General features: G+C 44.2%; 1 protein-coding gene across 1 annotated transcript; it reads right to left on the bottom strand.

Moving 5' to 3' along the window:
* Positions 1-15,931: 15,931 nt before the first annotated feature.
* On the bottom strand, positions 15,932-218,727 carry LOC140725762 (rho guanine nucleotide exchange factor 26-like). The gene is made up of 15 exons (XM_073041639.1): positions 218,289-218,727; positions 206,014-206,813; positions 192,046-192,094; positions 179,392-179,543; positions 138,424-138,480; positions 118,061-118,221; positions 86,480-86,632; positions 84,679-84,808; positions 79,119-79,193; positions 69,517-69,606; positions 44,879-45,033; positions 31,645-31,854; positions 20,664-20,734; positions 18,200-18,304; positions 15,932-16,643 (listed from the first exon to the last, which is right to left on the bottom strand). Exons 2-15 carry the CDS (start codon positions 206,704-206,706, stop codon positions 16,501-16,503), a joined length of 2,244 nt encoding a protein of 747 aa, XP_072897740.1. The 5' UTR covers positions 206,707-206,813; positions 218,289-218,727; the 3' UTR covers positions 15,932-16,500.
* Positions 218,728-236,297: the final 17,570 nt, after the last annotated feature.

Genomic DNA, 236,297 nt, shown 5'->3' with positions numbered 1-236,297 from the left:
AAAAGGAAATCAGAATGGGGAGAACGTTCAAATGTCAGGGGTGCAGGGTGACTTAGGAGTCCTCGTGCAAGAATCCCAGAAGGTTAATTTTCAGGTTGCGTCCATGGTAAAGAAGGCAAATGCAGTGTTGGCATTTATTTCAAGGGGAATAGAGTATAAAAGCAAGGAGATAATGCTCAGCCTTTATAAGACACTAGTCAGGCCACGTGGAGTATTGTCAACAGTTTTGGGTCCCATATCTCAAAGGATGTGTTGTCATTGGAGAGAGTCAGGACATCAAAGGATATGGGGAGAAGGCAGGTGTATGGGGTTGAGTGGGATCCGGAATTAGCCATGTTGGAATGGTGGAGCAGACTCAATGCGTTAAATGGCCTAATTCTATTCCTATGTCTTCATGTAATCGTGTCTCAAATGATCAGACTTGAAGGGATTGGTGGGCGTTTTGAGGAGTGGAGTGGCAGTTCTTTCGTTCTTGTAAACAAGAAATACAAAATGTTCTGTTACCTTTTAATTGCTAGATCTAAAAACACTAAATGAGGCAAACTTTTTATTGCTAATCGAAGCGTAGTGAAACATGCCATTTGCGTCAATGACCAACACAGTCCAAGGATGTGCTGGGGGCAGCTCACAAGTGTTATCACACGAGTATGCCCACAACCTCCTAACCATAATCTGAACATTTTTGGAATATGGGAGGAAACGAGTACCCAGAGGAAACCCATTGCCAGTCGGAGTTCAAGAAGAGAGCTGCAACAACACCTGTAAATGTACAGCAGGCCAGTAACTATTAAGGAGGGATAGGATGAAATCAGTTGTCACTGTGAAACCCATTTATACTACTGCTGAGAATGGAGTGCTAAGACTTTATAAGGCCCTATTTATAGGAAGGAGGTGCTGACATTGGAGCGGGTCCAGAGGAAGTTCACGAGTGATCCTGGGAATGAAAGAGTTAACATTCAAGAGCAGCTGATGGTTCTGGCTCGAAACTCCCTGGAGTTTAGAAGAAAGGGGGTGATGGGACCTCATTGAAACCTACTGATAATTGAAAGACCTAGAGTGAGTGTAGAGAAGACGTTTCCTATGGTGGGACAGCCTAGGACCAGAAGTCACCGCTTGGAACAGAGATGAGGAATTTCTTTAGCCAGAGAGTGGTGAATCTTTGGAATTCATTGCCACAGACAGCTGCGAAAGTAGTCACCCGGTATATTTAAAGCAGAGGTTTGATAGTTTCTTGAGAAGGCAGGAGGATGGGGTTGAGAGGGATATTAAATCAGTCGTGCTGGAATGGTGGAGCTGACTGGATGGGCCGAATGGCCTAATTCTCCTCCTATATGTTAAGGCCTAATTTCAGATTTTTACATTTTCCCTAGATTCTGGTTGCACTGTGAATTCTGCCTCCTTATTCCTCTCTGCATATTTATTTATGATGTGTTAGAATTCATGCTGCAGTTTGAGAAGAAAAGGCTAAAATCAGATATATCGGTCTTACAGTGGAGTAAAGAGAATTACAGAGGCATGAGAGGCGAGCTGGTCAAAATTGATTGGAAGGAGACATGAACAGGAATGACAGCAGAATAGCAATGACTGGTGCTTCTGGGGGAAACTTGGAAGGCGTAGGAAAGATGCATCCCAAAGATGAAGAAGTATCCTAATGGGAGGGGATGAAATAACTGGCTGACAAGGGAAGTCAAAGATAGCACAAAAGCAAAAGAGAGGCCATAAAATATAGAAAAAAATGGTGTGAAGTTAGAGGATTAGGAAGCTTTTAAAAACCAACAGAAGGCATCTGAAAAAGCCATAAAGAAAAAGATGAAATATGAAGGTAAGCAAGCTATTAATATTAAAGAGGATACAAAAAGTTGTTTCAAATATATAAAGATTAAGAGAGACGATAGTGGATATCAGACAGCTGGAAAATTACACTGGAGAGTCAGTAATGCGGGACAAAGAAATGGAGGACAAACTTAATAAGTAATTTATGTTGGTTTTTGCTATGAAAGACACTAGTAGAATTCCAAAAATGTGAGTGTGTTACAAGATAGTGAGTGTAGTTGCTATTACTAAAGAGAAGGAATCAGAATTATAATCATCAGCATGTGTCATGAAATGTGTTAGCTTAGCAGCAGCAGTACAATGCAATACATAATAATGAATCAGTGAATAAATAAATACATATTGGAGATTAAAAATCGTGCAAAAACAGAAATAATATATATTTTAAAAGTGAGGTAGTGTTTCACAGGTTCAATGTCCATTTAGGAATTGGATGGCAGAGGGGAAGAAGCTGTCCCTGAATCGTTCAGTGTGTGCCTTCAAGCTTTTGTACCTCTTACCTTATTGTAACAGTGAGAAAAGGGCATGCCCTGGGTGCTGGGAGTCCTTAATAATGGACATTGCCTTTCTGAGACACCGCTTCTTGAAGATGTCCTGGGTACTTTGTAGGCTAGCACCTAAGATGGAGCTGACTAGATTTATGATCCACTGCATTTTTCTTTCGGTCCTGTGCAGTAGCCCCCCGCCCTCCCCCGATACCAGACAGTGATGCAGCCTGTCAGAATGCTCTCCATGGTACATCTATAGAAGTTTTTGAGTGTATTTGTTGACATACCAAATCTCTCCAAACTCCTAATGAAGTATAACCACTGTCCTGCCTTCTTTATATTTGCATCGATATGTTGGGACTATGTTAGGTCCTCAGATATCTTGACACCCAGGAACTGACCTGGCAATGATAACTGATGAAGACAGGAGAGGTTCCGGAGGATTGGAGGGTTGCAGATGTTGTTCCCTTATGCAAGAAAGGGAGTAGAGATAGCCCAGGAAATTATAGACCAGTGAGTCTTACCTCAGTGGTTGGTAAGTTGATGGAGAAAATCCTGAGAGGCAGGATTTATGAATGTTTGGAGAGGCAGAATAAGATTAGGAATAGTCAGCATGGCTTTGTCGAGGGCAGGCCATGCCTTACGAGCCTGATTGAACCTTTTGAGGATGTGACTAAACACATTGATGAAGGTAGAGCAGTAGATGTAGTGTATATGGATTTCAGCAAGGCATTTGATAAGGTACCCCATGCAAGGCTTATTGAGAAAGTAAGGTATGGGATCCAATGGGATATTGCTTTGTGGATCCAGAACTAGCTTGCCAACAGACGGCAATGAGCAGTTGTAGATGGGTCATATTCTGCATGGAGTTCAGTGACCAGTGGTGTGCCTCAGGGATCTGTTCTGGGACCCCTACTCTTCGTGATTTTTATAAATGACCTGGATGAGGAAGTGGAGAGATGGGTTGGTAAATTTGCTGATGACACAGTGGTTGGGTGTATTGTGGATAGAGTGGAGAGCTGTCAGGCTAAAGCAAGACATTGATGAGATGCAAGACCGGGCTGAGAAGTGGCAGATGGAGTTCAACCCAGATAAGGGTGAGGTGGTTAATTTTGGTAGGTCAAATATGATGGCAGAATATAGTATTAATGCTAAAACTCTTGGCAGTGTGGAGGATCAGATGGATTGTGGGGTCCGAGTCCACAGGACTCTCAAAGCTCCTACGTAGGTTCACTCTGTGGTTAAGAAGACATATGGTGCATTGGCCTTCATCAATCGTGGGATTGAGTTTAGGAGCCGAGAGGTAATGTTGCAGTTACGTAGGACCCTGGTCAGACCCCACATGGAGTACTGTGAGTTTTAGTTGCCTCACTACAGGAAGGATGTGGAAACCATAGAAAGGGTGCAGAGGAGATACAAGGAGATACATGCCTTATGAGAATAGGTTGAGTGAACTCGGCCTTTTCTCCTTGGAGCGATGGAAGATGAGATGTGACCTGATAGAGATGTATAAGATGTTGAGAGGCATTGATCGTGTGGATAGTTGGAGGCTTTTTCCCAGGGCCGAAATGGCTAATATGAGAGGGCACAGTTTTAAGATGCTTGGAAGTAGGTACACTGGAGATGTTATGGGTAAGTTTTTTAAGCAGAGAGAGGTGAGTGCGTGGAATGGGCTGCCGGCAGCGGTGGTAGAGACGGATACAATAGGGTTTTTTAAGAGACTCCTGGATGGATACATGGAGCTTAGGAAAATAGAGGGCTATTGGTAAACCTAGGTAGTTCTAAGGTAAGGACATGGTCAGCACAGCTTTGTGGGCCGAAGGGTCTGTATTGTGCTGTGGGTTTTCTATGTTTCTATGTAACTTAAAACTACTCATTCTCCACTTCTGATCCCTCTATGAGGATTGGTATGTATTCTTTCGTCTTAGCCTTCCTGAAGTCTACAATCAGCTCTTTCGTCTTACTGACATTGAGTACAAGGTTGTTGTTGTGATACCACTCCACTGGTTGGTATATCTCACTCCTGTACACCCTCTCATCTCCATCTGAGATTCTACCAACAACGGTTGTGTAGGGCTCTCAGTACCAGTAATTGTGGTGTTAACTGTTCAGGCTAACAAAATGGCTTCTCTGTATTGCTATAATGGAATGGCTTCTCTGTAATGCTGTAATGGGTTTCTGTATCTGGAATGTTTGGGTTATGACTGCAAATAAGGGGGGGAACTAACCAATGGAGAATTGTTACGCTATCTTGTATGTGGGAGTTTGCGGTCTCTTTCGGGAGGTGAGTGAGGAGGACGGACGTGTGAGGAGCGGACAGCGGTTCCAAGGTGGTGGATACTGGACGTCGGCGGTTCGGACGGTGGCCGAAGGCTCGGAAGGTCGTTGTGGATGGAACCGGAGGCGTGAGCTCCAAGGTATTAAAATATTATGTGCACAAGTTGTAATTATTTACTCACTTTTGGTGCATTGTCTGGTATTTGTGTTGCGAGAGAGTACTGGGGGGCATTACACCGTATTTACACCGAAGTACCGCACTACTGGCGGGGCGACGGCGGTTCACCCTAGGCGAACGGGGGTAAACTGGGGGCACGGATGCTACAGTTGTATCATCAGCAAATTTATACATGGTATTTGAGCTATGCTTAGCCACACAGTCATGGGTATAGAGAGAGTAGACCAGTGGGCTAAGCACACACCCCTGAGGTACACCAGTGTTGTTTGGCAGCGAGGAGGAGATATTATCACTAATACACATGGATTGTGGTCTTCTGGTGAGAAAATCGAGGATCCAATTGCAGAGGGAGGTACAGAGACCCAGGTTCTGTAACTTCTCAATCAGGATTGTGGGAATGATGTTATTAAATGCTGAGCTATAGTGGATGAACAGCATCCTGACGTAGGTGTTTGTGTTGTCCAAGTGGTCTATGGCTGTGTGGAGAGCCATTGAGATTGCATCTGTCTTTGACCTATTGTGTGATAGGCAAATTGCAATGGGTCCAGGTCCTTGCTGAGGCAGGAGTTCAGTCTATTCATGACCAAACTCTCAAAGCATTTCATCACTGTAGCTGTGAGTGCTACCGGGTTAATGGCAGTAGTCATTAAGGGAGCTAATTATTCTTCTTAGGCACTGGTATAGTTGTTGCCTTTTTAAAACAAGTGGGAACTTCTGCCTGGAGCAGTGAGAGGTTGAAAATGTCCTTGAATACTAGTTTTCAGAGTCTTACCATGTACTCCGTCGATATCTTCCGCCTTACGAGGGTTCACCCTCTTTAAAGACAGCCTTACATCAGCTCCAAAACAGAGATCACAGGGTCACTGAGTGCGGCAGGGATCTTCACAGCTGCAGTTATTTTCTCCCTTTCAAAGCGGGCATAGGAGGCGTTGAGTTCGTCTGTTAGTGACTTCCATTCACGCTGTTGGGTTTCGCTCTGTAGGAAGTAATGTCTTGTAGACTCTGCCAGAATTGTTGTACATCCGATGTTGCCTCCAACTTTGTTTGAAATTGCCACTTCGCCCCTGAAATTGCCCTCTGCAGATCATACCTGGTTATCCGGTACAGACCTGGGTCACCAGCCTTGAATGCCACAGATCTAGCCTTCAGCAGACGATGTACCTCCTGGTTCATCCACGGCTTTTGGTTTGGGAAGGTACAGCAAGTCTCTGTGGGCACACACTCATCCACACAGGTTCTAATGAAGGTTGGGAAACTGAAACATCCGAGTATAAATAAATCACCTGGACCAGATGGACCACTGCCCAGGATTCTGTAAGAGGTAACTGAAGAGATCTGTGGAAGCATTAGTAATGATCTTTCAAGAATCACTGGATTGAAAAATTGCAAATGTCAAAGCTTCATTTATTATGTCCATATCCAAAATGCAGAAAAGTTGGGTAACATTCTCCGAACACAGTGACAGCCTCTCCCCTCTCTGGTAGCAGAGTGATCCCACAATTGATCAAAAGGCAGGCAGTCAGCGCTCATCCTCTACGTTCACCTCGATGTTTCAGTCTCCCTCGCTTAATCGGCAAACAATGGAAACATTAATCAGCAAGATGGAGTCAAATGTCGGCTCGTTGGTCTCCTCGCTACGAGGCTCGCACTCGCTTCCTCTGCCTCCTGGAACCCTCTCAGAGACTGCAGAGCGCTGGAGCACCCATACGATCTCCAAACTGCAAATCACGGGCTCTAACAGTTCCAGAATCACATTCAAGATGAAAAACAGACATGAAAACCTTAAAATAAGTGATATAAATGGTTTCACGGTCTATCCAGAGGATGTTGACCGTACGCAGGCACCTTCTTGACCAGAAGTCAAGATTCCTTTTGTCACTCCACTCTGAGAAGGGAGGGAGACAGAGTGAAGGAAATTTAGTGGTTGGAAGGATTTTAGAGTCTATTATTAAGGATGAGGTTTGGAACAGCCGAGACAGAAGGCAGATCTTAAAGGAGTTTATAAGATTATAACAGGCATAGATAGAGTCGACAGTATTTGCTTCCCAGGGTTGAAATGTCTAATACCAGAGAACAGGCATTTAAGGTGAGGGGGAAATTTCAAAGGAAGTGTGAGGAGCGAGTTTTTTTTTTACACTGAGTGTTGTGGGTGCCAGGAATGTGCTGTCTGGGGTGATGATAGATAAATACATTTAGTATTCTTAAGAAACATTTAGATTGGCACATTAATGTGAGGAAAATGAAAAGATATGGATATTGTGAAGAAATAAGCAATTAGTTTAATTAGTCATTAACTCATTTGTGTCATCTTCATTGTGGGCTTGTTCCTGTGTTCATGGTCAGATCAGCCATGATCTTATTGAATGGCGGAGCAGGATCGACAGGCCAGATTGCCTAGTCCTGCTCCTATTCCTTGTGTTCTTATGTACTGTTCTATATGAGAATAAACGGGAAGGGACGTCAACGAGCGAGGGACTGCGACAGACAATTTTATGACCCATAGTCAGACACGTTAGCCATTGCGCCACTGGCCCACTAGATGGCAGGAGTACTGCACGTATGAAGTACAAACATTCAAACAACTGGCCAATTTATTCCTGATTAGAACATTGATCCAAAACCAAATAGGATAAAATACTGTGTGATACAAAGCTGATAGCCTGGTGAGAATGTAACAATGCAATATAATGGAGGGTGACTCAGATACATGCAGGCAAAATATATCAGAGCACGCAGCACAAATGCCGGAGGAACTCAGCAGGCCAGCCAGCATCCATGGAGAAAAGTACAGTCAATGTTTTGGGCCGAGACCCTGGCCTGCTGAGTTCCTCCAGCATTTTCTCTGTGTGTTGCTTGCTTGGATTTCCAGCATTTGAAGATTTTCTCTTGTTTGTGATAGATCAGACCAATATAGCTTCTTTCCTGGGACATGCTCTCCTTACCATCAGCTTGCTAAACAGTTCCTGAACGCTACCTCATTATCGCTTTTTGCACTCTTTATTGATATTTCTAATTTGTAGTGATTTTATGTCTTTTTATGGTACTGCTTCTGCAAAACAACAAAGTTCATGTCTTCTGTCAGTGATAATGAATCTGATTCTTAAAGCGGTGTTGGGACTGCTTCTTTGTGTGCTGTACGTCAGTGATTTAGATGATGAAACAGGTGGCTTTGTTGCTAAGTTTGCAGATGATTTGAAGATTGGTGGAGGGGCAGGTAGTATTGGGGAAACAGGCTGCAGAAGGACTTAAAACAGATTAGGAGAATGGGCAAGAAAGTGGCAAATGAAATACAATTTTGGAAAACATATGGTCATACACTTCGGTAGTGGAAATAAACGTGCAGACTATTTTCAAACGGTGAGAAAATCCAAAAATCCGAGGTGCAAAGGAGCTTGGGAATCCTTGTGCAGAACTTGAAGGTTGAGTCGGTGGTGAGGAAGGCAAATACAATGCTAGCATTCATTTCAAGGAGTCTAGAATACAAGAGAAGGGATGTGATGCTGAGTCTTTATAAGGCACTGGTGAGGCCTCACCTTGAGTACTGAGAACAGTTTTGGTCTCCTCGTCTAAGAAAAAATGTGCTGGCATTGGGGAGGGTTCAGAAGGGGTTCACAAGGATGATTCCAGGAATGGAATCCTGGAGATGATCATACAAAGAATGTTTGATAGTTCTGGGTCTGTACTCGCTGAAATTTAGAAGGATGAGGGGGATTTCATTGAAACCTTTCAAATGTTGAAAGGCCTAGACAGAGTAGATTTGGATAGGATGTTTCCCATGGTGGGGGAGTCTAGCACAAGAGGGCACAGCCTCAGGATAGAGGGAGCATCCATTTAAAACAGAGTTGTGGAGAAATTCCTTTAAACAGAGGATGTGAATTTGTAGAATTTATTACCACAGGCAGCTTTGGAGACCAGGTCACTGGGTGTATTTAAAGCGGAGATAGGTAGGTTCTTAATTGGACACCGCATCAAGGTTACAGTGCGAAGTCCGGGGAGTGGGGCTGAGGGGGGGGAAAGGATCGAATGGCAGAGCAAACTCGATGGGCCAAAAGGCCTAATTCTGCTCCTATGTCTTATGGTCCTCTTGAAGCTAGTGAGCAGCTTCAAGTTTCTGAGTGCCGACATTTCAGAAGATATTTGAAACCTGTCGAGTACTGAAAGGCTGGGTAGAGTGGATATGGAGAGGATGTTTCCTGTAGTCGGGGAGTTTAGGACCAGAGGGCACAGCCTTAGAATATAAGGATATCCCTTTAAAACAGAGATATAAGGAGGAGTTTCTTTAGCTAGATCATGGTGAATCTGTGGAATTCATCACCACAGATGGCTGTGGAGGCCAAGTCACTGGGTATATTTAAAGCAGAGGCTGATGGGTTCTTGATTAGTTAGGGTGTCATGTCATATGTGACAGGGAGAAGGCAGGAGAATGGAGCTGGAAGAGCTAATATATCAGTCATGATTGAATGTGGAGTAGAGTTAATGGGCCAAATGGCCTGATTCTCCTCCTACGTCTTCTGGAACCCACAAGCTTCTGTACCACTGAGGTAACCTTTCCACTAGTCTAGGGCTGGGACCTAATGAATGCAATGTATAGGAAGATTAGGGTTCAATTGCATTCGCTGACTGTAAGGAGTTTGTATGTTCTCACCATGATCACGTGGGTGTCCTCTGGGTGCTCCAGATCCCTCCCACATTCCAAAGGTGCATGGGTTATGGTTAGCAAGTTGTGAGCATGTAACTTTGAGTTACATCTTCTTCCAGGTGTTTCATGTAATTTATGAAAATTTTTTCATAAACAAAGACTGACAAACTAATGTGTAAAAGACAAGCTGCAAATAAAAAGAATACAGAGAACGTGAGTTATGAAGAGGCCTTGGAATGAGTCTCTAGATCGTAGGATCAACTTGAAGTTGAGATGAGTGAAGTTATCCACACTGGTTCAGGAGCCCAGTGCTTGTAGGGTAATTACTATTCCTGAACATGGTGGTGTGGGACCTAAGGCTCCTGTCCCTCCTGCCTGATGGTAATAGAGAGAAGAGAACTTGGACTGGATGGTGGGTGTCCTTGATAATGGATTCTGCTTTCTTCTCATACTCCATTGAAGTGTGCTCAATGGTGGGGAGGGCTTTTCCTGTGATGGTCAGACAGGTGGTGCTACCTGTAATGGTGATATGCCAAATCTTTGCAAACCTCGAACGCAGGTGTTGCCTTCTTTGTGATGGCACTTACACGGTGATCCCAGAACAGAACTTGTGATGCATTAATCGCTAGGAAGTTAAAGTTGCCGACTGTCTCCAGTTCTGTTACCCTAACAAGGTCTGGCTTGGTGGACTTCTGACTTCTTCTCCCTGTGGTCAATAATTAGCCACTTGGTTTTGTTGACATTGAGTGTGAAGTTATTATTGCACCACCCAACTAGATTTTCAGTCTCCCTCCTGTATGTCAATTTGTCTCCACCTTTGATTTGGTCTGTAACAGTGGTGTCATCAGCAAACTTGAATGTGGCGTTGGAGCTGTGCGTAGCCTGACAGTCCTAAGTATAAAGCAAGTAGAGCCGAGTGCTAAGCACACAGCCTTGTGGTGCGCCCATGCTGATGCCGATTGTGGAGATTATTGCCTTATTGGTCTGCAAATGGGGAAATTGAGGATCCAGTTGCACAGGTTGGAACCAAAGCCCAAATCTTGAAGCTTATTGATAAATCTTTATCTTCGATGCAGTATTTTCCCGAAAGAATTAACCTGCAGGTATTGCTGATCACCTGTTTTCTGAGTAAATTAATTTTCTTTTTTTAATTTTAGAAATACAGCGGTGTCCAATGAGCATGGCCCATCCAATTACACCAGTTGTGACTAATTAACCTACCATCCTGTACATTTTTGGAATGTGGGAGGAAACCAGAGTACATGGAGGAAACCCCACTGCCATGGGGAGAACGTACCGAGTCCTTACAGGCAGTGGCAGGTTTTGAGCTCCAGTTGCTGAGGCCGTAATAATGTTATGGTAACCCCTAGGAATCGTGCCGCCCATTCGTCTGGGATACATTAATGAGTCAAACTGTTGCTCCCATCTCCACTGGGCTGTCAATATCTATTCAATTGATAGTATTCAGCAGAGCTGGAACTTAGTGTATTTTTGTTTAATAATCACTTTTGTTGGTATTGCTCCATAATTCTTCTTGAGACGTTTGTGGTGAACATCCTCCTGATGAAGATGCCCCCACGGTGTGAACTGCAGGATGCTGGACCCAGTGACAGCACAGCACAGGAAGGCAGCGGCTATACTTCATTAGGAGTGTGAAGAGACCTGAAATGTCATCAAAGGTTCTTGCAAATTTCTACAGGTATAAAACATTCTAACTGGTTGCATTACCTTCTGGTGTGGAGGGTCACTGCACAACATCGGGGAAAAAACTGCAGAAAGTTGGAAACTTGCCCAGTTCCATCATGGGCACTGGTCTCCCCATCATTGAGGGCATCTTCAAAATGTGATGGCTGCAAAAGTTGGCATCTGTCATTAAGGACCACTATTACCCAGAACATGCCCTCTTCTCATTGCTACCGTCAATGAACAGGTACAGCAGCATGAAGAGACACACTTAGAACATTTTAGAAAACAGCTTCTTCCCGTCTGCCATCAGATTTCTGAATGGACAATGAACCCATGTACACCACCTCACTTTTTTTCACTCTCTTTTTGCTTTACTGATTTGATTTTTTCACATGTATATTTCTTATTGTAACTTACAGCTTTTTATTCTTATATTGCAATAAACTGCTGTCCCAAAACAACATATTTCACAATGCATGCCGGTGATATTAAGCCTGATTCTGATTGTCCCTTCTGTCTGCACCTAGTACAGACAGAACCTTCGGCCCATGTTGGCCATGCTGGTCTCAATTCCCTGCATTAGGTTTAAGTTTGCCACTCTCTACTGTCTGCATGGAGTTTGTACGTTCTCCGCATGGGCTTTCTTCGAGTGCTTTGGCTTCCTCCACGTTCTAAAAACCTATGGGTTAGTAGTTAATTGGGTTCATTGGGCCAGAAGAGCCTGTTTCTGTGCTGTATCTCTAAATGCATAAATCCTTCCAAACCCACCCCACCCCTATCCAAGTGTCTCTTAAATACTACTGTACCTGTCTCAAGCACTTCCTCGAAAATATCAGCACTCTGTGGAAAACGTTGCCTCTCAGTTCACCTTTAAATCTTACTTTTTCACTCTAAACCTAGATACACCAGTTCAGACTCCCCTTCCCTGGGGAAGGAACTAGAACATGGAACAGTACAGCACAGGAACAGGCCATTCAGCCCACAATGTTGTCCCAAACCAGCTAAAATGAAAATCAAAAACACTGATTCCTCCTACCTACACTGCATCCCTATCCCTCCATCTTCTTTACACCCATGTGCATATCTAAACGTCTCTTAATAGCCTCCAATGTATTTGCCTCCACCATAATACGAGGCAGCGCATTCCAGGCACCCACGACACTCGTAAAAAACCTGCTCCCCACATCCACTCTGAAGCTGCCCACTCTCACCAGTGCATGCCAATGGGGCATTCCAAGCCTGGGAAACAGATACTTCCTGTCTGCGCCTCTCATGATCTTAGACTTCGCTCAGATCTCTGCTCAGCCGCTCCAGAGAAAACAACCCAAGTTTATCCAGCCTCTCATGTTAGCATATGTGCTCTAAACTTCTGCACCCTCTCCAAACCTTCAACATCCTTCCTATAGTGGGGCGACCAGAACTGTATGCAATACTCCAGATGTGGCCTAACCAGAGTTACATAGAAAACCTACAGCACAATACAGGTCCTTCAGCCCACAAAGCTGTGCCGAACATGTTCCTACCTTAGAATTACCTAGGCTTACCCATAGCCCTATATTTTTCTAAGCTCCGTGTCACCATCTTAAGATCCCTATCGTTTCCGCCTCCACCACTACCGGCGGCAGCCCATTCCAAGCACTCACCACTCTCTGCGTAAAAATATGCCCTCTCGTGCTAGCCATTTCAGCCCTGGGAAAAAGCCTCTGACTATCCACACGATGAATGCCTCTCATTATCTTGTAACCTCTAATCCTCCATTGCTCTGGCCATTTCAAATGAGCAGCCATAGCAATCAGGAATTGCATAGCCATGAATGGCCCAGCAAAGTCAATATGTACTCTTTACCAATGTGATGATAGCCACTCCCATGGGTGTAACACTGCCTGGGTTGCATTTTGAACTTTTTTGGCATCCCAAACAGCTTTTGGCCAAGTCTTCAATCTATTTATCTATTCCCGGCACCATACATAGCTCCAGGTGAGAATCTTCTTCTTGTCTGTGACACTCTCTGCAGACTTTTCCTTGGAACCAACAGTCATTTGCATCATGGGAGGATTTGTCATATTCAGAACATTTTTGGCTGCTTGCACCATTCAGGAACAATTTGTGCATTTCAACTTCTACCCTTTTCTGTAGTTCTGCTGTATGCTTTGCTACAGTATTGCAATGGACAATGTCCGTTGTAAGGTTCAGTCTCTTCCGGAGAGTAGCCTCTTTTGAGTACTTTGTCTATGTCAAAGTCTGTCCTTTAATGCATCAGAAAGTCCATCTCTAAAGTCATAGTACTGGGAAAGTTTGTGCAGTTCTGTAATGTATTCAGGCATACTCTCATCTTTTGACTCGTTCCTTTTGTAAAATCCAAATCTCTCAGTTATTGCCAGTGGTTAAAGTGATTTTTAAAAATTGTAACAATTTCATCAAACGTCTTGCTTGTTGGCTTTTCAGGAGTTACTAGGTTGCATAAGAGAGTGTACATTCTTGGGCCCATTAAGCTAAGAAGTGTTGGGGCTTTCTTTAGTTCTTCCATGTTGTTTGCATTCCAATACAGTTGCACCCTCTCAATATATGACTCCCAGCACTATTAGTGCTATCAAATTTGCCATCTTTCCCAACTGAAGCCATAGCCACATTATTTTCACTTTAAATACAGCACTTCTTTCACTGTTACTATGCTGTACTCACGCATTGGTTAGCATCTGTGATGGCTTTCTTGTGTGGTTTAACTCTCAGTTTCGTCCTGTATCTGACAGCGCAGTTCATGATATTTTCTGACATTCAGGTTCGTACTCGTCACCTGTTTCATGTGTCTGTGCCCAACTATAGGTAGTCCCCGAGTTACGAACATCCGATTTACAGACAACTCATACTTACGGACCAAGGAAGGAGAACACCTTCCGCCATTTTAAGTCATTGCCGTTGACACTGTGTTGAGTGTGTAATTTTGTATTTGACTTAAATTTTTCTTAGCAAAATTCACCCTGACCCCGCCACCCCCCCCCCCCCCCCCACCATTCCGGTCGGATGGTGGAGCCATGAGATCAGTGCCTGGCTCGAGAACGGAGGTTTCCGAATTCGATCCTGTGACAGACCACTCCCGTGCCGGGTTGATGTCAAGCTTGCAACTCGACATCATAAAAAAAAAACTGCCACCTCCAGTTTAAATTCCCACGGGGAATATTGTGGAGGATTGAATACCCAAACCCAGCACAGCCCCCACTTGTCCCATTTAACCTGTCTCAGCACGGTGGAGTTTAGGACCCGGGGAATTCAGTGCTGTGGTCCTTAGGACAAAGTGGACCTTGGGAGCTGGCGCAGCTCGGGACCCGCCGCCCGAAGTGTTTCTGTTCCATTGATGGGAAGTGAACGCAATTGAAAATAAAGTGGAAATAATGCGTTTGGAAAGAGGTGAAACGTCATCAGTCATTGGAAAAGCGTTAGGCTACAGTCGGTCAATGATCAGAACAATTTTAAAGGATAAAGTGAGAATAGGAAAGGCCCTGCCCCGATGAAAGCTACAGTTATTACTAAGCAATGCAGTGGTTTAATTATTGGAATACATGCGTTTCTTAAGTGTTTTATATGCATAGAAAGGTAAAATATATACTATATACTAAGACAAACGTTTGACTGACGCTAAGTAATACTGGATGTACCCGTTGCGACTTGCGTACAAATCCGACTTAAAGACGGACTCAGAAACGGAAGTCGTTCATAACCCCGGGACTGCCTGTACATATATATTAAATAAAATCACGCACGTGGGAGATAGCTTTAATTAACATATTCACATTGCAGTGAGAGAGAGAACAATGTGCATGCGTAGATAACAGCGCAAGCACAGACTTCCTCAATACGTAATGATGGCAGGGGTCATTGCTATAAAAGAAATAGATCCATATATTACAGATCCCACTCAATATTTCACCTTCACACGACCTGTGACTTCTAGTTCTAGTCTCACTCAACATGAGGAGAAAAAGCCTGTTTGCATTCACCCTATCTACTCCTCTAATTTTTCTGTATATCTCTATAAGATCCCCCCTCCTCATTCTCCTACATGACAGGGAATAAAACACTAACCTGTTGAACCTTTCCCTATAATTTGGGTCCTCAAGTCCCAGCAACATCCTTGTAAATTTCCCCTGCACTCTTTCATATCTTTCCTTTGGATAGGGGACCAGAACTGCACACAATACTCAAAAGTTCAGCCTCACCAATACAACTTCAGCAAAACATCCCGACTCCTGTACTTACTGCTCTGATTTTATGAAGGCCAACTCGGTGAATCTGTAGAATTCATTGCCACAGACAGCTGAGCAGGGCAAGTCACTGGAGGTTGATAGGTTCGTGATTAGTCAGGGTGTCAAAGGTTACAGAGGTAACACAAGAAAATGGGGTTGAAAGGGATAATAAATGGAGCAGACTTGATGAGCCAAGTGGCCTAATTCTGCTCCAATTTCTTACGGTCATAGGTGCCAGAAGTGCCCTCTATATAACCCTACTACCTGTGATGACACTTACAAGAGACTATAGATTTATATTCCCATGTCATTATCGTTCTGCTGCACTCCTCAGTGCCCTGACATTCACTGTGTATGTCGCAATGAAGGACCTCGGCCTGAAACGTCGACCGTTTGTTCCCCTGCACAGAGGCTGCCTGACTCGCAGAGGTGTGCCAGCAATGCTGTCGTGTGTTACTGTGCAAGAATACCCTGGCTTGGCCTCCCGAATGGTGGAAGATGTGGAGATGACGGCAACTCTGTGTAATCTGACAGAAAAGTGGAGAAATCGTCACTGAGTTGCGTGAGACACCTTCACTCTTCGTTATACTTTTCTATAATAAACTGCATTTTATTCAGTGCAATACAATCACATTAAACATTACCACAGACCAGCTCATAGTCAGTGGTTTCCATAACTCTGAATATTTAATCAAAGATTCAGCAGCGAAACCTTAACTTAAAAGACGTGTTATTTGCATGATCTTGCCTGTTTCTACATTTCAATGAACACAGCTAAGCTCTGGGTCTGCTGCTGTGCCTCCTATGCGAGGGGTACCCTTTCACAATTGTTCTCCTTCATAGAACAAGGTCACCCGACACTCATGGTTCATCTCAAAAGAAATGACTCCCAGGGGTCCCGAGTCCAACATCGGGCGAGGCAGCGTTCCAGGGATCTCCTCGATCACGATTTATTTACACGATCCCTTGCCGCCCCCACCTCGCCCTTTTTCAGCAGTGTGGCTGCCAAGCGTTCCAGCGGGTGGCTTAACTCCCAGGAGGTCTGCAGCAGACCCCATGCAAGGCGGTGGGTGGGGGGGGAGGTGTTCCTCCTCGCTGACGGTAGGATGCCCAACCTTTCCTCCAGCCCAGGCCCGCTCGCTCTGGCTCTCCCATTGTCTAGACGTGTGTTTCCAGTCCCAGCAGCCGCCCCATACGCTGCATGTTCTTGCTGATGGTGGCCTGACATGTGATGACCTTGGCACAGTCCATAGGAAACCAACCAATCTCACTGTCTCGCAGTCGCTCCCCTTCGCACCAACCTGCAAAGTGAAGTTGTACATTAGTCATACAGCACCACAGCACAGAAACAGGCCCTTCAGTCCATGCTGACCTGAAAGAGCACTAAACACAGAAAGAGGCCCTTCAACCCATCTAGTCCATGCCAAACTGATAGAGAGCACTAAATGTAGAAACAGGCCCTTCAGTCCATCTGGGCCATGCTGAACCAATGACTCATAGAGCACTAAACGCAGGAAGAGCCTTTCTGTCCATCCAGGTCATACCAAACTGATAGAGTCATAGTGCATGAAATGTAGAAACAGGCCCTTCGACCGATGTAATCCAAGCTGACCTGGTAAGAGTCAGAGAGGCTTTTCTGTCCATCCAGCTCAAGCTGACTTCAAAACCATGCAGCACTACAGCACAGAAACTGTCCCTACGGCCCATCTAGTTTGTACCGACCAAATGTTTTGCCTATTCCCGTCTACCTGCACCAATCATATCACTCCAAACCCCTGCCATCCCTGTACTTACCTTCCTTAAGCGTTACAACTGAACCAGTATCTGCCACTTCTGCTGACAGCTCGGTCCATGCTCTCATCACCCTCTGAGAGAAGTTGTTCATCCTCAAACTCCCCTTAAAATATTTCACTTTTTATGCATAATCTATGACCTGTTTTCACCCACCCTGAGGGGGTAAAGTCTGCATGTATTAAACCCCTCAATATTTTACACTTATAAGACCTGCCCTTCATTCTCCTACACCCTAGGAGATGAAGAAATAATCTATTCTACCTTTCCTTATAACTTTGGTCTTAAGTCCTCAAGTACTGGCAACATCTGTGTTAATTTTGACTGTACTCTTTTCAATTTTATTGATATCTTTCCTGTAATACCCTCCAGTCAGTCTTCTCCCTTGGATGGAGACTTGCCCTCCCTTCAAGTTGAGTTCCACCCGCACGCAGGTTGAATCAGTAGTAAGGAAGGTGAATGTAATGTTAGCATTCATTTTGAGAGGACTAGAACTAAAAGTAAGGACGTGATGCTGAGGCTTTATAAGGCACTGGTCAGACTGCACTTAAAGTATTGTGAGCAGTTTTGGGCCCCATATCTAAGAAGGGATGTGCTTGCATTGGAGAGGATCCAGAAAAAGTTCATGAGAATGATCCCAGGAATGAAAGGGTCAACGTATTTTGGTTTTGGGCCTATACTCTCTGGAGTTTAGAAGAATGAGGGGTAATCTCATTGAAGCATATTGAATACTGGAAGGTCTGATAAAGTGGATGTGGAGAGAATGCTTCCTATAATGGCTGAGTATAGGATCAGAGGGCACAACCTCAGAGTAGAAAGTTGCCCCTTTAGAACAGCGACATAGAGGAATTTCTTGAGCCAGAGGATGGTGAATCTGTAGAATTCATTGCCACAGACACTGTGGAGACCAAGTCACTGGGTATAGTTAAAGTGCATGTTGATAGTTTCTTAATTAGTTGGAAGGCAGGAGAATGTGGTCGAGAGGGAAAATAAATCAATCATAATGGAATGGCTGAAAAGACCCGATGGACCAAATGGCCTAATTCTGCTGCTATGTGGTACTCACCATCCTCTAAACTCTGGTACAGTAACACCACATCGGCCACCTGGAGGGACAGCTCGTCAGGCTGCTTGGCTGGGTAGGTCCTGGTGATCTCCACCTGCGTCAGAGCTGTTGGGGAGAGACGGAATGAGAAAACAAGGTGAGATGCTTTGTATGAAGAATTCAAGAGTAGACAAGAGTCATTCAGCTTACACTGGCTCTCGCTGAGGACCTACCCTGGGCCCGACTTATGCATTCACAAAGGAGGTACAACAGTGGCTATTGAGTTTGAGGAGGTTTGGTACGTCACCAAAGGCTGTTGCAAATTTATACAGATATAGCATGGGGAGCATTCTAACTGGCTGCATCACTGCCCGGTTTGGGAGAGGGCTACTGCACAGGTTTGGAAAAAGCTGCAGAAAGTTGTAAACTCAGCCAGCTCCATCATGGGCACTAGCCTTCCCAGCATCGAAGACATCTGCAAAAGATGATGTGTCAAAAAGGCAGTGTCCATCATTAAGGACCCCAACACGCAGGACATGCTCTCTTCTTGTTGCCACCATCAGGGAGGAGGTACAGGAGCCCGAAGACACACACTTAACACTTTAGGAACAGCTTCCACCTCTGCACCATCAGATTTCTGAATGGACAATGAACCAATGCAGGAACACTACCTCAGTATTTTCGCTCTCTTTTGCACTGTTTATTTAATTATATTATTGGAGTTTGTAGTATTGTATTGAACTACACTGCTGCCACAAAACAGCAAATTTCATAACACGTCAAGGATATTAAACGTGATTCTGATACTGAGATCTCAGCTAGGAAAGAGTGCACAGTTCTGGCTTCCTTGCGGAAGATCTGCAGAAAGACGTGATGCAATTAGTAAGAAGTATTGATCCCAGGGATGGTACGTTGGCAGGGAGGATTGAGCAAACTGCTGAGTATGCTGCAGGGACAAATGACAACACACCAACAACCAGCACCCAGATTTATAAATACAAGTAGGATTGAGCCGTTCATGTTTACTCGTCAAAGAGCTAAACACCATGAAAATAGGCCATTTGGCCCACATCATCCAGGCTGACCTACTTGTGTTGTCTCATTAGCTCCCATTTGGTCTATAACCCTCCAAACCAGGGGTTCCCAACCCGGAGTCCATGGACCCCTCAGTCAATGGTAAGGCTCCATGGCATAAACAAGGTTGGGAACCCGAGCTCTAAACCCTTCCTCTCCACGTAGCTGTCTAAATGTCACTATTTGTCTGAATTGTAACCGCCTCTACCACTTCCTCCAGCAACTCGTTCCATAGTCCCACCAACTCCTGTGAGAAAATGTCGCCTCTTTCATCTCCTTTAAATCTTTCCGTCCTCACCTTAAATCGATGCCCGCTAGTTTCAGACTTCTGGGAGGTCCACCTTTGGTTGGGGTCACCCACGAATGCTTCTTTCCCGGCTGTGTACGTGATACGCAAGCCAGGGCAGCGCGATACGCAGAGCAAGCTGTGCCCCATGTAGCAGGCTCCTCCTCTCCACACAGTTGATGAATCCAAAGGAATGCTGAGATGGATACAATTTACCCAGGAGTTGCCAGTCAGCATTCCTGTCAGTAGAAACGATTCTGCCAGGCTGAGGAGCTAAGCCACGCGTGAAGTCCAGGAGCTGGACTTGCTTGTCACGCATGCTATTGGAAGCATTCAATAGGTACTGGGAGCTTGTCCCCATTACCACCCCCGGCTATAACAACCTTAATGTATCCCAGGAAGAAAGACTGTGACTATTCACTGTGACCACTTTGTTTGATTCACCTGTTCATTAATACGCTCTGTTCTACACCCAGGCTCTGTAACTCACCTACACCTATGGGTCGGCCAAAGTACGTGCTGTAATACTCTGTGACTCTAGACACTAGAGGTGATTCGCATTGTCCAGTTAACCTACTGACCATTAGAATCAGGGTTATTATAAGCGACATAGAACATTACAGCACAGTACAGGCACTCTGGCCCACAATGTTGTGCCAATCTTCTAACCAATGTGGGAAGGAAGTGTTAGGTTCTAACGCTTCCCTCCTACAGAACCCTCCATCCTGACAGTCATTCGAATACTGTACTCCGAAGGTATCTGCCTCTACCATTGCCTCCAGCACAGTATCCCATGCATTCACCATTCTCTGACAGAAGGGACCATTGTGAAATGCTACTGTGTGTGTGTGTGGGGGGGGGGGGGGGGAGAAAGTGCGTGTGCGCGTGTGGAAGGAAGAGGAAGAGGCGAGTGAGTGAGGAGTGTGAGAGGGTAACTGCGTGAGATGGAGGCAGAGCTGTAGTTCACCTTGGAGGCCATTTGGTGGCAGTGCGTTTTCGCCAATCGCCGCCTGACTACTCCCCGGGTACACAACGCTGGCCAGTCCCTTGAATATCGCCGTCCAATCCCCCACCCACCCCCACTAATTCCCATGCTCCGACCCAGCCCACACCCTGACCACTCACTTGTCCTGTCTGGGTGTTGCCTCTCGGCGCCGCTCTGCCCCAGGGCCGTCAGCCAGCGAGCGCGGTCACTCCTGCAGAGAGACAACCATATTAAATTGCATTCTCACCCCAGTGGCTCTCGGTATCTGCAACCTCCGCCCCCTCCACCCCTGCGACGGACACTTTCTCGAAGTTAGGTGACTTTGGACCAGCGCCGCAGAGTAAATCCGCTCCCTCCACCCCATGCCCACTTCAACTACCTTCCCGTTTCCTCTCTGCTCCTGACTACACAACGCTGGCCAGCCCCTGAAATAAACTTTTGTTCCATCTGAATGTCACGGTCCTTTTACATACATCGCGGACTACGAATCAGGAGTGGCTGGGTACTGGAGTGTGGAACCATTAAAAGCGAATTGGATGGAAAGAATGTTGCGGGGATATTGGGATGAGATAGTTCAGTTAGCCGAGTGTGTATTGGCAACTGCGTTTGCATTTTACAGCATCTGCTGTGCAACATTCGGGACTGTGAATGTTGCTGTGTAAACAACGTCTTGCTAAGAACACACGCAAAATGCTGGGGCGGTCAGGCAACTTTCCACAGAGCATCCTTCATCATTCTGTGCGTGTTACTCTTGGATTTCCAGCATCTGCAGAATCTCTTGTGTTCCTGCCTTGCGGAGAGCAGTGCAGATAAATCATTACATCAGTATTTGTTGGCACGCAAACACCTTCCCCTTTCCGCCTTGTTTGACGTACAAACAGATTGAACAAAAGTGCCGCGGGCAGCAGGGATGAAATGTTAAACCCTCGCAGTTTACAGTAGCTTTTAATGAAAGACTGGTTACACCACACGAAAATTGGGGAATGCAGTACCATCAGCTCACTCGCCAAAATCGCGGCCACAGTACACGCGATACAAAGCAGACACACATTGATCCATGTTAGTGAATCACTCAAACACAACCATCTACAGGTGAATGACACACATCCATTGAGCATACACGGACACATCACACACACGCACGCATGCATAACACCCACATTTACACATATAGACAAATCCATTGAGACTTACAGTGTATCACTGTTCCCTCTAAGCCGTGCGGGTGTGCGGCGCACGGTGCCTGAAATGCTCCCCCGCACGTACCCTTTGTTGCTGGAATTTTTTTTCATATACAAACTATGACAAAAGTATTCCTTCATAAATATCACAGCAGTATGTGATTTCAAATCTGTCATTTCTCAGAAAGACTGGTTCAGTTAAGACATCTCTCTCTCCCACGCACACACTTTTAGACAAATCCATTGGCCTCCTGTATCTAAGAAAGTGGCCACTGAGTGTACATCCATGGTCTTCTGATGCTTTTCTGCACACCACTGGTGTAACATGTGGTTATCTGAGTTACTGTCGCCTTCCTGTCAGCTTGAAGCAATCAGGCCATTCTCCATACTTCTCTCATTAGCAAGACATTTTTACCCACAGAACTACTGCTCACTGTATGGTTTTTTTTGTTTTTTGCACCATTCTCTGCAAACTCCAGACTGTTGTGTGTGAAAATCCCAGGAGATCAGCCTTCTTTGGAGATATCAAACCACCCTGTCTGGCAACAACATGGTCAAAGTCACTTAGATCACATCTTTTCCCCATTCTGATGTTTGGTCTGACTACAACTGAACCTTTTGTGTCATAATGTATGCTGGCAATATCGGACCCAAGTATCGGGAAAAAAAGACTCTGATGTAGAGGCAGTGACCAAAGTTTAGTCATGATATTTATAAATGAACATCAGCGGCTCGTATGAGTGACACTGCGAGATGTAACATTTTCAAAACACCAGAAATCAATGTTTGCCACATTGACACACACAAAATGCTGGAGGAACTCAGCTGGCCAGGCAGCATCTACGCAAAAGAGCACAGTCGATGTTTTGGGCTGAGACCCTTCATCAGGACTGGAGAAAAAAAAAGATGGAACATTGACATAACATTCTCTGAACTATGATCCTGCGATTAGCGCTAATTGGGCATCTTAAGTAATTCAAGAAACACAGCTCCCCCCACAGGCCCAAAGGGATCATTACAGCATCCCCCTCCCTGGGCCATTAGGTGCCACAGAGCATTGGGCTCTGAGGATTTTGGAGCAGCTGGACGGGTTAATCGTTGTTTAACTACAGTTGGTGATTGTTTAGATTTCCTTGTGTTTTTTTATCAAGCAACTTGATTTTTGTAATGCAGTCTCCTGGTGCTTTCTGTTCAAACTTGTGAAGTTTATTTTGATAGGCTCGAAGATTCCGTTTTACTTTTATTATCTAAACAGATGCCAGTTTAGTGCTAATCGCAGAATGTTACATCTTGTGGTGTTGCTTGGCCGAGCCACAGGTGCTGTGTTGGAATTATTACGAATAAACTTTGGAGTCTAATAAAAACACAAAATGCTGGCAGAACTCAGCAGGCCAGAGGGCATCTATGGGAGGAGGTAGTGACAACGTTTCGAGCCGAAACCCTTCATCAGGAGTCAAACCTCCTCCCACAGATGCTGTCTGGCCTGCTGAGTTCTGCCAGCATTTTGTGTTTTTATTTATTTCCAGCATCTGCAGATTCACTCGTGTAAACTTTGGAGTCTGTCTTTTCTCTGCGCGTGGGTTCCAACATTGCGGGCATACATCATGACATCTTGACCATGTCTGCATACTTTTATGCACTGAGTTGCTGCCACGTGATTGGCTGATTAGATATTTGCATTAACGAGCAGGTGCACACCGGTGTATCTGATGAAGTGGCCACTGAATGTCTATCACGCACACTTACATGGACACACCAACCGAGACACATATCACACACACACACACACACAGTAGACACAACCAACAGGATATATATCACATACACACTTACTTGGACACACCAACCGAGACACATATCACACACACACACACACACACACACACACACACACACACTAGACACAACCAACAGGATATATATCACATACACCACATACACACTTACTTGACACACATGATGAGATATCACAACACCTCACATAGACAGACCCACTGAGGCACATACATTTAGACAAATCCATTGAGACATATATCACATATAATGGTATTGAGATCTCTCTCACACACACACACACACACAGAGAAAACATCACAAATACACACACATACATGGATGCACCACTGAGACATATCTCAGACACACACACTGAGATATATCCATATCCATTACGATATATATCAAACACACAATGATATAGGTGCACCACACAACCTTACATTCAGCCAGTATGGGAACCCTTTGCTCTGCTACAAGAGGTTCAAAGTTCAAAGTAAATTTTTTATCAGATTAAATACAGTATATGTCACCATATTCTATCACGAGCTTCATTTTCTTGCGGGCATTCACAGTCAATACAAAGAAACACGAAAGAATCAATGAAAAACCACGCACAAAGATGGAGAGACAACCAAAAGGCAACGAACTGTGCAAATGCAAAAAGATAACATAATAATAATAATTAATAAATAAGCAATAAATGTTGAGAACATGAGTCGTAAAGCACATGAAAGTTCTGTGATTCAGACTGAATAAACTAGAAAGCCAGTTGTGAAGCTGGGGATTATACCCTAAAGCTGCTGGAAGTTTTATTTCAGATGAACTGCCACGGCCGTGAACTGTTTCTCATCCCTGGACGATCACAGGAGATTCACCAAGCAGTGTCACTGAGCAATCCGTCACAATTCATCAAGAGTAAAGAGCTGCAGGCTTCACTCACAGACCGTTCATTAATCACTGGCAGCCTTGATACACGGAACTTTTATTTATTACTTATTTTATTTAGAGATGCAATCGGAACAGGTCTTTCCAGCCCGGTGAGCTGCACTGCCCAGTGACCCACCTATTTAACCCTAGCCTGATCACAGGACAATTTACAATTAAGTAACTGGCACGTCTTTGGACTGTGGGAAGAACCAGAGCACCCGGAGGAAGCCCACGCAGGTCACGGGGAGAACGGAGAGACAGCACCAGGATTGACCTCTGAACTCCTGACACCCAAAGCTAAAATAGCATCGCGCTATTGCTATGTTACCGTGATGGCCTGGTAGCAGAGCGGGTAGTATAGCTGGTTAGTCGTAAGATCAGGAATAAATTGTTCCAACCCTTCAAGCTGTTTTCACTCATCCTGTCACTTAACCAGTGATTTGCATTTACATGTTACCTTTCATCTTTGACCCCTAAGAGGACCGCAACCCCGATTTATAGGGTTTGGAGGCTTGTGTGCCTCAATAACCTGGAGAACTCTGCTGGCTGGAGTCAGGGTCTTGTGTTTTGGTAGGGTCATCCATGCCAGTCAGGTCAAAGGTTAAAGGTCAGACTAAGAGTGATCCATCAGTCCTGCAAGTTCACGGTTCAGCTCAGGGTTCACAACTCTGACAGTTGTGAGAGACAGTAATGAAGAATCCTTCTACATCTGTGTGTGAGACTGAGCACCCTGAACCACAATAGAGAAGATGTCCAGGATCAGACAGAGATACAGCGCCTTCACTGCTGCCCTAGGCACCAGCAGCGTAATGGGCAAGTAAGTTTCATCCTTGTGAAAGTCCCAGCAAATCAATTACTTCAGCGTCAACCCTATTGCGTCAGAGGGAAAAATCTTTACCCTAGTTACAAACAGCAGCATTGCAAAAAGCCCTAATGACGCGTGGTGTTGATTGGTGGTGGGTGACATGGTAGCCCAATCATTTCATGGTAACATCAAATACCGATTGTAGTTTGATGCCCGTTGCTGCCCGTAAGGAGTTTGTGCGCTCTCCCCATGACCTCCGGGTGCTCTGGTTTCCTCCCACATTCCAAAGACATACAGCTTGAGGTTATCGATCTGCGGGCGCCAGAAGTGTGACAACACTGTGGGCTGCCCCAGCACAATCCTCGGGCTATGCTGGTTGTTGATGCAAAATGACACATTTCACTGTTATGTTTCGATGTGACAAATAAAAGGTCATCTGTAAACCTGAGCGACAAACATTGGCCACAGCGTAGGCCTGCTCCTGCCTGGGGCCTCCGTGTAATGTCCCATCCAGAAAACCGCATCGCCAATCACTGTGCGCCCTCAGTACTGCACGGTGGCCAAGACTGAGAGGTTCAGTTACAGGGAATTAAACAAATAACTCCACCTCAGATGGTCTCAAGCCCAGCTGCAGAAGGAGGAGGGTTGGCACGAGGCTAGCAACCCCATCCTGTAAAAGGCCAGAGCTACAGAAACATCAGCAGAAGGTCCAGAGATCTCATTCCTGGGAGATACCCGGTGATAACTAGTCTGGGACATAGGCTGTTGGCAGCCTGAGTAAGGGTGATGGGCTCAACTAACACCTGGTCCCTTAACACCAGCTCCATAGCAAAGAAAGCCCAGCAGCGTCTCTACTTTTTGCGAAGGCTGAGGAAAATCCATCTCCCACCCCGCACCCCCACCATCCTCATCACATTCTACAGGGGTTGTATTGAGAGCATCCTGAGCAGCTGCATCACTGCCTGGTTCGGGAATTGCACCATCTCGGATCGCAAGATCTTGCAGCGGATAGTGAGATCAGCTGAGAAGATCATCAGGGTCTCTCTTCCTGCCATCACGGACATTTATACTACACGCTGCATCCGCAAAGGAAACAGCATTATGAAGGACCCCACACACCCCTCATACAATCTCTTCTCCCTCCTGCTGTCTGGGAAAAGGCTCCGAAGCATTCGGGCTCTCACAACCAGACTATATAACAGTTTCTTCCCCCAAGCTATCAGACTCCTCAATACCCGAAGCCTGGACTGACACCGTGCTCTACTGTCCTGTTTATTATTTATTGTAATGCCTGCACTGTTTTTGTGCACTTTATGCAGTCTAGTGTAGGTCTGTAGTCTAGTGTAGCTTTCTCTGTGTTCTTTTTAATTATGTAGTTCAGTCTAGTTTTTTGTACTGTGTCATGTAACACCATGGTCCTTAAAAATGTCTCATTTTTACTATGCACTGTAGCAGCAGTTATGGTCGAAATGACAATAAAAGTTGATGACTTAATTAATTAAACAAATGCTCTGATACCCTGTTAAAAGTTCATCTGACTCACTAACCTCCTTCATGGAGCATACAGCTCGAGGACAGGCTGGTGCTGATAGCAAATTAAATAAACTTGTAATCAAATGCCCATCTAAACTAATCCCATCTGTCTACACAGTGTCCATATCTCTCCATATCTGTTGGAGTTTTTCGAGGATGTAACCAGGAAGTTAGACGGGGGAGATCCAGTGGATGTAGTGTACCTCGATTTTCAGAAGGCATTTGATAAGGTCCCACATAGGAAATTGGTGGGTAAAATCAAAGCTCAGGGCATCGGAGGGAAGACATTGACATGGGTAGAAAACTGGTTGGCAGATAGAAAGCAAAGGGTAGCGGTGAATGGGTGTTTCTCGGAATGGCAGGTGGTGACTAGTGGGGTGCCACAGGGCTCGGTATTGGGACCATAGCTGTTTACCATTTACGTCAACGATTTGGATGAAGGCATTGAAAATAACATCAGCAAATTTGCTGATGATACTAAGCTGAGTGGCAGTGTGACATGTGATGAGGATGTTAGGAGAATTCAGGGTGACTTGGATAGGCTGGGTGAGTGGGCAGATACTTGGCAGATGACGTTTAATGTGAATAAGTGTGAGGTTATCCACTTTGGGAGTAAGAACAGGAAGGCAGATTATTATCTGAACGGTGTAGAGTTAGGTAAGGGAGAAATACAAAGAGATCTAGGAGTCCTTGTTCATCAGTCACTGAAGGTGAATGAGCAAGTGCAGCAGGCAGTGAAGAAGGCTAATGGAATGTTGGCCTTTATTACAAAGGGAATTGAGTACAAGAGCAAGGAAATCCTCTTGCATTTGTACAGAGCCCTGGTGAGACCACACCTGGAGTATTGTGTACAGTTTTGGTCTCCAGGGTTAAGGAAGGACATCCTGGCTGTAGAGGAAGTGCAGCGTAGATTCACGAGGTTAATTCTTGGGAGGTCTGGACTGTCTTACGCAGAGAGGTTAGAGAGACTGGGCTTGTTCACGCTGGAATTAAGGAGATTGAGAGGGGATCTGATTGAAACATATAAGATTATTAAGGGATTGGACAAGATAGAGGCAGGAAATATGTTCCAGATGCTGGGAGAGTCCAGTACCAGAGGGCATGGTTTGAGAATAAGGGGTAGGTCATTTAGGACAGAGTTAAGGAAGAACTTCTTCTCCCAGAGAGTTGTGGGGGTCTGGAATGCATTGCCTCGGAAGGTAGTGGAGGCCAATTCTCTGGATGCTTTCAAGAAGGAGCTAGATAGGTATCTTATGGATAGGGGAATCAAGGGATATGGGGACAAGGCAGGAACCGGGTATTGATAGTAGATGATCAGCCATGATCTCAAAATGGCGGTGCAGGCTCGAGGGGCTGAATGGTCTACTTCTGCACCTATTGTCTATTGTCATTCTCTGCATATTCATCTGCCTAACTCACGATGAAGGACCTTAAATTTTACAGCTACTTTTTACATGTACATTGACCCCTCGGAAACACAGTGAAATGGCGTTGTTTGTGTCAATGACCAACACAGTCTGAGGATGTGCCACAGGGCAGTCATCCAGTGTCACCCTGCTTCCAGTACCGACATAACATGTCCACAACTTAGTAATCCTTACTAAACACCTTTGGAATGTGAGAGGAAACCCGCGTGGTCTTGGGGAGAATGCGCAGACCCCTTACAGTCAGCAGTGGGAATTGAACCCTAATCGCTGGTGCTGTAAGGCAGTATGCTAACCGCTACACTAGATCATCTTAAATGTCAAGGCACCTGCTTTCACCTTGCAAACAACTTGGCTTCCCACTGTAGGGCCGACTCAGAGGCCTCAGTGCTGAGAACATTGGTGTGGAACGTGCTTGGCCTTTCTGTGAACAGGAGGATGTAGTAACATTGGGGACTCCAGGTACCACAGACTGCTCAACACAAGGTCATATCAATTGGAATTAACTTGCGACCTCACCAGCAAGCACGAAGAAAAGTTCAGTCCTGAACTCGAGTGTTGGCTGTGTGGAGTTTACCTGTGTTCTGTCGGTGTTCTCCCTGCGATAGGTGAGTTTCTTCTGGGTGCTCCAGTTTCATAGAACATTACACCACAGTCCATCTCCTTCAGCCCAAGATGTTGTGCTGACCTTTTAATCTACTCCAAGATCAATCTAACCCTTCTCTCCTGCACCACTTTCCAATTTTTCATTCATCCATATGTCTATCTAAAAGTCTCTTAATTGCCCCTAAGGCATCTGCCTCTACAACCACACCTGATAATGTGTTCCACTTACCCACTACTCTATGTGAAAAACCTTTGTCTGACATTCCACCTTATACTTCCCTCCAGTCACTTTCAATTATGCCATCTTGTATTAGCCATTTCTCCCTTGGGTGAAAGGAGCTGGCTGTCCAATGCCTCTTAGTGTCTCATACACCTCTAGCAGGTCACCTCTCATCCTCCTCCTCCCCAAAGAGAAAGGCTCTAGCTTGCTCGATCTATTCTCATATGACGTGCTCTCTAATCCAGCCGGCATCCTGGTAAATCTCGTCTGCACCTTTTACAAAACTTTTGCATCCTTCCTATAATGAGGCATTCAGAAGTGAACACACTTCCCAGATGAAGTGCTTGTTAATCAGTCACTGTAAGTTGCCTCGAGTGTGCAGGTAAGTGGTAGAGGACGGGAGGAATGAATGGGAATGTGAGTTAGTGTAGGAGTAACGTAAACATGTGCCTGGTGGTTAGCAGTGTCTCGATGGGCTGAAGAACCTGGCTCTGAGCTTTTCCTCTCCAACTAAGATCCACAACATTAGTGGTTAAAAGAATTATGTACCAGGTGCAAAGTCAATTTATTATCAAAGCACACCTATGTCACAATCTACAACCATGAGACTGGGAACTGACAATGAATCTGTCACTAAATACATTCAGTAAGTGACATTGGTGTCACTACCCATGGCCACCTACCCGCCTTTTCCTCATAGCCCCCAATTCCCCAACCTGTACCGTATCTGCCCACCTGTACCGTAAGGCAAAAAGATCATATGAAACAGGAGGAGAATTAGACTAATTGGCCAATTGAGACTGCTCCGCCATTCCATCATGACTGATATATTAACTCCCTCAGCCCAACTCTCCTGCCTTCTCCCTGTAACCTTTGATACCCTTACTAATCAGGAACCTATCAACCCCAACTTTAAATATACCCAATGGCCTGACCTCCATAACTGTTGGTGGCAATGAATTCCACTGATTCACCACCCTTTGGTGAAAGAAATTCCTCCTCTTCTCTCTTCTAAAGGGATGTCCTTGTATTCGGAGGATGTGCCTTCTGGTCCTAGACTCCCCCACTACAGCAAACATCCTCCCAATGTCCACAATATCTAGGCTTTTCAATATTTGATAGGTTTCAATGAAAATACGAACTCCATTTGCCCACATTAGGCCCATCCATGGGTGCTACAGTAGCATAGCAGTTAGCACAATGTTATTACAACTCAGGCCATATGATGTTTGGAGTTTAATCCTCACAGTTTTATATACTTCCATCAAATCTACTCTCAACTTTCTACATTCTAAGGAATAAAGTCCAAACCTATTCAATCTTTCCTTATAACTCAGGTCTTCCAAACTCAGAAACATTCTTGTACTCTTTCAACCTTACTTGCATCTTCCCTGCAGCTAAGTGACCAAAACGGCACACAATACTCCAAATTAGGCCTCTCCAAGATATGGGTCTATAAAATCATGAGGGCCATAGATGAGGTGCATGGTCACAGTATTTTTATCAAGGGTCGGGGAGTCTAAAGCGAGAGGGTATGCATTTAAGGTGAGAGGAGAAAGAGTCAAAGGGGACCTTATTCAGAGAGGACAAGGGTGATGGAGTGTAGGGAAGGAGCTGCCCCAGGAAGTGGCAGAGGTCATACAATTACGACATTAAAATCACTTGGACAGGTATATGAACAGAAAAGGTTTAGAGGAGGGGTTCCCAACCTTTGTTATTCTACGGACCCCTGCCATTAACTGAGGGGTCCATGGACCCCAGGTTAGGAACCTCTGGTTTCGAGGGATATGGGCAAAGGGGGCATGCTCAGGAAGCCTCCGAGAACTCCACGGCTGATCATATGGCAAGTGGATGAACGTAGATCGTGATGAACTGAGGAGTGCACTAAAGGGGTTTCTCCTGTTAAACCAAACAATCCTCACTGTTACAGGCAGCCGTCCAGATCACCCTGTGCCTGACTACCATCACCAAAGACCCAAAGCAAAGCAAGGGCAGTTGTGAGAATGACCAAGACCATTAGTCTTAGAGGCCTGAGAACAGGGGACCTGCCTGACCTGTTGAGTTGCTCCAGCATTTTGTGTGTGTGGCTCTGGACTTCAGGCATCTGCAAAATCTCTTGTGTTTACCATTAGGTTTAGATGGACTAGGTTTGTGGCAGCACGGTAGTGTAGTGGTTAGAGCAATCACTCTATAGTGCCAGCTGTAAGATTGGGGTACGATTCCAGCGCTTGTCTGTAAGGAGTTCATACGTACTCCCTGTGACTATGTGGGTTTCCTCCTGGTGATCTGGTTTCCTCCCACATTCCAAATACGTACAGTTAGACTATAATATTATAAGACCATGAGACATAGGAGCAGAATTAGACCATTCAGTCCATGGCTCGCTTATTATCCCTCTCAACCCCATCCTCCTTCCTTCTCCCTATAACCTTTGATATCCTGACTAATCAAGAACGCTTGGTTAGTAAGTTGGCATCAAAAGCATGGCGATACTTGCAGGCTGCCAGCACGACCCTCACTGATTTGATTAGAAGCATATTGATGTAATTCACTGCATGCTTCAATGTGCACATGACAAATAAAGCTAACCTTTTAATCGCCGGGTTTCGAGGGGAGGGGGAGAATTCCCGAACAAAATGTACTCACGGCGAATCCGCCCCAAACACCATCACCACCTTGTCGCCGGCGTGGTTGCCGAGCATGGTGAGCTGGAAGAGGTAGCTGACGGAGGACTGCCGGGAGTACAGCATGCCGGACGCCGTCTTCATGGGCGACAGATTCAGTTCGTCCGCTTCACAAGGTTCCACCTGCAGTTGACTTCTCATGGCGTAGTCAGTCACAACGTAGCTCTCCTCACTGAAAAGACAGAAGATATTTTTTAAAGAGAAAAAATGATTTGCTTTATTAGTCATTTGTGCATCAAAATAGAGTGAAATGTGTCTATAAAACCATAAGACCATCAGATATAGGAACAGAATTAGGCCATTTGGCTCAAGTTTGTTCTGCCATTTCAGCATGCCTGATCCATTTTTTTCCTCAATCCTATTCTCCTACTTTTTCCCCATAACCTTCGATGCCCTTACTAAGCAAGAACCTATCAACCTCAGCTTTAAACATACCCAAAGACTTGGCCTCCACAGCCAGCTTGTGGAGATGAATTTCACAGGTTCACCACTCTCTGGTTAAAGAAATTCCTCATTTCCATTCTAAAAGTATGCCCCTCTATTCTGAGGCTGTGCCTTCTAGTCTTAGACTCCCCAAAATTGGAAACATCCTCTTCACATCCACTTTATCCATGCCTTTCGATATTCGATAGGTTTCACTGAAGTTACCCCTCATTCGCCTGAATTGCACTGAGTAGAGGCCAAGAGCCATCAAGTGCTCCTAACACGACAAGCCTTTCAATCCCCAAATCATTTTCATAAACCGTCTTAAAACATTCCTGGATAAGGAGCCCAAAGCTGCTCACAATACTCCATGTGAGGCCTCACCAGTGCATTTTAAAGCCTCAACATTATATCCTTGTTTTTACATTCTAGTCCTCTTGAAATCAATGCTAACATTGCATTTGCCTTCCTCACCACCGACTCAATCAGCAAATTAACCTTTAGGGAATTCTACAGGAGGATTCCTAAGTCCCTTTGCACCTCGGATTTTTGAATTTTCTCTCCATTTAGTAAATAATCTAAGCTTTTATTTCTGCTACGAATTACATGACCATGCACTTCCCAACACCGTATTCCATTCCTTGCCCATTCTCCCAATCTGTGTAAACCCGTCTATATCCTCTCTGCTTCCTCAAAGCTACCTACTGGTGTTTGTGTCAGGTTTATGGGCATGATCCCGGCATCGAAAGGGTTAATATGCGAGGAGCCTTTGATGACTCTAGTGCTTACTCGCCGGAAGTTTGAAGAATGAGGGGAATCTCATTGAAACCTATTGAATATTGAAATGCCTAGACAGAGTAGATGTGGGGAGGATATCTCCTATAGTGGGGGAGTTTCAGACCAGAGAGCACGACTTCTTAAACCCCTGTATTGTATCTGTCTCTACTAACTTTGGCAAGCTTGTCTTTGTTAGTCAAGGCAATGAGGTCAAGAGTCAGAAAGTTACGTTAAGCACAGCTGGAGCACTGTTACCAATTCTGGTCGCACCATTTGTAGAAGGATGTGGAGGTCATGGAAAGGGTGCAGGTTACTAGGATGCTACATGGACTGCAGGGCATGCATCATGAGGAGAGGGTGGACAATCTTGGATCATTTGCTTTGAAACAGCAGAGTTTAAGGAGGGACTTGACAGATGCATATAAAATTATGAGAGACATATAGAGTAGACAGTTAGTGGTCACATATCTAATATTAGAGGTAAAACTGGATAGGTTAGGACTTTATTCTTTGGATTGTAGAAGATTGAGAGGAGATTTGATAAATGCATACAAAATTAGATATGTAGAGTACAGCAAATGGAAGCAGACTTTTTCCACTGAGGTTGGGTAGGATTACAACTAGAGGTCATGGGTTAGAAGATAATGGGAAAGTAGAAAGAAGATGTGTGGGGCAATTTTTTTTTTACAATGGTGGTTGTCTGGAAGGCAGTGCCGGGGAGGCAGATAGATGTGTTTAAGAGAAGTTTGGGGTACAAATGTGATTACATACATATATTGTTGTTGTTTTCCAACTTTGAGATGTGTTGGGCAGCAACCTTGCTGCTTCTTTAGAATTTTCGTCTTTTTTTTTTTACGAGGCCGAGTCCCTAGCTCAACACTGATTGCAACCCAGACAGAAAGCGTGCAAGGAACCAGCTGAATTTGAACCTGTAGCCACTCACCTCGATTCTACACCGCCACTGGCCGGCTATATTACATATATATTATTGACTATAAAGTTTACTTTGGACTTGGAGCATGTGTAGTTGTAGTGGACAGCGAGGAAGCCTATCATGGCAGGCAGAGTGATCTCCACCAGCCGGAAAAAACGGGCTCAGAATGACAAGTATGAGGTGTTGCACTTTGATAGGACCAGCCAGAGTCCGTCTTACACAGTGAACGGTAGGGCACTGAGGAGTGTGGTCGAACAAAGGGATCTGGGAATATGGGTCTATAGTTCATTGAAAGTGGTGTCACTTTCCAATATGCCATATTATCCAAGGTCAGATGAAAGTTCAACTGCACAATAGCCACCTGTTGCCTCTTTCCCATTCTATAAGTTACAGCTTAAAAAATGAACATTAATGGACTAGAGAAGCCTTTTAAATATTCATGTTGACCTTGCCTAAACCTATTATTATTTTCCAAGAATCACTCCACCACTACCTTAATAACAGACCACAGGCCAGTTTGTTGGAGGTACAGGTAGGACTGAGGAAACAGAGAGGCTGCAGAATGACTTGGACAGATTGGGAGAATGGGCAAAGAAGTGACAGATGGAATATAGTGTAGTGAAGTGTATGGTCATGCACTTTGGTTGAAGGAATAAACGTTTAGATTATTTTCTAAAGGGGAAGCAAATTCAAAAATAAGACAAGTAAAACAACTTGTGCAGGATTCCCGACAAGCTAACGTGCAGGTTGAGTCAGCGGAAAGGAAGGCAAATGTAATGTTAGCATTCGTTTCAAGAGGATGAGAATATTAATTCAAGGATGTATTGCTGAGCCTTAGTAAGACCATACATGGGGTATTGTGAGGAGTTTTTAATCACTTATGTGCTGGCATTGGAGAGGGTCCAGAGGAGGTTCTCAAGAAAGATTCCAGGAATAAAAGGGTTAACATATGAGGAGCATTTGATGGCTCTAGACCCATACTTGCTGGAATTTAGAAGAATGGGAGTTACCTCGTTGAAACTTATAAAATATTGAAAGGCTTCGATAGAGTGGATGTGGAGAGGATGTTTTCTATTGTGGCAGAGTCTAGGACCAGAAGGCACAGCCTCAGAGTGAAAGGACGTCCCTTTAGAACGGGGGTGAGGAGAAATTACTTTAGCAAGTGTGGTGAATTTGTGGAATTCATTGCCAAATACAGCTCTGGAGGCCAAGTCATTGGATATATTTGGGATTACCGGGAGAGGCAGGAGAATGGGATTGAGAGGATTAGTAGATCCACCTTGATAGAATGGCAGAACAGACTCATTGGGCCAAATGACCTAGCTCAGCTCCTATATTTCAGTCTTATAGACTGACATCAGAGTAAGGCAGCTTCCTTACCACTGATGTGAGAGTTACCAATCTGTCGTTAGCTGGTGCCTCTCTTCTTAAATAATAGAGATACATTTGCTGGCGTACCATCCACAGGAACCTTGTCAGCTGCACTTGGCAATCTGTATTTGAACTAGCATTTTAAGTTTTCATCCCAAAGTTTCATAGATGTAACCTACCCACACCCCCACCCCTGAGTCAAAGAATTCCAGGTTTAGTAAATACACACTTGCTGAAAAAACATTCTTCCTCAAATCGTCTCTAAATCTCTGACCCCTTACCTTAAACCTTTAACTTCTGTGAAGAAAGAAAGCTTCTTGGCCTGTGTATACTATATCTATATGCCACATAATTTCACGTTGGCGTTTAGGGAAGGGCCATATAACATTATGGAATGTGCCATTTGCGTTAATAACCAACACAGTCCGAGGATGGGCTGGGGGCAGCCTGCAATTGATGCCAGCCTCCAGCACCAACACAGCACGCCCATAACATACTAACCTTAACCCACCAGCAACCAGTACTTGCCTTTGTACCATAGAACATTACAACACGGAAACAGGCCTTTTGGCCCTTCTTGGCTGTACCGAACCATTTTTCTGCCTAGTCCCATTGACCTGCTCCCAGACCATATCCCTCCATACCCCTCTCATTCATGTACCTGTCCAAGTTATTCTTAAATGTTAAAAGTGAGCCTACATTTACCACTTCATCTGGCAGCTCATTCCACACTCCCACCACTCTCTGTGTGAAGAAGACCCCCGAATGTTCGCTTTAAACTTTTCCCCCTTCACCCTTAACCCATGACCTCTGGTTGTTTTTTCCCCTAACCTCAGTGGAAAAAGCCTGCTTGCATTCACTGTATCTATACCCATCATAATTTTATATACCTCTATCAAATCACCCCTCATTCTCCTACGCTCCAGGGAATAAAGTCCTAACCTATTCAACCTTTCTCTGTAACTCAGTTTCTCAAGTCCCGGCAACATCCTTGTAAACCTTCCCTGCACTCTTTCAACCTCATTAATATCCTTCCTGTAATTCGGAGACCAAATTATTGGTGTGTATTTCATCTTTTTTCATTTGCTCCACACCAAACGAATGTGTGTCAAAGGAATCCGATCAGCTGCATGGAGACTTGTGAGTTATAGGCAGCTGTCAGAGAAGACAATGCCTCCACGGGATTAGCACCAACAGCCACCTTCTGTTGGAATGTTCTTTGGCAAGGTGGTATGGAGAAAGATATGTAAATTTCTGTCTGGGACTGTTCCCAAGGAGGTACGTGAAGATCAATACCTACTGTCACTGGGAAGCAGGTACAGGAGCCTTAGATCCTACACCACCAGGTTCAGGAGCAGTTACTACCCCTCAACCATCAGGCGCCTGAACCAGAGGGAATAACTTCACTCACCTATGCGCTAAACTGATTCCACAATTTTCAAGGACTCTACAACTCACGTTCTCAGTTAATCAATTAAATTATTCATGTATCTACCGATTTATTTATCATTTTTTGTCTTCTTTTGCACATTGGTTGCTTGTCAGTCTGTCTGTGTGTAGTTTTTCATTGATATTGTTGTATTTCTTTGTATCTACTGTGACTGCCTGCAAGGAAATGAACGGCAGGGTAGTATACAGCAACACATACGTGCCATGGTAATAGATTTACTTTGAACAGTCTTTGAAATAGCAATAAGACAAGCCCCGTGGTTTGTCTCAGCTAACTGAGGAGCTGATGGTTGACTTTAGGAAGAGGAAGGTGGCGAGCATGTGCCAGCCTACATCGGGGATTGGCAGGGAATGAATCAGCAGCTTTAACATATTGGATTAAAAAGAATGAAAGGCAGGCTTTCACAGTATCTTAGTACATGTGACAATAATAAACCACATACCAATAACCATCCTGGGGCCAGCACATCATTCTAAGTGTTCATAGTGTTATAGAGTACGTAAACCAGGCCCTTCAGCCCATCTATCCATGCTGACCAAGGTGTTCTTCACAGTCTACTCACATTTGGCCCAGAGCCTCCAAACCCCTCGTATGCATGTACATGCCCAATTTTTTTTAAAAACACACACACACACACACACGCACGCACGCACGCACGCACGCACGCACACACACACACATGCACGCACAAAATGTTGGAGGAACTCAGCAGGCCAGGCAGCAACTATGAAAAAGAGTAAGCAGTCAACGTTTCGGGCCGAGATCGATTTCCAGTGTCTGCAGATTTTCTCATGCTTGTGGCTTTTAAAAGTTGTTATTGTACCTGCCTCAACCAGTTCCACTGGCAGCTCATTCCACACATAGCTTAGTTCATTCCACATACAAACCTCCCGCCCTAAGATAAAATCACATCACGATTTCCTGACTCTCCCCTTTCACCTTAAACCCATGTCCTCTAATTCATGTTCCCTGGGCCTGGGAAAAGGCTCAGTCCATTCTCTCTATGTATGAGTGCGCTGACCCATAAATACAACCATAAGGAAGGAGCACCAGTGTCTTGACTTGCTTGGAAGATTAAGGAAGTTCAGCTTTATCACCAAAAAATTTCTACAGATATATTGTTGAGAATATCTTGACTAGTTGCATCACGGTCTGGTATGGAAATTCAAAATGCACAGGAAGGTAAGAATCTGCAGAGAGTAATGACTTTGCGCAATACATCACAGGCACATCCCTCCCCACTGTCAGTAGTATCTAGAGTAGGTACTAACTCAAGGAGGTAGCATCTACCATCAAAGATTGCCACCATCTGGGCCATGCCATCTTCTCACAGCTCCCATTGGGCAGGAGGTACAGAAGCCTGAAGTCCCACACCAGTAGACCAAAGAACAGCTACTTCCCTTTCAACATCCTGTGGTTAAGAAGGCATACGGTGCATTGGCCTTCATCAATCATGGGACTGAGTTTAAGAGCTGACAGGTAATATTACAGCTTTATATGACCCTGGTCAGACCCCACTTGGAGTACTGTGCTCAGTTCTGGTCGCCTCACTACAGGAAGGATGTGGAAATCATAGAAAGGATGCAGAGGAGATTTACACCAATGTTACCTGGATTGCAGAGCATGCCTTATGAGAATAGGTTCAGTGAACTTGGCCTTTTCTCCTTGGAGCGACAGAGGATGAGAGGTGACCTGATAGAGGTGTACAAGTAATGAGAGGCATTGATCGAGTGGACAGTCAGAGGCTTTTTCCCAGGGCTGAAATGGCCAGCATGAGAGGGCACAGTTTTAAGGTGCTTGGAAGTAGGTACAGATGAGATGTCAGGGGTAAGTTTTTTACGCAGAGTGGTGAGTGCGTGGAATGGGCTGCCGGCGGTAGTGGTGGAGGCGGATACGATAGGGTCTTTTAAGAGACTCCTGGATGGATACATGGAGTTTAGTAAAATAGAGGGCTATGGGTAAGCCTAGGTAGTTCTAAGGTAAGGACATGTTTGGCACAGTTTTGTGGGCCAGAGGGCCTGTATCAAGCTGTATGTTTTCTATGTTTCTAAGTGTCTATTTGGTTCCTGAACTCACCATCACAATCCTAATCACTAACTCAGCACAGCAACAGCATAACCACTTTGCAATAAGTGGATTTTCCTTTTGTTTAAATTGTGTTTTTCTTTTTAAAATTATGCATAATTTATGTGCAATTTATACTCTTGCTGCAGATGCTGCTTCTTTGAGCCTGAGATACCGCTCCAAGTGAAGTTTTTCACTTGTACACGTGACAATGGAACTCTTTTTTTTCACTTTGTTGACTTTGGAAAGCTGTTCTTCAACAAGCTGCTCATAGCTGAATGTTGATTATGGAGCTACATACCACGGCATGTACTTAACCATTTCAAGAGGCCTAGAATATAAAAGTAAGGATGTAGTGCTATGGCTTTATAAGGCATTGGTCAGACTGCACGGAATATTGTGAGCAGTTTTGGGCCCCCTTTCTAAGAAAGGATCTGCTGGCATTGGAGAGGTTCCAGAGGGGGTTCATGAGAATGATCCTGGGAATGAGAGGGTTAATGTACGAGGAGGATTTGATGGCTCTGGGCCTGTACTCTCTGGAGATTAGAAGAATGACGGGGATCTATTTGAAATCTATTGAATATTAAAACGTCTAGAAGACTCCACGTTTTAGTAGACGTGGAGAGGATGTTTCCGATAATGTGGACCAGAGGACACAGACTTAGAGTACAAGGATGTCCCTTTAGAACAGAGATGAGGAGGAATTTCAAGAGGAGAAACTGTAGAATTGATTGCCGCAGATGCCTGTGGAGGCCAAGTCATTGGGTGTATTTGTTACTCAGCATGTCAAAGGTTCCGGGAAGAAGGCAGGAGAATCAGGTTGAGAGCGATAATAAGTCAGCCACGGCCGAATGGCATAATGGCCTGATTCTGAAACCTACGTTTTATGGTCTTATTCTGGTCCAACGTCTATCCTACACAAAGCAGCTGGGAAGGAGGCTGATGTATAATGACCCCAAAAATACAATCCTTACAAGAGAAGTGTCTGTCAGCTGCCTGCTCCCAACAGTACTCAGTATACAGACAAAATAGTTCATTAGTTGGAAGTTGCACAAGGTGTTACCTGCATTCAATAAATATCGGGCAACAGCAGGGAAATAAGATCCTTCTGACCCTGCACACTGCCAAGAGTCTTGCCATTAATACTACATTCTGCCATCATATTTGACCTACAAAAATGAACCACTTCACACTTATCTGGGTTGAACTCCATCTGCTACTTCTCAGCTCAGTTTTGCATCCTATGTCCCACTATAAACTTTGATAGCCCTCCACACTATCCACAACACCCCCAACATTTGTGTCATCAGTGAATTTACTAAACCGTCCCTGCACTTCTTCATCCAGGTCATTTATAAAAATCACGAAGTGTAGGGGTCCCAGAGCAGATCCCTGAGGCACTGGTGACCCACCTCCATACAGAATATGACCCGTCTACAAGCACTCTTTGCCTTCTGTGGGCAAGCCAGTTCTGGATCCACAAAGCAATGTCCCCTTGGATCCCATGCCTCCTTACTTTTTCAATAAGCCTCGCATGGGGTACCTTGTCAAATGCCTTGCTGAAATCCGTATACACTACATCTACTGCTCTTCCTTCATCAATGTGTTTAGTCACATCCTCAAAAAATTCAATCAGGCTCGTAAGGCACGACCTGCCTTTGACAAGGCCATGCTGACTATTCCTAATCATATTATACCTTTCCAAATGTTCATAAATCCTGCCTCTCAGGATCTTCTCCATCAGCTTACTGACCACTGAAGTAAGACTCACTGGTCTATAATTTTTGGGCTATGTCTACTCCCTTTCTTGAACAAGGGAACAACATCCGCAACCCTCCAATCCCCCGGAACCTCTCCCGTCCCCAAAGATCATCGTCAGAGGCTCAGCTATCTAAGTTTCTCAGCCATCATCAAAGTAAGTATATGTCACCAAATATGACACCAAGATTTATTTCCTTGCAGGCATTCTCAATGGAAACACTACAATAGTATCAATGTAAAACTACAAAGACTGACAAATTGTGCAAATACAAAAACAAGTTATAGGAATAAATAAGTAAATATTGCTGAGAAAGTGAGTTGTAGAGTCCTTGAAAGTGTGCCCATACACTGTGCTTAGTCATCAGTTCAAAGTTGTGGTGAGTGAAGATATCCACGCTGGTTCTAGAACTTGATCATTGAAGAACATACAGTAACAGCGACCAGGGTTCAATTCCTGCCACAGATTGTAAGGAGTTTGTACTGTACATTCTCCCCATGACCATGTGGGTTTCCTGTGGGTGCCATGGTTTCCTCCCACAGTCCAAAAACATACTGTTTGATGGGTTAATTGGTCTTTGTAAATTGTCCTGTATTAGGCTAGAGTTAAATTGGGAGTTGCTGGTTTGTGCGGCCTGAAGGCCAAAAGGGCCTATTCCAGGCCAGAGAATTTAGCAATAAAAATAAATAAACAAACAAATAACTTGGTCCAAAATACCGCTGCATTTTGGGTACTTGCTGTTCAGTATAAACATGATAGTCTGAAGAACCAGTTTCTGTGTGTTACATCATAATTTTTTTTTACAAGAGTCCAAGTAGGTTCTTAAGTGCCGTTATAGCCAGGAGATAAGATCCCATTAACCAATGGAGTGCGTCTCAAACAGCCTCTGACAACCAAGTCCTGTGGCTTTTCTGATAAGCCGGATGGAACTGTTTCTACTGACGGGAGAAGCAGCAAAGGCGAGTTACCTGGGCCATTGCTTTGTGCAGATGTGGCTTGTCAGCCAGGATGGGCAGCTCGTCTAGGGGAAGGAAAACCCTGATCTCAAACCCCTGCTGCCTTGCGGCTATACTCACTCACGGGGAAGGCTTCGAGTGTAAACCCTGAGGGAAAAATCTAGCGCTGGAGTCCCGAAAGCAACCCTATGTTGCATTGAACACTGACTGGCAACTCCTGCGATGCCACTGCAAACAAACTGTAGTGGTCTCTGCCGTTCTGTTGGATTCATCGGCTGTGTGGAGAGGAGGAGCCCATTGCATGAGCAACAGCTTGCTCCCCATATCGTGCTGTCCTGGCTTGTGTATCATGTAGACATCTAGCACGTAAAATCCGTGTTCAAATCCGACCAATGGAAGGCCTCAGATGCCAAGCAGGGTCGTAATTTATCAAAGGAGTGACAAGCCTACCTATGCAGCAAAAAGAACGTCAGTTCTTCATCAGTAAAGTGAGGATAACGCAAGTGTTGTTATAAACAGTCTAACATTTAGCACAGCCCGCAAGTGACAGATTGGAAATCTGTTTGTCATAGATATTTCGTCAGAGATTGAACTCAGCCATACATTTTTAAGTTTAATCACTGGAAAGTTACAGCAGCTTGTCTAAGGTCACCGGATGTAAACAAACAAAAGATTATTCCTTCATTAAATCTTCAACCATAAATCTGCTCTAGCACATGGAAAACTCACAAGAGAAAGTAAAGAATCTGGGCAAATCCAGTTTCCTGGAGAATCAAGGATCTCTGGAACATTTTGAACCAGAATAGGTTGTTGAAAGAACAGAAGCCTCATATCACTTGCTAGTATCAATGCATCAGACACCCAGCGACACCATAGAGGAAGTGGCCTGCAGATGAATGTTTGTTCAGCACTGACATTCCAAATCTGGCAAGTCCAGGGATAGAAAGCCCAATAGGTTGAAGACTGAAATTGGTGAGATGTGGAGGTAGAGGCCCAGAGGCTGAGTCCAGGCCAGGCCAGGGACTGGAGGTTAGAGACTCATTGTCTGTGAATCTGGAAGTCCAGAGCAGACAGTAGGCCTGGAAGTGGCCTGCTCTGGTCTGGGAGTGGAGTGAGGGTATGGGTGGGTAGGAGAGTGGGAAAGGGATTTGTTCTGCTATCGTTGTCTTGTTTTGTTGCTATTGGTGTTGTTCAGCTGAACATTGTGGGCATGCCTTGATGGCATCGGAACGTTTGGTGACACCTGCCGTCTGCCCCGTGTTGGTTGCTAATGCAATTGACATATTTCACTAGATGTACAGATGCAGATGTGAATCTGCATCACCTTCACAAAAAGGCGACTCAGCCCCAGACTCCCTACTCGTTTCATGAACGCCCTGCTTCTACGTAGCCAACATGAACCTAGCGCAAAATAATAGGGCGTTTATATCACTTTGCAAGAACACCACTAGTTTCTGATCAATGACCACAATCAACCACCACGGCCCAGAATAGTACAGCACATAAATGGCCCTTCAGCCCATCACATCCATACTGAGCCAGAGGTCGACAGGTTCTTGTTTATTCAGGGCATGAAGGGATTTGGGGAGAAGGCAGGAGATTGGGGCTGAGATGAAAACTGGATCAGGCGGAGCAGACTCCATGGGCCAAATGGCCTATTTCTGTTCCTATACCTTATGGTCTTATTTTAAGAGGCCATGTCCTTGCTGATGGATGCTACCCTCTTGAGGCACCATCTCTCAGAGGGGTACTTGCTGGAGGGGAGGGTTGTGCCCGTGCTGGAGCTGGCTGAGTCTACAGACTGCACATCTTTATGATGCAGGAGGAAATCAGACCCTGGACCCTGCATACTTCATGCACGTGCTCTTTACAAACCGATCTACCTCTGCCATTTCTCACTCCCTCAGCTGCTGTGTTTGCAACAGCTCCAGACTCCAGCACACAAACGACAAACAAGAGCAGGAACCCCAGACCTCATCACTGTCACTGGACACATCTGGTTCTGATCAGCTCTGGATCCACAGCCCATCGCTGCCACAAGGAGTCAGCCAACATCACAAAATTCCCCTTACACCGGCTTGGCTTTATAAATCTCACGTGTCAGAAAGCCCCTCCGGACTTCTTGAATTTTCTGTCCTCCTCTCTTCGCACGATTCCTGACAGTGGCAAAGGAAGTAAACAATTCCCAAAGAATCCTCAGCTGATTTGTTCCTCATGTTCTGAACACAAGTGTTCATGGGACTTCTTCCTGCCTTTGAGAAACATTTCTGGGAAGTCAGTGCCCTTGCTTCATGGAGGAAACTAAACTTCAAGGAATTAGCTAGGCTGCCGGTCTGCTTCAAGGCGCGGAATCAGATTATGATCTGCTTAAAGCGATCTCTCAGTGGCCTGGAGATCTGACAGGACCAAACTGGACATAGGCTCAGGAAGCGAGGAGCTGTTCTACTGCACTCCAGGGCCTGGTTCCGTGCCGTGTTTCTCTACGGCTCTATGACGCCGCCAGGCCTCAGGGAACGGTTGAATAGGTTAGGACTTCATTCTCTGGAGTGCAGGACAATGAAGGGAGGTCATATATAGGTTAACAAAATTATGAGGGATACAGATAGGGTGGATTCATATGCTGGCTTTTTCCCCTCAGACTGGATGAGACTAGAACTAGAGGTCATAGGCTAAAGGTGAAAGGTGAAAGACTTAAGGGGGAACCTATCTCAGAGAGTAGCGTGAGTATGGAGTGAACTGCTGGAGAAAAGTGGTGGACGTGGGTTCAACTGTAACATCTAAAAGAAGTTTGGATAGGTCTGTGGATGGGAGGGGTACGGCAGACTATGGTCAGTATGCAGGTAGATGGGACGAGGCAGAAGGTCAGGTTGGCATGGACTATATGGGCCAAAGGGTCTTTTTCTGTATTGTATCATTCTACAGTCAGTGGCCAGTTTATCAGGTACACCTGTTTATCTTCTTGTTAAAGCAAATACCTAGTCAGTCAAATAGGTGGCAGAAACTTATTACATAAACAGAATGAGGATATGGTCAAGAGGTTCATTTGTTGTTCAGACCAAACTTCAGAATTGGTCAGGAATGTGATCTGAGTGACTTGGATTGAGGAAAGATTATTGGTGCCAAATGGGGTGGTTTGAGTATCTCAGACGCTGTTGATTTCCTGGGATTTTCACACACAACTCTCTAGAGCTTACAGAGAATGATGTGAAAAACAAAAACAACATCTAGTGAGCTGCAGTTCTGTGGACAAAAATTCCTTGTTAACGAGGGAAGTCAGGGAAGAATGGGCGGACTGGTTCAAGCTGACAGTAACTCAAACACTCAGAGGGTTTCGTTTAATACTGCATCTGAAAGAGTGCAGTATTCCCTCAGTACTTCACTGGTCTAAACTTTATCTTCACGATGTTAAGGCTAGACACAAGCTTCAGTGAGAAGGGGAGAGATGGAGAGGTGTTGACTCACCTTTTCTTCTTAGTCACAATCAGGACATCATTGAACAGGAAGAAGTAGACCTGCTGTCTGGATGTGCGTTTGGAAAAGATTCCCGTGTCCTCGACAAAGCCAATCAGCTCGCCCCTCTTACACAGCCAGCGGGATGAGGAGACCAGAGGGAATGGCTGTGGAGAGAAAATACCAGACTGTCAGGAGGCAAGGGGGAGGGTAGCCGCTAATGCACGCATTTGGCTCAGAACTGAGCTGTTGATAGGTGGAGAAAGTTGGCCTTTACCCCAGAGTATTGTGTTGGCCACCTGCTGAAACTCACTCCCAGTGACTTTTATAGAAAATGCTGGAGGAACAAACAGTCAAAAATATTATTCATCAGGACTTGCCCTTCCCCACCTTCTTATTCTGGCTTCTTCCCCTTCCTTTCCAGTCCGGATAAGGGGTCTCAGTCCTAAACATTGACCGCTTATTCATTTCCATAGATGCTGCCTGACCTGCTGAGTTCCTCCAGCATTTTCTATGTATTACTCTGAACTTCCAGCATCTGTGGAACTTCTTGTGTTTATGATCCCAGTGGCTTTAACCTGTTCCAGTACTGGGAGGGTCCTGCAGCGTGGGATGAATGCTGAGACAACTGTTTATTGCAAATAACCAAACAAGATGAACAGAAACAGAAGTGGTGGAAATACCCGGCAGCTCTGGCAGAGGAACAGTCTACATGCTGAGGGAGAAGAATAGTGAGGTCATGGATTGTCGGGTGGTGTAGTGGTTAGTACAATGCCTTACCGTTCCAGTGACCCAGGTTCAATTCCTGCTGCTGCCTGTAAGCAGTTCTCCCCGTGACCGCATGGGTTTCCTCCGGGTGCTCTGGTTTCCTCCCACAGTCCAAAAACGCGCTGGTTGGTAGGTTAATTGGTCTTTGTAAATTGTCCCATGATTAGGCTAGGGTTAAGTTGGGGGCTGCTGTGCAGCGAGGCTCAAAGGGTCGGGAGGGCCCGCACCACACAGTATCTCAATAAAAAAAATAAAATGGACTGTATCCAGATTAGGGATGAGGAAGTGCAAGCGGTCTCAGGGTGAGTTAGGGTGGTCAATGATGAAGTGTTCACTCAGTGGGAGCTACCGCAGAAACTGCATGCCTCTCACCGACATATCTGAAATAGCTTCAGCCATGGGTGAGTTGCCCGAGGACTAGAGGACAGCTAATGTTGTTCCGTTCTTCAAGAGCAGCTCTAAGAGTAAGCTGGGAAATCATAGGCTAGTGGGCCTGATGTCAGTAGTGGGTAAATTACTGCAAGGTATTCTAAGGAACAGAGTATGTGTGTATTTGGATGGACAGGGAGCATCTACATGGCTTTGCATATGGTAGCTCATGTCTAATTAATCTTTGAGAGTTTTTGGAGAAGGTTACTATGAAAGTTGATATTCTGCCTTCACTTTTCATCATACTTCCGTGATGTATTAATGTGTGGAATGATGGATGACAAACAAATGTTTTTCACTGTATCTCGGTACATGTGACTAGTGCAGCCAGAGATGTTGCCTGGCCTGCTGAGTGTTTCCACAATTTTCTATTTTTAATCTCAGATTTCTAGCGTCAGCAGTTTTTAATATTTCTTAGTTTTAAAAATTTTGTGATGATTCAGCAGAGCTTTTCAGTAGCCTCTTCCCATTGCGCAGGCTAAATGTGCAGTTATCCACACCGTGGCCACTTTATCAGGTACACCTGGATACCTGCTAGTTAATGCAAATATCTAATCAGCCAGTCATGTAGCAGTAACTCAATGCATTAAAGCATGCAGACATGGTCAAGTGGTCCAGTTGTTGTTCAGACCAAACATCAGAATGAAGAAATGTGATCTAAGTGACTTTGACCGTGGAATAATTGTTGGTGCCAGACAGGGTGGTTTGAGTATTTCAGAAGCTGCTGATCTCCTGGGATATTTTACGTACACAGTCTCTAGAGTTTACAAAGAATTGTGTGAAAAACATAAAAAACATCCAGTGAGTGGCAGGTCTGTGGGCAAAAAATAAATTGTTAATGAGACATGTCAGAGGAGCAACACACAAAAAATGCTGGAGAAACTCAGCAGGCCAGGCAGCATCTAGGGAAAGAGTGCAGTCAACGTTTCGGTCCTGCTTAAGGGTTTCAGCCTGAAACATCGACTGTACTCTTTTCCATAGATGCTGCCTGGCCTGCTGAGTTCCTCCAGCATTTTGTGTGTGTTGCTCAGATTTCCAGCACCGGCAGATTTTCTCATTTTATGTCAGAGGAGAATGGCTAGACTGGTTCAGGCTGACTTGGAGGGCAACAGTAACTGAAACAACCATGCATTACAACAGCGGTGTGCAGAAGATCATCCCTGAGCGTGCAACATGTTGAACCTGGACGTAGATGGGCTGCAGCACCAGAAGACCATGAACATACACTCATTGGCCACTTTATTAGGTACACGAGATAGATAACAAAGTGGCCACTGAGTGTATGTAGAACTACAGACAGCAAAGTCTCAAGCCATTTGACGCATGTTCAAACCAATAATATCAGAGGCAACAAGGTTGGACCCACAGAGAACACAGAATGGGACAAGACAGGATCAGGCCCCTTTGGCCCATGATGTGCCAGTGATTGTGCTAATTTCAACTGCGCATCTGTCTGCAATTGTTTCTCTTCCCTCTGTCCTCTGCCTCTTCATATGACTGGCTAAAACAGTGCTATATTTGCTTCCACAGAGAAAATTTATTATCAAAGTAAATAAATGTCACCATATGCTACCTTGAGATTCATTTCTTGCAGATGTTCACAGTAGAACAAAGGAGTACAATGAGTCAAAGTAATCCACACAAAAAGTCTGATAAACTACCAAAGTGCAGAAGGTAAACTTGCAAATACATACGTACATATATACAAATACACACAAACACACGCACATATCTACATACATAATTAATTAATTAATACATGCTGGGAACATGAGTTGTAGAGTTCTTGAGTCCATTAGTGTGGTGGTGAGTGAAGTTATCCTCACAGGTTCAGGAGCCGAATGGTTGGAGAGTAATGACAGCTCCTGAACCTGGTGGTGTGGGACCTGAGGCTCCAGTAGTTCCTTTGTGATGTTAGCAGCAAGAAGAGAGCATGGCCTGAACGGGGAGGGACAATGATGATGGATGCTGTTTTCTTGTGTTTGTAGATGAGCTCGATGGTGGGGGAGGCTTTTCCCATGACAGACTTGGCTGTAACCACCACTTTTTGTGGGCTTTCCCATTCCTGGGCATTGGTGAATACATTTACGCTGAACTTTGAACCATCTCCCTTTGTTGGGCATGCAGGCATTTATCACTCTTGCGGTAAAGAAAACTTTCAAATCTCCCCCTCTTAAAGCTGTCACCTCTAATATTTAACATTTCCACTGTGGCGGCAGACGATCAACCATACCATGAGGCAAGAGGTACAGAAGCCTGAAGTCCCACACCACCAGTTTCAGGAACAGTTACTTTCCTATAACCATCAGGTTCGTGAACTGACTCTAAGAACCTTAACTGTATCTCAGCAACGTAAAGCTAAGGACCACTTGTGCACAACCACGGCTCTGTCTTTGATTGGGTAGCACACCAGATAGCACAACACTATCACAGCTTGGGGAGTAGAGAGTTCAGAATTCAGTTCCAGTCTGTCTGTAAGGATTTTGTACATTCTCCTGATGCCTGTGTGGATTTCCTCCACGTGCTCCGGTTCCTTCCCACAGTCCAAAGATACACCCGTTAGTAGGATAATTAGTCATTGTAAATTGTCCTGTGATTAGGTTAGGGTAAATAGGTGGGTTGCCGAGCAGTCTGGCTCGTTGGACCAGAAGAGCCTGTTCTGCACGGCATCTCTAAATAAATAAATACATAAAATTTTTTCCTGTCTGAGTCACCATATGTACAGACACTTGTGTGTCTAGCTTCACTCTATGGACACACAATCAATCTATATATGTAAGCTATATTATGTGGACCAAAGACAAGAAGATCTGCAGATGCTGGAAATCCAAGTAACACACACAAGATGCTGGAGGAACTCGGCAGGCCAGGCAGAACTCATGGAAAAGAGTAAACCGTCGACAGTTCAGGCCAAGACCCCCCATTAGGACTGGCCTTGATGAAGGGTCTCAGTCTGAAACGTCGACTGTTTTTCTTTTCTGAAGAAAAAGCACTCAAGAAGGCAGTGAAAGTGTGGAACGAGCTGTCAGTGGAAGTGGTGGACACGGGTTTGATTTCAACATTTAAGAGAAATTTGGATAGGTACAAGGATGGGAGGGTACAGAGGTCAGATTGATAGTTTGGAATAGATTGGATAGGCTGAGGGCCTGATTCTGCGCCGTAGTGTTCTGTAATTCTATGATTTAAGTAGTTACACCATTCTTCCTTGTTCATTATTTTTCTCTCTAGGATTAGAGGAATCACTACCTGGTCAGCCTTGCTCTCCACCCTACCACAGGTATTCCGTTCCCACCACTCTAAAATTTAAACCATGCTTGTCTTTTCACTCTTCCATTTCTGGTGGAAGGATCAGTGAGGTGAAATACTGACTCTGTTTCAGTTGCCACAGTCTCTGCCCGAGCCTTTCTTGCATAATAAACACAAGAGACTCTGCAGGTGCTAATAATTTGGTCACACACACACCCACGCCCGCCCACCCGCCTGCCTGCCTACCTACCTACCTACCAGAATTCAGCAGGTCTGGCAGCATCGATGTCGAGGTTTTGAGCCCAGACCCTTCTTCATCACTGGAAAGTCAGGGGAAAGGTACCAGAGTAAAAATTTGGGAGAGGGGAAGGACGATAGCTAGAGGTGATAGGTGATGCCAGACAGGTGGGGGAGTGGCAATGAAGTGAGAAGCTGGAAGCAAAGGGCTGGAGAAGATGGAATCTGACAGGAGAGGAGAGTGCATCATGGAAGAGAGGGAAGGAGGAGGGACACCAGGGGACGGTGATAGGCAGATGAAGAGAGAGGTAAGAGACCAGAGCAGGGAATGAAAGAAGAGGGGAGGCGGAGGGAAAAGATCACCAGAAGGAGAAATTGATATCCATGTCATCCGGTTGGTGAATGTGTGTTGCTCCTCCACCCTGAGGGTGGCCTCATCATGGCAAAAGGAAGCCATGGACCAACAAGTCAGAATGGCAGTGGGAATAGGAATTAAAATGGCAGGAACCCAGAAATTCTGCTTTTGGTGGATGGACATCCTGTATTATCTGCTTTTGCTTCATAACTCCCTGCATCTGCAGTATTTTATCTCTCATTTCCATTTTCAAATTATTCATTAACTATATCTGTAAGAAGGAATGTGGTAATACAGGGAAATAACATGTCCTGTAGATTGCTAATTAATGTCTGGTACTTCTGCAACAAGATACAATTCAATTAAATGTGGCAGGATGTTTAAAAGATTCTCATTATTAGTGGGCAGAGACAAGATAATGGTGATAAAACTCTTCCGGCCTTGTTACTGTGATGTACATGCCTGATAATTAATTGGTAACAGAACTTTCTTTCAAGAATTTATTCCTGGGATATTTTATTTTTATTTATTCAGAGATACAGCACAGTAAGACATAGGTGTAGAATTAGGCCATTCAGTCCATCGAAACTGCTCCGCCATTCCATCATGGCTGATTTATTATCCTCAACTCCATTCTCCTGCTTTTTCCCCCATAAACTTTGAAGCCCCGACTAACCAAGATTCTACCACCCTCCACTGTAAATGTACCCAATCACTTGGCCTCCACAGCTGTCCACAGATTCACTGTCCTCTTGCTAAAGAAGCTCCTTCTCACCTCTGTTAAATAGGCATCCTCTATTCTGAGACTGTGCCCTTTGGTCCTAGACTCCCCCACTATAGGAAACATCCTCTCCCCTTCCACTCTACCTCAACCTTTCAGAAAAGAAGCAGTCCCAACACCGACCCCAGCGGAACATCACTAGTCACTGGCAGCTAACCAGAAAAAGACTCCTTTAAGCCCGCTGTTTGCCTCCTGTCAGTTAGACAATATTCTATCCAGGCCAGTATCTTTCTTGTAATACCATGGGCTCTTACCTTATTAAACAGCCTCATGTACGGCACCTTGTCTCCTTCTGAAAATCCAAGTTATGAACATGCACTGACATGCCTTTATCGATCTTGCCTGTTATTTCTTCAAAGAATTCCATGTGCCTCTAAGTACCCTAAATCCTCATCTGTAGTAATGGATTCCAGCATCTTACCAACCAATGAAGTCAGGCTAACTAGCCTATAATTTACATTCTTCTGCCTCCCTCCCTTCTTAAAGAGTGGAGTGACATTTGCAGTTTTCCAGTCCTCTAGAACCATTCCAGAACCTGATTCCTGAAAGATCACGGGTAATGGCTCCACAATCTCTTCAGTTCCCTCTTTCAGATCCTTGGGGTGTAGTCCACCTGGACCAGGAGACTTATCTACCTTCAGATCGTTCAGCTTCACAAGCAGCTTCTCCTTAGTAACAGCAATTGCACTCACTTCTGTCCCCTGACCCACTTGAATTTCCGGCATACCGCTAGTCCCTTCCATAGTGAAGACTGGTGCAAAACACTTATTGTGTCCGCCATTCCTTTTCTCACCCCCCCCCCCACCCCCCACTCCATTACCAGCTCTCCAACATCATTTTCCAGTAGTCTGAATTGAATTATAGAATTGAAAATACACGTGGACTAAGATGTTAACTGTCCTGTGCTATCATCAGTTGATCTGCCACCTGTCTTCAGGAGTTTCGGCCCGCTTATGATCAAGACTCCCTCGAGGTGGTGGGCCAGCAGTGCTAAAGCATCACCTCCCACTGATGAGCTTAACAACTTGGCATCTGCCTCTATCAGAGATGTTGGTCGCTTCCATCCAACAGATAGTCTACTCTTCAGGTGTCTATGCAGCTACTGAAGAGCTTACAAAAGATAGATACACTGTCCGACTATCTGCTCCTCTGGACGTACTTAGTCCACACCCATGATGATCCTGCCTCTACTGCCTCAGCTGCAGCCTTGCTGGTTGGCTGAAGAAAGTATGCTTGATCGTGGGCCTGCGCTGTACACCCTTGATTTAGAGCCTTATTTCACAAATGCTAAACCAAACCTGTACTTTCCAACATTATAAATCATATCGCCCATCACTCCCAACTTTCTCTTGCCTCTCTTTTACTTTTTTATATATCTGAGAAAACTTTTGGCATCCTCTTTTATATTATCGGTTAGATCGCCGTCATATTTAATCTTTTCACTCCTTATGGAATTTTACTTACCTTCTGCTACTTTTTAAAACCTTCCCAATCCTCTAACTTGCCACTAATATTTGGTCTATGCTATGCCCTTCCATTTGCTTTTATACTCTTTGACAGCCACGGTTGCCTCATCTTCCCTTTAGAATCTTCATCTTCATCATTGGGATATATCTATCCTCTGCCTTCCAAATTGCTTCCAGAAATTCCAGCCATTGTTGTTTAGTGGTCATCCCTGCTAGTGTTCCCTTTCAATCAACTTTGGCCAGCTCCTCTCTCATGCCTCTGTAATTCCCTTTACTCCACAGTATACTGATACATCTGACTTTATCTTTTACCTCTCAAACTACATGGTGAATTCTATCATATTATGAATACTGCCTCCTCAGGCTTCCTTTACCTTAAGCTAAACTGGTTCATTACATAACACCCAGAAATGTATTTTCCCTTTTGTGCTCAACCATGAACTTTTCTAAAAAGCCATCTAGTTGCCATTCTACAAAATCCGTATCTTGGGATCCAGCACCACCCTGATTTTCTTAATCTCCGTGCATATTGAAATCATCCATGACTATTGTAACATTACCGTTTTTAAATGCCTTTTCTATCTCCCGTTGTAATTTGTAGCCCACATCCCGATACCGTTCAGAAGCCTGTACATAGTTCCTATCAGAATCCTTTTACTCTTAATGTTTTTTATCTCTACCAATATGACTCTGCATCTTCTGATCCTATGTCACCACCTTCTAAAAAATTTCATTTCATTTTTTACCAATCAAAGCCACTCCACCCCATCTGCCTACCTGCTTGTTCTTTCGACACAATGTGTATTCATGGATTTTAAGCTCCCAATTATGATCTTTTTTCTGCCACAACTCAGAGATGGCCACAATGTCATACCTGCCAATCTCTTACTTTGCTACAAGATCATCTACCTTACTCCATTCACCGCATGCATTCAGATACAACACCTTTAGTCCTAAATTCTTCACCCATTTTGATTTTGTCCTTCAACTCAACTCACTAACTGCAATTTTGCCCTGTCATCTGTCGGTCCTTCCTCACTGTCTCACTACACACACGCATTGACTTGTATACCAAATGTCCCGTTCTCAGCTTTATCACTCCTGTTCCTATCCTCCGCCAAATTAGTTTTAACCCTCCCCAAAAGCTCTAGCAAGAATATTGGTTCCCCTCAAGTTCAGGTGTGAGCTGTTCTTTTAACAGATCATACCTTCCACAGCAGAGATGGCAATGGTCCAGAAATCTGAAACTCTGAATCCTGCACTAGTTCCTTAGCCACACGTACACCTGCCAAATTGCTACTGTGGCCCTTCTCTTCTGAACCACAGAGCCAGAGACTTGGTCGTAATGGCTTCGCCCTGGTAGGTTGCCCCACCACCCCCCTCCAACGTCATCCAAAGCAGCTGGAGGGGTACTTCAAGAAAGTGGCTTCCATCAGAAGGACCATGTGATATAGGAGCAAAATTAGGCCACTTAGCCCATCAATTCCCCTCTGCCTTTCCATCATGGCTGATTTATTATTCCTTTTAAACTAGAAGTTCAGAGGCTTGTCAATCACCGAGAAACTCCCCCAATCCACGTCTTCTCAACAAAATCTCTGTGGCTTAGACATACTGGCCCGAGTCTGACCCAGCACCAAATTAGATGTACCCTGGTGTCTCGACTGAATGAATGACTCCCCGTTCACTCAGTTAGATATTAAGACTGAATGAAACCAACAGTTCCAGCACAATTTTCCCTTCTGTAAAAGTCTGAAGTCATTCTCATAACATGAAGCAATACTTGGGAGCAAGGCACCCTCTGAATGAAGAGTTTTCAATTAGTCTTTGATACAGTGTCAAGAATGTGGCCATTTCAATGGGAGGTGGAACATGAACTCATTGCTCTTTTCCTTTTCTGGACTGCCAGAGAGCATAACTTGGATACAGAGCAGCTTCTGACCTAGTGACATCTCGAGGTCCAGAGAAAGGCTCCATTGTAATGCAAGGACTATCAGTGGATGTCTATACCATTTCAGCTCAGCGTTGAGTGAACTTGGAGACACCCTCTCTCTCTCTCTGACTTTGGTATAACTGGCTGAGGATCAGAAAACATCAACACCAGGTTCTGTATTCTGGGAATCACCGTGCCTCATTAGATTCTGCACCACAGTCCAACCAGTTGGAGATATGCATACCCCCGCGATTGGGAAGACACATTCAGTGGCTACTTTATTAGGTATTTCCTGTACCTATTGAAGGGGCCAGTAAGTGCATGTTCGTGGTCTTCTGCTGCTGTAGCCCACCCGCTTCAAGGTTCAATGTGTTGCATGTTCAGAGATGCTCTTTTGCACACCACTGTTGAAACCTGACGTTATTTGAGTTACTGTCACCTTCCTGTCAGCTTCAGCCATTCTTGCAATTCTCCACTAACCTCTCTCACGTCATTCATTGTATGTTTTTGCTTGTTTCTTGCACAATTTTCTGTAAACTCTAGATAGTGTTGTGTGTGTGAAAATTCCAGGAGATCAGCAACTGGAAATTTTGACCACGTCTGGGTACTTTAATACACTGGGTTGCTGCCATATGATTGGCTGATTAATTATTTGATTAATGAGCAGGTGTACAGGTGTACCTAATAAAGTGCATGCCTTGGACTGCAGTTCGGAAAATGCAATATGCGCAATGTTAACAAAGACGTTCCTCAGTTAGGGCATTTAGATGTAGGGACATTATGTTGCTGTTACACAAGGCGGTGAGGTTACATTTGGAATATTCTGTTCAGTTTTGGTCACCCCGCTTCATGAAAGATGCCATGAATTTGGAAAGATTGCGGAAAAGACTTTTGAGGATGTTGCCAGAACTCAAGGTACTGAGTTATAGTGAGACGTTGAGCAGGATATTACTTTATTCCTTGCGGAGTAAGAGACTGAGGGGTGATCTTGACAAGGACTTAGGTTAGATGTAGACATAGTGGACCAAAGAGCCTATTTCAGTGTTGTGTGACTCTGTGGTTCCATGGAAGAAGTTATGCAATGAGGAGATGGCAGGTTGCTTTGAAAGATAAGATGAACTTATATTGTGCCAATAACAACTTCAAGCTCTCAAAGCATCATTAAGGACCCCCATCACCAGGATATGCCCTTTTTTCATTGCTACCATCAAAGGGGAGGTACAAGAGCCTGAAGACACACACTCAATGTTTCAGGAACAGTTTCTCCCACTCCACCATCAATGAACACTACCTCACTATTTTTTTGCTTGCTTTTTACACGACTTTCTTAACCCAATGTTTAAATATTCTGTATTCCTTACTGCAATTTATAGCTCTTTTATTCTGTATTGCAATGTACTGCAGCTACAGAGCAACAAATTAGTGACATACACCAGTGATATTGAACCTAGTTCTGACCTGGATTCAGATTCTTTTCCAACACAGTTCACAGCCGCGGTGTGTGGTTTTACATGTGGCAACTGCTGTAAAAAAATCTAGCTCTTCTTGAGTACAGCCAACTGGACAAACCACATTGGCAATGACCCTGCCATCTGTGTCTGTGATTTGGGTTGAGAATAACTAGCAAAAATACAACAAGGAGAGAAGAAAAACAGATTACAGAATCAAGGGGCAATGTTAGATATTCTGATTGACACCCCAGTCCTGCAAAGCATGCAGATACGATCAAGGGTTTTAGCTGCACAGACCAAACATCAGAATGGGAGAGATTTGTGACTTTGACCATGGAATCATTGTTGATGCCAGATGTGGTGGTTTGAGTATCGCAGAAAGTGCTGAGCTTCTGGGACTTTCACACACAGCAGTCTCTCCAACTTACAGAGAGTGGTGTGAGAAACAGATAGCATGCAGTTCTGTGGGTGAAAGCATCTTCTTAACAAGAGTGGTCAGAGGAGAATGGTCACACTGTTTCAAGCTGACAGGAAGGCGACCGAAACCACACATTACAAGTGTGTGCAGAACACTGCTGAATGCACAAAACATTGTGGATGGGCTACAACAGCTGGAGGCCATGTACGTGGACTCAGTGGCCACTTAAATAGGTACAGGAAGAACCCAATAAAGTAGCCACTGAGCGTAGAACAGTACAGCACAGGAACAAACCATTCAATAGCTGTGTCATACTGACTGAAACTAAATCTCCACTGCCCACACATGATCTGCAATCCCTCCATTCCCTGCAATCATGTACCTGTCTAAATGCCTCTTCGATGCCGCTTTCGTATCTGTTTCCACCACTACCCATGGCAGTCACTTATGGGCACCTTCTACTCAGTGTAAAAAATGGCAACAATGATATAAATTTATTCCTTTTGAGTAGCCTCCAAAATAATGGCATGATTATTGATTTTATCTTCCGATAACTCAGCCCCATATTCTCCACTCTGGCCTCATTCCTCTTCCCACCTGCTTATCACCCCCACCCCCAGTTCTCTTCTCCTTCTCTTTCTCCTTTGGTCCACTCTCCTCTCCTATCAGATTCTTTTCTCTCTTCCTCACCAACTCTTTACCTTTTCTACCCACTTGGCTTCACCTATCACTTTATTATGATTATGATGGCGCTAAACGACGACTCCTGTGCTTGCATCTTCGGAAACAGCTCTATTTCCATCTTCAGTATCTCTTTTGTTTCCTTTTCAGGGTTCTTTTGAAGACCCTGACCTGGAGTTACTCTCTGACTTTGGGACTTTGCAGGAGTGGGACGACCGGCCGCTTTTTGATATCCCAAGGAGACAGCCTAAAAGACTACCATGACTTCAGATGGCTGGATTTTCATGCCTCTGGAGATGTGCTGGTTCTGGGCAGGAGAACACGGGATGTTGGGAACAGTGGGTCAGCTGCGGGGGGTTGATGGCCTGGAGAACTGTGCCTTTCCACGGATGACTCTTTGGGCACAGAGCTTGGAAAAAGCGACACAACAGACTTTTTTAACATCATAAATCAGCCAGTTATTGCTATGTATCCCCTCTCGCTGTGAAACGGGGACACCTCTTTTTCCCTTATTAGGGGGAGAGGGAGCCTGTGGTATGTCGAATTACCGGGTGAGTAGTCTTTGGGGTACTGCAAGTCTGTGTCTTTATTGATGCTTTGCTGCACACTTGAGTGCTCAGTGGAGGGGGCTGATGCTTTTCTGCTGGTGGGGGTGGGGAGCTGTGGAGGGTCTTTAGGGTTCTAATGTTTAACTGTCATTCATTCTTCGGGGCACTCCCCTGTTGCAAAGAAAAAGAATTTCAGGATGTATATTGTATACATTTCTCCGACATTAAATGTACCTATCGAAACCTAGCTATCCTCCTTCCCCTCCCCTTACCTTTTTATCCTGGCATTTTCCCTTCCCTTCTGGTCCTGAAGAAGTGCCTCAGCCTGAAATGACGACTGTTTATTCATTTCCGTAGACGCTGCCTGACTTGCTGAGTTCCTCCAACATTTTCTGTGTGTTGCTTTGGACTTCCAGCATCTGCACAATATCTTGTGTTTACTCTTTCAAGCTTTTCGGTATCTTTTCTGCATGCAATACTCCAAATTATACCTCAAAACAACATCCAAACTCCTGTACCTAACGCCCTGATTTTTGAAGGCCAATATTTCAAGAGTGCTCTTTTTGACCTTATCTACCTGTGGTGTCCCTTTCAAGGAATTATAGATTTGTATTCCCAGAGCCCTTTGTACTACCACACTCCTCAGTGCCCTACCATTCATTGTGTAAGTCCTATCCTGGTTTGTCCTCCCATAGTTCAACACCTCACACTTCAAAGTTCAAGGTTCAAATTTATTATCAAAGTATATACACCACATACAACCTTGAGATTCTTTCTTTCCCAAACAGCTTTTCTTGGTAGCGGGTTTAGATTTTTTTTGCATAATAAAATTATTACTTTTCAATATTATAATTCAATTTAATTTACATGAATATGGGGTAATGAGACAATAGGTGTGATTCATATATATTGTAATTGATATATGATATACATCCTCCTGTACTCTGTATCCTTCTTTGTAAGAAATCAATAAAAATATTGAAAAAGAAAAAAAGAGATTCATCTCCTTACATGCACCCACATAAGAAAAGGGAACACGATAGAATCCATGAAAAACCACACATAACAAAGACCAACATACACTCAGTGTACAAGTAAACATCTTAGGATTCCAGCCTGAAACAGGTATTTCCTGTGGTATTCCTCGAGGACTTGAGGCCTGTTGCATTTCCTTTGTCCGCTGGTAAAATCATGATGTCTGGGTTTCGCTGGAGTGCCTGGAGGGCCAGTGTTATGAGCCCAGCCCCCTCCTTTGTGAGAATCGCCAGAGCCCTAATGAAGGGGGGGGGGGAGGGGTCAATGACCCAAGAGAAGAGAGAGATACGTGCGGTGTCCCTCGTTTCACGGCGAGGCAAAAGCTGGCGACTGTGGTCATTGTCTCGTGGAGACACCTTTGTGAATTGGGAACTGTACTACGTGTATACCCTCAGGGCAACGTGGGTGGAGAGACGGAGAGAGATTGCATCATCCCAACCTGATTGACATCTGAGACCCCGTGAGTTCAGATAAAAGAGGGGTTGTAAAGACGGCCCCCCAGACGCACCAGAAGACACGCTAGAAATCCTGTGACAGCGTTTAATAGTGACAGCCGGTGGGGGGGTTCGTGTGCATCTTTTCCTTGCCTGGGATTGGCGACCTCACCACGAAAGAACGGCTTTAGCTACCGGAGAGGCCACAAGTGGACGGCCACCCCCCAACGAGACTCCGACGGATCGAACTCCTAAAGGTTGGAAAAAACCCGCCGGGTAACTGTTTCATTCAATCTCTCTCTCTTTCTAACAAAAGTGCACCACCGCGACACCCCAGAAGACGGCAGCTGGTAGAACTGCAGTGAACGCAAGAGACTTTTAGATATACAGCGTACAATATATACCTTACCCCTAGACAACAATAGAGCTTATTTCTTATTGATTATTACTATACCTGCGCTTTAGATTGAGTATTGACGACGTATGTTATCTGAATGTTTGTATTAACCTTACTTTTGTGCCCCTTTATAAATAAAAACGTTTGAAAATGGTACCATCAGACTTCAGCGGACCTCTCTATCTTTGCTGGTAAGTGATCCAGTTACGGGATACATAACACCAGTCACTCTTTTTTTGTAACCTTCGGTTGAGGGCCATGCACACCTCTATCCTTACCTCCTCTGCAGTATCTGGTGGTAGCTTTTGGATCGCTTACTCTACTCCGTCAATGTAGTCCGTATAAGTCTGGGGACCGGAATGAAGGATAGCCCCTTGGCGAGGACTGATCTAGTCGCCTCATCGATGCTTTACCCAGGTTGATTGATGTCAGTGCTTTCTGGGTCCAATTTGTTTGGATGGCTGCACGTTGCTTGGATAGTTTGTTGAATTTCCCGAGCTGCCTCACAGTGTTCCTTTGTGAGAATAAGCAAGTAAATAAATACCACTGAGAAGCTGAGCTGTGGAGTCTCTGAAAGTGAGTCCACAGGCTGCAGTCAGTTCAGTGCTGAGGTGAGTGAAGCTGGACAACAGCTGCTCCCGAACCCGGTGGCACGGGACCCAAGACTCCGGCACTTCCATCCCGATGGCCGTAGCGGGAAGAGAGGGAGGCAGCTCATACGCAGTAGACGTTGCCGAACACCTGCTTATTTTCTGCTCTTCAAGCCTCTGCTTTAATATCGCTCATCGCTTCAATCAGTGCGGGATCGTTTATCGCTCTTGGGTCTCCATGCGGCATCTGTACCCAGTGATGGCGCCCCAGCTTTAGCAGCAGTCGTAAGAGTCAAGTTCACCTAATCTTTCATGAGATTGTAAAACTGCTAGCTCATATGGATGACTAAAATTTACATTTCTTAAAGAGAGATTACAGGCTGTGGATTGCCGTGGTCGTGGTTCAGAAGTATATCTAGTTGATACAGATGTAGTAGTTTCCAGGGCCACCTGCAAAACTTTACTGTATATTGGCAACACCATCTTTCCACAGCACCTTGTCTGCATTATCACTACCTTATTTTTGATCTCTTGTCTACCAAAAGCAATTGGGAAGATAAAACCTCACTTATTTTCAAGATAGAAATCCACAGGGCTTCTGGACAATGTGCGTGCACTGAAATGCTTCACTGCCAAAGCTATTCAACTGTACAGTACAGGCAAAAGTACGCATGCCATGAATCTGACTCCAATCTCCTTATCCACAGATCCCACCCACTCACTTCCCACGACTGGAAGTTCCCTGGTTGCAGACTGACACAGGTCACTGTTGTCAAGAGAAACAGCCAGCAACATTCACTGCCCCACCAGTCCATCTCCTGCTACACACAACTGAAGCAATCCTTCCATTTGCTGGCACTGAATGCCCAAGTTGGTGTGCTTTTTCATTGACATTATTATTCTATTCTGGATTTATTGAGTATGCCCAGAAGTAAATGAACCTCAGGGTTGTATATGCACTTTGATAATAACTTTACTTGAACTTTTGATGGCATGCAAAACAAAACTGTTAACTGTATCTAGGTACGTGTGACAATGATAAACCAATTTACCAATGTCCAATCTATCAGTCCATTTTGCTCTATCTTTCTATGTCTCCACCTTTCAATATATAAATTAGTCAATGTAAGTACATGAGAATTACAGCCAAACATAATATTCTGGGAAGTGTTTCGGACAAAACTCCTAAAGAATGCTGGAAATCATATGACATAAATGTTACAAGAAAACAACTTACTCGCAGCATGCAGTCGAACCAAATGATGAATCATAATTTCTCAATCAATCCCAGTCTGTCCCTGCTGGCATCAGCCCTAGCCATCTGGCAGTCAGTGAGCCTGTGACATTCACAACACAGTGCCAAGCTGTTGCTAAGTGAGAAGCTGACTGAAGAGCCAAGGATCAGAGGAACCAAGAATGAAGCAGGAGAGAGGAAAATTATCAATGCATTGCAGTTGTGGCTCAGCTGGTAGCAGGGTAAGGACCTCCTCAGCATTCCACACACTGACAAAGAGCGCTGACACAAGGAAGCAGCGTCCACCATCCAGGCCATGCTCTCTTCTCACTGCTACCACTGGAAGGAGGTACAGGACAGGTTCACAAACAGTTTAATCATCAAGCTCCTGAACTCCTAGACTGGATAACTTCACTTACCTCAACTCTCTTCCAAAACCTATTGACTCACTTTTAAGGACTTTACAACTCGTGTTCTCAATTCATTCTTTCTATCTATCTTTCTGTCTATCTATCTGACTGTCTGTACTTACAGTATGTCTTCTTTTGGACATTGTTTGTCAGTCTTTGTGAATAGTTTTTCATTGATTCTATTGTGTTTCTTTACTATGAATATGCACAAGAAAATGAATCTCAGAATAGTAGGTGTGTAGCATCCATTAGTCTAGTGAGACCATGGATCTGCGTCCTCTCCGGGGTGCAGGCCTGGGCAAGGTTGTATGGAAGACCAGCAGTTGCCCATGCAGCGAGTCTCCCCTCTCCACACCACCGATGTTGTGAAAGGGAAGGGCAAGGGCCGATACAGCTTGGTACCCGTGTTGTCGCAGGAGTTGCCAGAACAAGATTGAAGACAACGTCGGACTGCCTTAGGGACTCCAGCTCCGGATTTGTCCTCAGGGTTTACTCCCGAAGCCTTTCCCATGAGTGGGTATGGCTGCAAGGCAGCGGAGGTTTGAAATCAGAGTTTTTCCTCTCTTAGATGGACTGCCTTCAAAGGCTGACGAGCTCCATCTACCTGAAGCACTGGTTTTAAGGAGCCAGGACCCGCCTTCGCCCCTTCTCTTGTCAGTAGAAACAGTTTCGCCGGGCTTAGAGGCTACGCCACATGAGAAGGCCAGGAGTTGGACTTGGTTGTCAGAGGCTATTTGAGGAGCATGCCGTGAGGAGCACTTTTTGGTAGTGGGAGCTTGTCATGGTTACATATACGTACTTTTATAATAAATTTACTTTGAACTTTGAATGCTTGCCTCTGAGAGAGGGCAGTGTGAACCCACTCCTGTGTCCTGGCAAAAGCACTGCAGGCAATCTAGATGAGTGCTGCATTGTCGGAATGGCCTTTTTCCGAACGGTGTTCAAGTTAATGACATTGCAAGCCCCTTCAATTTTTTTTAAATGACAAATTCTCATTGAAAATCATTAATATTAATTGGTTGGCCGTGAATTTCAATGCTCTTAGCACAAACTTTCTGTATATGATGTTACGTACCCGCAACTGGGTCACTTACCAGCGAAGATAGGGAGGTCTGTTGAAGTCTGATGGTACTATTTTTAACAGTATTTATTGATAAAAATACACAAAAATAATATCAATGCAAACATACATATAATATACGTCGTCAAAACTAAATCTAAAAGCGCGGGTATAATAATAATCAATAAGAAATAACTCTATCGTTGTCTAGGGGATAATGTATTGTCCGATGGAAATATAAAAGTCACTCAAGTTCATTCAAGCTGCAGCTTTTGGTTGGAGAGAAAGACGGATTAAAACTTGCCCATTCCTTTTATGATGTCAATCCTTTGAGAGTCGTTGGGGGCTGATTTCCCCTTTGTGGTTAGCTAAAGCCGGGCTTCTGTGGTAAAGGCCCACCAATTCCGAGGCAAATGGAAAAGGACGCACGTGGGCTTTTCCACCGGCTTTCGCTATTACGCTGTTACAGGAGTTCTAGCATTTCTTCTGGTGCGTCTGAAGGGGCTGTTCCCCAGACCCTCTTTTATCCTGACTCACAGGGTCTCAGATGTCAATCAGGTTGGGACGATGCAATCCCTCCACCAACCTCCCCCTCGGTTCATTGCCTGGGAGCTTCAATGAATCGTACAGTATTCAATACACAATCCCGTCTCCAAAAGACAATGACCTGTTTCGTGACTTTGTATCGCTGGGGCCAGGACATTTTAAACGTCTCTCTCTCATTTCCTGGGTCTCCTGACCTGACTTAATAACAATCTTGCGATTCTCAAAAAGGAGGGGGGGGGAAGCACAGACGTAACAATAAACAGACTACTGTGCACTCCAGTTTCACAACATCAAAGGGGGGCATGAAACAGAAGACACAAGAGATTCTGCAGATGCTGCAAATCTGGAGCATCAGGTGCAAAATGTTGGAGGAACTCAGCAGATCAGGCAGCATCTATGGAGGGGAACAGCCGAGCACAGAGGACCTGTGCTAATCCAACTGGCTGGACTGTTTACCGACATCTTTAACCTGTCAATTCTGCAGTCCGAGTTACCCACCTGCTTCAAGTAGGCTTCAATCATACCGGTGCCCTGGAAGAATGTGATAAGCTGCCCCAATGACTATCATCCAGTTGCACTTATATCCACTGTGATGAAGTGCTTTGAGTGGCTGGCAATGAAATACATCAACTCCTGAGAAGAAACCTGGATTGGCTCCAATTTGCCTACCGTCACAACAGGTTCACAGCAGATGCCATATTATTGGATCTCCGCTTAACCCTGGAACATCTGAACAGTGAAGATGCATTCATCAGGATGCTCTTCATTGACCACAGCTCTGCATTCAATACTATCGTAACCTCAAAACTAATCAAATTCTGGTAAGCTAGCAGCATGCTCGGATACAGCAGCCTCTCAGGGGCCAACCAAAGGCGGTACTTTTCTTTTTTAAGTGTCTTCTTTACGATCACAAGACAGTGATGGACTCCGAGAACTTCAGATACTGCAGGTCTACAGCATTCGTAAGCTGCTCGCTGGCGGAGGAGCTGGACTTGGGGGAGACCGTGTTGCTGCATGTTACGGGAAGGCATTGAAGGCATCAAAGTTGGTGCACAAAGGCGGCGTGCAGTGTAACCACGGGTGATTGTCTTGGATGTTTCTCTTGCAATCGCATTACCCTGTTGGACACTGATATGGTAAGATGCCGCAGGCCAGTTTCTCTTCTTTGGTGGCACGAGAGACAGCAGGGGAGCTGCGCAGTTTCAGTGGTTAAGCACACTAGGCCTCAAGTTGTGGGCTTGCCTGCTGCTGCAGTCCAGGAGATGAGACGCCGGTGGTAGTGTAGTGTGGCGTTCGTGCTCTGTTGGGGGCTGGCCCCTCCTGTCAGTGCTGCCCTCCGGTGTTTGAATCGTGGAATGACAGGCTGGACTGCATGCTTGTATTTGTCCGCAGACTGCTGGGAACAGCAACATCAATTTGAGGGGCATGTAACTCAGGGACTTGGGCTATAGATACAGCTGTGCACTCACTGCATTGAATGCGCTGTGTGCCTTGTGCTGTGTACATTTTGCACCTTGGCCCCAGAGGAACACTGTTTGCTTTGGCTGTATTCATGCATGGTTGAATGATAATTAAACTTGAATTTGAAGCTCCAAGACCTCAGCCTCCATACCTCCTTGTGCAACTGCATCCTCGACTTCCTCACTTGCAGACCCCAGTTGATAGAGAATCTCCTCCGCAACCACCATCACCACAGGAGCACCACAAGGCTGTGCGTCTAGTCCCCTTCTTCACTCACTTTACACTTATGACTGCGATGCTAAGTACAGCTCTAATGTCATACTTAAGTTTGTTGATGATACCACTGTTGTTGGCCAAATCAAAGGTGTTTTCAAATCAGCATGCTGAAGGGAGATTGAAAATTTTGTTGAATGGTGCCACAACAACAACCTCTTACTCAAAGTCAGCAAAGCTAAAGGCTGATTATTATCGACAGGAGGAGGAGACTGGAGGCTCATGAGCCAGTGCTCATTGTGAGGCAGGAGGTGGAGGGTCAGTAGGTTTAAAATCCCTGGTATTATCATTTCCGAGGGTCTGTTCTGGAACCAGCATGTAACTGCCGTTAGAAAGAAGGAACGGCAGCACCTCTACTTTCTTAGAAGTTTGCACAGATTCCGCATGTCATCTAAAACTTCGACAAACTTCTAAAGATGCACAGTAGAGATTATTCTGACTGGCTGAATCACAGCCTGGCAAGGAAACATCAAAGTCCATGAACCAAAAAGCCTACAAAAAGTAGAGGATACAATCCCGTCCATCACAGGAAAAGACCTCCTCACCATTGAGCACATCTACAAGGAGCACTGCCGCAAGAAAGCAGCAGTCGTCATCAAGGACCCCACCATCCAGGCCATGCTCTCTTCTCATTGTTGCCATCGGGAAGGAGGTACAGGAACCTTAGGTCCCACACCACCAGGTTCAGGAACAGTCTAACCTTTAGGCTCCTGACCAGTGTGGATAACTTCACTCACCACAATGCTGAACTGACACTGCAACTCACGTTTTCAATATTTACGTTTTTATTTGTGCATTTGTAGTTTGTCTTCTTTTGTGCATTGGTTGTTTGTCAGTCTTTGTGCGCATTTCTTCACCGATTCCATCGTATTCCTTTGTGATTGTAAATGCCCGCAAGAAAATGAGCCTCAGAGTTGTTGATTTGGCAGGGGAATGGGAAACTGAGTGGTAGATGTGTGGATGAGGTAGTTGGTATACAAGCCGAGACTGTCAGGAAGGACTGGCAGATGACAGGGCAAAACTGCAGTCAGTGGAATGACTTGCAGTGTAACATGGGACAAAATGAATACAGGACTGAAAGTGAATATGGTGACATATATGTACTTCGAAAGTAAATTCACTTTGAACCTTGATCTCGTTTTTCTAACCTGGGGAGTATAGGGAGATGTTGTTAATTCCTCCTTCATGGAAAGTCTCTCCATCCCAGCATCAAGCTGCTGAATCTTTGTTGGATCATAAGCTTATCCCTCCTGAGGTAATCAGATCTGTGCACAAGATTCAGTTCTGGTCCCACGAATGTTCTATATCAGTGCAATAATATCCTCTTTCTCTTCTAACAAAGGCCAGTATATAATTTGCCTTCCTGATTACTCACTATACCTGCAAATTAACTTTCAGCGATTCATTCATGTACAATGACACCCAACACCAGTTCATTTAAATCCCTTATTGTTGAATAAACTCTGCTGACCCACGACTGTGCTGCAACACACAGCTCGAACCATATCATCAAGTTTGCCGATGACACGACCATGGTGGGTCTCATCAGCAAGAACAATGAGTCAGCTTACAGAGAGGAGGTGCAGCGGCTAACGGACTGGTGCAGAGCCAACAACCTGTCTGTTAATGTGAACAAAACAAAAGAGATGGTTGTTGACTTCAAGAGGGCACGGAGCGAACACTCCCCGCTGAACATCGACGGTTCCTCGGTAGAGATCGTAAAGAGCACCAAATTTCTTGGTGTTCACCTGACGGAGAATCTCACCTGGTCCCTCAACACCAGCTCCATAGCAAAGAAAGCCCAGCAGCGTCTCTACTTTTTGCCGAGGCTGAGGAAAGTCCATCTCCCACCCCCATCCTCATCACATTCTACAGGGGTTGTATTGAGAGCATCCTGAGAAACTGCATCACAGCCTGGCTCAGAAATTGCACCATCTCAGATCGCAAGACCCTGCAGCGGATAGTGAGATCAGCTGAGAAGATCATCGGGGTCTCTCTTCCTGCCATCACGGACATTTACAATACACGCTGCTTCCGCAAAGGAAACAGCATTATGAAGGACCCCATGCACCCCTCATACAATCTCTTCTCCCTCCTGCCGTCTGGGAAAAGGCTCTGAAGCATTCGGGCTCTCACGACCAGACTATATAACAGTTTCTTCCCCCAAGCTATCAGACTCCTCAATACCCGAAGCCTGGACTGACACCGTGCTCTACTGTCCTGTTTATTATTTATTGTAATGCTTGCACTGTTTTTATGCACTTTATGCAGTCCAGTGTAGGTCTGTAGTCTAGTGTAGCTTTCTCTGTGTTCTTTTTAACTTATGTAGTTCAGTCTAGTTTTTTGTACTGTGTCATGTAACACCATGGTCCTGAAAAATATCTCATTTTTACTATGCACTGTAGCAGCAGTTATGGTCGAAATGACAATAAAAGTTGACTTGACTTGAAATACTCCATCTTTTTATGTTCTTCTACTAAAGACATTATTTTCTTCCTTTTGGGCACCCCCTTGGGATTCAGGAAGCTGCTTCCAGAGAGGAGGATTTTGTTTATAAACCGAAAAATGGACAATTATCATTTGATATGGTAACCAAACCTCTAAGCATTGTATCAAATGATATCCAAAGCACACAAGGCTGGCAAGAAAACAACAATTAGTGAAAGTGGGGAGCGATAGAGAAGAAATTAGTTCCGCCCCTTGTAGGAACCAGTGTGTGCACACGTATCAGATTTTTAACTTGATATTATGGAATTGCCAGTGGGGAGAGCAATTGAATGGATGTTTGAGGTTGATGGCTTTTGAACCTGCTTCGATGAAGAACATTAACTCTGTTCCTCTCCCCACGGACACTCAGCAGCCTCGCTACTTCCATTTTATGGATCATAGTTCTCATTACCAGATTGAGGCCAGAAAACACAGGAGCAGAATTAGGCCATTCAGCCCATTGAATCTGTTCTGCCATTCCATCATGGCTAACTTAATCCCTTTCCCATTCTCCTGCCTTCTCCACATACCCTTTGATGCCCTAACCAAAAACCTATCAACCAATCAGAGAATTATTTCTTTGGTGCTGTCCAATACTTATCCACCAATTAGTATTATTGGATGCAGATTATGTGATAAATAACACATGAGGTGCATAGATACAATGAATGCCCCCCAGTCCTTGTGTGACTGCCAACTAATGAACTATTTCCTCAAAACATGCAAAATGCTGAAGGAAATCAGCAGGCCAGGCAGTATCTATGGAAAAAAGTACAGTCGATGTTTCACGCTGAAACCCTTCAGCAGGACTAAAGAGAAAAAGGTGAGTAGATTTAAATTTGGGGGAGGGGAGAGAGAAACACGAGGTAATAGGTAAAACCAGAAGGAGGGGGGGATGAAGTGAAGAGCTGAGAAGTTGATTGGTTGAAGACTTGCAGAGTTGGAGAAGGCGAGGATAGAAGGCCTTGGAAAAAAGAAAAGGGAGAGGAAGGCAATGGGCAGGCAAGGAGATAAGGTGAGAGAGGGAAAAGGAGGTGGGGAATGGTGAAGGAGGTGGGGAATGGTGAAGGAGAGTGGGGTCCATCACTGGAAGTTCAGTGTTGAATTCTGTGTTAGAGAAGGCAGCTGACAGACACTTCGCTTGTACATTCTGTGTATTTGATATTCAAAATGGGGGGGGGGGGGGTCATTATACAGCGACCTTCTTCCCAACTCCTTTATGTAGTCCAGGCATTAGAAGCAGAGTTAGGCCATTCGACCCATCAATAACTGCCCTGCCATTCGATTGTGGCTGATTTATTACCACTCTCAACTCCATTCTCTTACCTTCTTCCCATAACCTTTGATACCCGTACGAACAAAGAACCTATTGACCTCTACTTTAAATATACCCAATGACTTGGCCTCCACAGCCGTCTGTGACAATCAGTTCCACAGATCCACCACCTTCTGGCTAAATAGATTCCTCCTCATCTCTGTTCTAAAGGGACATCCCGCTATTCTGAAACTGAGCCCTCTCCACATCCACTCTTTCTCGCCCTCTCGATATTCGATAGGGTTAAATGAAAACCCCATTCTCTTTGACATCCTGTACGAATCAAGAACCTATCAACCTCTGTTTTAAATATAACTCATCTTTATAAATTGTTTGCTCGTGTGTAGGGGTTCCACGGCTGGGCATTCACAAGGGCACCGAGGTAGCGCAGTGGTTAGAGATGCCATTACGGCGCAGGGCGCCAGAGTCTGGCATTCAATTCCAGTGCCGTCTGTAAGGAGTTTGTTTGTTCTCCCTGGGACCTCATGGATGCTCCAGTTTTTCCCAGAGTCCACAGACGTTCCAGTTAGTAGGTTAGTTGCTCATTGTAAATTTTCCTGTGGTTAAATAGGGGGATTGCTGGGCAGTGTAGCTCGCTGTGCTGAAAGGGCCTGTTCCAATTGTATCTCTAAATAGAATAAATAAATTACTAAAACACTCTTTTATGTTCACCTATTACACAGAGTGATACAGTTTCAGTGAATGGGGTTAGTTTAAAGAAATGCATTCCAAACCTCCCCACATTCTGGACACCCTGATTCCAGCTGCATACCCCGGCCACAGCCGGGAGCCTGGATCCCAGCCGCCCTCTGTACCCCATGGTGCTTGCAAACCACATCTGCCACCCACTCCTCCCCACCCTTCAGCTCATATTCCAGGTTAATAACCCTGGGTCAAGCAGGATTTGCAAATAATGGGATTCCAGATGACTGGAATTCGTTTACTGGCCAATGTAAAAGACAAACGGGCCAACCGCTCCAAAAGAGGAGCTGGAATCCCCTGGCCCAGCCGTAACTGACAGGGGGGATGTCTGCTGATAGAAGGCAGCAGGTGTGATAGGACAGACCTCCGCACTCGGGTATGAGGTAAAACGGGTACCTTGATTCTGAAATCCAGTTGGGTGTTAATGGTGTACATCATCTCTGTCCGCTCCATCCGCCGTGCTCCTTCATTGCACTGTCGCACCAGCTAACACAAAGCACAGGGCAAGAGATCGATTACTTATATTGTGCCTGAAGAACCTCCACACTGAAATTCATCTAGGACAGCGCTGGCCCACCAGCCCATGATATTGTGCTGACCTGTGTAATCCTACGTAGACCATAACCCTCTACTTTTCTTTCATTCATGGGCTGATGTAACAGTCGCTTAAATGCCCCTAATGTATCTGCCTCTGCCACCACCCTGGCAGGGTGTTCCAAGCACCCACCACTCTCTTGTGTAAAAAAAACTACCTCTGACATCTCTTCCACCATCTGATCAACACCTTCACCCCTAACCCACTCCACCACAACCCCCACTACCACTGCTTTATCATTTCCTGTCAGAGTCACCTTACGTACAGACACTCTGCGCCCAGCATCACCTCATGGACGTATAATCAATCTCTGTGTATAAACTATCTTATGTGTTGCTTTAAATTAGAGTCATAGAAAAGTACAGCACGCAAACAGGCCCTTTGGTCCATGCAGTCCGAGCCAACCATAACCCGCACCCCCCACCCCAACCATCCATGTACCAATCCAAACTTCTCTTAAGTGCTGAAATCGAGCTTGCATGGACCGCTTGTGCTGGCAGCTCATTCCACACTCTCACGACCCTCTGAGTGAAGTTTTCCATCATGTTCCCCTTAAACATTTTACCTTTCACCTTTAACCCATGACCTCAGGTTGTAGTCCCATCTTTCCTGTAGGTAGGTGACCAAAACTGCACACAATACTCCAGAGTAGGCCTCACAACCATCTTATACAACTTCAACATAACATCCATCTGCTGTACTCACTTCGATTTATGAAGGCCAACATGCCAAAAGCTTTCTTTACGACCCTATCTACCTGGAGCTTGCGTCAACCTGTATTGGATAGCTTAGATCAAAAGACCAAGTGTATCTTCATCATTGATACTGATTGGCAGGAAATGAAGTTGAGGTCATAGAATTCTAGAGAATTGATTGGTGAATTGGCTTGTTATGTCACGTATACCGATGTACAGTGAAAATCTTGTCTTGCACACTTCATACAGATCAAATCATTACAGAGCATTAAGCTGGAACAAATTTGGGCAGCACAGTAGTGTAGTGGTTAGCGCACTGATTTACAGTATTCTATTTTGACCAACAAATCATAACTAACACTACAGGAGATTTTCAGCTCAAATTGGAAATAATGAAGATCCCTCTCTATAACACATAAGAGTGCAAAATTAGCATGGTCACGTTTCTGGAGGAGAGGTCAGTAGTTAGGGGCTGAAGATTTAAGGTCAAAGGATTATAGGACAGCTCAGAAGAAAAATTACTCAAATTATTCTGAGGGTCTGTTTCTCATCAAAAAAAAACCACAGCCTGACCAGCACTTGAATAGCTTCCAGGTTATGTAACAAGAGCTGGAAAGTACATATCAGTAAATTGGTTTGTTATTCTCATAAGGTGCAGTGGAAAATGTGTCTTGAATATTGTTCATACAGATCAGTTCATTACAACTCTGCATGGAGGTAGTACAAGGGAAAACAGTAACAGAATGCATATTAAAGTGCAGTAAGAGGCCATTGGACCCATCTGGTCTGTGCCAATCCTTTTCTCTCTACAGACACTACCTGACCTGATCTGATCCTTGTGTGTGAGAGAGTGAGAGAGAGAGGAGTGAGAGAGAGAGGAGTGAGAGAGAGAGGAGTGAGAGAGAGAGGAGTGAGAGAGAGAGAGAGAGTGAGAGAGAGAGAGAGAGGAGAGAGAGAGGAGTGAGAGAGAGAGAGAGAGAGAGGAGTGAGAGAGAGAGAGGAGTGAGAGAGAGAGAGGAGTGAGAGAGAGAGAGGAGAGAGAGAGAGGAGTGAGAGAGAGAGAGGAGTGAGAGAGAGAGAGAGGAGTGAGAGAGAGAGAGAGGAGTGAGAGAGAGAGGAGTGAGAGAGAGAGAGGAGTGAGAGAGAGAGAGGAGTGAGAGAGAGAGAGGAGTGAGAGGAGGAGAGAGGAGTGAGAGGAGGAGAGAGGAGTGAGAGAGAGAGAGGAGTGAGAGAGAGAGAGGAGTGAGAGAGAGAGAGGAGTGAGAGAGAGAGAGGAGTGAGAGAGAGAGAGGAGTGAGAGAGAGAGAGGAGTGAGAGAGAGAGAGAGAGAGGAGTGAGAGAGAGAGAGGAGTGAGAGAGAGAGAGAGGAGTGAGAGAGAGAGAGAGGAGTGAGAGAGAGAGAGGAGTGAGAGAGAGAGAGAGGAGTGAGAGAGAGAGAGAGGAGTGAGAGAGAGAGAGGAGTGAGAGAGAGAGAGGAGTGAGAGAGAGAGAGGAGTGAGAGTGAGTGAGAGTGAGTGAGAGAGTGAGATTTCCAGCATCTGCCGTATCTCTTGTGTTACTAGTCTTGGTCCAGCTCCTGGTCCATACACTATTGGCCAAGCTTCTTCAATGTACCCACCAATGTCCTGTTCAAATATTGTGTAGATATCCCTTCACAGCCGTTTTTAACTGTGAGTTCCACATTTTCCCCCTCCTCTCTGCCACTACCTCTGGGAGAAAATACCTTTGCTCATCTGCTCTCTAATCCTTCTCCTAATTACTTAATCTCCAGTTTCCACCATCCTTCCTATTACTTTCTCTGGACCCTCTCATAACTTTATGTACAGCTCACCTCTGCCATACAAAAGTCTGACTAACAGTAGCTCACCCATAACACCATAAGACGTAGGAGTGGAATTGGGCCATTTAGCCCATCAACTCTGATCTACAATTTCATTATGGCTGATCATTTCCCTCTCAACCCCATTCATCTGCCTTCTCCCCTTAACCTTCCACATCCTGACTAATCAATGACCTGTCGGCTTCCGCCTCAAATACATCTAGTGCCCTGGCCTCCACAGCCGCCTGTGGCAACAAATTCCACAGGTTCACCACCTTCTGGTTAAAGAAATTCCTCCTCATCACCATTCTAAATGGAGATTCCTCTATTCTGAGGCTGTGCTCTCTGGTCCTAGACTCCCCCACTACAGATAGATAGATAGATAGATAGATAGATAGATAGATAGATAGATAGATAGATAGATAGATAGATAGATAGATAGATAGATAGATAGATAGATAGATAGATAGATAGATAGATAGATAGATAGATAGATAGATAGATAGATAGATAGATAGATAGATAGATAGATAGATAGATAGATAGATAGATAGATAGATAGATAGATAGATAGATAGATAGATAGATAGATAGATAGATAGATAGATAGATACTTTATTCATCCCCATGGGGAAATTCAACTTTTTTTCCAATGTCCCATACACTTGTTGTAGCAAAACTAATAACATACAATACTTAACTCAGTAAAAAATATGATATGCATCTAAATCACTATCTCAAAAAGCATTAATAATAGCTTTTAAAAAGTTCTTAAGTCCTGGCGGTAGAATTTTAAAGCCTAATGGCATTGGGGAGTATTGACCTCTTCATCCTGTCTGAGGAGCATTGCATCGATGGTAACCTGTCGCTGAAACTGCTTCTCTGTCTCTGGATGGTGCTATGTAGAGGATGTTCGGAGTTATCCATAATTGACCGTAGCCTACTCAGCGCCCTTCGCTCAGCTACCGATGTTAAACTCTCCAGTACTTTGCCCACGACAGAGCCCGCCTTCCTTACCAGCTTATTAAGACGTGAGGCGTCCCTCTTCTTAATGCTTCCTCCCCAACACGCCACCACAAAGAAGAGGGCGCTCTCCACAACTGACCTATAGAACATCTTCAGCATCTCACTACAGACATTGAATGACACCAACCTTCTTAGGAAGTACAGTCGACTCTGTGCCTTCCTGCACAAGGCATCTGTGTTGGCAGTCCAGTCTAGCTTCTCGTCTAACTGTACTCCCAGATACTTGTAGGTCTTAACCTGCTCCACACATTCTCCATTAATGATCACTGGCTCCATATGAGGCCTAGATCTCCTAAAGTCCACCACCATCTCCTTGGTCTTGGTGATATTGAGACGCAGGTAGTTTGAGTTGCACCATATCACAAAGTCCTGTATCAGTTTCCTATACTCCTCCTCCTGTCCACTCCTGACACACCCCACTATGGCCGTGTCATCAGCGAACTTCTGCACATGGCAGGACTCCGAGTTATATTGGAAGTCTGATGTGTACAGGGTGAACAGGACCGGAGAGAGTACGGTTCCCTGCGGCGCCCCTGTGCTGCTGACCACCGTGTCAGACCTACAGTCTCCCAACCGCACATACTGAGGTCTATCTGTCAAGTAGTCCACTATCCAATCCACCATGTGAGAGTCTACTCCCATCTCCGTTAGTTTGTGCCTTAAGATCTTGGGCTGGAAACATCCTCTCCACATCCACTCTATCTAGGCCTTTCAATATTCGATGGGTTTCAGTGAGATCCCCCCCTCATCAAATTCACAACTACTGAAACATTTGAAATGGGGAATAAAGAATAAGTGCATGAGAAAAAAGAAAGGAATACTACTACAAAATAGGCACATGGATGTGTATCTTCCACCTATCCCCTTCCAGCTTCTCACTTCACTCGCCTCCCCCACTCACCCGACTTCACCTACCAGCTTGCTCTCCTCCCCCTTCCCCTCACCTTCTAATTCTGCCTTCAAAACCCCTTCCTTTCCAGACCTGATTAGAAGTCTCGGCCCGCTATTTATTTCCTTCCATAGATGCTGCCTGACCTGCTGAGTTCTTCCAGCACTTTGTGTGCGCTGCTCTGGGTTTCCAGCATCTGAAGAATCCCTGGTGCCTGCCTGCACTGCACTTTCTCTGTGACTGTGACTCTACATTCAGCATTCCATAATTGCTTTTCCTTTTGGACCACCTCAATGTATTAATGATGGGAATGACTGCTCTGAATGGCATGCAAAACAGAATGTCTCATACACATGACAATACTAAACCAGTTTACCAATCCCCGATTAAATTCTGGAATTTTGTTGAGTTGGAAGTAGAGGAGTGAGGAGATTATGTAGGAGTAGGTCATTTAGACCCTGATATCCAATCTGGATTTGAAACCGAGAATATTTTAAAATCTAGGAGTCTATGCAGGATGGAACAGGGAGTTCTGCAAGTGAGACCTAGTTGGCAAAAATTACAGTGGATGTAAGAGGAGAGTGTTCTGGAATAGGCAAGCCTTTTGATGAGCCCTTGCTGAACAGGTAGAACTTGTGCGGGGTGGTTGACGCAAAGCATTAGCAATCTCCCTCCTTCTCCATCCTTTCTCTCATAACTCTCTCTCTTCCTACCCCACCCCTCTCTATCTCTCTCGCTCTCTCACCATTCTCTTCCCTTCCTCACCCTCCTCCCCCTTTCTCTCTCCCCATTTCCCCCTTTCTCTTTCACTCCCTCTTTCCCTTCCTCTCTATCTCTTTCTGTTCAACCTCCCTTCTCCCCACTTTCTCTTTCCCTCCATCCTTTCCCCCTCTGTCTCTGTCTCTCCATTTCTCTCTCTCTCTATATATATATATATATCTCCCTTCTTTCTCTTTCCCTCTTTCTGGCTCCATCCCTCCCTTGCCCTAAGATGGTTCCGATAAGTGTTGACGTTTTGTGCACAGCTCGAATGGGAATCATCAAACGTTTTCATTCAGTATTACTACAGCTGAAATCCACAATCACAGCCATGGGTACTTCAGTAAGTTGCCTCATTAAAAAATTTTTAAAAATCAATTGATACTCAACATCGATGGACTCTGGGTGGTAGAGATGGTTGCAAGTGCATTTTCCCTTTAAGAAAAAGGATGTAGGGATGGTATGCTGATATACAGATACAACTGAAACACAAGAGCTTTAGACACCTCCCTCATCGAGGTATCAACAGGGAATGGCTGAGCAGCTTCAAGTTCCTGGTTGTCAACATCTCTGAAGATCTATCCTGGGCCGAACCCTGACGCAATTACAAAGAAGAGGCACAGCTATATTTCGTTAGAAATTTGAGGAGACTTGGTATGTCACCAAAGACACTGGCAAATGTCCACAGATGTATCATGGAGAGCATTCTAACCGGTTGTATCACTGTCTGGTTTGGAGGAGCCACTGCACAGGATTGGAAAAAGCTGCAGAAAGTTGAAAACTTAGCCAGCCCCATCACAGGTACTAGTCACCCCAAAATCCAGGGACATCTTCAAAAGTGATGCCTCAAAGAAACGGCATCCATCATTAAGGGCTCCCATCTCCCAAGATGTGCCCTCTTCCCATTCCTACCATCAAGGAGGAGGTACAGGAGCATGAAGACACACACGCTCAATGTTTCAGGAACAGCTTCTGACTCTCCATCATCAATCGAGAATGAATCCATGAACACTATCTCGCTTTTTTCCTCTGTTTTATTTTTTTTATATCTACTTCTTACTGCAATTTATATTGCAATAGACGGCAATGTATAATTTTTTATTATTATGTATTGAAATGTACTGCGACACAAGGAAACAAATTTCATGACTACAGGATACAACAGGGTCTTTTAAGAGCCTCTTAGATAGGTACATGGAGCATAGAAAAATAGAGGGCTATGCACTAGGGAAATTCTAGGCAGTTTCTAGTGTATGTTACATGCTCGGTACAACATTGTGGGCCGAAGGGCCTGTAATGTGCTGTAAATTTCTATGTTCTATGCTCTGTGCCAGTCATATTAAACCTGATGTTTTCACTTTCTCTTTCTCTCTCTTTAAATGCTGCCTGACTTGCTGAGGATTTCCAGCATTGCTTGTTTGTCAGCCAATTTCACCTGACCTGCATCTCAAGTTCAAAAACACTGGTCTGTCCCACTCTGAATGCTGCTCGACCTGTACCACCACATTGAGAGCTAAATTTGGAACCAGTGTAAAGATAACTGATTCCATAAAGAAAGAATCAAAAAGCAATAATGATGTCACCATATTGCTATGTGACGCACCCACACCGTGATCTCTTCCAAATGGCAATGTTAGCGTTCATTTTGAGAGGAGCACAGTATAAAGGAAAGATGTAATGCCTTATAGGGCATTGGTCAGACCACACTTGCAATACTGAGAGCAACCTTAGGACCCATGTCCAAGACAAGGTGTGCTGGCATTGGAGTGGGTCCAGAGGAAGTTCACTAGAATGATACCAGAAATGACAGGGTTAAAATATGAGGAGAATTTGATGGCTCTGGGCCTGTACTTGCTGACGTTTAGAAGAATGAGGGTGGATCTCATCGAAACCTATCAAATATTTTAAAGCTTAGATAGAGCGGACATGGGAAGTATGTTTCCTTTAGTGGAGGTGTTCAGGATACAGCCTCACCTTTAAAACAGAGATGACGAGGAACTTTTCAAGTCAGAGGATGGTGAATCTGTGAATTCATTGCTACAGTTGGCTGGGGAGGACAAGTCACTGGTTATATTTAAAGTGGAGGTTGATAATTTTTGATTAGTAATGGCATCAATGGTTACAGGAAGAAGGCAGGAGAACGGGGCTGAGAGGAATAATAGTCAGCCGTGATGAACAAACTCAGTGGGATGACTGGCCTAGTTCTGCTCTGATGTTTTATTGTCTTCACATTGCTTGATCATCTTGAAATCATCCCTGCAATTCCACCGGGAGTTGAAGGGATCTAACGATCCTGCCTCTGTGTGCGGAATGATTCCCCTGTGGAATCCAACCAGCTCTTTGAATCGATGCCGTAGCCGTTGCCCCTGTGATTGGCTGAAGCTCATGAGGACATTAGAGTGAACAGACACCTCCATAGTTTCTACTCAGGCCCTTCCCAGATGATTTGCTTCCACTCTGGTTCCACGGGATCCAAGCGGCTGGCGTGGGACAGTGCAGTTTCCTTTCCAGACGGGCACGTCGGTGGGAGGGTCTTGTCTGCTGCATGGAACCATGCTTCTCAGCACTAGTATTCATTCCCCACTTTGAATAATCCTGGGTCAGAAATCACCCGGAATTCCCTGGGAATGTTGCAATTCCCCAAGGAGATTTTGGAATCTGACCACCTGGTAATCTCCTCACTCAACAGAAGCTCCGAATGGAATGTATCAGGAATGTGAACCATCTGCTCACTGGATCACTCAGACACTGACACTTCCACAGATGATGAAGGAATCCTCCCACCACCCCAGTCATTCTTTCTGCTCCCCCCTCCTCTGCACAGGAGATTCAAAAACTTGAGAAAACATTTTACCAGGTACAAGGCCAACTTCTATCCCACTGTAGTCAAGCTCCTGAACGACCCTCTTCCCCAACAAAGTGAGCTTCGGATTTCTCAGCTGATCTTGTCTTTGACCGAGTACCTTACTTGTCTATGTATCGTGTACTCCCTCAAGTTCAAAGTTCAAATAAATTTATTATCAATGTATGTTACCATATACAACTGACATTCATATATGTCACTATATACAATCCTGAGGTACATATATGTCACCATATGCAGCCCTGAGATACACTTTTGTAGATATTCACAGTAAGAAATTCAATAGGATCTATGAAAAACTACAAGACTGACAAGCAACCAATGTGCAAGTGAAAATGCGTCCATAGGTTGTAGAATCAGTTCAGATTTGAGGTTATCCGGGCTGGTTCAGGAGCCTGATGGTTGAGTGTAATAACTGTTCCTGAACTTGGTGGTGGGGGACCTAAAGCTCTTGTACAATCCACCTGATATCAGCAGCGAGAAGAGAGCATGTCCTGGATGCTGGAGGTCTGTAACTGTTACAATATATTCTACATTTTTTTAAATTACAATTTACAGCCATGGCCAATAAAGCTCACTAACCCCCTAGCTTCCTCAGGAGGCTAAAGAAATCTGGCATGTCCCCTTATTCTAGCTCAAAGCACTGAGTAATGATTTGATCTGTATAAGCAGTTATCAAGACCAGTTTTTTTTTACTATATCTTGGTATACACATCAATACTAATTCTGAACTCCACACAGTCAGCAGCAGAGATCAGCAAGCAGCCGGTATAATCAAAGACCCCACCGACCCCAGACATCCTTTGTTCTTGCTCTCGCATTGGGCAGAAGATACAAAATCCTGAAAACACGCATCACCAGGCTCAAGGACAACTTCTACCCCACTGTTCTAAGACCATTAGACAGTAAACACTAAACAGATTCTTGACCTCACAATCTACCTCATTATAATCTTGCACTTTAATGTTTACCCGCACTGCTATACGTTATTCTGCATTGTTATTACGAACTCCGTGAACTGTATGTTCTATGTAATGAATTGATTTGTATGAACAGTATGAAAAGCAGGTTTTTCACTGCACCTCAATCCGTGTGGCAATAATATACCAATACCATATGTTTCTTTACCTCCTTAACATATGTAATTTCAAATACACTGTTGCCTAAATACAATTTTTCATTCAGTCAGTGAAGAGTAAATGAGTGCAGTGGAAGGAGCAGCTAACATACTCCTTTCAGAAGACAAAAATAACACGTATCAGTTGGAAATACTTTCCCTTGAGGTAGGTGGGAAGATGCTATCTTGAGACAACCATGTTGGGGACTCTCCATGAAGCAGTAATGTTGCTCACCTTGCTAACGGACTGCAATGCTTTCTTGGCACATTCATATTCAGGCGAGTCCTTTGGAGTTTTCTGGCAAATGGTCTGTGAAGAAAAGATCAAGGTATAAAACCCATTCCATTGCTGAAAATTAGTGCAATTCAGAAGTCATATTTTATTCCAATGCAGCAAATGAATACGCTGGACAACAACGATTTTGTTTCCTGAATACTTTTGGGCATATCTTATGGATTTTGGGCTGCTGATTATGAAAATCACCGTTAAGTTTCCCTATCATGCACCATTTGTTTGAAATTGCCTGTATTTGTTATTTCACTTCATAATTCAAGTCAGAATAACTGATGCCAAGATTAAGGAAGACACTTTTGTTGTTCCACAAATCAAACAGGTCATCAACGACAGGCAATTCAAAGAACTTCTAGCGGGACCGCAGAAAATCACATGGAAGGCATTCAAGAATGTTACTGAAAATTTTCTTGGAAACTGCTGGGTACCAAACTACATGCAGCTAGTTGACAACATGCGTCAAGCATACAAAACCATGAAGTGCAACATGTCACTAAAGATTTATTTTCTGCATGCCCATTTCGACATCTTCTTTGCTGCAAACCTTTGCACAGTCAGAGACGAGCATGGAGAAAGATTTCACCCGGGCGCTGTGGTCTTGGAGAAGTGGTATGAGGGCAACTGGAATCTACCAATGCTGGCTGATTATTGCTGGATACTTTCAGGAGAAGCCTCAGACACTGAGTACAAATGACAATCATCAACAGTACATTTTTACCTTAGTTGAACTATTACAAAGCGTCAGGGCCATTACGCATCGGGACACATTATATTCAATAAAAGTCAACGTCGTGTTATTCCAAATTCCTATGTGATACAATAGGCTGAAATTTTATTTGCGTTCAGCTTCAAGTGACATAGATTCCTGGAAGCAACACGTTAGAAAAAATTTGTTGTCCAGTGATACGGGCCGTGATAAACATTCAGTCATAAAGAACGGCAACACAGAAATAGGCCCCTTAACCTATCTAGTCCATTCACCTACACCCAGAGCAGAGCCCTCCATACCACTTTCATCCATGTATCTATCATAATCTTCTCTAAAATGTAATCAGCATCTACCACTTACTCAAGGCTCCCCATTGCTGAAGGTCGATCATGGATGTTGCATCCTAGCTGTCTACATGATATGCACGCCAGGGCAGTACAATATGGAGAGCAAGCTGTTGCCCATGTGGGAAGCTCCCCCTCTCCATACAGCGGATGAACCCAAAGCAACAGCAGAGACCGATACAATCTGGCTCCAGCAGTGCCACAGGAGTTCACAGTCCGCATTGAACTCAATTCAGGACTGCCTTAGGGGACTCCAGCTCTCAATAATTCCTCGGGGTTTACTCCCGAAGACTTCCTCATGAGTGGATATAGCCACAAGGCAGTAGAGGTTTGAGATCAGAGTTTTCCTTCTTCTAGATGAGCTGCCAGTCACAGCTGACAAGCCCATCTACCAAAGTGACTGGTTTTAAGGCACCAGTAACCCGCCTTTGCTCTTCTCCTGTCAGTAGAAATGATTCCACCGGGCTTAACAGCTCAGCCACATGTGAAGGCCAGGAACTATACTCAGTTGTCAGAGGCTATTTGAGACACACGTCTTTGGGAGCATTTAATACGTAGTGGGAGCTTATCCCCACTGTCACCTCTGGCTCTGACGTTAAAAAGCCTACCACTTTCACTGGTAGCTCATTCCATACCTCTGGGTGCAAAAATTTCCATTCAGAACCCCCGTAAATATTTCACCATAAGTTCTAGTCTCACCCAACCTGAGGGGGAAAAAATCCTATGTGTATTCACCATATCTATATCCTTCATAACTTCATGTGCCTCTAATGTTTTTCTTGCATTATAGGCACAAAAGATTCTCCTGATGCTGGAAATCCATAGCAACCCACACAAAATGCTGGTGGAACTCAGCAATCAGGCAGCATCGATGGAAATGAATAAACAGCTGATGTTTTGGGCGAAGACCCTTCATCGGTACTTGGAAAAAAGGGTGAATAAGAAGGCTGGGGACTAGAGAAGGATAAGCTAATAGGTGGTAGGTGGAGCTAACTGGTTGGGGGAGGGGGCATGAAGTAAGAAGCCGGGTGATGATCAGTGGAGAAGGCAAAGGACTGGAGAAGATGGAATCTGAAAAGAGAGGAGAGTGGACCATGGCAGACATGGAAAGGGGAGGGCACTGGGAGAAGTTATGAGGAGTATAGATAGGGTGAATGGGGTAGGTCTGGTCTAGTGGTGCAATAGCTAGTCTAGTAATTCGTCTGGGCCAGTGGTGCAGTAACTGGTCAGTGATTGGTCTGGTCTAGTGGTGCAGTAACTGGTCAGTGATTGGTCTGGTCTAGTGGTGCAGTAACTGGTCAGTGATTGGTCTGGTCTAGTGGTGCAGTAACTGGTCAGTGATTGGTCTGGTCTAGTGGTGCAGTAACTGGTCAGTGATTGGTCTGGTCTAGTGGTGCAGTAACTGGTCAGTGATTGGTCTGGTCTAGTGATGCAGTAACTGTCTAGCAATTGAGAGAAATGCAACCACAGTATCTCTGGAATTTAAATTTGGTAAATCACTGAGAATTTATTGCAAAACACACACAAACATTGTTGGGACTTGAGAACCTGAGTTGCAACAAGAAGTAGAATAGGTAGGACTTTATCCCCTGGGCCACAGGAAAATGAGGGGAGCTATACAAAATTATGAGGGGCGAATGTGAGCAGGCATTGGGTGAGACCAGAACTAGAGGTCACAGACTTAGAATAAAAGGTGAAATATTTAAGGGGCTACGTCTTCACTTAAATGGTTTTTCAGCATCCAGGCAGTTCTTTATCACAGAACAGTCTCGATGTTCTGAAATCTAATCAAGTTCACTCATGGAGTCCAATGGGGTGCTGCCTCTGCCTTGTCTGTTGGAGCTTTAGAGAGGGTGCAGAGAAGATTTACCAGCATGCTGCCTGGACTAGACAGCATGTCTTATGAATAGGTTGAGTGAACTAGGGCTTTTCTCTTTGTAGCGAACAGGAATGAGAGACAACTTGATAGAGTGGATAGCCAAAGACTTTTTCCCAGGGTGGAAGTGGCGAATATGAGGGGGCATAAGTTTAAGGTGACTGGAGGAAGGTGTAGAGGAGGTGTCAGGGTTAAGTTTTTTTTTGACACAGAGAGTGGAGGGTGCGCAGTTTGAGGCAGATACATTAGGGGCATTTAAGAAACTCTTAGAAAGGGACATGGATGACAGAAAAATGGAGGGCTATATGGAAGGAAGGGTTAGATTAATCTTGTAGTGGGTTAAAAATTCAGCACAACATTGTGGGCCAAAGGGGAAGTACTGTGCTGAAATGTTCTATGTTGGGTCAGGATGTAATTCCTCATGTACTGAAGGCCATTGGCTCTTAACCTTAGTAAACCAAATTCAAGGGAAGTAAGTACCCCACACATGGAAACACAAGAGGTGGATGCTGCAATCCAGAGCAAGAAACAATCTGCTGGAGGAACTCAGTGGATCAGGCAGCATCTGATGGCCCTGATGGAGACATTCAACCCAAAAGTATGACAATTCCTTTCCTCCCACAGACAATGCTCGACCCGATGAGTTCCTCCGGTTTAGTCTTTAATGCCTCACATACGTCATGCCCTATATTGTGACGGCCCTATCATTTTATTTCCCTGATTGCACTTGAACACTACATCATGCATTGTTTCCATTGTCTGTTTTAAATAATACTTTTTATAAGATTTGTACTTTTTAAACAAACTCATGTATTTTTCACACTCACTGGCAGAAAGTGGTATAGCAGCTAAACTAACGGTTTATAACCCGACTTATTTTTCATTGGCTAAGTATTCGCACATTACCCATGTGATGTAATTGTTTTAATTATGTAGCCTATTAACTAATTTATCTCTAAGGAATTTCTCTTACCTATAAAAATGATAAATTTTTCAGAAGTGCCATTTTTTGTTACATCGCTTAGCATCATTTCCCAGCTCTTTATTTTTTACTATTATTTGTATGTTTGTTTGTACTCTAAAATAAACTGAAGTCTTGGAATTAAAACCAGTCAACATCTTTGACTCCCAGAAGAATCCTAAGGTTCAGAAATTAAACAGAGATCAAACAACTTCCTTGATGTCATTGTGTTGGGCATGATCTGCTTGGATTGTAAGCAAGACTATATCTCAGTACATGTGACAATAATAAACCAATACCAAAGCTGATACATACTGGAAATTAAATCTGAAGCATTAGTGGGGCACATGGCCCTTCTGAAAGACAATTACAGTGTAGAATTCATACGACCATAAGATATATAAGTGGAGTTAGGCCACTTGGCCCATTGATAATGCTCCATCATTTGACCATGGTTGATTTATTTTCACTCTCAACTCCATTCTCTTGCATTCTCTCTGTAATCTTTGATACATTTCCTAAGCATAAACCTATCAAACTCTGCTTTAAATAAACCCCTAGTGACTAGGCTTCCACAGCCATCTGTGGCAATGAATTCCCCAGATTCACCACCCTGACTAAAGGAATGACTCCTCACCTCTGTTCTAAAAGGATGTCCTCGTAATCTGAGGCTGTGTCCTCTGGCGCTAGAATTTCCCACCGTTAGAAAAATCCTTTCCACGTCCACTCTTTCTAGCCTTTTCACTGCTCAGTAGTTTTTAATGAGATCCCTCCCCATTCTTCTAAACTCCAGCAAGTACAGGCCTAGAATTATCAGACACTCCTCATTCATTAACCCCTTCATTCTCGTAAACCTCCTGAGAACCATCTCTAATGCCAGCACATCCGTTCACAGATATGGGGCTCAAAGCTGCTCAAAATATATGTTAACTGGATTTTAATTTATTTACTTACAGATACAGCACAGAACAGACCCTTCCAGCCCAATGAGCTGTACCACCCAGCAACCCACCTATTTAATTAATTAATTTAATCTAATTATTTAGAGCTACATCATGGAACAGACCCTTCCGGCCCATTGAGGTGCTCCACCCAGCAACCCACCTGTTTAATTAATCAATTTAATTATTTAATCATTTATGGTTTTATATTGCTATATTTCTTCACTATTCTTGGTTGGTGCAGCTGTAACGAAAGCCAATTTCCCTCGGGATCAATAAAGTACGTCTGTCTGTCTGCTTTTTAGAGCTATATCGTGGAACAGACTTTCAGTCCCAATGAGGTGCTCCACCCAGCTACCAACCCATTTAACACCAGCCTAATGACAGGACAATTTCCAATGACCAATTAACTAACAAACAGGTACATCTGTGGACTGAGGGAAGAAACCGGAGCAGCTGGCAGAAACCCAAGTGGTTCATGGGCAAAATGTACAAACTCCTTACAGAGAGTGCTGGACCTGAACTCGGAGCTCCGAAAGGCCCCCGAGGTGTAATAGGGTCGCGCTAACTCCAATGCTACCATGGCGCCCACTTTTAAATGAAATTATATGTCTTGCTGTAGACTCGCTCCCTCCCCCAGTTCATGAAGGGAATAGTTGATGCATTTCTTACATCCATCAGGAGAGGTAATCGAGTGACCCGTTGCATCGGCAGAATGAGGAACGAGATCATGGGCAGGTTCCGGCACTCGGGCTGGGCTTCAATCTTCATCAGGATCTCTTTGAAGTTAGGATTTGTATTTCTGTTGGTGCAAAGCAAGAAAGCGGTGACAACCAAGAGGTGAACAGATGGTGAACTTCATAGCATCAGCAAGAAACTAAGTTTCAGATTAGAACTTTCCTGCCAATTTAAATTTACAAAAAAAATCACTATTTATTTTCCTGTTGGGCTTTGGCTTCATGTGTCATTCTAGGCTCATTTGCATCATATACCATCTGCTGAGCCACACTCTTTAGGTATTAGCCTACATCACAACCAAGGCTGCTAATATGAACAGAAGAGATTCTGCAGATGGTTGAAATCCAGAGTAACACCCACACAAAATGCTGGAGGAACTCAGCAGGTCAGGCAGTGACTACGGAGAGGAATAAACAGTCCATGTTTCGGGCCAAGACCCTTCATCGGTATAGAAAGGAAGGGGGCAGAATCCAAAATAAAAAGGTGGGGGAATGGAAGGAGTACAGACTGCCAGGTGATTGGTGAGACCAGGTGAGTGAGAAGGTGGGTGGGTGGGTGGGAGTGGGAGGATGAGGTGAGAAGCTGGGAGGTGATAGCAGGAAGGAAATAAAGGGCTGAAAAAGAAAAAAAAATCTGATAGGAGAGTGGATTTTGAGTGAAAGGGAATGGGGAACGAACCAGAGAGAGGTGATGGGCAGGTGAAAACAGAAGGAATAAAAGGGGTGCCAGAGTGGGGAATGGGAAAAGAAGGAAGGGGAGGGGGAAAATTACCAGATGATTAGAAAGATCATTGTACTTTATACTTTTATACTGAGATATAGTCTTGCTTACAATCCGAGCAGATCATGCCCAACATAAAAGATCAGACTGGAGGCTGCCCAATTGAACATGAGGCTTTATAAAGCACTACTGAGGCCTCACTTCAGGTATTGTGAGGAGTTTAAGGCACCTTATCAATGAAAGGATGTGCTGACATTGGAGAGGGTTCAAAGGAGGTTCACAAAAATTATTCCAGTATTGATTCCCCATTTAGAATGGAGATGAGGAGAAATTACTTTAGCCAGAGTGTGGTAAATCTGTGGAATTTGTTGCCACAGGCAGCTGTGGAGGCCAAATCATTGGGTATGTTTACAGCAGAGGTCAATAGATTCTTGATTTGTCAGGGCGTGAAGGGATACAGGGAGAAGGCAAGAAACTGGGGCTGAGAGGGAAAATAGATCAGCCGTGACGAAATTACAGAGTGGACGTGATGGGCAGAATGGCCTAATTCTGTTCCTATATCTTATGGTATGATGGTCTTGCTCCTCCAAGCTGAGAATGGCCTCATTATGGTAGTGGAGGAAGTCATGTACCGACAAGGAGGTAATGGGCAGATGAGGAGAGGAGTAAGAGTGATTCCAGAATGGGGAATGGGAAAAAACAGGAGAAGGTGGGTGGGGGGGGGGGGGGGGGGGGGGGGGGAGAAATGATGAGCAATGCATTCCAGCAGAGCCTTTCACACCCTCTTTACAGAATGGCTCACATTCAATGACAGACAGTTGTTAAAGCATATTCATTGTAAGATTGCCAGCAGCACCATGCTATATGCAGCAAAATCAAATGAGCAGCAGGTTTACAAAGTCCAAACAATCCTTTTGAGTTAGCTGCTGTATAAGGAATGGTCTCTCCCTCTCTCTCCTGCATAAGGAAATATGATACAATAAGTAACTCTCGGCCAGCACCATCACACACTCACAGGAGCTTCTGAAGTGTCCGCTGCTGATAAACTTCGTTTGAGCAGTATGTCACATAGGGTTCGAAGGTGGAAACAGCGTGCTTCTCCACGATGTCACTGATGTCAGAAATCACCGCGTCCTGCTGATGCCTGGCCTCAAGCTCCTTGAAGAACCTGTCAGAGACACAACCGAGAGTATTCAATGACTTTCCACACCTCAGTGAGCAGTCGTTTCTCCCTGTTTATCTCCCAGTTGGACCCTATTCAATCAGAGCCCTCAAATTTTCCCTCCCCCGTGATCAATCTCAATGAGACAACTGCTGGATTATTGATTTACTAATAACGTTACAGGACTTTGGTACAATGGACAGAACAGGGACTGAACTCCCACTGGATACAGGAGGTACTTAATAAAGTGGCCACGGAGCGTAGAAATAGAAATTAAGTTTTATAAAACGTTGGTGAGGCCTAATTTGGAGTATTGTGTGCATTTCTGGTCAACCACCTACAGGAAAGACGTCAATAAGATTGAAAGAATGCAGGGAATGTTTACAGGGATATTGTCTGGACTTGGGGACGTGAGTTATAAGAAAAAGTTGAATAAGTGAGGAACTTATTCCCTGGTGATGTTTGATACAGGAATACAAAGCATACAAAATTATGAGCAGTAAATTACTGCAGCATAAACGCAATAAGGCCTTTTCAACTGAGGTTGGTGAGACCTGAACTAGAGGTCAAGGGTTAAGGGTGAAAGGTGACATGTTTAAGGGGAACATGAGGGGGGTCTTTTTCACTCAGAGGGTGGTGAGAGTGTGGAACCAGCTGCCAGTGGAAGTGGTGGATGCTGGTTTGACTTCAATATTTAAAAGAAATTTGGATAGGTACATGGATGGAGAGGTATGGAGGACTAAGGTCCCAGTGTGGGTTGATAGGACGAGGCTGATTAATAGTTCAGCACAGAATAAATGGGCCTAAGGGCCTGTTTAGGTGCTGTGTTGGTCTACAACTCTAAATAGAATAGTAAGAGAAATAGAAAGAGAAACAGAAAATGGAATAACAGAATGAAAACAAAAGAGAAATAGACTGACAGAGAGATGGGCTAGGAATATGCAGTTATTTTCAGCTGTCGGCTGTCCCTGTTGATCAAGGTAGACTACACCCTCTTTGGAACACATTCCAGTCATACGAAGATGTATTAATCATACCCAAGAGATGGTTGTGGAACATAACATGATCCGATTCCAAGTGAAAGGCATTGTTTTCATGGAAGTCCAAGAGAAAGAGAAGAGCTGCCACTTGAGCCAAGTGCTCCCACAGAAAGGAGGATTATGTCTCAACAGTTGAGTAATGTTTCCGTGAGGGAAGAGACTGGAGCACGGACAGCTCACTAATGTAAAACTGAATGTTATCAGTGCTAGATATAGTAAAATAAAGCACAGCAGTAGCAGGCCAAGTGTTGCCAGTAGGGACAGCAACCGAGTGAATATTTGAGGCTGTTGGCTTTTGAACCCACGTTGTTGGAACCACTGACTTGAAACATTAACTGATTCTCTCCCTGTGGATCCACACTGGCCTCACTGCATCTATTATTTAATCACAATTCTCATTGGCAGTTTTAAACCATCAGCCCATCGAGTCTGCTCCACCATTCCATCATGGCTGATTTGTTATCGCTTTCAACCCCATTCTCTTTCTTTCTCCCCATAACCTCTGACACCCCGACTAATTAACCTTTCAAAATCTACTTTAAATATACCCAATGATTTGGCCTCTACAGATATCTGTGGCAATGAATTCCACACATTCACCAGCCTCTGGCTAAAGAAAATCCTCCTCATCTCTGTTCTGAAGGGATGTCTTCTATTCTAAGGCTGTGTCTTCTGGTCCTAGACCCTCCCATTAATGGAAACGTCCACTTCACGTCCAGTCGATAGGCTTTCAACTTGATTTAGACTTATTGTTTTAATGACCAGGAATGGAAAAGTCTAAGGAAAATGCCAGATGCAATCCAGTCCATCACAGATAAAGCTCCCTCCACCGCCACGATGGAGCACATTGACATGGAGCACTGCCAGAAGAAAGCAGCATTCATCAAGAAGGACCCTCACTATCCCCTCCTGACTAGCAGAGTTTCTCAAGCAAATTGTTTATTGCTTCCCATTCCAGTATCTGCTATTGCTTATGTCTCCCTAACTTTTGGACCTGTTCTGGTATGTCTGGGCAGCACGCTGGTGCAGCAGTTAATGCAATGCTTTACAGACCAGGCGATCAGGGTTCAATCCCCACCGCTGTCTGTAAGGAGTTTGTACACTTTGTCTGTGACTGTGTGGATTTCGACCAGGTGCTCTGTTTCCTCCCAAATTACAAAGGCAGATTGTTAGCATTAGGCCACTGTTCTCTTCTCTCTACAACCACAACTGTGTGGCTGGCACAGCTCAAACACCATCAGTAAATTTGCCAATGACACTATTCATCGAGGGATCCGCAGTGGAAAAGATGAGCAGTTTCAAACACCTGGGTGTCAACTTCTCTGAAGCTCTATCCTGGGTCCAACAATTGATGCAATTATAAACACCATAAGACCATAAGCTATAGGAGCAGAAATAGGCCAATTGGCCCATCGTGTCTGCTCCGCCATTCCGTCATGGCTGATCCAATTTCCCACTCAGCCCCAGTCTCCTGCCTTCTCCCATATTCCTTCATATCCCTGACCAATCAAGGATCTATCAAACTCTGCCCTAAATATACATAATGACTTAGCCTTCACAGCTGCCTGTGGCAAAGAATTCCACAGATTCACCACTCTCTGGCTAAAGAAATTCCTCCTCATCTCTGTTATAAAAGGACACCTGTCTATTCTGAGGCTGTGTCCTCTGGTCTTACATTCTCCCACCATAGGAAACATCCTCTTTACATCCACTCTATCAATGACTTACACCATTTAATAGGTTTCAATGAGGTCAGCCCTCATTCTTCTGAATTCTACTGAATATAGACCCAGAGCATCAAATGCTCTTCATGGGACAAGCAGTTTAATCCTGGAATCATTTTCATGAACCTCTTTTGAACCCTCTCCAGTTTCAGCATATCCTTTCTAAGACAAGGGGCCCAAATCTGCTCACAATACACCAAGTGCTTCATAAAGTCTCAACATTACATCCTTACTTTTATATTCCAGTCCTCTTGAAATGAATGCTAACATTGTATTTGCCATCATCACTACAGACTCAACCAGCAAATTAGCCTTTAGGGGATCCTGCACCAAGGGCTCCCACATCCTTTTGCACCTCAGTTTTTTTTGTATTTTCTCCCCCTTTAGAAATTATCAACCCTTTCATTTTAATTCAAGGAGGAGGGGCAGCAAGGAGAGTTGACAGACAGGTGAGGAGAAGCGAAGAGTTAAGAGAGGAGCCAGAATGGGGATGGGAAAAGAGGGAAGGGGGTGGATGAAAATTATCAGGAGTTACAGAAATCAATGTCCATGTCATCAGTTTGCGGTCTACCCAGACAAAATATAATGTGTTCCTCCTCCACGCTGAGAGTGGCTGCATCACGACAATAGAGGAGGAAATGTACCAGCAGATCAGAATGGAATGGGGACAGGAATTAAAATGGTCGGCACCCTGCTTAATGCGGAGGCCGTTTTGTGTGTGTTGCTCTGGATTTCCAGCTCCTGCAGAATCTCTTGTGTTTTTGTTCTATTTGAGTTAAAATTCTGTATAATTTCTGCTTATGTTTTCTTTGTGAATGCTAATCCTCCGATGTTATGTGCCTATGATACTGCAGTAAGCAGGCTTTGTATTACACCTGTATTTGCATTACATGTACTTGGGCTTATGACCATAAACAGGCTTCCTTGGTGCGTTATGATTGAAAGAATATAACAGCAGCTCTCTCAAGCAACAGTCATAAAATGCTGCAGGATCTCAGCAGGTCAGGCAGCATCTATGGAAATGAACAGACAGTCGACATTTCAGGACAAGACCCTTCTTCAGGTCTGAGGACGAGGCCATGCACGACCCCCCCCCCCCCCCCCCCACTCTGACCTTCTAACTCTTCTCACCTGGCTACTACTTCCTACTGCATCCCCTCCTCCTTGCCTTTCTTCTACGGTGCACTCTCCTCTCCTTCCTCTCCAGCCCTTGACCTTTCCACCTACCTGGCTTCACCTACCACCTCCCACCTAGCCTCCTTCCCGTGCCCCCACCTTTTTATTCTTGCAGTTTCCCCCTTTTTTCTCAGTCCTGAAGAAGGGACTCAGCCCAAGCCATTGACTATCTATCAATTTCTATAGAATCTGCCTAACCTGCTGAGTTCTTCCAGCATTTTGTGTGAGTTGCTTTGGATTTCTAGCATCTGCAGAATTTCTTGTGTTTATCTTACACAACACTTTTCATTGTTCCTGTGATATGATTTACATTCCCTACCCACAGCACACCCACCCTCCTCTCCCCCCCACCCACTAAACCAACTGTCAAAACAAGACATCAGTTGCCTCTGAGGTGATGTGTTTCATTGTAACGCTAACAAGGTAACCCTTGGAACATGCTTGTAATAATTGGGACTCTCAGCACTTCCTCGGCATTGTGGAAAACATCCACCGCTCCAAAACAAAAGAACTGTGATGTAGTCACATAATTATTCTATTTTAACTTTCACACCCAATGTAATCAAAGTTCAAAGTAAATGTCATTATCAAAGTACATACAGGAGGGGTGATTGATAAGTTTGTGGCCTGAGGTAGAAGGAGTCAATTTTTGAAAACCTAGCACATTTATTTTTGAACATAGCCCCCTCCTACATTTACACACTTAGTCCAGCGGTAATGGAGCATATGGATCTTGGACCTCCAGAAAGTGTCCACAGACGGGTGATTGATAAGTTGTGGCCTAAGGTAGAAGGAGATAAGTTATACAGCTCTCGTTACATGCACATGCAGTTCAACTCTTTGAGTGATAATGCAGAAAGTTTGAAGTTAATAACTCATCTCCATCTACCTTAGGCCACGAATTTATCAATCACCCCGATGAGTTATTAATTTCAAACTTCCTACATAATCAAAGAGTTGAGCTGCATGTGCATGTAATGAGAGCTGTATAACTCATCTCCTTCTACCTTAGGGCACAACATATCAATCACCCATCTGTGGACACTTTCTGGAGGTCCAAGATCCATATGCTCCACGACTAAGTGTGTAAATGTAGGAGGGGACCATGTTGAAAAATAAATGTGCTAGGTTTTCGAAAATTGACTCCTTCTACCTTAGGCCACAAACTTATCAATCACCCCTCATATGTCACCATAAACAATCCTGAGATTCATTTTCTTGTGGGCATACTCAACAAATCTACAGAATAGTAACTAATACAGAATCAATGAAAGACCACCCAACTAGGGCATTCAACCAGTGTGCAGAAGACCACAAACTTTGCAAATCGAAAAAGAAAGAAATAATAATCAATAAATAAATAGGCAATAATCATCAAGAACATGAGGTGAAGAGTGCTTGAAAGTGAGTCCATTGGTTGTGTGAACATATCAATGATGGGGCAAGTGAAGTTGGGTGAAGTTATCCCCTTTGAGGGGTATTAACTGTTCCTGAACCTGGTGGTGTGAGGCCTGAGTCTCCTGTACCTTCTTCCCAATGGCAACAGAGAGAAGAGAACACATCCTGCGTGGTGGGGGTCCTTGAGCGTAATGGTGGGGAGGGTTTTACTCGTGATGGACTGGGCTGTATCCACTACTTATTGTAGGATACAATCCCCAATAAAATCCTTAGGACCTGCAAGGTTTCGAAGCAGGGTTTCAACGTCAAAAATTTCTTTCCTTCCACTGATGCTACTCAATCCGCTGAGTGAGGTTTAGAAAACTCTCGTCGGGGGACAGCACTGAAAGGGTGAGCAGCTTCAAGCTCCCGGGTGTCAGCAACATCTCAGACGATCTATCCTTGGCACAACGAGTGATGGCATTACAAAGAAGGCTCACTGCCAGCTGTACTTCATTGGGAGCTTGAGGAGAATTGGGAAGTCACAGATGTAGTGTGGCGAGCATTCTGACTGGCTGCATCACTCTCTCATTTGGAGGCTGCACTGCACAGGATTGGGAAAAAAACTGCGGAGGGTTGCAAACTCAGCCACCTTCATCGTGGGCACTGGCCTCCCCAGCATCCAGACACCTTCAAAAGGTGATGCCTCAAAAAGACAACATCCATCATTAAGGACTCCTATCATCTGGACCTGGCGTCTTCTCATTGCTACCATTAAAGGGGAGGTACAGGAGCCTGAAGACACACACTCAGTGTTTTAGAACAGCTTCCTCCCCTCCGCCATCAGATTTCTGAATGGACAATGAACCCATGAACACTACCTCACTATTATTTTGCTCTCTTTTTGCACTCATTATTTAATTTAATTATACAAGTTCTTCTTCTTCTTGCACCCTTAACTCCTGGTGGAGTCATCGGGGCACTGTCACGACAAGCTTTGTCACGGTTGTGTGCCAGGGCCTGGGTCACTGCAAGTGTTTTCCCTGTCCATTCTTTAATATTGTCCGTCCATCTTTTCCTTGATTTGCCTGCCCCTCTTTTCCCCTCCACAGTTCCCTGTAGAATGGTCTCTGCATGGCCACTGGATCTTGTTACGTGGCCGTACCATTTCAGCTTTCTTTTCTTCACCGTTGTGAGAAGGTCTTCATGGGGACCAACGTGGAGCTGAATGGTCCTGCGGACCTGCTCGTTTGTGATGTGGTCCAAGTAGGAGATGCCCAAGATGTTGCAATAGCGTCTCATTTCCAATGCCTGTATCTTCCTCTGTAGCTCTGCTGTGAGAGTCCATGTCTCACATACGTACAGGAAGATGGAGAATACCAATGCGTGCAGGAGTTATACAAGTTATAGTGGTTTTAATAATTTATATAATTTACAGTGCTTTTATTATGTATTGCAATGTGCTGCTGCCACACCAGGCACGTGTGAAGGCCAAGAGCTGGACAGAGGCTATTTGAGACGCATGCTATTTGGAGCATTTAATAGTTAGTGGGAGCTTATCCCCACTAACACTCACAGCTGTAACAACTTAAGGAACCTATTAATTTGTACCCCTACATCATCATGCATATGTTTTCATACATTACACACACAGTAACAGGTGCATATGACAAAAGTCACTAACCCAATTTATAATACTGGCTGACTTGCATTTAAGGTGAGAGGTTAAGCTTTCAAGAGGATGTGTGGGGCAAGTATTTTATACAAAGAGAGGTGGATATCTGAAATGGACTGCCAGGGGCCGAGATGGAAGCAGTTATGATACTGGTGAACGAGAGGTTTTTTGATAGAGTCACGAGTATGTTTGGAATGAAAGGGTATTAAAACAAAAAGATCACCCTATCTAAAAAGTTTCTTGCCCCAAGCAGTTAATCTGAATAACCAATCTAGTTAGCTCCCCCCACCACCCCACTCTGCCAGTTACCTCAGTGAATGCAGTGCGGTAAACCACTTTTGATAATGCTGTTTGCATTGTAAATACATGCCAATATTTAAGTAGTTATGCACATTTTAACCTATGTCCATACTTCTAACTTGATTTTATATCATTATTCTTTATAATTGTTGAATTTTTGTTGCATGAAATGCCAACCCATCACAGCAAATTTCTAATATATGTTACTGTACACTCAGTGACTTCTTTATTAGTTAACTCATAAGATACAGGAGCAGAATTAGGCTATCCTGTACCTAATAAAGTGGCCACGGAATGTATATCTCACAGAGACGGGAAAGGCTGGGACTGTTCTCCTTCCGGCCACGACGGCTGGCACCAGTTTAATAGTGTTGGGAATTTCCATGGAAAGGAATTTAATTCTGAAGGAGGGAGACAATGATTGTGATTCAAAACTGTCAGTGTGAAGGGTCATATATCTCTCTACTGGGAATGTGTGCTTTGAGCCTGTTGTCAACTTAAAATGCCTTTCCCACCCATCTGGCTTCACCTATCATCTTCTAGCTTGTCCTCTTTCCCCTCCCCCCACTTTTTTATTCCAGACCCGATGAAGGCTCCCAGCCCAAAGTGTCAACAGTTGATTTATTTTCTGTAGATGCTGCCTGACCTGCTGAGTTCCTCCAGCGTTTTGTGTGTGCTGCTCTGGATTGCCAGCATCTGCAGGGTCTCTTGTGTTTGTGTCAACGTAAGATGTGAGTCATTCCTTTCCCACAGTGCACCCTTTCAGTCAATGTTCCTGTGTGAGGCAGCATCGGACTTCTGGTGCAAAGTGCAGGTTGATTCTGTGCTGGAATCCCGCCTGCAGCAGCCACCTGTTACGTTGCTGAAAGGTTTGCTACAACAGAGCACTTGTGAACTTGGCAAAGGGCCAATGCCGCTCACAAGGCGCTTTGGTTGCAGGATTAACTCCTTGTGGGTCAGAACTTCTCCCGAGTCTGAGTGGCTATTTCACGTGTCTGCCTGTGAGAGGGCAAATTAAGGTTATACCTGACCTGCAGTACTGCGCATTCCTGGACCTCCTGAGTAGCTCAGCAGTAGGGGGCGCCACCTCTCACCTCCAGAGACACGGGTCCAATCCTGACCACCGGTGCTGTCCCGGTGGAGTTTTCCCGTTCCCCCTATGACCGACTGGGATTCCTTACAGTGATCAGTTTTATTTATTTATTTATTTAGAGAAACTGCGTGGGCAGGCACTTCTGGTCCAATGAGCTATGCCACCCAGCAACCCACCTAGTTAACAGTAGTCTATTCACAGGGCAATTTACAATGACCAATTGACCTACTAACCAGTACGTCGTTGAACCACAGGAGGAAGCCAGGAGCATGCACAGGAAACCCAAGTGATCATGCGAAGGACATACAAACTTCTTACAGATGCTGTCAGAATTGCATTCTACACTCTGTCGCCCCGAGCTGTAATGGTGGTGTGCTAACCACAATGCTACTGTGGCACCCAATGTTTCCTCCTTTCCTCCCTACATCCCAAAGACGTGTAGGCTGGTAGACCACCGTGTCGTATGACGTAGTGATCATGGTCTTACTATGTCCATGACTGCTCTGGGAAAATATTTCTACAGAAGTGGTTTTGCTGTTGCCTTCTGCTGGGCCGTGTCTTTACAAGTCAGGTGACCCCAGCCATTATCAACACTCTTCAGGGATTGTCTGCCTGGCGTCAGTGGTTGCATAACTTGTGACATGCACCATGGGTTCATGTGACCTTGATTTGGAAGGGTTGTGGCTAAGCAGGTGTTGCACCTTGCCCAAGTGTGGCCTGCAGGTTAGCAGAGGGAAGGACCATCTTAGTAGAGAAGTATCTCCACCTCACCACCCAAACTGTAAATATACCCAGAGTATGCAGCCAGCTAAATAAACACAGGTAAGTTGGGTGATCACTGAGAATTGCCCATAATCACTCAGGGAGCAGCAGAAATTGGGGAGAGTTGGTAGGAATTTGGTGAAAGTAAAATGTGCTTAGCGAGGGCACAGGAGCAGTTTATACCAGTGCATATCTATGGGCTGTTGTTCTTCATTGCCATGACAACTACAAAAATAAGCGGTACTGTATAAGCTTCATGTACATACATGAAGGGCCCACCCTGGGAAAAATCTCACGGCTAATGTAATGCTCTTTCTGTAGAAGCAGTGTTTGGGTTATGGTTAGGGATAACAGGTGCTTTGGAATGTGAGCCATCCCATCAGGGGAGCGGGTTCTTGTGTTGCGTGCCTGACACCACCGGTGTGAGACTTAGTCTTCTGTTCACCGGCAGACAAAGAAATAAGATGCTGGAGAGAACCAGTCATAGGGTTCGACCCGGTGGGGGACTGTGATTCAATGCAGCAAGGTGCCAAGGTCTACTGAGGATCGGTGAGTATGACCTTTGGAAGAGTTGAGCTCCAACTTGACTATTTGATTCTAATGTTTTTTTTCTTTCTCTTGTTTACTAACCCTCTCTTTCAATTAAGATCCATAAATATAATTCCTTTAGTCGTAATGCAGTGTGCTATTATCTCTTGGCATTGAGTTGGAACAGGGTAGCAAATTACACGGTATCCACACAGACCGGGGTTTGCGGTGGGAGAGCCGCCTCAATCTCACGGGTTTGGCAGGACTGCAGTGTGTATTCCTTAGACATATACAGCCAAGGAAACCAGGGGGGTTTCAGAGAGAATGCAGTTGCCGAGAAAGTCTAGTGAAGGCAGACAATAAATCATAAGGGTCCTGTGGAGGCAGATTGGGAGATCAGATCTTTATTGTATAAGGAGCCAATTCAAAGTTCAAACTACATTTATTATCGAAGTATGCATACAATATACAACCTTGAGATTTGTCAAGTGTCTTATAACACCAGAACAGAAGCTGTCCTTGAGCCTGATGGTACGTGTTCATGAGCATTTGTACCTTCTGCTCAACGGAAGAGGGCAGAAGAGAGAATGTCCGGAGTAGGAGGGGGTCCTTAATTATGTTGGCTGCTTCTGTGATCATAACTGGCTCTGAGACTGAATATACTCTGTGATATTTAAGCATGAAGATTAATGCTGCCTCTGTCCAGTGTTTCTGATATATGTGTGGTACCCCTTCTCTGGGCAAAGACAATACTGATCGCTCTTCATTACTGAAAGAGCCAGTGAATGCATCATTCAGCCCTCTTGACCGGCGGACAAGACACATATTCTACTGCAGTATCAATGCCTGACTGGAATGTATATGCCTGGATTCTGCAGAGGACAGTACATGCATTGTTGAGAGACTGCACTAAATGCCCAAACTCTTTCTGAGAGGCTGCCGCCGACCTCTCTGGGGACAATCGTCCTCTCGTGAAACAAGTGAGAATCCTGACAGTGACAGGGAGAGCACGGTGTTCGCAGTACAATAAATCATACAGAAAATCAATTCAGGAGTAAACAGCTTGACAAGCCCGTTCAAACTTGCATCTCCACATCCCGATAGCCCATGAAGACTGGATGAAGGAGGGGAGATACAAACATAGGTGGAGGGGCAGGTAGTATTGAGGAAGCAGGGAGTCTGCAGAAGGACTTAAAACAGATTGGGGAATGGGCAATGAAGTAACAGATGGAATAATGTCTAGGGAAGTGCATGGCCATGCACTTTGGTAGAAGGAATAACGATATGGCCTATTTTCTAAATGGGAAAAAAATTCAAAATTCAGAGGTGCAAAGGGACTTGGCAGCCCTCGTCCAAGATTCTGTAAAGGTTAACTTGCAGATTGAGTCGGTGGTAAGGAAGGCAGATGCAATGTTAGCATTCATTTCGAGAGGACTAGAATACAAAAGCAGGGTGTAATGCTGAGGCTTTATAAGGCGTTGGTCAGATCGCATGGAGTATTGTGAGCAGCTTTTGAGTCCCTTATCTAAGAAAAGCTGTTCTGGCACTGGAGAGGGTGCAGAAGAGTTGAAAGGGTTCACAAGAAGGATCCCAGGAACATAAGAGTTAAAATATGAAAAGTGTTTGATGACTTTGGACCTGTACTTGCTGGAGTTGAGAAGAATGAAGGGGGGAATCTCATTGAAACATATCGAATATTGAAAAGCCTAGATAGAGTGGATGTGAGGAGGATGTTTTCTATAGTGGGGGAGTGTAGGGCCAGAGTGCACAGCCACAGTGAAGAGGAATATGCCTTTAGAACAGATAGGAGGGGAGATTTCTATAGCCAGAGGGTGGTGCATCTGTGGACTTCATTGCCACAGATGGCTGTGAAGGCCAAGTCATTGAGTATATTTAAAGCAGAGGTTGATGGGTTCTTGATTAGTAAGGGCATCAAGGTAATGGGGAGAAGGCAGGAGAATGGGTTTCAGAGGGGGAAGTAAGCAGAGCAGACTCAATGAACTGAAAGCACTATGCATTATGGGTGGGGTTGAAAAATTGTCGGTTTCTCTCTCCATAGGCGCTCCCTGATCTGCTGAGAGTTTCCACCAATTTGCAACGTTTATTTCAGAATTCTGGCGTCTGCAGCTATGTTGCTTTTCAGAGTACAGGTTGTCCCCAAAGTTCAAAGAAAATTATTATCGAAGTATATAAATGTCACTATATACAATCCTGAAATTCATTATTTGTAATATTTACAATAAATACAAGAAGCACAACTGAAGACAAACAACCAATGTACTAAAGACCAGAAATCATGCAAACACAAAAAGAAAATCAAGAGAACTGTACATTAGATTTTGGTTAATTGGGCCACCGGTTAATTGGGGCAACTGCTTACTTGGGACAACTCTTACAGAACAAAAATTAATCAGGAAAACAGCCGGGATTCCCTTTGTTTATTTGGGTCACAAGGCTATGTAATTGGGACAGGGGACTGTTACTGAACAGTTTCTAACCAGCATCAGTCACTTGCACTCAGTGGCCATTAGTTCCTACAGTGTACTTAGAGCAAACAGGTCTTAAACAGCGTCAGTTGTGTATGTTTGTGTTCAAAATGCAGTTAGAAAATTCAGAACTGCTTTTTTACTGTGGTTTCAGACATTCAGGCTTGGAAATGCCAGAAATGGACGGCAGTGAACACAAAATGATTTTGCTACTTCAACAAGTGAGGAACTATGAAGAACTGGGTACAGCTTCTTCCATCAGGCTGTGAAACTAAAGAATAATCTGCCACCACTGATGTCTCATCACCGGGACGGTGACCTGTTTATTGTACAGTCGGCCCTCCTTATCCGCGGATTCCGCATGCGCGAATTCAACCAACCGCGAATCGCGAAAACCGGAAGTGCTCTTCCAGCACTTGTTGTTCGAGTATGTACAGACTTTTTTTTTCTTGTCATTATTCCCTAAGCAATGCAGCATAACAACCATTTTACATAGCATTTACATTGTATTAGGTATTATAAGTAATCTAGAGATGATTTAAAGTATACGGGAGGATGTGCGTGGGTTATCGTGCATCGGAATCGAAAAAAAATTGGAAGTTCTCTTACTAAGTAAGTCGGAACAGGTACATCCGGTATTATTTAGCGTCAGTTAGTCAAACATTTGTCTTAGTATATAGTATATATTTTACCTTTCTAAGCATATAAAACACTTAAGAACATATGTTTCAGCGCCGGGCTCAGGAACCAAAGTTCTCGGGACTCAGGACAGTTCATTCCCTAGTGCGCTCTCCACCGTGCCGGGTTGATGTGGAGGATCAAAAACTCAAAACCCCAAAACCTAATAATTAAACCACTGCGTTGCTTAGTAATAATTGTAGCTTTCATCAGGGCAAAGCCTTTCTCACTTTATCCTTTAAAATTGTTCCGATCGTTGACCGACCTAGCCTAAAGCTTTTCCAATGACCGATGGCATTTCACCTCTTTCCGATCGTTTTATTATTTCCACTTTATTTTCAATCATGATCATAATTATTTTCGTGAACAGAAACACTGCGCATTCAGAGCTCTGGCACCGGGTCCTAATGTCCACCGCATTGACGCAGGTTAAATAAGGTCTGGGGTTCCGCTGGGTCCTAAGGTCCACCAGATTCAGACAGGTTGAATAATGGACTTGAGCATCCACGAATTTTGGTATCCGCGAGAGGTCCCAGAACCAATCCCCCGCAGATAAGGAGGGCTGACTGTATCATGTACTGTCCATTGATTACCGTTTAACTGCACATTACATGCATTTGATTTATATTTTATTAACTTGCCTGTGACTTATATTTTATTAATTTGTTGCCTTCCTATCAGCTTGAACCTGTCTGGCCACCCTCCTCTGACCTCGCTCATAAACAAGGCATTTTTGCTCACTAAAACTCTGGTTAGGCCACAGGCTGAGTATTGCGTTAAGTTCTGGTCACCTCATTATAGGAAGGATGTGGAAATTTTAGGGAGATTTACCAGGATGCTGCTTGGATTAGAGAGCCTGTCCTACGAGGAGAGGTTTAGTGAGTCGAGTGAAGGAGAATGAGAGGTGAATGATGAAGGTGTACTAGACGCTAAGAGACATTGACTGCCAGAGACTTTTTCACAGAGTGTTGGTGGCTAATAACAAGGTATATTTTTAAGGCAAGTACAGGAAAATATAGAGGGGTGTCAGAAAAAGGTTTTCTACACAGAGTGATAAGTGATGAATCATTGCCACTAATTGCAATGGAGGCCAAGTAACTTGAAAGCAGAGTTTGACAGGTTCTTGATTAGTAAAGGTATCAAAGGTTGCAAGAAGGCAGAAGAATTGGGATCAGAGAGAAAAATAATGTCTAATAGCGGAGCAGAGTCAATAGGCCAAATGGCTTAATTCTGCTCCTATGATTTACGGTCTTATAAACACAGAATTTTTTTAAAACTACTCAGTTTTTAAGACCTATCTGGTTCACTGATGTGTTTTGTTGAGGGAATTCCTACCCTGTGTAAATATCCCGACATGTACAATCAATATCTCAATCCAAGTGTAACTAGATAAGGATATTAATGCTAAATTATTCCACTGTCGAAGATGAATAAATTCATGTCAAGTTTGCCTCGTGTACAAGTTCAGCGAAGTCGAGGTACAATGAAAAAGTTGCTTGGAACAACACCACAGGCACATAGGTTCTGACAACACACAGAATTTATATTTAAAGTAAATTATACAAGACAGTGAAGAGAAAAGATTGTGCAACACAAGGCTATGAAGTTCAGGAAGTTAATTATGTAGACACAAGAGATTCTGCAGATGATGGAAATCCAGAGTACCACACACAAAATTCTGGAGGAACTCAGTAGGTCAGGCAGCAGCTATAGAGAGGAACAAAGAGGCTGAGACCCTTCATCAGGACAGCTGAAGTCAAGTGCACATGAGGCTGATTGATCACATAGTGAATTGATTGGGCTTCTTACACGCAAAAGGCACTCTCGTTTTGTGCGGGCTTTCAAGCATGCATATTTCCATTTTGGCGAATCCGGTTTGTTGCTCACGCACTGTAAGTTGCACAGCATTTACTGTGGCTAACGCGTCTCAGTAAAAATGCTTAATCCTCCAGCTCCATCGTCGTTCTAGCTCCACACAATACCCTCTCAATCTTATATTCACAGTCAATGTGTTCTATTACATTCCTTCAAACCTTAAATTGTTGCTGCTCATGTAGTCCTCTGGGGTGGTACACAGCTACAATAATTGCGGGGTTTCCACACCCAACCCAGCTCCTCCCTCTCCAGTTAAAGAACCTATACTCTGGACCTTCACTACGAAGCCCCTGTAGCAGCTCGCCCACACTTCAGTGCGTCCCTCAGCACATACTCCTGCAGTCTGGAATGTGCCAGCTGGCATTTCATTCCTCCTGTATGCATTGGCAGACCAACAAGTTTCGGGCAGATCAAAGGGGGTCTTTCACCGAGTTGATGATTGGCCAGCAAGTAAGTGTGTGTGTGTGTGTGTGTGTGTGTGTGTGTGTGTGTGTGTGTGTGTGTGTGTGTGTGTGTGTGTGTGTGTGTGTGTGTGTGTGTGTGTGTGTGTGTGTGTGTGTGTGTGTGTGTGTGTGTGTGTGTGTGTGTGTGTGTGTGTGTGTGTGTGTGTGTGTGTGTGTGTGTGTGTGTTCGTGTCCCTGGGAACAGCCTGTAGATCAGCGAGTCCTCTGCCACAAAGCTGCTAGTGATGAACTGTGACACAGACCCTCGCATGTTTCTCCACACCCTCTTCGCAAATCTACAGCCCACAACAAAGAGCTGAGGGACCATCTCGTCCCCATTATAGTCATCCTGTGGGCAGGGTACAGTGGGAGTGAGGAGGCTCCGAGCATGCAGGAAGAATCTGACTGCGAGGGACCCTCTCACCGCTGGCTAGGCAAGGTCTTGGTGCCTGGTGATGAGGCATTCTGCCAGTCTGCTCAGGGGGGGTGACCACACTGTGTCCATTGAGTCCTACTCCTGCAGTGTCGGAATTATCAAATGCTACGTGTGTTATGAAGGAGCGGTGAGCTGGGGGTAGGGAATGGGATGACCGGAGAGGGCAGGAATGCACAGCTGGCCACATCTGTCAACGGCAGTGTGGCTATTGATAACTTCCAGCTGTTTCCTGCCATGTCTAACTAGTATTACTACATGCAATTTCTATCCCCAAAACCCCAGGACTTCCTTCTCACTCATCGACTTTGTATTGAAGAATTTTTGCAAACTGAGTTAAATAGTAACATGGGACATTGTGCAACCCAGCATTAGGTACAACTTGCTTATCATGTTCATTTCTGCTTTTAGGACACAACTATCGGTAGCAAAGGATATATAGTATAACCACAAGAGAGTCTGCAGACGCTGGAAATCCTGAACAACACACATAAAATAAATAAAACCGGAGAATGCTGGAAACACCTCAGCAAGTCAAGCAGCATCTGCAGAGAGGCAGTCAGTTAATATTTGAGGTCGGTGCCCTTTCTCCAGAAAGAACATTACAGTGCATATAAAAATACTAAAACCCGAAAGCTCTTAACATCACGCTCAAGGACAGCATCTATGAACAGTGCTCTTGTACGATAAGATGGCCTTCGGAAGAACGCGGTCAACGAGATTCAGTCCTGGTAAAGGGCCCTGACCTGAAACGTCAACCGTCTCTCTTCCTCCACAGATGCTGCCTGAGCAGCCGGCTTCCTCCTTCTGGTATTGGTAATGGTTTATTATTGATAGAGTGAAAAGCTGGCTGTGCATGCTGTTCATACAGATCACATCATGCACAGTGCATTGGGGTAGAACAAGGGAAAACAATAACAACACAGAATAAAGTGTAAAATCTACCGACAGAAAGGTGGAGTGCAGGTAAACAACGTAGTGTAAAATCATAACCAGGTAGATTGTGAGGCCGAGCGTCCTGGAGCAGAAATGGTAAATACCAGGGAGCATAATTTTAAAGTGATTGGAAGTAAGTATCAGGGTATGTCAGAGATAGGATCATAACGAGGTAGATTGAGCAGCCAAGAGGCCATCTTATCGTACAAGAGCACTGTTCATAGATGCTGTCCTTGAGCGTGGTGTTAAGAGCTTTCAGGCTTTAGTATCATCTGCCCAGTGGAAGAGAACGTCCAGTGTTGATCTGGTCTTTGATTATTCTGTCTGTTTTTGCAAAAAGTGTCACCATTGTAAGGTTAAGATCCTTCAACAGACCACTCTGCCAATACACATAATGCACAAGTGTGTGAGGTTACCCAATACTAAATGGTGGGACTCTTTTTCGAACGGTGAGAGAATGGGAGATGCTGAGATCAAAGGGACTGAGGTACCCGTGTACACAATTGACTGATAAGACTGATAACATTAACACTGATTCACATCCCACAGACACTGCCCAACTTGCTGAACATTTCCAGCACTTTGTTACATTAGACCATTACACCATAAAATATAGGAGAAATTAGGCCATTTGGCCCATCTAGTCTGCTCCACCATTTCATCATGGCTGATCCATTTTCTCTCTCAGGCCCAATCTCCTGCCTGTATCCTATCATGACCTGACTATCAAGAATCTATCAACCTCTGCCTTAAATGTACCCAATGACATGGTCTCCACAGCAGCCCGTAGCAACGAATTCCACAGATCCACCACCCTCAGTAATTCTGCCAGTAAACCGAACAATCATCATCACTGTTAATTCTAGCTTCCTTAATCTCAGCCATTTTGGATCTGAACTCACTTCCCCAGTTTATTAGCTCATTAGTTGAGTTACTATTGAAATAACTCAGACACGGTGCCAGTAATTCCCACAATTTTAATCACATGAGCCGCTCAGTCTTTTGATCTGGTGCTGGAATCCCCTGAGCTGTTTCACCCAATCTGATTAAAAATGTTGATATTAAGCTTTTATAACATAGTTATACAGTGCTACATTCCCACTTTCCTGAGGCATTTGAACATAATCAAAGTATAATAAACTCATTTTAATTTTCCCGCAGGGATGAGAACTCTGCCCTGTCCCTTTTAAAGGTGCACCGCCTCTTTAATTGGGCTCTCCCATCTGCCCTACGTGTACACAGTAGTTTGCAGTGTTATGAATGTTGTGCAGTAACCCTGCTGTTTTAGTCCTTGGGTCAGGCTGCCTTGATTAGAGAACAAACTGTTACATCAACAACAGCAATTTTCCTTCTACCTTTAACACAATAAAATGACAAGTCACATTAGGGCAGATGCACAAAGCTTGACAGAAGGCAGGAAGTTCTCTCTTCTTCACGGGGCACTTGTTTTCACTTTGGGCCCGAAGGCCGAATTCTGCTCCAATGTCTCATGGTCTTATCGGAGGTTGACAGGTTCTTGATTAGTAAGGGAGTCACAGATTATGGGGAGAAGGCAGGAGAATAGAGTTGAGAGGGAAAATCAATCAGCCATGATGGAATGGTGGAGCAGAATCAATGGGCCGAATGGCCTGCCAGCCACAGTCTGCTAACCTGACAAGGACTCTCAGTATTTCTGTCCACTTTTTTGTTCTCAATCCGTATCTGTACGCTACCCTTAGTTGCGTGTGCACTAACATTGTTTACCACCTATCCTGGATTTTGTCGACAGCCAGCTAAAAGGTCCAAATACCTGTACAAATTCAGGTTTCGTTTCATCTGATGGTACGACAAACATTCCTCCAGACCACAATGCACCCACACAACATACATCACGCAACACATAAACCACAATATTATACTATAAAAAGTTAATGACATATAATTCAAGGCGCAGGAGGTAACATGCATGTAGACCACATCCAGCGATTCCCTGGAGAGTTTTTCAATGAGGCACAACCTAGCAGGATTCCTGAACATTAATCTATCCTGATTTTCCTTTCATAAATCAGCTATGATTCTGTTCAACTACTGCTTTCAGAGTTGGAAACAGTTGACCAGGAATGAGACACAGAATCACAGTCTGAGTTCCTCCAGAGTTTTGTATGTGTTACTCTGGAATCACAGTCTGAAGCTTATCTGAGAGACAACAATGACAAGAGCCTTTGAGTTTATTTGCAGACTATTACTGGGAGAGATAACGAAGTGAAAGGTCAAAAGCTACAAAGTGAATTCTACATCACGTTAATGATTATAGAAAAGTCTATAGCGATACCGCTGCTGAGGAATGCAATTTTTAATAAATTTAAATCAAACAAATGAGAACAAAAGAATGCTTTAAAATGGAGATGACAAATCAGAACTGTATTATCACTGATATAAGCTCGGCGGCCACATTATTAGGTACACCTGAACATTTGCTCATTAAAGTAAGTATCTAATCAGCCAATCGTGTGGTAGCAACTCAATGCATAAAAGCATGCAGACAGAGTCAAGAGGTTCAATTGTTGTTCAGACCAAACATAAGAATGGGGAAGAAATGTGAACTAAGTGGCTTTAATTGTGGAATGAGTATTGGTGCCAGATGGGGTGGTTTGAGTATCTCAGAAATGCTGATCTCCTGGGACTTTTGCACACAATAGTCTCTAGAGTTTATAGAGAATAGTATAAAACAAACAAAAAAATATAATCAACAGCAGATCTGTGGTGAAAATTACTTTGTTGATGAGTGAGGGCAGAGGAGAATGGCCAGACTGGTTGAAGCTGACAGACAGGAAGGTGACAGTAACTCAAATAACCACAGGGCACGACAGTGGTGTGCAGAAGAGCATCTCTGAATGCACAACATCAAACCCTGAAGTGGACGGGCCACAGCAGCTGAAGACCAAGAATGTACACTCAGTGGCCACTTTATTAGGTACAGGAGGTACTTCACTAAGTGGCCAGTGAGCACATGTCATGAAATTTGTTGTTTGCAGCAGCACAGTGGGAGACATAAAAATCATTCATCCATGATCATACAGAAATACATGATGGATATAGACCCTGCGGCCCAATGAATCCATACTGACCATGACACCCAGCTGGCCCATCCCAATTTCCAGTGTTCTACCCATGTCCCTTATAGCCCTGCCCTTATTTCAAGATCCAAAATTGTTTCATGTCAATTACCGTACACAAGTGTAAAGGTCCAGATCTAATGCAGCACAAAAAGAAAACACAATAAAATAAAGAACACAATAATAAAAATAAAAATCACAATGAATATAAATACAAAAGAAAGATTTTACACCTCTGTGTGTGTGTGCGTGTGTATACACACACACACACACATAAAGTGACACTCAGTATACAAGGTGACTGACAGGAAATGATAAAGTAGTGGTGGTAGGATGGGTCAGTGGGTGGAGATGTTGATCAGCCTCACTGTTGGCGATGGTGACTGCAGCTACCAATCAAAGTGCTGTTTAAAATGATACTATTATATCTGCATTGACCACGTGCTCTGGCAGCTCGTTCCATATTCTCACCGCCCTTCAGGACCCTTTTAAACTTCTCCCCTCTCATCCTAAATCTATGCCCCCTAGTTTTTAGCTCTACTACTCTGGGGAAAAAGACTGTTACCTTATCTCTGCCACTCACAACTTCTATAACCTGTTTAAGGTCGCCTCTCATTCTCCTACCTCCTAAGGTACAAAGACTTAGCCTGTCCAACCTGTCCCTAACACTCAGGCCCTTTGGCACCAGATTGTGAGGTGACACTTGCGGGCTGCCCTCAGCACACCCTCGACTGCGTTGGTTGTTGACACAAATGACACATTCACTGTATATTGCGAAGAACACATAACAAATAAACAAATCTCTAGTCCTGGCCACATCCTCATAAATCCTTTCTGCACATATAAATTATACTGCATAAACAACGGTACTTGCAGGTCAAAAACACAAGGGATTTTGCAGATGTTGGAGATCTGAAGCAACACACACAAAATGCTGGAGGAACTCAGCAGGTATGGAAAGGAATAAACAGTCGATGTTTTGGACCGAGACCCTTCATCAGGACTTTGCAATCACCATTATGTTGGGATACAAGTAATCAATATATGAAATCTCTCAAAGTACTTTATTTTCTGTGTGCTTATTATTATAAAGATTATTTTCCAAGCTACCAGTGACATCCAAATAGTCACAAAAATTTCCACGAGTTACAATAACAATATATAAAAAAGAAGTGTGAAAGAGGGATAGTGAATTAATGTTCTTGGGTTTCTTTGGTTAATTTATTGAGGAAGAGTGCATAATAAGCCCTGCTGCCCCTTTGAGCCACACCACCAAGCAACCTTTCATTTAATCCAAGCCTAGTCACGGGACAATTTACAATGACCAATTAACCTACCAACCAGCATGTCTTGGGTCTGTGGGAGGAAACCAGAGCACCCAGAGGAAACCCATGCAGCCACAGGGGGAATGTATAAATTTCTTACAAATAGGGGCAGGAATTGAGCCCGGGTCGCCGGTACCATAAAACATTGCACTAAACACTACCCTACCGTACATGGACCATTTAGAAATCTGGAGGTGGAAGGGAACAAGCTGTACCTAAAACACTGAGTGTGTGTTCAAACTCCTATACCTCCTCCTCGATCGTAGTAATAAGAAAGAGGCGATTCCCCGGATGGTGAGGGTCCTCCATGATAGAAGCAGGCTTTCTGAGACACCACCTCTTGCAGGTGTCCTTGAGTTAGTGCCTGTGATGGAACTGGTTGGGTCTATAACCCCATGCAACATGCACAAAAATGCTGGAGGAACTCAGCAGGTCAGGCAGCATCTATGGAGGGGAATAAACAGTGGATATTTTGGGCCGAGACTATTCTTTACGACTGAAAGGAAGGGGGAAGAAGTCAGGACAAGAAGATGAGGCGGGTTCAAGCTAATAGCTTGAAGGTAATAGGTGAAGCCAGGTGGGTGGGGAGTGGTAAATGAAGTAAAAGCTGGGAACTGTTAAATGGAAAAGGTTAATGGCTAGAGATGGAGGAGAGAATGGACTGTGGGGAAAAATGGCAGGAAGAAGGGCACCAAGGGGATGTGATAGGCAGGTGTGGAGAAGTGGTAAGAGGGAAGCATATGTACAAGAAGAATTGAAGAAGAGGTAAGGGAAAGATGGTAAAATTACTGGAAGTTAGAGTTAGAGAAATTGACATTTATGCCATCAGACAGGAGGATACCCAGCCAGAATATGAGGAGTTGGTGCTCCAACCCGAGAGTGGCCTCATCGTGGCAGGAGGGAAGGGCACGGACTGACATGTTGCAACAGGAATGGGGATAGAAAATTAAATGGTTGGCCACCAAGAAACCCTGCTGTTTGCGGATGGAGTGAAGGAGCCCCAACCATCTACAGATTCTTTCAATTCTCTGCATTGGAGTTGATAAAGTCTATAGAAACCCAGATCAATAAATGGAGGTGATAAAGAACATTTATCACTTCCATTTGAGAGTCCAGAACAAACATGGAGACAGGAATGAAACAGGGCAGTTCATTGAATGGTGGAGTCAGAAAGTACAAGAGCGCTGAAAGAGCAAAACTCCTGCCAAAGATCTACTAGGTATTCATAATTTGATGCTGGGCTCACTGATGAAGATCTGCTTGGGATTCACAATGTGATGCTGGGCTCACTGGTGAAGATCTGCTTGGGATTCACAATGTGATGCTGGGCTCACTGATGAAGATCTGCTTGGGATTCACAATGTGATGCTGGGCTCACTGGTGAAGATCTGCTTGGGATTCACAATGTGATGCTGGGCTCACTGGCGAAGCCTACATTTATTAGTAGTTATTAATTGTCCTCGAGGCAGTGGTGATGAGTGATCTTATCCATGAGACATAGGAGCAGAATTAGGCCATTCAGTCTGCTTCACCATTCCATCATGGCTGATGTATTATACCCCTCAACCCCCTCCCGCCTCCCAACCTCCCAAAACCTCCTGACTCCCTTACTAATCAAGAAGCTATCAACCACCACTTTAAATACGCACAATGACTTGCTGTCCACAGACGTCTGTGGCAATGAATTGCACAGATTCGCAACCTCCGGCTCAAATTCCTCCTCATCTCTGTTCTAAAGGGACATCCCTCTATTCTGAGGCTGTGCCCTCTGGACCTAGACTCCCTCACAAGAGGAAACATCTTCTTCACGTCCACTCTATCCAGGCCTCTCAATATTCGATAGGTTTCAGTGAGATCCTCCCCTCATTTTTCCAAGTGGCCAGCAAGTACAGAGCCAGAGCCATCAAAAGCTCCTCATATATCCTTTCACTCCCAGGATCATTCGTGTGAACTTCCAACACCAGCACAGCATTTCTTTGTAAAGGGTCCCAAGACTGCTCACAATGCTCAGTATGGTCTGAACCCTGCTTACATTTGAAAACTTCAAATCTGAGGTTGACTGGAATTTGCTACGGAGAACAACTGCTTAAGGTTACACTCCTTTCCTATGACTTACTTTTGTTAAACTTGAAAATTAGCAAAGGGAGAGGGATGGCAGCCAAGATCCCCACACCACAAGTTTCAGGAACAGTTAATACCCTTCAACCAACAGGCTCCTGAGCCAGCTTGGATAACTTCACTCACCTCAACACTGAACTGATTCCACAACCTCTCAACTCACTTTCAGGGAGTCTAAATGTGTTTTTTAAATTAATCAACAATTTTTTTTATTATATTTGCGTGGTTTGTCATTTTTCTGTTTGTCTTTGTGTGTCACTTTTCATTGATACTATTGTGTTCCTTTGCATTTACTGTGAATGTCAGCAGGAAAATGAACATATACTCATGTACTTTGATGATAAATTTACTTTGAACTTTGAAGATTCCAAATGAGCTATGATTTAATTGAATGGCTAAACAAGAAGGATTGAATTGCTGTTCATTGGAAAAGTATTTAATTTTGGAAAAGATGTACAGTTGCTGTCCATTCTGTCAATGATTTACTGTAAGATATTTTTTTCCCTGATCATATTGGCCCTACAATCCATCCTCAAAACAGCTGCATGAGCAGGGAGTGACAAATTTTGAAGTTAGTTGGAAGCTGGATTTTAAAGGGGCTCTTGATAGAATGGAATCTAGCCCAGTCCTGAAGAAGGGTCTCGGTCCAAAATGTCAATGATTAGTTTATTTCCATTGATGCTGCCTGACCTGCTGAGCTCCTCCAGCTTTCTGTCTGTGTTGCCCTGGATGGAATAATTTCCTTCTTTATGCTACTGGAGATAGAACCCTTTCTTTCCCACAGTAATCATTTAGGATATATCTGACGGCCTCACTCCCATTCATTCCCCACGACCACAAGAACGAGTACAAGAGGAACATTGTAATCAAGGCCATTCACATCAGCGAGACTGCCAGGGGATTATTGATGAGGGCAACGAGCAGATAGTAAACAAACAAATGCTTGGCTCTGTTCCCAGACTGAGGTAATGTTGAACAATCACTTAAAGTTACCTTCTTGTATTTAATAAAGCCTTTCAGAATCAGAATTGGGTTCAATAGCACTGGCAAATATCATGAAATTTGTTGTTTTGCAATACATAATTAAATTAATTAATTAGTACAGAAAGACTGTGGAGGGAAGTAAGCTGTTTCTGAAACATTCAGTGTGAGTCTTCAGGCTTCTGTACCTCCTCCCTGATGATAGCAATGAAAAGCCAGCATACCCTGGGTAACAGGGTTCCTTAAGGACAGATGCTGCTTTATTGAAGCATTGTCTTTTGAAGATGTCCTCGATGTTGGGAAGGCTATGCCCATGATGGAGCTGGCTGAGTTTACAACTTTCAGCAGCTTTTTCCAATCCTGTGTAGTGGCCCCTCCATAACAAACAATGATGCAACCAGTTAGAATGCTCTCCACAGTACATCTGGTGTATGTTGTGAAATTTGTTGTTTTGTGGCAACAGTTCATTGCAATACATAATAATATTAAAAAACTATAAATTACAATAGGAAACAAATAGGGAAAAACGAAATATGTAGTGCAAAACAAAATTTAAAAAAATAGTGAGGTAGTGTACATTGGTTCTTTGCCCGTTCAGAAATCTGATAGCAGAGGGGAAGAAACTGACAGGTTGAGTATTTGTCTTCATGCTCCCGTATGTCCTCAATGACAACAGGACACTAGTGTCTAGTTATTATTAAGAATTAGTTCACTGATTAATATTGTTCTTTCTTCAATTTTATTTTCTTTTGATAAGCTGCTGCTCTTTCCTTACTCAAAGTACACATATGTAACCATATACTACCCTGAGATGTGTTTCCTCGCTGGCGTTCAGAGTAAATAACAATAATAATAAATAAATAATACATATTGAGTCTAAGAGTCGTAGAGTCTTTGAAGGTGAGTCCATAGGCTGTGAAATCAGTTCCGTATTGACATGAGTGAAGTTATACCCTTCGGTTCAGGAGTCTGATTGTTTAAGGATAACTGTTCCTGAGCCTGGTTGTGTGGATCTGGAGGCTCCTGAACCTCCTGCTTGATAGCACCAGCGAGAAGAGAACACGCCCTGGATGGTGGGTAGGTGGGGGTTGTTCCTGATAATCAATGCTGCTTTCCTGTGGCAGTGCTCTTTGTACTCTATGTGATGTGAGGCAGTAAAGAGAACACAGGCAGCCTACAGTCACTGGGTGCATGTACTGATAGGAACCAAATCAAGAAGCCATTCAGCCCTTCAAGCTTGTCCCACCTTTCAACAGGAGCGTGGTTGACCCAACATCCCATTTTCCCATAAACCCTTCGTTCCAAATCTATCCATCTCCAACCAGGCTTGTGCATCTGCCTCTCTGAGAGGTTCTGTCTTTCCTAGAATGCTGAAAGAAATACTGGAGTGCAGGAGAATGGGGGGGGGTGATCTTATAAAAAGACGAAGCATCACAGATAAGGTAGTCTGTTTCCCAGGGGTGGGGCAGAAGACTTTACAGCACCATCGTCGACCCGTGTTCAATTCCCAAAGCTGTCTCTAAGTTTGTACGTTCTCCCTGTGACCACGTGGGCTTTCTCTGGGTGCTCCGGTTACCTCCCAAAGTACAAAGACATGTAAGTCGGTAAGGGTTAATAGATTATGGGCAAGCTGTGTTGGCACCAGATGCATGGCGACACTTTGAAATGACTGCAGCATATCCTCAGAAAGCACTTGTTGATGCAAAATGAGGCATTTCACTCGATGTTCTGATGTACACATGGCAATCTTTAAATCTTTATTTTTACCAAGATAAGGTTTAAGGTGAGAGGAGAGAGACAGGGACCGGAGGGTTTTCACCCAGACAGTGGTCAGCATATGGAACAAGCTGCCAGGGGAAGTGATTGAGGCAGATACTATGACAACATCTAAAAGACAGGCACAGGGATAGGCGAGATTTACAGCAAGTGTTCCAAACCTTTTTTATGCCATAAAGTCTTACCATCTATGGCATCACCCAAGAGGCCTGTGGACCCCAGGCTGGGAACCCCTGGTTTCAAGAGACATGAGCCAAACAAGGGCAAATGCAATCAGCATAGCTGGGAGTCCTGGTCAGCTTGGACTAATTGGGCTGAAGGACCTATTTCTGTGCTGCATTGCTCTAGGAATTACTTATCCTCCAGGCCAGTGTAAAAACTATCTTGTGAAGCCAGTCACACAAGATGCTGGAGGAAATCAACAGGTCAGGCAGCATCAAGCCTTCCGGGTTCTCCAGCGCTTTCTGTGTGCTACTCAAGATTTCCAGCATCTGCAGAGTCTCTTCTGTCTGTTAGAACATGGAACAGTACAGCCCAGGAGCAGGCCTTCGGCCCACAATGATGTGCTGAACCAGTTAAATTAGTAATCAAATGGCCAACTAAACTAACCTCTTCTGGTTTCACGATGTCCATATCCTTCCATTTCCCTCACATTGAAGTGCCTATCTAAACGTCTATTAAAAGTCTACGTCTCTAACGTATGTACTGTATGTCTACTACCACCCCTGGCAGCACATTCCAGGAACCCACCAATCTCTGTGTAAAATACTCGCCCTTTACATCTCTCTGTGTAAAATACTCGCCCTTTACATCTCCTTTGAACTTACCTCTCTCACCTTAAATGCATGCTCTCTGGTATCGGACAATTCATCAGCATCATTATCATTATGTGCCATGTCGTAGGACATAGACGATCATGATCTTTTGACCATGATTGTTCTGGGCAAATTTTTCTACAGAAGCGGTTTAACATTGCTTCTTCTGGGCAGTGACCTCAGCCATTATAAATACTCTTCAGAGATTGTCTGGTGGTGGCAGTGGTCGTATAAACAGGTCTTGTGATACGCACCAGTTGCTCATACGACTGTCTACAACCTGCTCCCATGGGTTCACATGATCCTGATCAAGGAGCTATGCAGCTGCTACACCTTGGCCAAGGGTGACCTGCAGGGGAGCAGAGGGAAGGAGCGCCCTACACCTCCTTTGGTAAAGACGTATCTACATCTCACCACACTAGACATTTCAACTCTGGTAATAAGATATTGTCTGTCTACTGTATTGTCAAGCAAGCCTTGGCCATCTGCCCTAGGATCTTTGTGTAAAGGTTGCTGTTAACTGACAATCCCTCTGCTGGCCCTTGGGATAATCTGGCTGCAAATGAAAGGGGTAAATAAATTCTATTGTAAGCACACTGCTCTCTAGAACAAGTATAATAGTTTTCTGCACAAAGCAATATGAAGGAACATTCTGAAAAGAAGTTTTTAAAGATAAAGCACAAAAACTTCACTTGTGACATGTACATCGAAGCATATCGTGACACGAGTCATCTGTATCAATGATGAGCCTAGTCCGAGATGTGCTGGCAGTAGTCCATAAGTGTGGCCCCGCTTCCAGCGCAAATGTAGCATGCCCACAACTAACTCGTATGTCTTTTAGAATGTGGGAGGAAACCAGAGCACCTGGAGGAAATCCATGCAGTCACAGGTAAAACATACAAACTACTTACAGAGTGCAGTGGGAATTGAACACTGGTCACGCTAACTGCTTCGCGACCATGCCACCCAATTAAAATTAAGATACTTTTCATATGGATCGCGTCATACAGTTGTACAGCACAGCAGCACAGAAACAGGCCGTATGGCCCATCTAGTTCACTCCAAACTATAGGTCCAATGGAAAATTGGAAGAGTCACCACATAAGTGGCAGGAAGAGCTCACATCCTGATGCAGGTTCCTGGACTGAAACTTTGACCATCCCTTCACCTCCATGGATGCTGCATGACCTGCTGAGTTTTTCCAAAGCTTATTAACAGCAGCCTCCCCTCTTGTGGATTCTGTCTGTACTTCTCAATACCTCAGTAAAATAGCCCAAAGAATCAAATACCCAACCCACCCCGGAGCTTCTCTCTTTCCCCCTCTTTCACCAGGCAGAAGGTACAAAACCTTTAAGCAAGTACCAGAAGACATAAGATATAGGTGCAGAATTAGGCCACTTGGCCTCTCGAGTCTGCTCCGTCATTTCATCATGGCTGATCCAGTTCCCTCTCAATACCATTCTCCTACCTTCTCCCCATAACCCTTCATGCCCTAACTAATCAAGAACCTATCAACCTCTGCCTTAAATATACCCAATGACTTGGCTCCACAGCCACATGTGGCAGAGAATTTCACAGAGTCACCACTCTCTGGTTAAAGAAATTCTCCTCATCTCCATTCTAGATGGACGTCCCACAATTCTGAGGCTGTGTCCCCTGCTCTTAGACTCCTCCACCATGGGAAACATCCTCTCCACATCCATCCTATAGAGGCCTCTCAACATTAGACAGCTTTCAATGAGATCTTCCCAACAGGCTCATGGACAGCTGTCAAAAGACTATTAAATAGACCCCTTGTAATCTCATAATCTAACTCATTATGATCTGGCACCTTACTGTTCACCTGAACTGCACTTTCTCTAGCTGTTAAACTTTATACAGTTTTATATTGCTCTACCTCAATGCACTGTGTAATGGTCTGACCTGTTTGAACAGTGTGCAAGACAAACTGTTCACCATATCTCAGTACATGTGACACCAATAAATCATTTCCAATCTTGTTCCAGATTCCAGCAAAGGCAGCTTGGCAAATCTCCAAGAAACAGAAGGACACACAAAAGGTGTTACCACCATCTTTTTAGCAGCAATTTTTTTTCGTGGACAGTCCATAAACTCTTGAATGGATCTCTTCTCTGCACTCTGCTCAGTAACTGTAACATTACACTCAGTGACCACCTTACTAGGTGCACATGTACTCCTAATCAGCCAATCACGTGGCAGCAACTCAATTCATAAACACGTGGACAACAGGTTCTGTTGTTGTTCAGACCAAACATCAGAATGGGGGAGAAATGAGATCTAAGTGACTTTGACCGTGGAATGATTGTTGGTGCCAAGTGGGGTGGTTTGAGTATCTCAGAAACTGCTGATAGGATTTTCACACACACATTCTCTAGAGTTTACAGAGAATAGTGCAAAAACATCCAGTGAGTGGCAGTTCTCTGTGTGAAAATGCCTTGTTAATGAGAGAGGTCAGAGGTGAATGGACAGACTGGTTCAAGCTGACAGTAACTCAAATAACCACACGTTATAACTGTGATGTGCAGAAGAGTATCTCTGAATATACAACATGTCAAAACTTGAAGTGGAAGTTGCAGAAGACCACAAACATATACTCCTATAAAGTGGCCATTAAGTGTCTATTCCATGTATTCTGTTTTAGGAGTTTCAGGAGATTTGCTATGTCACCAAAGACTCTTACAAATCACTATAGATGTGTGGAGGAGAGGATTCTGACTGGTTGCACCCTAGCCAGCTCCAAGAGTTCACAGCGGGTTGTAAACTCAGACAGCTCTATCAGGGGCAGAATCATCTGCAGCTTAATGTGAAAAAGACTAAGGAGCTGGTGGTGAACCTGAGGAGGGCTAAGGCACCGGTGACCCCGGATTCCATCCAAGGGGTCAGTGTGGACATGGTGGAGGATTACAAATACCTGGGGATACGAATTGACAATAAACTGGACTGGTCAAAGAACACTGAGGCTGTCTACAAGAAGGGGCAGAGCTGTCTCTATTTCCTGAAGAGACTGAGGTCCTTTAACATCTGCCGGACGATGCTGAGGATGTTCTACCAGTCTGTGGTGGCCAGTGCTATCATGTTTGCTGTTGTGTGCTGGGGCAGCAGGCTGAGGGTAGCAGACACTAACAGAATCAACAAACTCATTCGTAAGGCCAGTGATGTTGTGGGGGTGGAACTGGACTCTCTGACGGTGGAGTCTGAAAAGAGGATGCTGTCCAAGTTGCTTGCCATCTTGGACAATGACTCCCGTCCACTCCATAATGTACTGGTTAGGCACAGGAGTACATTCAGCCAGAGACTCATTCCACCAAGATGTAACACTGAGCGTCATAGGAAGTAATTCCTACCTGTGGCCATCAAACTTTACAACTCCTCCCTCGGAGTGTCAGACACCCTGAGCCAATAGGCTGGTCCTGGACTTATTTCCACTTGGCATGATTAACTTATTATTGTCTAATTATTTCTGTTTTTATATTGCTATATTTCTTCACTATTCTTGGTGCAGCTGTAATGAAACTCAATTTCCCTCGGGATCAATAAAGTATGTCTGTCTGTCTGTCACCATCGAAGATATCTGCAAAAGGCAGAGCCTCAAGAAGACAGCATCCAGCACTAAGGACCCTCACAATCTGGAATGTGCCATCTTCTCATCACAATACCGAAGAGGTACAGGAGCCCGAAGACACACACTAGGTGATTCTGAAACCGCAGCCATCAAATGAAATCATGAAAGTAATTTCTTTATTTGCACTTTAATCTTTGTAAATTACAGTAATTTCATACCTTTGCTCTGTACTACTGCCAAGAGCAGAGATAAGTGAAATTGAAATCGAAATTGAAATATCTTTATTGTCATTGCATAGTACAATTTGTCATGCACCGATACAGTGAAAATGAGTTTGCAACTCTCGTACTCAATGCTATTAAACAACAAACAAGGAGGAATCTCTTTAGCCAGAGGAGGAAGTCCAACGGACATTCACGAGAACAATCCAGGGAATGAAATGGTTAAGTAATGAGAAGCATTTGATGAGTCTGGGCCTTTGTAGGAGTTTAGAAGAATGAGGGGAGATCTCAATGTAACCTATCGAATATTGAAAGGTCTAGATAGAGTGGATATGGAGAAGATATTTCCTATAGTGGGGGTATCTAGGACCAGAGGGCACAGCCTCAGTGTAGAGGGATGTCCATTTGGAACAGAGATGAGGTGGAATTTCTTTAGCCAGAGGGTGATGAATCTGTGGAATTTATTCCCCCAGACATCTATGGAGGCCAAGTCACCGTGTATATTTAAAGCAGAGGTTAATAAATTCTTGATTAGATAGGACATAAAAAGTTACAGGGAGAAGGCACGAGAATGGGATTCAGAGGGATAGTAAATTAGCCATAATGGAATGGTGGAGCAGATTTGATGGGCTGAATGGCATAAATCTGCTCCTCTGTCTTATGGTCTTCAAAGGACAAATTTCACACCAGTGATAATAAAATCTGTTTCTGATCTGTTCCCTACCCTTTGTGCCACTCTGATGTACATGTTTTGAAATGATCCTTATGGGTGGCCTGCAGAACTCAGCTTTTTACTGTATCTCACCACGTTATCACAATAAACCAATTACTGACATTGACCCAGTTTTACCACAAATGTTTCCACCCGGTGCAGTTCAACAGGGATTCCAACATCAGTTACACAGATGTACAACAGAAGACAACTTCCTCGAGAAGGAAGGGTGTCACCAAACAGAAGCCACTGAGGAAGGGGACTATGGAAAGTGCAACTCACTTGCTGCTGGACTTGTGCACGTCGACGATGTTAGAAAACAGGTGGTGCCTCTCGGTCTTGGTCATGGTTAAGTTCAGCGCTTCTGAATTCTTAAACATCCGGATTAGGATCTCCAGGCTCAGCATGTAGGAGTGCTCCGATGATATCACTTCAAAAATAGCCTGTGGATAAAGAGAGGGTGTCCAGTTCAGAGGGAGGAAGTCAGGAAACAGAGGAGGACATTCAGTCCAGTTAGTTTGTCCTGCTGCCCAATGAGATGGTGTCTGTGGCCTGACTCCTTTCCACATAATCTATTACAAAACTTGTGTAACAAAAGTCAATATACATCATCCATTTCTGCTGATACTGCTCTCCAGTATTCGCTCCCTGGAAACAAACTGGATTACTTCTGTCTGCAACTGACTCAGCATGAGATGAGGAACTGCTGAGGCCTTATTTTACAGAGACATGGCTCCAGGACAACATCCCATGCCCCATCAACCTTCAGACCAGGCCACTCAGGGACTTGTGATACTAACTGGTGACTGTATGTGCTATCATCACTATATGTGTTGTGTGTGAATCTATGTACTGTGTTTTCCACACTGGCCCCAGAGGAACAATGTTTCATTTAGCTGTATACATTTGTACCATTGCATCACAATCAACTTGAATTTGAATTAAGTTAATAGAGCAGTACAGGTGCTTTGGCCCACAATGCTGGGCCAACCTTTAACCCACTCCAAGATCAATCTATCCCTTCCATTCCAAATAGACCTCCTTTTTCATCCATGTGTTTAAGAATCTATTAAATGCCCCTAATGTATCTGTCTCTACCACTACACACAGCAGTGTGTTCCACACACCCACCTCTCTCTGTGTAAAATATCTACCTCTGCTATGCTCCCTAATCATTCCTCCAATCACTTTAAAGTTATGCCCACTTGTATGCCCCAGGAAAAATGCTCACCATATCCTCATAAACAATGCTCTCTAATTCAGACATCATCCTGGTAAATCTACCCTAATGTTGATGAATAAGCTCTGGGGAGATTATTTTGGCCTCTTGTGTGCTGCCACCAGTACATCGATTGGAATATGTTGGTTGTTAATGCAAAAAACATGATACATTTCACTGTATATTTCGATGCTATGCTGTACACACTGTGCAACAGTCTTAGGTGTATATATGTATGTAGGCCTCCGTTAGTCTTGATAGACCATGGATTTGCACCTTGAAAAGTTTCCAGGGCACAAGCCTGGGCAAGGTTTTTTTTTTAATGGAAGACCAGAAGTTGCCCAAGCTGCAAGTCTCCCCTCTCCACGCCACCGATGTTGTCCAAGGGAAGGGCATGAGGACCCATACAGCTTGGCACCGGTGTCGTCGCAGAGCAATGTGTGGTTAAGTGCCTTGCTCAAGGACACACACGCAGCCTCAGTTTTTGTCAACGTGGAGTGGAGACTGTATTTGTCAACATGGAGTGGAGAGCATGGTTTATGAGGATATGGTGAGCGAGCTGGGGTTTTTCTCTTTGGAGCAAAGGAGGATGAGAGGTGACGTGCTAGAGATGTCCAAGATGATAAGAGGCATAGATCAAGTGGACAATCAGCACCTTTTTTTCCTGGGGCATACAAGTGGGCATAACTTTAAACTGATTGGAGGAATGATTAGGGAGCATGGCAGAGGTAGATATTTTACACTGAGAGAGCTGGGTGCGCGGGTGTGTTGTAATTCAGGCAGAAGAAAAGGATGTTGGGAGTGGTGAGGGTGGAGGACTGCAGGAGGCGTTTGGGACAGGTGGCAGAGATGGAGTGCCAGAGGCAGGGGTATGGTACAAATACAGACACACAGAGCCCTGAGACAGCAGGTAAGGTCATTTGATTCCAAACAATTGGTTTATAGATCATTACAGAATGTCTCTCGTTGCTTCCCAACCCCTCCCCTCTCTCTTCCCCCCTTTCCCAACCATGATTCCCCTCTCCCTGCCCCAACTCTCAGTCCACAATAGAGTCCCATATCAGAATCAGGATTATCATCACTCACATATGTCATGAATTTTTTTTGCAGCAGTAGTACAGTGTAATTCACAAAATTACTACAATATTGTGGAAAAGTCTTAGGCACCCTAGCTACACATGTGCCTAAGGTTTTTTGCACAGTACTAAATATGTGACAAATAAAGCCAATCTTTATGTATTAAGTATCAGTTATTGAAGGCCCTTTGAACATTCTAGCATTGTCAGTGGCTAGAAGTATCTCCCTCAACTTCAGTCCCAGCTCCAATTTTTCACCACCATAACTGATCTCACTCTGGCTACCTGCACTGCACTCTGTTGCTGTTGAAACTTTTTTCCAGCTATGTTCTACCTCAATGTCTAATGATCTGATCTGGATGAACAGATAGGGGATCTTCTTCACTCTGAGGGTGGAGAGAGTGTGGAACAAGCTGCCAGTGCAAGTAGTGGATGCATGTTCGATTTAAACGTTTAAGAGAAGCTTGGATATGCACATTGATGGGAGGAGTGTGAAGGACTGTGATCCAGGTGTAGGTCGATTGGACTAGGGAGGTTATTGGCTTGGTACAGACTAGATGGGCCGAAGGGCCTGTTTCTGTGCTATGGCTTTTCACTGTATCTCAGCACATGTGACAATAATAAACCAATTCCAATTCTCCTACCTCCAGGCTCACCAACCAAATGGAACTGAACACAGAGCGAAATAATTCTCCTTTAATATGTGACAATTATAAACCTGTTTGGATTCCAATTTAACACCTAGTCCAAGAATCAATTCCCTAAAGATAATGATGAGAAATTGTGCCAGAACATTGATCACAGTCGGACAATTGGCAGCAGCAAGTAAATCCTTGAACGATACTTTTTCAGTAAAGGCATATACCAGCCCGGGGGTGGGGTGGGGGGGGGGGGGGAGTCCCAAGTTACATATGGAAATCCAACTTTATGCAAATTCTCTCATATATTTTTAAAGATTTTTCAACTTTGTAATAATAATAATGTATGAATGAATATAAAACATACATGTATCTGGGTATCAACAAAGAAAATAGATCATAGTGTGATAAAGTGAAAATTTTGACAGAATTTACTTCAAGGCTTAAGAAAATCTGCTAAACTGAGCTCAATAGCAAAAATATAACAAAGGCAATAAACAATTTCGCTACACTGTTATTAACATATTTTTGGCACAATATCTTGGTCTGAAACCAATGTGGAAAATTTACAAAGAAAAATAAGAACTGAAATAACAAATTTTAGAAAGCACCTTACGCACTCGAACATTAACACTACCTAGGACAGAAAGAGGAAGAAGAATAATAGACATCAAAAGATTACACAATAATCAGATAAAACTTTTGAGGATATATTTTCATCAACAAAACAGGATTCAGCAGTCCATGCAAACATATACAATTCTGATAAGTACGGACCACTAAACTTAAATGAAAGCACAACCCAGAAAAAGGAATAAATTACCACAATTGAAGAAAAAATTAACCAACAGAAGAGCATGACCCTCCATGGAAGACATCCCCACGATCTGAGCAGACTAGATATCGACAGGGAAGTGTCGAACCCCTGGGCTCAGACTTGGAGACTTCTTCCCAGAAACAGTGGTATTCATTGTGGCAATACAGGACCCGGTGGTTAACACAAAAAAAAATTATCAGAAATACAAAAATAAAAGACCGACAAATTCAAGATGATGAGTGCAGAAAATGCCAAAAGAAACCAGAAGCAATCCAACACCTTACAGGATCCTGCAGCAGTTTAACTCAATCTGATTACAATCAAGAGGCAAACATCATTCACCAAAAGCTTGCTTTAGAATACAAACACATAAAAGAAACCATACCTTAATCTAGATACAAGTCTAATCCAGTTTTAGAGTCAGAGTCCTACAAATTATATTACAACTGATCCGTAATTACAGAAAGGACAACCCATGATAACTTACTCGATATAACAATACAGGATAAGCAAGCAAGAACAACGTACTTAACAGATATAGCCATCTCAAAAACACATGACATATAGAAGTCAGTAAGTGAAAACACCAAAAATTTGCAGAATTAAATAGAAAGACTATGGAACATGAACAGGGTATACATTGTCCCAATAGTAATGTCTAAAACTGGTGTCATCCCACAGTCAGGGCACAATAGCATAAAAGAATTGGACCTACACAGTAATATCTATGTAAATTTTCAGAAGGCCACAATACTAAACACCACTAGAATCATCGGGAAGTTCAGAGCAATTGAGAAATGAGTGTGTTTGGCTATGACCGTACCTTAGGTATTACCAACCTGGGCTGAGAAAAAAATAAAAATAGTAGTATGAAAAGTTCCCTAGTAGTCATGAATAACTAGAAACAGGACAAATAAATTAGTTTCATAGCACATTGAACATTACAGCACAGTACAGACATTTCGGCCCATAATGTTATGATGACCTTTTAACCTACTCCATGATCAATTTAACCCTTCCCACCTACATAGCCAATTACCCTCCATTTTTCTCTTATCTATGTGCCTATCTCTTAAATGTCCCTAATGTTTCAGCCTCCACCACCCACCATTCTCTGTGTAAAAACCTACCTCTGACATCATCCCAAAACATTCCTGCAATTACCTCAAAAAAATCCTCTGGTATTAGTCATTTCCACCCTGGGAAAAAGCAGCTGGCTGTCCAGTTTGAAATCAACCATTCTTGCTAGATTCCCCTCCCACCTCACTTTTTCTATTACCTCAGTCACTGCACTGTAAACACTTCAAACCACTTTTCATAATGCCGTTCACATTGTGAACACATGCTGGTTTAATGTATTAATGCATATTTTATTCCATATCTGCAGTTTAACCTCTGTTTATTTTTTTACATAATTGTTGAAGGATGTTTTTTTGTTGCCTGTCACGACACTGCACCACAGCAAATTTCTAATGCATGTCAGCACTTCTGACCAATAAAGATGAACCTTCACCCTTGAGTAATAGGGTGATTTTCAATTAAGGTGCTTGGAGTCATAGGTTCATACATCATACATACAGGCAAACTGGTCCATGCCAATCTAAGATGGTCCCATTTGTCTTTCCGTCCAAACACCTTCTAAATGTTTTTAATGTACCCACCTCAACCACTTCCTCAGGTAAGTTGCCCCTCAGGTTCAAATCTCTCCCCTCTCATCTAAACACTGTGCCTTTGATACTCTGACCCTGGGAAACAGGTGGTCTCACCCTATCTATGGCCCTCATGATTTTACACCCATCGATAAGACCACCACTCATTCTGCTACACTCTAAGGAATAAAGTCCCAGCCTGCTCAACGTCTCTCCACAACTCAGACCCTCAGTCATCCTCTTAAATCTTTTCTGCTTAATGGCATCTTTGCTATCTCAGGTTAAATGCCAACAGCTAGTCCTGGGGTTGATACTGAAGATCAAAGGTTGGTTGGAAGTCCAGAATTAGAGGCCGATTGCCTGGGACAACGTGTCTGAATTCCTCTGGAAAGTCAGAAGCCCATTATCTGTGAATCCAGAAGAAGTTTGGAGTTTGGAGGGGCTGGAGACCCAAAGGTCTGATCTGGGCTTGGAGGACTGTCCATGTATGTGAATGAGTTGTTGTTCAAAAAGGGCTTGTTTTTGCTGCTTGTGTTATGTGCTGTTCTGCTGAACATTGTGGGCAAGCTAGGTTGGCACCTGAACCTGTGACAACACTTGCAGTCTGTCCCCAGCACATCTTCAGGTTGTGTTGGTTGTTAACTCAAGTGACCCACTGCACTGCATGCTTTGATGTACATGTGACAAATAAATAAATCTGAATCTAAGTCACAACTGAACACTATTTCAAGTTCAGTTTAGCAGTCATTTGTACAAATGCAACATCGTAGCATGTTGTTAGCACAACTTTATTATTCAGTACAGGAGGTACCTAATAAAGTGGCCACTGAGCGTACAGTGAAATTGTCCCAATATCATTCAGCATTAGGCTTTCTTGTGCTTTTCCATACACGATTATAACATCACTGATTAAGTATATAGATAGTGTAAATTACGGAGATTTCTTTTTAATAACGAGTTCCTAAAAGCTATCCAGGTTCTTCTCACCGGGCTGCTGAGAGCAGAGTGGTTGCAAAAGTAGTGCAAGATTGAAAGCACTTCTGGGATTTTTCCCTTTAATAACTGTAGTCTAAATAAAGGTGAATTTGATCCTTGGTTCAGAACCATAAACCATTCTGTCCAAAGAAATCTGTGGCCAACAGGAAGACAATTCTGCTTTGATGAATGGTTTCCATCACAAAATTATAACAAAATGTCAATGTGAATTATAGGGTTCTTATTATTCATAGACGGCTGCCGCAAGAAAAACAGACAATCTTTTCTTCATCATAAAGAAGGCGCACCAACAGCGATACTTCATTAGAAGTTTGATGGAGATTTAGTATGTCACCGAAGGCTCTAGCAAATTTCTACAGCTGTACCGTGAAGAGCATTCTGACTGACGTCATCACCGCCTGTCCTGGAGGTGCCAATGATGCTAAGAGTTGTAAACTCAGCCAGCTCCATCGTGGACACAAACCTCCCCAACATTGAGGATATCTTCAAAAGATGGTGCCTCCAGAAAGCTACATCCATCATTAAGGACTTTCACTGCATGCATGCTCTCTACTCATTACTACCAACAAGGAGGAGGTAAAGGAGCCTGAAGACCTACACTCAATGTTTTAGATACAGGTTCTTATCCTCAGCCAGAGTTCTGAATTGTCCATGATCCTCACTATTTTGCTCTCCTTATGCTCTAATTATTTATCTTTTATATATTTTTATTGTAAATTATAGTATTTTTGATACCTTGCACTGTACTGCTACCACAAAACAAAAAATTCCATGACATATGCCAGTGATAACAAACCTGATTCTGACTCCTATTTTCTATTCCAGGATCCATTATGAGGGATCCCCCACCACACAGCACATGCTCTCTTCTCACTGCTGCCACCCGGACGAAGGTACAGAAGACTCAGGGCTCACACCACCCGGTTCAGGAACAGTTATTACCCCTCAACCATCAGGCTCCTGAACCAAAGGGGATAACAACTTTACATACTCCATCATTGAAATGTTCCCACAACTTATGGACTCATTTTCAAGAACTCTTCATCTCATGTTCTCAATTTTTACTGCTTATTTATTTATTATTATTAACTCTTTTTTTTGCATTTGCACAGTTTGCTGTCTTTTTCACAATGGTTGAATGCTGAAGTTGCTACTGTCATCAGGAAGAACGTAAAGTCTTTCATTAATTCTATTATGGTTATTATTCTATATTGGATTTATTGAGTATGTGCACAAGAAAATAAATCCTAGGGTTGTATATGGTGACATATATGTACTTCGATAATAAATTTACATTGACCTTGTCGAGATGTTTGCAGTGAGCTGCCTTCTTGTACTGCTGTCGATTATGACCTGCCTTAGCAAAAACTGTTTAAGGTAGGTTCCAAAGGTTCCTGGAATGGTACTCATCCAAGCAAACAGAGAGAATTCCATCACCATCAACCTGGAGTTGAATCCCATGTCAGTCTGGAGGCGAGGCCTGGAGATCAAAGGCAAATCCCATTAATGGGGAGTTCTGGGCTTGATATCCTGAGGTCAAAGTCTAGGAATCAGCGAGTCCAGAGGTCAAGGATTGAACATCAAAACCCTTGGGTTGGTGTGTCCAGAGGTCAGATGTCTGTGAGTTTGTAAGTCTGGGCCAGAGACTGGAGGATGAAGGCTCAATGTCTACAAGTCCATGTGTCCGAGGCCAAAGTCTGGTGCTTGGAGGCCAGGAGGTGTCCTGTCCTGGGGGGAGGTTGGAGACCTTTCTTGTGTGCGCGAATAGGGCTTGTATTATTCTTTTGTTTTGTTGTTGTCTTGATGCTATTTTTGTTGTTTGTACTATTCTGCTGAACACTATAGGCAAGCTACGTTGACACCACAATGTGTGATGATACTTGTGAACTGGACCCAGCACATCCTGAGGTTGTGTTGGCTATTAATGCAATTGACGCATTTCACTGTATGTGCCAATGTACATGTGAAAAATATATGATCCTGAACATGAATCTGAATCTGATAGATTCCTTACTGATGTCAGGAATGACTTACGGATGTCAGGATTTGAGTCGTTTCTGCAGATACCTAATCACAGAGTGATTGGGTCATTAAATGCAAAAGCAGGCTCTTTGGCCACTGAATCCGCACTACATCAAGGACACATTTACACAAAGAAATGATCTAGTCAGAGTGCCATACAGCACAGAAACATAGAACAGTATAGCACAATTCAGGCCCTTTGAACCCATCATATTAGGCCAACCCTTAAACCAACCCTAAGATCAATCTAACACTTCCCTCCCACATAGCCCTCCATTTTTCAGTCATGTGCCTATCTAAATATCTCTTAAATATCCCTAATGTACCTGCCTCTACTACCATGCATTCGCCACTCTCTGTGTGAAAAACTACTTCTGACATCCCCTACTTCCCTGCAATCACCTTAAAAGTATGTCCTTTTGTACTGAAAAAGTCTCTGGCTGTCCACTCTTTCTCTTCCTTTTATTATCTTATACAACTCTATCATGTCATCTCTCATCCTCCTTCACTTCAAAGGGAAAAGCCCCAGCTCACTCATCTCTTTATTCCAGACAGCACCTTGGTAAATCTTCTCTGCACCCTCTCTAAGGCTTCTATATCCTTATTACAATGAAGCAACCAGAACTCCAAGTGTGGTCTAACCAGGATTATATAGAGCTTCAAAAAATAAAGATACTTTGTCCCACTGTGTCTATGTCAACCACCATGCACTGATCTACACTAATCCCATTTCATTCTCCACACATTCCCGTTGACTTCCAGCTCATTCGACCACCCAGCTGTACATCTTTGAGATGTGTTTGGGGGGGGGGGGGGGTGAACCCACGTGGTCACTGGAGAGCATGCATACTCCACATGGGTAGGACTTGTGGTTAGAATTGAAACCTAGTCTCTGGAATTGAGTGGAAAATACTCTACTGTACAATGTCTAAATTTTCAAGGGTGGGCTTGGTTGACACAAGCTTAGAACCACCCTCACTAGGAATTCTCCAATCATGGGAAATATTTCAACCTCTCAACCCAGAAGGGTATGTGTTTGAACGAGTTAAGCAAAAGGGTAGTACATTTGTACACACATCCATTCAGAGGTAAGTAGGTAGGTGTGTGTGTGTGTGTGTGTGTGTGTGTGTGTGTGTGTGTGTGTGTGTGTGTGTGTGTGTGTGTGTGTGTGTGTGTGTGTGTGTGTGTGTGTGTGTGTGTGTGTGTGTGTGTGTGTGTGTGTGTGTGTACGCTCACACGCAGCCCCTTATCTCTAAGGACTTCACAGATCCCTTCCTGTTTAATCTCTTGTTTGCTTGTTATGTACCATGTTATAGGATGTTGGCAGTCACAGTCTTTCCATGACCATGATTATTCTTTGCAAATTTTTCTACAGAAGTGGTCTTCTTCTGGGCGGTGTCTTTACAAGATGGATGACCCCAGTCATCATCGGTACTCTTCAGACATTGTCTGCCTGGCATCAGTGGTCACATAACCAGAATTTGTGATAGGCACCAGCTGTTCATACAACCACCTGCCATCTGCTCACATGGCTTCACGTGACCCGGATCCGGGAGAGGTGAGGGGGGTTGTTAAGTAGGTGCTATGCTTTGTCCAAGATTGACTGCAGGCTAGCAGAGGGAAGGAGCACCTCACACCTCATTTGGTAACGACGTATCTCCAACCTGCCACCCTGTAATTTCATTCAAAAGAAAATCTGCAGATACTGGAAAGCTGAGCAACACACACAAAATGTTGGAGGAACTCAGCAAGCTAGGCAGCATCTAGGAAAAGAGTACAGATGACATTTCAGGTTGAAACCCATCGACAGGACTGGCAAAGGGTTTTGGCTTAAAACATCGACTATACTCTTTTCCTAGATGCTGTCTGGCCTGCTGAGTTCCTCCAGCACTTTGTGTGTGTGTGTTACCCTGTAATCTCAGATAGCTACGCAATAACTGTCCCTCAGAGAAGTTGGATACCAACTGACTGGAGGTCATGTAACTAGTTTACATGAGAGAATCTCGTTCATTATTTCAATTGTACAATGTACTGTGTATGTTAATCAAAATGGCTTCTTTGGATTGTTAAGAATAGGAATGCTTCTTTGTATGATAAGTGCTTTCTCTCACAGTTGTTTAGCTTTAGACTTGCTGATATTGGGATTGTATTCATTTGTTAACCAATGCGGAATGTTATTTTGTCTTGTGAGGCTGGGAGCTTGGGGGTTTTCGCAGTCTTTTCAGGGGAGTCGGGAAGAAGACGCCGAGGAAGGTGGACGTGCGCTGCGCTGCTTGGTTGAGAACCGGGGTGGACCCAGGTGCGAGGACGTGGAGGTCGGAGGAAAGTGACGAGGGGTTGAATGGTTCGATGGTTGAGCTCCAACGATGTGCACTAAACTGACTGAACTTTGATAAGTTGGCGCCTTTTACTTTATTTTCTTTTCCTTCATATATACTGTATTGCGTAGTACTCTCTTAGTTTTAGTAAAATCTTTAAAGTGTATTCCATAACGGTATTTGGCGTGAGTTTGATATGGTGTGTGTGCGCGCGGCATAAACTTGATTCTCACAGCACCTGCGTGTACGGGAAGTGGGGTTGGTGAGTGGCTGGATCTCCTTTTCCCCTAGACATATACCAGCCTGTTGGGTAAGTGTTACACTATTAATCAGACAAATCACTCCATCGATTCTACACTGCTGCCCACAGAATTGAGAAAGAGCTATCTATCAATCTTTTCCACATCTAGACTGGGTGAGAATAACCCACATAGCCTCTAAACTACAACACTCCATGGATGGACAAACCTGGAGCAACACTTACAACATGTGGAGGAACTCAGCAGGTTGGGCAGCATCTATGAAAAGGAATAAAGAATTGATGTTTCAGGCTGAGACCCTTCATCAGGATTGGAAAGAAGGGGGAAGTAGGTGGGGGAAATGGAAGAAGTACAAACTATAGGGTGATAGGTGAAGCCAGCTGAGGGGGAAGGTAGATGGTTGGGGGGAGGGAGAATGAATTGAGAAGTTGGGAGATTTTAGGTGGAAAAGCTAAAGGGGAAAAGGGGAAAGAGAAGAAGGAAACTGTTAGGAGAGGAGAGGGAAGCAGGGGAGAAAGGGAAGAAGGAGGGGAACCAGAATGAGGTGTTAGGCAGGTGAGGAGAAAAGAGGTAAGAAGGGAGCCAGAATGGGGCATGGAAGAATAGAGCAGAGGGAAGAGGTAGAAATTACCAGGAGTTAGAGAAATCAATGTTCATGCCATCAAGTTGGAGGCTAACCAGATGGAATATGAGGTGTTGCTCCTCCCACCTCACAATGGCCTCATTGTGACATGAGAGAAGGCCATGGACCAACATGTAAGGATGGGAATGGGGATTGGAATTAAAATGGTTGGCCACCGGGAAATCCTGTGGACGAAGCGAAGGTGCTCAGCAAAGCAGTCCCCCAATCTACGATGAGTGTCACCAAGGCGGAGAAGGATGCACGGGGAGCTCCAGATAGAATAAATTTGAATTGTTTTGTCTGGAATGGCAGAGTCTGAGCCAAGATCTTTTTAAAAGTTTTATAAGCTTATGAGAGGCATAGATAGAGAGTCACACTCTTTATCCTAGGGTAGAAATATCCAGTACTAGAGGACATGCATTTAAGGTGAGAGGGGGAAGTTTAAAGGAGATGTGCAAGGTAAGTTATTTTTAAATGGCTGCTGGGAAGAGGTAATATAGTGGCATTTAAGAGACTGTTGTATAACAGCACACTTATACAGTATATTACTTCGATGGCAACTGCTCAGCCTGAAACCACAAGAAACAGCAGAAAGCTGTATGGACACAGCTCAGCATATTGCGAGAACCAGTCATCCCTCCATGGAGTCTTTGTGTCTCTTGGTAGGGCAACCAACATAGTCAGAGATCACGTACAAACAAGCTGGATGAACTCAGCTGAGTTCATCCAACTTGTTTGTACGTGTTGCTTTGACCACAGTATCTGCAGTGTACTTTGTGTTTAATAGTCAAAGATCTCACCCATTCCAGCTATTCTCTCTCTCTCTCTTTCCCGCACCCACCTTCAGGCACAGGATGCAAAAGCCTGAAAGCATGCACCACCAGGTTCAAGGACAACTTCTGGCCCACTGTTATTGAATTAATAATGGTCCCTAGTACAATAAGAATAGACTCTTAACCTCACAATCTGCTTTTCATGGCCTTGCACCTTATTGTCTGCCTACCCTGCACTTTCTCTGTAACTGACTTATAATGCTTTATTCTACATTCTTTTATTGCTCTTTGTCTGCAGCACCTCAATTCTCTGATGCGATGTATGGATGGCATGCAAGACAAAGTTTTTCACACACAAAATGCTGGAGGAACTCAGCAGGTCAGGCAGCATCTATGGAGATGAATAAACAGTCAACATTTTGGTAAAGATGAACTCTTGATCTCTGAACTTACTTTGTTGTAACTATTTCTCCTTATTTATCAGTTCACCTGTACCTCTTCCACCTATCACCACCCCCACCCTGCCACCATCCATCTCACCTGGCTTCACTCATCACCTGTCAGCACATCTTCCCCTTCCCCTGCCCCCTTCCTTTCTAGTCGTGATGAAGCATCTCACCCCAAAATGTCGATTTCTTATTCCTCCCCAAAGATGCTGCCTCACCTGCTGAGTTCCTCCAACATTTGTGTGTGTTACTTTGAATTTCCAGCATCTACAGAATCTCTTGTGATTTAAGTTTTTCACTTAACCTTGGTACATGTGATAATAACAAATCAGCTTACATGAATATCCAGGGAGCGGAGGATTGTGGATCACACACAAAGGCACAAAAGATTTAGTTTGATTTGGCATCGTGTTCAGAAGAGGTTTCATGGGCTGAAGGGCTGGATATCAGAGATTCAAAGTTCTTTGTTTTGTCTTGAGCATGGTACAATCAGTGCACAGCCTGTCTCCAATTCTGAATACCAAAACGTTACTTCTAAAAAGAAATCTATCTAATCTACATTTAGATAAATCAATTGTAATTGCATCCAGCCTCTCCCACAGGAGACTGCTCCTTGGCTCGGCTGCTTGCTCAATGAAATACTGTTTCTACAAGTGGTTATGAAGGTACTTCTCCTCCAGGGCGGGCTGCTTCCTCTGCATGTACTGCACTGAGCGAAGCAAAACTTCTAGTCGTGTCTGACACTACACAGTGCTTTCAGGCTTGAGTCATGCCAGCCGTTTTGCCCCTTCTGCAGATATGGGTGGAACGGTGGCGGAGAGGATAGAGCGCTCATCCAATCACCAATCGGGGTTCAATTCTCACCGCTGTCTGTAAGGAGTTTGTATGTTTTCCCTGCGACTGCATGGGTTTCCTCCAACATCCCACGTTTGATGACTCTGGGCCCGTACTCACAAGGGGGAGTCTCACTGGAACCTACTGACTATTGAAAGATCTAGGTATAGTGGACATGGAAAGGATCTTTCCAATAATGGGGAGTCTACACCCAGAAGGCACAGCCTCTGAATACAGAGATGAGGAGGTATTTCTTCAGACAGATGGTAGTGAATCTGTGGAATTCATTGCCACAGACAGCTGTGGAGGCCAAGTCATTGGGTATATCTGGAGCAAGGGTTGATAGGTTCTTGGTTAGTAAGAATGTCAATGGTTACAGGGAAAAGGCAGGAGAATGGGATTGATTAGCTCAATAAATCAGCCATGATGGAATGGCAGAGTAAACTCAATGAGCTGACTGCCTAATTCTTCTGCTGTATCTTATGGACTTATGGGTTAAGGTTAAGGTGTGTAAGTTGTGGGCATGGTATGGACATATGAGTTTAGGTTAAGGTTTGCAAGTGTGGGTATGGTATGGACGTATGGGTTTAGGTTAGAGTTGTAAGTGTGAGTATGGTATGTTGAGTTTCTCCAGCACATCCTCAGACTTCAATGCTTATCAAAGGATTTCACAATATGTTTCAATGTACATGTGACAAATAAAGCTAATCTTTAATCCTTAACCATATGTTGGGACCCACGTAAGACTAAAAAGAACTGGAGAAACTCAAAAGGGCAAGCAGCATCTGTTGAGAGATATGGACAGCCAACACTTCAGGCTGAGGCCCATCATCTGGATGAAGTGGAGATAATCTGGATAATGAAGTGAGGGTAAGAGCTGGCAGGTAGATCTGGATGAGAAGGAGTAATGGGGTGATAAGTGTTGTGTTTTCAATATTTCATTAATAGTTGAGTAATATTGTAACTATTTTGTTTGACTAAGCATTTTTGTTTACATAATTTCTATTTATTTATTTATTGTGACACAAGCAGAATAGATCCTTCCAGCCCTTTTGTAATTGCATCAATATGTTGGGCCCAGGATACATCCTCAGCAATGCTGACATCCAGGAATTTGAAACTGCTCACCCTTTCCACTTCTGACCCCTCGGTGAGGGCTCGTATGTATTCCCTGGACTTCCATTTTCTGGTCCACAATCAAATCCTTGGTCTTACATGAGTGCAAGGTCACTCATGTAAGACCAATGTGAGTGAGTGACACCACTCAGCCAACTGATCTACCTTGCTCCTGTATGCCTCCTTGACACCATCTGAAATTCTGCAAACGATAGTGTCCTTGGCAAATTTATAGATGGTGTTTAAGTTGTGGCCAGACACAAAATAGTGGGTGCAGAGAGAGTAGAGTAGTGGGCTAAGCATGCATCCTTGAGGTGTGCTGGTGTTGACTGTCAGCAAGGAGGAGATGTTACGTCCGATTTGTAGTATGTTATCTCCCAGTGAGGAAATCAAGGGTCCAGTTGCAGAGGGAAGTAAGAAACCCTGGTTTCGGAGCTTTATTTTATTAGAACTGTGGGTATGATTGTGTTGAACACTGAGCTGTAGTCAAAAAAAACAGCAGCCTTAAGCAGGTATTACTGTTGTGCAGGAGATCCAACACTGAGTGGATGGCCAGTCAGATTGCATCTGCTATAAACCTGTTGTGGCAATAGGCAAATTGCAGTGAGTTGTTTAGACAAAAGTTGATTCTAGTCAACCTGAAGAGTCGTACCATCTGGGCCTGACTCCTTGCAAGAATTCAGCCTCTTGAAAGATGTTCTGAGTCAGAGATCACAGGGTCATGAGATGACACAGGGATTCGTACATGTGTAGTTTGATTCTCCCTTTCAAAGTGTGTATAAAAGGTGCTGAGCTCATCTGGGTGTGAAGCATCACGGCCATTCATGACGTTAGATTTCACTTTGTAAAAAGTAATGGTCTGTAAACTCTGCCACAGTTGACAAGCATCCAATCCTTCTCTAACTTCAACTGGAAGTGTTGATACACTCTTAAAACAGCCTTCCATAGGTCGTACCTGGTCTTCTTGTCTTGTTCTGGATCATGGTCTTAAATGCCACAGAAATAACCCTGAGCAGGCTACAAATCTCCTGGGTAATTCATGGCATCTGGTTTGGGTATGTCCAGTACGTCCCTCATCCACATAGGTCATGATGAAGTCGGTGACAATGGTGGCATATTAATTCAGATTCAAAGATGAATCTCTGAATATTGTCCAGTCTACCTATTCAACGCAGTCCTCTGATGTCCCTCTGCTTCTCTTGACTATACTTTCTTGGTCTTCACCGCTGGTGCTGCTGTCTTTAGCCTCTGCCTAGAAGTCCAGCCGGGTGATCATACTTTCCAAAGTGTGAGCGGGGGATGGTTAATGGTTGCGTAACAGAGGTCAAGTGAGTTGGCTCCTCTGGTTCCACAGGTGATATGTTGTTCATAGACTTCTTCAAGCTGGCCTGGTTGAAATCTCCCACAATGATAGGGAAGGTATTAGGGTGTACTGCTTTGTGACTGGTGTCTACAGAGTTTTGCTCCTCCAGTGCCTACCTGACGTTGGCCTGAGGTGGAATGTACACCACTACCAGAATGATGGTGGTAAACTCCCTCACATTTAGATGACATTTGACTACTTTCTGTTCCAAGTCAGGTGAGCAGGATTGAGACAGAATGCCATGTTTATGCACCACGATGAATCAATCATAAAGCATACTCACCTTTAAGGACAGAGCCGTGCTGTCTTTGTGGAGAATGGTAAATCCATTGGGCTGTGGTGCTGTGTCCGAAATTGCTGGTGTGAGCCGGGATTTCCAAAAAGTGGAGTACACAGCAGTCCCTAATGTCCTTCTGGTACAGGAATCTTGCTCTGGGGTCTTCAACTTTATATTCTAGAAACTGTACATTCAACAGTAGATAGTCGGGAGTGGAAGTCTAAGGTATGTGATGTCCCCACTTCCACTTTCTTAAAGGGGAACTACACATGCAGTCCAAGTCTGTCATCTGAGGTTCATTGACTTCGAGTATCGATAGATTTTTTTAAAACATCTTAAAGCGACATTGCTTACTGAAGTGCCCATGGCTGTGAAAGTGGATTTTATCTGTTGTAGACCTAAATAAGAATCTCCAACATCTGAAAGCGATTTTAAACATCGTAAAGCGATGCTGCTTACTGAAGTGCCCGTGGTTGTAACTGTGGATTTCATCTGTTGTAGTCCTAAATGGGAATGTGCAGTATAATGATTCCCATCGGAGCTGTATGCAGATCCGACACTTCACGGCACCATTTTACCGGGCAAGAAACCATCTTACTGGGTTATTTTTATCACGTGAATCAGTGAGAAGCTTGTCCTACAGGTCATTACATAGTGCATTGGTCAAACAATAACCATGCAGAATAAAGTGTAAGACCTTCTGAAAGCGTGCAGTGCAGATAAACAATAAAATCAGAATCATAGAAAACCCTACAGCACAACACAGGCCCTTCAGCCCACAATGCTGTGCTGAACATGTACTTAGCGAGACAGAACTAGCTTCTGAACCAGAGAGGATAACTTCACTTGCCCCCACCAGAGTCTATGGACTCACTATCAAGGTCTCATGTTCTCGGTATTTATTACTTATTTATGCATTATGACGATTTCTTTTTTCTTTTCGATTCACACAGTTTGTTGTCTTTTGCACATTGGTTGTTTGTTGGGTGCAGTCTTTCATTGATTCTATTATGGTTCATGGATTTATTGAGTATGCCTGCAAGAGAATGAATCTCAGAAAGGTATATGGTGACATATATGAACCTTGATGATAAATTCACTTTGAACTTTGTGAGGCCAGAGTCCATCTTAGCATAACCAGTATATAGTCCGATATAAAGTTCAAAGTACATTCAAACAGCATGTGTTATCAAAGTATGTATATTTACAGCAGCCACAAAACAAAGAAACCCACTAGAACCCAGTAAAAAAAAGACCATCAAACACCCAGTGTGCAGAAAAAAAACAAACTATGCAAGCAATAAAAATAAGCAAATAACATTCACAACTGAAGCTCATGTAAGTGAGTCCACAGCCATGAAGCCAGTCAGAGCCGATCTAGGAGCCCATTAGTTGCAGGCCACAGCTTCAGTTCAGCACAAAGACGAGTCAACCTGATGCTTCAAAATGTTCTCGGGCCCGGGACCCGCTGCCTTGATTTGGCCCGGCGATTGAATAAATCAAACCTCGGCTTGTTCTTTGCTCTCGATCTCGGGCCTCGCTGCTTCAACTGACTCTGCCTTGCCTCAGATTTGCCTCTCTGAATTGGCTCCAAGTCCACTCCAGCAACCAAACATTGGCTCGTTCCCCACTCTTGGGCGCTGCCACTGAAAAGCAGCATCCATCATCAAGGACCCCTACCATTCAAGTCATGCTGTCTTCTCACTGCTGCCACAAAGAAGGAGATATAGAAGCCTCGAGACCCACACCACCAGGGTCAAGAACCCTTAATCCTTTGGCTCTTGAACCAGAGTGGATAACTTCACTCACACCCCAACACTGAAAGGATTCCACAACCTACGGACTTTACAACTCACGTTCTTGATATTTATTGCTTACTTATTTATTATCATTATTAATTTTTTTCTTTATTAGATTTGCACAGATTGTTGTCTTTTGCACATTGGTTATTTGTCTTTCTTTGTTGTGTCCCATTTTTAATTATTCTATTGTGTTCCTTCCTTTTTTCCATGATTCTATTGTGTTATTTTCTGTGAATGCCCACAAGAAAATGAATCTCATGACTGTATAAGATGACATATATGTACTTTGATAATAAATTTATGTTGAACTTTGATCCCTTCATTGGAGAAAGATGTTTCTTCTAAAATTCCTCATAGGATTTCCTGGTGAACATCTGAAGTTAATACTGATTAAAGTACAGATTAAATTAATCTGAATCTAGTTTAAGTGTGCTTATCTTATTGCTGTTTTCATCAAGTATTTCCAGTCTGCCCATCACATCTCCTCGGTAAACACTAAAGCAAAATAACAAATTGCTAATATAAGAATCATAGAACATTACAGCACAGAAACAGGCCTTTTGGCCATTCTTGGCTGTGCCGAACCATTTTTCTGCCTAGTCTCATTGATCTGCACCTGGACCATATCCCTCCATACACCTCTCATCCATGTACCTGTCTAAGATTTTCTTAAATGTTAAAAGTGAGCCCACATTTACCACTTCATCTGGCAGCTCATTCCACACTCCCATCACTCTCTGTGTGAGGAAGCCCCCCCCCCCCCCACAATGTTCCCTTTAAACTTTTCCCCTTTCACCCTTAACTCATGTCCTCTGGTTTTTTTCTCCCCTAGCCTCAGTGGAAAAAGCCTGCTTGCATTCACTCTATCTATACCCATCATAATTTTATACACCTCTATCAAATCTCCCCTCATTCTTCTACGCTTCAGGGAATAAAGTCCTAACCTATTCAACCTTTCTCTGTAACTCAGTTTCTCAAGTCCTGGCAACATCCTTGTAAACCTTCTCTGCACTCTTTCAACCTTATTAATATCCTTCCTGTACTTCAGTAACCAAAACTGCACACAATACTCCAAATTCAGCCTCACCAATGCCTTAAACAACCTCACCACTACATTTCAACTCATTTATTCAATACTTTGATTTATAAAGGGGGGACATAATTTTATGGTAATTAGAGGAAAGTATGGGGGGGTGACAAAGGTAGGTTCTGTTTTACACAGAATGAAGAGTGCTGGTAGATACAGATACATTAGGGGAATTTAGATTAGCATGTGGTTGAAAGAAAAATGGAGGACTGTGTGGGAGGGAAGAGATTGATCTTACAGTGGGTTAAAACGTCGGCACAACATTGTGGACCAAAGGGCCTGAACTGGGCTGTAATGCTCAAAGTTCTAGGTTCTACATTATGTTCTATTCCTGTCGTACAAAGTACATTTTTTTTCAGAAGTATGTATAGTATATAGAACCTTCAGATTCGTCTTCTTGCAGGCAGCCACAAAACAAAGAAACACAATAGAACCCGTTGAAAACCCCCACACAACAAAGACCTTCAAACACCCAATGTATGTAAAAAAGAACAAATTATGCGAACAACAAAAAAAACAAAATAACACACAGAACATGAACTGCAGAATCCCTGAATGTGAGCATTAATCTAACTACTTCTTAATGGCCCCATTCTCATCCCTACCTCGTATTTATTTTATAACAACTCCATTTTATTTCATACTTCCAGCATAGTTCACTTCTGGATTCATTAAGCATTTTACTACGCATTTCACAATTATGTTTTATGTTCATTGGTATATTAATTTTATTATATGTCTTTATCATCCTATCTTTTATTTTTGCTCTCCCTTGATACCATTGTAGTATCTCTAATCAGGGACTCTCTACATTTATGATCATCCTTATTTCTTTATTCCTCCTTGGGGCCTCAGGACCATTCATTATGTTTGTTCTTTGTTCATTTAATTTAGTTTCGAGATACAGCATGACAACTGGCCCTTCTGCCCACGAAGCTCATGCTGTCTGATCACACCCACGTGACCAATTAACCCTTGCATCATTGGAATGTTAGAGGAAACCCACATGGCCACAAAGAAATGTACAATTTTATTTTACAGACAGCAGCAGGAATAGAACCTGCGTCACTGTCACTAACGGCTTTACTCTAATCCCAATGCTGCCATGCTGCCTTTTAGCAGAATGATTCTCCTGTACACCAGTTCTAATGTTTTCCATGATTGTCCATTTCATCTTTCTGATTCACTGCCTTAATATCAGCTTTTCTCCATTCTATTAGCCTGGTTTTCATAACCTTTAGATCTCCATCTTAATATATACTATTTTGTGATTGTTATTGCCTTGATGCTCCATGTGAGAGGCAACTATTAACCAAAGAGTAAAATGTACCTCTTGTCGTTTCCTCTCTTCTTGGCTGACGGTCTGTAAAATCCCACTCTTCCTCACCTGAAAGACAAGTGTTTCAAGGGTTATTTCCAAATATTGTATTAGTCATAGAGTCACAGAGCATTGCAGCACAGAAACCGGCCCATCAGCCCAACTAGTCCATGCCAAAATATTATTCAGCCTTGTCCCATCAATCTGCACTAGGTCTATAGTCCTCCATACCCCTTCCAACCATATACTTACCCAAATTTCTCTTAAATGTTGAAATCAAGCCAGCATCCAACTCTTCCACTGGCAGCTCATTCCACACTCTCACCACCCTCAGAGTGAAGAATATCCCCCTCACGTGCCCCTTAAACAGTTCACCTTTCACCCTTCATCCATGACCTCTAGGTCTAGTCTCACCCAACTTCAATGGAAAAAGCCTGCTTGTGTTTATCCTCATAAATTTGTATACCTCTATGAAATCTCCTCTCATTCTCCTACACTCCCACAAATAAAGTCCTAAGCTATTTAATCTTTCCCTATAAGTTCTCAAATTCCAGCAACACACTTATAAATTTTCTCTGCACTCTTTCTATCTTTTTGGTATCATTCCTGCAGATAGATGACCAGAACTTTGCACAATACCCCTTGCCAATATCTTACAGAACTTCAACAAAACATCCCAACTTTTGTATTCAATACTTTGATGTATACTTCAATACTTGTATTCAATACTTTTTTGTATTCAATACTTTTGGCCAATGTGCCAAAAGCTCTCTTTACAATCCTATCTACCTGTGATGCCACTTTCAATTTTCTGAACAATACCTTTAGAAAGTTAAGCACTTCCCACATTATCTGTGTTAATAATAGGGACAGGAGTTGACGACAACATGATTTTTAGGGTAGAAGCAAATTAAATCTTAGCAAAGTTTTGTGCGGCAGCATTCCAGGCAATGAAGCTCCAGATCAAAGGATTTCTGCCAACAAAAGAGTGATAAACCTATCAATCTGGCTATCATTGGAAAGGAGGTACAGGAGCCTGAAGACTCACTCTCTAAGTTTTAGCAATAACTTCTTCACTCCACCATCAAATTTTTGAATGACCTTCACCAGCACCATCTTTGTATTGCTTTGGATTTCCAGCATCTGCAGAACCTCTTATGTCCAGTTTAGTGATTTAGAACATGGAACTTAGGCGGGTACCCGAGGACTAGGCCCTTTGGTTCACAATAGGTATGGTCTATTAATTAAAATAGTAATTAAATACTGGTTACTAAGCTAGTTCCTTCTGCCTTCTCAACATCCATACATCTCCATACCCTGCACATTCATATGTCTAACAGCCTCTTAAATGCTTCTATTGTATCTGACACCCCAGGCAGCACATTTGAGGCATCCACCACCATCTGTGTAAATAACTTGTGTAAACTGTGTAAACACTTCCTTTAAGTTTATATACAATGTATCCCCTCTAGTAGTAGACATTTTAGCCCTGAGAAGATGATGACAGCTATCCTCACTCAGTAGATACCTATACTATATTATCAACACTACACCTCCTGAACCTAATGAGTAGGCCACTCGGTATATATTCGTGGTCTCTGCTGCTGTAGCCCATCCATTTCAAGGTTCGGCGTGTTGTGCATTCAGAGATGTTCTTCTGCACATCACTGTTGCAATGTGTGGTTATTTGACCATCCCATCAGCTTGAACCATTCTGCCATTCTCCTCTGCCCTCTCTCATTAACCCACAGAACTGCCGCTCACTGGATGTTTTTTGTTTCTCACACCATTCTCTGTAAACTCTAGAGAATGTTTCTGAGATACTCAAACCACCCGTCTGGCACCAACAATCATTCGGCGGTCAAAGTCACTTAGATCACATTTCTTCCCCTTTCTGATGTTTGGTCTGAACAACAACTGAACCTCTTGACCGTGTCTACATGCTTTGATACATAGAGTTGCTGTGACATGATTGGCTGATTAGATATTTGCATTAATGAGCAGGTGTTACTGAATAAAGTGGACATTGAGTGCATCTATGCCAGTATTATAAATTTCTATCCAATCTTCCCTTGGCCTCCAACACTCCAGAGGAAAAAATACCCTAGCTTGCACAATTTCTTCTTATAGCACACAACTTTGAATCCAGACAGCATCCTGGTAAAGCTCTCTTGCATCCCCTCAAGGGCATGAGCTCAGAACAGAAGGACATCCATTCAGGGCAGAGGTGAGGGGGGAATTTCCTCAGACAAGAGAGTAGTGAATCAGCAGAATTCATTGCCACAGGTGGCTGTGCAGGCCAAATCACTTGGTATATTTAAGGCAGACGTTGATAAGATTCTTGACTAGTCAGGGTATGAAAAATTATGGGGGAAAAACTGAAGAATGGAGTTGAGAGGGAAATGGATCAGCTAGGATGAAATGGCAGTGCAGGCTCAACGGGCCAAATGGCCTAATTCTGCTCCTATGTCTTATGGTCATTATACCCTTCCTATAATTGGTGATCAGAACTGAATACAATAGTCCAGAAGTGGCTTAACCAGAGTTTTATAAAGCTGAAACATAACTTCCTGAATTTGAACTCAGTACCTCAACAAATTAGAGCAAGCATGCCTTGTGCCTTCTTTCCCACCTTATCAACTTGTGTGGCCACTCTCAGGGAGCTATGGACTTGGATCCGAAGATCCACATGTAGCTGGAGCATACAGCACAGTACATGGCCTTCAACCTACGACATTCTGCTGACCTTTGAAACACTCCAAGATCAATTTAATGCTTCTGCCCCACATAACCCTCCATTTTGCTTTCATCCAAGTGCCTATTTAAGAGTCTCTTAAATGTCTAATGAATTTGGATCTATCAACCACCACCCCCCCCCCCCACAGCAGCATGTTCCATGCACCCACCACTCTGTGCAAAAAAAACCTATATCTGACATCTCCCCGATACTTTCCTCCAATCACCTTAAAATTAAGCCCTTTCATTTTAGCTATTTCTGCCTTGGGAAAAAGGCACTGGCTGTCCAGTCTATCTATGCCTCCTATCTTCTTATACTCCTCCAAAAACTGTCCTGTATATATCATGTAATTCTACTTTAGGTAGAACAGAGAACAGTACAGAATAGCAACAGGCCCTTTGGCCCGTAATGTTGTGCTGAATCTATTGGCAAACTAAACTGATCCGTCTGCCTACACAGATGTCCATATCCTTCCATTTTTCCCACATCTATGCCTCTTAATGGTCCCCAATCTAAACTAATCCCTTCTGCTGACACAAATGTCCGTATTCTTCCATTTTCTCCACATTCATGTGCCTATTCAAACATCTCCAATGCTTGCCTTGACCACTACTTCAGGCAGTGCATCCCAGTCACCTACAACTCTCTATGTAAAAAAAAGCTTGCCCCTTACAACTCCTTTAAGATGACCTCCTCTCACAGTAAATGTATGCCCTATAGAATGTGACAGGTTGTAAATGCATGTCTGCCAAAGGAGCTGTAAGGTACTCATTCACTCCGTCAGTCTGCAGGTCACCCTTGGGCAAAGTGTAGTCTCTGCTTTACCCCTGATCAGGGTCATGTGAAACCATGGGAGCATGTGGAGGATGGTCGTATGAGCAGCTGGTGCATATCACACGTCCTGGTTATGCGACCACTGACGCCAGGAAGACAATCTCTGAAGAGTATTGATAATGGCTGGGGTCACCCGTCTTGTAAAGACACTGTCCAGAAAAAGGCAATGGCAAAGCACCTCTGCAGAAAAATTTGCCAACAATAATGGTCATAAGACCATGATCACCCACGTCATGCGATATGACGTATGATGATGATAACATGATACTATTAGACTTTTCAACCCTGGGAACAATATATTATCTGTCTCCTCTCATAACCTTATAAACCTCCATCACCGCTTCAGAGAAAACAAACCAAGTTTGTCCAGACTCTTGGTATAGCACATCATCTAATCCTGGCAACATCCCAGTAAACCTCTTCTACACCCTTTCCAAAGCCTCGACGTCATTGCTATAATGGGACGACCACAATAGTATGCAATACTTCAGCTGTGGCCTAACAAGACCTTTGTAAAGCTGCAATATCACTATAAACTTTATGTTTATAGTACTGTTGGATTATTAATACATTTTATTTGAATTTTTGTTCAAAGTTACACTCTAGAAATTTTTCCAGAGCTTAATACTTTGATATGACACTGTTGAGACATCTGTCACCGCTTATTCTTCGGGATATCTTCCTGCATAAGGAGGGGTGCATGTGTTCCATTCTGAGGATTTATTTCCTCAGGTTACAGTTTAAATTTCAAAGGTCCCTACTTGATTTGGTTGCTATGTACTGAACTAGGCAGACAGAACAAAATAAATCCCTGGTTTGACAACGTCCATGCTGAGGTGATATGCACTTGGCTGCAACTCCACAGGGAAAGGAATGGGAAAAATTCTGGCACTCTGCTCCTGCTATTTCACAATATTGAGGAACTTACAGGGATTACTTGTTATAGCAGGCCGTCTTGAGATGACCAAATTAAGCAATAATTTATATTTACACAATGTCTTTCATCTTCATACATTTGCAGTGTTACCATAGTGTCATAGAAAAGTACATCGCAGAAACATGCCCTTCAGCCCATCTAGTTCATGCCAAACCATTTAAACTGCCCACTCACAATGGAAGTGATCTAAAGAAGTCCAGAGAAGATAGATCCACTAAAATATTTTCATATGTTAAGGGACAGCAGAGTTAGCATAATGCATTTACAGCATCAGCGACCTGGGTTCAATTCCTGCAGCTATCTGTAAGTTCTCCCCAAGACCACGTGGGTTTCTTCTGGTGCTCCGGTTTCCTCCCAAATCCCAAAGTTGTATGGGTTAGTAGATTAAGTGGCCGCATAGATGTAATTGGGCGTTGTGGGCTTACTGGAAGGGCCTGTTTCCGTGCTGTATCTCTAAATAAATAAGAAAAATAAATAAAGTTGCAGAGGTAGATAACTGGAGAATAAAGTTCACATGTCAGCTGATCTGTGTTCAACAAACTCCAGTCTAGAAATGGCCAGATTGCTCTATTTCTGATATGGGGGGGTAGGGGGGGGGGGAGATAAATACTTACTGAGAGACCAGAGAATTTCCCTCTGCTCCTTCTCAAGGTACTTGTATTGGAGGTTTGGACAGTGCCTCAGTTTTTGATAAATGCAAGATCAGCTTTATTTATCACAAGTACATCGAAACATGCAGTGAAATGTGTCATTTGCGACAGTGACCAACATTGTCGGAGGACGTGCTGGTGGTAGCCCGCTAGTGTTGTTAATAAAGCACGCCCTCAACTCTCTAACCCAAGCCCTAACCGTATGTGTAGGAGGAAACCGGAGCACCCGGAGGAAACCCACACATTCATGGGGAGAATGGACAAACTCCTTGCAGACGGCAACAGAAATTGAACCCAAATCTTACAGTGTTGCACCAACTGATATGCTACATATTTAGTTAGTGACCGGAGAGTTTCTTTCTGCTTCTTCTGAAGGTAGCCCAATGGGAAGTGTGATGTTTGGCTCAGTGAACTGTCTCCCTGCTCTTGTATCAGAGGCAAGAACTTAACTAATACACTCTGCAGAAGGTACGGGGGAAGAGGCTGTACAACCCCTCAAGCCTATCCTGTCTTTCAGCATGTGACTAATTAATCAGCACCTGTCCTTAAACATAAGAAACAGTATCAGGAGTAGGCTATTGGGCCCATCAAGCCTGTTCTGCCATTCAATAAGATCATGGCTGACTTGGTCATGAACTCCACGCCACCTACCTTCTTTTTCCCCAGAACCCTTAATCCTGCAGCTATGCAAAAATCTATCTGATTGCGTCTTAAATATATTTAATGAGGTAGCCTCTAATGCTTCCCTGGGCAGAGAATTCCCCAGATTCACTACTCTTTGGGAAAAGCAGTTTCTCCTTATTGCTGCCCTAACTCTACTCCCCTGCCCCTACCTTATCTATCCCTTTCGTAATTGAATATCTTTCTATAAGATCCCCTCTCATTCTTCTGAATTCCAGGGAGCAGAGTCCCAAGCGACTCAATCTCTCCTCATTCAAAAGTTTAAAGTTCAAAGTTAATTTATTGTCAAAGTACATACAGAAATGTGCAAAAGTCTTACGCACACATATATAGCTAGGGTGTCTAAGACATTTGCACAGTACAAATTTGTCAACGTGGAATGAAGAGCGGGTTTGTAAATCTAGCGGGAGCAAAGGATGTTGGGAATGGCGAGGGCGGAGTACTGCCAGAGGGGTGTGGGACAGGTGGCAGAGAAGGAGTGCCAGGGGGTGCCAGAAGGAGATGCACCCAGCCCTGAGACACCAAGCTAAGTCACTTGATTTCAAACAATTAGTTTACTGGCCATTACAGAATGTCTCTCTGGTGGTTCCCACTCCCTCCCCTCTTCTTTCCCCTTTTCCAACCACGACTCCCTTCTCCCTTCCCCTTCCCACTCTCAGTCCACAATAAAGAAACCAAATCAGGTTTATCATCACACGTCATGAGATTTGGTTTTATTTTTGTGGCAGCAGTACGGTGCAATACATAAAGTTACTACAGTGCTGTGCAAAAGTCTTTGGCATCATCACTATCTATATGTGCCTGATACTTTTTGCACAGCACTGTACCTATCACCATATACTACCCTGAGATCCATTTCTTTCAGACATTCACATTATCTATAAAGAAACACAATGGAATCAATGAAAAACCACACACAAAGACAGACAACCAAACAGCAAAAAAACAAAAAATCATGTTAAAACAAAAAGATTAAAAATATATAATAATAAATATCGAGAGCATGAGTTGTAGAGTTCTTGAAAGTGAATCCATTGGTTGTGGAATCAGTTCAGCATTGTAGTGAGTGAAATTATCCACTCTGGTTCAGGAGCCTGATGGTAAAAGGGTAGTAACTGTTTCTGAACATGGTGGTGTGGGATCTAAGGTTCCTGTATTTCCTTCCTGGTGGCAGCAGTGAGAAGAGAGCATGGACTGATTTGAAGGGGTCCCTAATGATGGACACTAACCCTTTCATGGGCTAATCCCCTCATTTTCTCTCCAGACTGGTGAATCTCCTGCGTACCATCTCCAAAACAAGCTTACCTTTCCTCAAGTAACAAGATGAGAACTGCATGCATTTCTCCAGATGTGGACTCAACAGGATCCTGTACAGATGCTTCGTAACATCTCTGCTTTTAAATTCAATCTCTCTGTCAATGAAGGTCAACATTACATCTTGAAAACTTGAAAAGTTTTTCATTACACCTTGAAAGGCTTGAAAACAAACCTTTCCCGATTCACGCACAAGCACTCACAAGTCCCACTGCACAACAGCTTGCTGCAATCTTTCACCATTTAATTAACATCCAGTTCACAAAGTGTCAGGGAATCACTGATGGTTTGTGCTGACTGAAAAATAGTTCCCCACTCCAATCTGATCTAGCAGCAGGTCACAGATCTTCAAGCACACGGATAAATTTGTTGAGGTCCTCTACACATACCGCCCCTTTAAACAATCTCCCGTGAATACCCACAAGAAAATGAATCTCAGGATTGTACTTTGATAGTACATTTACTTGAACTTTGAATCAGCGAAGTTCAACATTCACAGTATGTAAAACATGTACAACCCTGAGATTCATCTTCGTGTAGGCACCCGCTAAAAAAGAAACAGAACAGAATCCACGAGAAACCACACACAACCAAGAGGGAAAAAAAGAACAAAATCATGCAAATAATTAAAGTGAACATTTGCCACAGTGTCCCCAAAGGTGAGTCTACAGGCCGCGGAACCAGTTCAGCGCTGAGGTGAGTGAAGCTGGTCCAGGAACCCAATGGCTACAGAGTAACAGCTGCTCCCAAACCTGGCAGTGTGAGACCCAGGACTCCTGAACCCTCCACCGGAAGATAGCAGCAAGAAGAAAGGGAGACAGGTCATTCTTTGGGTGAAACTAATCTTGTGCATTTACTTTAACATTGTCAATCACAGTTAGTTTGGACAAGCTGGGTCAAAGAGCCTGTGACCATGATGTACGACTTTCTATTCTATTCTGTTAATGTATGCCCCTGTTTATTAGAGATTCCTATTTAGACCGCAGGAAAATAAGACATAGGAAAAGAATTAGGTCATTCAGCTTATCAAGTCTGCTTCACCATTTCATCATGGCTGATCCAATTTCCTCTCAGTGCCAATCTCCTGCCTTCTCGCCATATTCCCTCATACCCTGACCAATCAAGGATCTATCAATCTCTGTCTTAAATATACATACAGAGGGGAGACGGTTAAGGAATAGGAAACATAAAGTTCTATCCTAATAGAGCTATAGAGCACATAAAGTGGCCCTTCAGCCCATCTAGTAAATGCCAAAATATTATTCTTCCTAGTCCCAACAACTTGCACCCGGACCACAGCGCTCCATGCAATTCCCATCCATGCACTTATCCAAGCTTCTCTTAAATGTTGCAATCAAACCTCTTCTTCCTCTCCTTCCTTAGGAGTTTGTTATAGATGTGACATGACATCTTAAACTTTAACAAACTTCCATAGATGAGTAGAGGAGAGTACATTGACTGGCTGCATCATAGACTGGAATGGAAACATCAAAGCCCTTGAATGGAAAATCCTTTAAAACTTGGTGGATACTGCCCAGTCCATCATGGGTAAAGCCCTCCTCACCACTGAGCATATCTACACAGAGTGCAGGGTCCCCCACCACCCAACACAGCTCGCTTCTGGCTGCTACCATCAGGAAGAAGATACAGGAGTCTCAGGACTCAATCCACCAGGTTCAGGAAGAGTTATTACCCCTCAACCATCAGGTTCTTGAACCAAAGAAGATAACTTCACTCAAGCCCCATCTTTGAAATATTCTCACAAGCTATGGACACACTTACAAGTCTTCATCTCATGATCTCAATACTTACTATTCTTTTTTTTTATTATTTCTATAATTTTGTATTTGCAGTTTGTTGTCCTTTGCACACTGGTTGAACAACCAAATTAGTATGGTCTTTCATTGCCTGTGCTATGGTTATTATTCAACGGATTTATTGAGTATGCCCACAAGACATTAACCTCAGGATTGTACTTGGTGACATATCCAGTTCTATGCAAAAGTCTTAGGCACATATATATCAAGCTTAAGGTTATATTAGGCTCGATATATGAGAGTGTGAAGGGGGCAAGGAGAGGGCATTATGATTGGGGAAAAGGGAAGAGAGAGGGGAGCAAGCAGAAAGCACCAGTGAAACATTCTGTAATGATAAACCAAGTGTTTCAAATCAAATGCCTGGTGACTCAAGGCTGGGTGGGTCTGCACCCACGCCAACCCCCATCGCTGGCATTCTTTCTCTGCCACCTGTCCCGCACCTCTCCAGTGGCGCTCCACCCTCACCATTTCCAACAACCTTTGCTCCCGCCAGATTTACAAATTCACTCTCCATTCCCCATGGACAAATACAATATTATGCAACAGTCTTGAGCACCCTAGCTATATATACATGTCTAAGAACTTTGCAGAGTACTGTACATACTTTGATAATAAATTTATATTGAAATTTGACTTTGAACATCCACCACTTCAGCTGGCAACTCGTTGCACACTCGCTGTCTCCCGAGCACACGAGCAGGAGGTTGGTGTTGGGCGGGGACCTGTCACTGATAGCAAGCTGAGATATCCACACAAAACAGCTTACTCTAGTTGAACCAGGTAACATAGCTGTGAATGTGTCATTAACTAGGATCACAGAGAGCTCGGGAGAACTCATCCAGAAAGATTAAGAAAAACACTTGCAGCCAGCAATAACAGATTTGGCCGTCTCATGAGAAGATTTGCCAGTGTCCTGGAGTTACATCTGCCCCAGGGAATCTGAGGCAATCCCACTGGCCTGACTGGGAAGAATGTGTGGAATGTCAGAACGCTGTTACACACTGCAGCCGTTAAGAGTCAGTGTGCACTCTCCAAAATGTTTCCTGTGCAGTCATTAGCAGTGGTGGGTGATCCTCATTGAGAAACCAATGTCCCATTCATTCAACAGCCACAGGACGTGGAATAGTACAGCGCACTACAGGAACTTCCACCCATGATGTTTTTCCAACCTTTTAAGCTACTCCGAGAACAGTCTAACCCTTACTTCCACATAACTCTCCTTTTTTTTGATCAAAGTGCCATTTTAAGAGTTTCCGAGCGTATCTGCCTCTACTGCATCCCCAGCACAGAATTCAACAAACCCACCACACTCTATGTAAAAAAAACTACTCTGATACCCACTCTATACCTTCTTCTAATCACCTTAAAATTATGCTCCCATGTAGTGGCCATTTCTGCCCTGGGGGAAAAAAGTCTCTGACTGTCCACTCGATCTATGCCTCTTGTCATCTAATACATCTCCATTGTCAACTCTCATCCTCCTCGGTCCAAAGAGTAAAGCTCTAGCTCCCTCAACCTATCCTCAAAAGATATGCTCTCCAATTCAGGCAGCACCTGATAAATCTCTTCATCCTCTCTAAAGTCAGAATCAGAATCACAATCAGATTTAGGTTTAATATCACTGACTAATGTCATGAAAATGGTTTCATTGCACCAGTACACTGCAATGCATAATAATAAAAAATACAAATTACAATAAGAAATATAAATCAAAAATAGGTAATGCAAAAAGAGAGCAAAAAAATTAAATAGTGAGGTAGTGAATATGGATTTATTGCCCATTCAAATGGCAGAGGGGAAGAAGCTGTTTCTGAAACATTGAGTGTGTGTCCTCAGGCTCCCTGAACTCCTCCTCATTGGTAACAATGAAGAAAGGGCATGCCCAGACCATAAGATATAGGAGCGGAAGCAGGCCATTTGGCCCATTGAATCTTCCCTGTCATTCAATCATGGGCTAATCCAATTCTTCCAGTCATCCCCACTCCCCTGCCTTCTCTCTATACCCTTTGATGCCCTGGCATGTCCTGGGTGATGGAGTTTCTTTATGATGGATGTCACCTTTTTGAAGCATAGCCTTTTGAAGATGTCCTCAATGCTGGAGAAGCTGGTGCCCATAATGGTGCTGGCTGAGCTTGCAGCCTCCTGCAGCATTTTCCAATCCTGTGCAGTGGCCCCTCCATACTAGACAGTGAAGCAACTAGTGAGAATGCTCTCCACAGTGCATCTCTAGAAATTTCGGAGAGAGTTTGGTTGCATACCAAGTCTTCTCAAGCTCCTAATAAAATATAGTCATTATTGTGCCCTCTTTGTAATTACAGCAATATATTGAGCCCAGGAGAGATCTTCAGAGATGTTGACATCCACGAACTTGAAATTGCTCACCCTTTCCACTGCTGATCCCTCGATGAGAACTGTCGTGTGTTCCCTCGACTTCCTCTTCCTGAAGTCCACAGTCAATCCCCTGGTCTCCCTGATGTTGAGTGCAAGGTTGTTGTTGCAACATCATTCAACCAGCTGATCTATCACACTCCTCCATGCCTCCTTATCACCATCTGAAATTCTGTCAACAATAGCTGTGTCTTTGGGAAATTTACAATTGGTGTTTTAACTGCGCCAAGCCACACAGAGAGAATAGAGCAGTGGGTTAAGTACACATTCTTGATGTGTGCCAGTGTTGACGTCCTTCCTGTTGACCAGAACTGAATACTCCAAATGTGGTCAAACCATCGTTTTATAGAGCTGCAACATTACCTCATGGCTCTTGAAGACCAACACACCATATGTTTTCTTAATCACCCTATTAACTTGTGCAGCAGCTTTGAGGGTTCACAGTGAATTTATTATTGAAGTATACATATGTCACTATATACAACCTTGAGATTAATTTTCTTGTGGGCATACTCAATAATTCCAATAACCATAATAGAACCAATGAAAGACTGCACCAACAGGGTGTACAACCAGTGTGCAAAAGACAACAAACTGTGCAAATACAAGAAGAAAGAAATAATAACAGTAAATATATAAGCATTAAATATCAAGAGCATGAGAAAAAGATTCCTTGACAGTGAGTTGTGGGAACAGTTCAATGATGGGGGCAAGTGAAGTTGAATGAAGTTCATCGCTTTAGTTCAAGCACCTGATAGCTGAGGGGCAATAACTGTTCCTGAACCTGGTGGTGTGTGCCCTGAGGCTCCTGTACCTTCTTCCTGATGGCAGTAGTGAGAAGAGAGCATGTCCTAGGTGGTGCTGTCCCTGATGATGGATGCTGTTTTCCTGTGACAATGCTCTGTGTAGATGTGCTCAATGGTCGGCAGGCCTTTACCCGTGATGGACTGGGTCATATCCACTACTTATTGAAGAATTTTCTGTTCCAGGGCATTGATATCTCCATACCAGGCTGTAATGCAGCCAATCAATATACTCTCCACCACACATCTATAGAAGTTTGTCAAAGTTTTAGAGATCCCACTGCTCCTCAACACTGCTAAGAATCCTGCAATTAACTATGTACTCTGCCTTTAGGTTGGACCTAGAAAGTACATCACCCACCCCCAACGTGTTTCAAATTCATGCTCGGTCTTTCATTCCACTCTCTGGGCTGCACTTTCATGTCACTCTAAGGGAGAAAGAGCTTCTGTCTAGATAATGGGGAAATAAAATTACATGTCACAGCAGGTTGCCATGCCAACTGAGCCATTGCGCTTTCTGAGAGCAAGCTAGCCTATTAGTCTCACGCTCCTTGGTACCTCCCCGCAAACCCACAATTATTCCCACTTGGAAATTTATGCAATTCCCAGCTGGATGTGCCTATTGAAACTGCTCCCACCAACCCAGCCCCTACCTAATAACAACTCATCTGTGTTATCTCCTTGTCTGCATGTGATGACACAGGTAGACAGGGTGGTCAAGAACGCTTTTGGCTTGCTGGCCTATCCCAGTCAGGTCATTGAGTGTAATAGATAGCAGGTCACGTCGCAGTTGTACAAGATGTTGGTGAGGCCACATTTGGTATATTATCTTCAGTTCTGGACATTTTGTGATCACGAAGGTACTATCAAGTTGGAACGAGTGCAGATGGTTTTCATGACGTTGTTACTGAGAATCCAGGGCCTGAAGAGAAGTTAACTAGGTTGGGACTTTATTCATTGTTTCCTACGGAATTAAGCTGTCATTTTAAAGGGGTGTATAAAATCGCGTGAGGCATATGGTCAATGCACACAACCTTTCTCTAAGGGTAGCTTCAACCTCCGAATAGATGGATGTCCCTTTTGAATAGAGATGAGGAGAAAACTCTTTAGCCAGAGGGAGGTGAATGTGTGGAATTCATTGCCATAGAGCGCTGTGGAGACCAAGTCATTGGATATATTTAAAGTAGAGATTGACAGGTTTGTAATTAGTAAAGACATCAAAGTGTATGGGGAGAAGGCAGGAGAATGAGGTTGAGAGGGATAATAAATCAGCCATGATGGAATAGCAGAGCAGACTCGATGGACTGAATGGCCTAATACTGCTCCATCTTATTACTACATGACTCAGGGAATCTACTCTGTGCTGAACTATGAATCTGTCTAGTCCCATCCTTCCCACAGGTTCTTCTCTCTGCTAAGAAGTTGGTTGTGGTTTAGTGGGAGGTACTGTTGCATAACTTCCAGGACATCCCAAGGCACTTTACAGTCTTTAAAAATATATTAGGAAGTGTGGTGGCCATTTCTGCACAGCAAGCTCCCATAATTCCACAGTAATAAAAAGCTGAGCAGCTGAGGAGGATTAAACGATGGCCACGCCATTGGGAATAATTCCAATGATTTTCTGCCCAATGGTGTCACAATATCCACTTTGTAGGCTACCCCAGGCATATCCAATAGGGCAACACTGCCCTTTTAGCCCAAATCCTGCAGGCTGTGCCTTGGTTAGTAAGACACTCAACTCTGAGCCAGAAGACTTTTGGATTTGAGATGTTTGTGAAGATGGTGCTGGACTGTGGTAACTCATTACAAATTGCTCTCCGCAGATCTGTTCATTGTTCCTAATACAGTGCTTGGTGTAACTAATTGATCAGTATGGACAGTACACAAGACAAGTTTTTCACTGTAATTGGTACATATCAAAATTACAAACCAATTTAGTTTAATTTAAATAAAGATTAGCCTTATTTGTCACACGTACATTGAAATATGTGTTGTCTGTGTCACAACCAGCACAGTCCGAAGATGTGCTGGGGCAGCCCACAAGTGTCGTCATGTTTTCAGCACCAACATAAGAAATAGCAGCAGAATAAAGCCATTCGAGTCTGATCCGCGATTTCCCTCTAAATCCCGGTTTCCTGCCTTCTCCCTGTAACCTTTCACAGATTCACCATCGTCTGGCTAAACTTTAATCTCTTCTTACACAATTTATGCTCCACTCATTTAAAATATGGATTGATCGACATGTAAGAAACAGAAGCGAGAGGTCGTTCTATCCACTGTACCTTTCCCAACATTCAGTCCACCTTGGCTGATTGCAGACACCGAATCTATTTCCTTTGATTCCTTTATTTTTCAGAAATCCACTAAAATCCATCTCAAATCTACACTCTGTGGCCACTTTATTAAGTACACCTGCTGTTAATGCAAATATCAAATTGCCCAATCTTGTGGCAGCAATTCAAAGCATAAGAGCAGACAGGCATGGTCGGGAGTTTCAGTTGTTCAGATGGGGAAGAGATGTAAACCAAGTGACTTCGACCCAGTGGTTTGACTATCTCAGAAACTACTCATCCTAGGGTTTTTCACAGGCAACCAACCGTCTCTAGAGTTTTCTAAGAATGGTGTGAGAAACAACAAACATTCAGTGATTGGTAGTTCTGTGGGTGAGAATACCTTGTCAATGAGAGGTCACGGGAGAAAGGCTGGCTGGACTGGTTCAATCTAACAGGGAGGTGACGGTAACTCAAATAACCACACTTTACAACAGTGTGTGCAGAAGAACATCTCTGAATGCGCAATACATGGAAGCTTGAAGTGGATGGGCTACAGCAGCAGAAGACCATGAACACACACCCAGCGGACCGGCAGGTACCTAATAGAGTGGCCACTGAGCGTCGGTAGCAACTTAGTTTCTCTAGCCCTCTGAGATTCGAAAATCAACACTGGGTAAAAAATCCCTTCTCAATTCTGGCCTGAATGGCTAATCTGCTACATTCAGAACTCCTGAAAATGTTGTGCTGGTCGTTAGCCTGAGTGCAGCGAGACTGGAAAACCGGACCCTTCTCTGCTTTTACCTTACTGAAGGCAGGGCGTCAACTCTTTGCCGCCTTTGCCTTTCACAGCCCCATCGCGACAGTTACTGTAGAAGATTAATGAGGCGACTTCTGTGTTTAGTAGATCGGGGATGAATGATCTGAACCTCCTCCCCCCCCCCACACCCCGCATTTAATTTACTTTCTATCAATACTGTCCGTGCACATCAGGAAAAAAAACACCAGAGGATATTTAAAATCCTTACCTTCTTTGCTGCCCTCATTTCCAACAGTGGTGGAACTGATAGCCAGACTACCTGTCAGGGCAAGACGCGTTGAGAAGATGCATGGGGATGGACGGGATGCCTGTCTAGCCTTCCCCGCTGTACGTGTTCAGTCCGCTTCTAACTCCAGCTCTCACACAGACGCCCGTAGCTCCCGACTGAACCGTCCGCACCGCAGTTTACCGGCCTTTTCTTTTAATCTCCCTCTCTCCCGGAGACGAGAGAAAAATCACAACTAACCTCCAGCCTTCGCGGTAACCTTCAGAAAATCCCGGGGCAGCTGAATGTTTGGCGCAATTAAATGAAGGCCCAACTCTCCCTGCCTACCGACCCACACACTTGCCAAGAATTCTCCACTCTGTTCCAAGCACATTAAACATTATGTGAGTGGTTGATTGTTACTTTATCCATTAGCATCTCATTGCTGTCGCGTAAGCCGCATAAATATGTTTATATTGACATATTGACACGGGCTCCTGATAGGCACACTAGGAAACGTCGTGAAGAACCAGGAGACTCTTGTGTCAGTTCAACCTCTGTTTAATCTCCTAGTATTACTATATGTTACAGAAAGAGCTGCAATTCCTCAAAGCTCACCTCCTCCCGGTTGTCATGGCTACCGCAAAGCCCGCTCACATATGGCTGCCAACTCCCGGCCGAGAGCGAAGACACAGGAATAGTTTATATTTAAAACAAGTGCGTTCAATTGATATGCGCCCTCGTATAGTAAGTTTTGCTAGTGTGGTCGTTAAGTTACTGGGATCAGCATCTGCAGCTTCAGACCACTCACACAGAGGAATGTGTTTAAGCAATGGCTGGGAAAATTCAAATTCAAGTAATGAAGTTAACAAAAGAGACCAGTGTGGTGGTGACAGTGGCATGCACAACTGCAGGAGGAACTCAGCAAGTCAGGCAGCGTCAAGGTCGGGAATAAACAAGCACAATAAACAATTCTGCAGATGCTGGAAATCCAGAGCAGCACACGCTCTAAATGCTGGAGGAACTCAGCAGATCAGGCAGCATCTATGGAAAATATTAAACAGCCGAGGTTTTGGGCAGAGACCCTTCTTCAGGACTGAGAGGGAAGGGGGAAGATGCCTGAAGTAAACAGAGAGGGGAGGGGGAAGTGGCGGCTGGAAGGTGATAGATGAAGCCAGGTGGGTGGGGAAAGGCAAGGGGTGGAGAAGAATCTGATAGGAGAGCAGAGTGGGCGATAGGAGAAAGGGATGGAGGAGGTGACCCAGAGGGAGGTGAGAAGAAGGTAAAGCTCAGAGTGGGGAACAGAGGAAAGAGGGGAGGCGAATTTTGTTTACAGAATGGAGAAATCTATATTCATACCATCAGGTTGGAGGGTACCTAGTTAGAATATAAGGTGTTGCTCCTCCACCCTGAAGGGGGCCTCACCTTGGCACAAGAGGATGCCATAGACCAGCACGAGATACAATAAATGACCCCAGCAGATGCTAGAAGTTTATTGCAACACACACAAAATGCTGGAGGAATTCAGCAGGTCAGGCAGCATCTATAGAGAGCAATAGTCAGGATTTTGTGCTGAGATCTTTCATCAGGACTGGAAAGGAAGGATTCAGAAGCCAGAATGAGGAGGAGGAGTAGAAGCTAACAGGTGCTGGGTTAAAGCAGGTGAAGGGGGGAAGGTGGGTGAGGGAGGAGGGAACGAAGTCAGAATCTGAGAGGTGATTGGTGGAAAAAGGGGAAGGGCTGTAGGTGAGTGGCGAGTGTGAGAAATTGGTGGGAATGGCAGGAGAACCTAACAGGATTAGTGTAACCAACTGGGTTCATGTTGAGCACAGACTCTTTGGGCTGTTTCTGTGTTGTTTGACTATATGCCAGCTTGTGGGATTTTGCACTACTCATCTGCTGCACTTCTTAAAAAAGACGTTGCTGGGTTATGAACTGCTGACTTACAGACCACCTCCACATTCAAACAAGCTGCCATAATACTCTTAAATTCAAAAGTCTGAATCAGAATCAGATTTATTATCACTGACATACTGTATGCGGTGAAATTTGCCACAAATAGTAAAGTAAATAAATATTGCAAAAAGAGTCAAAATTACTGGGGCAGTGTTTGTGGGTTGGCTCAGTGTCCATTTAGAAATCTGATGGCAAAGGCAAAGGAGATGTTCCTAAACTGTTGAGTGTGTGTCTTCAAGCTTCTGTACCTCCTCTCTGATGGTAATAAGAAGAGAGCACATCCTGAGTGATGGGGGTCATTAATGATGAATGCAGCCATTTTGTTGCGTCACCTTTTGATGACATTCTCGAAGCCGGGGAGGCTAAAACCCATGATGAGGTTACAACCCTTTGCGGCTTTTTCCAATCCTGTGCAGTGGTCCCTCCACAGCAGATAGAATGTTCTCCAAAGTCATCATTATTATGAGGCAGGTCATATGATGTAGGCAATCATCGTTTATGACTGTAATTGTTATTGGAAAATTTTCTACAGAAGTGTCTTGCCATTGCCTTCATCTGAGCAGTGTCTTTACAAGGTGGGTTACTCTAGCCATTATCAATACTCTTCAGAGATTATCTGCCTGGCATCAGTGATCTCATAACCAGGACTTGTGATATGCACCAGCTGCTCGTACAGCCATCCTCCACCTGCTCCCATGGTTTCAGGTGACCCTGATCGGGGGTCTAAGCAGGTGCTGCACCTTGCCCAAGGGTGACCCGCTGATGTGCCTTCTTCATAATTGCATCAATTCTGACGTACAGTACATACACACCTTTGCCCTCGCCTCAGGCCCCGACATCCTGACCTTTTCAGTTTGGTCCAGCACCTAAATCGATGTCCAAACTTCCGGTTCAATCACCTCGATACGCTCTGGGGCCTGGTCCCCACCGCCTTGACCGGCCTTTACCCAACGTTTGCGATTCGGCCCTGTGCTTAAATCTCCGTCTAAGCATTGAGTTCAATCATCCCGATCTGCTCTGGTGACCAGACTTCACTGCCTTGATTCAGCCTGAAACTGACCTTTTGAATGCAGCCCTGCGCTTATGTCTCCATCCAAACATTTGAGTTCACTCCAATTAGTACACTCTGTGCCTGGACCTCCGCCGCCTCGATTGAGCCTTCATCACGGCGTTTAAATCAATCAAACCTCAGGTCTTCCTCCCTCTTGGTGACATGCCTGTCACCTCACCTTGTCTTGGTTCTGTCACACTGAACTGCCTTCAGATCCAAAGGGAAGTTACAGACTATTACTTGTGATGATCATTTGCCAGGAATAGTGTGATTAACAAAGTATTTAATTGTTTTAAAAACACAAAATGCTGGCAGAACTCAGCAGGCCAGACAGCATCTATGGGAGGAGGTAGTGACAACATTTCGGGCCGAAACCCTTCATCAGGAGGGTTTAATTTTTTCATTAATTAATTGTTTTCCTGGTTTTATCAGTCACCAGCCGGCAGTCTCCGAGGTTCACTAGTGCCACCTTAAATCAGAAGTGATGAAGGGGCCCAGCCTGAAATATCGACTTCCCAATTCCCTCCATAGATGTTGCTGAGTTCCTCCAGCTTTTTGTACGAGCAAGGTTCCAGATTTCCAGCATCCGCAGGATTGCTTCTCTCTCTCATTAGTTACCTTAATTGTTCTTTCTTATCATTCTTATCTGTTTTTGATGCCATTCACTTTGATATCATCCATTACAAGGCATCTGACCCCAAGGATAGTGAGGACTGCAGAGAGAGTCGTCCTTCTTCCACGTGGAGTCATGTGAGGCTCCCCCACTCCCTCCCCATTCCAACCAATTTTTACAGGAGCACTGTCAAAGAGTGCCCTGGCCAGCTGCGTCACAGTCTGGTACGGGAATTGCAAGGCATCTGAGCATAAGACACTACAAAAGATTGTGAAGGCTGCTGAGAGGATTGTCAGGGTCTCTTTTCCACCCATCCGAGATTCTATCACGAGTGCGGTGTACACAAGGCACTTAGCACTGTCAATGATCCCTCCTATCCATCCAACAATAGTTTTGACCCACTACCATCAAGTAGGAGATACTGCAGCATTAGGGCAAGGACTGTCGGGATGTTGTTCCCCCAGGCCGTGAGACTACTGAACCCCCTGCCTCCACCCAGGTCTCAACATGCATGATGCAGCAGTAGTGTTATACTGTTTACCTTTTAAACTTGCGTCGTAAATGCACCCTTATATTGTTAAATTATTTGTAGTAATATTACTTTTGTGTCAATTTTGTGTGTTATGCACCTTGGTCCGGAGGAACAAGTTCAAGTTTATTGTCATTAGACTGTACATGTATACAGCCAAACAAATCAACGTTTCTCCGGACCATGGTGAACCCATAAAACATAAATCACGCACAGCACATAAACCGAAATATTACCATAAATAAGTTAATAAAATATAATTCAAAATGCATGCAGCATGGGTAAACAATAACAGTACAGTAAACAGCTCTCTGTCCTAGTGACGAGACCTCGGTGGTGGCAGGGTATTCATTAGTCTCACAGCCTGAGGAAAGAAGCAGTCTGGCAGTCCTAGCCCTGATGCTCCTGTACCCTTCTCCTGAGAAAATTTGTTTCATTTGACAGTATACATGAATATGATTGAATGACAATAAAGATAAGATCAAACTTGAACACCGCAAAGGTACGGTTACTGTAACAAATGATTTTTGCATATTTTCAGACAAAAAAAACCTTTCAGACATTTGTAAACAGAACCCGTGACCCAAAACCTGTATTACAAGGTCATTCATGAGGAAACCTGCAGATGCTGGAAATTCAAACAACACACGGCAGGCCAGGCAGCATCGATAGGGAGAAGCACTGTCGACGTTTCGGGCCGAGCCCCTTCGTCAGGAAGGTCATTCAAATGTTCTGCATTGGTTATGAAGCACTGTAGCTCTGAGTGGCACCATACACCACTGTAATGATGAGCGTGCGGGGAGAGGAGGGCAGGGGAATGGATCAGCCATGATGAAACGGCAGAGTTGGCTCAACTGGCCAACTCGGCCTAATTCTGCTCCTATACCTTATGACCTTTAGAAATGTAAAAGTGTTCATTGAAGAGACCTGGCCACAAAACACACACTACAAACGTAACAGTGCAATTTTTCTTCTTGATTTTCTTTCCCAGGAGACAGACCTCTGCCAATCAAGCTAAACGAAAAATCTGGTCAGCGCAGCAGAAACCACCATTCCACAATCACAGCAAAAGCACCAGGTATTTATCCATCACCTTTTAAACCCATTAAACACCCCAAGAAGCAGTGCCACTTTGAGAATGGCATGGGAGGAGGTATCAAGACATAAAGATTGTGCAGAAAACAACTTAGAAATGGAGACAGTGGTAGAGTGGTTTATCTTAATTATATTTTATTTAGAGATACAGCACGGTAACATTTAACCTTGACCCAATCACAGGACAATTTATAATGACCAATTAACATACTAACTGGTATTTCTTTGGAATGTGGAAGAAACTGCAGCACCTGGAGGAAACCCACACGTTCACAGAGGAAATGTACAACCTCCTTACAGACAGCATCACAATTGAACTCTGATCTGCAGTGCCCCACGCTGTAGTCGTGTCAGGCTGACCGCTGCGCTACAGTGACACACCAGATGCATCAAGAAAAGGAATTGTAATGTTGCATCACATTTACACTGTGGAGCTGCCGCTCACAGCTCCGGTGACCCAGGATCAGTCCTGACCTTGGGCACTGCCTGTATGGAGTTCGCATGTTCTCCCCGTCCTCTGGATTTTCTGTTCCCTAGAGGATTCAGTTTCCTCCAGGTGCTCCGAGTTCCTCCCACAACCTTGACACGCAGGTGGATAAGTTAAATCATGCTCTAAATTGTCATTCATGTGGTCGAGACATAGAATTTGTGGAGAGGCGATGGAAACGTGGGTGGAACATAATGGGTTAAGGGAGTATTAGTACAGATGTAAACCTCATGATTCATAGAGTCATAGAGATACAGCTTGTGTTTGGCAAACAGGTACCAGAATCAGATATAGGTTTATTAAAATTAATTTAATAATTGGATCTATGCCTCCATTTCGATGAGAAGAAGCAGAGATTGAGTGCACAGCCAGAGACTTTTTTCCCGGATGGAAATGGCTAATATGAGGGGGCATAAATTAAAGGTGATTGGAGGAAAGTCTAAGGGGGATTTCAGAGAATGGTGGGTGTGCGGTACACCCTGCCAGGGACGGTGGTGGAGGCGGATGTATTAGGGCCATTTAGTGGCACATGGATGATAGAAAAATGGAGGGCGACATCAGAGGGAAGCTACATCTTGGAGTAGGTTAAAAGGTCAGCAGAACATTGTGGGCTGAAGGGCCTGTAATGTTCTATATTCTATGAAATTGGTTGCTTTCTACAGCATCACAGTGCATCCATCTCACTATCTCTTTGACCTCCTACTGACAGGCAGTATAAGATCAACGACTGTTAGGCTCAGTACCAGCTCCTGCCCCCAGGCTGTGGTAAACACCCAGCTACCACTCAGTACACACGATTTAAAACTGCACCAGTAGCATTACGCTGTTGCATATTTAACTACATTGCACTTTCTATCAACTTGTACATCTACAGAATATATATTTTTATTGGTTAATATTATTTTATATAATAATATAAAATGTGAACATCTGGGCTAAACCAGGTGAGGACAGCCTCATACACTGGCAAGATAGTGACATGCCTGTCCAAGCGTGCGGTCAGCTCCCGCGGACTGGTTGGATGAGATCTACAGTGAAATCTAACGGCCCGGAAGGCGGTACTGCGACCCACCGTGGAGAGCGAAGGCCATGACGAGACACAGAAGACTTCGTGGTCATCCACTGTAACCAAGGAAGTCCCTAGTCTGCCAGCTTAGGACACTTGTAGATACGACCAGACGGGGACTTCCGAGATTGAGGGAGTGGAACCACCCCCGTGCAACCACTTTAAAACCTCTCCCGTCCAGGTTTCCTGTCATTGTCGGACATGATGGACAACCACCTACCAAGTGCACTCTGTTTCACAGTTGGTCCCAGCGGAATGTTGTTTCGTTTAGCTGTATATATGTGTACAGTAACTGACTCAAAATTAAACAAACTATTTGATGAAAAGAGGTATACACTGAATGGCTAGCTGGAGACTTACTCCCGAGGTGAAAATGGCTAGTACGAGGTGTATAATTTAAAAGTGATTCAAGGAGTGCCTTGGGGGGGGTGGGTGGTGGATGACATAGGTAGTTTTGTTTTTAAACACAGAGAGTAGTGGGCTCCCTGTCAGGGATGGTAGTAGACACTGGGGACATATAAGTGACTCTTGGATAGGCACATGGGTGAAAAAAAATGCCGGTGGGGGGGGTGGAATCTGTGAGAGGAAAAGGTTAGACTGATCTTAGAGTAGGTTAAATCCCCTTTAGACTTTCCTCCTGTCACCTTTAATCTATGTCCGCCCCGTATTAGCCATTTCCATCCGGGAAAAAGTCTCTGGCTGTCCACTCAATCTCTGCCTCTTGTCATCAAAATGGAGGCGTGATCCAATTAATCAAATTAATTTTAATAAACCTGATTCTGATCCCTGTTGGCCAAACACAAGCTGTACCTCTATGACTCTTATCAATTGCGAGGTTTACATTTGTACTAACACTACCTTTAACACAACATTACGGACTGAAGGGCGCATATTGTGTGAAGCGTTCTATGTTTGATATTTGTTGTCAAGTGGCAGCACCACAATGCATAACATAAAAATTCCTAAAAGCTACCAGAATAAATAGAGAGAGCAAAAGAGGAATATCGAGGTGGTGTTCATGAACCATTCAGAAATCTGATGGCAGAGGGGGAGGTGCAGCACCTAAAACATTAAGTGTGTATTTTCAGGCTCCTCTACAAGTTCAAGTCTGTTGTCATTCCAACCATACGCATGTATACCTGCAAACAAATGAATGTTCCTCCAGTCCAAGGTGCAAACACAGTACGTATAACTCACAAACAGCGCATAAATAAATATTACTGGAAATAATTTAACAAATAGTACCATGCAGTTATGACACAAGAAGCTACTCTCCCCTTGGCATTATGTGGGCTGCAAAGAAACGGGCCATCAGGGCCGTCACAGAGGCTGCTGAGCGAGACTCCAGATTGCGATGGATCAAGAGGCGTGATCTGCGGATGAGTGCAACTGGGACGCAAGCCAGGGACTGACCAACCCTGGCAGGCTCACCTGGGAGAGAGTGGCTAATGTTGGAAGACCCGAAACACCCAGGTTACATTGCTGATGATGTGCCCCAGCGCATCCGCAGGATGTATCTCGGCATCGTGCTACTGGCACTTCATGGACCACCTCCCCAACATTAGTAATGTGAAGAAAGCATAACCCAGACGGTGAGGGTCCTTAGTAATGGATGTGCCTTCCTGTGACATCTCCTCATGAGAGCTCTCTCACAGCTCCTGTCAACCTCGGATTGATTCTGAACTCCAGCACTATCTGTGGAGAGCTTTGGCCCAGAATCTCTTGTTTCCTTCTACATTCCAGAGACGTGCTAATTGATTAATTTATTGATTGATTGTTTGATTGTGATAAAGCACAGAATAGTCTGATTTAACCCTAGCCTAATCACAGGACAATTTACAATGCCCAATTAACCTACCAACCAGTCCATTGTTGGACTGTGGGGAAAAAACCAGAGCGCTAAATGGCTTCTGGAAGCTGCCACTAATACAGATGGGTAGCAGAGAATCTCTGAGGACTTCCAGCATCTGCAGATTTTTCCTTGTTTGTGGAAGGATCTCCCTCTACAGATTCTGCTCGGCCCACTGAGGTCCTCTGGAATTTAGTTGAATGGGAAGGAGCTTGAGGGCTGGCATTGACTTGATGGACTGAAAGAGCTCCTATGCAACAAGAAAGAATGAATATGAATCTCCTTTCAGCTGAAGACCCTGCAACCAGGTTAGATTGTTGTGCAGTTGCGAGGAAGTGTTAAGACCATGAGACATCAGAGCAGAATTAGGCCATTCATTGCCTAAGATTCATGGCCATTCATTCTCAGAGAATTGAGCAAAATTGCTAAACTGAGAAGGATCGACTAGTTTTGAAGCTCCTTGGCATCTTACCACCTACCGGGGCAGCACAGTAGCTTAATGGTTAGTGTAACACTTTGTACCACCAGCGATCACCGATCAGGGTTCAAACCCTGTGCTTTCTAAAAAGATTTTGTGCATTCTCCCCCAACCGCGAGAGTTTCCTCTGGGTGCTCCCACGTTCTAAAGACATACAATCTGGGGGTTAGTGAGTTGGAGACATGCTATATTGTCATCGAAGGCTTGGCAACTTTGTGGGCTGCCCAGCACAATCCTCGTTGATTTGATTTGATGCAAAATGACAGGTTTCACTGTATGTTTCAATGTACAGCACTGTGCAAAAGTCTTAAGTATATATACAGAGCAAGGATGTCTAAGATTTCTTGCACAGTACTGTACATGTGTCAACGCGGAGCGGAAAGCGAGTTTGTAAATTTGGCAGGAGCAAAGGATGTTAGGAACGGTCAGGGTGGAGCGCAGCAGGAAGGGTGTGGGACAGGTGGTAGAGAAGGAATGCCAGGGGTGCAGAGAAACTCAAGATGCTCCTCCATCCTGAACAAAAAGACACAACAGCGCCTTTATTTCCTGTGGAGCATCAGGAAAGCTCACCTTTGTCCCAGGATACTGACGGACTTTTACCGCTGTACCATTGAGAGCAGACTCATCAACTGCATCTCAGTGTGGTATGGCAATTGTCCTGTATCGGACCGCAAAGCACTCCAGCGTGTGGTGAAAACTGCCCAGCGGATTAACGGCACCCAATTACCCACCATTGAGAACATCTACCATAAACATAGAACAGCACAGCACATTACAGGCCCTTCGGCCCACAATGTTGTGCTGACCCTCAAACCCTGCCTCCCATATAACCCCCACCTTAAATTCCTCCATATACCTGTCTAATAGTCTCTTAAACTTCACTAGTGTATCTGCCTCCACCACTAACTCAGGCAGTACATTCCACGCACCAACCACTCTGAGTGAAAAACCTTCCTCTAATATCCCCCTTGAACTTCCCTCCCCTTACCTTAAAGCCATGTCCTCTTGTACTGAGCAGTGGTGCCCTGGGGAAGAGGCGCTGGCTGTCCACTCTGTCTATTCCTCTTAATATCTTGTACACCTCTATCATGTCTCCTCTCATCCTCCTTCTCTCCAAAGAATAAAGCCCTAGCTCCCTTAATCTCTGATCATAATCCATACTCTCTAAACCAGGCAGCATCCTGGTAAATCTCCTCTGTTTGAAATGTTGTCTGGGCAGGGCAAAAAGCATTATCAAGGATGCATCTCACCCTAACCATAGACTTTTTACTCTCCTCCCATCCAGTAGGAACTATAGGAGCCTCCGCTCCCATACCAGCAGGCACAGAAAGAGCTTTTTCCCTGAGGCTGTGACCCTGCTGAAACTCACATCACAGAGCTAAGCAGTACTGCACCCATATCGTACTGTCTCAGTACTTTTATATTTGTGTGCTGTAGCACTTACTTCTTATTCACATTTGTTTTGTAAATAACACTATTCTTTGCATGTCTGAATAGATGCTAAATGCATTTCATTTGGCTTTGTATCTGTACTCAGCACAATAACAATAAATTTGAATCTAATCTAATCTACACACCCAGCCCTGAGACACCAGGCAAGGTCATTTGATTCCAAACAATTGGTTGATTGATCATTACAGAATGTCTCTCTGATGCTTCCCACTCCTCCCCTCTCCCTTCCCCTTTTCCCAACCATGATTCCCCTCTCCCTGCCCACTTCCCACTCTCACTCCACAATGGAGACCCATATCAGAATCAGGTTTACCATCACTCACATATGCACATTATTTCAATATTGTCTTTTAAAGTAAAATTGGATAGGTATACGGACAGGAAAGGAATGGAGGGTTATGGGCTGAGTGCAGGTCGGTGGGACTAGGTGGGAGTAAGCGTTCGGCACGGACTAGAAGGGCCGAGATGGCCTGTTTCCGTGCTGTAATTGTTATACGGTTATATCATGAATTTTGCTTTATTTATGGCAACCATACAATGTAATGAATAACATTACTACAGCACTGTGAAAATTTTTACACAATAGTGTAAAAATGACAAATAAAGCTAATCTTTATGATCCTTAATCTTTTCAGTTAATCTTCAAACTGTGTTTGGGATACAGGGAATTTACAACTACTCCGAATTTCTGAATGGACAATGAACACGTATCATATACCAGTGATATTAAACCTGGTTCTGATTCCCAGGGACAGCATGTTGGGCATGAATGAATCTCCAATAGCAGGCACATTAACACGGTCATAAAAAGCAAGGAAAGTACAAAGGGCAGGAAGTGGATGTGAACTGATTGCCATCTAAGTACAATTGGCACGTTAGCAACAATGGGTGTCAATGAATAATTCATTCAAGGTCGGAAATAGGTAGTAGAAAAGGAAGATCGGACCCTCAAAATCAGCTTGTCATTTAAGCTGATCTGACGATACAAACTCCTGATTTGGAAGTAGAATTAGGCCATTTGGCCAATAAACTCTGCTACAGCATTCAATTATAAGACCATAAAATATAGGAGCAGAATTAGGCCATTTGGTCCATCGAGTCTGCTTCACCATTCCATCATGGCTGATCCAATTTTCCTCTCAGCTCCAATCTCCTGCCATCTCCCCGTATCTCTTAATGCCCTGGCCAATCAAGAACTATCAACCTCTGCCTTAAATGTACGCAAAGACTTAGCCTCCACAGCTGCCTATGGTAAAGAATTTCACAGATTCACCACTCTCTGGCTAAAGAAATTCCTCATCTCCATTCTAAAAGGACAACTCTCTATTCTAAAGCAGTATCCTCTGGTCTTAGAATCTCCCACCATAGGAAACATCCTCTCCACATCCACTCTATCAAGGCCTTTCACCATTCGATAGGTTTCAACAAGGTCACCTCTCATTCTTCTGAATTCCAATGAATATAGGCCCAATGCCATCAGATGCTCTTCATATGACAAACTATTCAATCCTGAATGATTTGTGAATTTCCAATAAATCCCTCTTATCGAGAGATAAGAGGCCCAAACCTGTTCACAATACTCTGAGTGAGGCCTCGCCAGTGCTTTCCAAAGTCTCAACATTACATCCTTGCTTTTATATTCTAGTCCTCTTGAAATGAATGCTAACATCGTACCTGCCTTCCCCACCACAGACACAACCTACAAATTAACCTTTAGGGAAACCTGCACAAAGACTCCTAAGTTCCATGGCATCTCAGTTTTTTGCATTTTTTATCCATTTAGAAAACAGTCAACCCTTTTATTTATTCTACCAATGTGCATGACCATACACTTCCTGACACCATATTCCATCCACAATTTCTTTGCCCATTCTCCTAATCCGTCTGTAGCCAATCTACTTTCTCAGAACTACCTGCCCCTCCACCTATTTTCATATCACCTGCAAACTTTGCAACAAAGCCATCAACTCCATCATCCAAATTACTGACATAATAATTTGTGATCACGGGACCGTCACAACAGGAGGAGGAGCGAGGTTCTCGGGAGGGCGCTGAGTGCTGGGAAGCAGCTGAGGAGCTGAGGTGAGTGTGCTTTAAAATGAGCGCGGAGGACAACTGAAGGGTTAAACAGAGTGTTGATTAGTTGATTAGAGGGAGTGAGTACTGGAGATAATTGGCAGGGACAAATAAAAAGAGGGGTAACTGAAGAGGAGTGGCCAGTGTGTGAGTTGCTCAGGGTAGGAGTGGAGCTTTGAGGCTTTGGCTCGAGAGGCTTCAGCAAGCAGAGGCTGGGGACGAGCTTGCTCCCAATGAAGTAAAGCTGGTTAAGTTCCTTTAATTAATTTAATTAACAGGAGTTGGTAATGGAGGCAGCAGTTAGGGCAGTCGAGTGCTCCGTTTGCAGTAGGTGGGAAGTCAGGGCGAGCACAATTGTCTCTGATGACTACACCTGTAAAAGGTGCATCCAGCTGCAGCTCCTGACATTCCGAGTTAGGGAACTGGAGCTGGATGAACTTCAGATCATTCATGAGGCAGAGGCAGAAATGGACAGGAGTTTCAGGGAGACAGTTACCCTAAAAGTCAGGAGGCAGGTAGCTGGGTGACTGTCAGGAGAGCGAAGGGGAATAGACAGAATGAGCACAGCACCCCTGTGCCTGTTCCCATCAACAATAAGTATACCGTTTTGGATACTATTGGTGGGAACGACCTACCAGGGACAAGTTGTAGTGGTCGTGTCTCTGGCACTGAGACTGGACCCTCAGCTCAGAAAGGAAGGAGGGAAAAGAGGAGAGTAGTAGTGATAGGAGATTTGATAGTTAGGGGATCAGTTAAGAGGTTCTGTGGGAGAGATCGAGAATCCCAGATGGTCTGTTGCCTCCCTGGTGTCAGGGTCCCCGATATCTCCGATTGAGCTCACGGTATTCTCAGGAGGGAGGGTGAGTAGCCAAATGTCGTGATCCTTGTAGGGACTAATGATGTGGATAGGAAGGAGGAGGAGGTCCTGCAAAGAGCTTAGTGAGTTAAGTGCAAAGTTGAATCTCAGGATTGCTACCGTGCCATGTGCCAGTGAGGCTAGAAATAGGAAGATAATGCAGCTAAATACGTGGCTAAGGAGATGGTGCAGGAGGGAGGGCTTCATGTTTCTGGACAATTGGGCTTTGTTCCAGGGAAAGTGGGACCTGTTCCAACGGGACGATTTGCACCTGAACTGGAGGGGGACTAACATCCTTTTGGGTAGATTTGCTAGTGCTGCTCTGGGAGTTTTAAACTAGATTTGCAGGGGGAAGGGAACCAAAGTGTTAAAGCTGACAGTGAGGTGAAATAGGATAAAGGTCGTGTGACGACTGCACGTAGAGACAGAAATCAAAGGTTTGTACATGATAGAAATGTTCTCAGGTGCATCTATTTCAATGCAAGGAGTATTGTAGGTAAGGCAGGTGAGTTTAGGGCGTGGATTGGCACGTGGGATTACAACATTATTGCTATTAGTGAGACTTGGTTGCAGGAGGGGCAGGACTGGCAGCTTCATGTTCCGAGGTTCCATTGTTTCAGACGTGATAGGGGGGAGGGATGATAGGGGGAGGAGTAGCACTGGTCAGGGAAAATATCACAGCAGTGTGTAGACAGGATAGCCCAGAGGGCTTGTCTACAGAGGCCATATGAATGGAGCTGTGGAACGGGAAAGGTGTGACCACACTAACAGGGTTGCATTACAGACCGCCCAATAGTCAGAGAGATTTGGAGGAGAAAATCTGTAGAGAGATAGCAGACCGATGCAAGGAACAGAAAGTTGTAATAGTAGGGGATTTTAACTTTCCACATATTGACTGGGACTCCCACACTGTGAAAGGGCTCGATGGCTTGGAGTTTGTCAAATGTGTTCAGGAAAGTTTTCTAAATCGATATATAGAAGTACCAACGAGAGAGGATGCAATACTTGGTCTCCTATTAGGGAACCAGACAGGTCAGGTGACAGAAGTATGTGTAGGGGAACATTTTGGGTCCAGTGACCATAATGTCACTAGTTTCAAGGATAGGGCTGGTCCTCGAGTTGAGGATCTAAATTGGAGAAGGGCCACTTTTGTGGAAATGAGAAAGGACCTGGGAAGAGTGGATTGGGATAAGTTGTTTTCTGGCAAGGATGTGTTCAGTAAGTGGAAGGCCTTCAAAGGCGAAATTTTGAGAGTGCAGAGTTTGCATGTTCCTGCCAGGATTAAAGGCAAAGTTAACAGGCATAGGGAACTTTAGTTATCAAGGGATAATGGCGATCCAGTTAAGAAAAAGAAAGAGGTGTACAGCAGGTATAGCCAACAAGGAACAAATGAGGTACTTGAAGAGTATAGAAAATGTAAGAAAACACTAAAGAAGGAAATCAGGAAGGCAAAAAGAAGACATGAGGTTGCTTTGGCAGATAATGTGAAGGTAAACCCAAAGGGCTTCTACAAGTATATTAAAAGGATAGTAAGGGACAAAATTGGTCCTCTCGAAGATCAGAGTGGTCGTCTATGTGTGGAGCTTCATGAGATGGGGAGATCTTAAACGGTTTTTTGCATCTGTATTTACTGAAGAAACTGGCATAGTGTATATGGATGGATGGGAAACAAGCAGTAGTGTCATAGAACATATAGAGATTAAAGAGGAGGAGGTGCTTGCTGCCTTAGAGCAAATAAGTGATTTGACTTGACTAAAGGTAGATAAATCCCCAAGGCCTGACATGATACTTCATTGGACCTTGAGTGAGACTCATGTAGAAATTGCAGGGGCCCTGGCAGAAATATTTAATATGTTCTTAGCCATGGGTGCGGTGCCGGAGGACTGGAGGCTAGTTCATGTTGTTCTGTTGTTTAAAAAAGGCTCTGAAAGTAAACCAGGTAATTACAGGCCAGTGAGCCTGACATCAGCAGTAGATAAATTATTGGAAGGTGTTCTGAGAGATTGGATATACAAGTATTTGGATAGCCAAGGGTTGATTAAGGATAGTCAGCAAGGCTTTGTGTGTGGTAGATTGTGTTTACTGAATCCTGTAGAGTTTTTCGAGGAGGTTACCAAGAAAGTAGATAAAGGAAAAGCCATGGATGCTTTCTACATGGACTTTAGTAAGGCCTTTGACAAGGTCCCACACGAGAGGTTAGTTCAGAAGGTTCAGACACTAGGTATCCACAGAGAGGTTGTAAACTGGATTCGAAATTGGCTGTGTGGGAGAAGACAGAGTGGTAGTGGATGATCGCTTCTCAGACTGGAGGCCTGTGTGTGGAGAGTGGAGGCCTCAGACTGTGGTGTGCCTCAGGGATCTGTGCTGGGACCATTGCTGTTTGTTGTCTATATCAATGATCTAGATGATAATGTGGAAAATTGGATCAGCAAGTTTACTGATGACACTAAGATTGGAGGCGTTGTGAACAGTGAGGAAGGCTTTCAAAACTTTCAGAGGGATCTGGATCGACTGGAAAAATGGGCCAGAAAATGGCAGATGGAATTTAATGCAGACAAGTGTGAGGTGTTGCATTTTGGAAGGACAAATCAAGGTAGGAAATAACAGTAAATGGTAGGGCACTGAGGAGTGCAGAGGAATAAAGGGATCTGGGAGTTCAGATACATAATTCCCTGAAAGTGGTGTCATAGGTAGACAGATTTGTAAAGGCGGCTTTTGGCATCCTGGCATTCATAAATCAAAATATTGAGTATAGGAATTGGGATGTTATGGTGAGGTTGTATAAGACATCGGTGAGGCCAAATTTGGAATATTGTGTGCAGTTCTGGTCACCTAACTATAGGAAGGATACCAGTAAGATTGAAAGAGTGCAGAGAAGATTTACTAGGATGTTGCCGGGTCTTCAGGAGTTGAGTTACAGGGAAAGATTGAACAGGTTAGGACTTTATTCCTTGGAGCATAGAAGAATGAGGGGAGATTTGATTGAGGTTTACAAAATTATGAGGGGTATGGAAAGAGTAAATGCGAGTAGGTGCTTTGCACTTAGATTAGGAGAGATAAATACAAGAGGACATGGCTTTAGGGTGAAAGAGGAAAGGTTTAGGGGGAACTTCACTCAGAGTGGTGGGAGTGTGGAATGAGCTGCCATCTGACGTGGTAAATGCAGGATCACTCTTAAGTTTTAACAATAAATTGGATAGATACATGGACGGAAGAGTTCTGGAGGGTTATGGACTGGGTGCAGGTCAATGGGACTAGCAGAATAAAGTTTCAGCAGACTAGAAGGGCCGAATAGCCTGTTTTCTGTTCTAATGTAAAAATACAATCTCAACATAGACCCCTGTGGAAGACCACTAGTCACCGGCAGCCAATCAGAAAAGACTCCCTTTATTCCCACTCTTTGCCTCCTGCCAATCATCCACTGCTTTATCCACTCTAGAATCTTTCCTGTAATACCATGGGCTTGTAGCTTGTCAAGCAATATCATGAGTGACACCTTGTTAAAGGCCTTCTGAAAATGCAAGTAGACATCCAATTCTCCTTTGTCAATCCTGCTTGTTATTTCTTGAAAGAATTTCAACAGATCTGTCAGGAAAGATTTTCCCTTGAGGAAACCATGCCGACTTTGAGGCTTATTTTTCATGTCTCCAAGTACCCTGAGTCCACATCCTTAATAATCAACTCCAATATCTTCCCAACCAATGAAGTCAGATTAACTAGCCTATAGTTTCCTTTCTTTGGCCTCCCTCCTTTCTTGAAGACTAGAGTGGCATTTGCAATTTTCTAGCTTTCTGGAACCATTCTAGGTTCCTGTCAGGAGCAGGGATCCAATCGCAGACTCAGTACCGTGCACACAGTGATATTGAGTAGCAAATCCCGAGGTGGAAACAAAGTCAGCATCAAAATTCAAGCAGAGATCAAAACATCCAGAGAAATCCAAAAACCAGAATCATGAAACATGCAGTCGATATTCAGATTGACAAAGTACAGATACAAATGCTGGAAAGGCTCAGGAAAATTCACTGGCACACTCTGGTAACAAACAGATGAAAACACAGGACTGAAATACACTGAACAATAAACATATAGGTGGAGCACAATGAGACACAGGTGGCAGCAATACAGGTAATAATGAGAAGCAGATGAGAAACTCAGTAATACAGGGGCCGGAGTAGAGCAGGAGTGGGGACAGGAGCACATGGCAATACAAAACCACAGACTGACAGCTAGGGGGAAGCACACAGAGTTCCACTGGAGGTACTGACAGATCCAGAGATTCTTGAAATATCATTACTAATGCCTCCATGTTCTCCTTAGACACCTCTTTTAGAACCCTGGGGTGTACACCATCTGGTCCAGGTGACTTATCTACCTTCAGACCTTTCATTTTCCCAAGAACTTTCTCTCTAGTCATGGTAACTTCACACACTTCATGCCATCTGACAACCAGAACTTCTACCATATTGCTAATGTCTTCCACAGTAAAGACTGATGCAAAATACTTACTCAGTTCATCTGCCAATTTGTTGCCCCCCCCCACTACTACCACTCCAGCATCATTTTCCAGCAAGTTGATATCCACTCTTGCCTCTCCTTTATACTTTACGTATCTGATAAAAACTTTTGGTATCCTGTTTAATGTTATTGGCTAGCTTACTTTTGTAATCCATGTTTACTTTAATTACTTTTTTAGTTGTGTTAAGCTCATTTTTGAAAGCTTTCAAATCCTCTAACTTCCCACTAATCTGTTTTATTATCTGCCCTCTCATTGGTATTTACGGTGGCATTTACAGTGGCTTTGACTTCTCTTGTTAGCCACAGTTGTGTTATTTTTCCTTTAGAATACTTCTTCCTCTGTGGGATATATACATCCTGTGCCTTTCGAATTATTTCTAGAAATTCCAGCCATTGCTGCTCTGCCATCAACCCTGCCAGTGTTCTTTTCCATCAATTCTGGCCAAGTCCTCTCACATGCCTCTGTATTTCCCTTTACTCCACTGTGTGTGGTCTTTGCTCTAATATCCTTTGAAAGGATATTATTGCAACAAGTTTTTATTCTACTGTGAATGCCTACAAGAAAATGAATCTCAGGATAGTATAAGGTGAAGTGTATGTACTTTGCTAACAATGTCTGCACATTCCAGACGTGGGGTGGAAATACGTCTCTACCAAATGAAGTGTAAAGTGCTCTTTCTCGCCACTAGCCTGCAGGCCACCCTTGGGCAAGGTGTAGCACCTGCTTAGCCCCCAGTTCAGGGACTTGTGAAGCCATTCCATGTCCTCTCCTATCGGAGTTAAATTTGTATTTCCATTGGGACCTAGAGTACAGCAATTCTTTATCGGACCATAAAATACAGGACAGAATTAAATCTTTTGGCCCTTTGAATCTGCTCCACCACTACATCATGGCTGATCTAATTCCCCCTCAGCTACAACCTCCTGGGAGGGAAATGGATACATCATGATCCACATATGTACTACTCTATACTGCTGCCACAAAACAACAATTTCATGCCATGCTGTATGTCAGTGGTAATAAAACAGATTCTGACTCCTTCTTTCGCCCTTTACATCTTCCACCTATCACCTCCCAGCTTTTCACATCTTCCCCCCCTCCCCACCCACCAATCCACCTTCCCCCTCACCTGTCATCACCTGCCAGTCTGTACTCCTCCCACTCCCACCACCTTCTTATGCTGACTTCTGCCCCCTTGCGTTCCAGTCCTGATGATGGGTCTCAGACTAAAACGTTCAGTCTATTCCCCTCCAAAAATACTGCCTGCCTGCTGACTTTCTCCAGCATCTTGAGTGTTGCTGTACATCCAAATAGGCTCTCATATTCCTAAATTCATAAGTACAACCTAATTGCATATACTCATTCCCACAAACAACAGAACAAGTTTCCTCTCTCTCTACTTTTAGTCAGTACCCTTTCTGATCAACCTTTCATAAGAAAGTCTTCATTACAAAACTGGAGAGGTGTGGTTTAAAGTTCAAAGCAAATTTATTTTCAAAGTACAAATATGTTATCTTGTGATTCTTACTGAGAAGGCCATATCAACTGATTTTTGTGTATTTTCTTGGCCTGGGTGAGGCTAATGGTACAGCACAATACAGGCCCTTTGGCCCACAATGTAATGTGGTCTCTCTGAATCATTTAGTCCTCCAATGGATTTGCAGACAGTATTACTGCATCACTGCAAGGCACTTGAAGATTTATTAACTTTGTCTTTACACCCAGTGGCCAATTTATTAAATACACCTGCATACCTGCTCATTAATGCAAATATCTTATCAGCCAATCATGTGGCAGCAACTCAATGCATAAAAGCATGCAGACTTGGTGAAGGATTCAGTTAATCATAAACATGAGAAGTCTGCAGATGCTGGAAATCCAGAGCAATACACACAAAATGCTGGAGGAACTCAAAGTCAGACAGCATCTATGGAAATGAATAAACAGTTGACATTTCTAGCCAGGACTCTTTTTCAGGACTGGAAAGGAAGGGGAGGGAAAGGTGGATAGCTAGAAGGTGATAGGTGAAGCCAGGTGGGGGGGGGGGAAAGATAAAGGGCTGGAGAGGAAGGAATCTGATAGGAGAGGAGAGTGGACCATAGGAGAAAGGGAAGGAGGAGGGGTACAAATGGGAGCTGATAGGCTAGTGAGAAGTAGGAAGAGGCCAGAGTGGGCAATAGAAGAGGGGAAGGGAGGTATTTTTTTAAAAATAGTAAGGATGAATTTACATTCAAGCCATCAGATTGGAAACTACCCAGAGGGAATACAAGGGGTTGCTCCTCAACCCTAAGGGTGGCCTGCTCTTGGCACAAGAGGAGGCAATGGACCAATATGCTGGAATGGGAATTAAGTTGTCTAGCCACCACAAAGTTCTGCATTTGGCAGATGGAGCGGAAATGCTTGACGAAGCATTCCCCTAATTTGCAAGGGGTCTCACCAGTGTAGAGGAGGCTGCATTGGGAGCACTGGATCCAATAGGCAACCCCAACAGATTCACAGGTAAAGTGTTGACTCACCTGGAAGGACCGTTAGGGGCCCTGAATGGTGGTGAGGGCGGAGGTGAATGGGCGGGTGTAGCACTTCAGCCACTTGGGAGTGAAAAGTGCCAGGAGGGAGATTAGTGGGACAAATGAATCATGGAGAGACATATCCCTGCGGAGACTGGGGGAAGGTAAAGATATGTTTTGTGGTGGGACCCATTCGGACATGACAGAAGTTGTGGAAAATGATGAGCTAGATGCAGTGGATCATGGGATGGTGGGTAAGGGCAAGAGGAAGTCTATCACTGATAAGGCAGCGGGAAGATGGGGTGAGCGCGGATGTTCATAGAACATAGAATAGTATAGCACATTACAGACCCTTCGGCCCACAATGTTGTGCCGACCCTCAAACCCTGCCTCCCAGTGGAATTGAGGAGTCAGAGGTGAGGACAGCCTCAATGGAGGAGGAAGGGAAACCCTGTTCTTTGAAGAAGAAGAAGATCTCTGATTCCCTGGAAAGGAAGGCCACCTCCTGGGAATAGATGCAGTGGAGACAAAGGAACTGAGAAAAGAGAATAGCATTTTTACAAGAGACAGGTTGGGAAGAGGTATGGGTCAAGATAACCATGGGAATCAGTAGGATTATAAAAGATATCTATTGATAGTTTGTGTTCAGCAATGGGTTGGTCGTCAATTTGCTGAGACTACATATGGGTGGGGGAGTAACACCTTGTATTCTATCTATGTAGCCTCCAACCTGATGGCATTAATATCAATTTCTCCTTTCAGTTTAAAATAAAACCCTCCCCTCTTCTTTTATTCCCCACTCTGGCCTCTTGGCTCTTCTCATCTGCCTATCACCTCCCCTCTCCTTTCCCTTTCTTCACTCGTTTCCTGTCAGATTCCTCCTTCTCCAGCCCTTTCTTTACCTTTCCCACCCACTTGGCTTCACCTATTACCTTCCAGCTCTCCTGCTTCCCCTTCCCCCACCTTTTTGTTCAGGTGTCTTCCCCCTTCCAGTCCTGCAGAAGGTTCTCAGCCCAAAACATTGACTGCTAATTCGTTTCTGTAGATACTGCCTGACCTGCTGAGTTCCTCCATCATTTTGTGTGTGCTGCAAGAGGTTCATTTGTTGATCAGTCCAAACATCAGACTGAGGAAGAAATGTGATCCAAGTGACTTTGACTGTGGAATGATTGTTGATGCAAGACAGGATGGCTGAGTGTCTCAGAAACTGCTGATCTCCTGGGATTTTCAAGCACAACAGTCTCAAGATTTTACAGAGAACAGTGCGGAAAATCAAAAAAACAGTGAGTGGCAGACTGTGAATGAAAATGCCTTGTTAATGAGAGGTGAGAGGAGAATGGACAGCTTGGTTCAAGCTGACAGGAAGGCAACAATAACTCAAATAATCCTGTGTTACTACAGTGTGTGCAGAAGAGCATCTCTGAACGCACAGAACGACGATCCTTGAAGTAGATGGGCTACAGATGCAGAGGACCATGAACATATACCCAGTGGCCACTTTATTAGGTGCAGGAGGCACATAATAAAGTGGCCACTGATTGTGTTTCCCATTCCTTCAGGAAAACAGCCAATATAATCAGGGGCACTTCCCACTCCAATCATTCTCCCTTTTCCCACTCTTCCATCGGGCAAAAGCTTGGGAACACCCACCTCTAGGTTTTGGGCAGCACGGTAGTGGTTAGCACAATACTTTACTATACAGGCGAGCGGGGTTCAATTCCCACCACTGCCTGTAAGGAGTTTGGATTATTCTCCCCTTGACCGTATGGGTTTCCTCCGGGTGCTCCGGTATCTTCCTTCAGGCCAAAGGCGTACCAGTTGGTAGGTTAATTGGTAATTGTAAATTGTCTCATGATCAGGCTAGGATTAAACTGGGGATTACTGGGCAGAGCAGCTCAAAGGGCCAGAAAGGTCTAGTTCACACTGTATGTCAATAAATAAATCAAGAACATCTTCAATCCTGTTGAAGGATTATATTGAAAGGAGTTCTCATATGCTATAGATCAAAGTTCAAAAGAGGTTTATTCTCAAGGTACCTATATGTCACCATATATATTATCATGTACTTGCAGGCATTTATAGTAGAACAGAAAAATGCAATAGAATCAATGAAAATTACAGTGGTTGCCAAACAATCAACGTGCAAAATCAAGACATGGTTAAATGAATAAATAATTAATACTGAGAACATGAGCTCATAGGTTGTGGAACCAGTTCAGAGTTGAGGTGAGTGAAGTTACCCACGCTGGTTCTAGAGGTGAACCCTGGATCCCCCAATCAATCTCAACACAGCCTTTGCAATTGGTCAACCTGCATTGCGCTTTCTCTAACTGTAATAGTATATTCTGCATGCAGTTTTCAGTTTAAAGATTAAAGGTTTTTAAATTTAGGTTTATTTGTCACAAGTATATCAAAAGATACAGTGAAATGCGTTGTTTTATTCAAATCCTACACAGTCTAAGAACATGCTGGGGGCACTTGCAAGCGTCACGATCCCTCCAGCGCCAATATAGCATGCCCACAACTCACTAACCCTAACACATCCACCCTCGGAAACTGGAGCACCCGAAGGAAACGCACACAGTCCTGGTTTACTACCTGGATGTGCTTATAGAAGGAATGTTCCGCTTGGATGGCATGTAACAACTCCTCACCCTATCTCAGTACTTGGGACAATAACTGAGCAATTAGCAATTCCAACTGGATGCACAGCTCACAGATAGAGAATAATCCAAGACCACTCTCCATGACAGCCTGAGGATTTGAAACCAAACCTTATCTTTCCAATTCAGGAAGGGAAGGAGAGTGAACATCAGACACTCCACACTGGGGATTGGAAATGGTGAAGCTTAGTAGTGTCACATTCCTGGGTGTTCACATATCAGATGACCTGCCATGGGTCCAGCACATAGATGCAATCAGGTTAAAGAGGTCTACTTTCCGACCGGCACAACATTTCACTTGCCCCCCAATGAACTGTTCCTACAACCTATGGACTCACTTTCAAGGTTTCTTTATTTCATGTTCACGATGTTTATTGCTTATTTATTACTAATATTTCTTTCTTTTTGTACTTGCACAGTTTGTCATCTTCTGTGTACTGGTTAAATGCCCAATTTGGTGCTGTCTTTCATTGATTCTATTATGGTTTCTATTTATTATAAATTTATTGAGGATGCCCGCAAGTAAACGAATCTCAGTGTTGTTTATGGTGTCATATATGTACCCTGTTAACAAATTTACTTTGAGCTTTGAGATTCAACATGGCACCGATGACACTAACAGACTTCTGTAGTTGTAATTTTGAGAGTTACCGACAGGTTCCATCACAGTCTGGTTCGGCAATTTCAAGCTGAAGTGATGCAGGAGGTTTGCGAGGAGTAGTGGATTCAGCCATTCCACTCAACGACTACAGGAGAAGCTGCTCCAAGGCAGCAACATTCATCATCTGAGATGCCCACCTTTTCCCAGCTGCCATCAGGCAGCAACTAGCGACCCCTGAAGTCCCACCCCACCAGGTACAGTTATACTTTTACTTGGTTCTTGAACCAACCAGCACAACCCTTATCCCTTCCTCAGTACAGCAACACCATGACGACTTTCAGCATTTTGCACAACTGGGAATTGAACCCCGCGCAGTGGCACTGTAAAGCGTCATGGTAACTGCTACTCCACCGTGATGCCCCAGTATCTGATTAGGACGTGCTTGTGATGCTGATGCAAGTCAGCTTTCCACTGCACTTGTGCACCTGACAATAAACTTAACTTTGACTTTGCAGGTCGGCAAATTAACTGGCCATTGCAAATTGCTCCTGCTGCACAGGTGAAGGGTGGAATCTGGAAAGAGTTAACAAGAATGTGGAGTGAATAAAAACAGTGTCAGTGTAAATGGCCGGTTAATGGTTAACTCGGGGCTCAATGGGCCAAAGGGCCTCTTTCCATAATGTATCTTTCTGAGTTTAAGGAAGGCACAAGCGAAATTTATTTATTTCTTGAGATGCAGGGTGGAACAGGCCCTTCTGCCCCTTCAAGCTGTGCTGCCTAGCAACCTCCCCAATTTAACTCTAGCCTAATCATGGGACAATTTATAATAACCAATCTACCTACCAACGGTAGGTGTTTGGACTGTGGGAAGAAACCGGAGCACCAGGAGGAAACCCACGTGGTCACGGGGAGAACGAACAAACTCCTTACAAGATAGTAGCGGGAATTGAACCTGTGTCACTAGTATTGAAATGCTTTGTGCTAACCACTACGTGCTGACACGAGGGGCATAGAGAAGGTGAATTGTTGGGTAGGAGAGTCTAAAACTAAATGGCACAGAAGGGGAAAATTTAAAGGGAAACTGAGGGCCAAAATTTTCCACACAGAGGGTGGTTGGTTATATGCCAGAAGTTCAAAGTTCAAGGTAAATACATTATTAAATTTTGGATATTTGCCATGTACTACATTGAGATTCATTTTCTGCAGCCACTTACAGGGAAATAAATAAACACAATAGACTCTATAAAGGTTTTGTGACTGCCTGCAGGGAGACAAATCTCAAGTTGTATAATGTATACAAACTTTGATAATAAATGTACTTTGAACTTTGAAAAACTATAATCAAAGACTGACAAACAACCAATGTGCAAAAAGATGACAAACTGTGCAAATATATTAAAAATACTGAGAACATGATTTGCAAGAGTTCTTGAAAATGAGTCTGCAGGTTGTAGAATCTGTGTGGAGTCATGTTGAGTGAAGTTACCCTCACCAGTTCAAAAGCCTGATGGTTGTAAAGTGATGATTGTTCCTGAACCTGTGGGACCCAAGGGGTAGAGGCGGGTACACGTGCAAATGTTGAAAAAACCTCTGAAATGATATGATATGGACCAAGCACACAGGCAAATGCAACTAATTTGGTCAGCACTAATGAGATGGGCCAAAGGGCTTATTTTTGCTCTAGGACTCTGGCATTCACAGCAATGCGGAGTTAGTTTAATCCTCCTACCACAGAGAGTTGGCTCCAGGAAGAGCGAATTGGCTTAAACTGCACAACAATCTTCTCCTCCGACTGGACATTTTGATCCAAATCTTCATCCGAGTCCCCGTTATTCAGAGTCAGTGCCTTCTCCTTATAGTTCTGATATAGAACCGCATTTTCTGCAATCAAATCAAAGGGTATTTAGAAGACAGAATGACATGCACTTGGACTGCAACTTTTAACAGATTCAACACTTCAGGTCAAGTCAAGTTTATGCCATTTAACTATAAAGGGCACTATACCGCCAAATGAGACGACGTTTCTCTGAGCCAGGGTGTAAAGCACAGTAGTACACATAACACCTATGTAGCACACAATAACTTTGGAAAGTAAGAATTACACATTAGATACAGTAAAGGGCATAAATTAAATATTGTTAAGATACAATACAAATTATCCGGTGACACTTCAAAAGTGATGGGGCAGAGAATTCAGAAGCCTAATGATCTGAGGGAAGGAGATATTTCCCATCCAGACCGTTCCTGTCTTTATGCATCTGAATCTACAGCCTGATGGTAGAAAGGTGCACAAACTTCACACGTGTCTATGCATGCTAGCTCAACGTTATTACGGCTCGGGTGTTCCAGAAAATGGAGTACAATTCCAACGCCATCTCTAAGAAGTTTGTACATCCTCTCCAAGACTGCGTGAGCTTCCACTGGGTGCACTGGTTTCCTCCCACAGTCCACAAACATACGAGTTACTAAGTTAACTGCTCATTGCAATTTGTCCTGTATTGAGGCTAGCGTTAAGCAGCTGGGCTGCTGAGCGGTACAGCTCATTGCGGCAGAGGGGCCTGTTCCCACGCTGAATCTCTAAATAAAACAAATAAAATTTTCCGAAAAGCAATCAGGGATGCAGGGTGGTAAGCTCCATAGCCCATCTGCACAGTTATTTAGCCCCCTATTCCCATCAACATGATAAAGACTTGTTAATTGTTTTGTCAGAGATGTTACTGGAATGAAAAATTGTTGACCAAGAAAAAGCTTTCCTACAGTCCAAATGTCCAACACACTTCACCCTATTTCCACTATTCGGCCACAAGCTCTGCCTTCCTTTTGTATAAGATTCTATTCTCCTCATGACAGGTCTTAGTCTGAAACATTGACTGCTTATTCCCCTGTACAGATGCTGCCTGACCTGTTGAAACATCGGCTGTTTATTCCCCTGTACCGGGGTTGCCTGACCTGTTGAAACATCGACTGCTTATTCCCCTGTACAGACGCTGCCTGACCTGTTGAAACATCGACTGCTTATTCCCCTGTACAGACGCTGCCTGACCTGCTGAAACATTGACTGCTTATTCCCCTGTACAGAGGCTGCCTGACCTGCTGAAACACCGACTGCTTATTCCCCTGTACAGAGGCTGCCTGACCTGCTGAAACACCGACTGCTTATTCCCCTGTACAGAGGCTGCCTGACCTGCTGAAACATCGACTGCTTATTCCCCTGTACAGAGGCTGCCTGACCTGCTGTGTTTATTTATTTATTGAGGGCCCTCCCGGCCCCTCAAATCACGCTGCCCAGCAACCCCCCGATTTATCCTAGCCTAATCGCAGGACAATTTATAACGACACATCAACCTAACAACCAGTTCAGCTTTGGACTGTGGGAGGAAACGGAAGCACCTGGGGAAATCCACAGGATCAGGGGAAGAACGTACAAACTCCTTCCAGGCAGGGGCGGGAACTGAATCCGTGTCAGCTGCACTGTAAAACATTGTGGTAACCACCACGGCACTGTGCTGCTCCATCTGTGTGTGTTACTCGTGATTTCCAGCATCAGCAGGACGTCTTGTGTTTACGATCTGCAGCACTTTGTCATCTGCCAGTCCCTGTCACTTTTACCACTCGCCCTCCCCATCTGCCCATCACCTACTGCTTGCTAGCTCATTTCACCTCTTCCCCACGACCTGTTTTTTAATTGACCATCTCCCCTCTGTCTTACAGTCTGAATAAACCGCATCGATCCAAAAACATCGACTCTCCACTTCCCCCCTCCCCAAAGATGCTGTCTGACCTGCTGAGTTCCTCCAGCATCTTGTGCGTGGCGTGGCTCCAGACTCCGTCCGGTATCTGCGATGCCTTGTGTCAGCAAGGTGAGTGACCCTGCCCCACTTCAACGCAGACCACCAAGAGTTTACTGTACCTCCCATTCAGAGGGCAAACCGACCCTTGGCTTACTGATCCTAGCTAAAAGATGACATCTCTGCTAGCACAGTGTTCCGTCAATACTGTATTGGACTGTCAGCCAAGTTTACGTTCACAGGTCTCTGGAGCTGATAATTCAGTGGTGAGTATGCTACCTCGCTTAACATGAGTTCCACTCCTCCTTCCGCTGGGACGCCCCGACATCCAGAATTTCACAAGTGGAAAAAAAAGGTTAAAAAAAGACTTTGCGCACCCAGGAACGTTAGGACTAGCAATGTTCAGTTGTCATTTCCACAGTCTGTTGAAACTGATTCCTTGTGAACTCATTTAAATTAAAGAAGGTTTAGCGCCATGGCAACACTCAGGCAGCTCTCCTGGCCTAGGGCTGCCAACTCGGAGTGAATAAATCAGAGAGATCTCCTCACGTGATCACTTTATTCAATTAGATGCCCCCCAACCCCCACCTCCTGGACTGCCCTCCCCATTACTTTCCCAGTGCCAACCTTTTAACTTCTTTTCAGCTTTAGGAAAGTCTTCATTAATCAAATTATCACTCTCACATAATTCTTCTTGTTCTCTCCACCCCGCCCCATCTATACATCTACAACTAATGAACAGAGAAGTTCCAAGGAAATTCTACGTTTCACAATTTACTCTAATATCATCAAACATAGAACAAAGTAAATTTGTTATCAAAGTTTATATCCAGAATTTCGCCATATACTACACCGAGACTGATCCTAACAGATATTCACAGTCAATACAAAGAAACAAATGAAAAACTACACACAAAGATGGACAAGTAAGCAATGTGCAAAGGGCGACAAACTGCACAAATACAAAAATAAATAACAATAATGAATAAATAAGTAATAAATAATATTGAGAAAATGAGTTGCAGAGTCCTTGAGAGTGAGCCCATAGGCTGTGGAATCAGTTCCGTACCGAGGTGAGTGAAGTTTTCCACATGGGTTCAGGAGCCTAATGGTTAAAGGGTAATAACTATTTCTGAAACTGGTGGTGTGGGACTTGAGGCTCCTCTACTTTCTTAGGGGATTGAAACCTATCAAATATTGAAAGGCAGTGCAGATCAGATGGACTGAATGACCTAATTTTGTTCTTATGTCTCTTGGTGTTGGTGTGGAAAGATTTGAAAGGAACCTGAGAGACAACTTCTTCACGTGGAAGGTGGAAGCTCGCTGAAAATGTGGTTTCAGAAAATAACAAGAACAATTTTCAAGAGAGTGGACGTTTTGGGCTGAGACCCTTCTTTTCCAGACCTCCTGAAAGGTCAACTGTTTATTCCCCTCTACAGATGCTGCCTGACTTGCTGAGTTCCTCCAGCATTTTGTGTGTGTTGCTCAAGATTTCCAGCACCTGCAGAATCTCTTGCATTTATCATTCAAAGGGCAATTTGATACATACATGGATTGGAAAGTTGTAAGAGGGCAATGAACAAAATGCAAGCAAATGGGACCAGTTTAGTGAGAACAGTGGTCAGTGTAGATGAGTTGGACCAATTAACATTTTTCCACGCTGTATTACACTATGATTATAAACCTTGCCAGATCTGCTGATCATCAGTATCTCTCTTCTGAGATATTTATCAGGTGCTCTGCATTAACAGGGCCCTAGGCATTGTTAAAGATCCCTCTATTCATCCAACAATCTCTTTCACCTCCTACCATTAGGCAGGAGGTACTACAGCATTAAGACAAGAAGAGTTAAAATGGGAAACAGCTTCTTCCTGCCACTGCCCAGGTCTCATCATATACAATGTGCTAGTCGCATAATACTGTTAATTTTTTAACTTGTGTCATAAATACACCTTATTATTTGTTACTTTATTTGAGGTAATATTACTTTGTGTGTTGCGAGTGAGTTATACCTACCATGTTGTGTTCCTTAGCTCCGAGGAACATTGTTTTGCTTGCTGGTAGACATGGTTGAATGACAATAATCTTGAACTTGAACGAGTGAAGAATTATGAAGCTGAGGTAGAGAGATCAAGGAAGGTTGTTAACACAGACTATGGCTTGGCTCCCAGATGACGGGAGTGTATTGGTTTTTGTCAAGCCATTAGTCAAGACTCTCTATAGCTCATGTAATGACCATTGGCCAAGGGAAGAGACATTAGCCAAGAACTTTACTACAGGGGATCACTGACTCAGCACAACCCTCCAACCAGTGAAGACATCTTCACACTGCAGTGCTTCACGAATCTGGTGAGATGAAGGTAGTTTACCTAATGCAACAAGTTGATATGATCTGACCAAACAGATTCAATGATAGATTTCAAATACATGACTCTCAGTGGCCACTTTATTAAGTACAGCTGCTCATCACTGCAAATATCTAATCAGCCAACCACGTGGCAACAACTCAATGCATAAAAGCATGCAGACATGGTCAAGAGGTTCAGTTGTCGTCCAGACCAAACATCAGAATGGGGAAGAAATATGATCTAAGTGACTCTGACCATGAAATGATTGCTGTTGCCAGACAGGGTCTGAGTATCTCAGAAACTGCTGATCTCCCGGGATTTTCACAAGTCTCTAGAGTTCACAGAGGAATGAGCAAAGAACAAAAATAAAAACAGCAAGCAACAGTTCTGTGGGCAAAAACTCCTTGTTAATGAGAGAAGTCAGAGGAGAATGCTGGAAGGGTTCAAGCTGACAGGAAGGTAACAGTAACTCAAATAACCACGTGCTTTAACATTGTGCGTTCAGAGATGATCTTCTGCGCACCGATGTGTCAAACCTTGAAGTGGATTGCCTACTGCAGAAGAAGACCATAGACATACACTCAGAGGCCTCTTTATCAGGGACATGAGGTACCTCCTTTTCTGTATTTGGAAAACCACGGCCTAATTAAGGATTGCCAGCATGGTTCTGTGAGGGGAGAGCTGTGTCTTAGTAACTTGATTGATTTTTTTTGATGTGGTGATGTGAGTGATTGACAAAGCTGAGAATGTTGCCTACATAGATTTTAGTATAGACAAGGACCCTCACGGATAGCTCATCAAGGTTAATATATATGGAATCAATGGTGAGCTGGCTGTTTGGATTCAAAATGGCTTGCCCATGGAAGACAGAAGGTGGTGGTCGAAGAGACTTGTTCTAGCTGGAGGTCAGAGGTTAATGATGTTCCACGGGGGATCTGTACTGGGCACTCATTGTTTGTGATGTACATAAATGACCTGGGTAAAGAGGTAGATGGGTGAGTTCATAAGTTTAAAGATGACACAAAGATTGGTGGTGGTGTGGATAGGGTAGATGACTGACTGGCAAAGATCACAGGAGGATATAGATCAGCCACAGATATGGGCAGAGAAATGGCAGATGGAGTCTAACCTGGACAAAGGTGAAGTTTTGCACCTTGGTAAGTCAAGTGTAAAAAGGCAGAACACTTTTAACAGCAAAACCCTTAACAGTGCTGATGAGCAGAGGGATCTTAGGATCTAAGTTCATAGCTCCCTGAAAGTGGCTACACAGGTTGATAGGGTGGTTAAGAAGGCATATGGCAAGCTTGCCTTTATTAGTCGAGGCACTGAGTTCAAAAGTCAGGAAGTTAGGTTGCAGTTTTATAAAACTCTAAGGCTGCTTCTGGATTCTTGCATACTTTTCTGGTCGCTCCATTAAAGGAAAGATGTTGAGGCTCTGCAGATGGTGCAAGCATGCTGCCTGGTTTGAGGGAATGTGCTATAAAGAGAGGTTAGACAAACCTGGGTTGCTTTCTCTTGAGCGACGGGGGCTCTGATAGTTACAAAAATTAAGAGAGGCATAGACAAATTAGACAGACAGTATCTTTCTTCCTAGAGTTGAACTGTCTAAAACCAGAGGGCATGTTATTAAGATGAAAGGAGGTAATTTCAAAGTCAATGTGAAGGGCAAGTTTTTTTTTCCACACAGAGTGTTGTGGGTGCTTGGAATGTGCTGCCTGGGGCAGTAGAAGGGGCAAATATATTATGAACAATTAAGATCTGTTTAGATAGGCACATGAATGTGAGGAAAATTGAAGGATTTAATTTACTTGGCCATTTGATTATTAATTTAATTGTTTGACACAGCATTGTGGGCGGGAATGCCTGTTCCTGTGTGGCAATGCTCTAGGTTGTTCTGTGAATGTTACTAAATGAATAATACCAAGAATATGAGTCGTAAAGTCCTTGAAAAATGTATTAATTATCGAAAGGGAGTGGGACTAGTTAAATTCAAAAGGAGACGGCAGATTAAAGGTGGACCGTTTTAGATGTGTCACTGCAGGAGGGATTAAAGGAGGCGTGGTGGCGTTACTAGTCAGAGAAAGTGCCACAGCAGTGCTCTGTCAGGACAGACTGGAGAACTCATTTAGTGAAGTGTTATGGGTGGAACTGAAATTTTAAAAAAAAGGTATGACCACGTTAGTGGGGCTAGATTACAGACCACCCAAAAATCTGCCAGAATTACAGGAACAAATTTGTAAAGTGAGCACAGAATGCTGCAAGAAACATAAGGCTGTTATAAGGAGGTTATTTTCACTTTCCACGTATTGACTGGCAAACCCATACTGTAAAAGGATCACATAGGATAGACTTTGTCAAATACGTTAAGGAAAGTTTCCTTCATCAGTAAGTAGAAGTCCCAATGACAGAATGTACAATACTGGATCTGCTTTTTGGGAATGAGACAGGGCAGGTGACTGAAGTTTGTGTAGGATCACTTTGTACCCAGTGATCACAATACAATTAGTTTCAAAGTAGGCAAAAAGGTAGGTCTGGTCCGCGGGCTGAGATTCCAAATTGGCGAAAAAGCAATTTTGATGGTATCAGTAATGATCTGCCAAGTGTGGATCGGGTCAGGCTGCTTTCTGGCAAAGGTAAGTGGGAGGCCTTCAAAGATGAAATTTTGACAGTACAAAGCTTGTATGCATCGGTCAGAATAAAAGGTAAAGATAACAAGCGTAAGGAACTTTGGTTTTCAAGAGATGTTGAGGCACAAGTTCAGAGAGAAAAAGAAGGAGGTGCATAGCAGGTACGTCCAAACGAGGCGCTCATGGAGTATAAGAAATGCAAAAGAACACTTAAAATAGAAATCAGGAGGGCTAAACGAAGGCATAAAGTTGCGCTAGCAGACAAGGTGAGGGAAAATCCCAAGGGATTCTATGGATATTTTAAGAGCAAAAAGATTGTAAGGGACAAAATTGTTCCTCTAGAAGACCAGAATGGTAATCCATGTGTGGAGCCAAATAGATGGGCGAGGTCTTAAATAATTTTTTGAATCTGTAGTTACTCAGGAGACAGACACAGAGTCTACAGAAGTGAGGCAAAGTGGCATCAACCTCATTGATTCTGTACAGATTACAGAGGAGGAGGTGTTTGCTATCCTGAGGCTAATCAGGTTAGATAAATCCCCAGGACCTGACAAGCTGTTCCCTCAGACCCTATGGGAGGAGGCAAGTACAGAAATTGCCAGGGACATGGCAGAGATATTTAAATCTTCCTTAGTGACAGAAGAGGTACCAGAGGATTGGAGGATATCTAATGTTGTCCCGCGGTTTAAAAAATACTCTAATTTGGAGTATGGTGTACAGTTTCGATCACCTACCTACAGGAAAGGTGTAAATGAGGTTCAAAGAGTACAGAGAAAATTTACAAGGATGTTGCCAGGTCTGGAGGACCTGAGTTATAGGGAAAGATTGAATTAGGTTAGCACTTTATTCTTTGGAACAAAGAAGATTGAGAGGTGATTTGTTAGAAGTATACAAAACTATGAGGGTTAAAGACAGGTAAATGCAAGCAAGCTTTTTCCACTGAGGTTGGGTGGGACTACAACCAGAGGTCATGGGTTAAGGGTGACAGATGAAAAGTTCAAGGGGAACATAAGGGGAAACTTCTTCACTCAGAGGGCCATAAGAGTGTGGAATGAGCTGCCAGTGCAAGTGGTGTATCCAAGCTCGATTTCAATGTTTAAACGAAGTTTGGATGGTAGGGGTATTGCAGGTTGATGGGAGTAGGTAGTTTAAATGGTTTTGGCATGGATTAGATGGACTGAAGGGCCTGTTTCTGTGCTGTCCCTCTCTACGATTCTATGACTGAATCATTTTTAATTCTCCTGTGAACAAAAAGAGGGCAACAAAAGGAGACTGAATCATCAGCAGTAACAAAGGGTGTCATTGTAAGAGGAACCATTCACTTTAAAACCTGCATTGATCAAATGATAAGGAACAAATTGATACTAGCTGCTAACATTGGATGTGTGCCCTGTGCATATATGTCAGTTCATCATCGCTGAATTTCCTGTGTGAGTTATACTGAAGAGAACACAGAGTACCTGATTCTTGGACCTGACACAGGTAGTCAATAGTTAGTGAGACGTACAAATTAATGGGTTTCTGCCTTGGAGACTGAAGGTGCCACCATTAAAAGGGTCACTGGCTCCAATATAAACAAGAGCCTGTTCATACATATTGTTTGCAAAAGAAGGTAATGCTATTACATTTTAAAACTGAAATGCACAAGATCGCAAGAGGCTGCAGAGGGTTGTTCAAGTTTGTTGTCATTACAATCTTATGTATGTATACCACCAAACAAAACAATGTTCCTCCAGACCAAGGCAACACACACAAAATACTGGAGGAACTGAGCAAGTCAGGCAGCATCGATGGAAATGAGTAGTCAATGTTTTGGGACGACACCCTTCTTCAGTACTCCAGACCACAACACAGTACACACAGCAAGCTCCATCACGGGCACAACACTAACCACCACCGACGACATCTTCAAGAGGCAGTGTCTCAAGATAGGGGTCGCCCATCATGTAGAGACACTGGCCAGAGGACAGTGGCAAACCACTTCTGTAGAAAAATTTGCCAAAAACAATCAACGTGAAAAGACCATAATCACCCATGCCATACGTCATGGCACATAATGAACAAATATTTGCAATGTTTCTTTCGGTATCTTCATCCAACTGGATCATGAATCTGTTTCCATCATACTGATGCTGTCGTTATACGCTCCTATGGCCCTCTTCAGCCACGATGGAATGGCTGACTCGATAAGGTAAGCGGCGTAATTCTGCTCCTATGCCTTACCTTCTTATCAGATTCAGTTTATTGTCATTTAGAAACCACAAATACAATGCAGTTAAAATATGAGACAACATTCCTCCAGAATGATATCACAAAAGCATATGACAAAACAGACTACACCAGAAAATCCACATAATGTTTGGCAATCCCCAATCCAGAGTCCGGAGAGGCTGCTGCGTATTAATATCATGCTACCATCTTAGCGCGTTCCCCGGAAAGGAGCTCCAAAGCCAAAAACTAAAGCTACAAGACCTGCACAAAACCACATTGTTACTACAGTGCAAACAATAGCATAATTGATAAAAAATAAACAGACTATGTGCACAGTAAAAATAGTCCAAAGATGTTAAAGGACTATAAGTTCAAAAGAAATCACCACACAGTTTCCACAAGTCCCCAGGGTCCCGACAGACTCGCCATCCCACGCTGGCGGCAGAAGGGAATATCCCTGCTATGGACTTCCATGATGCCGCCCGACAGCCTCGCAGACGCAGCACACAATGAAAGCTCCATCGAACCCAGCCTCGCAGACGCAGCACACACAGAAAGCAACCTGACCGCAGCGGACTCCGAGTCCGTCGAACCTCCGAGCCGACGACCATCCCCTCCGGCACAGCTTCTCCAAGCACCATCCTCTGCTGAGCGTATTAAGACGGCCCCGCCAACGGCCATCAGCAATGCGATCCCGAGGACTGGGGGCCTGTTGTTCCCAGCAGAGACCTGGACCTCACCGCACATTATAGCCACATTATTAACACTTAGCCACATCCCACGGGCTCACTTTCAAGGACACTTAATCTCATGTTTCGCAATAATTATTGTTGTTATTTCTTTTTGTATTCAGACCATTTGATGTCCTTTAGTACCCAAATTAGTGTGGTCTTTCATCGATCTGTTACACTTAATAATCTATAGCTTTATTGCACATGCCCACAAGAAAACAAATCTCAGGGTTGTAAGACCATAAGACATAGAAGCAGAAGTAGGCCATTCGGCCCCTCAAGTCTGTTCTGCCATTCAATCCTCACTCCCCTGCTTTCACCCCATACCCTTTGATGCCCTGACTAATCAAGAACCTATCCATCTCTGCCTTAAATACACCCAATGACTCGGCCTCCACAGCCGCTCGTGGCAACAAATTCCACAGATTTACCGCCCTCTGACTAAAGTAATTTCTCCGCATCTCAGTTCTGAAAGACGTCCTTCAATCCTGAAGTCGTGTCCTAATAAATTTGCATACAACTAATACATTTGGAATGGTATTTTTTGGAGTTTAGATGAGGGGTAATCAAAGTTCAAAGTAAAATTTATATCATATTGAAACATACATAATAAAGTCATAAAAGGACAAGACAGGTAGATGCTGAGAATGTTTCACTGTCTCGAATGAGGGGGTAGAGTTGCAAGATAAGTGGGTAGTCATTTTAGATGTAGACGTGCTTGAATTTCATTCGCAGAGGGGCGAATTTCTGGAAATTTCTACCTCACTCTACATAGTGACATAAATATACCTTGATAACAAAATTACTTTGAACCCTACTGGCCTTCTAAGGATTAAAAGGAACAAGCATTTATTGAGTACATACCTCTGTGGACGTCCCAAAATACTTAGCTTTGCTCACAGATGTAACATGGGTTGTCAAGTTCAAAGGTTCATTTTAATATCAGAGAATGTATACAGTGAACAACCTGAAATTCTTTCTCTTCACAGGCATCCACGAAACAAGAAACCCCATAGAATGAATGACAGAAACATTAAAATGCCGAAGCCTCCCCGCGCCCTCCCCTTGCACAAACAGCATCGACCCAACCCCCCCCCACATGCACTAGCAGAAGCACTGACCCCCCCCCCACTCCACAACTATGCATGCAACAGCTGGAGTGCCCCAAAGAGACCTTGATCCACAGTTCATCAAAAACTATGGTCTCAGACAGGTTCTCTCTCTCTGTCGAGGGAGAGGGAGGTCATTCCTACAATGAGACCAGCAACTATCTGCTCCGATGTTACATTCTTCCCTTATTACAGAGCACAAAAGTTAATTCTGGGATGGCACAGTAACAGAGAATTTAGTGCAATCACTCTACATTGCCAGTGATCACCGATCGGGGTTCAATTCCCGCTGCTGTCTGTACCTTCTCCCATTGACCGTGTGGGTTTCCCCCAGCCGCTCCACTTTCCTCCCACATTCCAAGGATGTTCAGACTGGTGTTAGTATATGACAGGCATGCTATGTTAGTCCCGGAAGTGTGGCAGCACTTGCTCAGCACAATCCTCACTGATTTAATTTGATGCAAATGACGTATTGCGCTGTATGCTTCAATGTGCGCACAACAAATAAAGGTAATCTTTGTAAGTTCCCGTGACTCCAAAGCAATAATTGTTGCTATAGCGTGAGATTATATGATCGTAAGAGATAGGATCAAAATTTAGGCCATCTGGCCCATCAATCCTTCTTGAGTGAGAGCAAATACTCTTCACCCTCTGATCATAAGGGCAAATTTCTACGATCATAATGTTCTTCTGAGAGAGCAGCAGCTGAACATGTCTTCTGAAGGATACTACCCCTGATACTACAACTCTCCCTCAGCACTGCAGTAGTGCATCAGCTCAGCTATGTTGCCTGAACAGTCAGCATTTACTCAGTTAACAATCATTAACCAACTCTCCTCAATTCCTGCCGTGAGGAATCGGGCCCTGTTAATCAGGCATACAAAAGGAGGGAGTGCCAATCCAAAGTAAATTTATTATCAAAGTATGTACATGTCACCATATACTAGCTGGAAGTTCATTTTCTCGCAGGCATTCACAGTAGAACTAAGAAGTACAATAGAATCATTGAAAAACTACACACAAAGACTGACAAGCAACCAATGTGCAAAAGAAGAGACAAACTGTGCAAATACAGATATAGATCAGTTAATACTGGCAACATGAGTTGTAGGATCCTTGAAAGTTGAAAGGTTGTGGAATCAGTTTGATGTTAAGGTGAGAGAAGTTATCCACGTTGGTTCAGGAGCCTGATGATTGAAAGGTAGTACTTGTTCCTGAAGCTGGTGATGTGGGACCTAAAGGCTCCTGTACCTCCTGCTTGATGGCAATAAGAAGAAGAAAGTGTGAGCGCTTACGTGGCACTGGTGTGTCCACAAATGACACACTCAGATCTTTGGGATTGGATCCAAATGGTGATACAAGGATGAGTGCTTTCTGCAGGATTGCAAGAACAACGTGCAAAGATTGACTGGTTTAAGTGCTGGGAGGGCGAATCACTGAAGTATCTCAATGATCAAAGTAGATACCAAAGTACAGTATGTATATGTCACCATATACAACCCTCAGATTCATTTCCCAGCCGGCACTCACAGCACCAATGAAGAACCACACACAAAGACTGACAATTACCTTTTCCGTCGAATGGCCCCTGGATCGTCAGTTGCTTCTTTTCTTGTTCCTTTCCACAAAAGGAGAGAAAAAGATGGTTAGTATTTAGGATCGATGATAGTTTACTCCACTACACAGGGTAATGGAAATGGTTTAATACTATCACAGTGGAAAGCCTGCCTTGCATACTGTTTATATGAATCATATCGTTACATTGTGCATTGAGGCAGAACAAGGCAAAACACTACTAATGCAGAATAAAGTGCAAGAGCCAGACAGAGCCACTGAAACAGGCCAATCTGCCCATCTAGTCCATAGCAAACTATTAATCTGCCCAGTCCTATCGACCTGCATCTCAAGCCTCCATACCGCTCCCATCCATGTACCTATACAAACTTCCCCAAAATGTTTAAATCAACCCTGCATCCACCACTTCTGCTGTTATTCCACACTCTCACCACCCTCTGAGTGAAGACGTTCCCCAATGTTGCCCTTAAACATTTCACCTTTCACCCTTAACCCATGAACTCTAGCTCTAGTCTCGCCCAACCTCTATCAAATCTCTCCTTATTCTCCTATGTTCTAGGGAATAAATTCCTAACCTATTCAAACTTCCCCAATAACTTAGGTTCTTTAGTCCTGGCAGCATCCTTGTAAATTTTCTCTATATTCTCTCAGTCTTATTGACATCTTTCCTGTTGGTTGGTGACCAGGAAGTGCTGTACAGGATAGATTGCAAGGTTAATTTTATCTTACTAGAGAACCATTTACGGAGAGGAAGCTTCTGAAACGAAGAAGGAAGCCCCGACCACTGCCAGAGATGAAGGACCTTCATTGCTGCCCTAAACACCAACGGCGTATCAGGCAGTGATAATAAATAATAATAAGGGAGCCATTTAATAGGCTTATAAAATGGGGTCAAAACTGTCCTTCAGCCTGGTCTTACGTCCTTTCAGGCTTTTGTATCTTCTGCCCGATGGGAGAGAGGAGAAGAGAGAATGCCTGGGGTTGGTGGAGTCTTTGATTTTGCTGGCTGCTCTCAGACAGAAAGAAGTTTATACAGAATCCATAGAGAGGAGGCTGGTTCTTGGGTTGTGCTAAGTTGTGCCCAAACTATCTTCAGTTTCTAGCAGTCATGGGCAAAGTAGGTGCTATGCCAAACTGTGATGCACCTGGACCGGGTGCTTTCTATGGTGCATTAGTTAGGGTTGATGGGGACATGATGAATTTCTTTAGCCTCCTGAGGAAGTATTTGAGTTGGTGAGTATTCTTGGTCATTCCATCAATGTGGTGGGACAAGGACAGAAATCTGGTGATGTTCACTCACTTCTAGGAACTTGAAGCTCACCGTTAATGAGAAAGGTACACATTGGAGTCAGAAATGCTCTCAGAGGGTCAATGGAAATGCTGCACTTATTGAACGGAGAAAATGAACAAAGAGCAGAGTGCACTAGAAAATGTAGCAGTGTGGATCACTTCACTGAACTGATTCCACAAGCAAGTAACTCACTTTCAAAGACTTGACAACGCATTCTCAATATTTATTATTTATTGTTATTATGGGTTTTTTTTCCTTTTTGTATTTGCACAATTTGTTGCCTTTTGCATGTCGGTCGTTTTTGTCTGTGTGTGCAGTTTTTCATCGATTCTATTGTGTATTTATTGCAAATGCCCACAAGAAGATTAATCTCAGTATATTTGATATGTATGTACTTTGACGATAAATTTACTTTGAATTTTGAAGATTTCCATTTGCATAAGAACATTCTCATCCAAGAGAATGCCTAAGCAATTCACAGCAGTGAAGCACTTTGTGTGGTCACTGTTTCAATATAGAAAAAGTCAGGGCCGATTTGAGCACAGTGAGCTCCCAGGAAGAGTAATGTGATCATGGCCAGAGGACAGGCAGGAGATGCGCGCTCTGTGATAACAACAGGGCAGGAGAGCGGGGAACAGGCGACTTCTCCCACGACATCCTTTATATCAGGGAGTGCAAAGCTTGTTTTACAGCCCAAATTGCTTCCAAGGCTGCTCACAGAAAACACGCTTTGTGTTAATGAAACAAACCCCATTATTTAGGCTGCTCCAGACACCGCCCTTCACTGTTCCACTTGCCAAACCAGCACCGACATCACACAGTTCTGTCCCCAGTACTGTACGCCAGTGTTCTACAGAATCAGATTTAATATCACCAGCATATGTGGTTAAATTTGTTGTTTTCCAGCAGTACAGTAACAGATACTAAAAATTAAGTATATATAAAATAATAAATAAAATAAGTAGTGCAAAAGGAGAGGAAAAAATGCTGAGGAAGTGTCCATTCAGATGGTGGAAGACAAGGAGCTGTTTCTGAAACATTAACAAGAGAAAATCTGCAGATGCGGGAAATCCAAGCTGAAGGGTCTCGGCCCGAAACATTGGCTACTCTTTTCTCACGGATGCTGCCTGACCTGCTGAGTTCGTCCAGCGTTGTGTACATATTCTTTGATCCACAGCATCTGCAGTTGTATTTTTGTGCGTTGATACCCGGGAACTTGAATCTGCTCACCCTTTCCAATTCCGATCCCTCAATGAGGACTGGTGTACACTCCCTCGAATTCCTCTTCATGAAGTTCACAATCAATTCTTTGGTCTTACTGATGTTGAGTGCAAGGTTGTTGTTGTGACACCACCGATCTATCTTACTCCGTACGTCTCCTCATCACCATTTAAAATTCTTCCATCAATAGTATCAACAAATTTATAGATAGTGTTTGAGCTGTGCCTTGTTGTTGTTGTTCGTCCTTCGGAGTTGAAGACGGCCACGACTTCTGTGCCTAGATATACAGTCATGGGTGTAGAGAGAGTACAGCAGTGGGCTATGCACATATCCTTGAGGTGCACCAGTGTTGATAGTCAGCAAGGAGGAGACGATAATTCCGATTTGCACAGATTGTGGTCTCGCAGTGCAAAAGTCAAGTAGCCAGTTGCAGAGGAAGGTACAGAAGCCCAGGTTCTGGAACCTGTTGATAAGAACTGAGGTTATGGTTGTGTTGTACGCTGGGCCGTAATCAATAAACAGCAGCCAGAGATAAATATTACCATTAACCAGTTGATCCAAGGCCGAGTGGAGAGCCAGCGAGATTGCGTTTCCATCTATTTTGAACATGACCTGATCCCATCACTACTGTACCCCAGTGTTATACAGTGACAGACCCGTCCCCACCAGTACTGTACCCGTGTTATACAGTGACAGACCCTCCCCACCGGTACTGTACCCCAGTGTTATACAGTGACAGACTCATCCCCACTGGCACTTTACCCTAGTGTGATACCATAACAGACCACTCCCCACCGATACTGTGCCCCATTGTTATACAGTGACAGACCCTTACCCACTGGTACCGTACCCCGGTGTTATACAGTGACAGACCCATCCCCACCGGTACTGTACCCGTGTTATACAGTGACAGACCCTCCCCACCGGTACTGTACCCCAGTGTTATACAGTGACAGACCCTTACCCACTGGTACCGTACCCCGGTGTTATACAGTGACAGACCCATCCCCACCGGTACTGTACCCGTGTTATACAGTGACAGACCCTCCCCACCGGTACTGTACCCCATTGTTATACAGTGACAGACCCTCCCCACCAGTACTGTACCCCAGTGTTATACAGTGACAGACCCTTACCCACTGGTACCGTACCCCGGTGTTATACAGTGACAGACCCATCCCCACCGGTACTGTACCCGTGTTATACAGTGACAGACCCATCCCCACCGGTACTGTACCCGTGTTATACAGTGACAGACCCTCCCCACCGGTACTGTACCCCGGTGTTATACAGTGACAGACCCTCCCCACCGGTACTGTACCCCATTGTTATACAGTGACAGACCCTTACCCACTGGTACCATACCCCAGTGTTATACTTTTATAGACCCATCCACACCGGTACTGTACCCTAGTGTGATACTGTAACAGACCACACCCCCCACCAGTACTAAACCCCAGTGTTATACAGTGACAGACCCATCCCCACCAGTACTATATCTGTGTAATACAGTGACAGAGCTATCCCTAGAGGGTTGTACCCCATGGTATAGAGAGAGAGTACACAGTGTAACAGTAAGGTACAGTACTAGTCTGTCACTTATCCCAGTCTTAAACATGGACAGGCCCATCCCCACCGATACTGTACCCCAGTGTTATACAGCGATAGACCTGCCCCACCAGTACTGTACCCGTGTTATACAGCGATAGACCCTCCCCACCAGTACTGTACCACAGTGTTATACAGCAATAGACCCTTCCCACCAGTACTGTACCCTGGTGTTATACAGTGACAGAGCTGTCCCACCAGTACTGTACCTGTGTTATACAGTGACAGAGCTGTCCCACCAGTACTGTACCTGTGTTATACAGCGATAGACCCTCCCCACTAGTACTGTACCCGTGTTATACAGTGACAGAGCTGTCCCACCAGTACAGTACCTGTGTTATATAGTGACAGACCCTTCCCTACCGGTACTGTACCCCAGTATTATACAGTGACAGACCCATCCCCACCGGTACTGACCCGTGTTATACAGTCACAGACCCTCCCCACCGGTACTGACCCGTGTTATACAGTGACAGAGCTGGCCCACCAGTACAGTACCCGTATTATACAGTGACAGAGCTGTCCCACCAGTACAGTACCTGTGTTATACAGCGACAGACCCTTCCCTACCGGTACTGTACCCCAGTATTATACAGTGACAGCTGTCCCCAGAGGGCTGTACCCTGTGTTATACAGAGAAAGTACACAATTTTAACAGTGAGGTACAATACTTGTCCGTCACTGTACCCCAGTGTTATACACTGACAGACCCATCCCCACTGGTACAGTACTGCAGTGTTATACAGAAAGAGTACACTGTATAACAGTGAGGCACAATACTAGTCTGTCACAGTATCCCAGTGGACAGAGTTCTCCCCACCGATCTACTACCCAGGTTAAACAGCGGTGTTCCTATTTGGAATTAATCTGGAATATTGGAGAACATAATTATGGATCGATTTAAAATGAGAATCAGCTTTCAGGGAATAAAACCTGTTCACCATTCTCCTCCAACAAATAAACTGAGTCTACTGAAACCAGCCATTGGGTCACCCCACTGAAACCAGGCAGGTGAAGACAATAGAACAATGGCCTTGTTAAGTGGTGGCTTTTGAAATCTTCAGAATGAGGTCAGGGAAGGTATCAGGTGGCCATTGCCTGGATTCACACATTGTTAAAGGGACATCCCTATTACTTAATGCTCAGTTCAACGCTGCTCTGTTTTGTTCCTTACTGTTCTGGCTGGTTGCATATTAAGGGAATCATCTGTTAACTCTGGACAAAAGGGATCTGCCCCACCATTCCATCATGGCTGATTTATTATCCCTCTCAACCCCTTCTCTCTGTAAGCTTTGATGCCCTGATTGATTCAGAACCTATCAACCTTTGCCATAAAAAATACCGAATGACCTGGCCTGTGCAACCATCTGAGACAATTAATTCCACAGCTTCACCACCCTCTGGCTAAAGAAATAGCTCCTCATCTCTGTCCCAAATGGACGTCCCTCTACTCTGAGGGAGTGCCTTCTGTTCCTAGGCTCACCCACTACAGGAAATATCCTCTCCATATCTACTTTATTTCAACATTCGATAGGTTTCAATGAGATAAATCTTCCTCCTCCCCCATTTGTCTAAACGCTCACAAGTACCGACCCAGAGCCATCAAATGCTCCTCATATGTTAATCCTTTTATTCCTGCAACCATTCTCGTGAATTTCCTCTGGACCATCTCCAAAGGGTATGTTTTGAGCATCTATACTAGAGGCTCTTCGACCAGTTTTTCCTATTGATTATTCAAAACGGTTCAGCTATTTGGGATATGCTACCATTGTAAATATGTAATCTTTCAGTTACCGAATTATATTCAAAGTGTTAAAGCAGGTGAATATAGCCAATGAAACTAGTCGATTATTTATTGTTATCTTTGTTTTTGCAAGTCCGGTTTCTGTCCCCTTCCTTTCCAGTTCTGATGAAGGATCTCGGCCCGAAGCGTTGACTGCTTATTCCCCTCGGTAGATGCTGGCCGACCGGCTGAGTTCCCCCAGCATTTTCTGTGTAGCGCTATTCCTCTTTTGCAAAGTTTAGCTTCTGTCACTTACAGAAATTTGTATGCCTTTCCATATACTGCTGCCACAAAACTCATTCCACAATGTACATCAGTAATAATATAGCTGATCCTTGCAACGTGGGGTTCCCCTGAACATCTACTGAGTGAATAAGACTTTTATATTTCCCAGCTATAGCTTCTGTGTGGTTCAGTTTAATCACAACAGACCCCGGATTAATACAGTGACAGACCCATCCTCACTGGGCCTGTACTCCAGTGCTATCCAGTAACAGACCAGTCCCCACCGGTACTGTACCCCAGTGTAAAACAGTGACAGACCCGTCACCACCGGTACTGTACCCCATTGTTATATAGTGACATATCTGTCCCCACCGGTACTATACCCCAGTGCTATACAGAAACAGACTCACCTCCATTGGTACTGTACCCCAGTGTTATACTGTGACAGACCTGCCCCCACTAATACTATACCTACGTTATACAGTGACAGACTTGATCTGTGCTATTGTATCCCAGTGAGACAAAAATAAAACAAAAACTTAATAAACTTTTTTGATGGTTTCTGTAAGACCGATCATCCATTTTTGTGTTACACTTGGCATTTAGTACCACATACATATTGAAATTCACTTCCACCTGATGTCAATGCAATCTAGCTTCTGAAAATACTGGTATACATCTGTTTCTATATACTGATTAAAGTTGGTAAAACAGGAGGATTTTACCCTGGGTTTAACTATATCTGTAAAGTGTAATTAGAAATAAAGAAATTATTTTCATAAGAATAGAACAGCACATTACAGGCCCTTCAGCCCACCATGCTGTGCTGACTTTACAATCTACTCTATCTGACCCTTCCCTCCCCCACAGCCCTCCATTTTATGTAGGATATAGCATAAATTTACATAGAACAGAAGCTACAGAAACTGATAATCTCTATATCCAACCTCTGAAAAATGCAACCATGTCAAAATTTACAAGTATTTCTGACTCAGAACTCTAAAATTTTGACAAAGAGTAAACAGTTTACAGTCAGCCCTCCTTATCCGCGGGGGATTGGTTCTGGGACCCCCCCCCCCCCCCCCGCGGATACCAAAATTCACGGATGCCTTATTTAACATGTATCAGAGCGGTGGTCTTTAGGACCCAGTGGAACCCCAGACTTTATTTAACATGTCTCCGTGCGGAGGACATTAGGACCTGGCTCTGAATCCGCAGTGTTTCTGTTCACGAAAATAATCACGACCGGGATTGAAAATAAGGTGGAAGTAATAACGTGATTGGAAAGAGGTGAAACGCCATCGGTCATTGGAAAAGCGTTAGGCTACAGTCGGTCAACGATCGGAACAATTTTAATGGAGAATGTGAAAGGTACTGCCCCAATAAAAGCTACAATTCTTACTAAGCAACGCAGTGGTTAAATTATTGAAATACGTATGTTTCTTAAGTGTTTTATATGCATAGAAAGGTAAAATATGTACTAATACTAAGAAAAACGTTTGACTGACGCTAAATAATACCGGATGTACCTGTTCCGACTTCAAATCCGACTTAAAGACGGACTCAGGAATGGAACTCATTCATAACCCAGGGACTGCCTGTACTTTTAAGTCATTTCTAGATTATTTATAATACCTAATACAATGTAAATGCTATGTAAATAGTTGTTATACTGTATTGTTTAGGGAATAATGACAAGAAAAAATAGTCTGTACATGCTCAAGCAACGAGTGCTGAAGAGAGAACTTCCAGGTTTTCCCCATCCGCGGTTGGTTGAATCCGCGCATACGGAATACGCGAACAAGGAGGGCCGACTGTACTTGCTAAATTGACCCTGCCCCTACCACACTTTTTAGCAACTCTTAACAGTGTTTTTCTGTTAGATAAATTATTAACACATCCCCTGAAGTTGGAGATTTCCAGATGTCTTTAAAATTGCGGCTGTCAAACCCTCACCGAAAAAGCGAAACTTTGATAGAAAGGTACCAGCCTTTATTAAATCTTCCCTTGCTGAGCAAGATTCTTAAGAAGTTCATTTTCAACCAACCCAACAACTATCTGAATAACAATATTTTACAAAAGTTTTACAAAGGTTTTAGAGCATGCCACGGCATGGAGTTGCCCCTTACCAAAATTGTTGGCGAATTTGGGCTCAGCAATGAAGCCAACAGAGTCTTAGTTGCAATTCCCTTAGATATGAGTGCTGCCTTGAACACAATTGATCATAACATTCTCCTAGATCGCCTTGAGAACTGTGTTGGCCTCTCTGGGAGTGCCCTTCAATGGTTTCAACCTGATGGAATGAACACCAATTTCTTGAGCTTCTGGTAATGCTCCACCCCCCCACCCACCAGCCTCCTTCACTATTCCCCTTTCCCTCTCTCACCTTATTTCCTAACCTGCTCATCACCTCCCTCAGGTGCGCCTTCCCCTTTCCTTTCTTCCATGATCTCTGTCCTCTCCCATCAGATTCCACCTTCTCCAGCCCTGTATCTCTTTCACCATTCAACTTCCCAGCTCTTTACTTCACTCCCTCCCCCCTCCCAGCTTCACTTATCACCTTGAGTTTTTTCCTCCCCACCTTCTAACTCTGACTCCTCATCTTTTTTCCCTCCAGTCCTGCTGAAGAGTCTCGGCCCGAAATGTCGACCATACTCTTTTCCATTGATGTGGCCTGGCCTGCTGAATTCCTCCAGCATTACTTCGACTTTCAGCATCTGCAGATTTTCTTTTGGTTGCTAAATGGTGTTGCTCATATATCTGAGACAGAATTTTTTTGTCTCAGTTGGAGACTGAGGTACAAAGTAGCTTTTGGTGTTGCTCAGGGAAGCTGTCTTGGTCCCCTACTTGTCCCTTTGTACCTGCTCCCCTTAGGAGACATCATTAGAGAACATAAACTTGATTTCCAGCACTATGCAGATGACACACAATTATACATCTCCATTGAACCTGATGGTGATAACACCATCGTCTCTGACTTTCGATCTGACTACAATAAACAAATTGACGAACAATGCTTTCATAAAACTAAATGAAGATGAAACTGAAATACATTTAGTTGGTCCCAAAGCCAAAGACACAAATCTCTTGATAAACTTGGCTTCCCTTGTAAAATCAGAAGTAACTAGCCCAAATTTTACCCCTGTCAATTGTTTTACCCTTGATTCACATTAAATTTTAAATCCCACATAAAGAAAGTGACCAGAGCAACACCCATTTGCACAGTACTGTAGGTGACAAATAAAGCCAACCTTTATCCTCTCTTATCTTTTCAACCCACGGGCTCTGCTAATTGTGGCCTCTTCACTGCTTCTGACTACTTTCTGTCCGGATTGAAGAGGGTAGATTCTTCTCTTTTGGATTGCACAAAGGCTGCCTCTATCAATACCCCTTTGCAAAGGGCACAGTGGAAAATGTGGCGAAATCAAGGGTTTCTCGCATTGGAGATGAAGGGGAATAAAGGGGTGATGGCTCAGGAAGAATTCTGGGAGCTAATTCTCTCTTGCAGAGTGCCTGTTTCAAGCATGCTCAGTTTTAAGCTCTCCACTGGGCAAAGTGCCAGAGAAGAGGTGGAGTGGAGAGGGTGAACTTTACTAGCTTACGTGGTTCCTTCAGCTCACAAAAGCAGGATGCCCATTTTAACTTTCTGCTGGGGTGGGCGGGGGGGGGGGGGGTGGTGAGGAGGAGATTAAGAGTTTGGAAATGAAAAAAAGCAGACACAAGGAAATAATGGCAAAAAGAGAAAGCTGGGAAGAAAGATATCTCATTTATTTTCTATCCCCACATTCATTTGTGTGATCACTCAAATTGAGTATGATGTTCTCCTAAGTAGTTGTTCCCCTATTGGTGAATGCTTCTGTGTGACTTTGTTTAACTTGGCAGGACTGATGATTGAGCAGCCACCACAGATTGGGGTCAGGGTCCAATGGTATGGAATGCAAGACGACTGGGGACCCTTCACAGTTATAGCCTTCCTCCACCTTCACTGCCACTGTGATGTTTCAGCATCTTCTACCAGATTGTTGAGGTCTTGGTTGGATCACGCTTTGCCTGGAACCTCCCCCTTGACCTTACCAACACAGATCTCAAGATCTCAGGAACTCACAAGCCTCTCCACCATGACAAGGTGACAATCCTCAGAGAAGCCATGTTCAGTAATCCCACGTTTTCTCCAGCGACAGTCAAATTTAAAGTTCTCTCCCTCGTTTCATGACTCTCAAAACTCTCAATTTCAAGAGTTTGAAACTCAATTTTGAAACTCTCAGTTTTCAAAACTCTCTTCCCCACTTTCTACCTCTAATCTCCACCATCCCAATCATCCTCAGAGTGATCTGAAATGCTTCAATCCTGACCAACTGATCACTTGAGAACTTTCCCACTGATGTCCACATCTTTAGCTTCCAAGCCATGGAATCCCCCCCTTAATATCTGTCACTCTATTTGTCAGTTCTTCTTTAAGAGACCCCTTAAAAGTATCGACACCAAGCTTTTGTGGGTAATATAACATTTTATGGTGCCAGCTGTAAGAGTGGGTTTAATTCCTACCGATTACTGTAAATAGTTTGCACGTTTCTCCCCATGATTGCGTGGGCTTGCTCTGACTACTCAGGTTTTTCCCCACATAGTAATGATGTACAGGCTAGGATCAGCCAGTTATTGCCATGATAAGTTGGCGCTGGAAGCCCTGCGATACTTATAGACAATAGACAATAGGTGCAGAAGTAGACCATTTGGCCCTTCGCGCCTGCACCGCCATTTTGAGATCATGGCTGATCATCTACTATCAATACCCGGTTCCTGCCTTGTCCCCATATCCCTTGATTTCCCTATCCATAAGATACCTATCTAGCTCCTTCTTGTGGGCAGTCACCAGCACATCCCAAGTGTATTGGTCATTGGCACATTTCATTTTATGTTTCGGAATCAGAATCAGATTTAAAATCACCAGCATATGTCATTAAATCTGTTAAATTTATATATATTAAACTGTTAGATTAAAAAGTAGTGCAAAACCAGACATAATAAAAGTGAGGTAGTGTTCATGAGTTCGATGTCCATTTAGGAATCGGATGGCAGAGGAGGAGATGCCGTTCCTGAATCGCTGAATGTGTGCCTTGAAGTTTCTAACTCCTACCTGCTGGTAACAATGAGAAGAGGGCATGTCCTGGGCAATGGGGGAATCCTTAATCATGGATGCTGCCTTTCTGAGGTGCTGCTCCTTGAAGATGTCTTGGACACTATGGAGTTGACCAAGTTTACAACTTTCTGTTGCTCCTTTTGTTCCTGTACATAGTCCCCCACCCCGCCATACCAGACTGTGATGCATCCTGTCAGAATGGTCTCCATTGTACCTCTGTAGAAGTTTGAGGTCTTAAGTGACAAACCAAATTTCCTCAAACTCCTAATGAAATTTGGTGTTATCTTGCCTTCTTTATAGCTGCATCAATATGTTGCACCAGGTTAGATCCACAGAGATCTTGATGCTCAGGAAATTGAAATCACTCACTCTCTCCGGTTCTGATCGCTCTATGACAGGGGTGTCAAACTCATTTTAGGTCACGGGCCGGATTGAGCAAAATGCAGCTTCATGCGGGCCGGATCGGTCCGACGCGTGCGAACGCAGCTTTCGTTGCCTCCGTTTTTTCAGCCTGCTCTCATGTGTCTCAGTCTCTGCTATAACTACAAAGTGTTTCACTTTACAAATTCCGTTTCTTATGAAGAAGACTGCCGAGCAAGACTGCCGAATAAACACTAAAAACCCTGAAAACCTGGTACCTGAATAAACTCAGCATTAGCCATATCATATGCCATAGGCGCTTCGATTACTGGGGCCAGCTTTAATAGTAATTAGATATTATCTCGCGGGCCAAAGATAATTCCACCGCGGGCCGGATTTGGCCCGCGGGCCTTGAGTTTGACATATATGCTCTAAGAGGATTGGTTCATGTTCTCTCAATCTAACCCTTTCTGAAGTCCACAATCAGCTTTTTGGTTTTACTGACTTTGAGTGCAAGGTTGTTGCTGCGACACCACTCAACTAGCTTCAATGTTCACGTAACAGATAATTCTCATCTTTATTTCCTTTTGTTCACCTTTCTTTGTTATGCTCCTTCCAAAGCATCCGAGAACATCTTTCTCTTTTAAAGAAGCAATGAAGATTTGGAGGTCAACGCAGCCTGCCCTGGGCTTGGAGGACCATCTGTATGTGTTGTTGGAGGAGTGGAAATCAGGCTCAGGGGTTCCCTACCTGGGGTCCATTGATCCCTCGGTTAATGATACTGGCACAAAAAAGGTTGGGAACCCTGGTTTAGCTATTGTTGCATGGTGTATGTTGGCTGCAGGTGGTTCTGCTGGGCATTTTGGGTACGCTACATTGGCACCAGCATGTGTGGCAAAACTTGCTGACTGTCTCCAGCACATCATCAGATTGTGTTGGTCGTTAACATTGTTGATTCCACAGCATGTTTCAATGTACGTGTGATTGATAAATAAATAAAATCTAATGATGGGCTGCCTTTTCACGTGGTGAGGGGCACTGAGGGATGGAGTCATGTGGAGGATGGAGGTGATGAGCATTGGAGACAAAGGTCTGAGAGTAATGGAGCCAAACACAAAATCCTGGAGGAACTCAGATCAGGCAGCATCTATGGAAGGAAATGGACAGCCTATGTTTCAGGTGGATACCCTTCACCTAGTACAGATGGAGGGTCTCAACCCAAAATGTCCACCACCCCTTCCTCCACAGATGCTGCCTGACCTGCAGAGTTCCTCCAGCATCCAGTCTTTTACTCACCATTCCAGCATCTTCAGCCCCGTGTGGTGATCTCTTTGTTTATGTAACTTTCCACAGGCAAAATCCTTTTGCCTGCAGTCAGATTTTCAATTGACTGTCTCCTGACTGAAATTTTCCATTGAATGGCACCAATAGGGGCTGTGGACCCACTTCAGCTCCATCAGGAGTACAACTGCTTCCCCTCCCACCATTGGGGACATCTTCAAAACACAGTGTTCGAAAAGGCAACACCCATCTCGAAGGCTCCTCCCCATCGGGGACCTGCCCTCTTTTCATGACTACCATCAGGGATGAGGTTACAGGAGCCTGAAGACACACACTCGGTATGTTAGGAATAGATTCTTCCCCTCTGCCAGATTTCTGAATGGTCCATGCATCCATGACCACTACTATATTTTTTTTTATTTTAACTTACAGAAATGTTTATGTCTTTCACTGCAAAACGGCCACCAAACAACAAATTTCTCTAGATAACGTCAGTGATAACAAACCTAATTCTGATCCTGAACAACCTTTTCGGAAGCTGCCAAGGTAGTCGCAGAGGCAGAGGCAAAAACATTAGGGACAAGGTTCTGAGAGACATAGGTAGAATGGACAGCCAAAGACCTTTGTTACATGGCAGAAATGGCTAATGCAATGAGGCATAATTTTAAGGTGATTGGAGGTCATTGTACAGGGGATGTTAGAGTTAGCTGAGTGTGCTATGTTCCTGCAATGCCCAGCCAGAGGTGGTGGTAGTTGCACATACATTAGGGACTCTTCAGTAACCACGAGGATGAAATAAAAATGGAGGGGAACGTGGGAGGGAATTGATCTTAGCATAGGTTAAATGGTCAGCATAACATTGTGGGCTGAATGGCCTGTACTGTGTTCTTCCATGTTCTATATGTAACTTGTATATACACTAAATACTGTATTTACACAACTTCACATTTCACTAAATGAAGGCAAATGAATGATTTCCAGATTTTCACAACCTATTATTACCATTAAACCAAGAAAAAATGTATCATTAATTCATTGTCTCAAACAAGAAATTACCTTCACTTTGCCCAACGAGGAGAATTTCTCCTTGTCCTCGACCACTGTCCTGAGGTTGTGTTGGGACCTCTGGTTGTTCGCCTTCACGTTCGATGCGTTGTCGAAATGAATGCCACTACCCACCGCCCTTCTGTATGAGGTGGACCTCAGGCCACGACAGAGCTGTCCAGGACTGTCCGGCTCGGGGTCAGTGTCTCCGTCCAAGTCCAGTTTGGGCACCAGAGGAGCACTGGGCGTCTCCAGCATACTCTGCACTCTCCGGTTTCTGGCACTGAACTGCCGGCTGTGGCCATTCAGGCTGTGGTTCTTGACTCTGACTCCCGACGCCAGGTCTTTGGGGATGATCTGCTGGGTGCCATTCTTCAACGAGACGGCACTGTTGGTGCTCAGGATGGCGCGGTTCTTTTCGGGCGCAGGAAGCGAGTGGGTGGAGGACTGCCTCTGTGGCAAGGGCCGGCCATTGGGAGATGTTACCATATTCCCATTGCTGGTGTGGACAGTGGGCACACCACCGTGGAGCGGGAAGTCCGTCACTGTGACGCCATCGGCTTGGTAGGAAGAAGGCCTCGTCTTAGTCCGATGATTAAAAGAGCCGGTGATGGGCGACTTGGGAGTTGACCTTCTCCTCCGCCAGAGCGGGGTTATGGCGAGATTGGACAAGTCAACTTCACTCTCCTGATCCATCCTGACCATCGAGGTTAAGCATCAGCGACAGTTGAGTTCAAGAGGCCCCATCAACCATCGCTCATTGCAGGCAGCAGAGAGAGACCCTGAGTCTCGTCCAGACTGGGAAAGATGTCCTGTCCAACGACAGAAAAAAAATTGTAGTAAACCTCTTCAAGCTCAAGCAATGTACATAGGTTACATAGTAAGAACATGAATGATTATGGGGAAGAGGGCAGGAGAATGGGGTTGAGAGGCATAATGAAATCAGCCATAAAGAAATTGTGGAGCTGACTTGATGGGGCAAGTGGCCTAACTCTGCTCCTATGTCATATGGTTTCAGTAGGATGAATTCCGTGATCTCATGAATACAAGGAAATAGGAGCAGAAGTAAGCCACTATTCAGCCCCTCAACTCTGTCCCACCATTCGACTGCTGATCTACATTGGCTTCAACTACTCTTCTGTGCCAGTTCCTAATAATAATCCATTCCTTGATCATTCAAATATTTATCCACCTCCATTCCGGAGATCCGAGTCACTGAATATTTTCAAGACTAGTAGAGAGTTTTGGGGATCAGACAAGAAAGTGGAGTTTTGGCCAGGTTTAGATCTCAAACTTCTTACTTGTTGGAGCAACCTCAGAGGGGTCATGGTGGCCTAGAAAGAGTGGATGTGGAGAGGATGTTTCCTGAACTCTCTCCCAATATTGAGGCTTCAATGAGTAGATGCTCAAAACAGTCACTGAGTGCCACCCCAGTATGGCATTACCAGGAGAATGGAGAGCACGTTCCAAGGATGTTATGTTTGGAAAATAAGAACCATTCGCACTGATTCATGACTCAAAACGTCCCTAAATAGAGCTATACCGTTTCAAATGGCTTTGAGATCCTGAGGTCATGCATCAGGAAGACACCCACACACACACATACAAGCCCAGTAGCTACCACTGGGCAGGAGGTTCAGAAGCCTGAAAATGTTCTTGAACAACCAGATTCAGTCCTTGAACCAACTGGCACAACCCTAATCACTACAGTTTAGTAAAACTATGACCATTTTGCTGTATTAAGTTGTGATCTTCCTTGCATGATGTTTAACGTGTTTTTCTTGTGAGTGCCTCTGATGTTTTCAATTGCATTTGTGCATTTGACGATAAACTCAACTTCAACTTTGAGAAGTACACCACCCCATATACACGATGCTCCTATCGAGTACCCAATTGCGTTAGGATCTGCAAGTCCCACATTGGTCATGTTGGCCACTGTAGATCTGGAGTCATGGTGTTATACAACATGGAAATAGGGCCTTAGACAGCTTTGTTGCCGTAGACGATCTGAGCTAATCCTATTTACTCACATTCGGCCTACATCCCCCACTTCTATCCATGTAGCTATCCAAATGTCTGTTAAATGGTGGAATTGAGCCCAGCTCTACCATTTCCTCTGACATCTCATTCCAGAAACCCACCACCACTTGTGTGAAAACCTGCCCCTCAGATCACCTTTAATTTCCTGCTCCTCCCCCCATCTCACCATAAAACTAGATTTTGATTCCTCTACCCTGAGAAAAAGGCTGTAACTGTTCAGCTTATCGGTGCCCCTCATGATCTGAGAAACTTCATAAGGTCACCTCTCAGCTTTCTCTTCTCCAGAGAAAACAGCCTAGCTTTATCCAATGTCTCCTTTTTGATGTCTCCCCGTCTTCCACTCCCAGAGTGGAAGGAAGACATCCTTCAAGTCAAGTCACTTTTATTGTCATTTCAACCATAACTGCTGGTACAGTACACAGTAAAAACGAAACAACGTTCCTCCAGGACCCTGGTGCTACATGAAACAACACAAAACTACACTAGACTTCAGACCTACACGGGACTACATAAAGTGCACAAAACAATAATTAATAAATAAGACAATAGACACAGTAAAGGGCAAATTACAATATAATAATAAATTATGTAAATATAAAGGAAAACAATGTTTCAGCAGGAATTGAGAAAGAAACGAGCAAAAATTGCAAAGGGAGGGAGAGGGGGAGGGGGAGGGGGAGGGAGAGGGGGAGGGGGAGGGGGAGGGAGGGGGAGAGGGAGAGGGAGAGGGAGAGGGAGAGGGAGAGGGAGTGTGTGTGTGTGTGTGTGTGTGTGTGTGTGTGTGTGTGTGTGTGTGTGTGTGTGTGTGTGTGTGTGTGTGTGTGTGTGTGTGTGTGTGTGTGTGTGTGTGAAAGTAAGTTGGTATTAGACTAGACTCTGGGAATTGAGAAGTCTAACAGCTTGGGGGAAGAAACTATTACACAGTCTGGTCATGAGAGCCCAAGTGCTTCAGTACCTTTTGCCAGATGGCAGGGGGGAGAAGAGTTTGTATGAGGGGTGTGTGGGGTCCTTCACAATGCTGTTAGCTTTGTGGATGCAGCGTGTGGTGTAAATGTCTGTAATGGTGGGAAGAGAGACCCCGATGATCCCTTCAGCTGACCTCACTATCCGCTGCAGGGTCTTGCGAACCAGGCAGTGATGCAGCTGCTCAGGATGCTCTCGATACATCCTCTGTAGAATGTGGTGAGGATGGGGGGGGTGGGAGATGGACTTTTCTCAGCCTCTGCAAAAAGTAGAGATGCTGCTGGGCTTTCTTGGCTATGGAGCTGGTGTTTGATAGTACCTCCTTGATCATGAGGTACTGTCAAAGAAAAAAGACTTTTAAAAAACCTCTTTAAAACTTATTTTGCTGAGCACAAAACATAGAACAGTACAGCACAGTACAGGTCCTTTGGCCCACTGTGTTTTGCCAATCTTTTAACCTGCGCTAACATCAATCTAAACCTTCCCTCCCATGTGCCTCTCCATTTTAATATCGTCCAAATGCCTTAAATGTCATTAATGAGTCTGCATCTACCACCACCACCACCCTCTGGCTAAAGACATTCCACCTCATCTCTGTTCTAAAGGGACGACCTGTATTCAGAGGCTGCCACCCCTCCGCCTCCAACTCTCCAGGAGACGGGTTTTGAGATCCTGGATCTGAGAGATTCACTATAGGATTATTAAGATGTGGGAGCAGAACTCGGCCATTTGATCATGAATGAGTATCATCCCTCTCAACCCATTCTCCCAGTAACCTTTGATAACCTTACTAATCAAAAACCTATCAATCTCTGCTTTAAGTATAGTCAATAACTTGGCCTCCACAGCTGTTGGTGGCAATGAACTCCACAGATTCACCGCCCTCTGGCTTAATAAATTCCTCCTCATTTCCATTCTAAAGGGACATCCTTCTGTTCTGAGTCTGTGCCCTCTGGTCCTAGACTCATCCATTATAGGAAACATCCTCTCCACATCCACTCTGTCAAGGGTTTTCAGCATTCATTAGGTTTCAGTGAGATGCCTCCTCTCCTCATTCGTCTGAACTCTAGCAAGTACAGGCCCAGAGCCATCAAACGCCTGGGCCTGTGGTTTGCAGCTGAGTGCCTTCCACACAGCACATCCGGCATCTTAGTTACATTAAGATAAGACGCCATAAATAGTTCATCTCGATCATGAGAATTCCTGAAAAAAAGACGAGTGCTCCTGATTGAGCAACAGCTCAATTATGAAAGTCTTATCCTTGCCATCAAACCTTTCTTTGGTCTCCACTTCTCCCTCTCCGTCTTGTCTCCAGTTGTAGAGCCTTGGCCGTTTTCTGCCCTCCCTAGTTCCTACCTCCTTTTTATTCCTTCATTGTCTGCCACACTGTGTCACCACACACTGGAACTACCTCCCTAAAGCCTCTTCTCTTAGCCCTCCAATACAACCTACTTTCTTGAATTAAACTTTGCCACAAACAGTTAAAGTTTTAGGCTGAGACACTTCATGTTCCGACGAAGGGTCTTGCCCTAAACATTGACTGTTTATTCCCCTTCATAGATGCTTCCTGACCTGCTGAGTTCCTGCAGTGTTGAGTGTGTTGCTCTGGACTTCCAGCAACTGTAGAATCTCGAGTTCTGATTACCTCTGCTATTATCCTCTTTGTAAAGTTCATTTCTGAGGTTTGGGGCTGATTGCATTCCAGCAAAGCACATTTAAAGGAGAAACTCAAATAGTTTGCCTCAAGCATAAGCTTAAATCTCACCACATGCCAATTGCCAGCAGGCTGACTTAAAAAGCTAAGAGACAGCCACCAAACAGAGACACAAGAGTGCCACAGTAGTGTAACAGTTAGTGCAACACTTAGAGCTACGGGCATGGGAGTTTGGAGTTCAATCCCAGGGTCCTCTGTAAGGAGTTCGTACATTCTCCCCATGACTTATGACAGGACGCTATTCATCGAATAGGCCTCTGAACCTCCCTCTGCAATTAGATCCACAATATCCTTACCGGAAGACCACAATCTGAGCGGATTGGTGATAACATCTCCTCACTGACGATCAACACTGGTGTACCTCAGGGGTGTGTGCTTAGCCCACTGCTCTACTCTCTCTATACCCATGACTGTGTCACTAGGCATAGCTCAAATACCATCTATAAATTTGCTGACGATACAATAATTTTTGGTAGAATCTTAGGTGGTGACAAGAGGGTATACAGGAGCGAGATATGCCAACTAGTGGAGTGGTGCCACAGCAATTACCTGGCACTCAATGACAGTAAGACGAAAGGGCTGATTGTGGAATTCAGGAAGGGTAAGATGAAGGAACACATACCAACCTCATAGAGGGATCAGAAGTGGAGAGAGTGAGCAGTTTCAAGTTCCTGGGTGTCAAGATCTCTGAGGATCTAACCTGGTTCCAACATATCGATGCAGTTATAAAGAAGTCACAACAGCAGCTATATTTCATTAGGAGTTTGAAGAGATTTGGTATGTCAACAAATACACTCAAAACCTTCTGTACATGTACCATGGAAAGCATTCTGATAGGCTGCATCACTGTCTGGTATGGGGGGGCTACTGCACAGGACCGAAAGAAGCTGCAGAGTGTTGTAAATTTAGTCAGCTTCATCTTGGGTTCTAGCCTACAAAGTACCCAGGACATCTTTAGCGGGTGGTGTCTCAGAAAGGTAGCGTCCATTATTAAGGACCTCCAGCACCCAGGGCATGCCCTTTTCTCACTGTTACCATCAGGTAGGAGGTAAAGAAGCCTGAAGGCACACACTCAGCGATTCAGGAACAGCTTCTTCCCCTCCACCATCTGATTCCTAAATGGACATTGAATCTTTAGATACTACCTCACTTTTGTAATATATATCATTTCTGTTTTTTTGCACTATTTTTAATCTATTCAATACATGTTTAATTGATTTACTTATTTATCATTTTTTTTCCTTCTATATTATGTATTGCATTGAACAGCTACTGCTAAACTCACAAATTTCATGACACGCACCGGTGATAATGAACCTGTTTCTGATTCTGACCACGTGGGTTTCCTCCGGGTGCTGCAGATTCCTGTCACAGATCAAACACGTACCGGTTCATAGGTTAATCGATCATGGTAAACTACCCAGTGTTAAAAAGATGGGTTGCTGGGCAGTCTGGCTCATTGGGCTCGAAGGGCCTGTTCCATGCCGTATCTACACCTATATCTAAATAAATCAATCTGGAAATGCTGAAATCTAGGCCAGCACTCAATGGAAGAAATCAGCAGGTCAGGCAGCATCTACGGAGGGAAATAAGACAGTCAGTGCTTCAGCTTGAGACCCAACTCCATTCTACCGGAGCACCAACAGAGTCCTGACCAGCGGTATCACTGCCTGCTATGGGAAATGCAAGATATCTGACTGCAAGACCCTGCAATGGATTATGAGGACTGCTGAGAGATTCATCAGGGTCTCTTCCCCCTCCCCAGGACACATACCAGAAGCACTCACAGAGCCCTCAGCATTGTTAAGGACCCCTTCCATCCAGCTCAAAATCTCTTTGATTCCTACCACCATCAGGTTGAAGCTACAGCAATAGGAGAAGGATTGTTACGCCAGGTAAGAGCTTCTTCCCCCAGGCTATGAGACTTCTAAAGAACCTGCTACTACCCAGCGCACATTATTTATCACCACTCCAGTAGCAATAACACACTGTATATTTAACTATATGTTGTAGAGGCACTTTGGACATCTGCAGAATTATCGTTTTTGTCTGTTTATAGTATTGAATTAATATTTTTTATGTGCCGTGTGCAGTATGTGTACCGTGTTTTGCACCTTTGTGCCAGAGGAAAGACGTTTCGGTTAGCGATGTACGTGTGCGCAGTTGAACGACAATAAGCTGAACCTGAACTCGATCACCACAACCATTAGAGATCAGCCTCGTTCACCGAACTGCCAGGGAAGAGAATTAACCCATGATACGCAGTTAAGAGGACATCCCAATCCAGTCCAGTCCAAAGCCCACCCTACAACTGAGCATATTTACACAGAGCGATGACAAAAGAAAGTAGCATCCATCATCAAGGACCCCCAGCATCCCGGTCATGCTCTCTTCTCGCTACTGCAATCAGATCCACCACCACCAGGGTCAGGAACAGTTATTACCCTACAACCGTCAGGCTGCTGAACCAGTGTGATCATCTCATCCACCACTACTCCAAACTCACTCCACAACCTACAGGCTCACGTTCACAGTTTCCCTTCTTCTGCATGGTGGTATTTGTCAGGCTTTGCTTGTGTATGTTTTTTTTTTGTAAATTCTATTGTTTTGTTTTCTCTGTTAAAAATCATGCAAGGCACTGAATCTCAAGGTAGCACATAGTAACATACAAACACGAATAAATCTGCAGATGCTGAAAATTCAAGCAACACACACAATTTATAGCCCATATCCAGGCTACTGTTTAGAGCAACACACACAAAATGCTGGTGGAACACAGCAGGCCAGGCAGCATCTATAAGGAGAAGCGCTGTCAACATTTCGGGCCGAGACCCTTCGTCAGGACTAACTGAAAGAACTTGTGTGTGTTACATAGTAAAATACATGTACTTTGACAATCAATGTACTTTGAACACTTGTTCCCTGAACTGGAATATCTAGGCAGTGTAACACGTAGCAATTTGTGGGAAAAAAAGCATCACCTTAGAAACATAACTGGGAAAGGCCAATAAAGAGTGGCGAGGAAAAAGCAAAGCTATGGTGGAACTCTGCAGGTCGAGCAGCGGCTGGGGTGGGAAAGAAATGGTGAAGGTCTTGGGTCAAGACCTCAAAATTGGGACTCAGTCAGAAACTTTGAACGTCTCTTTGCCTCCAGGGATGCTGTTAATTTTATTTATTTATTTCTATTTAGAGATGCAGCACAGATCTCAGAGGAGAAATGAAAAAGACTGAAAGAGTACAGAGAAAGTTTGTTTTATTTTGTTTAAAAACACAGCAGGGAATAGGCCCCTCCAGCCCAACTAGCCACACCATCCAGAAACCCACCTATTTAACAGTCGTCTAATCACATGACAATTCACAATGATCAATTACCCTACTAACGAGTTTAACTTTGGACTGTTGGAAGAAACCGGAGCACCCGGAGGAAATCCACACACTTATGGCGAGGATGTACAAAATTAGTACAGACAGCTCCAGAACTGAATTCCAAACTCTGACGCCCTGAGCTGTAATAGCATTGGGCAATCCACTATGCTATCAAGGTGCCCCTTCAGCAATCTGTATTTTATCTAAATCCAGATTCCAGCCTCCGCTGTCTCTTGTGTTTCCAATCACCAGTAGCCCCACTAACAAGAATGACCATCCAAGGAACCATCAGGAGATTTGGCAAGTTAACATTTTGCCTGCAGTCCTTTCAAAGGATAGACAAGATCCAGCGGAAATATTAACCTGCCTTATCATCCTTCAGCAACTAATTGGCCTAGTGTATACTTCCTAATGTTCTTTATTCCTGGATCATTCCTCTTGACCCGACTATCCTCCAGAAGAAATCTGGCTCCATGGGGCGGATATCCTTCAGAGGAACATTAATTATGTCCAAGCAGATTTGTGTTTGCAGTCAATAGGTCGCACAGCACAGTAAACCAAGTGGAACTGTGGGCACTTCTATTCATAGCATGTCGACACTGAACAAAAATAAAAGAGGGACGCTTTCAAGCCTCCTCTTTCCTAGATCAGCACACTACTGTTCTTCTGTAGCAGTATACAGCTGGATTAAAAGGAAAGATGCAATGCTGAGAGAATATAAGGGATTGGGCAGACCTCACTCAAGAGTACTGGGAGCAGTTTTGGGCTCCTTATCCAGGGAAGGATGCACTGGCACCGGAGAGGGTCCGGAGGATTTTCACAGAAATGATCACGGGAACAAAGGGGTTAATGTATGAGGAGCATTTGATGGCTCTGTGCCCGTACTTACTGGAGCTTAGAAGAATGAGCAGGGGTCTTACTGAAACCTATCGAACATTGAAAGGCCTGCCGAAGGGTTTCGGCCCAAAACATCCACTGTACTCTCTTCCCAGATGCTGCCTGGCCTGCTGAGTTCCTCCAGCATTTTGTATGTGTTGCTCGGATTCCCAGCATCTGCAGATGTGTTTGAATATTGACAGGACTAGTTAAAAGTTGATATGGAGAGTATGTTTTCTATAGTGGGGGAGTTTAGGACCAGAGGGCACAGCCTCAAAATAGAGGGATATCCATTTGGAACAAAGAGGAGAATAAATTTCTTAAGCCAGAGGGTGGTGAATCTGTGGAATTCACTGCCATCGACAGCTATGGAGACCAAATCATTGGGTCTATTTGAAGCGGGGATTGACTGGTTCTTGATTAGTAAGGGCATCTAATTTTACAGGGAAAAGTCAAAAGAATGGGGTTGAGAGGGTTAATGAATTAACCATGATGGAAGGATGGAGCAGCCTCAATAGGCCGAATGGTCCAATTCTGCTGCTCTGTCTGATGGCTTTACAGTCTAATCCCAAGTGTGAGCTCCAAACCTGCCCACCAGGAGGCAACTACAGAGATGCACCATGAAGAGCCACTGCCTCACTGAGCCAGTTTCGACCCTGCCCTCTGGCGCTGTCTGCATGTAACCCGCACGCCCGCCCCCAGAATCCCAACATTCCCCTACTGCTCTGCTTTCTTCTCACAGAGACACACACCGACAGAATAAACTAATCCAAGTGTGACGGGGACAAGAGAACAGGACACCGGAGAGTGAATTGCAGCACAGAATTACATTAGTGACCAGCCTCCCCTCCGTGGGCTCTTTACACTTCCCACTGCCTTGGCAAAGCAGCCAGTTTAATCCAAGCTCAGCCTAAAGCATTGTCAGTTTATTCCCCTCCATAAATGCTGCTCGACTTGCTGAGTTCGTCCAGCACTTTGTGATAATCAATGACCCTTCCCAGTCCAATTAGCTCGTCTTCTACCCCCTTCCATTATGCACAAAACACAAAAGCGTGCGATCACTATTCAATGACAGCTTCTATCCCATTGCCATCAGACATCCGAATGGACCTCACACAAATTAAAAGATGAATTCCTTGCCCTCCCCCGCCACATTCCCATTCTGGCTTCTTCCCTCCTCCTTCCCAGTCCTGATGACAGGTCTCAGACAGAATGGTTGACTGTTTCTTCCTTAGATACCACCTGGCCTGCTGAGCTCCTCCAGCATTTTGTGTGTTGCTCTGAATTTTCAGCATCTGCAGAATTTCTTGTGAAGATGAATTTAATTTCCTAACCAGCCTCTTTGCAACTTTCACATTTTCTTTCTTTCCCTGCGTTGCACTTTCTCTGTAACACTACACTCAGTGACCACTTTATTCAGTACAGCTGGAGTATTTGTTTGTGATCTTCTGCTGCAGCAGCCCATCCACTTCAAGGTTCGATGTGTTGTGCATTCAGAGATGCTCTTCTGCACTCCGCTGTTGTAACATGTGGTTATTTGAGTTACCATCACCTTCCTGTCAGCTTGAACCAGTCTGCCCATTCTCCTCTGACCTCGCTCATTAATGAGGTGTTTTCACCCACAGAACTGCTGCTCGCCGGATGTTCTCCCCCCCCCCCCCCCACCCCACACTAGAGACTGTGGTGTGTAAAAATCCCAGGGGATCAGCAATCCCTGAGATACTCAAACCACCAACAATCATTCCATGTTCAAAGCCACCGAGATCACATTTCTTCCCCACTCTGATGTTTGGTCTGGACAACAGCTGAACCTCTTGACCATGTCTGCATGCTTTTACCTTTTGAGTTGCTGCCATATGATTGGCTGATTAGAAATTTGCATTTACAAGCAGGTGTACCTAATAAAGTGGCCACAGACAGTCTATTCCGAATTCATTAATTGCTTTCCCCTCTGTTATACAGTTATGGAGTGTTCTGCATCGATGCCATGTAAAACTTGATTAAAACTGTCCTGGTGCATGGGACAAAAACAAACTAATTACCCAAGAGGTGAAGACGAGTCTCCCCCCTGTATTAATGAAACTGACTGGCTTAAGCATTGCATCTCCAGAGCACCTTTCCTATCCCTGCCAGAGGATCCACAGCAGCTCATGAACCTACAGTCACTGTCACTGGAACACTGCAGCAACTCTCCTCTGCTCTGCCGGCTCAGCTTACACTTCAAGTTCCCACTCTCCGTGCTGAAAGGCCACAAACATCTGATAGTCGAATGACACTTAATCAGAATCAAGTTTATTATCACTGGCAGATGTCGTGAAATTTGTTGCTTAGCAGCACTAGTACAATGCAAGACGTAAAATATACTTTAAATTATTATTTCATTTCATATATAGTACCTATGAGAGAGAGAGAGAGACACACACACACACACACACACACACAGAGGCGGAGAAAAAGAAACAGAAAATAGTGAGGTCGTGTTCCTAGATTCAGAAATTTGGCGACGGTGGTGAAAAAGCTGATCCTAAAACAAACAACAAAATCTTCAGATGCTGGAAATCCACAGTAACACACACACACACACACACACAAAGTCCTAGAGGAACTCAGCAGGTCAGGCGGCGAGTACGTGACTCCAGCGCTTTGAGTGTGTTACTCTGTCCCTGAAATGTTGAGTGTACACCTTCAGGCTCCCGTACCTCCTCTCTGAAGGCAGTAATTAGAAGGGGGGCACGTTCTGATGATGGACGTGCTCAGCGACGGATGCCGCCTTTTGAAGATAGCCTCGACGGGGACGAAGAATGGCTGCTCGACTCGATTTGAGATTAAGTTCACAATCAGACAACACTGCAACCTTCACGTGGTTTACCTTGAACTTACTGGGAACGCGGAAACCGCTCCTCAGTTTTGGTTCTACGCAGCCTGATCTCCCGTGCAGGCGCGAATGGGTTAAACTTGCTCCTAAATTCGTTTAATGAGAGTCGCCACAAGTGTTTCTGATTTTTGTTTAAAGCGCTATCGGTCAGAGTAACAAACTATCGCGTGGGGGTCTACATTCTCGGTACAAATATTGTGAAAGGCACATTCCATAACGTGTCAGAATGCCGATTTGGAACAATTTAGTCTGGAATTAACAGCGTGGAAAAACACAAACAAGCCAGCAATTTATTATCACGAAGAGACTCCCTCCTCCTAACTGTGTAGCTGTTGTTCTCAGATTTGAGAATCTAGGGGATTTTTACGACAAAGAAAGCAATTAGCGGGGGTCTGTGAGAGCCGAGAGAAGGAATCGCAATGCCTGTCTTGCCAGACTGAAATTAAAACGTACCTCTAATTTCTCGCTGGGGTAATCCCGGTCAAGTCAGAGGAACTCTAGCGCCTGCTTCCCATTGTATAAATCCAGGGATTTGTGGTGGGTGTTCGGTTTGCCGGCAAGCTTCACTCTCTCTATTTCTCCCCTGTCCCGACCAGAATCTCGTTCCCTTCTCAATCTCTTCTGGCCAGCTCCATCTTCACTGTTTTGGCTCCCTTGTGCAGGTTGGCGTGTCCCTCCTGGACGGATGCGACAGGTTGCGAGGGAGAGTGGATGGGGGAAAGGGGGGGGGGGGTGAATCGGTCGTCCAACCTGCGTTTACTAAAACGTGCAAAATCCCACCTTCCCTCGGCCAGAGGCCAGAAACCCGGGCCTCTCTCTTCCTCTCCTTCCAAAACACGCACGCCACCTCAAACTGTCCGCCCAACTTCTTGGTAGTTTGTGAACTTTGGAAGCCTTTCTTCGCAAAACAAAAACTTGCGCTAATGCGTTGCGCCTCTCTCTGGATTTTCCTTGAATAGGTTCAGTAGGCTGGGATTTCGAAAAGGCGCCGACTCATTGATGTCAAATGATGAATACCGCGGACAGTCGTCAAATCATTCAGGATTAGCGGCGGCCCCTCCCCACTTCAAAAATCCATCGCGTTTGGTAAACACAAGAGATTCTGCAGATGCTGGAAATCCAGAGTAACACGCACAAACTGCTGGAGGAACTCAGCAGGTCAGGCAGCATCTGTGGAGATGAATAAGCGGTCAACGTTTCGGGCCGAGCCCCTTCATCAGAGCTGAAAAGGGTGGGGCGAAGAGGAAGGAGTACAAGATACAAAGTGAGAGTTAAAATCAGATTGAGGGGGGGGGGAGATCGGTGGGTAGGAGAAGGGGGATGAACTGAGAAACTGGGAGCTGATAGGTGGTAAAGGTTCACGTTTAGTGCTTTCTTCCAAGGAAAGGCTCCCAAGCACACGCCCCACTGACACTGTGTTCCCTCCAGATTGTACTGGTGCGCAGCCGCACAGTAACTGAAATGCTGCCAAGCACACAGCTGGAACTTTCTGTTATATAATGTTAATGGCGGGGTGGGGATACCAAAGGAGGTGTAAGGTGCTCCTTCCCTCCGCTAGCCTGTAGGTCACCCTCGGGCAAGGTGTAACACCTGCTTAGCCCCCACCCCTCCCAACCAATCAGTGTCACCTGAAACCATGGGAGCAGGTGATGGATGGTCAGCTGAGCAGCTGGTGCGCATCACAAGCCCTGCTTATGTGACCAGTGACGCCAGGCAGACAATCTCTGATAATGGCTGGGCTCACCCCTCTTGTAAAGGTACTGCCCAGGAGCAGGCAATGGCAAGCAACTTCTGTTGGAAAATTTAACATGAAGAATCTTAGAAACATAGAAAACCTACAGCACAATACAGACCCTTCAGCCCACAAAGTTGTGCTGAGCATGTCCCTACCTTAGAAATTACCAGGCTTACCTATAGCCCTCTATTTTACTAAGCTCCATGTACCTATATAAAAGTCTCTTAGAAGACCCTGGTGGTCATGTAAACACCACGATCGTCCACATCATACGACACAGCACATAACAAATGTTCATAACAAATTAAGTGCATGCAGTTTACAGACAGAGTAAATATGTCCTGCTCAGAGTCTGTGCAGCTGTAAAAAATTTAGAGGGATCGATGCCCGTTGATGAAGTGACTTCAAACTATGCTCACCCTTGCAGAAACACTGCCGGTAATCTGAGCCCAGGAAGCCCCCAGAAACAGTCAGAATCTGGTTTATTATCACCGGCATATAATGAGAAATTTGCTGTTTTGCAGCAGCAGTATGGTGCAATACATAAATATATTATAAACTACAAAATAAATAAATAATGTGAAAAAGAAAGGAATTGAGAGACAGTGTTTAGAAATCAGATTGTGGAGGGATAAGAAACTGTTTCTGAATTATTGAGTGTGGATCTTCAGATTCCTGTACCTCCTCCCTGATGGTAGTAACGAGAAGACGGTTCTTAAGCTACCGTCTTCTGAAGATTGAAGATTCAAGATGGTTTGTTGTTCTTCAGTTCACGAGGGTAAAGGAGAACAAAATGATTCTTACTCCAGATCGAAAACAACATAAAAAAACACAATAAATGCAATAAAATACAAAAAAATTAGAAAGCAAATCCTATGAAACATACTGTACAGATAACTAGAGACATAAGGAAGTCAACACACACACACACACACACACACACACACACACACACACACACACACACACACACACACACACACACACACACACACACACACACACACACACACACACACACACACACACACCTACACCTCTCTACCTGGAGGAACTCAGCAGGCCAGGCAGCATCCTATGAAAATGAATAAACAGTTGACATTTCAGGCTGAGACTCCTCTTAAGATCTGGAAAGGAAGCGGGAAGATGCCAGAATAAAAAGGTGGTGAAGGAGGCCAGCTGGAAGGTGATAGGTGAAGCCAGGTGGATAGGAAAGGAACAGGGCAGGAGAAGAGGGTGGTAAATCTGTGGAATTTGTGCCACAGAGGCCAAGTCATTGGGTGTATTTAAGGCAGAGATAGATAGGTTCTTGATTAGCCAGGGCATCAAAGGGTATGGGGAGAAGGCAAGGGAGTGGAGATGACTGGAAGAATTGGATCAGCCCCTGATTGAATGGTGGAGCAGACTCGATGGGCCGAATGGCCTGCCTCTGCTCCTATATCTTAGGGTCTAAGATGGAATTTGAAGGGAGAGGAGAGTGAACCATAGGAGAAAGGGAATGAGGAGGGGACTCAGGGAGAGGTGATAGGTTGGTAAGAAGAGGTAAAAGGCCAAAGTGAGAAATAGGTGAAGAGGGGAGTGGGAGGGATTTTTTTAACCAGAAGGGGAAATCAATATTCATGCTGTCAAGTTGGAAGCTACCCAGATGGAATATAAGGCAGTGCTCCTCCAGCCTGAGTGTGGCCTCATTGTGGCACAAGAGAAGGTCATGGTCTGGCATGTCAGAACAGGAATGGAAAATGTTTGGCCACTGGAGCGCAGGTGCTCGACGAAGTAGTCCCTCAATTTACGACAGGACTCGCCAGTGAAAGTAATCCTACATAACAAATTGTACAAATGACTGTTATACATGTACCGATTATAAGTACATAAAGTGATGCTAGGTGAGGTGCATGAAGTGGTGTTGGGGTTGTGGAGGGGTGGGTTATTGGGTGCAGCTGTTGGTTAGACTTATGGCTAGGGGAAGTAACTGTTTTTGTGTTTAGGTGGTCCTGGCATGAATGCTGAATAGCCTCTCCCCTGATGGGAGTGGGACAAAGAGGGAGGCGAGAATCCTTCATGATGCTGCCGGCCTTCTCAACACCTTTCTGTCTACATGTCCTTGATGGTGGTAGGCTAGTGCTGGAGCGGTGTCTCAGAAAGGCAGTGTCCATTATTAAGGACCTCTAGCACCCAGGGCATGTCCTTTCTCACTGTTACCATCAGGTAGGAGGTACAGAAGCCTGAAGGCACACACTCAGTGATTCAGGAACAGCTTCTTCCCCTCTGCCATCCGATTCCAAAATGGACATTCCTGAGTGAACACTACCTCACTTTTTTAATAAATATTATTTCTGTTTTTGCACGATGTTTAATCTACTCCATATACATATACTGTAATTGATTGATTGATTATTTTCTCTTCTATATTCTGTATTGCATTGAACTGCTGCTGCTAAGTTAACAAGTTCCATGACACATGCCGGTGATAATAAACCTGATTCTGATCCTGATGTGTTGGGCAGTTTTAACTCCGGTCCACCACATTGCAGTTCCTGTACAGTGGAGAGCATCTCCACTGTGCTCTCCATTGTGTCTCTATACAATGTTGTGAGGATTGGTGCCCAGAGATCTGCTCTCTTCGGCCTCCTCAGGAAGCAGAGGCATTGGCATGCTTTCTTGATTGTGTAGGATGTGTTTTGGGACCATGAGAGGTTGTATGAGATGTTCTCTCCCAGGAGTTTGAAACTGCCTGCAGTTTCCACAGCTTTGTTGCCGGTATAACGAGGGCTGTGAGTGGCATGGGTTTTCCTCAAGTCCATAACAAGCTCCTTTGTCTTGTTGACTTTGAGGAAGAGGTTATTTGCCAAGTATCAGGCCTTGAGCTCCTCCAGCTCCTCTCTGTAGGCTGTCCTGTCATCGTTGGTGATGAACCAACCAGTGTCGTGTCATTGGCGAACTTGACAACGTGATTATTCGGGTATTCGGGCACCCGTGCTAAGGATGATGGGGGTGGGGGGGAAGGGAGAGGTGATTGTGCATCCTGATTGGCTGAGGTCTGTTGGCTAGACGTCCTCGCTGATGGAGAGGCTAATGCCTGTAATGGGGCTGTCAGAGTCTACAACCCTCTGCAATCTCCTTCGATCCTGTGTGTTGAAGCCTCCACACCAGATAGTAATGCAACCAGTCAGTATGCTCTTCGTGGTATATCTGTGCAAACCTGCTGGAGTCCTTGGTGGCATACTTATCTTGTAACTATGTCTACTCATCGGTTAACACAGAACAGAGAACATTACAAGACAGTACTGTCCCTTTGGTGCTGACCTTCAAACCTACTCCAACATTAATGTAACCCTTCCCTCCCACACAGCTCTCCCTTTTTCTATCAATATTGCTCCTATCTATGAGTTTCTTGAATGTTCCTAAATGTATCTGTCTGTGCCACCACCCCGACAAGATATTCCACACAATCACCATTCTTTCAGTAAAAAACTTACCTCTGATCTCCCCCTTATTCCTTCAGCCAATCACCTCAAAATTATGCCCCTTCAGTTTAGCCATTTTCACCCTGGAAAAAGAGTCCCAGGCCGTCCAACCGATTTCTGCCTCTTACATCTTATTTACCTCTTTCAAATCACTTCTCATCCTCTTTCACTCCACAGGAGGAACAAAATTTTCCCCTCTACCATAAGATTTCTGAATGGTCCATGAACAGTACCTCACTATTTTTGTTCTCATTTTACACTACTTCTATATATTTTTTCAATATATACCTGTATTTCTTATTATAATTTATAGTATATTTTTATGTATTGCATTGTACTGCTGCTGCAAAACAACAAATTTCATGACATATGTCAGTGATAAAATCTCTGATCTGATTCCGAAAAGCCATAGCTCATTCAACCTTTCCTCATAAGTTATACTCTCTCTAATCCAGGCAGCACCCTGGTAAATCTCCTCTGCACCCTCTGAAAAGCCTAAAATGAGGCGATCAGAACTGAACTGCATTCCAAGTGTGGTCTGGCCAGGGTTTTATAAAGCAGCAACATTACCTCGCATCTCTTGAACTCAGTCCCCCAACTACTGAAGGCCAATGCACCATATGCCTTTTTAAAACCATTATAGTTCTCCAACCAGAGGTAACATGTCAGCACCTACCATATCATCTCCCCTTTGGACCTAACATGTTACAATAAGACCACCCCCTTCTAATTATCATCGGTAAGATTCTTTACCAATTTCCAGGAATCCCTTCTAATCCCAAGAAAGGGCCAAGTGAATCTCTTCTGAACCAAGAGGGAGGGGTGAGGCAGGGGTGTAAGACCATAAGACCATGTGACGTAGGAGCAGAATTAGGCCGTTCAGCACAGCGAGTTTGCGCAGCCATTCCATCATGGCTGATTTATTATCCCTCTCATACCCATTCTCCTGCCTTCTCCCCGTAACCTTGACTAATCAAGAACCTCTGCTGTAAGTGTACCCAATGACTTGGCCTCCACAGCTGCCCATGGCAACAAATTCCATAGATTCACCACCCTCTGGTTAGAGAAATTCCTCCTTATCTCTGCTCTAAATGGATGTCCCTCTATTCTGAGGCCGTGTCCGCTGTCCTTACACTCCCCAGCATCGACTGATTTGGCTCCTAGCATCTGCAATCTCGCATATGCAGTACACTTCAGCTCACTGTCAGCTACCTAATTGCATGCTGTCCCTGAATCCTAGCCTCTTGTGAATTGCACACTAAGATCTCTCTGCATCTGAGGTGACCTGTTGTGCATTAGGGTTAGGCTCAGCCCTAACCCTAGAGTAAGGACATAATTGCGTGGAGTATAAGGGATCTCGGGGTGATCTGTATAGAAGTGGATAAAATCATGAGAGGTAAAGATGGGCCGAATCCACACTGGTTTTCCCCAGGAGAAGGAAACCATAACCGAGAAGGAATGGGTTTAATGTGAGAGAAGGAATATTTCAAAGGGACCTGAGGCGTAACTTCTTCGTACAAAGGGTGGTGTATTCATGGATGGGCTGCCAGAGACAGTGCTTGTGGCAGATAAATTAACAAGGTTTAGAAGACTGATATGGGAAATACAATGCATCAGATCACAAGACCCTGTAGCAGATAGTGAGGATTACTGGAAACATCATCGGGGTCTCTCTCACCCCATTTAAGGCATACAGAAGAGTTGCATACTCAGCGCCTCCAGCATTGTCTGAGACACTTCCCTCGCTTCCCACAACCTCTTCGACCTCCTGCTGTCAGTTAAAGTGGCATTGCAACATAAGAACCAGAACTGACAGGCTGGGTAACAGCTTCTTCCCCCAATCTGTTAAGACTTCTTATCACCCTGCCACCACCCAGCACACGTGTACACCCTGTCTGAATGCCCCTCCCCTCACACCCCCACCACATTCCTCATCCCACAGGCACACTCTCATCCTGTACTGGTCGCTTTTCCTCTTTTGTTGTTTCACATACTTATACGACTGCTTCTTTTCAGTGTCATTATACTGTCTTGTGTAAACATACACCTCACACTTCATGCCACCCTGTCAGTCTCTAGGCCATGCCACTCAGGGACTTGTACTAATATTATTTTGTGTCCGTATGTGCAAGGTTCCAAGGTAGTCAAGCCGAGGGGTGGTAGTGGGGACAAGGTCCCACTACCGAAAAGTGCTCCTCACGGCATGCGCCTCAAATAGCCTCTGACAACCAAGTCCAACTCCTGGCCTTCTCGTGTGGCTTAGTCTCTAAGCCTGGCGGAACTGTTTCTACTGACAGGAGAAGGGGCGAAGGCGGGTCCTGGCTCCTTAAAACCAGTAGATGGAGCTCGTCAGCCTGGGAAGGCAGTCCATCTAAGAGAGGGAAAACTCTGATTTCAAACCTCCGCTGCCTTGCGGCCATACCCACTCGTGGGAAAGACTTCGGGAGTAAACCCTGAGGACAAATCCGGAGCTGGAGTCCCTAAGGCAGTCCGACGTTGCCTTCAATCTCGCTCTGGCAACTCCTGCGACGACACTGGTGCCAAGCTGTATTGGCCCTTGCCCTTTCCTTGGACAACATCGGTGTGTGGAGAGGGGAGACTCGCTGCATGGGCAACTGCTGGCCTTCCATACAACCTTGCCCGGGCCTGCATCCTGGAGTGGGCGCGGATCCATGCTCTCACGGGACTAACGGATGCCACACATGTGCTGAATTGTAACTAGATGTGCTGGGTGTGACTGCACACACTGTGTTTTGCACCTTGGCCCCACAGGAACAAAGTTTCACTTAGCTGTATAAACGTGCTTGGTTGGCCGACCATAAACCGGAGCTGGAGCTTGGTCGGAAAGGTTCAAGGAGATGTGAGCCAAACACAGGCAAAGGGGATTAGCTTTGGTTTGCATCTTGTTCAGCATGGACAAGTTGGGCCGAAGGGCCTGTTTCCGTATTTTATCATTATCAACCAGCCTCAGAGTTCTGCAAACTCTCATCATTTAGATTGTTATAGTCTAGTACAGTCATTCGAATGCGCAGAAACACAAGAAGCTCAGAGAGTAGTGGATTCTTCCAAGATCTCACAGACACATCCTTTCTCACCATCAGCAGTATCTACAGGAGGCACTGCCTCAAGAAGACAATGTCCATCATCAGATATCTCCACCATCTGGCCTGAAGAGCCACACCACTACGTTCAAGAACAGCTACTTCCCCTCGTGGCATGTTCGTGTACGGGGTGGCATAGTGGCATTGCGGATGGTGCAGTCGGGTAGAGGGCAACACAGTAGCATGGGGGCAGCACAGCAGAGCAACTGTAAGTGTAATGCGTTCCAGCACCAGCAATGGGGTTCAATTCCCACTGCTGCCAAGGAGTTTGTACGTTCTCCCCATGGCCGCTGGGTGCTTTGGTTTCCTCCAACATTCTGTACGCATACAGGTTAGGGTTAGTGAGTTGTAGGCATACTGTGTTGGTGCCAGATGAGTGGCCACACTTCCAGGCTGCCCCCAGCACATCCTCGGACTATGTTGGTCCTTGACACAAATAGTGTATCGATGTACATGTGACAGGTGAGAGCTAATCTTTAAAGTAAAGCTCTCCTTTACGTGTGCATATGACAATAAACCTGACTTTGACTCTTGAACAGATTCTCTGCCTGCTCCACCAACAATCCTAGATCTGTTTTATTTCCTGATTATGGGCCCCACTGCTAATGGTAAGTTTCACTGCATGTTCGGTGGACTGCAGTTAGCGTGAGAGATCATTTGTTGGTGACGCAGGAAAAGTTTAAAGAGCTCGGATGCTTTTAGCTCTTTTCAGTGGGCTGCAGTCAGCAGAGGGCCAATAAAAGAGGGGAGGTGAAGCAGTGCAGCCATTGTTAGAGCAGTCATTGTGTGAGTGGGCCAGTGTTAGAGTGGTCGCGCTCTAGTTCAACAGGCTTGGGCAACTACAGGCATAGGTTCTAAGTAAGTTTTTAATCAGTATTGTTTTTCCTGCTAGTACATAGCTAGTGTACTAAGACTGGGTCTGGAGGTAGTGATACGTTCTTAGTGTGAGATGTGGGAACTCTGAAAGACCTCCATTTCCCTGATAATTACATCTACACCAAGTGCACTGAGCGGCAGCTCCTTAGAGACCACGTTAAGGAACTGGAGCTGCAGCTCGATGACCTTTGGCTCAGACTGCAAGAGGTAGGTACCTGAGTGATGGCCAGGAGAAGGAAAGGGAATGGGCAGCCAGGGCGGAGTATCCCTATGGCTGTTCCCCGCGGTAATAAGTATACAGCTTTGGATACTGCTGAAGGGGATGACCTACCGGGGAAAACCGCAGAGACCAGGTTTCTGGCTCTGGGGCTCAGAAAGGAAGTGGGGAGAAGAGGGGTGCAGTAGTGATAGGGGATTCCATAATTAGAGGAGCCAACAGCAGAATTAGTGGACATGAAAAAGACACCCAGATGTTGTCTCACAGGTGCCAAGATCAGGGGTGTCTTGGATTGGGCCCACAGCATTCTAAAGGGGAAGGGTGAGTAGGCAGAAGTCGTAGGTAGAAAAAATGAGGAGGTCCTGATGAGAGTATATAGGGAGTTAGACAGAAAGCTGAAAGCAAGACCTGCAGAGTAGTAATCGCTGGATCATTGCCTGTGCCACGTGCCAGTGAGAGTAAGAGTAGGATGTTTTGCCAGATGAATTTGTGGCTGACGAATTGTGCAGGGGGCAGGTTTCAGATTTATGGGTCATTTGGATCTCTTCTGGGGAAGGTATAAACTGTACAAAAGGGATGGGTTACATCTGAGCCCAAGGGGGACCAATATCCTTCTGGGCAGGCTTGCTAGAGCCGATAGGGAGGGTTTATACTAATTTGGCAGTGGTTTGGGAATGAGAGTGATAGGGCTGACACTGGGGAAGTTGGTAAACAACTAGATGTAGTGGGTAATGAGACTGTGACAAAGGACAGGCAGATGAAAGGGCAAAATTGCAGTCAATGGGATGAGTTAAAGTGTAACGGGGTCAAAATTGAAAAGGGTGATGAATACAGAACTGAAGGTGTTATATTTGAATGCACACGGTATGTGGAATAAGGTAGATGATCTTGCAGCTCAGTTAGAGATTGGTGGGCATCACTGAGTCATGGCTGAAAGAAGGTCATGATTGGGAGTTTAACATGCAAGACTACGCATTGTATTGAAAGGACAGACAGGTAGGCAGAGGGGTGGGGTGGCTGTGGTCAGTAAAAAATGACATCAAATCCTTAGAAAGAGGTGATAAAGGATCAGGAGATGTAAAATCCTTGTGGGTAGAGATAAGAAACTGCAAGGGCGAAAAGACCCTGATGGGAGTTGTATACAGGCCTCTGAAAAGGAGCTAGGATGTGGACTACAAATTACAACAGGAGACAGAAAAAGCATGTAATAAAAAGGCCAGAGGTACCTCAATATGCAGGTAGATTGGGAAAATCAGGTTGGCGCTGTATCCAAAGAGGGAACATTTCTAGAGTGCCTACAAGATGGCTTTTTACAGCAGCTTGTGGGAAGGCAATTCAGGATTGGGTGTTATGTAATGACCCAGATTTGACTAGGAACTCTAAGGTAAAGGAACCATTAGAATCAGAAATCATAATATGATAGAATTCACCCTGCAATTTGAGAAGGAGAAGCTAAAATCAGACATATCAGTGATAGAGTGGAGTAAAGGGAATCACAGAGGCTTGAGAGAGGAACTGGCCAAAGTGGTTTGCAAGGGGACACTAGTAGGGATGATGATGGCGGAACTGCAATGGTTGGAGTTCCTGGGGGATATTTGGAAGGCACAGAAAAGATACATCCCAAGGATAAGAAATATTCTAAAGAGATGGTGAGGCAACCATGTGCGACAAGGGAAGTCAAAGACAGCATTAAAGCAAAAGAGAGGGCATATACTAGAATTCAAAAATCCAAAGTGCAAAGGGGCTTTGGAATCCTCATGCAAGATTCCCTGAGATTAGCTTGCAGGTTGAGTAAGGAAGGCAAATGCAATGTTGGCATTCGTTTCAAGAGGACTAGAATATAAGAGCAATTATGTCATCCTGAAGCTTTATAAGGCGCTAGTTAGACTGCACTAGGAGTATTGAGAGCAGTTTTGGGCCTCTTATCTAAGATGAGGTATATTGCCATTGGAGAGGTCCAAAGAAGGTTCACAAGAATGATCCCAGAAATGAAAGGGTTAACAAATGAGGTTTGTTAGATGACCTTGGGCCTGTACTTGCTAGAGTTTAGTAGAACAAGGGGGATATCATTGAAACCTATCGAATCTTAAAAGGCCTAGATAGAGTGGATGTGGCGAGGACGGGGAAGTCTATGTCCAGAGGGCACAGCTTCAGAATAGAGGGATGTCCGTTTAGAACAGAGAAGAAGAAACAGCTCTTTCACCAGAGACTGGTGAATCTGTGGAATTCATTACCACAGACAGCTGTTGCAGGCCATGTCATTGGGTATATTTAAAGCAGAAGTTGATCGGTTCTTGTTTAATCAGGGCATCAAACGTTATGGGGAGAAGTAGGAAAGTGGGCTTGAGAGGGATAATACATCAGCTACAATGGAATGGCAGAGCAGTCTCGAAGGAGCAGAATTAGGTAATTCAGCCCTATGTTTTATGGTTTTTCCTTTTGGGGTTTGGGCTGAGGTAGCGCCGTGAATCACCTTAATGACCAACCCGTGAACACTTTTTTTTTGCTCTCTATTTGCACTACTTATTTAATTTAATTTATATATATATCTTATCATAATTTATAATTTAAAAAATGTACTGCACTGCACTGCTGCCACAAAGTAACATATTTCACGACAAATGTCAGTGATAGTAAACCTGATTCTGATTCCCACTGACAGCAGCCTGTGGAGCCCGACCATCGATCAAGGGGCAACACTGCCCTCTGCTGTTTGTTGTGGCTCGGTGAACATCTTCTGTGTCAGAGTGAGCACCTTGTTCATTTAGACACAGGGCACACCAATTACTGGTTTCTGGAGAAACATGCAAACTGCCTGAGGATCTCAGTCGGTCGAGCAGCATTTGTGCAAGGAAAAGAACTAGCAATGTTTCAGGTTGAAACCCTGCCACTTCAGATGAGGAGGAATATTTTTGGCCAGAGGGAGGTGAATCTGTGGGATTATTTGCCACAGACAGCTGAGGAGGCCAAGTCATTGGTTGTATTTAAAGCTAAGGTTGATTGATCCTTGATTAGTAAGGCTGTCAAAGTGGAGAATTGGGATGAGAGGGAAAATTAAATCAGCCAACATAGAATGGTGGAGCAATCTCGAAGGGCCAAATGGCCTAATTCTGCTCATATATCTATGGTGATCAGTCATCTCCCCCTCCCCCCCTTTGTACCAGCTGATTCCATTCTCCACTCTCAGTCCTGATTCAGGGTTTTGACTCAGAACATCAATAATTCCTTTCCTCACACAGATGCTACTTGACCTGCTGAATTCTTCCAGCAGATCAGTTTCTTCAGCATGTTCTTCTGAATTCCCAGGTTTTACAATAAGATAATGAATTCCTTCAAATAGTTTCCTAATGCCGAAATCAATGTTCCCAGTTTTAACAAACGGTCTTCAAATTGAAACATTAATTTTGTTTCTCTTTCTGAGGACCTTTCACTGGATTAAAAAAAAATTTGTACCATTCTCTGTAAACTCTAGAGACCGTTGTGCATGAAAACCCCAGGAGGTCAGCAGTTTCTGAGATACTCAAACCACCCCATCTGGCACCAAAAGCATTCCACACTTGAAATAACTTAGCTCACATTTCTTCCCCATTCTGATGTTTGGTCTGAACAACAACTGAAACTCTTGACCATATTTGCGTGCATTAATGCATTGAGTTGTTGCCTCATGATTGGCTGATTAGATATTTCCCTTGACGAGCAGGTGCCAAATAAAATGGCCACTGAGTGTAATGTTCCCTACTCCTGGATTCGATGAACTGAGTGATGAGGGGCAGCATGCTGAACAGCTTCTTCACCACATTGTCTAATTCCCTGGCTGCTTTCAGTGAACTGTGCACATGTTGTTCTGTCCCACAACACTCATCAATGCATTGGTTTCATTGTCAAAAATGCAACAAATCACACTCATCTAAGTTGAAATCCATATGCCATACCTCAGTACATCTCGCTAACTGATCAATATCCCTTTGCAATTCGTTGCTGGTCATTGCACTGTACACTGTAAATACATGCTCGTCTTTATGTCCTTCTGCACTTTATATTCCATATCTGTACTTCTAACTTTATTTATGTCATTCTTTATAACTGTTGAATTTGTTGTTGCACATTCAAAGTTCCCAGTTCAAAGTAGATTTTCTATTAAAGTATACATCCTTGAGATTTCTCTCCTTACAGGCAGCCACAAAACAAGAAACACAAAAGAACCCATAAAAATATCTACCAACACTCAGGGTGCAGAGACAGAAAAAAAAGAACAAATTGTGAAAACAATATAAGCAAGTGAACAGCATTCTGAACGAAAGTGAGTCCGCAGACACGAAGCCTGGAACAGGCCCACAGCCTCAGTGCATCAAACAGTCACAGAACCCGCAGACACAAATCCCAGAGTTTCAACACCACAAACACCACTGCAGGTCACTAATATGTTCATGTAAATGTATATGGCGGATAAAGCTAATCCTTGATCCTCATTAATACTGGAACATTTTAGCAGCATTTGGTCCATGGCTTTGCACATCTTGCCCATTCAAGTACTTTTCTGACTGCTTCTTAAACTGGTCAGACAACCAGAAAGCAATCCAGAGCTCCTTTGAGCTAGTTCTCTGGAGCTTTTAGATCCACCTAAAGGGTCAGGCAGGATGCCAATTCGAAGTTTGGACAGCCGGATGACTCCGCCGACAATGCCGCACTCCGTGCGTATTGCACTGTGATTATCAGTGGAAACGCGGAGCTCCAGCTGGTGGTTGGGTGTCTTCCTAAATCCAAGTGGAGTTCCTCACATCCTCGTCATTAATTTAATTCCTTTAATTTCAAATTTTAAAGTAAATTTATTATCGAAGTGTGTGTATGTCACCATATACGATTACCAGAGATTTATTTTCTGATGTTTTGAGGCTAAACCTTGCATCAGGACTGAGAGTGGAGAATGGAATCAGCTGGTACAAAGGGGGGAGGGGGAGATGACTGATCACCATAAAAGCAGAATTAGGCCATTTGGCCTATCAAGATTACTCCACTGTTCCATTATGGCTGATTCACAGTAGAACTAAGAAGTGCAATAGAATCAATGAAAAACTGCACACAAAGACTGACAAGCGCCAATGTGCATAGAAATTTGCAAATACAAAAAAAAACAAATAAATAATGTTGAGAACATGAGTTGTGGAGCCCTTGAAAGTGAGCCCATAGGTTGTGATTCAGTTCAGTGTTGAGGTGAGTGAAGTTATCCAGTCTGGTTCAGGAGCCTGATGATTGAAGGGGAATAATTGTTCCTGAAGCTGGTGGTGTGGGATCTAAGGCTCCTGTACCTTCTGCTTGCTGGCCGCAGCGAGAAGAGAGCTTGAAACATTATGTACCACTGGTGTGACTCCAACTAATACAAGGATGAGTGCCTTCTGCATGATTGCAGTAAAACTTTGTTCTAAGCTAGAGTGGTGGACGTGCCCAGCAGGCGAATCACCTCCTTCCCGATGGTAGCAGTGAGAAGAGAGCATAGCATGGATGCTGGGTGTTCTTGATGATGGCTGTTGCTTTCTTGTGGCAATGCACCTTGTAGATGTGCTCAGTGGTGGGGGGAGCTTCACCTGTGATAGCCTAGGCTGTAAGTTGCCATACTGTACGTGGTTGGTTGGAGGATCAGGAGGATGGTGGCTTTACCAAGATGGTGCCTGACTTAGAGGGCAGGTGCTATAAAGAGAAGCTGAAAAAACATGAATTATTTTCTCTGGAGTGGCAGCAGCTAAGGGAACTTCACTTGATTATGGGAGGCAGAGAGACACATGGAACATTAAGGTAATAGCTGAAGGAGTTAATATGGACAAGCTTCCACTACCTATTCAATGCTCCCAATGGCATGCATCTCTGACAATAACGTCCAGCTCCTGGCCTTCACGCGTGGCTTAACTACTAAGCCCAGCAGAATCATTTCTACTGACAGGAGAAGGAACAAAGGCGATTTATTGGTGCCTTAAAACCAGAGGCCTTGGGTGGATGGAACTCGTCAGCTGTGGTTGGCAGCTCATCTAGGAGAAGGAAATCTCTGATCTCAGACCGTCGCTGTCTTGTGACTGTAGCCACTCATGGCTTCTGGAGAAAATCCAGAGGAAAACTCCGGAGCTGGAATTCCTAAGGAAGTCCTACGTTGAGCTCCGTGGTGACTGGCAACTCCCGTGATGTCGCTGTTGCCAAACTCTGTTGGTCTCCTTTGGTTTCATCAGCTATGTGGAGAGGAGGCGTCTGCTACATGAGTAACGGCCTGCTCTCCATATTGTCCTGTCCTGGCTTGCATATCGAATGTAGGCACCTAGAATTCAACCTCCATGACCAACGGAGAGCCTCAGATAGAGTAGACAGCCAGCATCTTTTTCACAGCATAGAAATCTCCAATGCTAAGGGGCATGCATTTAAGGTGACGTGGAACAAGTTTAAAGGAGATATGTGGGACAAGTTTTTAACACAGAGAATGGTATGGACGGGCCACTGCACAAGAGCAGAAAAGCTGCAGAGTGTTGTAAACTCAGCCAATTCCATCCTGGGCACGAGCCTCCCACCATCGAGGACAGCTTCAAATGGTATTGCCTCAAATAGGTGGCATCCAACATGAAGGACCCCCACTGCCCATAACATGTCCTCTTCTCAGTACTACCGTCGGGAGGAGGTAGCGTAGCCTGAAGTTACATTCTCAACATTTTTGGAGCAGCTTCTTCCCCTCTGCCACCAGATTCCTGAACGGACACTGTATCCATGATCACTACCTCACTATTTTTGCACTACGTATTTTCTCTTTTTTATTCTGTATGTATTTCCAATCATAATTTATAGTCTATGTTATGTATTGCACTGCACTGCTGATGCCAAACAAATACCATGACATATATTCAGTGTCCACTTTATTAGGTACACAAATATCAAATCAGCCGATCATGTGGCAGCAACTGAATGCATAAAAACACACAGACATGGTCACGATGTTCAGTTGCTCAGACCAAATGACAGAGTGGGGGAAGAAATGTGATCTCAGTGACTTTGACAGAATGGTGCGCAAGACAGAACAACATTCAGTTAGTAGCAGTCCTGTGGTGAAAATTGCCTCTTTAATGAGAGAGGTCGGGAGAGAATGGGCAGACTGTTTCAAGCTGATGGGAAGGTGACAGTAACTCAAATAATCACAGATTAAAACAGTGGTGCGCAGAAGAGCTTTTCTGAATGCACAACACATCAAAACCTGAAGTGGATGGGCTACAGCAGCAGAAGACCATGAACATACAGAAATACAATATGTGAACATGCAGAGAATGGAGTGATGTGGACCTTGTGTTAGCAGAATGAATTAGTCCAGCTAGGCATTTAGCCACTGGTTTAATTAGTCTGACACAACACTGTGGAGCAAAGGGCCTGTTCCTGTGTTGTACTGTTCTATGTCCTCTGTGCCAGGGAATCGATATAGGAAATGAATGGGCGGAATGGGACTGATGGGATTGCTCTGAGAGCTGTCATGGACTTGATGGGCCAAATGGCCTCTTTGTATATCGTGAGAAACAAATCTGGAATTTGATGCCTTAAGCTTTGACCTGGAGGAGAACATGCGAGTTCCTGAGACATGGCTGAGAACTAAATGGTCAATTCTCCAAATTCCCATTGCCAGCAAGAGGCTGACCAAGAGGACATGCCACTGGGTATTCCATTCCCAATGCCTTAGCTGTAATTATAAGAAGCATTTTCTTGGAAGATAGAGTGTGGGGGAGAGAAGGAATTTCCTCTGGAACTTGCAAATTCTATATACTTCAATGCAAGACAGAAGCCAACAGCAGCTGGACACTGTTACCATCTCATGTCACCACACCCATCCCTCAGGACTCCCAGGAATTTAATAAACATAACGGCAATCAGGATGACTGCAGTTGATGTAAAAGCTGGACACGGGACCCTATTCTAACAAGTCTTAAAATCTCCTCCAACTCGTTCTCATCAAGTTGGCAAGCAGTCATGAGAAAATAATCCTGCAGTCCAACCAAAAATTGCAGAGTCTCAGGAGTGACATACATGACCGTACACATATATGTAGTTAGGGTGCATAAGATTTTTGCACAATACTGTATTTGTGAATGTGGAGCAGAGAGTGAGCTTATAAATCTGATGGGAGCAAAGGGTGTTGGGAATGGCAAGGGTGGAGCTCCGCAGAGGGGTGTGGGACAGATGGCAGAGAATGAGTGCTGGGGCAGTGTGGGGAGGTGGGGTGGCACAAGTACAGACACACCCTGCCCAGAGACACCGGGCAAGATCGTTTGATTCCAAACAATTGGTTTATTGATCATTACAGAATGTCTCTCGTGTGCATCCTGCTCCTTCCCCTCTCCCTTCCTCTTTTCCCAACCATGATTCCCCTTCACACTGTCAGTACACAACGGAGATCAGAATCAGGTTTACCATCACTCACTCACAATTGTCATCTCACCTGCCTATGCCCTCCCCCTGGATCCCCTCTTCCTTCCCTTTCTCCTATGGTCCACTCCCCACTTCTATCGACTTCTTCCTCTTGAACCCTTTACCTTTCTACCACCTGGCTTCACCAATCACCTTCTGGCTATCCACCTTCCCCTCCCTCCACCTTTTTATTCTGGCGTCTCCCCCCTTCCTTTCCAGTCCTGAAGAAGGGCCTCGGCCCAAAACATTGGCTGTTCATTCATTTCCATAGGTGCTATCTGAGTACCTTTTGAGCATCCTGTGTGTGTTGCTTTGGATTTCCAGCATCTGCAGACTTTCTTGTGTTTATGAATTCTATGGCAGCAGTACAGTACAATACATAAAATTACTACAGTACTATGCAATCTACAGCCATAGAGCTTCGCAGCAGCCACTTTGAACCAGCTGGTCCATAGTGACCGAGATTCACACCTAATCTAACCCTTTCCTCCCCTCAGCCTCCACACCCCTCTTGAGAAAACAACCCAAGCTTGCCCACTTTCTCCTTATATCACATGCTCTTTAGTCCTGGCAGCATCCCAGTATAAACTCCTTCTGCACCCTTTCTCAGGAATAAGAGAGTCCCATAGAATAAGTAGTTTTACTGTG

The sequence above is a fragment of the Hemitrygon akajei genome, chromosome 3 (genome assembly GCF_048418815.1).
Source record: "Hemitrygon akajei chromosome 3, sHemAka1.3, whole genome shotgun sequence".
NCBI lineage: Eukaryota > Metazoa > Chordata > Chondrichthyes > Myliobatiformes > Dasyatidae > Hemitrygon > Hemitrygon akajei.
Note: the sequence above shows the minus strand (reverse complement) of the source record. Positions and strands in the feature narration are given on the sequence as shown.

Coding starts and splice junctions, on each gene's coding strand:
- LOC140725762 (XM_073041639.1), bottom strand. CDS start 206,706: ATGGTCAGGATGGATCAGGAGAGTGAAGTTGACTTGTCCAATCTCGCC. Junction 138,481..179,391: donor CCTGGAGCCAACTCTCTGTG/GTAGGAGGATTA, acceptor CTTGTCTTTCAG/GTGAGGAAGAGTGGGATTTT. Junction 79,194..84,678: donor GATTACCTCTCCTGATGGAT/GTAAGAAATGCA, acceptor TTTTCTTCACAG/ACCATTTGCCAGAAAACTCC.